The sequence below is a fragment of the Pseudochaenichthys georgianus genome, chromosome 22, assembly GCF_902827115.2.
Source record: "Pseudochaenichthys georgianus chromosome 22, fPseGeo1.2, whole genome shotgun sequence".
NCBI lineage: Eukaryota > Metazoa > Chordata > Actinopteri > Perciformes > Channichthyidae > Pseudochaenichthys > Pseudochaenichthys georgianus.
In genome coordinates this window covers 10,675,352-10,963,709 of record NC_047524.1, presented here as the reverse complement: position 1 = coordinate 10,963,709, position 288,358 = coordinate 10,675,352, and the positions used below count along the sequence as shown (strand labels likewise).

General features: G+C 42.5%; 2 protein-coding genes across 7 annotated transcripts; one reads left to right on the top strand and one right to left on the bottom strand.

Annotated features, from left to right (window-relative positions):
• Positions 1-56,829: 56,829 nt before the first annotated feature.
• meis2a (Meis homeobox 2a) lies at positions 56,830-142,045 on the top strand. 5 transcript variants are annotated; one of them, XM_034111656.2, is made up of 13 exons: positions 56,831-57,657; positions 58,112-58,338; positions 59,795-59,936; positions 60,204-60,254; positions 60,660-60,710; positions 61,207-61,356; positions 69,771-69,885; positions 94,017-94,159; positions 114,629-114,705; positions 134,517-134,575; positions 136,443-136,553; positions 137,028-137,126; positions 140,273-140,363. In XM_034111656.2, the coding sequence occupies exons 1-12, from the start codon at positions 57,646-57,648 to the stop codon at positions 137,084-137,086; spliced, it is 1,197 nt and encodes a 398-aa protein (XP_033967547.1). In that variant the 5' UTR covers positions 56,831-57,645; the 3' UTR covers positions 137,087-137,126; positions 140,273-140,363. The 5 variants fall into 5 exon arrangements, with proteins under 5 accessions (XP_033967549.1, XP_033967547.1, XP_033967550.1 ...); XM_034111657.2 differs by having other exon boundaries at positions 56,832-57,657; positions 94,014-94,159; positions 136,464-136,553; XM_034111655.2 differs by having other exon boundaries at positions 56,832-57,657; positions 94,014-94,159.
• A 12,029-nt stretch (positions 142,046-154,074) lies between these two features.
• Positions 154,075-208,097, bottom strand: cdin1 (CDAN1 interacting nuclease 1). 2 transcript variants are annotated; one of them, XM_034111684.2, is made up of 12 exons: positions 207,961-208,097; positions 207,547-207,681; positions 197,809-197,854; positions 196,765-196,829; positions 195,856-195,916; positions 192,017-192,089; positions 184,843-184,922; positions 184,442-184,491; positions 182,606-182,673; positions 181,218-181,283; positions 180,942-181,047; positions 154,075-155,585 (listed from the first exon to the last, which is right to left on the bottom strand). In XM_034111684.2, the coding sequence occupies exons 2-12, from the start codon at positions 207,645-207,647 to the stop codon at positions 155,429-155,431; spliced, it is 873 nt and encodes a 290-aa protein (XP_033967575.1). In that variant the 5' UTR covers positions 207,648-207,681; positions 207,961-208,097; the 3' UTR covers positions 154,075-155,428. The 2 variants fall into 2 exon arrangements, with proteins under 2 accessions (XP_033967575.1, XP_033967576.1); XM_034111685.2 differs by lacking the exons at positions 197,809-197,854; positions 207,961-208,097 and having other exon boundaries at positions 207,547-207,675.
• Positions 208,098-288,358: the final 80,261 nt, after the last annotated feature.

Below are 288,358 nucleotides of genomic sequence, written 5' to 3'. Positions count from 1 at the left end.
CTAGGGGCACAATGTTCACTCCATAATAATGGATATTAAACAACTTGTTGACTGAGTGCTTTTGTCCTGGTCACTTGTCAATCCCTTAAACACTGCTGGCCAGTGGAGGGACACACACTACCGCTGAGGGGTGACACCTCCAGCTATCAGCGTCTGTCGAACTGTTCATTGAGGCCCTTCCTCCCTCGCTGGACAAAAAAGGACATGTCGGGTCAATGAGATTCACAGTAATTTAACTGAAAGGGGTCATTTTCAGTGCAAACTCTGAGGCCCTTTAGGTTTAAGTGGTTGCTTTAGAAGGTGCTGGCCTCTGCACACACTCCCTCATCAACCTGAGTAAGCAGAGTTGCCCAAGTTTCGAAAAGAAAAGATTGATTGGCACAGAATGTATATTTAAAACAATATATAACCCCCGCTAAAGAATACGGCTCCTCTCTTTGGATTAAAACTTTTGATTAATGGTGATACAATGGTGATCAAACTATTAAGAGTCCAGCAGCCACCAATTATACCTCACATAAACTCAACTTTACAAATGTTAAGCTGCAGGGAAAGTATTAATATGTTGCCAGAATCATATCAATGACGGATACCTGCTGAATATTAGCGCAGTCAGCTAAATCCTCCACCCCCTCCAGTTAGACAGAATGAACCACCCCTTTGTTTTTAATCATGACTCCTTGCCTTCTCTATAACCCAAACTGTTCTTCACTGTAATAACTGTCTCTCATGTGGAGTGGATTTTTAGCTCATACCTCAATAAAACAGAAACCCATGGTCATTTTGTGGCTGTTGGGCTACTTCAGGGATTGCAGAGTCTGGGTTTCTGGCCGCTGCAAAGTGGTGCGATGGGAGCAGCAGAATGAAAAGGCTGGGTTTGTTTTACATAAAGGCTGCAGCCATCAGGACTCAGCAGGACAGGCGGAGAGTGGCTCTCTGGGCCCGATAAATCATGACCTGCATTCATTCATTCAGCACATTCAGGCCCAGACACACATTTCTCTCCCAGCATCTCTGCTGACTCCTCGTTTTTGATCCTGTTTTAATGTGTGACCTTATGCTAGGATTTTAGTTTCTCTGTTCAGGGGGAGGGGAAATGAGATGGCTGACAATTCAGCATTGAGATGCTTGTTTTAGATTTGAAAAAAACTCCTTCACTTTTAGACAGATTTAAAGTTGTGTGTGTCACATACTCACCAACTACTGGTGTATATTTGTCCATTCTTTCAGGTGAATGCACAGCTCTCTTTAGGTTAAATGGAATTCATAGTGTTGAGTGACAGGGTTTGAATAGGCTGGAGAAAATGGGGAGGTAAAAGGGGCATTAGGAGTAGCTAAAGAGGTGGGGGTGGGCCAAGGACTGACACCATCTTCTGCCTGTGACATGAGCACACAAACACTCAGAGATATTCAATAAAGGGTCAAGGTACAATCATTTGAATATGTTTGTGGTGTGTGTGCACTTGCTTGTGCGTGCGTGGAAATGCATGTTATGTGCAAAAAAAAAGCCCTTTCACTCTTTGTTTCAATGCCTGAAAAGACCTGCAAGGAGGAATATGCAAAGATACATTCAGCTACTGGTTACTCACACTCACAAGACATCAACACAATTTGGTGTGACTACCGGAAAAAGGAAAAAAAATAGAGAGAGAATAAATCTGAAAAACACTGCACTTAGAAACATAGTGGACGTAGCTCAAGTAACAGTATAGGAGCTCAATACTTTTCACTTTCCTGTATTGATGGACTATGGGTAGAGAGGTCAGGGCACATGTTGGTGATGGTAATTGTTTGTTGGTTTAATGCTCGGTGAGCTGTGTTTACCTCCCATACAACATTGGCTAATTATGTCCTCCGACTGAAGGCAGAGCTGATTACCACATGACAACCAGACTTCCTCACTTGTCATTAGCACCGCATGATGGCAGAGAACATGTGAATGCACTCGCCTTTGTCTGACTTTGGCCAGGGATAATTGTGTATTGTTCTACAGAAATCACCTCGGCAGCATTTTTGAGAAAATTAATGAGTCCAATGAGGCAAACTGAGAGGGAATAGGACAAATCCTACAGTCAATAACTCCTGACAGATGTTACTTCTAAAAATGCTTGGACGAAGCAAACATTTCCTTGGATGGAGCTCGTAACCATGGTTGGGTCTTTAAATAAATATGTTACTCTGTACGTGTTTAGGACTGGCAGACGTCTGGATTCCTCACACATTAAACAGACCGCAGTCTGTGATAAGCAAAGGCTTCCATTGTTATTAATTTGTTATTTCTCCTGTGTTTGGTCCCTGGCTGGATTATCGTGTTGAACACACAGTCCAAATTCCACTGTAAACATTAACAATTAATCTTCTCACCGGCTCTCCCCCCTGAAATGACTGCTTTACATAAAGCTGATCAAATTAAGTTGTTTGCAGTGTCCAAATTCTGTTGTCACTTTGTCTGGAAATGATACAACATCCATTTGCTGATAGCTGGTTGTGCAATCCTTAGTTACAGTAACAGACCATCATCATAATTTTTTCCCCCTCCTCGAGCACGTCTTATGTGTAGCCGACATTTGCAGCTCTAGCTCTGAAACAGGATGGGTGTGCACAACAGAAAACAGCCAGTCCGATTTATATTAGAGTAATCCTTTAATTGCTTCATGGCAAAATGTCTATACCATATTAAGTCATTCAATACAGCCAGTTAATGGAAAGGCAGGGAGAGATATCATGATTTGCATAAACCTTTAAAGCCACTGCCTCACAACGTGGTCTGCCTTTCTCATTTTGATCACATTGACATATTCACATCCGAGGTAATCCCCAATCTATTTCGGGGCTAGGACTGAAGATGATCTGACTCTGAGAAGCCTTGTGCATGTTTCTATACAAAACCACTGTTACAATCACATCATGTTTATAAAAATGCTACTTTTGTTGGACTATGTAGATCAACATAAAGTATAATAATTCCTTCACAAAAACTAGAGCTTTGTTAACAATAACATGATTGTGTTGAAATGTTGCCGATCAGTCACACAATTTATTTTGATTCACATCCATATACATAATCCTTGACATGGGCCAGGTCAGAGGGAATAACTAATGTGTAAATAAATGCAATCACCATTTCACATACGATTCATTAAGTAAACGTTGGTTTTTGTGACACATGTAGGCTTATTGTGACAGCACAGGATACGAGGACATGAAAGAACAATGACATGTTTTCATCTTAAATATTCCTATATGTTTTGGTAACAATCTGACAGTTTGTCATGTGCAGGCCCCTTGTGATGGCCTGAGGGACGTTCTGAATACCTGAAGACATCAGAAACCCGATCGACTAATGCCTTGAGCAGTATCTTTACCTAGTAGCCATTTACTGAGGATGACTGACAAAAACAAAGAATCTATGGGCGGAGCGTCTGAAAAAGCATCTGACCTGCATCTGCATAGCAAACCCTGTCATGTCATAATGAAAGTTTTGACAATATTCAAAGAGGACATGATGGAAAGCAGTAAACCATGAATGCCGTTTGAAGTTGTGTAGTGCTCTCCTGGGAGAAGGCTGTCTGAGTGGTGGACCTTTCTTTAGTCACATCCTTCAGAGGCGCTGGTGGGCCTGAATGTTTTTGGAATCATCAGCTTTTCAATAGATGTGTGCATGGTGCATAATGAGCTCCAATTAAATATATTCTTCCTTCACTTAACACTCAGTTCCTCGTGTTGTTTCGTTGGAGGATGGATTAAATGCTCTTGAAGAGGTTTAATTTGAATACATGTGTCAGTGTATTTAAATGCTCACTTGTATGTAGGACTCAAATTCTAGCAGAAAGATATAGGCAACCAATATTTGCTAAATTTAGCGGTGATTATTCAAACACGAAAACAATGAATTGTTTGATCAAGGCTTTTAACAAAACAGAAAACGCTGACAATGGACAGAGCGAAGGCTTGTTGACAACGTTTGACTGCTGGCACATAAACCGTCCATTGTCAAGGCCAACAGGCCGCCATTGGCTGCTCTGATCACCATGTGAAACAAGCTTAGAGCAAAGGTCCAGCCAAGCTTTCTCATCAATGGAACTCCTCCGGCCCCTGCAGGACGGGGGTCTCGGGGGTCGCAGCTACGGGCACCATGTCCCAAAGCTAAGGTCAGTAGGGCTGACTCAGGTTCATACCTCAACAAAAGAGTGCAGACGCACACAGTGAGACTGGCGGGTCAGATGCATTACTAAAGCGTTCAGTCCGTTTGTTGTTCGGTGTCTAATCCTCTGGGAACAGAAAATAGTCACTGTTGCCCTCTATACAGAAGAGAAACAAGTAAGTATGGCATGCCACTGAGTAAGAAGTGATTGATATGGGAATCAAACCTGTCAACCTGTCTGTAGGAGTTAAGACACTTGAGCTGGGTTTAACGGCAGTTGATTTAAAGTTGGATTTCAACCATTGGATTTGCACCAGACAGATGTTGATTGGTGTGTATCTTGTGCTTTTGGGCTTTAATTATATTCCCCAGACTGATTAGCTTTGTAAAATATAGATGGTGGGTTACTCACAACTCACCAAAGCTGACCTATTGTAGTTTTTGCGCCACATGATATCTCTGTAGCTGTAGCCTCCATGTTTACTTCCAAGCTTCTTTGAATCACTGTATGACCCTGTACAACCTTCAATTTGGTTGACTGTTGCTGGATGCAAGGTCGACATATTTAATTTATTTTCATTGTAACAATACTAAAGGCTTGATTGCACTGATTTTTCTGGCTTGCACTGATTTTTTGTAGCTTAAAGGTAAAGATCTCAATCTGCAGTGGATGAGTAAGGACAGAGAAGGCCAAGAAGACAATGGGTACAGGCCAGGGGACATGGGTCTCATATTTGGCTCGTGATTGCACTCAGGGTAGACAATAAGTAAGATTCATTAGGTCATTTTTTACTTGCGTCTGCCAAGAGCTGGAATGAAATGTTAAATGTTTCATGGGCTAAGAAAAGGGCAGAATTTGTCTTTGTGTTTGCCATCAGGAGAGAGGGAGAAGAGGGAACGATTTGAACAATACAAATAAAGAATGATTGGATGAGGCAGAATGCGAGAGGAATACTGCGAGAGTCTGGGAAAGAAGGAAATAGGAGGGAGGGCAAAAAAAAGAAGGGAAGGAGTGAAAAGGGAGAGTAGGTGTGTGAGGGAGTCGGGAGGAGCAAAGAAAGGAGGGAGCATGGCTGGGTGTTTTGGGCTGTCTGATGGATGAGGGTGTAGTGGGGTTGGTGGGGGGCGGTGTCCTCCTGAATGATGATGGCCTAATATCATCATCCCCCTGTCAGGCCTAATAGGCTTTCCTTGGTAGGAATCACTCACACAGAGCCGCCATAATGCCCAGGCCCCTGACAGCATCATCCATCCACTCAAGCCAAGCCAACGTCTCCAAACTAATAAGGAAATATATGGTTCAAGGAGATCTGAAAAATTAAACAGGTAGCTTATGAACAATTTGTTTCACCGGGATGTTTATTATATTTATTGAATGTTGTAGCGGTTGAGGTGTCTCTCTCACTATGGCTTCATGTTTGAGACATTGGCTCGGAGTACGAGATGCTGACAAGGCAGGTCTGTAAAGTAGGAAATAAACATCCTCTCCTTCTTTCTCTACCGCAGGGCTGGCCTTGTCCTCCAGTGTTGCCTGGCCTTACTTTTGTCATTCCTAAGCAAGACAGAACAGCTCCTTTCATCTCGGTAAAGCTATATTTTCCACCGTTGTTGAATTAACAATATGCGCAAGCAGGGAGGGTCATTATCAGTTGGAATAAAAATACTTTTTTTGAATCCTTAATCCCCTGATCTAACGGTCCATTGTTCACATCTTCTAAAATATTCTAATTTTAGCGGCAGAGCCTTGGAGGAGTCACCCATTCTTGTTTTCCTCGCAGCAAGCCTATCTACGGTACACCTGTCATTGCTTTCCCTCATGCAATGGCTGATCACAGCACACTTTAAACATGGTTACTCTCCTCTTATCTCTTCCCATACCCTACCGATCCTGCTATCTCCAATCGCTGCTTTAATCATGTGGCACCTTCTCAGCAACCCCCCCCCCCCTCCGCCTCCTGCATCCACAAGAGAAAACTGCCGCCATCAATAACGACGGGAACTTTTTCAAAGTCCACTCTTAAAAGCCCCTGTCCCATCAAAATGGTCAGATTCCATTATCGATTGCGCGTTATGAAAAAGATACTTCCTCGCACATTAGACAATCATTGTTTTGGCTTCACTTTGAGAAGCTATACATACATCCATAACATGGCGACATATACATCAAAAGTCCTCCTCTGTCTTCCTTATACATATACAAATAATTACTTGAACGCTCTTCACTATTTCTGACAGTCAATATTTGAAGTTGGAGGGGGGTGGAGTGGCCCTTATACACATTCACAAGCATGCACATATTTTCTGAGTTAGATACATTTTCATTGCTGTTTCATAGTTGTTTTTTCGCTCCTTGTTTTTTAAATCTGGTTTGCATGTTGTTATTTGTAGTCAAACCTGGTAACTGATGCTCTTACAAAGATATGGCCACAGACTCATCAGCAGCCTGCTTTTTTGGTTAACATCTTATTCATAGTGAGCCTCTATGTATTCAGCTGCATCTCAATTGTGGTCAGATCTAATGCTGACATACACACATCTGCAGCCATGTTATCATTGTGCACATGGCATACGGTCCACCCTGCGTACGCCCCTCTCCAGTTGTAGGTTAAACCTGCGGCACGAAGGGTGTGTTAATAAGAGAGGGCTTGGTGAGGTGCGTTGTGAGGCCATTGTGGTCTCCACGCTCGCTGGTTTTCTTTGTGTCATGAAAGCCCGGCGATACAGTAACAGCCAGAGGCAGAAAGGAGCTGTCTGTCGTCGAGACGGCTGGTAACACTTGTTTCACCCACCCTTCCAGGGGGCCGCGGAGAATAGAGGAGAGGCAGCTGGTAGGCTTAACAGGAAATGCAATGGTAACAGTGTCAACAGCTGCCCCCATGGCCACGCAAGCCAAACGCCCGGCAACAACAGGCCGTATGAAAAGCAACATGTTGGGATAGCTGGGGGGATTTGGTTCATACTGTATCTCTGTGGAGTGCTGCGATTGCCAAATGAGTGCCTTTGTGTGCTTTCTCATTAGAGCTTTATACTCTAAGCTTAGTCATTTCACAGGTGATGACAACAGTGGATGTTGAGTAAACAAGACAAAAACAACAGCTGAAGAGGAGCGGACCTCTGGCCAAGTGAGACGGCCTGCTGCTTTGTAACCTTTTAAACAAAAGATTATCCATTCAGTTCAGTGTTTACTCATGCAAGCCTGAAAGCATACTTTATGTTATGTGGTGGTTATGACATAATAAAATGTTTAACATGTGTAGTGTAAAACGTCTAAGTATAGGTCGTGAGCTGTCCTGATTCTTATTTGCATAACGCATGCTGCACAGTTTGTATAAAGTGAAGATAAGGGCAAAACAATTCCCATTACCCGTGGCTGTTACAGTGACCTCAAACTGGGGTCAAGATGACCTCCCGAGGAGTCAATAAATCACGATGTCACCTCTGCTGCCCAATCCCCTCATGCTATCACTAACTTTGAGTGTCCTTAGCATTCTTTCACTTCCCCTGCTCCTTGCTTGACCCCCAGTCCAAACAAACCGCCTGTCAGCGCCACAGCGACAGGTACGACAGCTCCAGCTCAACGTGAGGAGTGATCTCCCCCAAAAAGTAACACTCTCCCCGTCCTCGACTTTCTGTCTCCAACGCTCTGTCTCTCCTCCCGCTTCCTCCCCTATCTCTAAGGAACAACTCGAGGCTCACATTTGATGTCTTTCCCTTCCTCTAAATCATACTTGAGCTGTGAAAATATGTAATTATCACATGCCCGCTAAGCTATTTGAGGATGGAATTTGTTTTTAGGTCTATACTAAATTCCATGTGAGGGTTTTTCAAATAGAGAACATGGGGGGAGAGCAGTACAAATTTCAGTCGACACTATCAGAGCCTTTATTTAAGTCTTAGTTACATCCAATTTGCCAGGAGCTTTAATTCACCCTTACAGGATCATTGTTGGACATACATCTACGAATCTTGTGGTATTATCTACCATTTGCTAACTTTAATACCTTGCTGGGATTGCTCTGCATTAGAGCTTATTCTATGTCTGACTTGAAGATTTGGAGCTCCTTTTATGTACAATTCATTACTTTAATATGAAAGACTCATTGGGGTCATCTTGGAATGAATGTAGCCATCAGTTTACATTCTTAGTCATCATTAGAAGAATAAATATCAATGAGATTACCTTCATAAGCCTCGGAAGTTCCCCCCACGACCCCACCGCTACCAAGTATTCTCAGACATGGGGGGAGTATTAAAGGGCTATTTCAGTTAGCGTGTAAAATCTTAGCTGTGAAATAGCCTTTGCTTTTGAGCCCTGGTGAATAATCCACAATCTTTTTCATGTTGCAAGGCGCTTTGGCAAAACGTGGCTCTGATAACACTAAAGAGGAAGGCCAACAGACAGTGGAAGCTGCTTTCAATGACCTTAAATACCTTATCTGCACCTTTGAAGCCAGGGCGAGGTGATTGGCAGGTCAATTTGTGATAGTATCGGTCGATGTACTTGGCACTCTTAATGCTCTTTGCCGCAGATAAGTCTGCTTAATACGAAAACTGTCATAATTCATCCGCCTTTGCCCGCAATATACATTTTCTTGTGGAATCATCAATCCGGTCACCTGTCAGAAAAGACGTGTCAGGATTCCCATTCCACCATCCGCCCTTGTGTGATTTCACTTTATGGAGATTATCCCACACTATGAAGCAGTTAGGATTATTCCTTTGGTATGTTGAATCAAAGTTAGTTTTTCCCTCCCTGAGCACCACATGTAGTAGAGATACGTAGGGGGAGCGAGCGAAGCTGCCGGACCCCTCGGAGTGGATGTTTTCACTGTGTCCGCTCTTTGTCCAGTCTCCTGTCAAACCCATCACAGTCCCATCCCCTCTCAGTCGGTAGTTTCCTGTGTAAATTAACAGACTCAGTGGTGAAGTAGATTCCAATTTTGAAGCAAAGTAGAGTGTGCAAATTAGCCATGTTTTTTTTAATTAAGCCCAGTGCACAGTGTGAAGGCAGCGGGGGGCCGTTGTTCCGGATGGACCAGGTGCAAATGTATTCCCCGGGGAAGCGCCGCGATGTCCGTCCTCCAGCCGAGTCCCATCCTCGGCCTAATCAGTCCCCAGCTTGCAAACTGTCCACTTGCTGAGACACTGCCTGAGAGTGGTCAGAACATTATTCATTATGTGAGGGCCTCATTTGTAACATTTCCATTAAAAGTTGCCACCATGCAGGCAGGCTCAATATTAGATTGTTTGATAATTATAGTTTGGTGGACAAATGTATTTTTGTATGTGTCTCTCAGTGGAGGCTGTGACATATTTTTAGGAGTCCACGGTGCTGCCAATTTCTGTCAGGTCCCCCAGGTACGATGTCCTAGCATGCTGTCAGGCTATCCCAGTGGGTAGTATGCTGGAAATGTTAACATTTTGTCAATTTCATTTCTTACTTGTTTGAGGTGTTTTAAAGACATTAACAATACGGAAAAGATAGTTTAATCTTTAAGTTGAACATGGAAATATAATCATCATCTATTCAGTTTATTTGCTGCTTTTCTTTGTTACAACATCGTTGTTAATGTATATCTTTAGGTATCGGACTTTTAGTTAAGCAAAACAATAAATTAGAGGTCATCTAGGACTCTAGGCTGTTTGTGACAGTATTTTTTTGACACTTTCTTTTGACATTTTAAAGACTACTATTTATTGTCAAACAAAATAATAATGATAAGAAAAATCATTAGTTGCATGCCAAGCAAAACGGCAAGTAAGCAATGTGAAGAATAGACACGTTTATGATTTTAGGTTTGAGAAAAAATAGTTGAGCCAAAGGAGAAATTCCAGTTCAGCATCCTGTTCTGGAACGAGTAGGACCTAAATTATGAAAAAAGCAGATCCTCTTCTGGGTGACAAGGACAATTGCGTCTCTCTTTGGGTTGTACACATTGCTCTGTGGGGGCTGGAATCAGACGGAGATAATGAGCTGCCTTTAATCATGGAAGACAGTACTTTGAGATGCCTCGCGTCACATTTGCATGCAAGAGAAAGGGGGGGTCTAATTACTGAACTACAGAAAAATCACACGGCTTCCTGTCCGCTGCAACTGATGTTGAGTCCTAACCAACCTTGACAGGAAGTGACAACAAAGACTGTCTCTGTTCTGAACACAACAAAACAAAGAAAAGTAAAAGACAACAAAACTGAAGACATTCATGATTGGAGGGTGTAGATTAATGAATCCTTTCCTATTTCCGAGTGAAAGCACCGTGGTTCTCATTTGAGCTTTTCTTTGGCAATACAGATAACTATGTATGCTGATAAGATACACTATAATGCTAACGGTTGACAGCCTATACCGTTGACTTTATGATGTTTAAAAAAATGCAATTCTTGACAGCTTTGTGTGAACATTTCCAATGCAGTGGTAACCCGTTCCTGCTGACAGAATGAAGATGAAACAGTGTACATCAAAATAGAAATGCATCAGAATGTGAGCTGAAGCTGACTTTGACTCAAACCTGGTTCTGACTGAAATTGGCATGAGAGGATTCTTGTCAAAAATGCTCCAACACAGTACAGAAGAAGTGAATACATTTCTGGATTGGTGATATAAAAACAAAGCACACGTCCTGCACTCCCTCAGTGTCTCAAACACTAATTGCAAATGACATTTTAAGATGTTTTAAAAATGAAACGTGATGACTCATATCATTCAGCTCATAAAATCTAAATCTTCATCAGACCACATTTATTCACACAATGTATAATAAAACAATCTTAATGGCAGAATCCACCTTTCCTTCTCTCATCCATGTACATTCCATTAAACAAAAATAGCTGCCTGAGATAAGTCCTCCAATCCCTCCACTATTTCATCTTTGTCCATATCTATAAGCAGCAAAAAAGATTTGCCCCATAACCTCGTGTGATCATTTGCATCTAAAACGATATTCGACATTTGTTATTCCATCAATCAATACCATCTCTTCCATTCTCTGTGTGCATAATCTCAGAAACCTGCATGCAAAATGCTTAACAATAACATGTATGTTATACAAGAAGCCATATTTCATCCCTGGACGCATTTACATCCTGTTAACAATTTCTCAGGGCAGATTAGAGGGCGCTGAGACAGCAGCCCAGATCCCATGAGAGGTGGGCTTTGGGAGCTGATAAGGCCAGCCATAGGAAGGCAGGATTAATACATATGACCAGGACACATGGAGGCCCTCTTATTACTCCGGCAGAAAAACGGCCCTATCCCATCGGCCCCCGCGTGATTAAATACAGCCCGAGTGCGGACAGGGAGGCAAAGGGATGGGGAGATAACCGATTTTATTTATGCAAGCCGGTTAGCCTGGCAGATCACGTCTGAGGATTGTTCACGCTACAGGGGTGAGGGATCGCACCGGGGGAGCTCACCCCTGATCACACACAGCGCTGCTTTAGCTGTCACTTCTTCACCTTGCCTTTTTCCCTCGTTAGAATATAGATCAGGTATTCCCAAATATTACATGCCAAGGATTGACAAATAGAGTTGTGGTTTGCTGCGAGACCTTATTTGATTTGTTTTACTTGTATTGCTACCGATGAATCAAATCGGACAAGATTTTCCACATGAATATCTATTTGGGTGGAGGATTAACATTTTATATCAAAAGTTTGATATAAAAAAATCGATTTGTCATTTATTTCCTTTTGGAAAGACATTTCTGAGGTGGTCAAACCTCACTTTGTTTTGGAGGATTATCACTTTTATAAAGAGTGAACAATTTCCTAATGGCAATACACATTCGGGTATTACGGTTTAGGAGGAGCTCAACTTGAGTGGAACGACTTATTTAAGGTTCCACTTTACATTAACATACTCACATTCTTTCAAGACGTCCAACTATTTAGGCTACTTGACAAGAACTTCTGCAAGTTTTAGCAGTAATTGTAGTTCACATTAGATTCTGAACACAAGTCTTTGTCGGAGTGGGGATTACCTAATTAACTTCTTCAAAAACATGTACTCATTATAGATTGAATTCCTTTTGGTAGTTAGAGGGTACTTAATTAATTAATTGTGTTAATGATCCATTAATGGTGGTGCACAATAAATTCTAATGAGCCACCTTAATTAAATATTATCTCACTGTTTAATCAATGCGTTTAATTATTCACATGATATTTTCTGTGGAATCAATTTGGTCCCGGGTCGCAGGAGCCAAATGCTGATTGTGTGCACTCTCATTGATTCATCGCTGAATTGGTCATTCAGTTCAAAATCCTCTTTTAATCATGGGGAATATGAGCCATTTGGCTCAGATCCATACATTTTTGTGTAAGAGAGTAATTCTGATCATTTTGATATCAATTTTAATCGACCCTGGGTCACATTTTACATCTGTTTGAGAGACATGTTTTAATTAGAGATATGAGATGCAATTACAACGCCACGGTCACAGTGTGTTCCTAGCCATTAGCGAAGATAAATGGTAGGTTTTCATACGTTTTCATATATTAATGGACAATTTACCTGTAATTTGCTCATGTACACTGACAATGTTATGTTTAATACAATAAAATGTGATTTTCTATATTTCTTCCGGAGGGTAACAGTTTGACTCGACTGTGTAAAATCTTTTTTTCACAGACAAGCCGTGGACAGATCTCAAGTTATCTCCAACACTGAATACACATTCACAACATGTGTAATATTTAGGTGAGAACACATCCGTGCAAGAGAATGCATGTTCTCTAAAACGGGACTCAAAGCCATGTCATCGCCAAGTTCTTTTCCATCTCATGTCCGTGAACTGCCGCTGTTCCTCTCTCTGCCCTCCCTCCCCTGTTTCTCGCAAACTGGAAGAACTCAGTCATCATCCTCGTTTTAGCTCAAATTTGGTGGGATCAAAGGTGGCCAGCTGGGTGTGGGCGGGGAGCAGATGGCTGCATGCTCTGGGGGGACTGGGCAAAGGCCCTTCTGGTTTTAACACCTCCTCTCCCCTGGGTGCCCGGGTGGGGGGGATCCGGCTCGAGGAACCTACCTGAGCTCAGTGGCATGACCAGCAGGCTTCCACTGCACCACCCCCTACTTGGCTCACATATGGCGCCAGCCATGGGGGCCTTGAGCTGTGGATGTGACCTGAGGAAAATAAACTGTGGAAGGGCAGAGGAAGGTAAGCTTCACTCATTAGGATGAGTGTACGACAACGAGTCCGTCCTTTGACATGCCAAGAATTTACTTTGTGTGCAAGGAGTTGTGGACTTTGACATGCAGCAAAGTTATGTGGTTGACAAATATTTTGGACACATTTCTTTTTGTAATTATAAGAAACCATTTGAAATGGATTTGATGATTTTTTAATTAGTAGTTTTACCTCTGCTGTTAGATCTCCCTGGGCCAGGCAGCGGCTGTTTCAGACTGCAGGTGCTGAGGCAGATTAATCCCTTGCCAAATCAGCTCCGCCTCAGCAATCTCAAAGTTCCAGGAAAGGAGCCTGCTGGGAACGTGAAGTGGTACTTGTGGTCTGGGATTATGACTTTCAGACTTGTTGGCCTTGAGAACACAAATGTAGCCTCTTGAATTAAATTTGCAGAGGGAAAAGGTTCTGTGTAGAGGGGGGCGGGCCGGGTTGGATTCATCCTCCGACCAATGTTTTTTCGGGGATAACTATTTTTCCATAAATCCATCTTAAGTAGTCACATTCTCCCTGTGGCTAATAGGATCATGATGGGAATAATCTTTACAAATCTGACGGAAAAAAAGAATGTCCTGGCCTTCAACTTCTTCCTCTCGGTAAATGAACAATTTCAAGAGTCTTTCCTGTGGGACATTGGCAACGAGACAAAAAACTAAGAGAAAAACAACATCATTTTCTCAGGAGAAGGGATGAATGCAATTGCTGAAGCTATAAAGGTTATACTGTGTCCTTATTTTAGCTCTAATGGACATTCCGTATGGAAACTGTAATGCAATACAAAATAAAATATACATATATTTATATAATGCACACGTATTCCCCAACAGTAATCGCTAGCATTTTTCTGTATTCTGCATGTGAAGACTATGAATACTGATATGTTATATTGAATTGTAATGAGTCATAGAAAATTAGACATTAGGACAATACAAGAAACCTGTATATGTCCAGGGAATACACCTTTTAAAAAATGGCATCGTGGACTGAAATTGAAATAGTGCCCAATCAGACATTTGCACCCCATTCTCACCTTGTCACTCACACGTGAATCTACATTGCCCCACAATAACCCTGAATGCGAACAATATGACCAAGCAAACCTCTTTTGGTCATATCAAACTCTGACAGCTCAGGGATACAGATCTGCTCTATATTTACACACCTGCTCCCACATACAAACACATATCAGTCTTCACAATTTCAAACAACAGAAATGACACCAGAGAGAAATCTGTAATATATATTTTTGATTTATTTTCTCTTACATGCCTGTCCTCTTAGCCTACTCTCTTGGAACATAACACCAACAATTGCTCAATTGCTCTTCTAGAGCTCAAACAACAAAGTCAATTACATTATTGTAATATCAACCCCTCGAAAATCCAAAGATATGTACTTTATAAGACAAAAAACTTAGAAAATAAGCAGTTCCTCACATTTGAGAAGCTTGAAATGATTACTAGATTTTCAAAAATGTTTGGTAAATTTGGTATATTTTGGTTTTAGACTCTTGGTTGGAAGAAATGAAGCAGTCTATATAGTTTACTATATTCTATGGGAATAATTATTCTTAACATGGCAATTATTTGTCCCATTATTTTATGAAATACCTTATAAACTACTTAACAAAGCTATTAACGACGTATGAACAATTTATAAAAGTAAATAAATCCCATTGATCGGGCTGGTATTGGCTATGTTTTTCCACCTATGTCCGACTCAAAGACAGCGAAGGTATTGGCCGTGTTGTAACTGAGATCCACAACTTAACAAAGAACCTCATGCGTGGACTATTGCATTCTGGGACAAAGGTGCCATCGCAGGATCCATCTATCTCACAGGATCTCATTGAAAGCTAGGAGTTGATTTAGCTTGCATGTGTGTTTTCTGTCTATGCCTTGTGTTTGTTTGTATGTGTGTGTGCCTGTGCATGTGTGTATATCTGTGAGTGACCCATTGTGGCCAGACACCTGCCCACAGGCTCCTTGTCTGACTGATGAATCAGTATCTTCAAGGTGTCTTTGAAGAAGTCTATTGTATGCCTTTGTTCTACACTCTTAAGCATCCTGTCCTGCGTCTCCCTTTGCACACTAAAGAGAAAATAAATCCACTGCTGACACTGCCACAATGAATGGCCTGGACCACCGTCCCATCAGCCATCTCTTCTCAGCTCAGAACAGTGGAAGACAAGGATAACAGATGCTGGATCAAAACAAAAAATAGAAGAAAAAACAAGGGTGTATACAGAACCTGACAATAGACTACCATTTCTTTTCTATCTACCCGTCATTTCTATGAAAGAGTTCTGAAAAAACTCCCCAAAAACTTTTTCTCATTTTTATTCTGTTTCGTGTCTTTATTCACTTCATTTGATTCCTCTCTTATTTGTGATGTCACACCTGCTATCATTCATGTGCTGCATGGTCTGTCAGGGCAGATTAGAAGCAGGGGCTTGTGCCTCGACAGCCATCGTACAGTATCAATATTGTGACGGCTGAGGAGCCGCCCGTCCTCACATCTCCTCGCAGTGCAAAGACAATTGAAAAGAGGAAGCGTCACAAACCTGACACCCGAGTCACTTCAAGGAATCCCTTTCAAGAAGAAATAAAACCTTACCTGACAAAGCAAAGCTAGCCCAGGACAAGAGTAAATAGCATCAAACAGCAAGGGTATTTCCACTTTTAACAAAAGGAAATGCACCCGCTGGAATCAATTAAGATGCAGGAAGTACAACTGATTTAGTTCTTACAAGTTTTATTTTACTACAGCAATTTAAAAAAAGTTAAATGTGGTCTATTGGGCAGTCGTTTTATAAGTAAAGAAAAAAAATCTGCTCTGCTCCAAGCAGATGCAGAAAAGACTTGCTTTCACTGAGAGTTGAGGTGATTCCAATGGCAAACAGTCTCATTAAGCATCATAAAGCATTTTCTATATGGGCTAATGCATGTTGTAACATTAGCAGAATCACTGCCTTGGATTTTTCATGCTGTAATGTCTGCCACGGAAATGTTTCATAGTTGTAGTCTAAATGTAATAATTTCCTCTAATACTGTACAGTACCACTCATTAACCCCAATTACTCTTCCAGGAGGCTATCAAAATTACTCCTTTTCCAGTGTTCTCATAACTCCAGCTGCTTTCCTCATCAACCAGTTTAATCTGGGCGAGTTGGACTGGGATGTAAGCCAAATGAAAAAATGTAACATGAGGTTAATCACCCCGAGTACATTCTCTGAGTAGTGTAACCGTTTTCTGTTTTTTCTCTTTGTGTGCGGCGCACACTCCTACCCTGCTGAATGTGTAATTAAAAGTTAGCCATTGCTTTCTTTGTAGAAGATTTGCAAAGTTTTTGACTTCTGAGTTAAATGTGCTCTGCCAAGAACGGGTTAAGGAGAACTGTCACTGTGACTTAAATGCTAGCTTGCTGCATGCAACCAGCCTGGTTATAACCAAATTCCTCACTTTTCACCTGAAGATATCTAATTGAGCCGCTGTCTGTTTACCGCCAATGCACACTTTGCCAAGCCAGAAAAGCAGCACTGTTTGTGCACACCACTTAAGATCTCTACAGAAAGCAACAAAGGTCCAGAAAAAAAAATACAGCAACATGAAACAAATGGAGAGAACGTGACAGAGAAATTGAAAAAAAGTCCCAGGGTGATTACAAGATCAGCATGCCACGGTACAATTACCATCACTTTGGATTTGAAATGGCCATTTAAAGGGCAGTAGAGCATCCTGGAAAATTAAACTGGAGCCTAATTAGCACACTCCAACCTGACAACAGAGCAGCTTTCAGCCTGGCTGAGCAGAGCAGTCAAGCACGAGGAAGTGACTGACTGAAGGACTGAAGGACCAAGGAGGCCCTGCCGCTCCTGCTCTGAACCCATCACACACCCAACTGTGAGACACACTTATGCACACAGACGCATGTGCAAACAGACACGCGCACAGCAACAGCATTTTGTCTTTTCCCGGCACACCCATCTTCAGAGACGTACAATAATGATCAACTATACACATCAAGTATATCTGCATGCATTTATGTGGTGAATTCAGGGTGTAATTGTATGTTTTTGTAGAAGTCTTATAGAGCAGTGCACTTTCCTTTTTAGCAGCATGGTGGAACTCAAGCACGCCTTTTAGCCCTCTCAGCCTGCCAGCAGCGGTTGGGTCAAGCCCGAGACCCCTGACCCCTCACTGTTAAATTAACTCTGCCCCCAGTTGGGTGTTGTGCCAAATGTCAGGAGCGGCCTCTAATCCTGTCTAGCTGTCTGGTTGGCCACTCAGCACCAGACTACCTTTCCTGTCAAGGCCAATCTACCTACATACCAACCTCAGCTCAACTCTGCTGCACGCTCTCATGGAGAAGGACCACCTACTTTATACACCTGAATATTCAACGTCAAATTTAGTTTTTTTAAGCACCAACAAAATGATGCAGCAGAAGAGTTTTAGTTTCAGCTGGAAAACTTTTGACCATCAAAGTGGGTAAAAAGTGGAATGGCAGAATTCTGCCGAAGGGATGGAAAAGTGCTGAGGGGAGGTGAAACTAGACACTGTCAAGACAGCTCTGTGTGAGTGTGTGTATGTGTGTGTGTGTGTTTCACCTCGGTCTTTCCTGAGCCCTAGGGTCTGTACCGAGGTCTGGTCAAAGGGAAGGAGAGCCCCATGGCTATATCTGTCACACAGTACAACAGGTACACTTGAACTCCCCCTGAAAACTTTGCAGTGAGTTTGATAGTTAGGTGTGACCTAGATAAAGTTAGAAACAAAGTGTGAAATAATTTAAAATGGCAAAGAATATACAATGTCATGTATGTCACAATTTGTCCATATTGATCTTAGCTTGAGCAGGAGATAATTTCCTCTGGACAGATCAATCCTAACTGGTTCCTGAGACCTATGCAGCCACACACATGGAAAACTGGCATTGTCTGAAGGCACAGCTAATTTGATTCAAGTCAAATGTGGGGCTCAATCACTGCCTATTAGCTTAGATTTAATTAACCCAAATCATGTTATTGTGTTTGATGACAAAGAGGTTTCTGTGCGGGAACCTCATTGTCAGATCATTGTTCTGTTGTCTCATTCAGCTCAGTCAAAGGTTGACATAGAAAGACCAGCTGCAAATATGGACTATAGAGGGAAACAAAGGACTTGCTTTATTGTTAATCGAGGGCGGCTGATGGATACCTGGACAGAAAGACCGTGTATTGACCATAGGCTTAAGATAAAGAGCCTGGATGTATTTAAGAGTTCTCTTTCAATTCAAATTAATCTGACAAATAAGGCACCCTACATTTTGAATAAATGGAAATGGTTGTCATCATGGAAAGAAAAGAAAAACTCATTATTGCCTCACATCACTTCCTTTTCACATTCAACTTCTTCAGTATTTTGGCTTTACTCCCACTAATGGTGCTGTACTAAGGAGGACATACAGTATGTATATATATAGCATTAAGGCAGTTTTAACTGGTCTTGCTTTCTTGTCACAGCATCCTATATTTGAAATCAAGTCTCCGTTTCTAACCGTTTCAAGTCAAATTAGCAGGAAAAAAAGCCTGATATGCAAAGAATGAAAAGTGCAAATCAATCACCTTCAAAGAAAATGACATAAATACCATTACATTCCATAAGATCTTATTTTACCTCACTCCACTCTTAATGCCTTTCTCTCATCTGGAGTGACATGATATTTTTTCCCTGTGATACACGCTATAATTGACAAAGCCTGGCTGCACTTTGCCAAGGCGTATTGAGCTGCTATCTGGTTGAAGAATACAAATTCATCCTGGATTGGAGGTGCTCAACAAAAATGCTGCCAATTATCTGAAGCCCTGTAAATGATAACTCTGTGGCCACTCGAGCATAAAACAAGGAGATGAAGATGAATCTAACTCTTCCCCATCATTTCATCCCATTTAATTGACAAGCTCTCACTTGGCTGTTAAATTTAGAAGATTACAAATATGAGCTGAATCCCGAGCACCCAATCCACTCGCTCTAATCACATGCAGAACCTGTCGCAAATTAATCTACATATTTTAATAAGGTGCCAGTAGCGGGGAAGGTGTGTGCAGACATTTAACGGATTATCATCCGCCGTCCCCCGAGTTCAGAAATTGAATAAATATCTTTCATATAAATACATTGGAGCCTTGGCTGTTTTGAGCAGCTTTTCTCTTTCCAACTTGCTCATATTCTCCTCTCTCTTCGTCTCTTTTCCCTCTCCTAGACGATCATGTGGACTAGGCTTTCAGAGGATTTTACTTCACTTGTGGTCCATAGTCTTATACTTGGGCCGATTAACAGTCCAAGCACTTATTGAACAAAGACGATGTAATTTCCCAGCCCTGCTAATACCAACAGCTCCTGGGTTTCTTACTTGCAATGTAATCTTTATGAGAACAGGAGCTAAATATTATTGCTTTATTGAGAATTAAACCTGCTCTGGAGATGAGGAAGCCTTTGATTGTGAAAATGGCCATGTGTAAAACACTATTATAGCTTGCCGTTTTAAAAGTTAATAGGCAAACCGAAAGCTTATTGGGGTTGACTCATGCCAGTGTCGAGTACTGTACAGAAAATACTGCAAGCAGAAGCTAAAACCTGATTAAGATGAATCCAATGAGTCAAGACTGCAGTGTTAGTCTGTTCTGAACACTTCCAAATATATTGTTTAACACTTTTTAACTTCCCTATCCTGTACTGAATGTAGATCACAGTCCCAAGTGCATTGGTCCATACTGAAGACACAAATGTTTAAAAATGTAGATTATACTATAATGAAACATTTCCCAAAACAGTTGTTCACTATAGTCTTTAGCAAACATTTCTAAAACAGTAATGCACACACTTTTCACTTATTGATTATAATTGTTTTTAAAGTTCTTTTGTGCAGCAATAATGGTCTATGACACCAATGAATAAGCATTTTGGATTCCTGTGTGACTTTGACAATAAGAAGAATATAGCATATAGCTTAAGACGTATCTCTTAACATTGACCTTTGTAGGCCACGTTTGTCCATATTGTAATTACATGTTTTCATTGTGCTTAGCTTTAATCCCGCTCTAAACAAACACACACACATGTACTCGAGCCGTAAAAACACCCATCCTTAACATGCAGCTTAACCTGCTATTCACCCTCTTAAACATACCTATTTTCCTGAAGAAACACTGAAAATTACAAGCTTCCTCATTCACCGCAAATAAACCGATGATGGGAGACCTTAAGTGGCAGTGCAAAGAGTTATAAATTGTTTTTTTGTTCACCTTTTCACAATGCCAGGAGGAATATAGCCCCATTACACTCTTGAGGGTCACTTTTAGTGTCTGAAAGTAGTGCTTACACAGACTTTACAACGTGTATCATTATAGCTCGCCATATAAGGAAGCGGCGGGGACGAGAAAGGGAAAGAAAGAGGAGGTCACTAAGGCTGTCAGTTTCACAGGGAAAGGGAGGAGCAGAGATCAACACTCAATTATCACCACTTAACTGAAGTGAATCTTCCTTCTTATTCCTGCCACCGGTTTGTGAAATCATCTATTTGAACTTTTCGCACTTCATACAGTAGCCTAATGCGTTCTGTGTTTTCTGTCAGCTAAGTCTTCCTTTAAAGTTCCCCTTTGTGGACTATCACACAAAACTCACAAATATCCCTCCCAACCAAACACAGATTTATCCTCAATCAGTGATAACCCCCCCTCCCCCCCACGACAGTGATTTGTCATTTAGAAATGATTCGTCGGGTGCTGTCCCGTCTCCTGGCTGGGTAAGACATCACATGTCAGCGGTGATTGACAGTTCCCAGTTCTGTCAGTTAGCTGCAGGGGAGCTGCAGGGAGAGATAAGGACATCTATCTGTGTAGTCCCCCATGGCAGGCCGGGGTCACGTGAAGGTCCCCCTCAACCATGATGATATCTGGATGTAGTAGGCCTGGGTTTACTCCTACTATTACACCTGTCCTCGGCTGACCTCTCAACCCTAACTGACCCCTACAACTTATCTGGATCAATCGGCAGGATCAGTTAAATACAGTATGTGGGTCAGGTAAACATCCCTAAGTGAAGCAGAAGTTACATCGTAAAGCGTCATTGATGTAATTAGAAATTCTTCATTCAGATAAAGCAGTTACCTTTATGGCCAATGTTTGATTATATTAAGGAAAAACTTGAAATCTTCAGATCTGTAAACATTTCAAATCATCTATTATATGGAAATGTGTACATTATCACGTAAATTATGTAGAATTTAAATATGTTTGTGCTAAACATTTTAGGTACGCTCTCACTTACATAAACCTATTTTTGTTACCCTTTTTCCTTAATGTGCCAAGATAAACATGTATTTAGCTCTATGTTAGTGTCAAGTCCAGAGTGTGGCATCGCTTTGCTTTCACTGTCAGTTATCGTTATAGGCAAGGAAATTAACACTAAAACCAAGTATAAATGTTGTTTTAAAAAATGTTCAAGATATTAAAGGAGGACTCAATAGATATAAAGCATGAAGTTTAGTTTACTTGTCTTCATATGTCTTCTGTGACTCTTGAGGCTCTGTGTCTTTCACAGGTTTGATATTTCCCAGACTTTGCTTGATGTCCTGGATTGTACCAGACTACTCAATACCCTAAGTGTTTTAGCAGATTGAAGTGTCCTTTATTTGTATCTCCTCCAATCTCCTTATTTGGCTTTATACAAAAGCAAATGAAGAATCATTGCAGGGGGTACTAGAGGGGGAGGGGCAAGCCCCGCATCACTTAACCTTAAAGTACCTTGTATTTAAATCCCTCAACATATGTAGTCTGGAAATAAGATCCCTGTCAGAGTTTGTTTAAATGTGTTGAAGTGAATACCTCTTTTATAATGTGATTATCTCAGAATTACCGTGTTGACTGTAAATAGGTTTGTGTGCCCTGTACACAGTTCAGTGGAGTATATGCAATGCAGTTAGACGTCGAATCACTTGAGGTCAAACGACTTTACTAAAGCATTATACTGTAAGATGGATGGGCTTAGAGACAAACAGGACAAACACTTAGACAGGAACACATTTTAATTACAGTATAGGTTTCACTGTGCATCTGTCAAGAAACTCTGATGAACCAATGTGTGTGTCTGTGGACATGTGTTGGCCTGTTTGACTTGCTTCTTAACAGGAAGGCTATTAAGGTCAACCAGGTTTACCCTGTTTGTGTTTTTATGTCACAGGTAACACGAGTCACTACACCAAAGCTTCAACATGGGGCTATAGGATATAACGTAATTCAAAGAGATTCATTTATGAAACATAATTTATGATTAAAAACTAGTGGACATGGTTCTCACTTTGATCCATAGGAAAAATGATAAGAAAGGACTGATAAGGATTGATGTAAAAAAAGTAACAGCAGCAGCTCCAAATCCATAAATGACCTTGTCTCTGAAAGAAGAGAGGGAAAAATGCAAATAGCAACGGGAAACGACAGAGTGGAACAACAGGACATTTAAAGGAGAAACGAGACAGAAGGAATCAGGGGGGGAGTAAAGGGTAAGAGAGAAAGCCTTGCTTATTATCTCAATCATCGAGCGGAATAATAGGACAACAAAAAGCCTGAGTGTGCCCAAACCCACCATCCCGCCTGCCTGCCAGCCGGACCTGATGTGGTTAAAAAAGAGTTTGGCTAATCGCCTAAGCTCTTGCCGTCCCCACCCCAGTGACCCAGAACAGCCATCTTCCTCTCCCCTCGAGACCCCTACAGAGAAAACACTGCAGGGACATTAAACACTCATACACATTTTTAACCATTATCCTAAATAGCAAGGACTGTTCTTTTCTCCTTCCATAAGGTTTGAGCCATTGAATAAATTCAAATGATAATCCATCAATTTATTTCTACTTAGGGTGTTGAATAATGGCGCAATATCAGTCCTGGAAGGAGCATTAGGGAGTACAGATAAGTTCATGAGAAATTGACATCATTTGTTTCAAAAGGGACCTGGATATTTTTTTTAAACCTTTTGCAAGAAGAAAAAAAATCCTAAATATAGTCTGCCAGCTTCTTTTCACCCGGCTTGCCCATTTGTTCCTTGCTGCCCCATTTCACCGTATGACTAAACACTCCCACATGGCTTATGTGTGGCAGTAACACGGGCAGCATGCCAGAGCCATTGTTACTGTAAATACTCAACGGCTAGTGTTTCCCCAGAGGAATATCATTTGAATTGTAGCTATATCTCAACCACCTGTAACATGTGAACTTAGTTTGATCCCTCAAACATTTCCTGTCCCATAAGAGAACATAAGGCTCGGTGATGAAAGGAGGGTAAAATCCCCTTGTGTGGATTTCCTTTAATTACAATAACATTTGCAGTTAATTAGGTACAAAGAATTTTAACAACACAGGTTGCATGACCTGCTGTGTCCTGAAATATTTGAGGATATGCAACAAGACAGAATTGCAAGTGAATATAAAAATAACCAAATCTTATTACAAAAATAAATAAATAAACAAACAGAAATGTAAGCAAACAAGAAAGCAGCCACGTTATTAATATTCCAATTTGTTTAAATAAATATATCAAGTACTTATAATTATCTTTATATGCGTGTCATATACAACAGGTTAATGCCGATCAGACACTAACAACAATATTTGTATAATAATATGTATGACAGCCTATGGGAGGGTTTCAAACCCTTTCACTGTTTGACAGGAGGCATTGCAATGCTCTAGCAAAAGCATAGAAGAAGAAAGATGCTAGCTAGCACACATGGATGGAAACAAATCTCAGTGTAAGATACCTGAAAATCTGCTGTTTGCATTTTGGTAATAAAAACGTAATCTTAAAGCTGGTTAGATGTATTTAAATCTTCTTCCACCACTGGCTGAACGTGATGTGAAACAGTTAGCTCTTTCCCAGTGGGTCCTCCAGGCAGCTAAGAAAACAACGGTCCGCTCCTCTAACTCCCTATTGGCTTGACGCAGGGAGCGAGTTGGCGTGATGACTTCCTGTGTGTGGAGTGTGTGTGCGTAGAAGTTTGTAATAGCGAGGTGATTGTTAATTTACATCCGTTCATTGCCTTCCCTGGTTTTTAATTCCGCCATTAGAGCATAAAAGACCCTGCTGGCAGAGGCCCCATTACTCTGTTACTGGGGGATGTTGGAATGAAACTGTGTTATTATATAAATACCAGCTACTTCCTGAGGTCTAACTTCCTGAGGTCTAACCCTGAGTCATGGAGGGACCTGATTTACTGTAACTAGCCAGGGGTGGACGTGCTTCTAACACTTTATTTCACCCCTCTGTGCTCCTTCCCTCCTCTGACTCCTTCGCCTCCTCACCCTTCACAGACACCCAGGTTTCTCATCTAATTTTAGTACTGGAAATCTCACTCTTTGACATGTCCTGGGGTTGATTTTCACCTCGACCACCGGTACAGCTGTCCGTCCCTGTGATGTCCAAAGGCGAGATGTTCTGCTTTATTAAAAAGTGTGAATATAAAAAAAAGAGAGTGAGACACGCACATGCAAAAAGACGTTCAATGGCAGAGACTGTTAACATGCATTCATCCAATTTGCACATGCAGAGAAGCAGACTTGCATATGCTGGGGTCGAGGTGTGTTTGAATTATAACTGGCCATCATGCATGTTGTGTAGAGTACAAATCCTTAGAAGAAAGGGTGCTGTTGTGGATCTATTCATCTGACAAACTTCTCAGGCAATTTGAGGTAAAAGACAAAAACAATTTACATGACACAGAGAGAGGGGAGAAAAAAAAGATGCAAACTCCCTGCCAATCAAACTTGCTTTTGTGTATACCACAGCAGATAAAAAAGAACCTGACTTTGGAATGAAAAGATTAAAACAAAAGCTCCCTCGTCGAGTGTCTGTAATAGCGCCAATTCTCTGGCTACTGATTATATAGAAAACAACTGCAATTACATCTCTGCGCTCACAAGAGAGAGGCGAAGAAGCAAATCCAGGCCCAGGAGAGATGATTAATAATTACATTTGTATTCAAACGCAGCCGTCTCACTGGTTCCCTCATCAAGTGCAAAGCATGGTCACCTGAAACAAAAAAATACTAAAGTTCTGTGTTTTTTTTTTGCACAAAAAACCACTTCTTTTTTTTCTTGTCTCACATTTGATAGGAGAGCAACGGTGGCGTTTTAATTTAAATGTGAAATCCCACTTCTCTGATAGAGAATGATGCTATTTCCCCCCTAGTGAGCCTTTGGAGAAATCCTCTCCCCTGTGCCTCCGTAACTCCTAATTTATTTCAAGAGTGTGTGTGATTAGAAAAACCCTCCTAAATTACTGTATCGCACAAAACGGTATAATTAAATTAATATTGGATGTAATAATTACTTTGTGGATTCTCATTTTTCATACACACAGCTGCTTTGTTGCCTGAACCATTAGCATTTGTCTGCTGCAATTAACAAAGGCTCTAATGAGATTTCTGTGTATGTACGTGTGCGTATGTGAGCGTGACTTTATGGGGGCCTTGTTTGAGTGTGTGTGTGAATGCTTATGCATGCAGATTTGACTGCACGGTGTGTGTGTGTGTGTGTGTGTGTGTGTGTGTGTGTGTGTGTGTGTGTGTGTGTGTGTGTGTGTGTGTGTGTGTGTGTGTGTGTGTGTGTGTGTGTGTGTGTGTGTGTGTGTGTGTGTGTGTGTGTGTGTGTGTGTGTGTGTGTGTGTGTGTGTGTGTGTGTGAAAGTGTGTGTGTGTGTGTGTGTTAGCAGTCACGCGCCTCACACGTACAAATATATAACAGCTCTGCGTTTCATGACACGTTAAAAGGGTTTTGTCATCGCTGGGTTTTTTACGAGTATCTTTGGACAGAGTAATTTAGCTTCGATGAGAACATGAACTTTAAGGAAAAGGTGGAAAAGTTCCCACTTGTTAATGACTAAAGGTTGAAGAATCTCAGTGGTGCCAAGAAAGGTACATTACTCTCAATCTCAACTGTAATGTATTCCACTACTAGTGAAAAATAGCTACATTTGTCTAATGCATGTCATGGAACCGACTTAACTCTGAATGATGATCTCGTCCACCGATTTCATTCACATTCTCACGCTTCCCAAGGACATGAGTCATTTTCTCTCAACTTTAATAGTTACAATTTGATATTCACTGTAACTTGTACAAAGAGTTTGATGTTAGGCTCGGTTAGGGAAATCCAATTTAGAATCGCACATCATGTTTCACGTCCACAACAAATAGATTCCATTACATTAATAACGTGGCTAAATATGTCCGCTAGTCAATAACTGTCACATGCTGTTGGCAGGTTTGGGACCTGCTCAACCTCCTCCAGTGGTCTTCCAGATAACCCTGTCCATTTGTAATGTCTACAGTGTGTGTCACAGTCGACTCTGTGTATTCTGACTGGCAGGTGAACCTCTCTTTTCTTCAAACAGGACAACAGTCTCCCTCTCTCTCTGTGTCTGTCTTCCTCTGTCTATAACACTTCTGTGCCAGTGCTGTCACTGCGGATGAAAATGTCCTCTAGTTATCTGCCTGTGTAATTGCTGTCTTGTTTGGTTAGGAGATTAGAGGGCTGAAACTCTTTGTGTGGTCTTGCAGATTGAACAAACAGGCACCAGTAAGGAACCCCTGTCCAAAAACCACAAGACAGACTCTTGTCTGTGTGACGATAGCGAGCCAGATGGACTGGCACAGGTGATCATTTTAGAGTTTGGCGTGTTGATGGACCATGTTGGATGTAGCCTCATTTGAAAGCCTTTCCGCTCTGTGCAATTACGTTTCCACATATTAGAGGTGAAGTCTCTCTCGGCACGCATCACACCTAGAAACTCAGACTTCTTTTTTGCATGATTGTATAGTTACAATTGCGGTAACTCTTTTAAGTTCTCACAGGGCCACAATCTGTCACTATTAGCTCGCCTGCCCTCTCTTTAGTGTTCTGTATACAATTACTGCGCTCCTCAGTGAAGTGTGGTTTAGTCCTGTGTACTGTTGCTAGTCAGAAGTGACAGGCTTTATTTTAGCAGCTTGCACTTTTCCTCCCTGTCTCTGAGGGTGGTATCCCATCAACGACACAGCCTAGGTCTCAGTCCCGTACAATACTACTCTCCTCACTATTAATGCAAAGTCTCCATCCCAAGCCCTCCACTCTCCTTTGACCGTGCCTGCTTTTATAGCCCCTCTTCTCGCTCCTTTACGCTTTTTCTTTCTGCTGTCTTCCCTTCTGTTGAGAAGCGTAGAGAGAACGTCAGGCTCGTCTTGTCACGGTGGCTCCAATCAGCGGAGCAAAGCTCAGGGATCATGTTTGATACTGTCAGATGGCCTGGAAAATTAAAAACCCAATTAAAGTGGCAGTCCAGAGGTCAGCTCTTCTGCATATCAAAAGCTCTCCTCCGGCTATTCTACACACATTATATCCGTTAACAGCTCACTTTGCTTAGGCTGCACCAGCACAGCACTTAGGGAGCAATAAGTGCTTTCCCCTCTCCCTGTTCCATTTCAAATGTGAACAAATCATTACCAAATAATTTCGCGTTGTTTCTTTCTTTGAGTAAGACACAAAGGTCTGTCCTGTTTTATTAATGTTGTGCGAGGAAAAAGAGAAATACAACCCAGAGTTTATTTTAAGATATGTTACCACCTGACTATTTTTCTCCTCTTTCTCTTTTGTCCACACATGACACGCTACATTTCTGCTCGTATTTATCTTTTCGCTTTTTTGAGAAATAGCCACCGACTAATCCCCCCCATTCCTCTCTCACTTTCTCTATGTCCTTCCTTCTTTTGTGTTCCCTGTTTTACCCACGATTCATTAATTCCTGTACAGTGGAAGGGAACGGACAGAGAGAAATGGCCAACCAAGCTTAATGGCATGCGTCTCGGGCCAGGCCATTAATATTCAGCTTAATGTTTCTGATAACAGGGCTGGAGGCCATGAGGAGCCGCTGGCCCAGACAGCCTTATTAAGCAGCTGAAGTGGAATGATGCTCGCTCACGTCAGGGATCAAATGCAAGAGTAAACACATATGCACGCACGCACACACACACACACACACACACACACACACACACACACACACACACACACACACACACACACACACACACACACACACACACACACACACACACACACACACACACACACACACACACACACACACACACACACACACACACACACACACACACACACACACACACACACACACACACACACACACACACACTCACAGTCAAGACAATTGTCTTTTGGACTTCAGACAGCATCAGGATCTTCCCACTAAATCGCTCCAACCATCCGCCCTCTCTTTATCTGTGTTTCAGTAGCCGCCTCAGAGCTTTAGTAAGTTGCAGTAGCTGTTTGTATGGCACTATCATATGAGGATGTTATAGTTCATTGTTACAGGCTGGGCAGCTTATTAAACGTTTATGTTCTCACAAATGAACCTTGATAGCCTTGACATTTCTCCTTTTTTTATCACAGTTTTTTCTCTTCTATTCTCCCCCTCCTTATTTTTTTTTTCTACAGCAAGCCACAAGTCCTCTGCGTTGGGTCTTTTAGCGCCATCTCATTTACATTTAATGACATGATAATACACATTAGCAGACTATTTCAAATAATTACAGCCTTTCAATCGCTTTTTACCCTCACCTCTCTCCCCCAAACGTTCTTCTACGCCCTACATGCCCCCTTCTTTTTTTCTCTAAACTTTCATATTTTTAATGGCAATAATAGAAATGCTTTTCCTCAGAAACAATGTATAATAATATGGCACAGGGACAGGGGGAAAAGAAAAGATTGAGCAATTTTCCGAAACGGTGCATGGCGGCTGGGTGAATAGGACATTAAGTTATTTTCTCTGGTAGTGGTGGTGTTTTTTTTTTTTTCCTGTCAAGCTAACAGCGGTCGAGCAGACGGGAGGGTGACAGCTCTCCTGCCAGGTCAGCCATGGCCCACGGTGAAAAAGAGCTGCTGTAATTCTCCCTTAAGTTCAAGAATCCATTCAGAAAACAAGCTGAGAATCATATTATGTTCGCTCATACTTTTCCTTGTTATATGACAAAAATCTGGCTGTGGATTGTAGTCAGAGAGGGAGAGAAAGGGTGAGATATGTTTCTGATAAGATGTAAGGTGCCAGGTGAAACATAGGCATTGTTTAATATGAGTACTCAATGGATAAATGGAATTGGGATTGGTATCACAAAATCCCCATAAATATTTTAGATGTTTTACAACTTTGGTCTCATTTTTTCATAGTGTTTACCATTATTAATATCAATTATAATCTTTACTATCAACATGGCTTCACAGTAAATCTGATGGGTGACGTAATCCTCAGACAAGTTGGCAGTAGTTTAACCAAAACTGGAATGCATTGTCATAAACATTTAAACCTGTGAACTGTATTTAATATCACACTATTTATGAAACCAGTCCAAATAAGTAGCGATGATCAAAAAGAAAATACCGAAATAGTAATAATCCAGAGTTGAATCTCTCTCATGTCATCTTTATTTCCTTCCCAATTTCTCAAAATGTGTTTTTCAGGATAAAGGCTTAAACATCACCATGCTTGGCTATAGAAACCACACTGTAGTCTATTTAGGGATGTGTATGAGGGCATTATCATTTTGGAAACATAATGAGAGAACAGTGTTGGCACCCAGTGGTCCCTCTAGTCCTGTAAAATGGTTTCATATTCATTTGCCGTTATGGTACCCTGCAGAGTGATCACTGGACCTAATGACTCTGAAAAGTTGGCTGACCACGCCGTTCCAGTCCTACAGCTTGCTTAACACAAGACAACAGACGTTGTGGGCTAATCCATTTGTAATTTAGGCAAATATGTGAAATAGACTTGAATTATATCACTTTTTCCATTATCTCAGGTATCTATGTAGTTCAAATGGTAGTTATAGCATATGCCTAATCAGTGTTAAAGATATGAGGGGGCCCTTGGAAATTATTTAGTCCTGCTAAGCCCTAAAAAGTGTAAACCACTGATCTACCCTGCTGTGTTTTAATTTGTCTGTAGTAATAATTCGTTTTAGTTGTGTCCGCTAGCTCTGTCAATGTTCATACGCGAGCTCCGTGGCCCACGTGTCATTTTGACTTCAAGTTTTTTTTTTTTGTATGAATACATGTTCTAATTTGACAGTGGACGCAGGACACTAATAATGGTCTTTTCTATGTTGCTAGTGTCCGGCTAACATTTAACCTGCATGACAAACCATTGCAAATGTTGCTGCACACATGGAGCATTTTCTCTTTGTATACTCCCTGTCCAACTGACTGATTTCAGAAGCCCCTGTTTATAGATGGGAAATCCAAACAAAGGGAAGGAGAACCTGAGACATTGTAATTCTCCATTATGTACTGAAGTAGCTTAATATGTACATTGTCTACTTGGTTAGCATATGACAAACACACCAAATGTTATCTTTGTATTAGCATGCGCTTTTGTATGAATACATTTGTATTTGCACATGCATGTGTGCGCGTGATTTCTCGTCTTAATGTGTCTTGGTCGGGGAACACGACTTGTAAATGAAATCAAGGTTTCTTTAGTGACTTTATTTTCCCCTCATAATATTGTGTGAAAGAATTAGCCATGTGGAAGAGTAAGCAGAGCTCCCTGTTGTATGAATCTATTCCTCGCAGTTTGCACTGTACCGGTCAAACAAATTAAATTATTTGGTAATTTTATGTAAATGATAGTGTTAATGTCCTGCGTTGTGCTGTTGATGATAGGCTGGTGTTCCTCCTCTCTGGTCTGTGGGCCCGGCAGTCACCAGCTGGAAATGAACATGTACATTTGCCAAGAACAGTCAACAGTCTGCCCTAATTTATTTCCGCCACTGTCTGTATATTTAAAAGGATTTAACATATCTTAGTTAGCTTGAGGCTAGAGAAGTAGTGGGACTTTGTAAGAATGGTGGAGAGGATGGTTAAGATGCACAGGCCTTATGCTGTCAGTACAGATATTTATACATTTTGTATTTTTTTGGCCAGGAGGAACACTTGTGGAGAGGCTTTGAGTAGCATCCTTTATATTGTGGATATAATTAGTCAATACATCTTACATTTTTTAAACCTATATATCTGAATTTCATGTTTCCAAGGTGTTGTTTAGTACAATTTTAAAGCAAGGGATGACAATTACAAAAACCCATTTATGGACTTGTCAGTTACACATTAAACCTCATCATCATCAACCTCCGTCTCCTTTCTCCCTGAGGGAAAGTCTCTCCGCTGGCATCCTCCCTCCCTCACGGTTCCTCCTCTGGCGGCTACAATTTATAGAGCCACGGAGGAGTACAGGATTTATGCTGGGATTTTTGTTTTAGCCATCTATGGAATTAAGAAGTCTATCCTTGCATTTCATTAAATCCTGCCTAATGAGATGACTGTCTCTCCCCAAAGAGCAGATGATAAAGTATCCTATGCCATGGTGCATAAATTAGAATGGTGAGGTTAAATGCTGGAACTGACTCATGTTTCACAAGAGGACCCTATCCAGCAGTTAAATCAACCTGCATAAATACTGCCAACCGCGGGCTGAATTCAACTGCCTACTTACAGCTTGCATTCAAAACTAAGGAATCATTTGTTGCTTCATAATGAAATCAAAGGCAAAACTATTGAGAAAAGTAGAAATGTAGAACTTTGCACAATGCACCTGTTTGCTAATTCTAAAAAGTAATTTTGAGTATAACATCAGAAACAATGCCACATTGTACAAATACTCTGTCACTATTAAAAGTCCTCAATATGCATTTTTAGTAAAAAAAAAGGATCTGAATGTATTTACTAGTTTCTATGGATTTAAATGACATGTGGAAAAAGTAAAATACAGAATATTTCCAACTAAAATGTAGAACAAGAAGAATGTAGCATATAATTATCAAGTAAAGTACTTATAAATGGCAAAGTACATTTACTTAGTTAATTTCACCTCTGCAAGCCTCTCATTGTATTGAGCTTCTTTTGGTTCCAGTCGGTGTGTTGGAAGATAAACAGTGAATGGTGATAATCAGTTTGATATATATTTCAGTCATATTTCATATGACTATAATGATGTGCCGCACATGGCTCTCACACTTTAAAGGATGTATTAGTATAATTACCAGTGATGAGGAAGTAAACCAAATGTTCTTGTCATGAGATCATCGGAAATGCAGTTGTGCAACTAACACGCATGCACGCACGCACACACACACGTACATACGCACATACGCACGCACACGGAGCAAAAGAGAGCGAGAAAACCATCAAGAACTGAAGAGTTGGGTTCATGCCTGATTTGATCATCACCTCTAATTGGAAGATCATTTTCATAAAGTTTTTCAATAGCTGACAGCTTCTGTCCTCCATGTCTGTCCATCCCTGCAACTCTTTCGCCATATTTCTCCATGTCTTAAAAGATGCCTTCGGCAGAAGGGGAATGATTGGAAGGGATGCTTGGAGTTTGCTGATATTCCAGGTATTTTAAGCTTTTGTGTCCACATGGGTGTAATGGACTTATTCTCAAGCAGTTCTTGTCGCTTTAATTAGTGGTCCCCCCTCGAGCCGTAACAAGGGCACTGACGAGAGAGGCTTTTCCCCAATGATAATGTGAATGGATACCTGCAGGGGGAGATTTCTGCACTGTTCCTCATCCTGTCAGCCACTCTCGGTAACACAGGGGCTTAATGAACCTGAAAACAAGACACTGTGTGTGGTGAGGGAAGTGTGTGTGTTGGTGTGTGCGCATGTGTGCATGAATCCAGATGGGAACTGTACAGTAGCCTACCTTAGAGCTGGCTTTGGTGTAGTTAAAAAAAACACAGTGAATCTCTGGTGAGGAATAGGCACTCTGTTATGATGATGAAGTCAATTATGTGTTTGTTTGTTTACGATTTCATGGAGGTGAAATGAAATGAGCGTCGGCACAGTTTACCTTTTGTAAAAAGTGCAAGAATCCAAGTCAAACCGCACTTGGGACTCAAAAGCTGCCGAACATTACATGTGATATGTATGTCCTGCCTGACAGAGGGTTTGACTGATAAGTTGACACCGTGGAGATGCATATCTTGGATGCATGCAATGTCAAAGATGTCAGTTATGATCGATCGAATGGCGCACTGTCTGAGTGAGAGGTCATTGCTCTCCATATCCAGCCTGGGGGAGGGGGAGGAGGGACAGAATGCTCTGTCAGCACATGGCCACATTTTGGACGCAACATTCCCACCCCCCTCTCTTCTTGGGTGGGTAATGAGCTGAGTTGTTGTTGGTGGAGCACACGTCACTCCATGTGACATTAGACTCACTCAATGCTGCCACCGCAGACCCTGTGCTTTATCCTGGACACTAGGCGCTTCCAATGAGGGGCTGCAACTACTTTCTCAAGCTTGCTGACATTGAATGATGTGTTTGTTTATTATGTCTGATAGGTGTCATGTCAGACATGCATTAAGTCCTTGCACAGTGAGCCATGCATTTTTGTTCTTCTCCCGTAATAATGCTGTGGACCAAAGCAGGAAAGCTCTTGCTTGAGGAAGAAGTGATGGGGTAATGTCTAAGACCGTTTAGCAAAGTGAACAATACACTAAATTAAATTAACTTTGAGTAGGAGAAATATGGACAGGTTGTGTGATAGGGATGCAGAAAGACAAAGAGACAGAAAGAGGGAGGACTGAGAGACAGAGATGGAGGAAGGGAGCCACAGATGTAGCGGGGCCTCGGGCGGTACAAGTCATTATGGTGTAAACTGCTCCAGTGGTGATGTTGTGGGGAGAGCAGAGAGGTCACCAGCTCGGGGTGTGTCAAGCAATACATGCAGGCATACACATAAGCAGAGGCGCACACACGGAGGAAATTGAGAGAACATCTGGATATGTGCCACCTGCCTAGAGGAAGTCATCTAGTTTACACGCAGTACAGGAGGGGGTTTGTCCCTTCCTGGATGTGCAACCTTCATGCTAGCCTGCACCACTGGGAGAGGATGGAGGACGAAGTGAAGAGTGAAGAGCGTGCAAACCAAATGACACACTTTACAGGGATTAAGTGTTAAAGTAAACACGGATATCGTGAGTTGGGACAGGAAATGGGAAGAAATACACACCGCCATCTCCTCTGCAGAGCCCTGTCATGTCACCACAGTTGCTTGTTTTACTCAGCTGCAAGGCCCGGGACCGAGGTGCTTGAAGGATGCTTTCTTACAAGGGCTTATGCCATTGCAAACCAATTTACAGGCATACAATTGAGATAATACAGAGATTTCAAGTTTCACAGAAAATGTCCGTTAAATGTGTATAAAAAATAAATATATTTTTTGGTTTGTTACGCTTTTTTACTCTTAATCCCTTCTTGACTGTAAAAGCAAGATCGAATGGAGGAAAAGAAAAAAGACAGGAAACACAAAACTCAGCGCTAAGTATTGACCATCTGGCTCCAGCCCAAGCTAGCATGCTACAAAACAATTGCATTCATTAGTTTAATTTATCATGGTGGTAAACTCAATTTACTTTTGCTTTTGCGAGCGTGGCTCATTAAGATTCAGTCTGCCGTTTCCTCAGGCCGTCTTGTGATCATTCACACAGGGTTAACGCATTTTGGACCAGATAGGAAGCACTCGGGGGTTATCTGCCAGACCTAAACTGTTTAAATAAAGGCAGCAAAAGAAGAGGTGGAGAGAGGGATTACGGTGGCAAATGAGAGAATGAGAATGGGATGGGAGGGGGGGGGGAGTGTCAGCGGAGGAGTGATCTGAAGAAGAATGCCGTTGAAGAGAAGTGCGGAGAAAGAAAAGGCTCAGCTCTCAGAATAGATGTTGCGGGGCCTTGGTGGAAGAGGAATGGAGAAAGAGCGAGGGAAGGGAGGCACGTGACTAAATGTATTCTGATAACTGAACAGCAGATGTCTCGCATGGAGCTCCTTTGTTGCCTGAACAGCAGGACCCTGCACTTCAGTGGGCTCACTTCACACCGCATTCATTTGCCTGCCAGCTGCCAATTTAGGGTAGAGAGAGTGAAAAAGAAGGCGAAAGAGAGGGAGAGAGAGAGAGAGACGGGGAGGGAGGGAGGCTCACACCAGTCCGTCCCTCCCCTCCCTCGGCATGTCTTGCAGAGAGGCTGCCATTCCGTTCTCTTTTTCCCCCGGTGGCCTGTACAATTAGTGATCTGCATAACCACCCACACCTCCACGCACGGCTCTCACACAGCGGAGGGGGAGCTGCCTTTGTCTTTTGGCTGCTCTACAATGAGTCGCTTTAGACTTGGCTGGAAGCCAGGAGCCGGGGCACAAAACTGCGTGTTCTTGATGGATGACGAATACTCCCGGAGTTTTGTTTCCTCATGCAGTTGATTTGGCAGGTCAGAGATGAACTGCAGAAGCTGCCGTCAACAGCCCTTTACTTTAAACACCTCCTAAACTGTGGAAAGGGAGAAGTTTGTGAATTGTGAACTCTTATTATCCTCCCAGGTACCTCTTGCTCAATGGAAGCCTGCTCTCATTAAGCACACAAAGCCCACAGTTCATTAACGCCTGGGCGAAAACAAATTCACACCCCTCTGCTAAGTGATGCGGGCCGAGGCGTGAGGGCATCGAGGCTGGCTGCGAGGCGAGGCTCGTGGTGACTAAAGCCACAACTTCACAGCTCACCTGATGCTTGTGACCTCGCTGAGAACCAAATCACATCTCACTTCGAGCTACACATCCTCTGTTCTATGAGCAAGAAGAAAAGAAAAATAGTGTGAAGTTCCTATTTAGGTAATATAATTGGCTATGAGCACACTTCTTATGTAATATTAGAGGTACACTTTTCCCCTGAACTCCTTCGTCGTTGCTTTCTCCTGCATTTCACAGTAGATTACTCCCTGTTTGACTTTCACCATGTTATTATCGTAATTGTGAAGACCATTCAGTGATGGGGGTGCTCCGAGGGTTTGTAGTGGAGTGCTAACCCCATTATTAGGCTTGTGTGCTGCATCGTATTGGAGATAATGCGCGTATTGATCGACGACCACCAGCTCATCTAAATTGTGCTCTCTTGTTACAGTACAAAAGGCAGCAAGAGCAGATCCCTCTCATCACCCTCCCCAATGTCAATTCACAGGACGAGCAATGGAACGAGCATTATCCCCACTTCCTGAGTTGGAGAGGAGGGAGATGATAAAAACTTTTTGATTAAGGGAAGGGAATGTTCTATTTCATTCTGATTCGGGAAGCAGGAACAAGAGCGGAGGATTAATCTTAAGGCCGTCGTTTTACTGCCTATCCCCACTCCTGTCTCAGAGCTGAAGAAGCGCGAGTGAATAATGGGGTGTCCATCAGCCGTGGGCTCAAACCCAGATTGGGATTTTCTCTGGGGATAATACAAAGCAGGGCGACAATTGATGATTCATAATGTACAGTTTTAGCCTGGCGATAGCGCCAGCTATTGTGGCGGGGTTGGCATTAGTATTACAGTATCTCCCGATGAGGTGTTCCCGCCTGACAGCAATCTTTGGAAGTGTTCCTTTGCTGAGCATGGGAGAATCATGCGTTTATAAATATGGATACAGAGAATGGTATATTCTGTAATTCAGACAATGTGACAAATTGCACTTTTAAGTCACTGTGGAAACATCCTCATTCAGTCATACATGCACACTATTTAAGTATCCTTTTGAAAGGAAGGGTGGATCCAGCCACGGCAGGAACCAAAGAGGAATAATGCGTTCACTTATTCGACTCCCTCATTTTGTACACTGCAGCTTTACATTGAACCGAGAACAATCCAGCTAACAAAGTTGTCTGGCTCTCCAGTCATGTGAGCAGCACCTGTCGTGTCAGGGAGTGGAGGCAGAGGCGGCGCTGGGGATCCATGGAGGGGACGCTATCCATCAGTGGTTCCATTTGATATTTAATTTAGACTTTTATGAGCCTTAGAGGATGGGCCATGTCATTTTTCTCTCTCTATAGGGATTGAGGATAAATTCCTTCCATCCGTGCAGCAGCCTAACCAAGGCTCGCTCAGATTTATAACTGTATATGATAGTGGTGATTCTGGTGGTGCGCCACATTTAGGACATAGCACCTGGGTCTCTGTCCGGGTCACATCTACACTGTACTTTCTCGAATTTGGATATAAGTAAAAGAAGCGCTGATTCATTTAAGATTTTAGTAGATGCCATAAAAGGTGAATATGAACATTACTACATTGGCATTATATTAGTGAAAAAGAACTGTTATGATGATGTCATATATGGCGTTTTAGGAATATTCACTGAACAAAATCAATTAATTTAGCATTAATCAACAGTGTGATATTATGCATACATGTTTTTTATTTCCATGATTTATGTAAGGAGTAAAATACGCAATATTCTGAGAGGGTAATTGTGAGAGCAGCAATGAGTTTTATAAACTAATCCTCTCCCTAATGGTCTGTTTTAATGTAATTTATAGCTTCATTCATTACCCCTTTTGTATCAGTAATTATTTCTAAAATACCAAAGAGCCATCTTTTCTTTCCTGGTTCTTCACAGGCTCTGATTTATCACCCCAGCTCTGGCCTGATGCTGTCTTCCCAAGGTGTGACATTTCAAAAATATTTATAGCTCTGGCACATTAAAGGCCTTCCTTTGAAGGTGACCGACCGCTCTTCCACACCAGTGTAATTAATGGAATCTCAGCTTGTTCGCCGCGTGTTATTTATCCACTCCATTCTGCCGAAACTCTATGGAAAACAGCACGGTGTTGGCTTAGCTACCTCAGCTCATAAACAGGCATTTTATACCCTTTGGTACCAGAATGCATTGCACCAGGGGTGACAGGGAGACCATTCCACGTCAAAGCCCCAAAAGTTTAATTTTTATTGATTAGATCTAAACCTTCTGTCCAAAGTGGCAATTAAAATTCAATTAAACTGACTGAAAGCATCATATTAAACTTCATCTCTTTATGAGCTCCAAGATAATGCTGGAGGACAAGACTTGAATATTATCACACCCTTTTTAGATTATATTACCCTGTTCATTCACTATAAAAGTGACACATTTAGGTATACTTTCAATATTTCTTATCTATAACATTCTAATGAACACATTTTACAGCCATTAAATCAAATATTATTGGACGTTGTAATAAAGAGAGATGGTTACTTTTTGTTCTGCATTCCACATTAAAATTGAATTAGTTTCATCTAATGTTTTCACACATGTAAATGAAATGTCAAAGTAACAGTAAAACACAAACAAAGTGTTTTAGTATTCTTTTGAAAACACCAATAATGCCAACATTACACACAACGGTGCTAAATTATTCTAGTATCCAGTGATGGAAAGATAATAAGGTGGCCTCAAACTTTTGTTTTATTGAAATGCACACATCAATAATTAATTTGCATACCTTTTATACAAGAACGAAGACTAAGTCTGCAGCCATGTTTGGGCACAGTGGTGGTTTGAACATCGGCTTGCTAACATGTGCACACAATGATAACATGTTAAAATGTAGCAGGTGGAATGCTTAGCACGTCTACCAACTTAGTACTTGGTACTTTTCATTTGGTTATTACCCTAAAACACAAAGTAGGTGGCAGTTAAAGCTAATATCAAAGAAAACTCAGGTTTGACATAACAGTTAAACAATCTGAGAAACCCTAAAGAGTTGGCAATTCATCCAAAAGAGGACATGCATTTTTTTTTTTTTAAACCAACGTATTAATTGTTAAAGATTTCACTCTGAAAACAAGCATTATCCCCACTCTGTGGCTCGTAAATTTGATCCTGTGAGAAACATGCATTTGTGAAAAATGTCATAGAAGTCCATCCTATAGTTGTTGTGTTGTATTTTAGTGTGGACCAAGGTTGTGGACAGACAGATCAACAGCCATGCCAACATGTCTCCATTTTTACACATATGTTCAATTTGTTGATCCAAAATAGTGTCAAGACTCATTTTGTAACTCCACCATATCCATTTATTTTTTCCTCTGGGCTCATTAAAGGTCAAAGGTCAGGGCTAAGCCACAGCCAAGCCATTGATCCTGGAGCATCCTCCGCAGTAAGTAGGCTATTTAGATGTACACAGAGCAGTGTGAGAGACTGAGAGAGGTTGTTATTACTGAGTGCCTCTCTGTTTCCCCATGACTGTTTGCTCTGTGTGATTATTCTCTCCAGCTCCCAGAGTATCCACGCTCCTGCCTCGGTGATAAAGATATTCATTTACCTGATATGAAAATCTTGTTCATGCAGATCCCAAATGACTCTAGATAGAAGCGGGAGAAAGCAGCGAGGTGAGAGAGGGCGAAGTAGGTTAGAGGAGGTGATAGGATGAAGAGTGGCTGGAAATAATGACACGAAATATGAATACGATCTGAGCCAATGTGACGCCTAAAGTGTTCATGATAACAAAATAAGGCCTTGTTCCAGATGTGAGTCCAGCATTTTTTTTATTGATTTATGAAGAAACCATTACCAAGACATACAAGTCAGCTGAGGTGGAGACTATAAACCTCCCAGAGGTTTGAATGTGTCCGTCTGATAGTGATTCTGGGAAATGAATGAATGTATGGACGTTAGACAAGATTGAGTGTGTGTGTGTGTGTGTGTGTGTGTGTGTGTGTGTGTGTGTGTGTGTGTGTGTGTGTGTGTGTGTGTGTGTGTGTGTGTGTGTGTGTGTGTGTGTGTGTGTGTGTGTGTGCACAAGCTTCAGTTGTAGGTGTGAATGTTTTGTGTGTTTGTTCTTGAGTATTTCAAGGAGTACACATCCTCCCCTTTCTGCTAATGATGAGATTCATATCGTTTAAACTGCCTGTGAATGAGGAGGCTTTGCATGCATTGCTGGCAACCATCCATAATGGAGGGGGGGGGGGGAGAGAAGTCTAAACCTGTCCTCTCAAATGCATCCTCATGGTTAAAAGGGTAGCATGAGATGCAGGGGTACGATAGTCACCCCCCCTCATCACATAGCCATCCTCTCTTCTGTTCCTGTATTTTGTTTGAGTATATTGCTCACTCATCTCAGGTTTTATTGTCTCCATCTCGGAGAGCGCTGCGTTTCCCTATAACACGGTCACCATGCGCGGCACATCAGGCAAGTTCTTGATTCTGTACTCAGTAATTTAAAGCCTTTATGGAATTGCAATTTCAGGGCTCAGTGCTTGTTTTTCTAAAATGTACTCAAGGAATTAGCTACTCCAGCCACAAATCAGTTGAATTTATGCACAGTTGTAATACACTTTATGGGCTCATGGTACATTGCTTCAAAAACAGCAGATGTGAAATTATGATAAATATAATGAGGGATTTCTTTTTTCCTCCTCGCTCGCCTCTTTCTGTCCCTCACCCGCCTTCCCTCACTCTCTCTCTCTCTTGACTATGAGAGAGAAGGATGTGAAGCGTGTTTACTTACCCCATACAATACATTTAATGTCATTTAATGTCTTAGTAAGGGCCGCCAACAAAACCTGATTAATGTCCTCATCTCTTTTATTAAAGATAAGAGTGGCACTGCAGTCAGGAGATAGAGAGAGTGCCATAAATCTCAGGCAAAATGAGCAGTCAAATAATCACTCATCAGAAATGAAATCTACATACATTAACACTCGCAGACATTCTGCTGTGAATATAAACACAGGGCTACGGGCAATGAACCCAGCTCCATTTATCCACATATTCGCGGTTAGGGGGAGGTAAAGGTGCCTGGAGAGGGTAAGCTCTCAGCTGGTGATGATGTTTAAGGGGGTCCTGTCCTGCTAAGTTACAGTCCACCAGACTAACCATGTGTCCAGGGAAGCAGACGTACAATCATTAGGGCAATGGATGAGTTGGATGGTGGAGGCAATTAAGCATCACCCTGAATAGGACATAATGTTGATCCATTCCTACGATTAATCAAGGCATGCATTAGACAGTGATGGGCGACCCTGTGCCTTTGTGACAAAATGATTCTTCATCCCGTGTTTGGGGATTGGGATCCTGAGGTCCCTAATGTGCCTTAGAGGCGCCCCAATGAAACCCTGTCATTTATTCTGTTTCTGTCCCTGACAGCTATCAACCTGTCTTCTGCCAGCCAAGGAACATTATCTGAAGTCCCAAGGCGGCTAGCGACAGGGACTCATGAGAGGTGGTAGCAGACAGGCAGATATGTAAAGCAACAGACACAATCAGCAGCCTAGGTATGTACACTCAGTTGGAATGTGGGAAATTAAAACAAATATTACTACGTTTTGTCACACAGGTCTGAATAATTGGGTAATTTACAACATAGTTTTAAGTTTAGAAAATTGAATGAACATCATTTGGCTTAATGAAGGACAAATACAGAGTATTTTTCCAAACTGGTAAATATTAAACAAATAACCCTTTTGGAAATGTTTTTGTGTTTTTTAAGGGATATTTTGAGATTTCTTAGAACCCTAATTTTGGATATTGCTTGGTTGGCAGTTTATTCAATACATTTAGGTTAAAGTAACGCAATACAAGTCAATATCACTACAAACTGCAGTCTCCCAAATAACCGTAACGTTTAATCAACAACTTTAAAAAAAAGTATAAACCAAAGCTGAGCATAAAAACCTTCATGAAGAAAGCACATACCACTACTACTACTACTACTACTACTACTACTACTACTACTACTACTACTACTACTACTACTACTACTACTACTACTACTACTACTACTACTACTACTCCTATACAAAAACAGGTATAGAGGTATATAGATAAATATAATGATACAGTCTGTTTGTAAATGGCCATGTATGCACACATGCATTAAGCCATAGATAAACATTACTGAAATGATAACACCACACATAGAGCCCCATGTGCATTTCCCATCTCACTCACATCAGAGGCCTCAGTGTGACAGATGTCATATGCTGTGATTAAAAACTTGAGGAAAATTAAAAACAAATGCTCAATGCAGTATGACTGCTCTTTGTTTTGATGTCAATCACGTCTTAATAATCAAAATGATTTTTTTTCTCATTCGCCACTGCTTTGGCATCTGGCAGGGACATGCTGACGACGTGTCTTTACAGCGGAAATTACAGAAATGGATTTTCCATGCTTGATAAGAGTGTCAAATGACTTCATATAGAGTTGTGCAAAGTGCTGCAGCTTCACTCAAAATATTGACAGGGATGCGTCGCTGGTCTCACTGTGATAATGGCTTGCTTGCCAGCTGATACTGAACATGTGCAGCATAGACACAATGCCAAACCTCATTTAGGGTTGTTAATCCCCCAGAATTAATCACTCATGATCAATTTATTATGTCCTATTTGTTTAATTTAATAGTTTTCTGTGCAACACACTGTGACCTCTTAAAAAGATTAAAAGGAATATGATAGAAACAACATCATTTACCTTGGTTAAGAATCATATAACCCCCCCATATCAACGTAATTTTACACATTATTTAAAAATATAAAATGTTTAGTTGTTCTGCTACACAGTTGTTGCCTCTCTGTAGTCTCCTCTGTCTATATTGTTGCCTAGTCACCTGTATTGCTGGATCATGAGATTGTCATTAGCTCCATCATTGAGCCCAGGCTTCTAGAGCCCGTTAACCTGCAGCAGGCAGACTGTGCTAATGGTGCAATATGCTCCTTGTTATTCTAGGCTCATTGACGCTAAAGCCCTGGCAATCAAGTCAGTTTTGTCGAAGCTCATTGGCTCAGTGGGGTCTCTTCTCATCTGCCAGCATGGAATGAGGTAAAGAGTGTTCGGGTTATTTGGGTCGTTAGGTAGAAATTCTTTGATAATGGTGCATGTTACATTAGAGCCTTACAAACCAAGGATAAGGGTTTCAGAGTCTGTGTAATGTAATTTACTGAATGGTTATGGTAGATAAGAAATTCTCCTGAAGTGTGAAGTATGGAGATGAATAGTTCCTTATTAATCTAGACTCATCACATGCTTTACAGCCAAGTTACAACATGAATAGATTCATAGAAATCCAATGCACTTTTACTGCAGATAATACGTCTTTTTGAGGTGCAGACCCAAAGCAGTTGGGGAGGTATAATTGTTTCTGCTATCGTCTCACTTGTTTAAAGCAACTGTCCAAATAACAACTAATTGCATGTAGCATTAATAAGACATTCATAAATGCACAATAGTTGTGAGTAATCTCTCAGCATTAACAGGAGCCTGATGAAATGTACACCCATGATGAAATGGGAACAGCTGAACAGCTGAGGCCAGAGGTGTGAGCTGCAGCTACCACATTCCCCTCCACATGAAACAATGGTGGGACACTTTTTCATTGGTCCCCTGTGAGATCAACATCCACCATGAAACGTTTGTTATGGCAACTTTGTGTAGCCAAAGTTGTACTGTATAGCATGCTATCGCAGTCTAATATTGGGTTCATCTTCATGGATGGATTCATATAGCTTAATTAAATTAAATTAAAAACATCTCTCCAACTAAATTCTTGCAGCAGTAAATCAAAATGCCAAGCAATATCATATGATCCCTTCTCTTTGGGTACTTGTATTTGAAGGAGTGTTTTTTACCTACATTTATTTAATTTAAGTTTCCTCAAGATAACTTTAGAACAGAAAACATAGGACTCTCTTGGATGTTTTAAATGTCATAGAGGTCTATGTTATGGCCAGTTTTTTGTTAAAATGAACGGCTCTAAATACTATTTAGAGCCGACAACACAACAGTGTTGAGTTGTGGTGAAATCCTCAGCAGCATCTCCAGTTTTTCCCTGTCCCTGTGGGATGCCGGCCTCTCAGAAGAAGAGGGGGCCATCTTTGAGAAGGTGGCGTCACACAGCTGCCATAGCCCAGCAAAGCTCCTTGAGGAAAGACATGTTGTCAGTGCGCATTAATCATCGGGCCCACCATCGGAAACAGATTCCCCTCATAAGCAATTTCACTCATTAGAGTTACGCTGCTGATTTGCTGAATGGAGTTACACTGAGGCTACTGCACTGTGAGGGAAAGAGAGGAGAGGAGGGGGGAGAGAGGCTCCGACACATTTACAGTGATGTGAAAGCTGAGATGTTGATTAATGTGCATTGTTCCTGTCACATAAACTGAATAAATAAATATCAAAGAAAAGCAGAGAGGAGAGACTCATTTACAAGCCAGGAAATGAAAGTTCCATTTAGTTAGGGAGTAAGACGGACTGGGATGACAGTGTGTAGAAACGACTGTAAACAAGAAATCACCGCGGTGTGAGTCGAGGCCCTGTGCCCACATGCACACAGCACCTGGTGTGGCTGCTGCGAGCATTCCTTAAACTGACTGCGTTCAATTCTTGTGGCATAGACAAAACATTAAGAGGAGAGCCCCGCTGCCCTGCCAGCTCCTCTGAAGTCCGGCACTGCGATAAGTGCTCTTCCTGGTTAGCATGACATCTCGCAATCAGCTCTTGAAAGCCCTCGGGCTGTGATTGGTTTCAAAACAATCTCACAGCCCGGGTATAAAAGTAAATACTTTTTTTTACTGAATTCAAAAGCCATTCTACATGCTGCAAGTGATGCATGCTGATAACAGAATATTCCATCCCATCCCCATTTAGGTCAGATTTAGGATAGGCTGTTTATATTGATCTTCATATCCCATTCACAAACACCCTTGTTTACATAAATAAACAATATTCTGTTTGCTGCTATGGAAACAGAGTTTACACAGGCTGCAAAAATCACCATTTAATGGGGTAAGATGTTTACATGCCTGAGAATGCTGGCTAATAATGGTATATCTCAGCTGTCAGACTCTGGTCTCTCTTAACTGGGCTGTGTGTTTATCCAGGCCGGCTACTGGCAGTAGAAGACGGTGTTTACGAGCTACAACTCTTAAATGTAACACTTGCGTTCGCCAAGTAATTTCAGAATACTAATGTGAGAGGTGCTCCTGTGATAATCCTCAGGCGGCAAAAAATGTCTGATTTAAAAATAGAATGTTTTTGATCATTATTCCATATTATATTTTTGTTTCTGACATGATTTGTAACTATTTTCCTTCTTTCTTGCAGTGCGAACAGACTGGATGTATTGTTTAACAGTGCCAACAACTTTGCGCTGTGTTTTGGCTTGATCCTATCCATTACATCCTCTCTGTCGGGTCCTTACGTGACCCCCCCCCCACTAGTCATTAGATCATTACTCTGCTTTAGGGAGCAGCAAACATCCGAGGCCTTCTGAACTTTTCCTGTGGAGTGGAGCCAGCAACCGCATGACTTAATAAATGGTGACAAACATAAGCCAGCATTCACAACTGCAGCATTACATGCTAACAGAGACTTGGAGCAAGTTCAACCAAATAAATGGTCACTACAGGTTCTGTGTATTTATATGTATGCGTGTCTCCTCCTTTGTCATGCCGGCATCATTTCTGTGCTTTGATCATTTTCAAGTGATCCTTGGCATGTCATTCTTCTCTGTACAGATACACAACATGCGCTAATTAGGCTTTTTCTGTTGTCAGGTGAACGATGGCTACCGATACGCCCCTCTGTCATTTTCTTCAAGAGAAAATGCACTCGTGCAGGAATTCCTGTCTGCTTCCCTCAGCTCCTTTTTTCTCCCTGCTTTTGCAGATTCCGCCGTCCGCCCGTGCAGCCCAGGAGAAGTCGTTTTACAGTTCAATCAGGAATTCTAATAAACTGACCTGTGCTTTAATGACTAATTCATTGTCTCCTTTACTACCTTCATGGGTATAAAGCGGATTAATGACTTGAGCAAGGTTAAAAACAGTACCACTGTGCTTTTCCTTTATCCATTATCAATCATCCTTTAGATTCTTAAGGAGAGCAACGGAAATTGAAGAAGAATTAGTAATCCTTTTGATGGATGATAGCATAGGTACGAGTGTATGCGTTAGATATAAGTGTGGCCATAGCATTAAATAGAAATCGCCTGATAAGAAGCGTTGCATGAGGAGCTTGCATTTTAAGACGTGCCACATATATGGAACAAGTTAATGCTGTATGACAGGAGTATTATCATTCTGTGACAACAAAGCCACCACAGTTTTAGAGAATCCACATGAGGAAAATAAGTCGTATGTTTGACTATCCTCACCAGTGGACTTATAAATACCTGTAATACAAATGGCCTAGAAACATAATCTCATATATTGCAGATCATTCTTCTTTACAGTGTTTACAAGAAAGCTATTGGGAAAAAACTCCAAGGAAAAAAGTTGAAACTCAACAGCAGTTAAGAGAATAGAAGTTACACATTTCTTGTGAGTTGTTAAACTTATTTGACAGTTTCTTTACTTTTTCTCACACTGTAATTCTTTTTGGTTTTTTCAGAAATCCCATGGAAGAGGAGAGGAAGGCAACCAAAGGAGGAGGCAAAGGGGAACGAGTGCGTATAAGGCTGCCTCTCTTTGTTTACCATTCCATATTCCCATCATACGTACGTACGCTTCTGCTGCATCTCGGGGCTCTTCCCATTCGTGGCCCAGTCATTTCTGACAATGTTAATGATTTAGTAGAGAGCCCTCCACAACGGATGATTTGTGACATGTAGGAAAGCTCGAAACGGGGGAGGACTAGGCAGGTTTCTGTGGGGAGTGTTTGGGATCCAGGGATGCCTTGAAGATAGTGATTCATTATATTTAAGACAAGTGTGACATCCTACTTCAAGGTAGCAGCACACGTATATGTATGGAGGGGGGGGGGGGAGATTTTTCGGGTGGCCAAAGTGGGGAGGGGTAGGTAAGTACAAAGGAATGCCGGCGTGTTTTTTGAGATGACACAGGAATAGAAGGCATATGGAGAAGGCAGACTGGAAAATAATGGGTAATGGAGGAATTTAGCCCCGGGCTATATGCCTGCTTTGCCTACTTCTGTATAACTAGTATATTTATAATTCAAATACATACCTTTAATAATTAACAACCAGTGAATATTAAAGGAGAATGCAGGATATATTTTCTACAGATGGAGTCAGGTGAAAACAAGTCTTACATTTCAAATTTGACAACACTATAGAACAAAGGACCGAAGAGCGAAAACAAAAAAGTTGCCTGACATTTCTGACCAATTTCTTCTATTCCTTGAATGAAATATAGACAAAGTGGTCTTGTATAAGTGTGACATTCATTTGAAGCACGTTGTGGTGTTTCTGCTATAAAACAGCTTTTAAAAGATGGTTAAATATTTGTGTTTGTTATCCGTCACGTTTAAATTAGAAGACATTTAATCAGTGGCTGCTGTTACACGAGGCTTATTGTTTCTGGGTTTCTCTTAGCCAATCATTGTGTAAGTCAGTGGAGGGCAACTCCCTGGAAACTTAAGTGTGCGGTTACACAAGCAAACATCTAACTGATTTTCCTGGAGTGTCTCATTCAGAATTCGATTGTTGTCTGGAGTCGTAGGGAACCTTTGCTCTGCGTTACAGCACCAGCTTATGTCTTTTTTTGACACCCCTTTTGTCTGGCCAAAATGTAAATTGCAGTGCGACATGTTGACACAAAGGATAATATTCATGTAACCGAGTGATGATAATCAGCGCTCATTAAACACACCCTACTCCATATAAAGTCATGTCATTTAAGACATATTTAGGCCGCGTAAATAAGAACTAGATGCATTGAAATTCAGCGTATTTACACAGAGCTCCCTTTTTAAAATAAAATATCCCAGAGGACAGTGTGTTTTGTAGTCTGTACACAAGTGGCACAGAAAAACTCTCATCCAGTGTGTCAACCGATGTTATGCAAACAGCAGAGTTCAACACAAATTTGCATATTCTGGATCTGAAACGTGTTCCGCTTTTGTGCACGCCTTATTTCTATCTCTACGCTTTGATGTGGTTCATACATATTGACGACCCGCTGAAAAAAACCAGCCATGTTAACTAAAGCATGAGCTCAATTTGTGCATCCCCTTTAAAAAGAATGGTGCATTAGTTTGTCCCATTTATATTTCCAGGGTTAATTAGCAAGTGAGAGATTGGACAATTAGTTCATCCATGCTAATTGATTATAATATTACAACTAGGTGATGATATGATGAATGCAGACTCCTCGTTCCATATTCCTCTAAGGGATTTGATAATATATACAATGCTTCTGTGTAATGAGGGTTTTAAAAGACCAAATCAGCTAGGGAAATTGTTAATTCAATTCCACTCAGATGATGCTTAGTTTTTCAGAGCACAAATGAATTGGATTGAATTGCGGCGATCTTACGGAATGACAGTGTCCTTTTTGATTTCGGCTCATGTCAACACAGATGATGGAGATGAATGGTTCATTTCTGTCACAATATGATGTGAACTCTCAAAGACCTGATCTTATCTGGGTCATGTCTATCTTCTGCTTATAATAGAAAAGCACGATGGAGGGAATATAGAAGGAAATAAACATGAGTGTGGTCGCTGGTCTTCCCTTTTTCTAACTGTACGGTCATATAGGAGCCGTTCTCTGCTCAGTTGTCAGATGAAGCTCAGGTATGGACCTCTAACCACCTCTCGCTGGTGGCCCCACTCCAACTCAATCACACTGTGACAGTCTGTCATGAGGCGTAACTGTAGGAATGAGTGCTGGTGTAGTTCACCTGGAAAGTTACACAGGAAAAGCTCAAACTCCCACTAAAAATGACAAATCAAAGGAAATTTAAACAAAAGAAAAAAATCAACTTTAAAAGACAAATATATGTTTTGCTCTTGTGTGTTCAGTTTAGCTTACTTAGATGTTAATTATGTATGAACTCATTGCTCGTCTTCTATTTAATTATTGTTACTATTTATCTTTAAACTCTTTATTTCAAGCATATATTTTCAGCCACACGACAATTGTATTGAAATGTTTGTCCTCAGGTACAGCAAATAAAAAACTAAATGTACGTGTTAAATGCTGAAGTATTACACTTCTATACTGTGCTTAATAATTAATAGCCCATCCCATCACCCTATGAATATTAACATGCGAAGTGTCCCTGGGAGCCTTGCATATGCCAGAGGGAGGGAAGTGTGTGTGTTTATAGCATTAAACACTCAAACATCGTCACCAGCCCTATTTCGCCTCCAACCATGGAAAACAGTCACTAAAGCATTGTGAGCATTTTATTTGTTGTTGCACAATGTAACCCATTCAACTTCCATTTAGACGTGGCAAGTCAAATTACAGGTACTCTCTCTGTGCTCGACTGAAATCCCAGGACGCCGCTTGTCGAGTCGAACGTGAAGGGAGCAGAAATTAGGTTTGTTAGAGGTTGTTTCCAGAGCGATGACATTGCTCATTGAGATCACCTTCCACTTACTGTGTCAAAGTGTCAAAGGTCTTGTTGTCAGCCTTGCTTGAATCAGCGGAAGAAATTACATATTAGATTATGTTGTAAAAGCATTGGGAGAAAAGGTCACTCGAGCCTGTGCAACTTTCAGCAATAGGAAAATAGAAACTCTGCAAATTATAAATGATTACTGCGGTTATCTGAGCTAATTATGCTGAGGACTTTTACAATGCCAGACATTAACTTGCTATTCGATTCTAATCTTGGCGACCAGCATCTCTTTATTCCTCCTTTTGGGTCTGATGCAGAAATTATAGAATCAATGCTGTAACAGAAGTTTGGAAACTTTGCATGACACGGTCAGATTTCCAACTTCTGACGTCAGGAGAGACGAGCAGGAAGGTCGAGGAATATAGCAAAATCCCTCTTGTTAAAGTTGCACTGTGGCCACTATAAAGGATTCTACGAGCTAATAACAAACAAGTATGTAATACAAATAAATGTGCTGTTACTTGTGAACCTGGGCATGTTTGTCTCTTTTGCTTCCATTGGTGATATGTATCTAGGAAGGGGAGGCTGAGTGTTGTTGTTGCCTCGCTGCAGGTCCCCGAGCTCTCAGATCTCCTCTCTGTCTCCTGTGTGGATAAGTAGTGGCTGCAAAGGCAACGCCGGTCTTTGATATTTCACTCCTCATTTGAATCAGCGGTCTCTTTATTTGACAATGCCGGGTAATTACCTGGGTACCTTGCTTGATCATGTGAACTCCTGCAGAACCAGAGTGGAGGCAGGGAGAGCCGGGCTCTGGGTATCACATGGAGGAGATGGAAATGGGAACATGTACACAGGAAGGGGGAAAAAGCACGAGGACAGAAACAAAACAAACAAGCAAAGCATCTGCATTTGTTTACCTGCATTGTTTTCAGACAAGGGGAGTCATGAGCGAGACTGTGTTGTGTTAAGCAAGTCGTGTGTGTTTTTAGACTTTTAGCAGTGTTTCTTTTCTGCAGGGACTGTCCCATATACTGTGGTGGATAAGTACATAAAGGCATTCAACAAGAGAGACGATACACTAAGTGCAGGTTTATTATAACTCCAATGAATAGTTTTTGTCTCTTGGGTTCAGTCAATTGATTAGTTTATAGTCTCTGTGGTGTGTGTGTGTGTGTGTGTGTGTGTGTGTGTGTGTGTGTGTGTGTGTGTGTGTGTGTGTGTGTGTGTGTGTGTGTGTGTGTGTGTGTGTGTGTGTGTGTGTGTGTGTGTGTGTGTGTGTGTGTGTGTGTGTGTGTGTGTGTGTGTGTGTGTGTGTGTGTGTGTGTGTGTGTGATGATTCAGTGAAACCTTTTAGTTGTGAGCTTGTGTTTCACGTCTGCAAGATAGAAAAAAAGACGAGAGGAAACCAAAGAACTGTTAAAAAATGTTTTATGAAAGCATAAATAAAGTACAAACATTACAATATGTTTTCAGAGAACAGATCATATGTTACAACATGTACATACAGATTAAACAAATAGTGTCATCTAAACAAAGATTCCAATGAGATTGTTTACTAATTTATTTACATATTTAAAAAAAAAAATGCTGATGAATGAGGGTTAAGTTCTGTATTTTAAATAGCTGGATATGGAACCTTGTCGATGATGTTTATTGAACAGGAGAGCAGTGTTTACTCTGTTGTGTGACTAGAATATCAAAATCCGTCACTCTGTGAATGCAGCTGCGTTCAGGCTGACTCTCCTTGGAGGAAATCAGTACAGTTTAGGCTTGGTCCTAAAGTTGAACTGGAACACTGTGGCAACATTACATGAAAAAAACCATATCACTCATGTACTCAAATATCAAATCCAAACGTTAGTCTTGAAAGCATTATCTATTAGAGCATTTTTTTAAATCTCAAAAATAAATAAAGACAGCTGTTTTAATGGCCTCCCTGTGAAGGGCAAGTAATTCATTAGGGCTATAAATAAAGGAGAATGACGCAAGTCACAGAAGACTTTTCACAAAGATCTTTTCTTCACCTCTTAATTAATGGTATAAAGCAGTGTGCATTTGTATAGATAGTTATTGCCTGGTCTATTCGGCGTAAGTTAGGATAAGATATGCACATCTACTTCCTTTACAGTCTTGTTACATGTCTCTGACACTCCCGGACGCTGCATGCATTATTTCGCATGGGTACACGTTTAACAGTGTGGCACTCAATGCTTTAACATTGTATTCACTTTGTAATCATATCGAAACCATGAAAACATTTCCTCTGCCCCTGCCGTGGACAAAACAACACACGAGTGGAATTTCTATTCATTTCAAAGTGGAGAGGGGAATTAAGACAATTTAATAAAGGCTTAAACTGCTGGGGTTGTCTGTGCAGCGCCTACAGCCATATTTCCTCTGATCAGCGGAGGAGGGCGACTTTATTGGACATGTTTCTATTTCCAAATCCGCATAACAGGCAACGAAGCATGTATTTCCTATAATGTAGATAAGGGAAAGAGGGTTTGATATGTAATAAAAGGTGGGTCTGTGCTGCCTGTTTAAGCCCCTTAAGCCTGATAAATGATGAGCGACAGAGGCACAGCAAGAGGGTCACCGCTATTAACTCCTTGGTTTCCCGGCCTCCACTTAAACTTCTCTCAATTACATCTGGTAATGTGGCTGGATAAGGGCCTTATAGGCTTCGACCTGTTCAATCTTGCTGCGAAAAAAAGGAAGAAATCTTACGTAAATCTCCACAAGCGCCTTTGCGGATGTAGGTGTAGGCTGTCCCTAAAGCCACGTGTTAGGGGAGAAACACAGGGATTATCGTCTGTGGCGTTACTAACATGCACACCAGGTATTCTGGGACAAACACCCAATGCAAGCTCATTAAATCAGCATTTGGTGTTTCCGAACAGGCGTTAACGACGGCCTCTAATCTCGGCGGTGACCTGCTCAGACTGTGTCAGGCTCTGAGCTGCACACACAGAGAGGTGGCTGACAGCAGACATTTAGTTTGTACAAATGCACCCAGCTTCCAAATACATTTGAGAAAAAATAAATCGCAATGTAGTTGTTAATGTTGTTGTATCCTCATAAAAATGTTTAGGAGATTGTTTTCAATATTGTTACTATAATTATGAATTTATAAACGCGCTTTTTTCCAGATCAAAATGTTAATAATCTTAACATTTTTTATTTTATTTCAATTGTTGAGGCTTCGCTCGATTTTTTAATTCTCAATGTTTTATTTCACATGAAACACCGTGTTTAATATCAGATGAAAAGAGTCGTCCAGCTTGTATCGATTTTAAAATAATCGTTTAGCACCAACATCAGTGTGTTTTATCAGTCTGTCTATTCAATGAGTATATATCCAACTGATTTGGATTGATATGAAAACCGAATTTAAAATTAATTTTAAAAATCTCATAAATTCACAAATTGAAAATAATTCTTGCACACGTAATTAAAGACAAACTAGGACTAATAAGGGCCCCATTTTGTCTGGGTTGTTTGACACAGTAACCATTATTTAACAGCTTCACATGTGAAGGGTGTAAACAGTTAAACCGAATTTATGTTCGAAGCTTTGCCAGCAAATAAATTAAGAATTACGGAAACGACTCCCTGGGACGCTCGATGTGGACACAAACAAAATCTGCATTTTATAACAGGCCTATTCATAATTTCGATTTACGTTTCTGTGTTAATGATTTGACTGAAATCACTTTCATTTGAATCATCACTCACGATTTTGTTTGCAAAATATTTGCGGATGGATTTTGTTGAAATTTAGTCGATATTTTGTTTTGTTTTATTTTATGGGCCTTCTCTTATTCGTTTAAAAGCTTTCGGCAGCTCGGCATTATCTGTGGCCGCCAGGTGTCGCTAGAGGGCCGCATAATGTCTATCTGGTCTCAGAAGGGAAAAGCCACAGTTACATTTGGTGTTGGCCTTCCCTCTCCCCCCCTCTCTCTCTCTCTCCCCCCTCTCTCCCCCCTCTCTCTCTCTCTCTCCCTCTCTCTCTCTCTCTCTCTCTCTCCACCCTCCCTTTACTAACCCTTTGACACTAGACTCTGAGAATCGGTGGAGGGGAAAATGAGGCTTTGGAGCTGAAGAATTTACAGTTAGTCGCGAAACTTTTACAAGTATTTGAGTTGCTCACTGCACTTTCTGAAACCCTATAGTCACATTTCACTCAGGGGGTCAACAAAAGTTCAGATTCAGATGACTGAGGTAATGCACCGAGGGTCGGAGTTATTATAAACAAGTCATAAATAAAATAATCTAAAAGCATGTCCGCAAAAGAGGAACATCTAATGCAGTCTGTAGAGATGATTAAAAGAATCTACCCTGTTGACTTCTTTGGAAAAACGCCGAGCTCCATTACTTTTATTCAGCACAGAAAGTAAACTTTTAAATGAAATGATGCATCAGTAGCTGCATTTCTTTAATTTTAAAACTGCTGCATACAAAAAGAAAGAAATAGGCAGGCTGCAAGGTTGTTACTTTCCAAGCCTCTCCAGCAGTCAGTCTATGATCCAGTCTTATCCCAGCGCCTTTGTACATTATAGCTTTGCTTATTTGCATAATCTCAAATACTGAAGAGGGCCAAAGAAGAACAAAGTTACAAACAAGATTAGGGCGATTTTATTTGTTCCTGCGGTTGAGCGCCAATTGTTTCTCCAGGAGTGTTTAAGGTCACTAAGAGGATTTGAGGCTCGTTTCATATCAGTGGTCTTTTTGAGGGAATTAATCAACAATGCTTTTCTCTCCATATTTAGCAACAGGCTTGTGTGTGTGTGTGTGTGTGTGTGTGTGTGTGTGTGTGTGTGTGTGTGTGTGTGTGTGTGTGTGTGTGTGTGTGTGTGTGTGTGTGTGTGTGTGTGTGTGTGTGTGTGTGTGTGTGTGTGTGGTGTGTGTGGTGTGTGTGTGTGTGTGTGTGTGTGTGTGTGTGTGTGTGTGTGTGAACAACCGAGCCCTGCAGGGCAGAGAGGGGGAGAGGGATTGTAAATCCTGCTAAGAGTAAACAGAGGAGTGGAAGATCAGTGCTGCTGTTGGGGCGCATGCAGGCGGTCCTCGTGCACCTTTAGGATGTGACATGCAGTGGATCTTTAGCCTGGTGATTGTCCCAGTAGTGTTTTCCTTGAAATGGATCTTGTCCCCCCCCTAATGAATCCAAACGCAGCTGGCCATGTCCCACACGGACACCGAGAGCTTTAACCCTAAACTGACCTCAATTTGACACCACCAGATGAAATTTTACCGCCTGTTAATGCCGTCCACTGATTTTATTTCATATGCGTAAGAGTAGTGGTGCACCTGAACAATTCTCACATCGTTGTAAGAAATCTAAAACTCTTTAAAACATGTAATTGTCTGCCATGGGTGTCCTCCTGGAATTATCTGGCTTGTAAAACGCGTCCAGGTTATAAGCAGGGGAGTTTAAGTTGGCACAGGTCTTGTTTATGAGGAAAATTAATTTTAATTACCTATCGAGTGAATGATGATTAAAATAAAATTAGAAAATTAAACACCGACTTGTGTGATGTCGCATTAAAAGCTGTTATTAAGCGAAATTAACCCGTTTCGCCACCTAAATGTTGTTAATGATGATGTCTTGTGTTTATAGCTTCCATTAATTACTCAAATAAATAGTTCACAAAAGAAGGAGTTTAAAATGTCCACGTCGTTAGGAGTCGTTGCTGGAAGTTTTATAGGGAAGGATGTTTTTCTGTGGAGCCGTACATTGGACACGCATAATTAGCCTCTGCTATTTTCACACGCTCTTCGGGTGTTTACATCACTCTCCTCGGGGGCAAATCACATATTTCCACAATAAATGCGGAAAGAATGCGGTTAACATCTGGAAATATGTATATTTAAAAAATCATTCAAGCGCTCGAGTTTTAAGGATTGTTCGCGTTAACGGCAGATTAAACATACATATGAGAATATATTCCATTGTTTTATAGTCCAGCCTGAAAACTGTTCCTTTACTGCGCCGTGAAAGGACGCGCGTTCACAACAAAGCTTTATACAGTATAAGGATTGTGCTACTTACCGTCGTTGTCCAAAGGAGAATGATGAAAAAAGGTCAATCGTTAGTGCACAAATCAATGTGAACTGTATTTAGCTTATGAAAATATCAGTCTTCAATAGCAGAGTCTGCCGGGCTGGTTGTGTTTACAGAGTGTAAGAGAGACTTGGAGACGGTGAATGCCTTGGCTCTGCGCACTGCTCTGCAGCTCCTTCCCGGGGTATTGCACGTTGAAATGTCCACACAGCCGTTTGTCAAACCCAGCAGTCCTACTTCCCACCCCCCTTTATGCCAACAAACATAACTGTTGTCACGGTTTCATTTATTGAATCGTTTTCCTTAAAAAAAAAAAAGCCCTTGCTATTTCTGTGATCGACCTCAAGCAACTCTGTTTGGGATTTTGTTTGTTGGGAGAGTTTATTGACCCTCCAACAGTAGCCACAGCCCCTCTCCCTGAGCGTGTGTCTACTTTAATCCTAACCTGTGAATAATTAATTTCCTACATCAAAAATGTCACGGAGCTATAAACGGAGCCTTTATGTGAGCACCTATCAATACATCCATGATGCCATATTAGCATTGATGGAGCTAAATATTAAAAAGAATAGATGGCCTGCTTCTGTGTTGTGCGTAAAAGTGCTCAGGCTCCAAAAAGGGCTTCACTGCAATCGATGGCCGCTCCGGCTCCTCCTCTAAACTTCAATCTCCTCACATGATTGATGATCTTGGGGAGCTTTGATAATTGACTACTCTGAGGTAAGGCACGGATTTCTATCAAGAGAGCGGATTGGACGAAAGAAACATACAAAATTACTTTCTCCTGAAAAGCTTTTTTTTTCTTCTTGGAAAAGTTCATTCTTAGAGGGGTGCTGTGTGTCCTTTAATTTGCTGAAAAAAGCAGAGCAATAATTAGCAGTAAGATTAGCACGTATTACTGATATATTAGGCACACTTAAACCACAGCTTAAACCACAAAACAGATAACACGTAAGCGTCATGCTCATATATTAAACTCAGCATATCCTGCAGATGCTTTATAATAATTAGTTTAACTTCTATCACTGACTGTAAGAATGAATAAAAGTCCCAATGTGCATGTTTTTTTATCTGTAAATGTTACGTTTCGTCTTTCCCAAAGTGTGCATGCTTCGTGCGTAAAACTGATTAAAAACAAATATATTATTTTATCATATGATTCCTGTGATTAAAACCAGTCAGTGTTGTGTGTGATTGAACTCAGAGGAGCTGCAGCTCGAAGTGTCCCTGTTGTTAAACCTTACTCATTCTGTCTTCTCTTCTTTTTCTTTAGGACTCTTCACGGCAAAAAGAAATTGGGTGGGAGTTGGAGCTGTTGGTTTGGCTTTTACCCCCAGTGTGGTGTTGAATCCGTCCCTGTGCCTCGCATATACTCTGCATATCACAAGATTTGGTCTCTCCTCTCTCTTTTCTGGAGCTGCTGTAGGACTGGCTATGGCCACCGCTACTTCCGGGATCCGTCATTTCATTCGCCCACCGCTCAGCGCTGCGAACTGACTCTGTTTCTATAAGCAAGCTAGCAGCCAACCTGCCAACACTCGCTGACACTCACTCATCTCAGTCTCGCCAGATAGACGAAATACCTACGGGGGAAAGAAAGGAGAGATCTGAATCGCTATCTCTTAATTCCTACTGCTTTTTTCCCTTTTTTACAGTGATAATAAAACAAGATAGCGATCTGGAAGCATTAAAGGAGACGCGGACTTGCGGGATGAAAACGGACTAAAAAGATTCGTCCTTCTCTTGAACATCATCACCAACCGTCATTCATTCATTACCTTGACAACCTCTGGCTTTGATTGACAGCTGGAGTGGCAAAAAGCCATGAGACACGACAGTTTAGTTACATGCAGGTTGTTGATGGGCCGATTGTAACCTTCACTTTGGCGCATTTTTTCTTTTTTTTCCGAGGAAAGAGGGAAAACAAGAAAAATTGCAAAACTCCCTGATGCTACGATTTCAACTGAACCACACTGGCGAATAGGAGAAGTCGCAAAGTTGGTTGAAAAAAAGGAATCTTGCCTCTAAATCACTTTTAAACGGGACTGGGATATTAAATATACCACAGATTCAGGAGTTTATTGGAGCGCAGCCTGATGGCGCAAAGGGTAGGTTTTAAATCTCCTACACTTACCTGTTAAAATCCACTAGGGAGGCACTCGTATCGATAACTTCTTGTCGGGCGGTGGAAAATTCACAAAGTATTCATATCAAAGTCGCTATATTTGACATTTCAGCAGCGCCCCTACTCTTCAGGCAAAGTGACAGCCTGTGCTCTTACCGACAGCCTCCACAGCAGTCGTGGATCAGTTTCACAGGATACTCCATACTAATTCGCTCTTTTCACACACCAAACTCTTTTTCGGGAAGTTATCATGTTTTTGGTAATGACAAACAGTTTATCAGATTGAATATTAGACACTTTTACTGCCCTCGCTGTATCGCGTGTTAGTTTCTCCTTTGCGTATATTCAAAAAGACACGGCATGCTTTTTGTACTTTTCACATTTGTTTAAAAAGTAACCGAGCAGACCGCTGACTTTTGCTCTGATTTTGTTCCCAGTACGATGAGCTGGCCCACTACGGTGGGATGGACGGAGTCTCGGCGTCGATGTACGGGGACCCGCATGCTCCCCGGCCGCTTCCCCAGGTCCACCACCTGAACCACGGACCGCCGCTGCACACCAGCCAGCACTACGGAGCCCACGCGCCTCATCCAAACGTTATGCCCAGCAGCATGGGCTCTGCTGTCAACGACGTTTTAAAGAGGGATAAAGATCAAATTTATGGGTAAGGTTTGCATGAACCAAATAAGCGTAAACTTATTTTTTCCAAAGTTTCAAGCTTTTCTGTGAGATGTTTTAGTTGGAGTTTTCTCTCTCGTCACTAAATTCACATAGTGTTTTGTCCGGGATTGACCGCAGTTTGGAACTCTATTGTTGGTCAGGGCTGTTGTTGATGTGTAATTGTATACGCATTGTAGAAGGCATCGTCAAGCCTGCAGTAAGTAAGAATAAACCTCGAGCTGGAAATGCAAGCTATACAATAATAGGGAAGCTCTCTGTGCTCAGTCCAAGTGCCAAAGTCACTGACTGCATTGGAAAAATAATAAAATGTATTTTCAACACTTCCATGTTATAAAGTTAGCGTTTAATATTACTGCCCTCTATACTTTTTCAATCCTTAAAATAGTCTGGAATATTTGTTATGTTCTCGTTGCTGCCTGAAAAACTTCTGAAATGTTTTCAAATAATGTAACACAGACACACACAGCGCGTTAAAACGCACCTCGTGTCTTTATATGTATACGTAAATGACATTATTCTCAACAATTAAAGAATAATAGACGCTTTTACTTCTAATTGTAAAAAAACCCAAAACTAATTAACACACGTGCACAGAAGGTGCTATAATCCACAGTGTATCATTATAATCTGAGATGTAGTGCAGAGTAAATCCTCTTCATCTCGTTTATACCCACATTTTATATTTTATACCGACATACATCTAAATGACATTCATATAAAAGGAAGCCAGTTTTAGAAAATTAGCGTTTGTTCCACTAAAAGTATTTTATTCTAAAATGATATGTTATCTTTTAAATATTATCTTGATCACTGTTGGTCTCATAATGCTGCTGGAGTGGTATCAGTCGTATTTTTATTGAACTCTGCTCCACTTTTAAAGCCATAGTTCTCGGTGCCTCAGTGCTTCTATGTGGTACTCTAGTAAAACATATTATTTAATTTAAACTTTTTTACTGACCGTATAATTTATCTGTAACAAACAGTAACTGTTGTAGAGTGTGTCATTCCTGTTTTTGTTGAGTTTTGTTGATTTATAAACGTTTTGTAGTTTGCACTGCAAAAAATGTCAGTCTCAACAAGTCGATAAATATAATATTAAGTGTAAAATATTTACATTCCCAAAACGATGAGTAAACATATTTCAGATTGGTGTGTATCCATGCTTGCAAGTCAGAACCGCTTCTAAAATTAAGATTGAATCCGGAGTGCATTGTTTAATCAGTTGTCAGTATTATTTTTAAAATGTGGTCAGAAGTGTGTTAAAACTACACAGCGGGGTACAAGTATAATTCCTCTCGTACTTTTATGTTTGATTTATAAAAGTATAATTTGTATGGCCAGGTAGCCGACAGATAAGCAGGTTGATGGGACATTTTTTGCAGTGGGCATTGTGGAGCCGGTGTGCTGCTTGTTCTCAGGCTGTGTTTCCCCTCTTGCAGTCACCCTTTATTCCCACTGCTCGCTCTGGTTTTTGAGAAGTGCGAGTTGGCGACGTGTACTCCGAGGGAGCCCGGCGTAGCAGGCGGCGATGTCTGCTCCTCAGACTCCTTCAATGAGGACATTGCAGTCTTTGCCAAACAGGTCAATTAAAAAAATATTAAAAAATAAATATTTGGGATGTTGTGGCTGCGTCATGGCACATCGTTCTCTGCCTGCTTCATGTGTGTGTTTCTGCAATAACACTTTCTCTTGATATGATTAATTAATAGTGTGTGTTCGCTGCAGAATGTAACACAAACTCATTCGTGAGAATTGTTGTATTATCAGTTTACATTTCAGAATAGAAATAGACACACATGCCGCACATTTAAAGCCAAACTAACTTTGACATTTGGTGTATTATTTTAGGTCCGAGCGGAAAAACCTTTATTTTCATCAAATCCAGAGTTGGACAATTTGGTAAGAGCACCCTTTGACCTCTCTTGTCTCCAAATGTAATTGCCGCCTCGCTGCGGTTATACTGCCTTGTTCTGTGATAGGCCTACTGTGGAGTGTCCGTAGCATCACACAGTAAATATGTGAATATATGATTAAAACTTCCGCACTGATGTCGGATCAGTTTTGGAGTGAAGCAGTGTGACCACATTTGCCGCTGTCACTGCTCAGTCCATCTGCTGACCAGCGTGTGATGGTCAGCTAGATTGTGAAAGCTTCCTGTATATTTAAAAATAATAATTTGCTGCTGCTGGCTGTAGTGCACTCCATAGTGTTATGACGGGGGGATTATTACATAATACTGAAAACAATTATAAATTCCTGTTAATTTATGTGATGTGAACTGTATTTATTTTTGCCATTTTCCAGATGATACAAGCCATACAAGTATTACGGTTTCACCTCTTGGAATTAGAAAAGGTAAATATTTTGTATCTTTATTTTTAAATTTATCTGAGCTTAATGCCAAATGCACAAACACCTTGTATTTTAATGCAACTGATATTGTTAATTATGGTTCAATATTCATTGCAATGCTGCAACATTTAAAAATAAACCGGCATGCATTAGGGGAAAGTTTCAGGTATCTAATTTTCATAAAATATGCTATTTTATTTAGCCAACTATTTATGTGATTATTGATTAAATATACTGAAGCCTCTTTGCACACGTTGCACATTGTTATCGATCTACAGATTTAGTTTCAGCTGCTCATTATTCCTGCAGCTTAGATGCTTTCATGCTGTTTATTTTTTGTCGTTCAACTTGTTGCTCCAGTCTCAGGAGAATAATAACCACTGCAACAATTTCACTATTGTTTCCTTGACGCCGATAATGCCCCCATAATTGGAGTTATTCTTGGACTGACTCAAGCGTTTCCCCATTCTGACAAAAGGTGCTTTCTTTCCTTTTCTAGGTGCACGAGCTCTGCGACAATTTTTGCCACCGGTACATCAGTTGTTTGAAAGGAAAAATGCCAATAGATCTAGTTATTGACGAACGGGATGGCAGCTCAAAATCAGATCACGAAGAGCTCTCGGGATCGTCGACTAACCTCGCAGATCACGTGAGTAACAGCTTTTTATTCATAACATGTGCTGTGCTGGTTTTGTCTGCATGTGTCTCTGCTGCTGACAGAGAACACCCGAGCATGTTTATGTCTTTTTTTGAACACAATGCCAATGAGTAATTGGTTGTTTTTAGATAATCAGATGTGTTTGATGTGTCTCCAAACGCCAACTTTTTGGCTACTTAGCCTGTGCTCAGTGTGTGACCCTGCTGTGCCATCAGTAAATAGAGCATGCTCTGTTCTGCAAGGCAAATCTGCCGATCGATGTTCTGAGGTCAAAAGCTAGATGTGATACAATAGACTGAGTTATTGTTTTAGTCTTTTGATTAGGGGCAGTCATATGTGCATAATGCGTCCGTGCTTGCTTGTGTTCCCGGGGTCTAAGAGGGTGTGTGTGTTTGTGCGCGTGCATTAGAGGGTGCGCGTGTGCAAATCGCAGCCGTGTATTATGGAGAGTTGTTGAGGGGAAAAAAATGCAAGGCAATTATCTGTTACGCAGGTTTAACGTTAAAGCAGGGTATCAGTGCTAAGCTTTAGCTTTAGGCCAATATTTAAAAAGAAAAGGGCTTTATATTTGGGGCTGTGGGAGCTGGATATGGCCTGTGCGTAAAGCTGTGGATTTTTGCTGCAGAGGTGGAGAAAGTGGTAGCCTATTGAAATAGATCTCAGAGCTAAAGGCTTACCATCAATGTCAAGTTCACAAGACATCTGATGGTTCGTCTGGAGGCCTTCCATTGCTGTTGATGTTAATGTGTTTAATTGTTTCGTATTGATTGCCGTGCGGTTTGCTCTGCAGTGGCTCTCTCCTCTGCTGCCCATTTTATGGCTGGAGGCTCCATAATGCTGAATTCAATTATATGCACCTGAAGTACAGTAGCTTTACATTTGAGGATCGATTCCCTGGTTTAAATCGTGCATTTTCGGTGTAATAAACACTGGCTCCTCCCGCATTATGGATTCAGCTGACAGTGTATTATTGAGTTGATTTCTGTGACTTATTGCGTCTTGCATGCCTGTGGTAAAGCTAATGTTTGGTTTGAAAAAAACGAGCGGGCTGTTGCGAGTAAGTAACTGGTTAATATGGTTGCAGCACGAGGCCAATCCTATTAGGAATAAAGCAGTTTTAAGTGTTATGCAAAGTCGGTGCGCTGCATCTGTTGGCTCTGGCTATAGGCCTAATAGCAGCGGATTTCCCTCTGAAAGCCCGTCGCGTTCACATGGCCACGCAGTGCCCGCACAAGGTGCATTACAACACAATTAGACCGACGATACTGATGTTGGTCTGAGAAACGGTCAGAACGGCAATATTGTGGTCCTCCAACACAAGTGTAGAAATGAGGCATGCTGTTGTTTATATTGTAGAGATTAGGTAAACTAGCCTGTTTAGTTTCATGGCAGATGGTTGATACTCAAGCCAATTTCCAATGGTGCCTCCAGTGCTCAGACACCAGCTTTGTCATCAGTCCACTTGTAAGAAATATTTTTGATAATTAGAAAATTAGATATGCCAATAAAGCAAATCAGGAGCAGCAATAAACAAAGAAGGTTGCATGACAAGCCATTTATCTTGAAGTCATTTGGACTGACCACCATAGGTATTTAAGTTTTGAAGGATTTATTTCACTTCTGTGGCACCAGTAAACTTTGTATTATACTTACTGCTTGGGCTGAATTTGACAAAAGCAGAAGAGGTTTTTTTCTCTCTCTCTTGTTTGCTTTAGCTCTGTCTGAGCTGAGAGTGGCTCAAGGCTGAGCACTGCATGTTATGGAAACATACACGCTTTAGTTTTTAGTTATATTTGTATAAATAAAAATGCCTTATTTGTGTTCAGTGTGTGAGAGCATGTGTGCACCTGGTGAGGCTTTAGTGGAAATAATATTTGCACAAAGTGAAACTATTGAAAGTGAAAACAGTGCCGTCATGATCCACAAGCCTTCTAGTAAATAGTTAACTTCTTCAGCATAATTTCCATGTTTAATTGGAAGGAGTCCAGCTTTTCATGCCCAAAATGTGTTTTGAATATTGCAAACAATGCACAAAAATGCACATGGATGCAAAACTGTGCCGCTGAATGGAAAGCAATTTTTGTCCTAGTTGTCTTGATTTATTTATTTTATTTATTCATTTGTTTTTGGGTCTATATTTTATTATTCATCTCTGTCCTCGCTTCTCATTGAGGAGAGGAAGGCAGTTTGATAGTTAGATATGCTAATTTATTTAGTTAGACTCTCTCACGTCCATTTTTCTTTGCTTTGATATGCATTTTTAATATATAGCCCTGGGCTACATCTCATTTGGTGAAAGTTGGTTTTCTGGAGATGATGAGGCTCTTCACTGTGAAGGAGGCGGCACGTTGAGCTTGTTTGTATGTGTGTGTGCATCTGTGTGTGTGTTTCCTTCCTTTTTTGTATTTCTTACGGTTTCCCTCTTCTCCCCTCTTCATACCTGACAGCAGAGCATAATAAGCACAGTTTTATTTACACTTGAATGCAGCATTGTCTTAGAGCTGAGAGTGGGATGAGGCCTTGCTGACACTGTTGATTTCCCTTATTTTCGCTTGCGGTGACTATCTCAACCATGTAGCCCACCCAAGGCTTCCTAACTCATCGCCCCTCCTCAGATCAACCCCATCCCAATTAAAAGAAAGGAAAAAAAAGATTTTGCATTACACATGAAGGGTGATGGGGAAGAAGGAAAAAAACACAGAGCGGTGTAGATTTGTAAACGGTTGATACAGTGTGTGTGCTTGTCAATGGTTTTCTCTCTTGTCTTTTAATTAATGAATACCATTTCTGTCTCTTCTGTGCTACATCCAATTAGAGAGGCAAATAGAATTAACACTGGCGGAATATTATCTGTTCTAATGAATTAGCCTTTGTGTCTTCCTGTGCTATTGTGCCGCTTCTCCAGTAAAGCTTGCATATTAGAAGAAGGCTTTTCATTTCCTCCATGCATATGTATTACGCTTCTGAAAGTGGCTTTGAATTTGTGCATAGTTTCACATTTCTTACAGAGAAATTGTGTAGGATTTGCAGGTCCCGGCGCTTTGTTTTGGAGAGCTTTTTCTCAGGGAGTGATAGTAGTTCCCATAGAGTTTATGGTGTAGCTTATCTTGCCCCTGCATTGCTGGAAAAGGAGAAGGGGGGGAAAAGCTTTCTCTGTTTACATTTGATTTTCTGCTACAGGCTCTGAGCTCAGTGGTCAGAAATGTTGATGTCACAGTTTCAGTCACGTAATAGCAATAGTTCATCTTGTGCCAATGCAGTGAGTTACTGTGTGTATCCACGGAGATGTGTGCCCAGTAATGTCCTGTTTCTGTATGTCTCTTTGCATGGTGCAGCGCATACACAGCCGTGGACAGAAAACCCTCGGGCCGAGCTGGCCTGCTCAACCGTGGAATTTCTCAGTTTTGGAGGTGTTCTAATTCAACTAGCTTTGTTCTCCTCGGGGACCGGCTACGTTTGGATCTCTCCCCCCTTCTCATGAAAACAGTGCAGCGTTGACTTGAACCGCTCTGTCTGTTCCACACAATTGTTTTGTGATGGTGGGATGTCTGGCCTTACATTTCCTTTTTGATTAGTGTTCAGAGGCAGGGCCCTGTTGGCAGGCATATCTAATCATCGCTACCGCGGCTGGAGAGAGAGGCTAAGCTCACTTGTTGCATCTCCCACACTCCCTTTCCTCTGACTGCATGCATGCTGTAAACGACCGCAATGAAAACAGTTGCCGGGCAGTCGTTTTACAGTCATGACATGTATGTTTATTTATATTGAAATGCGATATACAGATATTGTTACATATACTCAGTATCCCACAGCTCTATCAATAATTCTGACTCTAATAAGATAATAATCTTCACATTTTGTTTATGTTTATTCAGTTGTGTAAATTCACTTATATGTTTATTATTGAAGTCATAGTTACAGATGCTGTATTGTAGAGCAATGATTTCTCCATAAATAATTGCAGTACAATTCAACTTTATGACCTCATTATTAAAACCTCAATTTAATTAAACCTCTCTGACATTGTCAACAACATAAAGTTAATTACAGGCATCATACATATAGACTTTATGGTTATATTTTATTGTATATTCTATTGCACTAGTTAGTACAGGTGGACATAGTAAAGTGGCTGGTGAAAGATGTACCCTTATTTTAGAAAAGGAATAACTGAAAGTTGAATGGATGTGTTTTGTATTTATGTTATTTCCTACTTTTGAATTGTCATTTGGGTGTGTGTTATAAATACATATTTGCACATGTGATGTGCCATCCACTACCGTGAAGAAGGTTGTTTTTGCCTCAGAGCAAGTTTTGAAGCATGAATACAATCACTTAATCCCTGGTGTCTGTTAAAACACGCTCCGGTGAATTATTAGCTTCTAAATGAAGGACTCTTTATATTCTGGATAATTGGGGGTGTTGTAAATACTCAGTTGTTTAGAAGAGGTGCACCTACACATTTTCTAAAGAGGCTGTGTATAATTACGAGCTCAACACAACAGAAAAGTAGCTTTTCTCTGTTTAGGCTATGTAGCAAGATGTGTCTTGAAATGTCAGCTGGCGTTATGATTTACGCTCCTGTGTGTTTCTGGTGAGTCAGCAATTCTGTACATGTTCAGCACAGGATTCCTGTGGCAGTGAAACACACACACACACACACACACACACACACACACACACACACACACACACACACACACACACACACACACACACACACACACACACACACACACACACACACACACACACACACACACACACACACACACACACACACACACACACACACACACACACACACACACACACACACACACACACACACACACACACACACACACACACACACACACAAACCCATACGGCTAGTCGTTTCTCAGCCCACACCAACAGATTTCTTCTCTTTTCCTCCGGGTTCCAGGGGAATTTGAGGGAAATTCAATGATGCCGCTAAATCAATTTTATTTGAAATTCCTAGGGATGTAGGCAGAGTGCAGAGAGGGAAGTGAGATTGTGCCATGCAGGTGTTTGTAAATGAGAAACAGGGGACAGGAGCAGAGGAGACGGCAGCATTCTCCGGCTCTCCTGTGGCCTGGCTCCACTACAAGCCTTCCTCCCCATATTGTCTCCTGCCTTTTATATTAATTACAACTTGTATTATCAGCTGCCAGTTGCTAACCCCAGCAAATAGAAAAGGCTGCCCCTAGAGACCACGCTTCTTTTGTATCTTTTCTCTATCTAGTCCTATTGTGTGAGTGTGTGTGCGTTCCCGTCTGCACATGTATGTGCTTTTGCTTGCTTGCTGCCTCCTCCTCCTCCTCCTCCTCCTCCTCCTCCTGGTAACACTGCTCTTTAACACAATTAGTGAAGAGCATGGAGTGAACCATGTTTGACTCCTAATTATGCCCAGCTTTAGGGAATAGTCACATGGGCTAGAGGCCTTATTTTCTCTTTTGCTTCTTCCTCTATTTTTCTTCATCTCCTTGTGTATGTTGAAGAAGACTGTTTGGGTGACATGATTTTTTTTCTCCCAACTTGTTTGAACTTTATCAGACCCACGAGGGTTGTGACAAAATGGTTGTGTGTGTTTGCGCTGTGCGGCGTCTGTTGATGCAGCCTCCATAGCTCAGAGAGGCCCACTAAATTATTCATGGGGAGGAAAGGCAGTTGCTTTTGTTGCCTTGTTGAGCGTGGAAAGTTAACGCTTTTGTTGTGATATTTTGTTGTCTTGTTTTGCAGACAGCGTTATGAATGAGACATGACTCACAGGTATTAAACGAGGAGTGTTCTTCATTAAAGATATCTGCTGCATATTCACTGGGCGTAGAGTGTACTGTATTATTATTATTAGGTCATATAAAGTGCTGCGCTCTGCTTTTTGCCCAATAAGAAACAAACCAACAAAGCAGTATCTATATCCCTGCATACAGGCCCATTAAACCCCCAGGGTAGCAAATCACAGCAAAATATCATTCCCTTTAACACCATTAGCTGTGGTGTCTTTGAATTTAATTTAGTGCCAGCACCATTAAAAATGACACATTACTCTGCAATGATAGCTAAATTAAGTCCTATCGATTCAGCTGTTGCATTAAAACTGTGCTGTGGCCATTGCTGGCAAGTGGTACAGAGAGAGAGCGAGAGTGAACAAGAGTGTGTGTGAGAGCAGCCAGCATAGTTTGTCAGGTCTGTCTCGCATCTTGCCGACAGTGGATGTCTCATTGTGAGGAAGTAGAACCCAGTCATTTTCTTCTCTTGGAACAACAACGGCCCAGCTCTGACTAAATACATTATACAGTCTGGGACTCTTACCTCCTTCCCTGTTTGTTCCACATGACAAACAGAATTAGACTGTTTTCAGAGGGTTGATGAGGTTTTCCCACATTAGTGATTGTACGCAGCATGCTGTGTTGAGAATAACAGACAACAGACCTTGTTCCCATGAAGTATGCCATGTGGTGATCAGGGCCACATCGAGCAGGGACATTTTCCCCTCCGTTCACTCTGGAGGGCTAAAACCCACGCACAGGCTTTTGTTCACCCTGTCTTCGTACCCCACTTCTGAGCAATTCTCCGAGCTCTTTATCTGATTGCCATCCGGTGAACAGCTGACGCTGAGAGGGCCTTGAGTGGAGCGGAGGGTCTGAAGGGCCTTGTGTGTTTCTGTCTGCTGTTTTCAGCTCCGAGCTGTTTGAGAAAACAGCCCTCCTTCCCTAAAAAACTTAGCAGATAAAAGGGCCTGGCTCACAGGCATAGCAGCAGCATCAACAGCAGAACAAGCAGCAGCACATCAGGGCCGCACACCCAGGGGAGCTCGGCAGCCGCTTGTCTTATATCCTCTGTTTCCCTGCAAACCATCATAGTCTCCGGGCACTATCCTGTCTGTCCTCCACCAGTACAGCTCACTCTGACTGGGGCACCACAGCAGGCAGGCAGGCTCCTCTCTGTCGGGAGCTGAAGGAAAAGAAGTTCATCAGGAACTGAAGTTAGACAAAATGGTAAAAACGGTCTCTGTTTTGGAATACTCTGTGGCGTGTACATTTTCCTCCTGCTTTCTTATGTATGTATATGTGTTGCTGTGTGTTTGAGGGAGAGAGACAAAATACATAGCGGGAACCGAGAAGTGGGTTGAGGTTTGTGGGAAGCCTTGGTGCAGGCCTGTGTTTGTTTGGCTTGGGCTCGGCTCAAGGGGCCGCTTCTCCCGGGGCCCCAGACAACGTTGGGCTTACGTTCGCCAACATTTTGTCATCGTGCTCAGGTGACATGTTGAATTGGGAAAGGCTAGCTAGGGTTTTGTAAGCCGTATTAACTCTGTGTGAGAGGCTTTTCAGCGTGTATGGGATCGAGAATAGTAAATGACGTGATCCGTCTGTCCCTCGTTTGCCTGAATGGCAGAGGAAATTCCACCTCCAGCCTGCCTTCATGTGGCACTGATAAAGCCTTTCCTGTACAGTAGACAATCCTGTTTCCCTGTGAGCACCGACAGGGCAGAGGGAATGACCAGGAAAGAGAGCAGAAGGAGAGAACCTGAGCTGAACGAAAAAAGAAAGCCCCCTTAAAAGCTATGAATTTGTTTATGGACATTTCTTTGAAGTTAGCCAGCAGAGATTTAACACTTTTTTCAGCATGTGTTTGTATATATAAAAGTGAGTGTGTGTGCATGTGTGTTTATACTTCTTGCTCTATTATGTCATTAGCATGTGTGCGTAAGTGTATTTCTGCAAGCCTCTGTGGGCGTGTGTGTATGTCGCTGTGGGCGTGGACACATTTTTGGCAGATTAGCAGGAGAATCACTGTCATATCTTATTTTCATTTCTGACAGTGGTAATGATTAATGGCGGCTGTGGTGTGTTTGGACTTTTTACCTCTATATTTCTCACTTGACACGGAAGTCTCAATTGGTTATGGTATAAACGAACTCCACTGGGCTCTGCCATGTGTGTTTAGACAATTACTCACAAGTGCTCCACTTGCAATGTTCAAAATCAGACGCCACATTAACAGTGCTGCATTTTGCTCTCGTGCATTAATGAAACACTTTGATTACAGTGTTTTGACGTATTGCCAGCTGCTTTAGTGCATTAGCTACTTTCTATTCATCTAAGATTTTAGTGGCATCGTTGATTGTCTGCTAGCAGGGAAATACGTGATGGGGCTCTTCGGCTTGCCAGGAGAATGTAAGCAGGCCAAGGACCTTCACAGTGCCTGTAGACTCTTACAGATGTCACTCACTTTTCCAGTATACTCATATGGTCTCTTTCTCTCTCTCTCTTTTCTCCTCCCCTTCTCCCCCCTCCCTGCTCTCTCTGCTCCTGGTTTGCGGTTTGGATGGGGAATGTGGATGGATGCACGGATGGATGGATGGATCCCACGCTCGCTCCGCTCTTCTCAAACCTCAGAACCCAGCTTCCTGGAGAGACCATGATGACGCCACCTCCACACACTCCGCCGGCACACCGGGGCCCTCCAGCGGGGGACACGCTTCACAGAGCGGTGACAACAGCAGCGAACAAGGTGAGCCAGCACAGAAATGGGCACACACACACACACACACACACACACACACACACACACACACACACACACACACACACACACACACACACACACACACACACACACACACCCTTGTGCACTCAAGCGCGGAGACATAAACATACATAGAAGCAGGAGCAGGTCCATGCAGGACATATTAATCATCATGCATGGGTAGAGTTGCCAACACTTCCCTTCAACCCTGTTTAATGTGAGATCTACACTGAATAGATGGCACATCTCTCTATACATATACGTCCCAGTCCCTTCTTTTGCACACTGGATTATCCTGCTTTTTGAATGGCGTCCATGTAAACACATAGTCACACCGAAAAATGAACCTGCTTATCACACTCGCTCTCAAAAGCAAGCAACAGCGACTGTCATACACCAGCCTAGTAAAGGGCTTTCCAGAATGTTGCTATTTAGAGAGCCTAACAACAGCTGGTGATTAATACTATGTTTCTGCCAGTTCTTGACTGCATTTAAAGCATATCAAGTTCGCTCACACAACAGCCACTCATAATGTCTTAGTGAGCCTTCTGTTATCTACTACACGACCTGCCAACTGTAATAATGCATTTCAAAACAAATGTATTTGAATTTTTTACAGATAGCTTGTGCAAGTCTCAGCTATCTGCCTTGTGTTTTTGTCACGGTCCATATCAAATTTGACATGTAAACGAATAGAAGCATATGCGAGGACAAGCATCAAAACATTGTGAGGTTACATTTGTTTATTAAATGCAACTGCTGCCTGCACTAAGACAACAGATGATAAGCTCTTGGCCTTTCCTTTCTTGCCTTCCCCTTGTTTTGAATGCAGCAAGATCTAATTTCAATGGCGGAAGAATATGTGTGTGTGTGTGTCTGTATCCGTGTGTACCCTCTGGCAGTGTCCACGGTTTTGCATGACATTTCATCACGCTGTCGACACACACAAACAGGCTCAAACACTCAGACACACACTTATAACGGCTCGCTCACAGACTGAGGCCGCTTGTCTTGTCCCATTCAAGACTATCGTTTTAACGATAAGCGATCAAACGTATCGATGGGATGTTTGTCTGTGGTGGGGCAGTTTAAATCATTTTCTCCTCTTCAGAAAGAAGCAGCAGTTGAACCATTACTGACCACAGACCAGGGGCCACAGCAGATCTCTGTGGTTGGCTGTGTCAGGACTAGTTGGATCACAGGCTTGTTGATGATAGCTCGGCCTTGGCTAAGCAACAGGATATGTCTATTTGACAATATAAGCATAATGGAGAAATGAGCTACAATACAATTACACTAATAAGAATAGGGATAAATCACCATGTTCTTTGCCGCTCCATAGTGGGCCAATAAAAGGAAAAGAAACAAAAAGAGAAGAAAAAGAGAAGAAATAAAGTGTTGGATATCTGGTAGTAATAATATTATGTAAAAACACTGCATAATTGCAGGTCAGAAGAAACAGCATGAGTGGAGTTTTTGCACTCATCTGTGCAATTACAAGTAGCATGGGAGATGAAGGCGGCAGGAACAACAGAGTGAGGAAGGGGGGGCGGGGGGCACGAGAGAAAGAAATGCACTGCCTATTGATTATCTTACACACATAAGTACAAGTGACCTGTAATCCACAGAGCACTTATCGACTCCTCTCCCCACCGTATCCAGTAACAGCGAATCAATACGGGCCAAAGACAGTTACGGTACAGCAACGCGCATCGGGCCAAGATAGGCCTGGACTAGATCAGGGCCAGGGCCTGACCCACACTTAAGAGGGCTAAATGTTTCGTGAAAACACCCACAAAGCAAGCACCACAGAATAAACGCAGAGATTTAAAACAAGGCGAAGCAAGAGACATTGAAGTACAGAGGTGAAAAGAGTATAGAAGGTGAAAAAGTATGTAGAGCGAGAAAAAGCAGAAGCAGAAAAAGAGAGAGGGCAGCTGATTTAATGGTCTAATGAGGCCGTCCTCCAGCCAGTTGTTTTGTGTGAGGCATGCTCTGACCTTTCGCTCCGCTCGGGAGCCCCGCCGCCTCATTTTTCACATTCTTGCAATTACGTTAACGCTTGAAGCGCTCGCTGACTCCCGACTCTGGCCCTTCCATTCTGACAAGAGCCTTCCCTCCCCAACCTCTCCACCTTTTCCCCCTTCTCTCCTCCACTCCACTCCACGCATGAACTCTCCTCCTTTCTCAATACATTTCCACATAAAATGTGTCGTCCACACTCAAGTCCACAGAGAAAATGTGAAATGTGTGCTTCACTTCAGTAATGGGGTCTTTAACAGCTTGGCCCCTGTTAAAAGGGGTGACGATGTGGATCAGTTGAGGAAGACAGGATAGATGGGAGCGGGAGGAGACTGAGAGAGAGTGCGTGAGGCCCTCAGTGCTTTTTGGTTTTAACTGCCAAGGCAAACATTAACTCCCCTTCTCATCTTCCATCTTTAAAAGGTGTTGGGGGTGAAAAAAACCTCAAATGATGGGAGAAACATCAGTGTGTTGATTAAAGAATAAAAGGTTTTAACTTTCTATTTTCATTTGGCTGCTCTTAGAGGACGTACAGAAGTATAAATATCAGTATCACTCGCATACCGTTTAGTACTGTACATACAGGACTCAGGGTGGTTGCTATGAGCAGAATTCACTTCCACAAATCTTCGGCTTGTATCTCAGCATTGACCATTGCTCTGAACCTCTGCCAAAAAACTATTTAACAAGTGCGCAAATATGTATCGCCCCTCTTGTGGAATAATTTATTGTCAAGCAGTAAACCAAGGTGAAGCATGCTCATAGCTGTGAGTAAAGATTGCCAGTTAAAGTTCTGACACATATGAAAAAGGTTTCGGTTCAGTACTAAGATCTGTAACCTCTCCCCAACCCCCGCTCTTAACATACTTTTTTTTGGGTGCTTTTTCTCAGAATTTCCCTCCGAAAAAAGAAAATATGAATTATCACCCTCAGGGCAAATTCTGCACTCTCACTTACTGACTCTTAGAGAGTGACTCCCTATGTTCCAGCTTGATAAACACATTTCAGCGTTTACGGGAGATAGTTCAGAAGGTAACACACAATAACGTCATTGGCTCTGCTCGCACTTCATTTTGATTAACAGTCCTTTGGAGCTCCTCCAAGCTAGTTGATCTAGAAACATCAGAGACATCAGTTGCAGGGAGTTAAACTTGACAAATGTGCATGCCTTAAGATAGCAGTCATTTCCAAGCAGGTTTCCGTAATATGTTAAACATCCAAAGTGTGATGGAGCGGCGTGATGAAATACTCTGCACGTTTGCCCACACCAAACACAGCAGAGTCAAAAGCACTCAGTCATGAATTGTAAATCCCCAACTCTGATTCAGCATGGTAGGTAACGCTTCCCCCCTCTTGCTGTATGTGTATACATGTGTGTCTGAGTGTGTGTGCGTGCGTGCCTCAGCTCCAGTCCACACTTGTAATTATTAGCTATGCATGAAGACCAAAATCCACGTTGACATGTTGAGTGGTGAGCAAAGGGGCTTTCTGTACGGTTCTACTGTAAATGGGAAAGGCTCAGCAGCAGAGAGGAGAAAGCATTTTGTACATTTTCTCAGCAATTGAACAATCCCCACGCTCTGCGGATAGACGGACTCCCCAGAGGGACTGAGAGAGGCTGAGATGGAGAGAAAGGGAGGAAGAGAGGGATAGCTTGAGTGTTCGGCTCCAAGGGAGCATGCTGCGCTTGATGGTATTGTGGTACATGTGTGTGTATGCATGGGGAGTGTGGTGAGCTCCCTTGGCCCTGACCAGGGGCCCCACTCAGCAAGGTCTTTGTGGTTGAGCTCACCAGAGGGGTGTCAGTCCTGGTGGGGACACGACTCCCGGGTCAGCCCAGAGAGCGCCAACATGAACAAGGCCTGTTGAATCTGGCGTTTCTTACAGCAACACTAAGGGCTAAAGAAGACCCACACTTAGTGAGGAACATTTATAAAGGAGATGCAATCACAACAGAAAGATCCGCAGAGTCTGTGCTAAACGCAAGATGGAAGCCTTGATGCATTTTAGTAGCCTATACTCCATCTCTGGAGTGATCAGTGAGGTGTGTCTGTGTATAGAAAGTATATAGTGTGTGGGTGAGTTTCTGTGCATGTGCGTGTGTTAGCTGGTTCCCTCTAAGTGCCTGTTAGAGTTTAATTTAGTGTAGTAATTAAAGCTGAACACTGGCCCATAAACAACAGATAAACAATAAAGCAGACCCAAGCCCTGCTGTTTCATGGCTCTCACTCCCAGCTGTTGGAGCACTGATAATTGTTACACAGTGCCCCCACCTCGCCACCAAACAATGCTGAAGCAACAAGGGTGTGTATGCGTTGTAAATGCGTGCATGGGTATATTTTAGTGTGTGATGGCAGAGGCCGAACAAAAAAAGGCCAGAAAAACACATAAACACACAGGATATGTCCACTTCCCCTCTCGAAAGAAAACACACATGCCCTCAGCAGAATGTAAGTGGAGCAGTTGGCCACCATAGCCCTTTACACAACCAGCTCAATGGCAACAGCAATCTCGTAAACATTACAACAAGTGCAGCCAACTATTCAAACTATAACCTGCTATATCTCTGCCAGTGTCAGCAAGTCAACTGCACGTCAACAGAAAGCAAGCTCAAAATATACCTGCCTAATGAGGAGAACAGGCTACCTCATGCAACTTTAGCCTTGTCACTACATGTCAGCTCCATGTTAGTCAGGTGTCTGTTGTGAAAACAGTGCAGTGTGTCTGTCTGATGGTTTGTTGGGAAGGGGCAGGGCCATTGTTGAAAGCTGAGAAGTGTTGCAGTGGAGGGGGAGAAAACACGGTACGGAGGGGATACTTTCATGATCCCATTAGCATAAGAGAGGCTAAATTATTCATGTGGAGTGCTTAATCTATGGGGAAAAGTATAGTTAATGCACATAGTTTTAAAATGGATCTCTCCCTGCTTCTGCTCTAACACCAGATTCTTGCTGGATTCAGCATTCACGGGCATTTACGGGAATGGCTGTCACTCTCCTGTGCGCACACACACACACACACACACACACACACACACACACACACACACACACACACACACACACACACACACACACACACACACACACACACACACACACACACACACACACACACACACACATAGACATAGTGTGTGTGGGCATATGTGCACTCTTACTTAAGCGCTGCTGCACTTCAAGCTGTTTCAAGGGGCTCTGCTCTCAGGCTCATCCCCTCTCTCCCTCTCTCCATAAGTCCCTTTCTCATATTCTCTCTCCCTCTCCTTCCATTTATTCCTCTACCTCTCTTTCTCTCACCCTCTCCCCCACACTCCTCTCCTCTCTCACCCATCTCTGTCTCGCGCTCGGTACCGCAGACTACCTGGCCCCTGTCCAAAATGTGATGAAAGAGAATGATCAGCTCCCTCAGCCCTCTCCTTCCTTCCGCTCTCTCCTCCTTTTTTTAATGTCTCTCTGTGTTTCTCCTGACCCTGTGTTACGTTCTTAGAGTCTGTAGATGATGAGAGAGAAAACACACGTGAAAACAAGGAAAGCAAAGGAACTGCAAAGGGATGCGGGCTGCCAGTAGAGTCGGCTCCACTTCCAGTAACATACTTCTGAACCCACAACATCACCACTACTCCATCCACACTGCAGCTCATGCTTTCCCGCTTTTCCTCTTATCGCTTCCACTCCTCTCTTCCTCCCTCTCCACTCTCTCTCAGTTCTGGCTGGGGCCTGGTCCCTCTGGTCCATAATCACGAACAAGCCCCCAGTGCGACCCGGCCCAACCCAGCCTGGCCTAGCTTGGCCGTGAACTGGGTCCGACACAGCAGGAAAGGCACATTAACTGGGTCAGCCTAATGTGCAAACTAATGTTTGGAGAACATAGGGAAAGAATTACCCAGATTATTCTGACAGCAGCTGAGGGGAATGTCTGTTTTGCACCATTAAGGGAAAGCTTGGGGGGACACTTTTTCTCTTTTCTTCTCTTTCTATGGGAAGTAGATGAAGATTGGCTTATCTGTGAGTGAGTTGAGAATAATTAAAAAGCAGAGAAGAGAAGGTGTTTCAGGGAAGTATTCTTGACAGTGAAAAAGAGGGAGTGACTTGTTCTCTCTTTTATGCAAAGGCTTGGGCCAAAAACAAAGCTGAGTGCAGTGCTGTTGTGTCAGTTCATCGGGTTTACACACCCATGTTCCTTTGCTGATTACTCCAGTGCATGTGTTGATGAGGAGGAGTGCACAAGGGTCTGATGTAATACGTCTAAAAGGGATTTGAGCGTGTGCCCCGAAGGGCATTTCCTCGTCCATTAATGCTGCTGCCGCTGTGTTTTCACAAGGATGACAGTGCTTCACTTCTTTAAAGGGAGAGTGTTTTCCCAGGAAATGTTCTGTCTTGTTTCAGCAGGCTTGCCTGAAGGGGGTCAGCCAAGAAGTCACCTTAAGAGGTGATAATCCAATTGCTCATGTCCTCACCAGATTTGTTTTCTGCTTGTCTGGCAGTGTGTTTGTGTCTGTATGTGTGTTTACAGAGACTTTAAGCATGCGTGTGTAAATGTAATAGGCGTAGAATGGGAAGCAGAGGCAGCAAGATGCCATTGGTTTTCTTCTGTGTCCAACCCCGGGCCCCATTCTAGATCACAGAGAGGTTATGGAGGCCAAGTCTGTCAAAGGCACACCTGCAGGGAAAGTCCAAAAACCCTGACTGCCAGCTTACACAGGCCCGTTTAAGGTGTGCTTATTTGGAGTTTAACCCTGACTTCAAATGTCCTCTCCCTCTCTCCCCCTTTGTATTTGACCAATGGGCCTTGTGCTCTTTTACTTTCTTTCCTTTCTTCTGCCTCCCTTGGCTCTTTAATCTCCTCCACCACCCCCACCCTCCCAATTCTCCTCCCCCTAATATCCGAACCCCACATCACAGAAAAGGTCCCTCCCAGAGACAGCAAGCGGTTGAGTAGAGTGGCTTAGCAAGGCCAGCTATAGCTTGTTCACTTGCTGTGTGGTTTCCCCGTGTGTAAACCAGGGTTTACACACTGAAGCATGTTTGGAACATGGCAGAGCAGCTATACCCTACAGGTAGTGCTTTAACCATGCTGCCGCCATCCAAGAGAGTGGGAGGATCATAAAGGAAGTGTGTTACAATCCCGAGTTCTTCCTCTCTGCTGCTGATTTTCACGCGCACATCTTTCACGTTTATGCAAAGCTTTTGAGGGCATTATGCAAGATAAGCTCATTTTCTCGTCTGATTCCCACTCTAGTACATGCTTTAATGACTCTTAAAGCCAAGGGCTGCTTTTTTAGGCATAATAGAAGTCCCGCAGTGTCTCAGTTTCAACGTAGCCAGAGTGCTTTTTCCACACCTGATCACTTTTGTTCACCCATTTTATGGCTATTGGGGAGCAGGCGGAGGTGAGCGATTTGACAGTGGTTAGTGCCATGAGCCCTAATGTTTATTGGAAGCAAGCGTCTAATAATTTTTGATTACCCCAGAGGAGGTATTAGCCATGTTAGTCAGCAAGGATAATTTCTTATTTACATGCCCCAAGCAGTGAACACTCCGAAGGAACACTGGGGCTAAATGCGCAACAAAACGAATCAAACATGCCAAACGAGAAGCTCCATCCTGGCTGGCTGCAGGGCTGAAGCTGAGAAAACCTTCATTATGCATTTAACATAATTCATTTAGAGGGTTATCAATTTGCAGAATACAGAGAGGATGTTTGGAGGGGGAAGCAAAACACCATATCAAAACGAAGGAAGAGAAAAAGGAACAAGGAAAAGCGAGATGAAAAGGAGAAAGATATTCAGGGATAGCTCACTGCCTGGATTTTTTTAAATGTTGTTCCAATTACACACTTTTCCATGTTCTGAGGCAGAACTTCCATGTTAAATGCTGCAATCTCCTCTCTTTTACCAGTGTCCCGCTCCGCCCCCTAGCTGATTTATTTTTAATGAAAGCCATTTGGCAAAGGAGTTCTCTTCTATACATTTTCTGTTGAGATTGAGGCTTCGCAGTTGTAGTTCAAATATTGTCTTTCTGTTCATTTAGGGTCGCTCTTTGTTTGGCCTCTGTCCTGCTTACTTAGGGGCTTCTTATATCTGTCTCTCAGTGTGAATTTCAGGACAGTTACTACATGTTTTCATTTTTCTCCCATGGCAACACACACACTAAGACCTTTAAAAGCATCTTTCCCTCTGCCATCAGGCAAGGATGACTAAGGCCCCATTAGAACAATTGCAGGAAACTTAGGGAGACGGGGACTGTTTAAAAGAATGAAAGCAGCCAGAAAACACCACTATCAGTTCTTTCTCTCTTTATCTAAACACAAAAACCTCCACCTTGGAAAAATTACCCTCACTACATAGCTTCATTCAAAAATAAAACAATGAAATCAGAGAGGTAGGAAAAAGAGAGACAAAAAAAGAAAAAACATTTAACATTTTCCAAAGTAAGGAGGGGGGCTGCATTGTTTTGAACAAATGCTTACTCCCAGGGATGCAGTCCTTAGACAACTGAGTGTCTGCAGGAGACATCTGTGAAGCCTGACCTTGTGACCCCGGAAAGAATGCTCTTAAGGTGGGGGGAAAATTGCCTTTACCACTGCGCCATGGCCTACAGGACAGCCCAGCAGCAGCACAACAAACACAACTGAAAAAATAACAACACAACAGACCAACAGTCGATGGAAAAAATTAGGTGGAAAAAAAGTGGAGTTAGAGTGAGACAAGCAGAATAAAGAGAAAGAGATACTGTAAATACAGAAAGAGAGGGAGAGAAAAAAAAAAAAAACCATTAGAGATAGAGAAAAAGGAGGTAGATAACATGCAAAAAAAGCACTGATCTGATCTGGATTGTGCCTCACAGGCCTGGCCGTCTCTTACTCCTTCGCACCCCAACCCCCCTTCACCCCCCATGAGATCATTTTCATCCTTTATGAGTCAAAAGGAAGCCCGGTTGAAAATGAAAGGTTACACAAGCCAGAGCCCGAGCCCTCGGAGTGAGAGAGGAGAAGATCCCTGCTGCAAGGGCCCTGCTGCTATTCAAAGCACCTGCCATTGTGTGGGCGCCCATCCAGGCCTATTGTTGTGCAGAAATTAGTCGTGCTCCCTTTGGCTCCAGAGGCATGCGGCAGACCCCCTTGTTGTTTTGGGTTCAGATATGTGGTCGGATAGATGCGTGGCCCTGGCTACCATCACCACTGGCTGTGCCCCTTTGCCCTTTCTACCAAAGCAAAGTATCATTCTGTTTCTTTTTTCTCATCCTCCCTCTGTTGTTCGCTTCTCAAGAACACTTTCAGGCCAGCAGTCTTATAGTCTTTCTTTTGTACTCCTACTCTCCTTTCTCCTTTGGTGTATATGCTTATTGTTCTTTGGAGCACCCTCATTATACCCATGGTTATATTTTAAGGGCCTCTCTCTTTGATTCTGGTCTCGTTAGGAGTGAGTGGTGGGCTGGTGGGAGCTGTAGGGCTGGACCAGCACTCCGGAGAGTGGGCTTGGGGGTATCGTTGGGGTTGGGCACTGCTGCAGAAGCTCTGGTGCTACGGCGAGCGCAGGGGGTGGATGTGAGGGGGGAAATCGAAAAGTCAATAACGAAGGCCTTTCCAAAAAAAAGGAAAAAGAGACTGAAACAAAAGGAGATGGAGAGCTTCAAAAAGCTGAGAGCTATAGAGCACTGCTAATTAATAGCATCAGAGGAACAGCTTTTTTTTTCTTCCTTCTGGAACTTTAATGCTTCTTATTAAGTCGCTTTGGATAAAAGCGTCAGCTAAATGCAATGTAATGTAATGTTATTAACTTGCAAGCCAAGAAGATAAGGAGCCTGCATTGTGAGTCGGGTCCATCTCACTGCAGGACGCCTACAGTGGCCATAGTGTGATGGAGAATGGCTTATACCTCGTTTGGAAGATAAAAAAAATCTTTGGTAAATTAATATAAAATAAATGTACATTATTGTTCGCGGACATGTTTTTATTTGCATGCATTTGTTACATTTGACTATTATTTAAAATGATACTGCTGTGTAAAACCAAAAGCTGAGGTCCAGGAATGCAAAGAATAAGACTTATGAACAGTCGGCAAGGCAGAGTTGCAGTAATGTGAACCAAGGCTTTATCAATTTGTATTTTTCACAGCAGTAATAGGCTCCACTTTTTCTGCCATAGCAATTTCCACTTCCAACAGCTGTCAAGCCCCTAGAATCAGAATTAGTGCCATGGAATTGGGCCTTAATGAAATGACCTGCTGGATTTACCTTAAGGAGCAGGGCGGACAGTCAATACTTGCCTCGTCAAAACCCTCTCTCTGCATGCTGCGGCCCCATTAACGAAAGGAAATGGTCTTGAGTAAATGTATTAAGCACTACTTCCCCCTTCTAATTATATTGTTCCTTTCTCCTTTCATAATTCATTCACTCTTTCATTAGTTCTTAATATTGGAAAACGTTTTTAACTGGCTCTTCCGTCCTCACAGGGTCACCAATTATGTGTCACTATGTATTACAGGAATGACAGAGGAGTCCATGTTATGTGTTGGGGATAATTGTAGTGTCCCAGCACAGTTAGGATGTGGAAATATATTTCCTCATGAGTTTCACTGCAGAAATACAATATTATCTTCATAATACTGTACAGAATAATCCAGTATTAACACCATGGAAAATGTAGCTGTGGGCTCCCCTCTGCCTTTGCTTCCTATAGAACAAGGCAAATGTGTACCAGGGCCCAGTGGAGGACACTGGGCCCTGGTTATTGACTTGTAAAGGAGCCAGTAGGTGAGGGGTCTTGACAAGACATGAGCGTCTGACTCTCTTGTAAAGCTGTATCTGATTTTTCTGCTAGTTGGCTCCCTGGAGAAACCCACACTACCCTCTGTTGATCAGACTCACTCACAGATGTATGGAAAAACGCGTAGTTTTGTGAAAGGAGAGGCACTCGCAGTGTATGCGATGATTCCTTGTTAGGGTGAGAATGAGAGCGAGGGAGGGGGAAGCAGAGGAATCAGCTGCTAGGTGAAAGAGCTGTATCCAAGAGAACATGTAGTGTTTCAGTCAGTATGCCAGAAAAAAAAATCCCTTTAAGATTAATGTTTTTGTGAGTTGTGTTAAAAGGGCCTCTGCATTTGTGTAGGTGTGATAGTATGAACATAACAGAGAATTGTATTAGCAAGAGGCCAGACAAAGCAAGTATTAGCTAAGTCAGATACTCACTCCTCACAGATCTGACTAATGTATGAGGGTAAACTGCGCCGACAGAGAGAGAGATGCAGGTGGAGGAAGGAAGTTTTCATTGACTCTCCAGAGCAGGCCGAGCCAAAGCCCCGCAGGGATTCACTCAGTTTGAACTTTATCAGGGGCTACGCTTAATCAATACACTATCGGAAAAAGAATTAATTACTAAAGCAGAATAAAACAGCTGCATTTTAAACCAGGGATTCATCAATTCTGTAATCTCTTGGTTACAGCTCAGGTGTCAGGAGGATCATTTCAGCTCCATGTAATGAGGAACTGTGGGAGTTTACCCCAACCCTCCATCCCCCTCCTCTATGTTTCTGACCCCCTCCCTTCCAACCAACACCCATCCACCTCCTCATTAAGATATATTCCTTCCCTTCTTTTTCTCTTTTTCTACCTTCTCAGCTGTTTGTCATCTCCCTCCAATATCCTCTCTTTCTTTCTTTTTGTACACATCTCCCTCTTCCGTTGCCCCATCCTTAATAGATGAACTGTATTCTACTCTCTCATCCCCCCCATCCCACTACATTCCCTTCCCACCAAATTCCTGTCTTTGCGGGGATGGGACGAAGGGGTATTAAAGTTGAAATCTCTGGTGCGAACGCTGACTGGAACGGGACATTCCCGCTGCTGCAGCCATCGAGCCGGACATTCCTCCGCTCAGGCTGGGACACCGCTGGTATTGGGCAAAAAGGGGGGCGTAGGGGATGAGGGAGGTTAGTGTAAAGAGTAAAAAAAACAACACATTGTGCGCAAATAGGAAAAATGTATTGAAATCATAGAGTGTGAGGATCAAAGAAGGAGATTGGCTGAAAGGAAATGAATTGCGCACACTGAACACATTTAGAACCTGCAGGAACTCCAAAGGAAGTTTCTCTAGTGTCACAATAACCTTGGTCGTGCTGTTGCCCCGACCGCTGATATCCACCCCTCACAGTCCTTGACCTCAGCCCAAAGCCTGCAAATGGACTGTCCTTGACTCCCCCACTACGGGGGATTTCAAGGCAGGTTGAGAAGGGGTTATGGGTGATGAATTGGGTTTTTAGTGAGCTCATTAGGAAGCCAAACAGAGTTTAGACTGGCGGAGCGGGGCAGCAGCGCAGTAATCAGTTCTGCTCGCTTTGTTCCCTGCCTCCAGGACATTTGTGTGGAAAAAAAGAAAGCGAGTAGAAGAAAAAAACTTCATGGCATGTGCCTGATGAGAGGGCTGCTGAGCAGAGGCTGCAATCTGATGGTTGACTTGTTGATTTATAAACCTTTAAATCCATTTACTCTGCAAACCCCTCAGCTCTCTGCTGAAATATACTTTGATGCCACTGTCCATCAGGTGTGGCAAAGATGTCTGCAGTAAATCCAAGTCTTTGTCTGCTCTCAGGGATACAAACAGGGATATGTTTGTTTTGGTTTGAATTGTAATTGAGGGTAGAGCATCACCGCTGATGCTGTTGTCATACATTGCCTCAAACACTGTAAGCTGTTCTGAATCACAAAACCACATTCAGTGAAGACTGGCAGACGACACATGGCTGCTTGCAATAGCGAGGATTCTAAAGCAGTTTTCACTATTAGACAGTTTCATGCATTTTCGTGCTTTCCATTTCTTTTGGTCCGTCTCATCTCTTTATTCCCTGCTTTCACAACGTTATTGTTCCAAAGTAGAGCAACTTAGTCATTTTAACAAAGGGAAAGTGTGCAAGCAGCTTGTTTTACTAATGATCATTCTTGTTTCAATTCAACATCGCCCGCTTGCTTTTGGGAAATACCTATTCTTTGATATTTAATGCAGCATCAAACCTGAGCATGTAGGCATGCTTCTCTGTGGACTCCCAGTCCTGTTTTTCTCTCATAACAATTGTAAATTATGGAGGGAGTAGCGTACATTGTAAGCTCTAAGATCAAGAATAGCTCCATTGTACCCTTAAGTAAGGGGGAAAAAGAAGGACGAAGTCTACCTGGACAGAAACAAGGTTTGGACAGGTGCATTGGCAGGTTGGTTCATTTGTTTATCAAGAAACAAGAGAAGAACTGCGATTACCTGTGAGACCAATTAGCCCCATTCGATTTGGAGTTTAAGGGCAGCACAGCAGTAGTGTTGGAGTGCAGGGGGAAGTGGGGTGGAGTTGTCAGCGAGGCAGAGAGTGTGAAATGTCTGGTGGAGACCCAAAGCCCTTCATTAGCCACTGATCCCTGTCTGCTGAGTGAGGAGCAGTCATGGGCATCACAGCTCCCTTTTAGTTCCCCCAAAAAGAGCGGGTGGAGGGTAGCTCCCCCATCCCCTGCAATTTAGCCCTTTGCCATTCATGCAAATTGGGTCCTGACATCTGCAACAGCCTGCCTCCTTTCTTTTATACATCTTTATTCCATCTCTATTCTTTGGGTCTTTTACCCTCCTCAAATAAAGCCCCCTTAGGATGGCAAAGTCTTGTCTCAGCTGACATCATTTTATTTGTGTAAAAGTAGCACTTTTCTGTGCATTCAGATACACATGTATATCCATGGAATAGAAAACCAACCTCGGAGTAGTCATGTTGCACCCCTACACGTTGGATATTATGATGTCATGAGGAATGAGTTGTTTTAGCTCAGGTTAATCAAACTAATAATGTGTTCATTGGACGGTGTGCATACCTTTTTTCACACAGTGAAACATTTGAAGGGTTAGGCAGAAGAGAGTTGTAGTCAGTGACTCTGGAGAAAAGGCAGTAACCAGGCAGCCTGCCTCCCCCCATCACCCTTCCTCCCTCACCCTTCTAAGGGGAGGGTGGCTTTGCTCCAGCCCTATTTTGGATTAAAAGGTAAAATAGCCTGACTGGCTGTTAAAAACAAATGTTAGCTACAACCCTCCACCCTCACCCCTCCCCTCTCATTCTCTCCGTTACCTCCACTTCAACCTCGCCCTCTATGGTAGGGATGTGCACAGTGGGGTCAAAGCTGTGCCTGTGAGAGGAGAGAGGCCTTGTATCGGTGGAGAGGCGATAGTTATCTCCAGCATTCCAGGGATGACAGAGAGATATCTGCCTGATGGCAGGGTTAGGGGGCTTAGAGAAGGGGCGGAGAAGGGAGGGAGGTACAGGAGTTGTTGAGCAACTACTGCCCCCCCCCCCCCCCCAGCTCCTCCCTCCTTCCTTCCCTCCCTGCCTTTCTTACTGCCTGACTGCCTCGCTTCCCCACACATAGAAAAAAGCCATCTAATTAGAAGCTCTTATTCCACTTCATTTAAGGGAACACTTAATGATGTGTTTTTGGGGGAGACAACTACGCATTACTTCTCATGCAAAAGGAACCACTCAGTCGTTGCACTCAGGATGCAGATACAGCTGTGTTTGAGATGGAGCCTCGTCCTCATTTCTCCCTGGTGTCATAGCTATTGAAGAGTTGAGCAAAATGTCCTCTCTGCTTCACCTGTAGCCTGTGTCCTGGTGGTACCAGGGGGTGGTAAGGAGGAGGCGGGTTGTGACATCTGAGTTTGGCAGGGGGACTTGCTGAAGGAGAGAGTTTGTTGTAATTGCTCTGACAGGTTTTAGGGCTGTTAATGACTCCGGCCTGAGCGCTACCAATTTGTCAGCATGCTTGCTGTTTACTAAGCTGTTGTTTTATGGTCCGGTGCAAGGGGCTGCTGCTTGTTTAAGCACAGATCAGGAAATAATCAGCGTAAAACACTAGCTGCAGTGGTGCAGCGCCACTAAAAGAGTTCCGTTTAGAGCCCTCATCTACTGTATGGATCTGAATGAGCGCAGTAAACCATATGGTGTGTGGTCACACCGGTGTGTTACTTACTGTTAGAAATTGGACGCTCAAGTGTGTGTTTTATCATTAAAGGGATTATGTTCTACTCGTTAGCACTCATCTGCTTTGCATGTACGTGAGTGAGGAGCATATTGCTAGCATGCGGTTATAGCCAGAAGACCTGTAATCCCCCGTCAGCACAGAGGGCTGGCCATTCCGCTGGTGTGAATAGAGCCTCTACGTGTTTGTGTATGTGTGTATGTGAGAGAGATTGTGTGTGTGCGTCAAGAGCATGTGGTCCCAGAGCCGGCAAAGACCCCTTCGTAAATCCAGAGTAAATAAAAGGGGTAACCAGACGGACAAAAGAGGAGCCCCCACTGCTTCTCTCATTCGCTGCCATTTGGGGGACTGAATGTGCTAAACGCCGCTTATGTTGGCTGAAAAGTTGAGGAGAAAAAGAGGGAAAAGGGAGGCTCTAAATCCCCTTCTTCTTTTCTCTTCATTCTCTGAGGCCAAGCCTGCAGGGCTAGAGGTGGTGTAAGAGGAGGGTGTAGGAGGGAGGGTCACAGTGGTGTGCGAAGGTAGAGAAGGCCAAAGGAGCCTCTTAGCTTCTGTTCTCCTTCCACTCCTCTTTCCTTCTTACTACCCTCACGAGTTGGTCTCTCCTCTTCATTTGGGTGAGCTCGGGTGAACATGCCTGACTAGTTTGGGCTGACAGGGGTTGTGGGGGGTCTGTTGTAATTAGTCGCTTTAACCACAGCTTCCATAAGCCACTGCCTCTACACTCTTGCTTCATTACCCTGAAACAAATGCCGGAGCCTTCCAGTGCAAAATTGCCGCACAGCCTTTAGAATAATACACACACAATCAATCAATCAATCAATCAATCAATCAATCAATGTTTATTTATATAGCCCAATATCACAAATGTTACATTTGTCTCAGTGGTCTTCACAGTGTGTACAGAATATCAGTATGACAATACGACACCCTCTGTCCTTAGACCCTCACATCGTACAAGGAAAAACTTCCAAAGAAAACCCAGTTTAAAGGGAAAAATGGGAGAAACCTCAGGGAGAGCAACAGAGGAGGGATCCCTCTCCCAGGACGGACAGACGTGCAATAGATGCCGTGTGTAAATTGAAAAGATAATACATTTGCAACATAGGTAGTCCAAATGTTTGGAAATGCATGTGTGTATAATAGGAAGATGAATCCACGAGGATATCCATCCAGGACCTATGATCCAGGACCACAGCCACGACTCAAGATCCAGCGCTCGCGATCCAGGACACAGGACCGCAGGATCATCCATGACTCCGGATCCCAGCGTATATAGACACCAAAAAGAAAGACATTTGGGGAAGCTGGGTTAATCGGAACATGAGTGTACACGGGTATAGACAGAGAGAAGGAAGAAGTAAGATGTCCCCCGACAAACTAAGCCTATATCAGCAAAACTAGGGGCTGAATCTAATCAGCCCTAACTATAAGCTTTATCAAAAAGGAAGGTCTTAAGCACACTCTTAAAAACGGATAGGGTGTCTGCCGCCCGAACACAAACTGGAAGCTGATTCCACAAATGTGGAGCTTGATAAGAAAAGGCTCTGGCTCCCATTGTACTTTTAAAGATTCTAGGAACAACCAACAACCCTGCATTCTTGGAACGCAATGCCCTAGTAGGACAGTAGGGTATAATGAGTTCTTTAAGGTAAGATGGCGCCTGCCCATTAAGGGCTTTGTAGGCGAGAAGAAGAATTTTAAATGCTATCCTGTGTTCTATAGGGAGCCAGTGTAAGGCAGCCAGAACAGGAGTAATGTGGTCCCGTTTCCTAACTCTGGTTAGTACACGAGCCGCAGCATTTTGAATCAGCTGAAGCGACTTGATTGACTTCTTGGTACTCCCTGATAATAAAGAGTTACAATAATCCAGCCTAGAAGTAACAAATGCATGGACTAGTTTCTCTGCATCGTTTTGAGGCAAGATATGCCTGATTTTTGCAATGTTACGTAGATGGAAGTAGGCGGTCCTTGAAATTGATTTTATGTGGGCGTTAAAGGATAAATCCTGATCAAATATAACACCAAGATTCCTTACAGTCTCACTGGAGGCCAAATTAATGCCATCCATAGTTAGTATGTCTTTAGATAATTTGTTTCGTAGATTCTTCGGGCCAAGTACAATAACTTCAGTTTTGGTCGTGTTTAACATCAAAAAGTTTAAGGTCATCCACGTTTTTAAGTCCTTAAGGCAGTCTTGAATTTTATTTAGATGATTAATTTCATCAGGCTTGATTGATAAATATAGTTGAGTATCATCCGCATAACAATGAAAGTTTACAGAATGATTCCTTATAATATTGCCTAACGGAAGCATATATAATGTGAACAAAATAGGTCCGAGCACTGAGCCCTGTGGCACTCCATGGCTAACTTTGGTTTGCGTGGAAGATTCATCGTTAACACGTACAAACTGAGAGCGTTCAGATAGATAGGACCTAAACCAGCCTAAAGCAGTTCCCTGTATGCCAACTAAGTGCTCTAGTCTTTGCAATAGGATATCATGGTCGATAGTATCAAATGCAGCACTAAGATCGAGCAAAACAAGAATAGAGACAAGTCCCTTGTCTGAGGCTATTAGAATATCATTTGTGACTTTAACCAGAGCTGTCTCTGTGCTATGATGTGTTCTAAAGCCAGACTGAAAATCTTCAAATAAATCATTGTTTTTTAAGTAATCACACAACTGTTTTGCGACCGCTTTCTCAAGAATTTTTGAGAGGAACGGAAGATTAGAAATAGGTCTATAGTTGGCCAAGGTTTATGGCTGAAAAGCATTCTAGTTTACTATCTAGTGTAATATTAGAACTTACGATTCCGGGAGCTGTTGATAACACTATACTGGTCGAAGGCAAGAGGTCATTAATTTTGTTTCTAAGAGTAACAATTTTATCATTAAAAAAGCACATAAAATCATTACTACTGAGTGCTAAGGGAATAGAAGGCTCAATCGAGCTGTGGCTCTCTGTCAGCCTGGCTACAGTGCTGAAAAGAAATCTTGCATTATTCTTATTCTCATCTATTAATGAAGAGTAGTAGGCTGCTCTCGCTTTACGCAGTGCTTTCTTATATTCATTGAGAGTAATATGCCAAATTAAACGAGATTCTTCAAGTTTAGTGGAACGCCATATCCTTTCAAGTTGTCTAGACTTTTGCTTTATTTTGCGGGTTTCGGCATTATGCCATGGAGCTAATCTATGTTGTTTTATTTTCTTCTTTTTCAAAGGAGCAACAGAATCTAATTTTATTCGCAGCGCATCTATAGCACTATCAACAACATGATCAATTTGGGGTGGTGTACATTTTGTATAAGTTTCCTCCCCTACATGCAGACATGCTATCGAGTTAAGTATTGGTTGAATCTCTTCCTTAAATGTGGCTATAGCACTAACAGATAGGTTTCTGCTACAAGAGCTTTTGACTAATGCTTTGTAGTCTAGTAACAGTACTTCAAAAGTTACTAAGAAATGGTCGGATAAAGCAGGATTATGCGGTTCGACTAATAGTTGCTCAATTTCAATACCATAAGTCAGAACAAGGTCGAGAGTGTGATTATAACAGTGGGTTGGTTTATTTACACTCTGACAGAAACCAACAGAATCTAATATAGAGTTAAATGCAACAGTAAGGCTATTTTTATCATCGTCAACATGAATATTAAAGTCACCTACGATAATTACTTTGTCTGTTTTAAGAACCAAAGTTGATAAAAACTCAGAGAATTCTGATAAGAATTCTGAATAAGGACCTGGTGCACGATACACTGTAACAAATAAGATTGGCTGCAAAGTTTTCCAGGTCGGATGCGTAAGACTAAAAACGAGGCTTTCAAAAGAGGTATAATTACATTTTGGTTTAGTATTGATAAGTAAACTTGAGTCAAAGATTGCTGCAACTCCACCTCCTCGGCCCGTGCCTCGAGCAATATGAGTGTTGACATGGCTGGGTGGAGTGGCCTCATTTATGCTGACATATTCTTCATGTCTCAACCAAGTTTCAGTGAGACAGCATATATCAATATTATAATCTGATATTAAATCATTTACCAATATTGCTTTAGATGCTAGAGATCTTATGTTTAAGAGACCACATTTAATCTTCCTGTTTTGTTGCACTGTAGTAGTTGTTACATTTACTTTTATTAGGTTATTATGTATGACACCTCTATTAGGTTTTACCTTAAATTGTCCTTGGGCAGACACACACACCGCTAATATTGGGTATTTTATTGGGTTCGGGATTCCTATGGGTGACTGCCTAGGAGAGAGCGCAGAGAAGCGTGTAAGACTGCGACTCTGCCTCCTGGTCTCAACTCCAGTTTGTCATGGATTACGTCCACAAAGCCCTGAAATGTTTGCCGAAATGAGATCTGCACCTTTCAAAGTAGGGTGAATGCCGTCTCTCTTAATCAGACCAGGTTTTCCCCAGAAGGCTGTCCAATTATTTACGAAGCCCACATTGTTTGCTGGGCACCACCAAGACAACCAGCGCTGAAATGATGACATGCGGCTATACATGTCATCATTGATCAGATTGGGGAGGGGACCAGAGACGATTACGGTGTCCGACATTGTTTTAGCATAACTACACACCGACTCCACATTAAGTTTTGTGCATTCTGATTGGCGTAAACGAACATCATTACCACCGACGTGAATAACAATCCTACTGTATTTACGTTTATCTTTAGCCAGCAGTTTAAGATGCGCCTCAACGTCGCCCGCTCTGGCCCCCGGAATGCATGTGACTGTGGAGGCTTCGGTCTCTAAATTCACGTGTCTCATAATAGAGCTACCAATAACCAGAGTTGGCTTCTCAGCGGGTGTCTCGCTGAGTGGGGAATATCTGTTAGATACGTGAACGGGTTGGTGGGGACCTGCGGGTTTCGCGTTATGCCCCTTCTGAACAGTCACCCAGCCTCCCTGCTGCTCGGGAGTTGCCGGGGGACGGCTAAGAGGAGCTACATTTTGCCGGTCCGCACATGCTAACATGGGCTTTACTTTAACTGAGTTACTTTCTAAGATGCGGAGCCGGGCTTCTATGGCTATGATTCCCGCCTCCAACCTAACAACTATACTACATTTAACACATGTATCCTTACCAGTAAGGGAGGCCGGGAAGTAACCAAACATGAGACAGGAAGAGCAGGAAATAGCACCAGAAGGTGGGGAAAGAGCCATGGCTAGCTATCAAGCTAAAGTAGCTACCGTTAGCAAACCCGAAAAGAGTGTAGGCAACTGTGGAGTTACAGTCGCTAAGAGAAGGAGAGTTGTGAGTGCTTAAGCTGTAGTAACGTGTGATTACAACGTCAGGCAGTTGCCGTGATCAAGAGTTTTAAAACGATCGATTAAGTTTAAGTTAATAAGCTATCAGCAACAGAACAGGCACACGGGATACCCGGAGATGAAAACAACAACAACCGGAAGTTACAACGTGCAACGTGCTCACCGCAATAGGTTCCTCCTTCCGCTCACTCCACAACATCTAAAGCTTGTCTAGAGGCTTTTCAGTAGATGTGCTTATTGTACAGGGACCAACACGTCTGGGGTGTTATTTGATAACTAACCATGACTGGGTTTGAATGTTCTCCAACTATTGACAAGTCATTATTCATTCATGCATGAATTTATCGGAATGGTAGAGCAGCAAAGGGAGGGCGTTCTGATAGACCCGCAATATGCTTTACTCACGGCCATATCCATAACGCTTCCAGGCCTGACTGACCTCAGTGGCTCCCCGAGGGGCAGGGTGGCTCGTAGACGTGAAGCATGATCTCTAGAGTCATTAGGACTCCCCCAAATGACCTCTTACTTTCCGCAGACACACTGTGCTGAAGCAAGGCATCCTGAAGCGACCCTGAATGTGCCAACATTAGATAAGCAGAGTTGCAGTGTGTTTACAGTCCTCTCCCAACCCGTTAATGAGCTCAGCCCTGAGACCAATTTACTCACAGGGCGATATATCTGAATGCATTTTTAATAACCACCCACTGGTGATGAGAGAGGGAATGTATGTGAGCGTAATGCGCTCTTGGACTTGGTGCTTGTTTGTTTGCGAGTGTTTTCATTCACTCTTGTCCTCATTGCGTCTGGTCATTGTCTTCCATCTCGCCTGATTACACCTTCTCGATTTCCGTGCGAATAAAAATAGGCACAAACTTTCATTGCAAGCACTTTAGGTCAACATTTTGATAGAGTGGGTAAGGGAGAAGGAGAGAGGAGGAAAGACTGAGGGAAGACAGACAGAGACTGGGGAAAGAGTGGGAGAGAAGGGGGGGGCTTTCTTTTTTCCGTCTCCAAGGGCGCTGCTTTTCCAAAAGTGCCTGGGGCTACACTCCAGCACCTCGGCTCCCCTAGGCCTTTCGGCTGCCTCCTAATAGCCAACCCCCATCTGTGTCACATGGCCAGATGATGGGACGCTTCCCCCTGCTTGCTCTGCCCTGCACTTTTTTTTTTCTTTCCCCATTTTTTTTCAGAGTGCACATCCACACAGGTTAGAATGGCAGAGTTGCCAGGGAACAGTCAGAAGCCATTAGCGTTTGGGACAATTTGCCCTGCAGCGTTCCTTCTCTCGCTCATAAGAAAGGAGTGGGGGTGGATGCAAAGCACCAGCTCTCCTTTAGATGTAATGAGGTTGTGCAAGTTGGGTCTTCTTTATTCTTTTTCTACTCCTTCTTTCCTTCACTTTCCTTCTTCATGTTCCTCTTCTGTCCTTCTTTTTTTCTTTTCACCTTCTGTCCACATTTGATCTTCCTATATTTTGAATACACACATTTCTGCATGTATATCTTTGTTCAAAGACCCTATTAATACTGAGTACAACGTTTGTGCTTGAACGCCACATGTCTGATCTGCGCACACTTGACAGTATCCGTGTGCATGTGAGAGAAAGACAGAGGGAGAGAGTAGCTGAAAGCCTTGGAGTCCGGTTTCACCCTTGCGGGCTAGGGCAGGAGGCAGCGAGCATGCTGGGTAATGAAGTGACAGGTCAGTCTGTAAATACGCACAGGTCGCTCAGGCCCTGGCCAGGGGGGAGGCTATCGCATTGCAGTGAAAATGGAAACGTCAATAAAATTAATCTGCTAGCCTTTTGGCCACTGTGTGGTTCCATTGGATGAGCCTGACTGCTCACAGCAGGAGAGGGATTTAGAGACTAGCTAAAAAAACAACACAAAACCTAGCGGCAACAAACAAACAACCAAACTGTGTATCAACATTATTCAGTGAAGCTCAAAGCACAGAAACAAGGGGAGGGTGGTTCAAATTCACAGCTCACTAGTTGTTGTTATTGAAGTTTGGAAGCAAACTGGGGGAGTAAGACTTGACTTCCGTCTGGCTCGCATTTCTCAGGAAGCCCCTCGCAGTCAGGGTAGGGCTATGGCCAGACCAAAGTTTATTGTTTTAGGCTTTCCTGAACACGGATTCGTACTTAGCCTGGGATTTACGGCATTTGCCACTAATGAATGCCCATTCTACAATTACAACACCCCTAGTCTGTGTCCCCATTCCCATATGTCCTTCAGAGGGGCTGTTGCTTCTTTAACTTCACACAGGGAGCGCAAAGTCGGCACTTCTCTGTTTTCCTCTTTCGTGTGGCTCTGCGCTAATGATGTGGAAGGAAAACACTGTGCACTGAAAGAAAAGAAAGAGAGACAGAGAGAGAGGGAAAAGAGGGAAAAACAAGGGAGAGGAAGAAGAAGTGGAAAAAGTAGTCTGAAGCGAGGGCCCCTGCTGTCCTTGTATTCTTCATTTATTTTGCATTTGATTACGCCACCAGTCGGATCCTTTTTCTTTCCCCCTTTTTAACGTTATTAGTTCAAATATTTATGCGAGATTAAGGCTTGTATAGGTGGTTGTGATTGATGCCTCCCCAAAAACAGGAGGACATGCGAGTCTGAATTTTGAGAATGTCAGGGTCCTTCGCTGTCTTAGTGGAGGAGTTTTTCAGATACATAATTTAGATGCCCTCAAGGAAGGCTTTCAAGGCATTTGTGCCCGGGGGCAAGAAAAAATAACTATGACTGTTAAAAGTAAATCATTTTTGCTAATGCACAATTAATGCCAAGGAAGAGGAACAGGAAAAAGGCAAAGAACAAAGATGGAAACTTCGGTTTAAAAGAGAAATCGTGCCTTGGTTATGTGCATGTTTTCTTCTTGAAATCAAACGCTGACGGACGTTAATGCAGGCGAAGCCGCCGCTGGCCTGTCATGCTAATCTCGTGGCGGAATCACCTAGGGGAGGGGTTGCTGCGAGGAAAGGGAGTGGGAGAGGAGGACTAACTAACTAGAGTTGGGGCTCGGGGTGGGGTGGGGGAGGCAGACAAGTCCATTATGTGCATCGAGGTGCAACAATGAACCACCCCAAATCACATCCCTACTTTAGTCCTCATGCGTCTACACTGGATGCCGTGAATGATCAACTCCTATGAGTTTTGTTTGTATGTGAGTGTGTCTGTGCACGCAACATGAATGTCTGTGTAGTACTGTATATGTCTCCGTCCTCGTCCTGTCCCCTTTGGCTCCCTTCAAAAGATGAAGAAGAAAATGCTCTACATTATGTCAAGCATGCAAATGTAATTGAATTAATGACATGAGTCCGAGGCCCCTACCGTACTTGAAGGCTCCTTGTCCTTTTTTTTGTCCTCTGGCTCCATTTTTTTTCTCTTTCCTCCTCCTCCTACTGTAGAACTGAGTGAGGGACCTAGTGTTTCAGCGTCCAACCATAACATTACCGTCATTAACCCCCATTCCCCTCTCCCGTGCTCTGGGGCATACAACAACTCTGCTAGGCCTCTGTGTAAACCCCTCACTCACTGTACAGACCTTCCTCTAAGGCCACCTAAATCCCCCTACCTCCATATCTTCACTACACAACACTGGCTTTGCTTTGGCGATCCTCTACCCCTCAGTTCTTTTGAAATCCTATATATCTCTGGTATTTGTCCGTTTATCCATTTTTCATAAGCCTTAAACTCAGCTTTGAGTGTCTGTAGCTCTGAGAATTTTGAGATCAGGATTTTCTTTAAAAACTGTATTCTGAGCCAGTGTTGTAGTGGGATGTTATTTAACCCCTGGTTTGGTTTCTGTCTAGGAGATGGCTTAGACAACAGCGTCGCATCGCCCGGCACAGGAGATGACGATGATCCGGACAAGGATAAGAAGAGGCAGAAAAAGCGTGGCATTTTTCCCAAGGTGGCCACTAACATCATGAGGGCGTGGCTGTTCCAGCATCTCACGGTAAGCACAGCCATTACCTTTTTTTGGGGAGATACACATGTAAGAAAACAACCCAGGTATAAACACACACACACACACACACACACACACACACACACACACACACACACACACACACACACACACACACACACACACACACACACACACACACACACACACACACACACACACACACACACACACACACACACACCTGTCACATAGTCGTTACTGAGGGACTGAGTGACGGCTGAGCTGTGATGCTCACCTGTCAGCCACCTGTCACAGGGACACAGTGAGTGACCAGGTCAATCTAATCAGTTTGGACTGTTTACTCTGCTCAGCACACTCTGAGTAAGAGGGAGAGGGAGAGGGACCAACAATCCAAGACAATTACTCCAATATGAGATGCTCTATTTGTTTGTTTGTTTGTTTTTTCTGGGGCAGATTAAGAGCAATGGTAGCCACTGCTATTACACTATTGTGAGTGTAAACGTGTGTCAAGATTCAGGTCAAGTATAAATGAAAATTGAAATCAAACATAAATATTTTTTTACACTAACTAAGTAAGTCTAGATTTGTAGAGGTTTATGGGTACACATTGTATAGACCAACACCAAAATAATGTTTTATTTTTTTATTTTAAATGAGCAAAGACTTAATCTATTGGTCTATCTATCTCTTGGTCAGTTGTTATAATCCTCTTTACTTTGGGACATTATAGCTCATGTTTGAGGTACATCCTTATTGTTGTTCTCCTGCCATGTATGTGTGTGTCAGTCTGTTTCTCCGTCTGTCTGTGTGTGTCATGTAAAAGGGGATGAACCACATGTCCCCCCACCCTCACTAATGTCAGGACATTATCAGAACATCAGGCTGTATTGATTTTGCAACACAGGTCAGATTTCAGAAGGAGGTGGCCTCACCAGGACACATAAGCTGCTCTCGGAGCACGTGGCTCCCTGTCCCAGAGATGGAGGGGACAGTGTAGGGGGGAGGGAGAAGTACAATACGAGAGAGTAAAGGAGACTTGGTTTAGAGGTTCAGTCTTATGGATCATCCACACATGTAAGAGGCCCTTGTGCACTCTGTACCCCCCCTCTTTACCAATGCCCAGCCACCTGCCCAAAGCCCCTGTACCCTGATTACCTAACCAAAAGCCCAAGTAATGTGTGGCCAGCAAATACGGCCTAATTGAAAGGCCTGTAATCCATTACATATTGGTCCGGGATAATCAGGAGTGCTTTAATCACTTTTATCTATTCAGGAGCAGTGAAGCTGCAACAGCAAAGCCCTGAGCCTCGCAGGCCTTAGCGGCTCCACCACGCTAGTCTGCATGCTTATTATTCTCATCATTATCAAAATGACTTCACAGCTGTTCACAGCTTCATCGCTCCCTGACTGGAGACCTCTCACCAAACCGTTCATCCCATTCAGTGGCTGAGGGCCGGAGGCAGGATCAACTCCTCTAAAATGTTTTTGCTTTATTTGCTTCTGCTTTGTTTTTGCTTTAGGTAATTTCCTTTTTATCATTTTGAAGGAACGATGCCTTGTTTGTGCTCGAAAGGGACAAACAACATTGGCAAAGTTTTTATTAAAGCAGATATTACCGTGTGTTTTACTGTAAACCTAACTTGAATTAAGACTAACAAAGTAATTATTTAGCATCTGTCCTGGTAAAGGCCTCAAACTGCTTCAGTGCTCCTGACATAATGAAGCATACAGAGCTTTTGGAAGAGTCGCCAACGATTATCTTTAGAATTGTTTTAAAACTCAATTGAAAGAGTGGAAAGCAAAGGAGGGGGGATGAGAGCCCTATGTTGGGCACAGGCACAGTTCTTCAGAGCGCTGGTTAATTCAGACAGAGCAGAGCTTTCAATGCGCTCTCTGTCCCTCTCTCCTTTATCCCATCCCCTGCTTGTAGATGTTCTCTCCAATCTTTATTTGTTTCTTTTGTGTAAAGCCCTGGCCAGTCTTGTACAAATAATAATCCCTCCCTTTTAACCTGCCTTCATTTCTCTACTGAGGAAGAGGACTAATTGAATTATCCCCCTTCTCACCATCCAATTCTCCCACCAATAAACTCTCTCTCTCTCCCTCACACACACACACACACACACACACACACACACACACACACACACACACACACACACACACACACACACACACACACACACACACACACACACACACACACACACACACACACACACACACACACACACACACACACACACACACACACACACCCATTAGCCATTCTCCTTTCTTTTAATTTGTTAAGCAAATGTATTTGCCTTTGCTGGATGCGTTTGTGCAAGGGTGAATTCTTGGGGACTTTGGCCCCTGAATGGCCTATAGCGGCATTCTGCCATTCATGCATTCATTAACTGAGGGGTGAGGAGTGAAAGGAGCGGCCTTGTATTTTCCTCAAACTGCGGGGCCAGCATGGAGCTCCTCTTCTATGAGCCACAGGGGTCTCTCTACATATGTTCTCAACATCCAGCTATTGTCACATCTTCTGAAAAGCTCAAAAGGACTGGACCCCCCCTCACACACCGAAAAACAACACAGGCCAATAGTAACAACTGTTGGCTTTTGGATTCAGTATAACAAAATTGCCCTCTCCCTCTCCCCTCCCACCCTCCTTTGCTTCACTCTGACCTCACACTCTCTTGGGAGAAATCACAAGATGCTTTTCTTCACGGCAGTCACATATAGCAGGTTGCCAACATCCCTACCATGCTAACGTTCGAGGGAAACATACCGCTTTTGTTGCCAAACAGAACAGAAATGTGCAAAGACTCCACGGTGAGTGTGTACAGGGATTGATATATCTCTGAGCTCTTTCCGACTGAGCCCATATGCACATGTTGTTGAAAGCACGTGAGCTGGTAACCTTAAATGCCCCATATGTAATTGGCAAACGGCAGGACAGATCAGCTGGTGTTAGCTGGCAGAAGACGGTCAGACTGTCTCTCCACTCCCACCTTCCATCCTCCCTCCCACTCTTTCCTTCTCTAATACCCCTCTCCCTCCCTACGAGTTTCTGGATGTCTTCCAGCCACATTAGGGGAAGGAAAATCCCAGACTGTTGGTATAAGCTTTTCAATACTACAGGGAGATTATGTTATCAGAAAGGTAAACTTCCCTGTAAGGGGTAACATGTTATACTGCACTTCAAAAGCATTGGACTACACAATTCATAAGAGGGTAGGCAGATAGAGGGAATGTAAGATAGAAGAAGAGAAACAATTGTGTGTAAGGGAGAGAAGTATAGAGGCTGTGATGGGAATTGTTCTTATATTACACTAGTGACTAGGTGATGCCCCTTTTTTGGCCAAAGAAAACTCTAAAATCTACAATTAGCCCCTTGGTGCCCCTGGCCTTCCTTTCCTCTCACCCCCTGCTAGCCCCCTGCTAGCCCTTACTCACCCCTGTAAAGACAAGGGTCGGCCACGCAATGAAAACAGGAAGCACTCAGATACAAAGATACCACTCTGGGCTCTGGCCTTGTCTTTTGACTAGTGTAAACCCTCAAACACCTATGAAAATAAATAGGGGACCTCAGGAGCAAGCCAGGCGAGTTGAGGGTTGCCACACGTGTGTATGTGTTAACTTAAAAAAAGAGAGGGAGGGAAGGATTGAGCAAGAGGGGGAGAGTGGTCAGTCAGATGAGTAAAGAGGTAGCCCTCTCAAGCATCAAGCGTCTCAGGTTTTGTGTCGGGCCACCCTTTGGCCTGGGTGTTTGGGGAAATTCTGTTAAGCTGCTAAGCCAGGTGTATTGGTCCCCTGGGCTCCTTGAAAGGGAAGTGATATATCCCTTGGTCATTTGGAAAGACCTTGGACTGTGAGCAGCAGAAAACGTTCATGTGGTATTAGATGAATGTTCAGATATTTGTATTAGTACAATGCTCCATCGTTTTGCCACATCCATAGTATTAAAACAGTTTGTGTAATGCTTTGACAGAATGAAAATATATCTTAAATGATTACAGCCAGCTCAAAAGATGCCCTGTTCATACAGGCGTTAACCACAGTGCGGACACATCACACGTTGTGAGGAGATGAGTGCCGCAAACATCATTAGACACTAGTGACAGTGGCCGCCCCCCCCACCCACCCACCTACACTGCCCAACATAGCATTAGTCTCCATGACAACAGGGTGTCATCGTCAGGTCGAGCCCTCCTAGCCGCTCTCTCAACCGCCCTTTATAGACGCTTATAAAAGAGCCAGCTAGGGTCATTCACAAGACATAGGCACATGCAAGGCCAAACCCTGGCAACGGATGTTTGTCCCATACGATAAACAAGTGTACAAGTCCATCCCTCAAAAAGAGAGGGCATGTTGTTTGAGTAGACTAAACAGTGAGCTCTGTTGGAACCCCAGTTGTGTTTAAGCTCCTCTAGTCCTTCTAATCCTTGTGTGTTGCTCCAGTACAAGTAGCATTTAACTGGTGGAGACACACATCTGCAAACACTTTGAAATACCCAAGCCCTTTCTCCTTTTACACTGAACTGCTGAAAGCTGTTTATTCCATAGTTGCTGCTCTCACGTTTTGTTCGCAGTATACATAGCACACTATATTTATGAAAGAAAAATCATGCTTAGATAGTTAGTTCACATCACATTGTTGATTTTTGAAAAATGTACTTTTTAAAGCCATAAAAAGTCTCAAGAAGCTTTTTACTTTCTTTGCTTGTTGTGTGTTTGGATGAAGAGAAGGTGGAGACAAAGCAGAAGGACGGGGGGGGGAATTTAGGGGTAGGAACAAGGGTGAGGAGGGGGTAAAGAGGGGGCTCCTGAGGGTCACAGAGGTGGAAGCCTGGAGGAGGCCCACACACTAATCTGTCATGTGCTCGTTTGCCTCGGAGCCCAAAAGTCAGCTCTCCAGTCACCCGTAGCAACCCAGGCGACAGTTTGGTTCACTGCCGCTGCCCAAATGTGTGACTATCAGTGGGAGACACAGGGAAAAGAGTCATCACATTACTTTTGTGAAAACACCCAAAGCCTTTGTACGTGTGTTTACAAAACAGGCGGTAGTGACAATATGACAGGGTAGTTTGGTCATGTTTAGCACAGGAGTCATTGAAAGTCATTGATAATGACTCTGAAGGAGATCTTTGGGGGTTTGAGGCCAAGCCATTGTCTAGTCGCTGTGTTCTAATAGTGGCTGCTCAGCGACCCTGGAAAACAGAGACACAAGCCACCTCAGCCTGCCATCTGTTCTTCCCCAGCCGGGCCACCACAGAGGGGCTGCGGCAGCATGGAAAGAGACTCAGACACTACAATGAAAACACACTTAAGAAATTCTTTATTTCACACAAGAATCTCAACTTCCTTGTCAACAAATCAACCATGTCAATGTCAACAAGATGCTTTTTGGTAGAGGCAGAGAGTAGAACACAGAAGGAAAGCTTAGAAGAGGGATCCAGTGACGTCCAATTTTCACAGGCTGTATAATTATATGATGGGCCGCATCAACTTTGCCATCTCATTGCAGAGCAGCTTTTTGGTCATTTCCTAGTGAAAGGGTGTTGCAGATCAGTGGCTGGTGAAAGCCTTGTTGACAGTGTGCTTCAGCGTAGTAGGTAGCCGTTCCAGAGGTTGAGTGTTGCATTAGAATGTAATAAGCCCTAATTTGTTTCATGCTCCGACACCAGACCTTTACACTTTGCCCCCTAGACCCGTTCTGTCAAAGTTGCACTTCAAAGCCGACATACCCAAAGTGGAATCCACTGAGGTATAAAGCACAGCACGTAAACCTTGCATACACTTTACAGTGTGTATGTTTTTCTTTTTCACCCCTGTAGGCTTGTTTACCTTATACATGTGCATCATGTTGTGCATGTGGAAATGCAGAGATACCTGGAAAAACCCCAACACTTCTCCACCCTCTGCCTCATATTTCCTCCCTTTTCCCTCCCTCCAAGTTAATTTCCATTCCTGCTGTTTGCATCTTGAAGCAGGTTGTTTAATGAAGTAGCAGAAATGAGTGCCTACGCTAAGGGACTGTTTACGACACATTCCCGCTGCATGGAGGTGATTAAGCTGTGTGAACCTGCACAGTGTTTGCCAAAGAAAAAAAAGGGAACCCTCCACATATACACCAGCAAGACAAAAGCAAGGGGGTGACAAAGGAGCAGAGTGTATGTGCAAGACATTGGTGTCATCATGGAAAACCAGAGTGAGTTTGACCGGCCCCTGTAGAGATGACTGCACATGCCCTGACCACAACAAAGTACAACAGGGGCGAGACCTGGGGAGGGCAGTCGGATTTAAAATCTCACATCCCTGAACAGTGAGGGACTCCTCCAAGAACACACATGAACAGAGCTGAAGAGACCTCTTTAAGGACCAATGCTCCACGGAGAATACGCCGGCACTGTTTCCCTGCCTTCAGCACAGCAGTGCAATCCGCTGCTGCTGTAGTCATAACACTGATCCGTCTGCTAGGGCCTGGCTGAGCCGACTCCATGAGAAATGAGGCTGAATGACGTCACAAGGGACCCCGCAAGGGATGCTGTGATAATGTACATGCCCCCGGTGGAAAACCAAGGTTATTAAGATGGTGGTGGCTGATTCTGCGCCGTGTTCCCTTTTCTACACATTTGGGGTTATCTTACTCATAACAAAATGTATAAGAGGATTTTGGTTTCACATCTTCGAGCTGGTTTCCTCAAATTACCCCTTACCCTAGCAGGGGTACCGCCCTGCAGGCTCGCCTCTTCCCCCAACGGTTGATTGCGGGGTTGTGGCAAGAACGGTGGATGCTACATGCTGGGGACCATTGAGGCCAATGATATTCTGCTGCAGGCCTCCGAGCTGCCCCGGCATTGCTTTGATATTCATCTCACAACAAGAGAAGAATAATGGAAAAGGGAAAAGGAGCAGCACAACCGTGGAAACGGCAAACTAGGCTTCAGGAGGGAGGGAGGGAGGCGAGGAGAGAGAAAAGGTTGAGGGATGGAGGCATTGAGTAGAAATAAAAAACAGACCCTGTGTTTCACTGTTTAGTTTGTCATGAGACCCTTGCTGCACCAAATCCCACTCCTGCCATTTTGTGTGATTTTTCTCTCCTCCCTTTTCCTACTGCTCTCGAATGCGTGCTTTTGTTTTGCCCAGCACTCTGTCCAGGGGCAGGCAGTGGGATTCCTGCACAGTGGGGTCCTTATAACTGGGAGCCATGTCTCTTGTTCTCACCTCTTCCCCCCACTTCCTCACCTTTTCATTCCCCCCCCAATGATATCCTCTCGCTTTTCCTCTCTGAACATATGGACTAGTTTTTAAGAGAGAGCCCGGTCCACATCAAAGACTGAGGCTGAGCGGGTCAATTTGTTGCTTCTTTCCCCGACTCTTCCCCCCCGCACAGGCCTCAGTGGACCCTCCCTGCACCACAGCCATTTACCCAGAATGCTCCATTGCTCAAGCGGCTCTGTCTAGCATATATATTGAGCCGTGTGATGTTAGTGTCTGTTCTCCACACAGAGCCGACCTCATTCACATCAGACATCTACATTTCTCTGCAGCTACAACCCCCTAAGATCATGTAAGGCTATACAAATGAGCATATCTGATAGATAGCAACCCCTGTATCAGAAATAGCTGATAAGAAAAAGCAGATGGATAGAGAAGGAAGAGAATCAAAGAAAGAAAATCAAATACAAAATAAATATATATATATATATACATCCAAATCTAAGCAGAGCAGGCCTTGGCTCCAGATGTGAATCTCTGAATATTGATCATGGGGAAAGCTAGTCCCGCATATCCCCCGGGCTACAGCGACTGACACACAAAGCACCCCTCTTAAGCCCATAAACCAGCTTGTACAATTATTTAGATAAAGAGGGCGACAACAGCCTCGCAACCCAGAACCTCCTCCTTGGCTCTCATCCGCCTACTACTACTCCTCCTTTTCCCCTTTCTCATCCTGCATTAAAAGATGAAGAAAATGAAAAAGGGGGCAAATGTGTAATTAGCCACACGTTTCTGAATCCTCCTTAATGTTCATTACTGAAACCAGGGGCAATTACAAGTTCAAAGGGGTTTAGGGCACCAGCAGCCCGCATAATCAGGCGCAAATTAAGCACAGCTCATTTGTCACAGCACGCACACAGACACACACATGCATGCCTACTGTCAGAGTTGAGTCATAGACAGGCTGACAGGCATCCATTTCCATGCAGGCACAAATCTCAGCTACCCCAAGGCACCGAGTTGGGTCGCACAATCCTCTTATGCTCTGAGTCTTTGTTTGCAGTAGACAACAGCAAACACCGCTGACACCTTCAACTTAGCTTGCTCCACATTATACTGTATCCTACTTATATTCATCCTCTTATAGGTGTCCTGTTTGCACTTACAATCCCTGCCACCACCTGTCCCATCCTGTCTCCATGTTACAGCTCTCTCTATCTTCTCCTGTGCATGTCTCCTCCCACCTGGCCGTGTCTCTGCAAACACGTGACAGTGTGCGTTTCATGTCTGTCCCCGGAGGTGTATCTCGGTTACCTCTGGGGCCGGGTCACAATGGCTAATCCTGTCTTCAGGTGGCTATTTAGCACACTGAGAGGAGAGCTCGCAGAACCGGAGGTGCGCTCCTGTTACAGGACTCCCTGACCAGGGGTCACGTTAGACACACACACACACACTGAAAGAAACATGCATACATGTCCTAGCAGATAAGCAAGACTGCACACACACACACATGCATACAATCAGGTACACACACCAACGTTTTTACACACAAACTGTGTCACTCCAACACATTGAGCCGGCTTATCTATCCCAGGTGGCTCAGCATTCATCTCCCTCCTCCCTTGTTCTTCTTTATCTGCCTTCTGTACTACTCCTCTTCTAGTCTTTCGGTCTTCTCCCATTCCCAGATCAGTCACCCTCTTGTTCACATTAGGATTCCCTGATATGATCTCCATGAAGACTTGCTCTAGTGGCCATGCGTTGCCTGTCCTGCCCGGCACCCTCATTGTTTGAGCTGCTCTCACACGAGGACACAGTCAGGTCTCCAGTGAATGGAATGGAGCCCTATCATGTGCGGCTCAGCGTAGTGGGAGAGAGAGAACTCATTTTTCACAGGGGGAACGACATCCATCTCAGCAGCCAAACGCTGGCTGTTTCATTAAGTAGCCCATCCAAGCAGACAGATGTGTTCACCACACAGCCATGTTTGCCTATGCAAGAGCGTGTATTAACCCACAATCCTTTGGGGGAGATTAATAGGCTACCAGCCCCTTTCCATTGATTATCTCCATGCCATTTTGTCCCCGTTCCTTGGCTAGATATTAAAAACTAATGAAGCCTATTGAAAACGGGAACCGCGAGGCTCTTCACGGATCATTTTAGGTTATTTGGACTCAAACAGAGAGGGATCTCTTTAAGGCACAGTTTGAGTCGAATTAAGAAAATAAATGTGGAGAGCAGTGTTGAAGAAACAGGAAAAAAAGAGTAGAGAGTGTGACTGTAAAAAGATGTGTGTTTAAGAAAAGACAACTCTGCTCTGACACATGGAGCGGAGACACGGCAGATGTTAGCAATTCCACAGCATAGCAAAGCATTCCTAGTGTCGGAACCACGTCCTAATTGCCATAATGGAGGTGGTAAGCGCTGACAGTAATGGAGTCGTGGGGATCCATCCCCAGCAACCTGAATTAGGGGCTACTTGGCAGATCCACTTCAAGATGGCCTGTGTTTTTTTGCCAAGATACTCCTCTGCAAACTTTTTAAATCTTGCGTCACCAACTTTCTCACCCCTGCCGTGATGCCAGTAGTGGGGGCTTGGGTTGGTGGTTGGCACGGGGTACAGTGTGGAGGGAGAAGGCTAATGGGATGTGGGTGAATAGGATAGATGGGTCAGGCGGCGAGTGAGCAAAGAGTTAAAAGCGTCCATGTGATAGGCTCACCTCTGCACCAGGCCTGGTGAAAGGCGGCAGGGTGCTGTCGGGGAAAATGACTTCCTGAGACATTACCATCAATCACCAGACAGGTCAGGCCCCCCAATCCTGCCATCAGGATGAAGGAGAGGAGAGGGGGGATGGGGATGGAGGATTAGACTAGAGGGGACGAAAACAGAAAGACTGGGTTAAGGCTTGTTGGGAAACAGACTATTAACAATTTCTTTTTCTCACTGTCTGACTGTTTTATGTCTTTCTCTTCCTCTGCCTATCTATCTCTCCATGTCTTTCTCACTTTCTATTTTCTGGTCTTCCATAAAAACGGCTACCCAGGCATTGAGGATCGGCCCCTGCTGGTCGGAGTCCTCTCCTCGGCTCAATTGCATCATTAATTATTCCACAGGCAGTTGGATAGAAGCAAATCTAAAGAGAGGAAGAGAAATAGAGAGGGAGCAAGAGTTAGATGGGGAGATGGGGGACAGCTGTCTCACACCCCCAGTTGGTCTTGCTTTCACTCTCTGTCTCTCTTTCTTTCTGTAAATGAAGGATGGGAGAGGGGAGGGGCTTGAGTTACCTCAGTGAGCGGTTGTGTTACATTCCTGAGAAGGGAAGGGGTAGGGGGGTGGTTCAACGAGTTGTTGAAAAGAACACAGACGCTTGTCAACAGCCTCTGAGCTAGGGAGCCATCATGCCTTGCTTTAGGCCCGGAGGTCGATGACCCTGTGTCGCACCCAGATAGAGAACCAGGTAGAGAGAGAGAGGCGAACCACCAAAAGCTACAACATAGCCCCATATGGTACGTGTCACTGCTTGTCAGTGGCAGAGGTCAGTCAAAATCCTCAAAAATCTGTAAATCCTTCTCTTTCTCTCGTCACCCATAAAACACTGTACGTGAGCAGCGGCTAAGCGACTGTAGATTAGCTTTCTCCGAGAGACTAGAAGGAAGAGGAGAGGCAGATAGAGAGACACGGAGAAAACGGCAAGTGCTAGCAGTCATGGCAAAATGGCCCATTAGATTTAAGGAGTAAAAGTTCATCAGCTTTATTAATGGGAAGGTATATAAATGAAGTATGAATTACCTGACTTTTATGGAGTGGCAAGAGTGAAACTGGAGTGTCTTATGATATAATGTTTTAGTGAGCTGTTCTGAGCGCTCTGATGAGCCGGCTGCAGGGAGGAGAGAGAGAGAGAGAGAGACTGAAGTGTGCAGGGTCCCCTGAGTCCGGCGGCTGGAAGGTTGCCTGATTGTTGCTAACATGCGTAGCTGATCGGGTTAGCTTGGAGACAGGGACGTCCGTAGCTTCCAGGCTTATTCTTTGCGTGTCATTAGCTAACATAGTACAAAATTGCCGGCACGAAGAAAAAAAGGTCAGCTCCATCTCTGATTTTGTCACTCTTCTACACATGTGCATGCGAGTGTACAGCTACAGTCGAACATGCATGCAGTTAAATATGCAGAAGTATGTTTATAAACAAGCATGCATACAGTATATGCAAGCACAAGGGCAAACACACGCCACTGCACAGACACACACACACACACACACACACACACACACACACACACACACACACACACACACACAACACACACACACACACACACACACACACACACACAACACACACACACACACACACACACATGCTCTCCACCATCCTGTAATAAGCGGTAAGCTGAGCTAGCTGATGGTCATCCTCCCATGGGGCTGCTGGGTGGCTGCCAACTTCCTGCCTGCTTTGTCAGTGGATAAAGCCCCTAACAAACGAGAGGGCTGTAGCTAGGCAGGCCAGCCAGGTCAAAGGTCACCTCGGCCCCCAGGCAGGATTGAGCCTAAGAGCACTACAAGTAGAGAGAGGGAGAGGATGGAAGAATGCACTTAAAGATTGGCTGCTATTAACCAGGCCTAAAAGCTATATCCCTGCCTTACCACTCCTTCTCTTCCCTCCTCTTCTCTTGTTTTTGGCGGCACTTCACAAAGGCATTTTAACTCTACATCACATGTCGACCCTGCTTTGAGGAACATTAAGAAAGTGAAAGATCCTGAGGGCATTTGTCAGTCCACACAGCCTCATGCAGCCAGCCGCCCCTGGGTGTTGAGCAATGACAGGAGATATCTCCTTGACTCATGCACCCCTAGATGAAAGGAGAGCTCTGAAGACGTGCATTTCTGAAAGGCAGAAACGGTTTTCAGTAAAAGAGAACAGACACAACAGGTAGGGACGGGGTGGTGACTGATCAGGGCTTGGCTGGCTTTGTTCCATGGAAGTACTTGTGATCTCAGATGAATGCACCTTTGGTTCAGCTATGCTGCTCTGTCTCACTGACAGAGACATAATCTGTCTGTCTGTCTGTCTGTCTGTCTGTCTGTCTGTCACAGGCCTAAGAGCTTCTCTCGCTGACAGCATAGAGGACATAGGGAGACAGTGGAAGAGAAAATCTTTCCTTCCACCCCAGCTGTCCATTCAAGGGAGAGAAAATTTGACATGGTTGACTTGAACACATTTAGCATCATTAGCAAACAGGAAGTGTCCCCTGCAGCTGTTTTCGAGCGGGGGAGGGGGTGTTCCTGCCTGCACTGTAATGGACAAATGTTACCAAACATGTTTGCCTTTGATTTTTGACCTGAAAAACAAAAATTGACATTACAAATGTTGTTGATAGCTTCAAATTGGCTTGACATTCCATAGCCGGCCCCGGGGGGGTTTCTTGTTTGTCCTCTGTAAGTGGTTGTGCTCTTGTTGTTGTGTCCTGAGGCTCGCTATTAGAATGTACCGGCCTTTCTCTTGAGAATGTGAAGTCTTAAAGAGACAGAGGGAGAGACTAGAAAGAGAAAGCTAAGAGGGGTCCTGGTTGTGTATTTGAATACTTATGCTCATTAAGTTAATGCACAATGAAAGGGACAACCATCAAGTGGTAACTCTTACAATCTTCTGTTTGAAGAGTGATCACTCCCCCCTTTTCTCTCCCTCTGTCTGTCCATCTCTCCACAAATTACTCTGTTTCTATTTCAATTACTTTGACTTTGAAAGTTAAACACACAGTCACACAGAACACAATAGAGAAAGAGGTTAATCTTAAAGGACCCTGTATGTTAATATTAAGTCCTTTTCCCAACACACTTTATCAACAGACTCTTGGTTGTCAGTGCTCTACCCTGCCTGAACGGTCTCTTAAACCTAGACTTGTAATACAGATACATGTATTCATACATACACAACAAAATCCCATTTATTAGAAGCTATTTCTTAAAATGACTCAAACTGTATATTTTTCTTACTCATTAAAACTGAAAAACATAAAATATATTTATTGTGTAAACTTATTTCGCAGTGTTTTGATTCCCTTTATGGTATCGTTTTTTAGGCCAACTCTCAGTTAGTCAGTATAGAAAATCATTGCTTTTTTACAATGTGTACATACGTCATTAAACCATTGCCGGTGTTTATTCAGTGGCTAGGTGGTTTGGTTCACTACACTTAGCTACAGCATGTGCTCCCGGTGACTTTATGACTGGCAACGGTGACAAGTGGTGTGGATATGAGATTGTTCATTGCAGGCGAAGTGGGTGGGGCTTTGACAGGCCCACCAGGCCTCTAATGATCTGCTTATAGGCCCTTAAAGTCCCTCGCAAAGGCAAGAGAGCAATTACTTCACACTCCCAACAGGCAACATCATGGAGAGTACAAGAACAGGAGGTTCATTTTTAGAGAATTATCAAACATAATAAAATCCACCCAAGACTTAATTTCAAGTTATTGAATGTAGGAACAAAACCCTTTGTATGTAGTGCTGTAGTCATTGCAACAAGATGTTTTTAAAGATTTCTCAGGAGCAAGTAGTGGCTGTGTGTTTGACATCAGGCGAGCTGGAGAGCAGAGCAGAACAGAGCCCCCTGAGCAGGCAGTTACCACAACAAGCCAACAGACTGGTCTCAAAAACCAGGCCAAAGTCCTGCCCTCTAGGACCTGGCTTAAAGCTTGAGCGGAAAACTTTGAAAGAGGGGGACGAGATGAGAGGAGAGGAGGGAAAAGAGGTAGGGTGAGAAGGATACGAGACGAGGCCAGGCGGGTTAGCGTGTAGCGAGAAAAGGATAGCTGCTGGGGCCTATGGAGTACGGCAGGAGAAGGAGAGATCGACGGAAATGAGAGCGAGGGAGAGAGTAGAGAGGAGACCAGGCCCCTGCTGTAAGGATGGAGGGATCGTATTCCTCCTCTTGAAAGCGGAGGGGGCAGCCGTTGTGGTGGAAAAAGAAGCCATGAACTCGATCTGGACATTAAATAGGCGCATCTCTATGGCTGCAGGCCACAAATGAAGACCAGGACCACAACAGAGCACGCACACAGTATGTGTTATAACTGTTGGCAAACTCCAATAGATCTATAGGTTGAGTTCAGCTGATCCACATTTGGGAGTCTTTTACAGATTTCTGCATCGATAATGAATCTTCATTTTCTTTATTGGATAAAAGTGATACCTTATTATCATTATGCATGATAGCTTTTCCCCTCCAACTTTTTTTTTGCTGGTCGATCCACTAAGTCTGGAGGTGCATTGGGATTGTGTGGGAGTGATTGCTATTTAGCCTCATGGAGCTTTGTACAATCAGATGCCTATAAACTCGCATATCCTCCAGGGCTCCTTCCTCACCCACATCGCTCCTCCTGACTCCCCTCACCCCGCTTTACTGTTACTGTAGCTTGGCAGGCGAGCAGGGCAGTTATGCTGTAGAGCTTTCATACAACCTTTCGCCATCTCCAGTGAGCATAAATTAATGGTGTAGAGCAAACAGGCTGCTGGCTGTGGTCCAGCAGCTGGCTTCAGGAGCCCAGCCAGCGATTGTTGTGGCGGGCCATGGCAGCAACAGCAGCAGCAGTAGTAGTAGTACTGAAGCACTGCCAACCAGCCGGCCAGGCAGCCAGTCAGAGAGGCAGGCAGACAGACTGGGGGCCCTTTCGCTCTATAATAGATGCCGCGGGCCTCGCCAGTCCGCCTTGTATTTGCAATCATCACTTTTTTACTGTCAGAGGGCAGTCCGCGGAGAGCCCTTACTGGGGAAGCTGGAGTGAGAAAGACACAAGTGCAGTGGGTAGTGTTCTGAATGCAAGATCGTATGTGAGGTGTAGATATGGATGTACTTTAATTTGCTGTTATCAGAGGTTGGCATGCAGTGTGTGCAGTTGTGTAGGTTGGCATCAAAGTTCAGTTATAAGTCGGCTCTGTGTGTGTGGTGTGTGTGTGTGTGTGTGTGTGTGTGTTGTGTGTGTGTGTGTGTGTGTGTGTTGTGTGTGTGTGTGTGTGTGTGTGTGGTGTGTGTGTTGTGTGTGTGTGTGTGTGTGTGTGTGTTGTGTGTGTGTGCTGTGTGTGTGTGTGTGTGTGTGGTGTGTGTGGTTTGTTTGTTGTTTGTCATCACGGTGGGCGACGCGCCGCCGGGTTCAGTCCTATGAGTCATGTGTGCATTCTTGCCTGTTTTCAGACTGTTGTCAGGAAGCGGTTTAGTTCTCAGTGAAATAAAAAAAACACAAAAAAACAACAAAAAACTTGACATCCCCCCCATCTCAAAACCCGCCTCAAACAAAACATCAAAGAGAGGGAGTGAGAGAGTGAGTGGAAGGAAAGACAGAATAAGAAGATATAGCGTTGAGCATAAAGATATAAATGGTGATGATAGGTGTGGAAATAGTAATACATATGTTATATTCGTTATGCTCGGCTCAGTATGATAATAAACTAGACATTAGTTCACAATTGATTAAAAAATCTAATTTAAGTTTGAAATCACAAAACATTACTTCGGTCAGAATTTGTATTTGATAGTAATACTTTGCTGATACATTTGAACAATGATTATCATAGAAATATGAAGCTCCTCTTTGAATTGTCATTCATCGATCTATTTGATGTTTACAGATGGAAGTTATTAACTGCGTGCTTCCATTTAACACAACATCTGTCAGAAAACTGCAGCTATAAAGCCAGAGATTGGCTGTGCGCATAGTAAACACGCGTGATGGATTCAAAAACTCCAACTGGATTTATTTGTCATATCTGTTTGATCTCCCGGTAATGCCGATATGCATTCAATCTCATTGTCATTTGTCAAAGGAGCCAATTGTAGCATTATTAACAATGGCAACTTCATATTTAAAATGTGCCAATCTTATGCAGAATTCATATTAAAATGTCATTCCTATATTTGATTGCGTTTATTTCTGACAGTGAATGTTATTATCATCCTCCCGTCGCTTTGATTAAAAACAAATAAGATTCCAATCAATGTGAGGGAGGGGATATATGAAAGGAAATACAAACTCACATTGAAGCCCATCAAATATTTCCACCACGCATTTCTATGCAAGAAGCTATTATATAAAATGATGTCTGTTAAGCATTTGCCACTTTTTATAATCGCTAAAACTTGAATACAAAGTCTTTTAAACATATACAAAATATATACTCAAGATTATCTAATAACCCAATGCAAGTGAGAAAGAAGCAAAGGCTAAATCACATGAATCGTCATCAGCAGATACTCTCTGTTGCCCCGGCAACAGGGTAAACAGCCAATGGCTTTTGATTTCCTGGAAGTCATTAGCATGAAATAGGTTTGCAAGCCACTGCGACCTTGTGACCTTGCTCTATAACTCATGTCACACACTGATGATGTCATTAATCAATGGCGTCCACCAGCGACTCTTGCAAGGGTTGAATGGAGCGACCGGGATAATGATCGGGCTATGGGGTTTGAGGACGGCGGTGAAATAGGTGTCGGGAGAGTATCTGATATACAGCAGGATGCTGAAGGAGTAGATAGGACTGGTGTGGTGTGAAGTACGAGTGGTCCAGCACTGGCCGTGGTTATTGTATATGGTGAAACGCCAAGCTGGGGCTCAGGGGGGGTTTAAGGACCGTACACAGCAGATGATGGAGCCCCCTCAGCTTGTAATGTTCTGCAACCACAGGGGCCATTACATCCAGCACTATCAGAGCGCACAGAACACATCACACCCTGTAATTTAGCCATCACACACACACACACACACACACACACACACACACACACACACACACACACACACACACACACACACACACACACACACACACACACACACACACACACACACACACACACACACACACACACACAACCACACACACCACACACACACACATACACAGCTTCATTCTGAATGACTGGCAGAATGTGATCCACCTGTGTGTGTGTGTGTGTGTGTGTGTGTGTGTGTGTGTGTGTGTGTGTGTGTGTGTGTGTGTGTGTGTGTGTGTGTGTGTGTGTGTGTGTGTGTGTGTGTGTGTGTGTGTGTGTGTGTGTGTGTTGATGTTTAGCTGTGCTTTTTTAGGTGAGATTGCAGGAGTTGGACAACACGTGTGCATCAGGATAGTGCAGGCTTGTGCCATGAACAGCCTCCAGCACAATTAACAGAGGTGTTTTCGATCCCACTCTGCCTAGACAACAAATTAAGGCTGCTTATTTCTCGCTCTAATTATTTATAGACTGGATGTTTTACGTTTTGCGGTCAATCCTGTTTTAAGGATATTGGCCTTGGTGGTTGGAACTGAACATATTGAGCGGATCCAAAGCTAGTGGGGAGATTATCAATACCATCTTTGATCTTGCTCCGTGTTTGTGTTTCATCCATTAAATAACCAAGTCATACTGTCTCCTGAGGCTAGGGAAGGACATATCCAGGAAGAAACACATTAGAACAGATTTAGCACTTTGTTTAAAATGCATTCGCCAATTCTTCTCACGTTTACTCTTTTCATATCAGATTTGTTTTTGTGCTCATTGGATGATTTACAAACATATATTTTTTTTTATTGAGGCAATTAACATTAAGAGGTTACCCAGAGGTCTAAATAGACGTTCTCCAATTTCACGGCTGCTGCAGCGCTGTAACCACTAGGCCCACCATGTCGGCTTATTTCTCACGTCTGTGTTTCTGTGTGTGTGTGTGTGTGTGTCACCATTGCCACCACACACTATTTTCTGTAGCTTGGATTTCTGAGCCCCATACTCTAAGAAAAGCTGCCACAACATAAAGTGTGGGTGGCCTGCAGTAACAGTCATAAAAAGTATGTATGTGTGTCGGGGAGGGGGGTCAGCAAGAGTTGAGGATAGATGAAGTGAGGATAGGTTGTATACAGACATATTGTGTTTGTATGTGTGTGTTTGCGTCTCTGTGCTTGGCAGTGCATATGTGCATGCAAGTCTTGGGGTCGCAGAGGAGAGGTGGATGAGCCAGAGCTCGGAGGGTATATGAGATGAACGGAGTCGTGTCTATGTGGTAAATCTCCTTACTCAGGGTTTTGTGTGTGAGGGGGGCTTTAACGTCCCCACTCTCCTTGATGAGACATCTTTCTTGTTTGTTCAAACCATTCATTACGTGGTGGCTGCTGGACGAGCTATGCCGCTGGCCGGGCGTATTTATCACTGGGCTAAAGCGCGCTCCGGCTGACAGTATGCGATTGATGACCGGGTCTGGGCTTGAGAGGCTGAGGAAGCCTTAATACAATGTAAATGACCCACTCCCATTTCCAATCTAGGCTGCTCCTCTCCCCACCCCTCCATACCACATCATCTTTAGCTCTGTCTCAATTTGTGTACATGTTTGTGTAGTGTGCGTACACAAAAAAGATTGCGTGTTTTGTTCGTGACCGGGGTCATAGCTAATATGAAAACGCCTAGGAAGCTTGGGTGTGTAAGGGGGAGGGAAGGAGAGGTTGTGCTCTTATTACATGTTGTTCAAAATGGTCAAACACACACACACACACACACACACACACGCACACACACACGCACGCACGCACACACACAGGGATGTAGATGTGTATATCTGTTGCACACATTGCATTTTACTAAGCACATTCACACACACACACAGAAACCAATAGACATTGCTCTGTCTTGCCTAGCCAGGGAAATGTCAACACGTGGCAATCAAAAAATGTATTCCTATGCAAGCATTATCATCTTTCCTTTGTTAATAATTTTAGCATATTAAAAGGGACCACGAACACAAGTACCAAATCAGAGTAATCCTTTTCTGCAGCCGGGACTCATTATTTGTCCAATCTCAGCCTTGTTTGTTATTAATTGAGCACATTCCTCCACATTGGTCTCTCCTTTAATTAAAACAGACTACATTTAGACAGGCAGTACTACCTGAGAGGAGAATAGTCCTCTCTGCTGATATGGAACCTCACTTACATCAATTATTTCAGCAGTAATAAATGAGAAAACTGTTCTTGAGCAACTGTTATAATTTCAAGTTAAAATTGAATTAAATTAACGCGAGTCAGGCAGACATTACCAGCTTCATGCAATTTGCTTTCTCGATGAGAGTGAGGCTGAAGAAAGCGTCTAAGATGTGAGGCTATAGGTGTTTTCATTGAAGGGGAAGAATGTGTGTTAATGGAGCTTGAAACCATCCGAATATAGAGGAGGATTTAAGTGTCAGCTTTAAAAAGGTTTTTTTGTGTGTTGTGATTTGCAGGTGTCATGTCTAAGAATATTTGCTTGTGTGCATTTCTTTTTGCACATAGTTGTACACAAATGAATGTGTATCTCTGTTTGCATGCATGGGTTCTGTCTCCAGTGGCTGAATGAAACGCATAGTGTCTCATTTGTTTCATTTGCGTGCGCCCCGACTCCTAATCTGGCCCTTAAAGACATCTGTCACCAGCGATCACTGTTGTTTTGTCATGCTTCATAGCAAGCCCAGGGGGAGCAAGGCCGACCGAGGCCTGCCATTTATATCAGCCCATGTTCTCTAGATTGGACCTGACACAAATAGTATCATTGCATCCCTGGTCGCAGAATTACATTTTCAGGTAGAATTCTTGGCGAGGCTGTGGAGGAGATTTCACAGCATTCTGTTCTTTTAGCATTAGCCCGTATTCAGCTGCTCTCTATGAAAGAGCCAATACCACGATACATGTCAGACATTCAAGAAAAGATCAATGCATCCACTGTAAATCTGCACCCACTCATTATGTTGCTCAGTATTAAAAAAGGATACAAAAAAAGGATTCAGACACCACAGTATGTGCTGTTAGGCCCGCTAGAAAATCTTTGTGTTTGCTTGTAAGAGTTTGTTTTATTTCTGCTTGTAGTAGACATGCTCAGTCTGTACATGATATGTTGTGTGTGTGTGTGTGTGTGTGTGTGTGTGTGTGTGTGTGTGTGTGGGTGGGGTGGGGAATGGATAGGGGAGGGGGTTATCGCAGTTGACAAACTTGTTGGGCCAGCTCTGGCAGTTTTAACACTGAACTGTGCATGTGTGGTGTTGTGTGGGCGGACACGTGTGAGCTGTGAATGTCTATACAGTGAAAATGAAGGGCAGGGTTGGGTAGAGGTCATAAGAAGGTGCAGTCTTGGGTTACACAATACACAAACAGGGGCACATATTGAATACACACAGTAACAAGCAACAGTCGGGAACTTGACTCGGAGCAAGTCCTTCCAGCGCTTTCCCTTAATGAGAGTTTTTATCTGAATATTTATATTAATCTGTATGTTTCTCTCTCTGTTTGCTCCTGCAGCACCCATACCCCTCTGAAGAGCAGAAGAAGCAGCTAGCCCAAGACACAGGCCTCACCATCTTACAAGTAAACAACTGGTGAGTCAAGATTTCCGTTCGCCCTATCTCCACCACCAGCATCGCTCTGCCTTTCATTTTCAAAAGCCTTCGCCTCCTTCTTCCGCGCCAAGTGTGAAAACCGTTTATGTACAGCCCTCCCCGCCGCATATAAACACACACGTAGCAGCACGCGACGATCTACACACGGACAACCTTTGTAACATTATTACATATAAGCTACTCGGATGTTCCGGTGTTATCGGCAAAGTGTTCTGCGGCTAAGTCAGTGGCCTTTGTGGTTTGATGCACATGTATTCAGTGGGATATATTTAAGGGAGAAAGGCAGCGATCATAAGCTACCCCTACAACCCCCACACCCACCCCACCCCTTCATCCAAAAAACATACCTAGCACCGTCACTGGTGCCCCCGACAAAAGGCAAAACTGACTGCCACCCCCTCCCCATTTTACGCAAGCTATATGGTGGATTAAGGTTTTGGTGGCCTGGCCAGCAGGGCCTTTGTAGATGGCTTAGCACATAACTGGGGGTGGTGGATTAAATAAAATGATCACAGAAGCAAAGAAATGATACAGGAATTACTTATCAAAATACTAGCCCAGGTTTTATCTGCAGCTTAATTTTGTTCAGTACATTCTCAGGGTGATGTTCAGATTAATTGAACTGACAGCTTCTTTTCAAATTTCCGGGAAGGTATTTGCACGGATTTCAGGTCTTACACAAACTTAATTATATGGAACCCCATTTTATCATTCTAATTCCATGTAGCGGGGGTTCTATTTACAAATGACAAGTCTGTGCCTTTTATTCACAGCTTTCCTTAATATATTTATCAAAGCGGGTTCATTTACAAAGTGCTCTATCTGTTGGTTACAGGCAGGCCGACATTAACGAAGCTTTTAGGTTTATCAGACTCGCAGCCTGACAAGCCACCCGAGGGTCAATTGATTTTTTGGTTCCGTGATACATTTTTTTCCTCATTTTTCCTGGATCACAATGAGAAACATGCCTAGAGAATTAGCCTGGTTTGTCGGCCTTATCTATCAGCCCCCTCCCTCGTCCTCCCCCCATCCATTCTGACATCCTCTCTCTCTGTCTCTCACCCTTTTCTTTATTCCCTTCTAGCCAAGGGAAGTCAAGCTACTTAAATTGGCCACAGGAACCGCTGTTATCAGACTTTAATGCACCCTACAGTGTGGATAGCATTTCAATTACACCAGTAACCAAAGATTAGCCCCCGCTTGCCTGTTTCATGCCTCGTGCCACCGTTTCGGGACGCCACGCACCTTACCTACAGGAGCAGAAAATTGAGTTGCCTTGCCTGTGTCATGGTGATTAATGCAGAAATAGTCTGCAAACCTGCAAGGAGAGAGGGAGCGAGAGAAATAGACTGAGACAGAGATAGATATAGGAAGAGTCCCTGCCTTCTCAGAAGCCATGAAATCCAAGCCTGGCTCCGAAATGCCTCAGATCCATTTATAAAGCAAATCTCGTGCTGGGCAACATCCTCATGAACCCTGTTTACACACACACATACACACACGCACGCACATACACAAACACACATAGGTGGTCATGAAGCTGTGTACTACTGTTACACCAGCCATGTTAACAAAAACACACCAAGAATCCATTTTCACAAATAAAGTCATTAGAGAAGCTTATACTCTGCTGCTCTATCTCTGGTTCATTCAGATGATGCAAAAGTATTGGTTATTTTAAAGTGAGTTGAAAGATTAGAAAGAGAGAGGAAGCTGAAATGTCTTTCTCCTCGAGGTGCTTAACCAGGCAGGACTGTTTAATATCGCTTTGTTTGGGTTATCCCCTTGCTTTCTCCTCTTTGGTTTCTTGTTCCAGTGACCGCTGAGTGGGTCCACCCAGGATATGACAGAACTTTGCCATATGAAATTCCTGTTTAAAAAAAAAAAAAAACTCTTCAAATTCCTGGCTGGCCCCTTGCATTGTTCTGTAGTTCCCTTTGATGCATGGCCGCTGCCACGTTACTGGCCAAATAGAAGGGAGAGGACGATGGAGACAGAGGGAGGGAGAGACAGAAGCAGAGGATGAGAGGGGGGAGAGGGAGGGGATGGCCGCCGTCTTCGGTTTCCAGAGCTCTCCCTCGGGGAAAGGATGTGCTGAATCAGGGCTTTGTCCGCCGGCACAATCGCAGCCTAGCGAGGGCACAAGGGTGCTCTGTGTGATAGTCAATAGACAGTGCATCTCGCTCTCTCCCCACTTGCCCCATCAAACCTCCGCAAATCATACTCTCCAACTAACACCTTCTTTTACGTTTACCTGCAGCACACAAAACAAAACCCTCAGTTCTCGCTGGTTTCAAACTTTTTGTTTCTGTTCCTCAGAAGATACTCCACCTGGTTCTATATCTAGATTGTACCATTAGCTGCCAGCCTCACCTGTGTGTAGCCCACACCCCATTCGCTGTCTGATGTATATAAGAAACAAAAGAACAGGTTAAAGTCCACAATCTCCCTGCGCTGGTGTTTAGCAGACAAGAAGGCAGACTTGATTATCCTGTTAGTAGTATAGTCTCTGTGTAAGTATGTGTGTGCACATTATTTCTAATGGGACGCGACTCTCCCTTAGTATGTTCAGATGTGTGTACAGTGTATCAGGGTGCCATTAGTTGACCATTAGTTGGTGTTTGCTCTGGCCACATTTAAGACAGCTGGCGTCATGCTAACAGAATCGGGGAGTGGTCCGACGTGTAATTGCATTTGTTTAAGATTGTAGGAAAAAGGTGAGGGCCGTGTCACACGCAGGGTTCTGGGATAGCAAAGTAGGTGAAACGGCAGACTCAGGGGTCTATATGCTGCTGAATCGTTTACAGTTTACAGTTTCTAGCGGTATATGTGCCTGCCTCAGCAGCTCCTGGTGTCCTGCTATCAGTCTGGGCTAAATGGGGCCTGACCGAGTCTTTTCATGTCTCAGCGTCAGACCCAGCACGATGCGCCCTCACTCACTGCCATAAATGCACACGCCAACTATCCTGCCGTTATTTACCACCGCAGTAATGTGCACACACACACACACACACACACACACACACACACACACACACACACACACACACACACACACACACACACACACACACACACACACACACACAGGGTTATTATATGGGCCTGAGAAATGACGCCGATGACAGATAAATGAGAGAAACAGAATCTAAAAAAAGGAAGGAAATCGTCCCCTCATTATTCCCTCATCTCAGAGGCAGCCAGTTGGTCATTTCCACAGGAGAGAGAGAGAGAGAGAGAGAGAGAGAGAGAGAGAGAGAGAGAGAGAGAGAGAGAGAGAGTTCTTGGCATCTATGATGACTGACTGCTGTGCCACTGGTGCACTAATAACAATAAAAAGGGCACTAAGCCACACTCTATTTTTGCTTCTCTGCCTCCTCTCTACTTCCCAGGGGGGAATACATGCATAGACACATACACAAATACGCGCGCACACACACACACACACACACACACACACACACACACACACACACACACACACACACACACACACACACACACACACAGAGGAGAGGCTCTAATTAGCGGCAGAAAGGAATACAATGAGTGAGTTATTAAGACACAGGGGCGGATCGCAGCCAACCTTTGCCCCCTGTCGGAGCACAGGTCACATGATAAGGGAAGGATATCCGCCAGACGACGGCGCCAAGCAGCCTGTGCCCACTGAGCCCACTGAGGAGATGACTCTCAATCTCTCCGGCCATTCAGGGCAGGGCACGGTGCACTGATTGTTTTTTTTTCTGGACAATCTGTGCTCACCAGAAATACATACTCCTCATTAAGTAACTGTATTTTTTTATTCCATGTTCATTTACAGTTGATTGACATTTACATCAAGATTTATATTAAATGCCTTTATGTTGAGACGTAGAATATGGTCATAAAACTGGACTACCAAAATTACAGTATTTAATAGTGTGACCAAAATGTATTATGCGGCAGGTGTGCAGGTGGAATAAATAAAATAGGAGCTCATAAGTAAGGCAAAGCTTTATTACCAACTCTCCTATAAGGTTGCATCCTTCTGTAATACAGCTTGCAGACCAACTGAGCTGATCTCGCTCTAAACTGACTGCTCTGGAGCGCTCTTCACAGCATGATCCCCATTTCCATTCAGATCCTCAGTGTTTCCCTTTCATGGATCCCTCCAAACTTCTCAAAGTTTCAATCACAGAAGAACAAAGTAGCTGTACTGCAGGTTCGCTTGCAAAGTGTTATATGGTCAAACACAATTGTTTGTGGTATCTTAAGAAAGCATGAAAGTGAAAAACCAAAGCCAAATGTGTACTTCCACTTAGTAAAGCATTTTCTAGCTGTTATTCCTCAGTCCAGTGAGACACTTAGAAACACTTGCTTTCATGATCCTCTGGTTTGGCAGGCGAACCCATTATGAAATGCAAAATAATAACTAATATTTTCCAAATGTAACATAACGCTATTGAGCTCGCCCAGCCGCCTTTTTCTCCACATTCTTTCAAAGTATTTAGCTCTTGCGAATCCCACAAAGAGGTTCTTTTCCCTCTCCTCTCTCTTCTGCATATTCCTTGCATTTGGGTCTGTGGAGCTAGTTGACTGAAGTTGCTGGTTATCTGTCTAACTTTGACCCAGATGGAAATGTCAGGCCTTTTTTTGGCTGCAACCAGGGACTCCCAACAGTGACCATCTTATGCCCCTGGCTTTCTAAATATACAGCTGGAGTGTGGAGAGGTTGCGGCTGTGTGTGTGTGTGTGTGTGTGTGTGTGTGTGTGTGTGTGTGTGTGTGTTTGTTTGTGTGTGTATCCTACTAGTGTGTCTGTGTGCGAGACCATCAGTGTATATGTGAGTCTGACTGAGAGAGAAAGAGACTATCGGGGCACTGCCAACACAGGCATCGTGATCCCTCTCATTTAGGGACCGCTAATTGGCAGTTAATTAGCAGAATTGACTCTGTTGTCAGATCCCAAGTGCCAGCCCCCCTACCATCACCCCCTACCCGCTAAATTCATTTGATCTGGCGGCTTTCTTGATGCTGTAATATTAATCCCATTTTATCTGTTTTGGAGGGAGAAACACATTTGGAAAAACATGTTCTTTATTGGCAGAATCAGGCTCTCTGTTGGAGTAGGTTTCATTTTGTTTTTCGTGTTGTTACATATCCAAATGTCTGTTTGCGGTACAATCTAGACACATGCCGTACTTACAGGATAAGCCATGGCAGTCTTGAGCAGCTGATGCTAATGTACGCCACAGTGTTTATGTGTGCACTCAAAGTATATGTGCTGCGTGTGATACATGAACACATGCCGCTGTTGAAACGCTCAGTGTGATTAACAGGGCCCACTCTCACTTTATCAGGCACTGGGGGCACATTGGGTCATAGCATGGCATGGACACCCACCGTGGCAATTGAGAAGCCCTGTGCCCGCCTCTGTGCGAGCCCAGAGTCATGAAAAACAGGTGGAGCTTTAAAAAGAAATTGGCACTGTCGGGCGATCATGCATGAAAACAAATGCTTTTTTACTTGTTTTCCCATTTCATGCTCAAGACTCTCCAAGGCTGTGGAATTCTCCCAGAAAAGACGGCATGCGAGGAGAAGGAAGCCAGGCGAGGAAAGATCGAGGCAAAGAGCTGAAAGAAGCATTAGAGAGGGAGAGATGGAGAGAGATGGGAGGAGGGAGGTCTTTGTGCTCCTCTGCTCCTTTTGGCTCTTTTATTCCTCAACGGCTTGGTTTTATTGGTGGGTCATTTAATAACAAGGGGCTCTGCGTATTGAAACGAAGTCGAGCTGCGTTTGCGTGGGCGAGCCTCCCTTTTTTTATTTTAAGATGGTAATTGTTGAACTCGGGGTGAGAACTGGAGAGCGATCGAGAGAGAGAAAGAGAATACACCAGAGAGAGAGAGGAGTGAGAGAAACTCTAAGGGTGAGAGTGTGGGAGAGGGAGAATACAAGGGAGGAAAGTAGGTTAATTTATTTCATTTGCAGGGAGAGAAAGAACTTAAAAAGCAGAATGAAAAAGGTTGGTGATAGTGAGAAAGAAAGTGTAGGATGCTGTTTTCATGAGCAAGCAGCTTAATGCACACGTGCAGCCACAGTAAGCCTGCCAGAATCTCCCGGTGCCTGAGGCCATCTGTGAGCAGAATAGCAATTTTATTACTTTGTCATTAAACCAATTTCACAGCAGTATTGTTTGTTAATGAGCAGCCGCAAACGAGCGAAGATGTCACGTACTAGAATAGCAGCAAGATTTGTGACCCCAGTTCTCCTCTGTCTCGTTCTGCCAACCTGTGCCTCATTCTTATTCTTCTGCTCTTTCCGCCATCGCCTTCTTTCTTAACATCCCTACTGTCATCCTCACTCTCTCCCTGCCGTCCTCCCCTCTTGCTCATCCCTCCTTTCCGTCCCCTGTTATAGGGGTCTCTGGCCCATAAAAGGGGACACTGCTGAGAGATAAAATGCAAAGTCTATACAGTCAAGTCTCTGTTTATGAGCTTCCATTTGCCTTTAGAGCTCATTGGGACCAATGGTTTCTCCATGGGCTTTCAGGGCGTGCAGCTGGAGAGCCCGGGATATTGGCCTGTTGTTTCGCTCTGAGGCCTGACATGGGTGCCAACGGCAAGTGCCAGCAGAGGGACTAGGAGTATGAATAGATGCATAAATCCTTGGGATTGTATGCTAGATGATGTCATGCATGTATTGTGATTGTTCAGAGTTGTTTAGAGTACCATGCTTGATGAGTGCCTTTTTTTGAATGAAGTTGATTCATGCATTTGAATACAAACGAAACATGTAATGTCACTCTGAAGGTAATTGGAATGGTCTGTTTTCACACAGAAAGCTGTGCACTTCAGCTGCTATGGTGCTATAAGCTACTTTATGGCTAGCAGTAGGCAGTCTCTGTTTATGTTACTCTCGAGGTCAGTTGGCACAGATTCTTGGCCTTTTTCGGTTTATGACTGAGAGAGACGGAGTCAGACAGACATACAGACAGAAAGAGAGAGAGAGAGAGGGTGAGAGAAAGAGAGAGAGAGCGAGAGAGAGAGAGAGAGAGAGAGAGCGAGAGAGAGAGAGAGAGAGAGAGAGAGAGAGAGCGAGAGAGAGAGAGAGAGAGAGAGAAAGACGGAAAGACGGAAAGAGCGAGAGATTTAAACTCGGGCCCCAGAGGATCAGACGACCTGACAAAGTAGATTTGGCATAATTACTTTTATCTGCTGAGGGAGATAGCCAGAGGAGCTGTGCGTCGGCCACAGGGTGCTGCAGTGTGTATCTATGTGCTGATGTCTGGGTTGCTGAATGTGGTGTATGCGGTTGGAAGGAGGGGTGAGGGTGTAGGGGGGTGGGACTAAAAAGGATAAAGGTGACCAGGTGTAGCAGAATGGCCTTGAGGGTGTGTGTGTGTGTGTGTGTGTGTGTGTGTGTGTGTGTGTGTGTGTGTGTGTGTGTGTGTGTGTGTGTGTGTGTGTGTGTGTGTGTGTGTGTGTGTGTGTGTGTGTGTGTGTGTGTGTGTGTGTGTGTTGGAGCCAGAGAGGACAGGAGCTCCTTCTTTAGCTGAGCTCTTTAAACTCTGTGAACCTCTACAAGGTATTTTCTCTCTGTCCAGGCATGCTCGTTCTCTCACTCTTTCTCTGTTTCTCTTTACCTCCGTCTTTCACACTTTGCATTCTCTCTATCCCTGTGTTTGGATATACAGTAGCAGCGTGTAAATAAGCATCTATCTTTGCTCTGTTTGTGTGGTGTCGCATTAAAAATAACCTCCTTTGACACCACCATCCTTAAAGGCACAACAAGAGTGTTTTTAGATTTGAAGGAGACGAGAGTTCATCCCATAATTAAGAATACTGCCATGTCTTTCTTCTTACCTGTTGTGTGTTTTCTGTGGCTTTGATTCGTGGCCTACTGTATGTGGCTTTGAGGTACAGGCCAATAAGCCCATCGTGGAAGACACTATAAATCAATAGCCCTTTGTTTGTTGTAGCCATGCTCTGCTCTGGTTCAGGCCTGTTATGGATGAGATATCAGTGCAGTCAGTGCCAGGCAGAAAAGGGGCGGGAAAGGCAAAGATGCCTCTGCACAAAACAATCCAATCTTAATTGGACCGTTGCCCAAAATCGTGGAGAAATCAAACCCAATAATTGGCAATTTGGGATCGGTGAGAAATAAACGGTGAATCCTACCGACACGCTCTCTCCATGCATACGCTAACGCACACGTGTGTTAGTGCTTTGATGAAGTTATCAGAGGTAGCTCCATTATCCAACACTTTTACAGAGCTGGATAAAGGAAGGAAGGGGGAGAACAATGAGGAGAACATTACCCTAATCTAGGGTTTCTTTCTTCCAGCCTTATGAATATGTATCCCTCCCATTTCCGACGATGATGTTTCATTTGGGAGACTGTGAGCATGTGCAGGATAGAGGGGGGGAGGCGGAAATATAATTTCCCTAGTGGGGGTGGACGGCATCTGACTTTACCCCACTAAGAAATATGTGCTTCATCATCTTCATATTGTATTGAGACTTTCTGCAGTTTTCTCTCAGGTGCGAGGTAAAGAAGGTTGTTATTATATGACCTATTTCGTTTTAATTGGAATAGAATAGAGCTGATTGTTGATGTGGAGGCAGCATGGACATTGTTTTATGTTGGTTTTACACGTTAACATCATAAATACACACGCAATTTCAGGAGTTACCAAGTAAAGACGTGTGGTAACCCTTAGTTTTACATACTATTCAAGAGCAATTCACTTTAGTGATGCTTTCTGATACATTTTTATTTGACTGACTATTTTCAAAGATAAGATTTTAATCTTAGCCTAAAAAATGTATAGGGAGGAATCATGATATGAGAGCATACTTACATTACAGGACCATATTCTGCAGTTCAGGCTTAACTGAATGTGGCTTTGTGAAACACTGAGGCTGTTGTATTTGTTTTAGGCTGTCACATATGAAAGAGGCCAGTAAAAGCTGCACACAGTCAGTGGTAGAGCTGATCTGAGAGGCAGAGGGCTTGCTTCAGGCCACCAGACACATCAGGGTCCCTGTGGTCCGCTCCACAGTCTCAGTGCTGCTTCTGCCAGCAGTCCCCTCAATAAACAACAGCTATTTATATCACTTGCCTGCTGCTGGGCTTTTTAGCCCTAAACTCTGCTTCTGACTGAGCCTACATGTGTGTTTGTGTGCATGTGTTCATGCTTATGTGTGTCAAAGCCATTATGTGCAATTGAAACTGAAGATCAATTATTCAATAGGGGAGTCAGAGGCACGCTGACAACATTTGACCAATGACTCTCGTGGTCACTTATATGTGCAAACACACAAAGACACATCGTGGAAAGGCGCTTGGTGGAAACAGTCACTCGCACCGGAGACACAATCATGAGAAGATGATAATATCCCACTGGGAGGAAGAATCCCCCCACCCCCCAAAACGCACACGCACGCACACACGCACGCGCGCACACACACACACACACACACACACACACACACTAGCTCTTAAGGCTGCAAGTGCAACAGCGCCTAAACCCCGGCATTAAAGAATCTCAGTCGTCTATCCACTAGGTTTAGATGTCACTTTTTAATTGCTCAAACTGCTGTGCATTCTCACTGCCCTAAATTCATGGTTAATACTGTGAAGAGAAAAAAAGTGGCAAGAGGAGAGAGGGGATATATGTTAGGGGCGGGGTGGTAAAATGGGGGCAACCTCCCATTGGCATTGCTTTCCCACTTTGAGATTCAGGAGCGTTAATGTCTGCACCCAAACATGTATGTGTGTTGCATAAGGACTTAACTGCTGAAGCCCCTCTTGGCAGGCCCTCTTCTTCTTCTCTTTGAGTTGAACCCATTATAGTCACATAAAAGAGGGAGAAGAAGAGACGTTTGATATGAAGCAAAGGAAATAGATTGGCCCTATTTCCTGCCTGGCTGCTGCAGCGCAGACACTTGTGTTGCCTAGACGATGCAGGCAATTGACACTCAATTTTGTTTGAAATATCACGCCTCTATCATGCCATTATCAGCTTCCCCTGGTAATCCACAAAGCCACCCTGTTTGATATCTGACAATAAGCGGGAGTCACAGAGTCGTGGAATCTCTCACTCGATTACCAGGCAGAAAGGGGAAAGGGTTGAGAATGAAAGGGAGCAGAAGAGGATAGAGCCAGAGACAAAGAGAGAGTGAAAGAAATGGAGATGGAAAGATAGTGTAGGAGGGAGATGGAGAGGCTAAAAAAGTCACACATTTATATGATAGCAGGGAGAAGTGGATGCAAACGGAGATTATACCTGCCTGCTCCGCAGAGGCATACGAAGAAGGAAAAAAGAAATCCGGGCAATAGGGGTGGCACTCTTCACAAGTGAGAAAATGGGGCGATCTTGTAAGCACACCCTCTCATCTCAGCAGGGCTGGCAGGGGTAATGATATCGAGCTGGATTTATTGTTTCTTTGTATTCTCCTCCTTTCCTGTGTGTCTGAGAATGTGTGTGTGAGTGTGTGCCAGCCTGCCAGCACGTCTCTGTTCTTTCTCTCGTTGGCCCTGCATGAAAGCAGGAAGCCCGCTCACCCACCCAAAAGGTGAGAAGCTGGCTTATGAGGAATGAGCATTACCTTCCAGCGATATGACCTCTGTCACATGCTATATGCTGGATTCTCCGACAAGTGGCTAATATTGGCATATGTTGAATGTTTTCTGATGCTCTTCAAACAACATAAAACACAGCTGTTGGTCTCTCAGCTCCTCGGCAGGCAGGCAGAGAATACCTTTGGTCTATGCACATGAATAAGGTGTTGTCTTAAGGGAGGGAGCCCAAGAGTAAGAGTAGAGGGGCCTCGCTAACAAGGGGAGGTGTGCATCAACTCTTTCCCTTAATCCCCCTGTCTGGTTGTGATATTCAAAAATAACAGCGTTAGTAAAAAAAAATCCAGGGCAGAGGTGCCAGCCTCTGAGGAAGGGGAGGTTAATAATGGGAAATATTAGGGGACTGTCTGGTTGAGGAAGAAAGAAAGAGAAAGAAGAGATGTTGCCCTCCTTACATCAGAAAAGTGGAAGAGCTCGGGCAGGTTAGCCACGGTGGGTTGCTACAATAAGGTCTCTTTCATACAGGTGTGTTGACGCCTGGGGCAGCTTGGCCTCAGTCCATTCCATTCACCCTGGCTGATTTGAACAATAACTATCATATCTCTTAAAAGAGAGGGAGGGTGAAGCGTCAAGAAGGAGATGCCTGAGAGCTGTGTCGGGGCCAAGAAAAACCCCCGCTGCCGTTGTCAGAGCTTGTTGATGTTGTAGGGAGGAAAAAACGGGCAAGTTTTTTTTTTAACTACCCCCCCCCCCCTCCATTATCCCCATATTTTTTTCCTTTCTCTCCTTCTACTTCTGCACTGGAATCAGTGTGTTTGTGCCGTAGGACAGTGTGGTGAGGAGACGGAGGAACAAAGTGCTGCTGTGTGGAGCAGCAGCTGCTGCTTGCCGGATCAAAGGGGCAACAAGCGTGGTCTTCCTGGCCCAACGCTGCTCTGGAGGTGTTTGACGGACAGTCAGCAGCTGGGGCCGCACAGCTCGCCATGTAGGGGTCAGGCTGCTGGACTGCAAGGCCCAGGGGTGACATGCCCTCACTGGACAGGGGGAAGAGGGGAGAAGGTGTTAGATGGGAGGGTAAATAGAGGGAGAGATGTCTATGTTTGTTTCCTTTGTTGTTTGTGTTTGCTGTTGTAGTTAAGAGAGTTACTTCTGGGATGTTTACTGTACATTTCAAATGGATAGTAAGATATGTACCCTTACTTAATGAACCAGTGTGTTCATCATAAAGCATAGGTGGTAGTTGAATCCTTAATTTAAGGGTACAACCATCATTATAATAGCATTGCACTCCACACTGCAGTATTCCACCTCTTTGGTGCTGACAAGAAATCAGAGCGAGAAAAGAGAGACAGACAGGGAGCGAGCATGCCGCAGTGCTATTGATTTATTTTAATTAGCTGCTCGTTAAATCGTGTCAGTTTGCAACACAAATATATAATTCTTTGTCTGATTTTCCACTCGAGTCTTAATGACTCGTACTCCCCGGATTTCAGAGAGGAATGACTTCTGCAGCTAGACTGACAGAGCAACGCAAATGTTACTCATATTGGACTGAGGGGGGGGCTGCCACAAAAGGGCAATGAGTAGAGTAATAAAAAGGGAAAGAAAAACAGGTCAGTGAAAGTGCATGGAGGAGAGCTGAAACAGTCCCCCTTTGAGAGGCAGACAAAAGACTGTGGAGGGGGTATGGAGGCACAGTGGATGAGAGAGGGAGAGAAAGAGAGAGAAAGAGAGAGACAGAGGTAAAACCATGTAAACACAGTGGCTGCCCTAAACGTGGGCCCTCTCTGACGTTCCTAAAAAACGACCCTGCCTCGCTCCGCTTCACATCTGCACTAAATCAAACACGGGGTGAGGTAATGTTCGCCCAGCTTATGTCTCTTGACTCCTGTTTTAACTTAGAGAAGGGAAGAAGGGATGGAAAAGGGGAAACTCTGTCCCTAATAGGATGAGCTTGAGGAAGCTTCCCCGTTCCTACCCTATCTCTTTGTCTCTTATCTCCATCCTGAAGGAGTGGGGCCTGTGAAAAGCTCCTTTGTTATAGTTTATGATAAATCCATAGATACTGTAGGTTCATCCTGGTGGCAAGCTATGTATAAACTGTTGCACAGGGCCTGTTAGGAGCATGTGATCTGATGTAATCAGTGTTGTTGACACGACAGTAGATCAGTGTTGGAGGTTCAGTAGCCCCAGACTGCCCCACTGTCTGACTGTACCATAATTAGGGTTTGCTTATACTAAACACACTCTCCTCGTGGGGTTCATTTGCATGCACTTCCTGGTCAAAGAACACGGAGTGCCTCACTCATTTCTGCCTGACTTGCTTTTTTTTTAGCGGGAAGGGATCAAACTAAAGCCTTGCTCCTTTGATTCCGTTGAGTTGGGACTCAATCGCTGGGGGTTTGGAATCTTTCTTTCTGTCTAAAGCAGAAGTATGGAAGCAATGAGCTCTAATCGGATCCAGAGGACAGTCATGTTTGCAAGCAGTGATCAGGGATTGAGTTCAGCACATTCTTGTTCAGATTGTGTTGCATCTAATCTTCCTGCACACACAGACAGGGGCCCAGGAATTTGACGGACAAACGGAAACGTGCTCCCATGTACCTGGCATATGATCTCTCAAACATGGCATGCACAGGTACGCCGTTGAGGCACTGAACTGTCGACAACTTTTGTTATGCAATTTGAAAACTGCCTCCTTTCTTTGCACGCTTGACGGGGCAACATTTGCAGTTATTTCTTAAGAGACATGTTTGGCATTTCTTTCTCTCTCCGCTCTCACTCTGGCTCTTGCTCGGTTTCTTTCTTTCATCGCAAATTCGTGACCCTGCTCCTGATTGGTCTACTCCCTCCGATCTCCACAGCAATTGGCCAGTCAAGCAGCGAGGCTCTCCTGCTCCCTCCCTCTCTCTCTCTCTCCCTCTCTCTCTCTCTCTCTCTCTCTCTCTCTCACTCTCACTCTCCCTCTCTTGGCTGTGCTCCAGGGTAGGGTGGTTTGGCAGGACAATTTCTCAGAGAAGGAATGCTGACAACAGGAGCGAGTTACCAGGTGTGGCTGCAAGTCAGTTAACCAGAAACAAGGCATTTCTGACAGATTTAGAGGAGGAAGTAGGGCTGTACCGTTGGCCAACTATTCGGGTTTCAATTTCATTATTCGGATATTCGTTTTTTTATTTAAAAAAAAAAAGAAAAAAATTCCATTTTTTTTAATATATTTTTCTAAATGTATGCTATTAATAAAGGCGAATTGCCATATTCTTATACTATATTTATACTTTTGAATTGCACTGTTAAAATGCGGAAATATGTACAATCTCAGCCTGTGCTCCTGACATCGCGTTCACTGTTCACAGTCACGAACGCACGTTTCACCCATAAAATGCCGAATACTTCAGCTGTGTGGGACCATTTTAAATTGGACGACGGTAAAAAGAAGGCAGTGTGCCAAATATGTGATAAGAAACTGGCCTACCACGGTGGCACAACAACTCTGAAAAGTCACCTGGATGCTGTAAGTAGTAGCCTAGCTTAGCTTAGCTGTTGTGAAGTTGCCATGATGAAGCTGCTTTATCCGCCGTTTAAACAGTAACGTTAAACATGATAAAAACGTGCACTTACTTTGCTTGGAAAATAGTTGCAAGCAAGCAACCGAATTGTTTTTTTTATATTAGTTTTTTAATTTTATCAGAATAGTGAAAATAATAGGAGTAATGTGGGAACATCTGGGGCTAAGGCAATTATTGGCATAAAGGCCCTGACACACCAAGCAGTCACCAGAGGACTAGCCGACGCTGAAGTCGGCTGTTGCCTGGCCGTGTTCTCCTGCGTTTTGGCCATGTGTCGCACGGGAACACACCGCACCGACTTCAGTGCGTGAGTGGCAATAACTCTCCTTACCAGCAGGCGGCGGTAGTGTGTATTCGTCATTCAAAAGAGGCAACAACGGAAGACAGAGAAGAAGAAGAGTATCTTTTCTCCGTAATATCATACAGAGCTGGCCTCTCCTGGATCAAGGTGATGAGCAGGTCTTCGTTTGCATCATTCCAGATCGCCATGATGAGATGAAAATGAATAGCAGTCTGTGTGTACCTTCTTAAATCGTTTGTTTACGTCCCTCACTTCCGCTTCGCTTCTCATGCACTGATTTGCTAGCTGAACAGCCAATCAGAGTGATTATTTGGTCCGACTGCCAGACCCGATGCATGGCCGATTCAACATGTTGAATCGGCCATGCATCGGGTCTGGCAGTCCAAATAAGGCGTGTCACGGTCGACGGTGCGGGACACACCAACCTGACTACGGCGCCGCGAATGCCCGACAGCCTCTGACGGCCTCTGACTCCCAAAATCGGGTTGGTGTGTCAGGGCCTTAAAGTTGAGTAGCTCAGCCTAATAATAAATTGTGTCCATAGGTGCATCCCAGCCATCAACATCCTCAACAATACAGCAGACCCTACAGTTCCAAAAACCGATAACGGAGAAAAGAAAGATAGAGATAACAGATGCCATAGTAGATTTCATCGCTATGGATATGAGACCCATTTACATAGTCGAAGGCGAAGGCTTCAGACAATTAATGAAGAAGATGGAGCCCGGCTACACTGTCCCCAAACGCTCCAGTATTTTAGATGCCATGTCTCTGAAGTACAGCGATCACCGAGACCAAATTGTAACTCAGATTGAAAACTCAACTGCCGTAAGTTTTACAACGGACATTTGGACCACCTCGGTGCGTATGGAGGCGTATATGGCTGTCACCTGTCATTTCATAACTCGGGAGTGGAAACTCTGTAACTTTGTTTTGGAAACCAAAGTAATGGAAGTAAACCATACGGGAGTAAATATTGCAGAACAGCTTGGAGAAGTGGCGGACGCCTTTGCCATTCCGAATTATAAGCGAGTAGCCGTTGTCCACGACAATGCCAGCAACATGAAGCTGGCAGCTGAAATATGTGTTTTGTATCTTTGTTTGACTGTTCAGGTTGTAAAATGTTATAGACGGAATGTGGAACCAGATTTGGTCCCCGGGTGCTGCGCTGGGTTAAATGCAGAGGACACATTTAGTTTTAATGTTTGCGAGTACTGAGACAATAAATACATATAAATCGTAATAGTATGCTCTTTCTGCGCTTCTGCTTAACAGCGTGTTGTCAGGTGTCTCGGATTCGGAGCATGTTATGAAACCTTTTGGGAAAAAAAAAAGTGAAAAAAAAAAAAAAGTGAAAAAAAAATGTATTAAAAAAAAATACAAATCTCTCCGCACCGAATATTCGAATATTCGCTGCTGATTACTACCGAATATCCGGAGCCCGAAAAATGGTATTCGGGACAGCACTAGGAGGAAGTAAGCAAGAAAAAAAAGAATAAATACAAGCCTTGTATCAGACATACAGACCGGTTTTCTGTGATTTCATCTTCAAAGTTCCAGGACTTTCATAGTGTTTGTCAACTTAATTTCATGATGATAATGCAGTTGGTTTGCTGCATTTAAGGGCCATAAAGTTGAAAAGGACTTCATCAAATCGAGGCATGTTTTAGGATTATGTAAGTTCCCAATAAAGTCTCTACTTCTGTCTCAGACCACACACACACACGCACGCATGCACGCACGCACGCACACACACGCACACACACACAGGGTATAGCATAACATTGTATGCTAGCCAGGGTATTTAACACCTAAGCAGACAGTCTCTGAAGTCCCCCTCCCCCCTTCACCCTGTGTATGTGAGCAGATATTAGTAACCAGGGATGCCGTGTTGATCCAGCCTCGTGGAGACCTCGTGTCAAGGGGACTCCTGCTGCCCTGGCTCCATCCGTCATATCTGCCGTTTATTTCCCCCTGCGGCCTGCACAGCCACAACACTCAGAGCGCTCGTAAACGTAGCACTCTGTATCAGGATGCATAAGGAGCGAGGGTCTTCCAGTGGACATATTGTGTCTGTGCATATACATGTGTTTGTAAACTCGTGTTGCTCACGCCATTTCAGGGTATGTCAGCAGGAAGTGCTACTCTAGGCCAATTGTCAGTAGCATGTAAAGAATGCGCCATTGTGCACATACACACAAGTTGACTGACATGTGCATACATATTCACATTCACGCTCCAACGCGTTCTTAGCACTCCAAGAGCAGTTTTTGATATACAACTTGAAAATGTGTTCAAGACTAAAGGAGGCCACTTGCCAACGTTAAACAGCAGTTGGCCGCTGCCCCCACCAGCCCGCTTTCTCCCGGGGTAATGTACACATTCTGAGCTGTATCCCAAGGAATGACCTCCACACGACCCCCTAACCTTGCTTTTAATTATTTGTTTGAAGACAGCATGGAGTTCCCATGCTGAGAGGTACTCAGTGTGCATGTGTGTGTGTTGGTGTTTCTGTGCTCTAACATTGAGCAGAGGCAGGCCATAATAAGCTCGACCACCAGATGTAGATAATAAAACATGGGCTTTGGCTTGGAGGTTTTTAGCTAGTGTCCCCTGTGAGCCTCCTGTGTTCTGGTTAGTCTACAGACACACTGGCGGTGGTTGTGGTCATGTCCATGGTGTTGATGTGTAGATTTACGGCCCATGCATATGTTTTAGCGAGTGGTTGGGAATTCTAAGTCCCTGTGGTCAACCTCTGTGTCTCTCCAGGGCCTCGGGTCCTCAGATCTGTCCATCTATTCGTTCATCCCAGTTTGCTTCATCTCTGGAGGATTCCAGGTTGTGTTGTTCTAAGCACACACCATTAGCAGCTCACGGGTTGAGGGAAAACAGTGTTATCAGGACTGGCTCTGATAATCTCAATTGACTTTACTCAGACTGATAAAAGGTAATCTAAGGCCACGAGAGGGGCCCTTAGTCACCCCCCACTCCTTCCATTGCACAGCATCGCCTCCTAGTTACTGTGGCAACTTGTTTAGCGGACAAAAACAGAGCCTTAATGTGTGTGTGTGTGTGTGTGTGTGTGTGTGTGTGTGTGTGTGTGTGTGTGTGTGTGTGTGTGTGTGTGTGTGTGTGTGTGTGTGTGTGTGTGTGTGTGTGTGTGTGTGTGTGTGTGTGTGTGTGTGTGTGTGTGTGTGTGTGTGTGTGTGTGTGTGTGTGTGTGTGTGTGTGTGGGGGGGGGGTGTGGGGGGGTGTGTGTGGGGGGGGGTGTGATATGGTGGTGGTTGGCCAATAGGGAATGTTGACAAGAAGCAGGTCCATGTCAGAAGCAGCAGGGGGGAACATATTTGAATATACATATGTTTGTGAATACGGCAATACGCTGTTTTGATAATTAAACAAATTGTATTTCAATGAGAGTAAATACGCTGACAGCTAAACATTTTCCTGCATTTTCTTTTTGTCACACATTTCTGGTAAGAAGCGGGGGAGACAAAATTGGAAGAATACTGTTTGATGTTATATTATCTATAGATCCATACTTTGATCTTAAAGTATTTCCTCTGCAGTCACTGGAAACCGTATGGGCAAATTTAGCACCTGGGAAGAACATTTAAAATATGATGTGTTTATAGTTATATCCCAGAATAGGTAAGAATGCACATGGTTGTGATTTTGAGCCCTTTGGTGCGTGTAGGAACTAGTTGAGCTTAAAGAAGGGAGTGTGACACCAGAAATGTCTTACTGTTTACTTGCTCAGCTGGTTTTGATGCTGAAAGCGACTCTCTATCTTAACAACTGCAGGCATTTCTGACAGCATAGCTATCTAAGAATGCTTTGTCCCCTTTGTTCTATCAAAAAATACGTTCACAGTTAATAACACAAACCATGCATTACAATCATATAATTTCCAATCCAACACTCATTGGCGCACCCCGCTTCCCTACCTTCTCTTTCGTTCTCTCTCGTTCCCATATGGATGCGTTTCATCTTTTTCTCTCAGGGGCCCGCGGCACCCCTGCGTACCTGCACTCTGGATGCCCCCTGGCAAATGAGCACCGCGTCTCTCTTTTCCCAACCGTGCATTTTGTACGTTTAACCATGTCACTTTGAGTCGGGCAGATTACAGGCGTTTAAGTTCATGGAGAAGGTAAGGGCAGGTATCAGGGCTTCACGGGGGATTAGGAGCCCAAATTGGTTCCAGCTCTCCCTTCTTTCTAATGACCAGTTCTTTACCGTTCTGATGGTGCCGTGGCCTGTACGTTAGAAGAGGGGCCTTTTTTTTCTCTCCTCTCCTTTTTTGGAACCAGCAAAGGACTCCATGCTGGACAGCTCCAACGTGATCTTTAATATCAACCACATGGTGGTACCTGTAGTGCTAAATCCACACTATGTTTTAGTATGTGAAAGTGAATGAGAGGAAGACACAGAGAGAAGAAGAGGGGGATAAAAGAGGAAGATATAGAGATACATAATGTTTGCTCGACCTGAGTGTGTTTGCCGCATCTCCATTCTAAGTTAAAAATGTTGCCCCTGGCTGGCAGTCACCTCCAGATGACCTCCGGCTCTACAGTGGAAAAGCCACAGGAGCAAGGCCGGCTGGGGAGGCTTTGTGGAGCTGCACTTATTCGCTGCTGTGGTGGTGATAAAACTTCAGACAGCCTAATTGATGGGCTCGCTGACATAACAATACCTTGTGAAAGCACGGAGTGGCCCATGCCTGGTCCTCATTTCTAGACAGCTGGAAGGGGAGCAGAACCCCCTACAATGCAGCCAGAGTGGGGGTCCTACAGAGGGGAATGGTAGAGTGGGGGTGGGATGGTGGGGAGCAATGAAAGGAACCATTTGTATCCTGCACTTTGCTAACCTAAAGCTTACTTTGGAATTCCAATGGGTGATAACACAGAAATAACGTTGTTTTGGAGAAGGAGCTGTAGAAAGGACACTGTACACTATGGATAAAGTTTCTGTGGCGGCTGGCTGCAATGAAGACAGGGAGAGAGTGATGTGCCACGCTGAGGGTTCTTCTGTGCCCAAGCTGCACTTAATACTTGAGGAATGTCTCCCTGGTGCCCATAGCAACCAAACGTAATCAAAAGCTTTATTAAAAGAGGGGGGAATAGATCATAAGGAACATTAAAAGTATCCCTCGCTGGGTTCCCAAGTCAGAACACAATTGCCCTTTTGTTTGTTGCTGTTTTGTTGTGAGCGCCTCTCTCAAGGACTCGGTGGCTAATGTTGCCATTAAGTCATGCAAAACTGTTTTGTCTTTGTGGTGGCTTGTGATGAATCTCTCTGTGCGGTGAATTGCAGGGTGATTTAACGTTTGTTTTTCTCCTCTGTTTTTTCTCTCCTCTCTGCCAGGTTCATTAACGCCAGGAGAAGAATAGTACAGCCCATGATTGACCAGTCAAATCGAGCAGGTAAAAAAAAAGACCAGCTGACATTACATACTGTTTCTCTCTCCTTCTTTCCCCAGCATGAAGACACCCTTCCCAAATCCGTTACTGGCATGCACATCATGCCTGGAGCCCAGATTTTTTAAAAGGGGGATCTTACCCCCCCCCCCCCAAAAAAACACATCTACTCCCTCCTCTTCCTCTCCCTCCCCTCATCCCCTTTTCCATCTATGTATGAGATGCGTTCAGCAGTGGTGCGGGCCGTTTGCTGATTGACTCTAATTGGAGATTTCCCAGTCTAAGTGGAGAGAGAGGTGTATTAGCACTCTCTCTGTGAATTACTAATTGGACACAAGAGGAGTGCCGGAAATGCTAGCAGCAATTTACAAGTTATCTTTTTTTTTTTTTAAGCTGTTTTGTTTTTAATTTATTTCCGGTCGAGGGTTGGGGGGGATTCCCCTCACTTTTTCTGCTGCGTTTTTATTTTATTCCCTCAAGAATTCAGAATTTTGATATTAAGTAGTCATTCAGCACATTTTAAACGTCTGGATCTCAACATAGCTACTTAGTGAAATTGTCAGCTTAAGAGTAACAGTTAATGTATTTTCAGTCGTGAAAACTGCCCTTAGGAGGGAGAATGAGTTTAAAACGTTGCCTAGATTAAATCAGATCTGATGTTTGATGTTTTAACGCCAACGCAGAAAGAGATCTTTATTTCTTTCAAATTATGGAAAGCTTCATATTGTTAATTGATGACGGATTAATTTTCCATTTCTATTGTGCTCAGATTACAAAAAGCACTAACTTAGTGGTAAACATACGGCTCTGTGATCCTGTTGAATGATTGACTCAACCTAAGCTTCATTGACTTTGGCTTTGCAAAAGAAGCCAAGTAATTTGTCTCGGGGAGGGAAAAGCTGTTTTTGTTGATTAGCAAGCTCCCCGTTTTGTAAAGTCCCCACACAGCGGGATGAAAAATCGCTCAAAACCAACATGAAGCGTGATTAAAATAAGCTGCACTTATAAATGTGGTGGACTTTTTACAAATGCCGTGCACTGTGAAATATTCGTAAGCATTTAACCGATATGTGCCAATCAACAATCATTGCAAAAACAGCATGACTAACAGCTCCCTCTAATCTGTACAAATTACAGATTTCCTCAGATAATTATGTTTTAGTCCTAGAATACGCTTTTTTTCAACAGTCTCCACAGAGCTTTAATTCATTAGGGCTTATAGCAGGCAAAACGAGACACAACAGAGAAACCTCATTACTACTGTATCTTCTGTTTTATAACAGATTATGAGATAAATAATTCAGTTAATTGAATAATTTTCAAGAAGAATTTAATGGGTTTTCTTTAGGACTAGATCACTATTGACTTAAATTTGGACTCGCTGAACTGCCTGAAATTCTTCCTTTCCTGTCAAACTGCATGCTTTCTTCTTAGAGAACAATGTATCTCCTGTGTGTGTGTGTGTGTGTGTGTGTGTGTGTGTGTGTGTGTGTGTGTGTGTGTGTGTGTGTGTGTGTGTGTGTGTGTGTGTGTGTGTGTGTGTGTGTGTGTGTGTGTGTGGTGTGTGTGTGTGTGTGTGTGTGTGTGTGTGTGTGTGTGTGTGTGTGTGTGTGTGTGTGTGTGTGTGTGTGTGTGTGTGTGTGTGTGTGTGTGTGTGTGTGTGTGTGTGTGTGTGTGTGTGTGTGCTTGCATGCATTGGGACCTACTGTATGCGTGTTTGCATGCCACGCGTCAGTCATTGCGGTCTACAAACATGAGCACAATGTCTTACAGTATGTTTGGGCTTGAGCTGGGACAATTGCTGATTGTCTGGTGTGTTTTCTCTTCTTCTTCCCCCCTCCCTTTTTCATGTCCACGTTTTGACTACAATCAGGTTTTCTTATTGATCCTTCAGTGAGCCAGGGAGCAGCATACAGTCCAGAGGGCCAGCCAATGGGCAGCTTCGTGCTGGATGGCCAGCAACACATGGGGATCCGACCAGCCGGTAGGTCGTCCACCTCTTGTCCTTTTGCACCTTTCCCTCCGTAATGCCTGCTTTACCGGACACCCGTTTCACCCTCAGTTATCGCAACACTGATCTCTAGTCTGTAACATGTAGATCTAGTCACATCAGCACGGAACAGGTCCCTGAGTCAGCAACGTAAACCTAATACTAACAAGTGCTTCACAACCACGATAACACTTCTCTTTAAACCCCCTTACAGTTCCCCAGACTGTCTTGCTTGTTTTTTCTCTCTAATCTAACACATCTGGGGAAATCCCTTATGAATGATCATAACAAAGGGATTTGTGGGATGGCATGCACAAATAAAAACACTTCTTTACACCTTTCACTTCCCCTTCCCTAATCATTTCCCATCTAACCCTTACCAACCTCGTCTTTTCTATCAGTGGTTTTTCTTCCCTATAATTCAAACTCCTGCTGACCCTTTTCCTGGCGTTTATCTTCTCTTTCTAGGGCCTATGAGTGGAATGGGGATGAATATGGGCATGGATGGGCAATGGCACTACATGTAACCTCCATCTTGTAAAGCAAAACGCAAAGAAAAAGGGGGAAGTAAGTACTGGGCTCTTTTCCTTATTTTCAACTGTTGGGGCTTTGGGTTTCATTTTTTTTTCTTTCACCTCACCCGCACTACCCCTTCTTACCCTGGCCATGATTTAGCGATAGGCTCCGACACCCTTCTCCCGAGCACCAACAACTATGAGCCTGTATGCAGGGGTGTTTAAGCAAGATGCTTTAGGGGCAGAAGGGGGGGCCCAGTGGCCAAGGATGAATTAAAGACTTGGGAAAAAGGGGGGAACCGTCCCGGGACAGAGAGGAACCGTCGACTTGTGGTGCCAGACAACAGGAACAACAACAAAAAGAAGGAGGGGAAGAAACAAGCTGGCATGGCATGTGCACATTTATTTATCACAACAGCACCATCGCTCTCCCCATCCTGGACAGCCAATGCAAATGTTGGACATTTAGGGAAAAAATAACATCTCCTGGGGAAGGGGCTGACGGGGAGAAATTAAGCAGGCTCCAGTGAAGCGATAAAGAAGGAGAAGTGAAACTGTCCTCCGAGTGACATAAATCTGTCTGGGGAAGGATTGATGCCCAAATTATCTTATATGCAAAGACGGGAACACCGCAGTACATTACGGTCCCTGAGCGAGATATACGGGCCGTGGGTGACATGGCCGATCCTTCACTGGGGGTTTGGTTTGAGCTGTGTAAAGGGAGGAATGAGTGCGGGGGGGGCTGTGTGTTTTGATTATTTTTTACTGGAGGGAGACGATTTAAGGGGAGGCGGGAGCCAGTGACTAGCCTGACCTGAGTCTCACAGACGAGAGCAGGGAGACATTGAGATACATTTATAAGGTTGTAGATACAGGCATGACTGCATCTAAAAGGTTGGGATCTCTTTCAGATACAGTCTCTCTGTGGCGTTGACTGTCACACACACACACACACACACACACACACACACACACACACACACACACACACACACACACACACACACACAATCACTATACAGCTAAATGGCGGCAGTCTGATTAAGCTGGCCATTCCACCTCCCGCTAGTGCCACAGTGCTGACATTTGAAAAATCAAGACATATCACATCCCAAAGGCGGCAGGGCAGAAGAGATTTTATTTTAACACCTAAACTCCCTTGCCCAATGAGGCACAATATAATAACACTTACCTTGATTAAAAGAACCCTTTATATGTAAATGGAGACTGGATTTTCCAAAGGGTCACAGCAGCGATTCTGCCGACAGAGATCATTTCACCCCTCTAGTCCTTGCCTCCTATCTCTCTCTCTCTCTTTCTCTCTCTCCCTATGTTTCTCTCTGTCTCTCGCCCTTTTTTTCTCTCGTCCCCTCCTGTCTTTGCTAATGGCAGCATGAAAAAAAAAAATCAGGAAGCAATGTTCCCTAAAACAGCCACACAGAGACAACATTTGCTCAGGTTGGCTAATTCTTAATATAGGGCTATATAATTTTGAGACTATTTAATTATGTAACATACTTTATGCTTCATGACCAATTACATTAATAGCTTAATACAGAGGAATATTATCCTCTCTTGATTTGATTACACAGCCACACAATATGGTATATTTGGTACTTAATTATGGCCAGCCATTGAGCAGGACCACTGTGCCATAACAGAAGTGAACAGCCAGCGAGGGAGGCAAGCATGCAGAGATGGAGAGATGGAGAGGGAGGGAGGCCCAGTCTGTATTCGGTTATTGTCTTCAGATGGTTTTACCACTCTTGTTAATAAAAGAGGGGGGGGGTCTCAGATCTACTTAACAGAATGACTGCAGCTTACAAGACTGGAGATTATCAGCTTACAGTGTCAAAAACATCTGCTGGGCCTTTTAACAGGAGCTGCTCTAGGTTATATGGAGGTGAGGGCAACCATCATACCCCAACACCCTGAATGATTTATTTATTTTATGACCCCAGTAGTGAGGTTTTAAGAGACCTGCTCTGACAAACATGTGCATTTCAAATGAACTGACATGGAAAAGGAGTATTAGAAAATGGCCCAGATTTCAACCAATGAGACTGGTCATTAATCTTGGCCTTTGCTGTCCCCTTTCTTCCCCCCTCTCCTTTCTGTCCTCCTCCTCCTCTTCCCCTCACCGGGGCCCTCCAGTGTAATTTCTTAATTGCAGTGTACTAAGGTGGAGGAATGCAGAGAGTGAGCATGCCTAGTGACCTTGCAGCGACCTCTCCCCTCCTATTACAGCTTCTAATCCCCCAGGGGTTCACATTACAAAGCAGGTCGCCCCAGACCCAATCTCAGACCCAGGCCCCCTGGCTCCAGCGGGACCCCCTGCTCTCACTAGCCTCTCCCCAAGGTCCAGGCCAGTAGACCAGCCATGTTCCCATACTCCAGTCCCGGGCTCCAGGAACAACCCCCCCAACATCTTGCTTTTTTCTTTCTGATTACGACAAACAGGCGTGTGAAAAACCAAACAGTGGCACTGCTGAGGCGGCCCTGTGTCCTGGGTCCTGTCACAGTGTGAGGGATGCCAGCATGCTGAGGTCTCCACACATATGAAGTGGATCCCATCATCAATATACCCCACCTGCTTGTTCTTTCTTTGCTCATTTAACTTCCATCCTTTTATCCTTGCTACTGTTTCCCTTTTTCCAAAGCCCACACCCCATGCATATAAGAGCCTTGTTTTGCTTTAAAATGCTTTCATCCGGGGGTGGAACCAAGCCTTTAACGCTCTCTGGTACAGCTAACAGAGACCTAAATTATTTAATAACCTCTTTAAGGGATTTTAAATCAAATATGTTCACAGAGACTCGTCCCCCTGAGAGAACGCTTGTTCGGTTTTGTCACTTAAGTCAGCTGGGGAATTGACTGTTCCACTTGTAAGAGTATTAGCACTTCTCCACATCAATACCGCTGGTTGGTTTCCCTCCCATCCTCCAGGACTGCAGTGTCTGTGGGTGACTGAGGATCATTTTCCAACCTGAGACCTGACCACAACGCTATTGGGCATTGTAAACCACTCACCATAGTCTAAAATAGCTCAGCGCAATAATGTCTCTCTTTACTTGTCGGAGCTAAAAGCAATGTAGTCATTGAAGCAGTGTCATAAAATCGGCTTAGCCCTTTGAAGGAGCATGTAAAAAGTTATATTGAGTGTGTTTATTTATTTCTCTCTTTCTGTGTTTCTCTCAGGTCTGCCAGGCATGCCGGGGGAGTACGTACCTCAGAGCGGTCCTATGGGCATGAGCATGGCCCCACCTACTTTCACCAACCCTCATCAGATGACCTCCCACCCCTCCCAGCTTCGACACGGACCCCCTCTCCATGCGTACCTGCCGGACCACCCCCACACCCACCATCCTTATCACCATCACCATCCCCACCACGCCATGCTGATGCATGGAGGACCCTCGTCGCACCCAGGAATGACCATGTCTGCACAGAGACCCCCTTTGCTCACTCCCATTGACCCCAGTACTGGAGGACAAGGCCTGGACATCCATGCCCAATAGTATAAGGGAACTTTGCTTCCACAACAACAGCAGCTACTACAAGAAACAGCCCACAATAAATCCTATTTTGAGACTATTTTTAAGAATAAAAAGCGAACCCTTTTGACCAGAATTTGACACTAAAGAAACAGAATTCCAGATGAGCTGTGATAAATCTTTCTTTTTTCTTTTTTTTAGACTTGTCAATTTTGTTACTTTCATCCAAACGGAGGACCAAGCTGACAAGAACACTTTGTAAAGTCTTGGGCTTTTGATAGAGATCAACAGAGGATGTTTTGACGTACACGTGTGCAAAGAATGGACATATGCACACACTAAAAAACACACACTCTTCGCACACTCACTCACACACACCGACATAAACATGTTCAGTACACTTTCATGTGACGCGCTCAAACGCTTCTAAAATAAAATCACTCTGGAAGATTTAAAAAAGAAACGACAGAAAGACTCCAAGAGTTATAACTACTGTAGTATAAAAAGTATAGATAAATAAGTTAAAACTTGTGCATTTTTTCGTTGATCACATGGTTTATGTTTCCTGAGCTAGTTTTAGAATTAAAGGTTAACCTTTTCTCTCACACTGTGTGTGCTCCTTCCTGGAGGAGAAACTGTCTCGCAGCACAGCACTATAAAAGAAAAAAAACAACAAGAAGATGGAACATCTCAAACCATAGAGGGCAATCAGGTCCTGTCCCCCATAAGAACAGGGCATGATGGGAAAAGGCTGCTAAATGACACCGGATCTTTCCAGAAGATTCAGTTTGAACATTTGTCATGCCCCTCTTTTTTTGGTTCATGAATGAATGTTGCCCTGTAGGTTTTAAAGGAAAAAAGTTCTTTGTTTGAATTGCCCAAGCACTGGATTGTGTTGGTTTTATACATTTTTATTTTAATATTATTTTATTTTTTTGTACCCTGGACTCTCATTGGTAAGAGCCTGTTGAAGGAAGCTTAATAGTGGAAAAGCAACATCCTACAGCGCTTCTTTATCTGCGGATCAACATTCTTGCCATAAGGACAATACTGACACAAACGTTGATTCTGCGGCACTGGAGAAGCATTTGATGGTTGATGCACCAAAAAACCTAAAACAAAAAAAAGGAAAAAAAAAACTTAAATTATGAACTCAATGCTTTTGGAGGAAGAAAAGCTGAGAGAATATTGTAACAAACTTCGTACAGAGTTCAGTCTATTAATTGTTTCATGTTAGATATTCTATGTGTTTACCTCAATTGAAAAAGAATGTTTTTGCTAGTTTCAGATCTGCTGTGGCATTGATATTGTATGTCCATGAATTCCTTCCTTTTTCAGCACGTGTTCCTCACTAGATGATAAGATGCCGTCTCCCTTAAGCTTTGTCAAAAATACATTAAATACTTGTATGAGGACTGTGACGTAATGTTTAAAAGGTGTTCAGTCACAAATGCTGTAATAAATATTTCATTTTTGATTTTTGTTAGATTTTTGTGTGATTAACTGTGTTATAAACAGAGACTTTATCCACATTCCCATTGTAATTGTAATAACATTTATTTATATTATCATTCAAAAAAACAGGTTCTGGTTGCCTGTCGAAAAGACTTTCATTTTTGAAATGGTCAGAAAAATGCAAGAGTTACATCACCACTTTTTCCAGCACTCTATTTTCACTAGCTCCTTTTAACCTGACTGCCCATTAAAATGCCCTCTTATAATGACAAATACAAATGATGGTTTGAATATATCTTGCCATGCCAATTTATTTAAGCACACAAACATGTCCTCTAAATGATAAATAGCTCTCAAATGAAGGTTACAAATTAATGGGGCAAATTCACCACCAGCAGATCTTTAGTTTAACACCAAAAGACAAACTGTGAGGAGAGTGACATTGTGGTAAATCAATAATAAAAAAGGTAATTGGTGGCTTTCAGCTCATAAATGTAGGGGACAAAAATAAATTATTTATTATTTATTTACTTTAAAACATCCCAATTTCCTTTTCACATAAATAAACACGCGTTAATACAATATAGATGCAGATATTTCTGTTTGCTTAAAACGGCTGGATCATCTATATTTGGGAATTTAAAGAAAAGTAAAATATAGTAAAGATAGATACACCCTTCACTCTCGTCTTCAAACAATAGAGCGAGGATCGTCCCCTGTGCGATTTATCCAGATCCACGGCTGGCCCTCTCCGTGTAGTCTGCTCGTTTCTGCCGTTTTGCAGCACCGCCTGTTGGCCAGATGTGGGAGTGCACCGCTGGGCTTTGACAGGCTATCTCTTCTCTATCTCTTTGCCTGTGTTTGCCCGCGGCCATCCAAGTCATAGCCTTAAACCAGAAATGACAACATCACTTCGGCTGAAATATGTTCGAGAAGTTTAGACTTGCTTTGTCCAATTCAAGGCCTCGTTTTTTTTAAATCATTTTTTCTTTACATTTAATTTACAAACTCTTCTTATCTGCTGACTTTGAATCAACAAAAAATAATACGTGGCGTAAAGGATAATAAAATATAGGATTAATATTTGATAATGCTGTTTACCTTTTACATTTTTTTAGTGCACTTAAACAGCTGGGATTTTTGTTTATCCACAGCTGGTTATTCGTGTATTCTCTTGTGGCCTTCTGAAAGTTATTTTGTTTCCAGCAATTAATTAAAAAAAAAATCCCACGTTGTCCTAAATATGACCTAAATCATGTTTATCTATTTATTAATTTGTAATTAATCTAGACAATAATACATTTCAGTTTAGTTCGTGTTGGGCCTTTATTGTATTTATTTTAATGTTGGATTGTGTACGTTCCTAAAAAAAGAAAGATAAACAAACATATTATATTTTTTGATTGAAATCCGTTTCTCACACTGAAAAAAATCAAGTAAAATGTCTGGCGTGGAGAGTAAATTAATTTAAATCTCAAAATTCAAATACTTTTTTTTAGCAGTTTATTTATTTGGATTTAAAATGAATTTATATGTAACACCCTGACTGTGAAACTAATTTTCCTCTTTGTTATTTTAGCATTTAGTTGGAATGTTACACAGGTTGTTTTATTGAAATTCCGGACATAATACAGTTCATGTTTGTTTAACAATTTCACAGAGGAGTGTTAAGGCCTTGACCAGGTTGGAACATTTGTAGATATTTATTAGTTTCACACCAGCGTCTAGTTAATGATGCATCTTAATTCCCTTAACTATTCAAAGTCCTTTTTTGTTTTTCTAGCGCTTTATTATTATGTGGATAAAACGGAAGGAAGAAGCCCTCCGTTTTGTGCTGAGATTATCAGATGAAAAAGAGAGAAAACGTGAGGATTACTGTGGATGGAGAGGATTTTAATATTAATAGTTTTTTTTCTTCCCCCACCCTCCCCCTTCCTCGCCTCCTCCTCCTCCCCCCCTCTTCCCCGATGAGACAGAAGGTAGATTGCCTCTGCTGCTTTCCTTTTGCCGATTCGGTGTGACAGGGATGATGGATGATCCAGCCGAGCTAAACAACTCCTCCCCTTCATCTCCTCCCTGTCAAAGCCAGTCCGGGCTGCTGCTGCAGAAATAAAATAAGGAATATATTCCCTCTGCACTGCTGCACAATGCAGCCCGGTCCTCCGTGCAACAATATTAAAAGTCCACACACAGTTTACTCGCTGGAAACACTAGTGCAGACGCAACATGTTAATAATAATGCTTATATTATTGGCTCTGTGGTTTTCTCTGCAGAGCTTCTTGTAAAGTGCATGATCTGGCTTGCAGCCAGAGAGAAACGCATCAACAAAAAAAGTTTTGTTTCTGCTTTGTTTTTCTTTCAAGTTGCTGATTTGGATAGTGGTCATAAAAATGGACGCACACGAGGGGCTGAGTGTCCTTCGCTTTGCAGCTGGCTCTCCCCGAAATGGCTTGCTCTGGGGGACAGTTTTTAGGTTGTGTGTGTGTGTGTGTGTGTGTGTGTGTGTGTGTGTGTGTGTGTGTGTGTGTGTGTGTGTGTGTGTGTGTGTGTGTGTGTGTGTGTGTGTGTGTGTGTGTGTGTGTGTGTGTGTGTGTGTGTGTGTGTGTGTGGTGTGTGTGTGTGTGTGTGTTGCCCTCCTTTTCTTTTTTCTCTCCTTGTTTTTTAACATTTCAGCAGTTTTCTCTCCTCTTGCCATGAGGTGTTTCTATGACTACGTTATGTAGGCCTGTGTGAGCGGGTCAGAGGCGGGGGTCCCTGGGAGAAAAGGGCCGCATTTGGCTGATCATTTATCAATGTCAACCGCATAATGATTCTCCCTGCAGTCCCCTATTGATGAGGATAATTACATTAGCTCAGAGTGACTGATCAATAAAGCCCAGGGAAAATGGTTTATTATAGCACCACCGAAAAGGCTTTCTTTAAAAGGGGACTGGCTGGCTTTGAAAAAAAGGAAATAAAAGACAGGGTTGATGTGCACAATCCAAACTCCGGAAAGATAAATTGGGAGGCAAAACTTCATCCGCACGCAGATTTCACGAGTCTGAATGTTTTTTCTTTCTCAGGATTTCTTGTATTTCATTAATTTTCTTTTTGTGTTATTTATTGTTTGAAGCGATCCATCGTTTATTTATTTCGTTGGAAAAAACTATTTAGGCTACATTCTCCTTCATTAAACAAGAAAATAGGAGTGCATCGTTTTTGATCCAGGCTACATTTAAATAGACTAAAGGTGAATCATTGCCTTGTGATTATTTAATGATAAATCAAAAGTCAAACTAAAGACATAACTCACCAATGACTTACATTTTGCCAAATACCTTGTAGCAGTTAAGGCGTGATTTCAAACATAATTCAAACACCTGCAATGTCAACAAATCCACATCGGCCATGAAAAAGAAATCCCTTAAAATTAAGAGTAAACTAAAATAGCCTTGTATTGTTGCCAGGTTGCAGAAATACTACACCGGAATAAATAGTCCCAAAAGACGGCCAGTAAACGCATGTTTGACCTCTCTCTCAGTGTCTCCGTGAGTGCGTGTTCTTTAATTGTCAACAACTTATCCCCTGCAGGAATGGTGCAAACTCTTTCGCCTTAATTCTCCGTGGTGCTCCGCGCCAGCTCCCATTTACCGCTGATGAACGTGTCTGCAGGAGACAGCTCCATTATCTATTTATCATTTATGATAGTATTTTCTCAGACAATGGAGGAAGAAAACGCTTACAGATATAGTCTCACTCATGGCTCTCCACTGCCCTTTCACAAACGTGCCTCTTTATTTATTCGATGGCATTTTGTTAAATAGAACAATTTGATTTTATCCTAGAAAATAAAGTCTTGACATTTTGGATTATTATCTAAATAAGCAAAATTAGATTTGTTTACGTTTAAAAATGTATAAGCAGCGTTATTAAAAAAACAAATCATAAAACAATTATCACATGGACAACATGTGCTTTATTAATCTATATTTCAGACGGATTGGGTTAAATTAAAGTGTGGTTTTAGGGGAAATATTGAAAATAAATCTCTCAGATGGGTGATTTCAGGACTTTTTGCGCTTGGCTGCGACTACTTGAATTAGAGGCGATTTTGTTCACACTTCAGCGGTGCTTGTCTTCTTAAAAATGAGTGACAGTCAGCCTCCCCCTTCCCAACACACACTCACCCCACAAATACATCTTGATGATATGAAAATTATAATTAGTCAAATAATGTAGCTATAGGGGTTTTTGAAGGAGAATACATCGACAATTGCACTCGGTCTGTTGTGAAGCAGCATGAGGGCATGTGAGTGCAGAACAAATAAAGCGCAATAAAAAAGGAAATAGCCGGAGTTTAGTCAAGCCTTGAGGTGCTCAAACCTTTATTTCAATCAGTTAAGATTTAATTAGACAAGCCTCAGGCCCGGCCGTCTCCTCTTTTTTTTCTCATTATGTGCCTTCTCCAGCGCTGTGTTACAATGCCCCTAAGGTTGTGAACATTTGACCGGTTTTTCCAGTGAAATGATCACGCTTTATGGCTTGAGTACCCATAAGATTCTGAAATAAATCTGGCATTATTCCATTATGAGGCGGAAGTCCAAACAGTGAACGGCGAAAATATTGATTCATTTTAATTTATGGTTTGTTGTCTTTTAAACTGATCTTATTTATAATGATTTTCCTTGGGTTATTTTGAGATCTTGGAGAAAAAAGAAGGTTAGAAATATCTTGCGGGTAGCCGAGGGCAGCAAAGTGAGACATTTCACAAGAACTGTAAATAACAGAAGAGGGCTGAGAGTTAAAGGAGAAAGGGAGAGTGCGTTTTTCTACACATATTTAATTTATCCAGGTTATTGATAAATGCACATCTCTATAGGCACAGTGCACGACTCAAATCAATGAATTAATAACTCCAATATAAAAGATGTTGTAGAAGTTGGTTTTAGAACATATCTGAGACCCCCTCCCCACCACACCCTTGGGCGCACTGTTATTACATGTTGGCGACCCCTTCTGGAGGCCAAAGCAAATGTGTTTACAGAAGAAGAAGAAGAAGAAGAAGAAGAAGAAGAAGAAGAAGAAGAAGAAGAAGAAGAAGAAGAAGAAGAAGAAGAAGAAGAAGAAGAAGAAGAAGAAGAAGAAGAAGAAGAAGAAGAAACGGCCTGTTGTGACACCAGCTTCAGAGAAGATCACATTCACATGTGCTCTAAACCGTCTGCACTCATCCTGCACTTAAGAAATCATGCAAAAAAGACTCCGCCATTTGTACCCTGTATTATCCCCTAAGATGGTGAGACCCTGACCTTCTGCAGTAAATGACCTCCAAAGACTCTCATCTCATATTTACTTACATGTATAAAGCTCCTTATGCATGTATTAGGCGTCCACGTTGATGGTAAAATCAATAAAGATGGATTGTAAGGTCAATATTATGCTTCGCACCTGGGGACTTGTTGCCAGGCTCCCCTTCGAGAGAGAGAGAGAGAGAGAGAGAGAGAGAGAGAGAGTGTGTGTGTGTGTGTGTGTGTGTGTGTGTGTGTGCGTGCGTGCGCGCGCGCACGTGTGTGTGTGCGCGCGCGCGCGCGCGTGTGTGTGTGACAGAGAGAGAGAAATGAGCAATTCATATGCGACCGCAACATCTCCTCTATATATATAATATGTGTGTGTTTAAAGGACAGAGAGAGAGAGAGAGAGAGAGAGAGAGAGAGAGAGAGAGAGAGAGAGAGAGAGAGAGAGAGAGAGAGAGAGAGAGAGAGAGAGAGAGAGAGAGAGAGAGAGAGAGCGCTTGAAGCAGGGCAGCATGGCTGAAGTCATCCAGCCAGGGCTCTAAAGGACCCGGCTCGCACTGACTCATTAATCATGGCCCACTTGAAGATTATGACTGAAAGTATAGAATCGGTAACCATTATCGTCTCGGATGGCAGTTAAAACCTCTCCTTATTTTTCAAAACAAGGTAATGGCATATAGGTCTAAGAAAGAAAAAAAAAGGGCCAAAGACGTGGGAGGGAGACTGGTGTCACTGGGATGGAGTTACAGTTTCCTCTGGAGGAAATATCAAGGAGACACAGAGGTGGTCCACTTCATTATGTAGAAAGGACTGCTTTATTCTGTAAAACAAACGACTATGGATATCACTGCTTTAAATAATTATATAAAAAATTGGTTAATAGCAATAATGTTAGGGTTATTGTTTTTATCATTCGTATACGCCTATATAATTTAGAATCAATATATTGTAACGTTATAAAATACAAAATAATTAATTACAATTATTTCGTTTGAAAAAGCAAACGCGGATCAAAAAAGGAAATGCTTTTTTAAATGGCAACACATTTTTTTTTATCTATCAATTTGTTTAAACAGCTTTGTCAATATGTTTGACACATTTCGATTTCTGGATGAAAAGATATGAACAAGTAGCAACCTCTTATCATTATCATTTGGACTGTATGGATCCGAAAGCAGAAACGGGTCATCTTAATTTTATCTCAACAAACAACAACCGCATTTTCTTCTTTAGGCTACTTATTATTTTTGCAGAGACTGATTTCGTTTCAATTTGTAGACTTCTGATATCAAAAGGGCAAAAATAAATGTCTAAAACGTTCAACATTTGTAACGAGCAAAAAAAGAAGACTGAATGTATCTCCCGAGTACAAAACAAACTGTATTTAAAGAAAAGATCAACCCGAAGTAACATCTATACTTTCCATCAGTGTCCGTTTTTAGGGTTGGCATTTCCGGTGTTTTTGAACATAACACCCCCATGACGCATGCTATTAGAATTCTTAAAAAAAATACATTATATATAACAGTGTAATGCATGTAATGTGTGTGTGTGTGTGTGTGTGTGTGTGTGTGTGTGTGTGTGTGTGTGTGTGTGTGTGTGTGTGTGTGTGTGTGTGTGTGTGTGTGTGTGTGTGTGTGTTTTATGAGCATTACCTCCAGTACACATGCAGCCTAGAGAGAGGAAGGAAAAGATAACATGCCCCTGTTAGCAGTGAGAAGCTGCAGTGATGAAAAGCAATAGCTGGTGTCAAGAACTTTTTTAGCACATCACTACAGCTGGTGGGAATAAATAGTAGTCCACCGAGGAGGAGGAGGAGGAGGAGGAGGAGGAGGAGGAGGAGGAGGAGGAGGAGGAGGGTGCAGGCTGTGACATAAGGCTATCTGGGTGTGTGACCACAGGGAAGCTGGGCTCTCATATCTCCTCTGCACAATAACAGCTCTGTGTGCCACTGCCTCACAAGTCCAACTTTGTTTCTCAACAAGGAGTGTAAACTGTTGTCAATATTCAGATAGCCTTCATCTGCCAATAATGACAGGCAGCCGGCTTCCTATCTTATCTGTGGGCCAGGTAGCGCCGCACCTGGGGGGAATAACTGCTGCGATAAAGAGAGTCTGGGCCAATAGAAAGGCTCTTGTCTGTCTGTGAGGAGTTAATGGAGAATGCCACTGGAGACAGGAAGTCCTCAGAAAGTGAAAAGCACTTTATTGCGCACCTGAATGGCCTGGCATAGGGTTTCCCTCAAACCCAATGGGAAAACCACATTACAGGTCCTTACACAGGGTCATTACAACAGGGCAATGGAGTTCAAGTGATCCATTGCATTTGAATGACAACATCACATCGCTCCATTCATTCTTCCCTCTTGTGTGACCTGACGATGATCCCTGTGGGACTAGGAGGTTGTCAGTGGAGTGATGTGCTGAAGTTACAGTAAAGAGTGTGCAAGATTCGGTTCATTCAAGTTATTCCTCAAAGTGTGCATGAAACTCACCGCAGTGCACGGGTTGCCTCATGCGCTGCTCACTGAGTCAAGACAGTTGTGATGACTGCTGCTTTCTTGCAGCAACAGGTTCATGGACCCATAACCCACAGTACACTGCAACATGACATCATCAAGCCTCTAAAAATGAACTGCAACATCGATCCCTCGCAGGCTGACCTCGCATAAGTCAAATATAGACGATGTGGGACATGTGTTTGGATGGAAGTGTATATTTACCTGTCACCAGGAACTCAAGGACATGGCAGCAGCGAGGCTGTATCCAGCCCAAGAGGGGAGTGTTTTGGGGGTGAAAATGAGTTGTAAAAGTGATAAATGGTCCACATTTCTCTAGCTGAGGAGCACTGGAGCTGGCAGCGTGCTTTCAGCAAAACAGTTAATTGCTCAGCACACTGAAGGCCCAACAAAATACTCGTAAAGCATCAACAAAAAAAAAAAAAAAGTGTCGTCCAGTCTTCCTTTCTTCTCCCTCACTGCCTCTTTATTTTCCCATCTCCTCCGGCTAAACGACTGCTTCCATTCCTGCCCTTCACAATTTCCCAGCACAAAAATATTATGTTGCCAATGGCAACAATTCAAGAAAATAACCAATCTCATCTGCTCTTTCAAATATTTCCAAAAATTAAGTCGTCTGATCCATCAGGATTTGAAGCTGGATTCATTGCCGTGTGATAAATGATTGTGAGGCTTGTTTTGACAAATGAAACATTCTTCTGAAAGAGCATGCGGCCTTGCACATTGTGCAGGACCAGATCAACTGGATTACAGACTGATTGTGCTCTGGATTCAAGCTTTACTCTCAGCACCAATCAAAACCTGTGGTTGATGCACCCCATAATATCTACACTTGTCTGGTCTTTGCCGCCTGTGTACAGTAGGCCCACCTCCTCCTGAGTGCACTTATTTCATAATAACAAGCCTGTGATAGCTCTCATCATGCTCACAAATAGAGGAAAAAGGGAAAGTGTGAGCCAGAGTTTGTTTTGACTCAATCACATTTTGTCTCCAGCCTCTTGCAACTAACCTTTCCCCACCCCCAACCACTTCCACCGTCTTATTTTCCTACGACACAGCTCTAATCTTTAGGATGTCACTAGTGCTCATATGTCTACCACTGCCTCTCTGCTGTCCCTTCCTCCTCTATCTCTCCTCTACCCTGCTGTTCCCCTCACCCTCGCTCGTCCCCATGCTGGCCTGTACCTGTACCTATGGATGTAACGGGGCCTCCTCTGGACCCCTCGCTGAGAACAGGAGATGACAGTTTCTGGGTCACTTCTGTCACAGTCCAAATGCCACTCAGGGGGGCTGACCTTTCCGGTGGCCGATGCTAGAGCAGGCCGCCTCCGTGCAGGCTGTCACCCCTGGCCCAACCACAAGCACGCGCTCCTTCCATTTAACTGACAGACCTTTTTTCCCCCTACGCTGCTCTGCGGTATTCACGTACTCCTTTTTATTCATGACAATACATGTTAAAACAATGGGGATGAATCAAAGCTGACTACAAAAATAGCCTCTGTAAAATGTGGCTGATGTGTGACATCTTGGCTAAACTCTGGACGGTCACAGGCCACAGCTAAGGCCGCAGACACATGATGTATCAGGTCTCACTGGAAGGAACTCCAAATATGCTTCCTGGATTTATTTGAAGGCGTGGGTTACACGCTGACTGCCGCTGTTTTTACAAATGGGAGCTTGGCACCAAATGGAATACCTCAATTAGCAAGAATCCCAGTCAACACCTTACCATTTAACATGGTGTACCATCTAAGGTATTTAGGTTTCCACAGCCATGCTGTTTCTTTGAACAGAAAGGGACTTGACTTGCTCATATAGGGCTGTCAGAAATGGAAAAGTGCAATGGCCAAAGCGTGGGTGCATGTGATCCCCTGTCACATCAGTGTCAGGAGTGGTTTTTGCAGGGTGTTCAGAGCTCTGGATTTTTGTTTTTTGGAAGCTCTCGGCCATGTCCCGCACTACCAGTGACTCATACATCACTAAACTAGACTAGCGCCCTCATCTCCCCCACCCTACTGAGTGGATGAATGTGTCATAGTTGTTCAGTTTCCCTCAAACATACCATCTGCCCTGTCAATCAAACATCCACTGCTTTGCCATGTAATATCCCCCAGACCATTTTTCTCATGGTCCATTGTTGTTTTTAAATAACAGTCCCTGATTAGACAGTTTCCCAAAAATAAAAACTCTTCATATCTGCTTGAGCTCAGGGCAGAGAGGCTGCTTTTTTCCCAGTGCTGTTTTCCAAGCACTCTTTAAAAAAATAAAAATCATTTTTTTTTATTTTAAACTGGCTGCTCTGAATCTTCCAAGAGAAATGTTATTTATTTTCACCATGTGATGTCTTGCTAGCTGAGGGAGGGTGAGAGGATCCCGACTATAAGCGCTATGCAGCCTGGGGCAGCAACAGGCCAGAGCGCTCTTCACATAAATAACACAGAGCATGGAGGAAGTCCGTTTGGTGGTCTGCTGGAGGGATAGAACCTAGCCTTCAGTCTAACTCCGGTTCTGTCCATGTCTCAGTGGTCTAGCAGCTTGGCTGAAGAGAAATAAAACAGCAGGATCTGGGAGAGATCGGGCTGATATGTACATCTGAGTGAATAGTAGACTTCCAGTAGCCTGCAGGCCAAGGCCAGACGATGCTGTGAGTTGCATCAAACTAATCTGACACATGGGAGTCTCAGTTTAAAGAGGTGTAAACAATATTATAACACTTTTTTTTAACTAGATAGTTCTCAATACGTTGGAAATACTTTGGCAGGAGAACATGATTTAAATGTTTTCAATGTTCTCTCATTGACACAATTATATATATCTGCAAAAAAGAAAATACTGTACGGTCAGTCCTGTTATTACTGGATGCCAATTGAGGATCAAATTTCTCCAACACTGGTGTTCCTTGCCCCAGGAAACGACCTCTCCAAACTCGCCTTATTTGGAGAGCACTCGACTGACCATTGTTGTGACAAGAACAATGAATCTAAAAAGAGGTGGTAGACGAGGACAAGGAAAACACAAAATAAAGATGTCTGGCTCTAAAAATCATTAGACAGACATTTGTTTTCTTCTATATTTGCACTCACATCATGGAAAAGCTGCCAGCTGACGCTGATGTCGGCTCTTGCCTTTGAAGTGGATTTAAAAAAAGCTGTATTTAGTTTGCATTGTGTGCAGAACCTAATTTATAGGAGTTGACCCTGGCTCCTCTTTTGTGTGACAGCCATCTTGGAAAACAATGGCAGGAAGGCTTGAAACTTGAGAGGAACTGAATCTGCTGTTTTCCATTTTTTCTGTTCCAACTCAAAAGAGAATTTTCCCTCCCCGAGTAAAATAGCTCTGTTTTTGTGTCCAACAGGAGTCATAAACTGATGTCTAAGCATTCCATGGCCAGGCAATAGGGCCAAGTTTAACTGGACACATGGGGACAGTTGTTTTGTACCACATGGAGCAGGGGGGGCCTGACAGAGGAAGCCATGGCCGCCTGGCGACCCCGCGCTGACCCACTGGCCTCCTCATGGAGGGATCAAGGCCTAGATGGGAGCCGGCTGAGGGTTAGAGGTTTAAGGGTAACAAATCAAGCAACACTTTAGTGGTATTTAACCCCACATACCATATCTCTCTAACTGCGTGAGCCGTGCATTGCTTTGCAGAACAAACATAGAAGCGCTTATTTTTATTGTATATGGGGAGTTCTCCTCAGTAACAGACCAAGGAAGGGTCAGGTTTAGGAATCATTACACTGCAGTGAAGACGAGGAGAACATCATTTCATTCAATACCTCATTCCTACCTGAGGTCGGTTTTGTTTTATCTCTCAGCAGGTTTTACTGAAATATTGTGTATTAGGAAACAACCTCTCATATTAACTCAGTGTCAGTAGTGCAGCAGTTATGACACATAAGAAGCATTCTCTGAGGTGGCGGCAATTTCTTCACTCTTTCACTTTCTTTCCTCTTACCGTTTTGTGTGCCATAAAGAAGAAGACAGGACAGGGACCCCCTATAGGCAGTGCATATCTGCCTCTAAAAGCATCACTCAACTTTATGTTCACTTCTGGTTTCCCTAGCCCGGCTGTGTTTCTTCCATTGGTATCTGCTCATAAAAAAGGTACAGAGGTTGTAAAAGAAGTGGAACAGACAACTGCTGGATACACACACATTTACATGAGAATCAGGCGTTTCTACTGTACGTACCCGTTGGCACTCACAAAGATTAAGTGGAAAATAATAAATGTTATGATTCATAAAAATAACATATTCCAAATATTTTATCAAAACGTATTTATTAGTAATAAACACACATACACAATCCCTATATACAAAATACATTTTCTATTAAATTACCCCAGTGTAAAATGTGGGATAAAATGAACCACCTTTTTTTTTTTTAAACCCTGCAGTGCACTTGTTTAGGTGACATATAGACCCAATTACTTTGCATTTTATTAGACTGTGACCTCAAATCTCTGGCTCAACAGGCACCTTAATCCCTTGCATGGAGAACACTGTAACTTCAGGCTTTTTGGCTTTCTCTGATGTTATGTAACACTGTCTATAGGACACATCTTTAATACTGACTTTAGACTGACAGAAAATGAAGTGCTACCAATTTGAATTATCAATGAATCATTTGGATTTTGAGAAGCAGAAATGTGAATGTCAGCTTCTTATATGCAGATACTGGTATTTGTTTTATATAAATAACTTTGAGTGTTAATTGAACAATTTTGATGGCCAATTGAAAAAAATTGAACATATTAGTCTATGGTGAAAAAAAGATAGACATCAACATCATGCAAGCTAGCCAAGGAGAAATACAAAGATACTTAGTAGGTATAGTTGGCACTTGAGTTTGGTGGGAGCTGTGTGCGAAGTGTTACCAACAATGTGGAGACATATATTGACTTGAAGACAATACCAAAAAAGTGGATATTATTCTATGATAGCATTTAGTTTTTAAATGGTTAACCTTGCTTCAAAAACTGCGGGGGAAAAAAGAAAATCCTCAATAGTTTGTATAAAGTGATCAGGAAAAAGGTCACAGTGAGGCCATCTTCAACCAGAAATGATCCTGTTTACCCCCCTGGAGTGGAACTGAGAGGACGCTGAGTGACGCAGGTGAGAGACAGGCGTCCAGCCAGTCCCTGGACCGCACCTCTCTTATCTGCCTATGGAGTGGAGGAGGAAGGAGTGACAAAGGCCAGGGCGCTGGGTGTGATAAGGAAGGACCTAATGTCCTGCTTTGGCCCTGGCTCTCACCCTGGCTGTCCGTTGCGAGGGGCCATCCAGGGGCCAGGAGCTGACCACAACCAGGAAAGCCTCCAAGACGGTGTTTTTGCACACAGGTATGAATCTGACCCTGTGCTGTCAGATAATACAGAAAGATGGTGTGTGTTTACATGTGGTAGCTTTGGGGCAGTGAAAGAGAGGAAGGGAGAGACAGACAGAGACGGAGGGTCAGGTGGAGTTCAGGGCAGATTTTTGTGCCGTCTCACACTGCAGGAAAGCCAAATTGCTTCCGGATCTGGATATACACCCCTGTTCCTTCCCGCCTCTGTGTCTTCCTCTTTCTTTCCTTCCATCATACGTTTTTTCTTTCTTTCCCCCCCTCTTTGTCTTTATTCTGGCTCTTGTGGCAGTCGGTCCTGCTGGGCGGCATGGCTCAGAGTGACTATGTCTGTAGGGAAGCAGTCTTTGAGCAGGATACCTCTGTCTCTCTGGCAGTCCAGCTCTCCTATGAAACCATACCAGTAGATCACAAGGCCTGGACCGAACCTGCAGTGTAAAACAAAAGAAACAAAGCACATATTTCATTAGTACATCATTACCGTCAAGACTGAGAGTTCTGAAGTAGCTATGGATGTTTCTTTTGCATTCATGTGCAAAATGCTTATGGCTGTTGACTTTGTGTAAGGCAAAACAAGAAAAGCAAGAATAAGTAAGTAAAGAGACCGACAGATGGGACACAAGCAAGATTGATGTATGAAAGATGTGATCGCTTAGTTTCTTTTCCCTTTGATTACATTTCAGGAAACTGAAACAAATAAAAAATCCGCCAGGAAGATTAATATCTTTGTGGCAGGGTGATACACACTTGATCATATTACAATGGCAGTGAAGAAAACAATAATCTGAGAAATAACAAAGCATTACACCGAGGCCTCCGGATCCTGCTGTCGGAAGCCTTTGGCACATAGCAGAGAACAGAGAGTTCAACACAAAGTCTGACACTCAAACACACTGCATCTGGCGGCTAATGTTAGCCAATGCAACAGTGTCCAGCTGTTTCATTCACATTCACTTTAAAAGCCAGAACAACTTTGACTCAGTTGGCCAGCACTGCAGCTCCTAAAAGCTATACATAATGAATTGCCAAGCAAGTGAGAAGTCAAGTTCAGGCTATTTAAATAAAAGTGTTTTTTTCTATGTTGTGTTCTCTCCCTCTCATCATGTTGCTGCTATTGTTTCTTCTGGGCACTGTAACTACTGTACACCTGAAGGTCTGCTGAAAGGTGCAGAGACAATTAAAATGGTTCTTCAGCGGGAACGTTATTTCACTACTTCTCCTCACAAAGGCAATAAATTATCTTTCAAGTTATATATTACGCCCCACAGAGCCACCGGTGGCCCCTCTCTGCCTCATATAGATCATACCTATTCTTTGAACATTAGCTGCCATGCATATAGACATGTCACAGTTGAACTCTGAACGGAGAGCCCCTCAGTCCCCACATGCAAGACCAGATTCAAGGGGGCTGACAGTGCTCCGGTCCCAGACACTCTATCCTCAGACAGTTAACAATGTTGTGGGGCCTCGGGAGAGCTAGACAGGAAGCTAGCCAAAGGGCCACGGAGAGCAACAGAAGTTCAGCTCCAAGGTAAAGTGCATACAATCTTGAACCTGTGATCAATCATTTCATATTAAAACACAGACCCTAACACCCTTTGGTGTTATTTTAATATTAATTACAGAAATCTTTAGTCTTTTATGTGGTTATAATTTACGAGCTTATTATAAATACCTGGATGTTCGAACCCTCGCCACTTCGACAAGTTATTCTAGCCACAAGAATTATAAATGAATGCAAGAATCAGTTGTCGTGACATTGCCAACTTTGTATATGTTCTGTTGACTGAGCCTTGAGGCAGTGCATGTTCTACATACAGTACTTGTATGGAGACAGACACAAGCACAGACAAATATGTGACTCCAACGCGTGCACCCCTCCCTCCAAGAGGCCCTTCCAGCAGTACATGCTTCTGAGCCCCATCCCCGGATTCTACATGTTGCAGTGTGTGATTTACGGTGCTGTATCTATGAGCAAACAGGCCAAAGCTATCAGCCCGGCAGAAAGCCCACAGATGCACACTGAAAGTTCACCACGATGTCACACACATAGCTCAGCCTCTCAGCACTGCAAAAGGCTCAAGCCCCCAAACTCTCATCGTTTCCATGGTCCACTGCTGCACATGGCCGCCAACTCTTAATATGGAAATGTTATGGAAACAAAACCTAAACATTTACATTAGATGACTTTGGAAAAGGGGTTATGCTCTTCTTTTTATTCAGCTGCCGTGCTGTATGTATTTCCTGTGCTCTGGATGGGGAGGTGAATCTGAAGAGGGGGGGACAGGGAGACTGGTCTGCACAGAGTGGAGAGAGGCAACCTTCTGGAAAGGTTAAAACTGTACATCAACAGATAAGGCAGCGGTGTACGATACATCATGTCAGGGGAGGCCGAGCACAAATTGAAACAAGCAAAATTATAAACACAGGGGAGCCATGTCACCAAGGCCTTTCCATACCGTAAAGAAAATAAATGGACTTTGAATCCTACTCAGAATTAATACAGGTCAATACTACAGGGATCTTGAGGTACTGGGAATACAAACGATAACAGTAAGGGGGAAGGGAACGGTCAGGGGGCCGAGGCTGAGCCTGATGGCTTTGGATTGAGAAGAAAAAGTTCCAAGCAGCATCCGCTCTGTGAAAAGAAATTAGAAATACACATGATGCTATGTACTTTCAGGTCCCTCTGAGTGTGTGTGTTATAATGCCTGATGAAGTGAAGTTCAGTAGAAAATTGGCAGCAAATGATGGTTTATTATGCGGGCCAGCTCATCTTAACCTGGCATGTGCTTATTACATCCACCACTTCTAAGTCAGAGTCAGCCATCTTCCAATAAACACCTAGCTGTGTAACGAGTTAGGGTAATTGTTTGTGAAATGTAGCTAATTTTAGCGAGGGGGCAAGTTGACGAGCCTGGGCGTGGAGTGCGGCTGCCAGCCACGCTTTCGTTAGTGTTAATGAGCGGGTGGTGGTCGTATTTAAAGCAGGTGCCAAACAGCTTACTACGGCAGCTTAATGATCACTAAGCGCTCAGGAACAAAAACCTTCAAAAGCAGAAAAGCGAGTGTTATTAGCGTCTGCCTGAACACACACACAGCGAGTCACGCAGCCAAGCCTCACACAGAGCTGGAAAACTCAATTCAATCTCTGCATCTTAAATGCCTAACCCATGCATACACAGAGCCCCAGTAAAAAAGTGCAAATCTAATAAAAATACAGTAAAACACGAACTGTACCTTTCAGAGAATGTGCACACTTGCTTTCTTGATTTTTATTTATGCCATTCTCATTTTCTGAGAAGCCTGAGGTTGCTAGAGGTCAGACAGCTCACCCTTTACCTCTTCCAAAAAAAACCGTTGTGTTTTTTATAGTACAAACAGATCAAGGCTAATTTGATCTGCCACATTTGGTGAGAAAAAGCTTTACTAAAAACTGGGGACCGAGCACCTCTGCCAAAACACATTAGACACCATGACGGATTATCAATAAAATCAAGATGAATTTACGCTGGACTTTAAAACACCGTCATTTTACATACCACGCAGACCCATTTTAAACAAACGCCCCGGCAATGATTTAGACAGCGTAAGCCTCTACCTGAGCCTGAACTCTACGTCTCTGAGGTTTCCTCACAAAGACCTCTTTGTTTTCAGCATCCATACATCAGGTCACGATGTAGGCCCACTAAAGCACTGCCAAACATTAGCTTTAGTCTTTTCTCTGCTCGCTGAAATGCAGGTATGGAACCGGCTCAACTCTTTTTAAGACAGAAAGCATTGAGAGTGATTGGGGTGAGAGGTAAAGAGGAATTAACATCTCTGTGTTGGAGACAGGCAGACTATGTACATAGACATACAATGTGTGTATTAGTGACAAACGGCCTGCTCTTTCATGGTCAGTCCATGCTATGGGCAGCTGCCTAAAAGGAGGTTATTTACAAGGTCAGATAATGGCTGTGTGATCGGTTTGTACGTGCAAGGGGGGCAATGACCCAGGGCCTGCGTTCCATGTGAGATGGCCCCTCAGCTGATCACTGTACATCCAGTGTCTTTCAGTAGCAAGTCAGCCAGCCTTATGAAGAAGACACCCTGATAACACAGGCCTTAGTGCACACACAGGATCTTTAAAGGCTGGCTCTGCCCGGAGGGGCGTCCCCGAACAGGGAGGTAAATAATCCCTCGCTACAAACTATACATCCTCCTGCACATAAATAACAGGAGATGAATGGAAGAGTTAACCTCCCACAGACAAGTTATTAACATGACTACAGCTAAGAATAGAACACCTTATTTTCTCTCGCCACCACCCCCTACATTTTTGTGGGCAAGGAAAAGTACAATTCTGCTCAGCTATGTAAAACACAAATAAAAAAGGCAGCCAGTGCACACGGTTAAATGAGTCGCCCAAGTCTACACAAGCATCGTAATTAAAGTGGAATAGAGGACACTAAATAATAAAACATCTTCTTTCAGTTGTAATTCTTCATGACATTTTGATGTTTTCTGTCGATGGGTTATGGAAATAGAACGTGGAGCGGATGTGGTTTGCCTTTATCACTGTTGGAGGTAGAGAGAGTTTTACGCGTATGTATGTATGTTTGTGTAGTGTAGTGTTAGGTTTAACATAGAGGTGTAGAGGCGAGATGTGCGAGTATGAAGGGTGTGGGAGGTCAGGTCGAGCCGGTGTGTCGTGAGGTGCATGTTACGCCAGGAGCTAATTTACGCTCACTGATGCATGATAACCAGCAATACAGGGCTCCAGTGCTTATCCGGTAACCATAGCAACCACTGTAACCTCTGTGGCAGGACCTCAGCTCTCAGACCCTACACAATATTAGCCAATGCTATCTTAAACTTAGACACACAATAAAACACAAATTGTAAGAAACACAGCCTCCATTATTTACACGAGGAGATGAAATAAGTGACTAAAGGAATATCAGGGAGACTACCTCTAATCTCACAAAATGACAAATGTGATATTGAAAGGGAAATTAAACATGTGAAATATAATGATTTATTTGGGACAATTGGGAGATGACCACTGGGTCTTTCAGAACATATTTAAAAAAAAAAAATGCAGATTCAATTATAAAAAAGATATTTGAAGTCAAATACACTTTCTTAAATTAGTTATACAGATTCCCTTTTTTGTATTACTGTAATGCGGCCTAAATAAACTATAGTTGTAATTTTAACTATGGGAACATTTTCTTGTATTGTGTGATTGTTGCAGGTCAAGATTTTCATTACATTTAGTATTTTTAAAGGAATATATCAAGCCTCAAACCATGTAACAGTAGTGTTATAACAATGTATTGCTTACATTATGTTCTTATTACAGTGGTTTTCATACAGTATGTTTCAACTTGCTGCATTAGGAATATTGTTTTATGTGCTTTGAACAGGGATAAAGAATTCTACACAACCGTGAACGCTGCTAACTTTTAAGTACTCGTAGTGAAATCCACAAATGCCAATTATTAACTTCTATCTCACTTTTTTCTGAATTATAAAGAGTACAAATACTTTCATCAATCATCACATTATTTGTAACCTATCACTGTTAAGCTCCGTGAACATTAGTGGGTTAAGGGACACTACAGTCTTTATCTTGCTCTAACAAATTATCACTTTCTCTGACACACACACACACACACACACACACACACACACACACACACACACACACACACACACACACACACACACACACACACACACACACACACACACACACACACACACACACACACACACACACACACACACACACACACACACACACACACACACACACACACACACACACACACACACACACACACACACACACACACACACACACACACACACACACACACACACACACACACACACACACACACACACACACACACACACACACACACACACACACACACACCTGATTGATAACAAGGCTAACACATGATTATGTGAATGAGCAGTTGAGCTAACAGGCAGCAGCCCAATTTGTATTTGTATAGCACAAAAGCACAAAGGAGAGAGTATACGACATTTGGTCCTAGTTAGGATCCGTTTGTACAACATCATGTTTCCCAAACATCCTCCGGCCAAAGGGAGGAGTCTTAATCAGTGTTTGGAACTCGTTAAGTCCCTTAACTGAGCATGTCGCCGACCGCATTAGCAACACATATCTGAGGGACAAGTGTGTGTAATGTGTGCTGGTGCCCTGTAAGATCTACGGCGTCACGCTCTAACGCACTTTGACACACTCTGGTCTGCTTTGGATGTGGAGCGAAACCAAACAAGGTGTGGTGTGGCTTTGTCTGTTTAGTGTTTAGAAGTTGTTCCAAACAGTATCGGGGACACACATACGACCAAAGAGACGACAGCTCCATGATCACACCAGAACATACATATTAGAGCTTATGGAACAAATAATTCTTCAAACAGATCTTTTTTTTACGCTTTGCTCCTACTTCTCTTTTACAAATATTATTACGTTTGAATTCATCCCTTGTAATAATGAGAATGCTCTGTCTGTGTTACTCCCTGGCTGTATAAGGGTTAACATTCAGTCGGTCCGAGGAGCTCACCTGATCTTTCCTCAGATATCGACTCCTATCCTCAATAAGGACCCTCTACATCATGAAAATGGCTTGATCTCCTCAGTTATGACACACTGAGTGGGTATTCATTAACACTCAACGCTGATATTATTAAATTCTATTATGCCAATGGCTGCAAATGGTGTCTCCTATGCAAGTACTGTACTGAGCAAGCCATATACTGCGTTCTTGAGTCTGTATAAATACATTTTAAATGCACACTCTGCAAAGGATTGAGATGACCTTCATTATATCTGAAATGGGAGGTAAAAATAACAGAAGATGAAATGTCTCTGAGGCTTCTTCTGTTTTTAGATGAGGCTTATTAGTCTCTAAATCCAAACACTGGGTGCGGTGCTAATTTGGAGATCAGTCCAGAGTCCCTGTGGCCTTTGATGAGTCCTCATGTCTGTAAGTTCAGCTGGGAGACAGGAAGCTCCCCGCGGTGGAGAGCGAGCAGGCTGGGGGCCTCTGCAGACGGAGAGGACTACAGCGTCAAGGGGATACATGTTCCTTTAACCTGTTATTGTGAACTCCCAACAGCCCTAGCCGATAATTGCCACTTGCCTCTGGGGAAACAGTCAAAGGCAGGCAGAGGGACGGCCATTTTGTGTCTGCCACTGCTCCTAGTCCCATGCCGCCCTGGTCCTAATCCTGCCCTTAACCCTAGCGGCTAATGTGTTTTCAATTTAGGATGATCCCCCCACTACAGGCACGGCCCTAATCAACAACAGTTTGTACTGTAACCCTATCTGCCCTCGCTAGGGCAGCGTCAGTCTGACCGGGCGCCTGCAAACCTGGTACGTCCAGCACAGGAACAGTGTTGTGCGTGTATATGTATGGATGATATCATGTTTATATGTGAGGTCATAGGATGTGTGCCTGATGCTTGGCTGCTTATCTTCCACATCTTGTTATGCTATTGAAACAAACACATACATATGCACACCGACGCAATGTAATGGCACGTACAAAAAAAAGAAAGTCAATGCTCTACTTTTAAGGATGTTTTTTGGATTCAAAAAATATTCTGTTTTCGGGATGGATAACGTTATCATGACTATGTTTAGTTTTAGGTGATGTTTTTAGTTTGTAGAGTGTATTTTGCAAAGGAACCTTTCATTTGTTCAACATTACAGAAGATTTAACTCTGAAAAATCCACAATCCACTAAATTCAGGAATAAGTGGTATATCTTAAATTCGGCTGCCACTCAAGTGAGGACTGAATCAAAAGTAAGGCATGGAAAGGCAGGTGTGAATGTTTGTTGTGTAGGGCCTCTTGGCCTCTGCATCCATGAGTAGAACCCTGCCCCAAAATTAGAGTGAGGCCTCTAATGTCTCCCTGGGAGAAAAAGAGGCCTGGCTTTCGTCCAAGTCAGCACCTTTGGAAGTGCAGTTGTGTTACCACCACTAAATCAACATGTCAGCGCCCGGCCCAGTGAACTTCTTCACCCAGACTCCACCGCTTACAGCTACTCCACACACCTAATTAATTGGTGTGAATGCCCATCTGTCTATTACAATGAAAAGGGGAAAGGAGATATGATGAAAAATAATTAAAAACATATATTTGTTTTTCAGCTGTTGCATAGAGCATTTGCAGTTTGCCAATATGATAATCCTAACCAGGGACAGAAACACTTTTATGAGTCCTCTTACTTTAACTAAAGAACAGCCAAATGAGGTTAAAGGTATGCTCGCCACCAACCTTGGCCTCTGAGTCCAAAATGGATCTGTCCCAGTTTGGGTGGCGAGTTTGGAGACGGACGCAGGCGAAGGGCCCAGAAAGCTGTGTGCTTACTCTGCAGTCTGTTTACATTCCTGAGGGTAATTTTAGCCCCTGGGGGGGGGAGCAGAGCAGTGGGGGCCAACATGTCGTTGGGGCTTGTCAGTGGTCGACGGGCCAGCAGGCGCAGTGGCGGCACCTGGACATGTGGGTGGTACATAAAAACACACAGACCTCCAGCCAACAAATTACTGGAACGGTTTTCTGTGTTTTTAACTAATCAATTATTTACCAGGTTTAGTAGGAGGACATTGAAATAGAGCCAACGAGCATCTTCTACATATTATCAATGGCTACCTTGTCTCTGACTGGACGACTCAACAGAGACACGAGCTAACCGTGGGGGCTTAGGCTTGCTAACAGGCCCACCACAGAGCACCATTAGCTTTGGCCAACACAGGATATCCCCAGTGTTTTCACTGATGATCTAGGGTGCAAATCTAATTTCATTGTCGTTTTAAAAAATTTGCTATGCAAACAAAAAAATAATCCAAGCTCAATAATCGCTGAGGGCTTCTGTGCGCGTGTTGGGGATTTGTCTTTTATTACTCCCAGCCCAGGGTGTCCCTTCAAAGGGCAAGAAAGCAAAATGTCCATGTGTGTTTGCGGAGCTTGTGTGCGGCTGCACATGTAAGAGAGAGGGAGGGAGAGAGACTCCGAGCTTATCGAAACTAATTAGGCGAGGGATGAGGATTGAAGTTAAATACTGGGCTACATGTAATGAAAGGAGCAGAGTGGGGGACATCTAGGGGTCAGGCCCACACCAAACAGTGGTCCTCAGGCAATCTGGTATTGATTTTCACTCGTTTGGGGATGAAGGTGGACGGGGGGGGGGGTGGTGGGGAGTCATAGAGAGGGAGACAGGGAAAGGCGGTAGTGCTGGAGTCTAAAGGTCTTGCGAGTTGTCAACTTGACAGTTTAACCCCTTTTGGAGGAGAACAAACAAACAGAGGGATCTCCTGGGCTGACAGCGTTGATCTGTCATAGCGACGACGCTGCAAAGCCCCACACAATGCCACACAGGAGAGGAGAGTGGGGAGGGACACAGATATGCAGAGGCACATTCCTTAAGCCTAAGAAGATAGGACTGTGCTCTGCTTAAGATCTGGCAACCCGGATCTATGAATATCTGCACCTCAGATCAGAGAAGGGAAAAAAACGTAACTAAATGAATACGGTTTAAGAACAATTAGATTTAATATGAATACGTTATGCACATGATATTTCTTATCAGTGGTACTATACAACTATTTATGACAGAACACACATGGAAAAGTCGACCAAAGTGGGCCCATGGGTTATATTTTGATCTCTTTGCTTGTCAAAAAGTTGGGATTTCTCTGAAAAGAGTATGGGTGTCCAACCACACAGACATCAGCGCTCCTCTCTTGTCACTCAATCTGTGTTGGCCGTCACCTCGAGCACCTTCCCTTCTCATGTCCTTAAACACTTGAAGACCCTTTTTCACGTTTCCCCTCAGACTGCCTCATCGCTTTGTCACATTGCCAAAGGGGGGACTCCATTAGCCTGGCCATGCACAGAGCCCCCCGATTCTCACTAACACACACACACACACACACACACACACACACACACACACACACACACACACACACACACACACACACACACACACACACACACACACACACACACACACACACACACACACACACACACACACACACACACACACACACACACACACACACACACACACACACACACACACACACACACACACACACACACACACACACACACACACACACACACACACACACACACACACACACACACACACACACACACACACACACACACACACACACACACACACACACGTACGTGCACACTCACGTGCACACACATGCGCGCAGCCATGGCTGTCCACATCAAATTAGAGTGGCCCCTATTGTCCCTATTACGGCCTGGGAATGCTCCATCATGACGGATGCTACGGGGTCCCTCACTTGTCAGGAGTTGTCAGACAGAAAGGGAGTCTGGATACACACAGCTGACAGGTAATCTTAATGTCTTCAATTAGCCCAATTAGGCCTGTCATAAACAATTCGATAAGTGCTCGACCAACACAAACAGATAGACGTACGCACAAGCACACACGGACGCACACACTCACACGGCCAGGTCTGCAGGGTATTAATGAGAAGGGTAATGGGTATATCAGCGGATGCTTGACTTGTCTTTTGTTTCGAGGAGGGGTGTGTCCCCCATCCCTGGCTCTCAGCTGTGCACTGCTGGCTGCTACCTGGTCAGTTCAAATTGTACCATCTCCTTTCATTAGCACATCTCTGGCTGAGAATCTGAAAGGCCGTGACAACATTCATTTGAGACGAGTAGGAGCAGATTGCCTGAAGCAGGTGCTCCCTGTATAAGGGAGATAAAACAAAAGCAGCACCTTTGAGAAACTGTGTGTGTGTGTGCATGCATGCGTGTGTTTTCTGTCTGTGTGTGTGAAAGGCTTTTCTCTGGTCTTCACATTCTGTTCTTTTCCTTGCTCTGGTAAATGGGTAATGACACAAGAGTGCTTTAGAGAAAAGAAAGGAAGAACAGGGACCAGAGGGGAATCGGCCTAGCGCACACTTAACGTTTACAAAGCTGTGGTGAAATATAAATATTGTTTCTAGCGTGACCAAACAGGCCAACACCTTTACGTGGAGAGGATGTGCGATAGCTAACACTGTTTGATTTGGTCTCTCTTTTGCAATATCTTATCGCAGAACAATGGTGACACCCACTCTACATCCCCTCCTTTTGTCCTCTAACCGTTTCTTTAAAAATTCATCTATTTGCATTCACTATCAATTTATTTTTCTCCAGATACGCAGGACATGATTGAGGAACCGTGAAGCATAGGCAAATGTTTAAAACAGAGATTCCACAGTTTGCAAACACAAGACCCGTTCAGTATTTGAACAACAATTTCAAATCAACACTGCTTACGTACAGAGGCCCTGACATGCCTCCTATTGAGCAACATTACATCCAGCAGCATTGAGCCGTAGTATACTGGTCTGTGGGCATTCAGGGCAGTGTTGTTTAAAGACAAGAAAGCAATGAACTAGAAATAATCCACAATGAAGATTTCAGTTACAACCCAGGCATTAAGCACACTGGTGAAATCCAAACACAAATGTATATTCAACGAGTAAATCTTGGACGAAAAGACATCCCAATTTCTATCAGCGATATTCATGATGGACAATGACATCTAGTTCTACGTCTGATCGTTACCTCAAGTGACGGCTGGAATGCCATATGAGGGAAAAAAAGTAAAGAAAGAGAAAAGCCGTCACCGGGAAGTTGTAATAGGAAATTGCTCTTGGCAACTATTTGTTCAAGCACCAGATTTTTTTCATCTTTATGCCAACCCAGCGAGCCCCCATTGGAAAACAGGGCAGGTCTCCCTAATGAGTAATCTATTTCAAAGCAGTCGTGTCTGGGCATGACAGTTTACTGAGAGGCTTGAAGAACTGGTAATTACCAGTGTTACAGGGCAATTAATGCATATTACACTGCGGCACTCATGGCGGTGACTGTCAGCTCCCCAATAAAAATGAGCACTCTTCAGCTAAAGGGTGACATTAATTGGGCCCTTAATGACTATGCAGAGGAACCAAGCCAAATAGGAACAAAACAGGGGACTCGCTCTGACTCCAGCAGAGGGCTGGAAATTGGACTAAAAATGAGATTAATTGCTGTTTAGAAAAAAAGAAGGGAAAAAATGTGGTTGAGGGGAAGGGGGAGAAAGAGGTTGAAATTATAGGGTGCAGAGAGCAAGGGCTGCTCATACAAATGACAATTCAATTAATTATTTTATTCTGTATTTTCTATACCTTAAGACGGGCAGACAGGCTTAAGATCCTTTTCGAGGGCTCCGTCTTCATACAGTATGTTGCTCATTGCATAAACACTAACATTTCCTTAAGCACCCACACACTACGTCTCAGGGTGTTGATGTTCACATGAATGTGTAAAATCTTAATTTAAGCGAAAAGAGGCTTCTCACATGAAGAAGGTATACATGTATAGATGGGATTTATGTAATGAGATCAGGTAGCTAGGTCAACCATAATGTGCAATACATACAATTAACATTGAAGCAGCGAGAGTTTCTGGGTTACACATTTTCCGATGAAGCCTAGGGCCTTAAGGATGTCTTTCCACTTAGTCCATAAAAACATTAAGCAGAGCTTTCATTAAAAGTAGATCTGCCAAAGTGCAGGCCTTCCACCCCAAGATATGTTTGTTTAGAGGGAGATCAAGGATGTGGTGGAGACATGAAGTAATTCTGATTAATGTTGCTAAAGCTAGGCACGTACTGAACACTACCTGAATATGCAAGCCCCAAATCATAAAAACATCAGCATGCAAAACATGCCGTCATTTGCATACATTTTTTATTCTGGATTTCCTTGCTATTTAAATATGCAGTTAGAAATAGTCCAGCTCTGCCTCTTGCGCTGTCACGCTGCACACTCACACTGTCATTGGCCCTGATAGAACTCTTCCGCTTCAAAGAGAGCTTTGCAATGGAGAGGAGAATGAGCAAATATTTGAATTGCAAAAACACATCATCTTGCGAGGGGAGAAAATTCAAGACAACTTTTTAGAGTTAAAGACATCCCCAACCCCCAGTAAGCTACAGTAACCCTCTGCACACAGCTCAAAAAGGCAACATATTCATAGCGTAAGCACTCCTCGCCGCTAATTTACCATGTCCACATTTGCGTAATGGGATACGACACATTTTAGAGGGGATTGCTGAAATAAACTTTAATTTGAGTAGAGAACCATAAAATGTTTTAAGCTGCTCCTGTATTTAACTGAAATCCACCGCACAAATCCAGGTTCTCAGGCAACCTGACATGGATTTGATTGCAGACTGTAGTGTAATTAGCTGCTTAGGTTATCCTCTGCTAGGTTGGAGTAAGCTGTCCCTAAATTGTAGCTAGCTATTTTAGCATAACTAAAGATACCTTGAGATTCTACTGGAATATATTTTCCCTTAAGAAAGAGCTCAGCCAGTTTACAGCCATTTTCATGCAAACTCTCTCCAGAAGAATCTCCGACATCTTCCAACTTATGCAGAAGTTAGTGAAAAAAAGTGCAATAAATAATCTTCATGACAAATCAATAATATGACTCATAGCATATTTAAAGGTAAGAGCTCCACAAATTGAAGCCAGGGTAAATAGAACATATAAGCCAACATTTACAGTCTAGCCACAAAGGCCGCAGACACATTTAACAGCAATAAATACCCATCTTCAGACATCTGAAAAAATACCCATGCAAAGAGGGACAACTGTGTTTTTGATTAAAAATGTATTTACCACAGGCTGGGAAATACCTTGAATTTTAAATCGGGGAAAATGTGAGTGTCTCAAACACATTTAAGGAAATGTCTAGGACACATGGAGAACCACTGTGAGTAGCTAAAAGTAACTGTGGAAAGAAGGGCGATCAGCTACTGGTGAAAAACTAATTTTATATCATTTTTTTCATAAACATCCAAAGATGTTAAGGCAGTACAGTTTGTACAAATAATTAGATGATACAATTAGGGTTTACACTGTTACCTTGATTCTAAATGATATGTTAACAGAAAACCTAAATATTAGTCAACTTATAATAACAGTCCTACATGTAACATTGTTAATTATTTTCAGCTCTTAAAAACACAGTAGGCCTTTCCCAAAGCTCCTCAATACACCGTCCACTTTTCACCTCCCACCAGTCAAACCTTCCTGTGGCCTCTAGTTTTTGTGACTACGTGTAGACAACTTGGAGACAGGTCATAGCAGAAATCAAACCCGAATGATGGATAGCTTTACTGCACAATGACCTCTGTCACTGGGTTCTTGCCCTAAATCAATGCTGGCGATAAGAGCCCTGCGCCAGCGCTCACCTTGGTGTGTTCACGAGCAGACCTTATCTATGACAAGAGGAAGTATGAGTAATAACTAAAGACAAGCTACGACAAAACCACTAACCCCACCTTGTCAAACATAATTTACAATGTATATCCCTCTCCCCCCCCCCCCCCCCCCTGCTGCTGTTAAAAGAGTAATTATGAGAACCAAAGAGATTTGGGACTTTGAGTTTGGAAGATTAACCTACTATAGGACGGTGGGAGAGCTTTGCAAGAAATATTTGGTCCAAGTGAGGTCTAAATTATATAACAAGAAAACTTTGAAGACAGAGGTCTGACATATCGTACTCTTCACTGGAACATTCATTCACAAAATGAATAAGATATTTAAATCTTAGCACTGTCTGGAGCGGCCAAAATGTCAGTGATGCAGGAGAGAAGAGGTTAGAGGTTAAAGGTTAGAGGAGGGCTGACAGGAAGTAGAAACAAATACTCAATAAAGATTACAGCTTTGAGAACTCTCAGACCTTTGAGTCGTTTTTCATTTGAGTGTGTGTGTGACAGAAAGAGAGAAACACAGAGAGTTGAGCGAGAGAGCGAGCATACTTTCAGGCAGTCGAATCAAAATGGAAAGAGAGACCAAACATGACATCAAACGCTGCAATTAGCTGACCCCTTTCTCCAAGAGTCACAGTTGGAAAAGCCCTTCCTTTAAAACACTGATTAAAATATGTTTGCTTTCTCATTCAAAATGACATTTGACAAGGTTAGTAATATTTCAACTACTGCAAAAACATTCTTGTGGCCGTAATGCTTTTCTTCCCATCACTTTTCAGGGGCGCAGGTAACCTCGGAGCGAGTTTCCCATGAACTCAGCACTACAATTTGAAAACAAAACGGAAAAAGTTCAAAGTTTTACTCAAGCGTGTTTTGTTTCACCCGGACAGTTGAAGCTAAATGTTTTGCTATCATTATTCAGAGAATTTATCCCCTTTCTAATTCAAACCACAACGAATATTTTAAACAGGGCCAGTAGTCTTTTCTCTAACCACGAGCTCTATCCTTAGCAGACACTCAGGGGGGCTGAGGACTGTCAGCAGCTCCGAGGATAGAGTTCCCCAAAGCGCTAAACCCCCTCATCACCAAATTAGTAGACGTGTAGACTGCAAGCCAATGGCCTATCCAATGGAAAAGTGATATAGAAAGTGAAATATAATTTAATAATGCATGAACTTAATGATATTATTGGACTTTTTTCAAAAAGGGCCTTGAAGGATCTGAAAACTAACACCAAATCATATGAATAGTGTTTGGGACAGTCTTTGTCAGTGTGCAATCCTGACAAACCAAGCTGAAAAAGAGAGTCAAGAAAAAGGGGTAAACAGATCAGAACTGGTCAGACCAAAACTCGGTCTAAAGTTAAAAGTTTGCACATCCATTCCCTTCGAAAGAGAAGAGAATGTGTAGTGTCGGGCTGGACAGCGAGTCGGCCAAAGCTTAACTGCAGCTGTGCACAGATTGAAGTGGCACTTTCTATCAGAGGTCTTTCGCCAGACAGCTCTATTCTGCCCTTTCACTTGTAACCTCCATGACACACGGACGCCCAACACAAAAAACAAGAGTGGTCATTTTAAACACACTGCCGTCATTGAAGAGACAGATTCCGGGTTTTTACATGGGGGAAGATTCATAGTGAGAGCGTGCCAGCTGATAGAGATATCACTCAAAATGAGAAATACATTTCCCCGACATATCCGCGGCGGCCGTTCAAAGAGGGGGGGGGGGGCCCTAAACTCTGCGCAGAGTTTATATTTCACTTGTTCCGAAATGTATGCCTCTGTTATCTCGCATCAGTCCAAAAGAAAAGGATTGGGTATCGCCTGTTTCAACTTCCCTCCCATGATGAAACGTTACATCGACAACGGACGGATTGGTATTTGGATCGTATAGTTACCCTGTTAACTCCTTAATACTGTCACAAAGGTTTGGTTTATGGTACTACAGAATAGATAAAATAAAACATATCAGCATTAACACAAAAGATTGAAAGGAATATATAAGTCCACATTTATTTTAAGAGGTTTCAACAGGGTTCATTGGCCAAAGGCATTTTTTCCCCGATTCTTTTATAGACCCGACGAGACAAATCTGCTGACCTGATAGATCTTGTACATTAACCCTAAGAAGTGATGAGCAAAATCAGAAGGTCAGCACTTGGACACAGGCTCCTCATGTGTCTTTGATTACACACTCCCACTAAGGGATAGGCAGGCAGAGATGTTTAAGCTATCAGGCAATCAGACCGCTGCGAGACGTGAAACTCAAACCAGAGACGGGAGAGGGCTGCCTGGGAACAAAGATGGGGAAAAGGGTCCCGACGAAGCTCTTTAACAAATGCCAGGCCGGTGAGGCAAGACTCAGATGTGCTTGTATCTCTTTCAGGGTTTCTGGCAACAATGCAGTGAAGGGAATTCATACTGAAATATAAAGCAAAAGTCCAAAGAAACAAATACCTCCTTATCTGGTATTTAAATTCAGTTACTTAAGGTACATCAATCTAAATGACTGCCATGAGGTACAATCAGATATAGGTCTTATATAGTGAAACAAACGATTCAAAACAATAACGCTATATAGAGAGATGGATGAGGTCATACTGTATGGGGAATGGTGGAGACAATCTCAATTCAACTGAAGAATGTCGAATGATAGGTGCAAACAAGGAACAGCATTGTAGCTTTTGACGCAATATATTGTGGAAAAGATACAGAAACTGATGGGGGTTTCTGGCTTTTATAGAAATCTTTATATTTTTATCCAACACTCTATAGTAATCTTGTTTTATTTACTGGGTTATCTACAAAGAGTAGGAGAAACTTGCCATCTTGGTTTAGAATACTCAAAGATGTGTCTATCACTGACAGGTCAAGCCAGAATAGCAGTATACCAGAAAAGAAAATGTACATGGACAGTATAGAAGTATGCGTCTATTTTATATAGGGATTGCATTTCTGATGGTCATACTGTATACATGTTCCAGATTACTATGTAAACAATGTGAAGAATAAAATATACAGAGAGGATGAAGAATCAGGAGATCAATGGGGGGGAAACAAATCAAATAAGCATGGGTGGTAAAAAAAACAAACAAGGTTATTTGAGGGACAGTGGGCCTATAAAAAGAAGCCCACTGTCTAGATTATCTATAAGGAACCACTTATCACAAGCCACCAGCTCCACATGGTGACTGATGGGCCTCCATGGACCCGAGTCCCAGCACATTATCAGGTACACACAGAGCTGCTCTTTAAACACAAAGGCTGAAATATGAAGCATTGTTTCCTTGGCTGTCATTCTATGAAATATCATATTTATTTTGGTCTAAAATAGGAAGAGTGTTTACTGTTTGTGTGCTCTGAAACACAAAGACAATACTGACCAACACATACATTACAGCAAAGATAACGTGGCTAAACTGAACCATTACAAATCCAAGTAGCTGATAAAAAGGTTCAATTCAATCCTGAAGTCTTCCATTAAAAATGAGCACAAGTAACCTTTAGCATAGACAGAGAAATACTGCTTGATGTGAGACAAGTCAAAATCAATAAATCATAAGAAAAGAAAATCTTAATCCGCCCAAAAAGCTGTTAAACACTTGCCATGTCATGAAATCGCACATCCAGAACTAAAATATGCATTCCTCCTCTATCCATGTGTACCATGCAACAATATAAGCCCCTTTTCTCTATATCAAATGTCGTTCCTTAAGAAAATATCAGGAATAAATTGCTGGATCGGAGACAAAAGACCAAACTGTTGTATTTCAATTGTAAAATATTTGTTTACCAACAACGAATATGCTACTTGGGTCCCATTCATTTCCTGTCATTGGACTCATGGTCTATTGCCCTTCTTAGGTTTGGAGGGATAATGTGATGACTCTCGGCCTCCCTACTTACTTAAATACTTAAAAAACGAGTTATAAAAATAAATAAATGGTGTTTTATCTTTATGTCTTCTTTGCTGTAATTGTGCTGATTCGAGTATATTAATAAAAACCCTTGCATTAGTTTTAGCCTTTAAGGTAGATTCAACAAAATACAAAACCACAACTTGTGTAATATAACAGATATCCCTATAATTATCTTGCCATTTCCCTGGTTATCAATCTTTAATGTTCTTCAGATTTAGCAGCAATAAGTGTGCACACAGGCCTTTGTGTAATGCACAGCATGCACCATGTATTGCATACAACATCTATTTGTCTACACTGTCTCTGTGTCAATAGCAAATATCACTGCAAGTTGCACGTCACATTGAATTAAATGCAGGCCTGATTTTCTTTTGTGGGTCGGGGAGCCATCAAAATGCTCCTGTTAGATCGAGTCTTACAAAGAGCCATTCTACCCTTGCTCACTACTCTCTGGGCTTTTGACAAATGCTGCTGACTTTTTCCTGGAATGAAACCCAGAAGGTCACCGTAAAGGAGGAAGAGGAAGAAGAAGAGGAAGAGGAAGAGGAAGAGGAAGAGGAAGAGGAAGAGGAAGAGGAAGAGGAAGAGGAAGAGGAAGAGGAAGAGGAAGAGGAAGAAGAAGAAGAAGAAGAAGAAGAAGAAGAAGAAGAAGAAGAAGAAGAAGAAGAAGAAGAAGAGGAAGAAGAAGAGGAAAAAGGAGAGGAAAAAGGAGAGTGAGACCGAGAAAATGAGGGGTGAAAAAAAACGTGCGCATCTGTAAGTCTGATGACATACATTGTGAAAGCTGACAAAAAATGTGCGTTAATCTTTAAAAAAGTTCCATGGCAAAACAGGACTTCATGGCGCAGACATGCTTGCACCTCATTTAACTCGAGGCTTTCTTCTCCATCTCACAGTGTCACAGGCTAGCAGAGAGACAGGAGGAGGGACATTATATCGCTGAGGTGCCGCTTTCTGTCCCGCTCCTCGTTTATACACACAGCGGCCGTGTCAAGGCTGCTCTCACACTCAACGGTAAATGACAAATTTAGATAATGCACACATACAACCCTACAAAAATAAATAGGAGACATGGCGGCTTAAGCAGAGCTAAATCCTGAGGATGCTGCAGACCTGAGAGTGCGGATTACACCCCAGACGCCTTAAACAATGCAGCCAAATGTGCATCCTTAAAAGCATGAAATCCTTGAAGCATCAGAGCCGACTTGTCATTTGCCATTAATATTCCAGGTTGCTTGTGCTTTAGGGGCAAGCATCGCACTTCTGTGTGCAGATGTGCCCTAAAACAAACACTTGCAAAGCCCTAAAGGAACCACCATTGTGGATAGCTATTTTTCTAGCTGTGGAATATTCTACGAGAGGATGCCACAACAAAGGAAACAATAAAAGAGGCCACGTTCCTGCTCTGCATGGGGTATCTATAACTATAAATAGGAAGAAGGCAATGTTAGAGGAAATGTTAGAGATGCTTGTGCTTTAACAGAACAAAAAATCATATTTGTGCTTTTGTTTTAAAAACAACATCATTTTTTTATGCATATTAAATAAATAGCAAGCCACGTAACCCTGAAAAGCAAAATTATTAAAACCACAATAGAAAGGCTTTTATAAGAAACTTAACACATTGTAGGTTAAGTAAAGCATGAGGTCAATATGATTCCAATGAAGTGTTCAAAGGCCATTATTGCATGGAAATGTGCTTCTTACATTATGTTCCTCCCTTTCTTTGCTAGGAACATATCTGAAGGGAAGGTGAGGTGAAGTGTGGTAGGGTACAGGTCTTGGAGTTGTCACATTGTCACCCCAGAGGCATCAGTACCTGTCCTTGGGGATAGCCCTGTAATGTCCGGCCTCATTGGATCAGCAGCAGCCTCGGCCTGTGGGCGCCCCCGTGGGCGCCCCCGTGGGCGCCCCCCCCCCCCCTCTCAGGTGACAGCCCCTATCTGCTCTGGCTGGATGATGGTCCTGCTGCTACTGCTGCTTATATATTGCATTAAATGCACTATAAGCCCTTCTAACATTCAGAGAATGCCTCTTTTTTAATTTATCAAGTCATACACATAAAATGCTAATTATCTGCGATTCTGAAAACATATTTTAAAGAGAAAGCTAAAATCTGTTGAATTCATGAAAGATTTCCTGCAACACATAATGTAATTAATTGAGCATTCCTGTCGGGAGTACTTTGGAAAGTTCAACAAAAAATGATGGACATTTCCATTAAAAAAAGACAGCAATTTACAATATCTGGAATCAAAAAAATCATTTGATGTCGCAAATGGGTTGACGGCTCTGAGAGAATATAACAGAATAACCACGCAATTTTATTAGGAGCTGTAAAATCTACAGTCTATAGTTCCAGATATAATTGGAAAAAGTTCAGAGAGAGCTCAAGATGTCTAATTGCAGCTGTGTCAACTAATATAAAACAACACATGCATCAGAGTTGTGTCTATTCATTAGCCAATGTGTCAGCGAGCAGATTAGTGATGTTGTACGAACAGTCTGGTGAGAATCTTGAGAATTATGACTTCCTCATTAATTCTAGTCTTTCTTCCAAAGTGTTGCAACAAAAGACGGGCACTAATCTCATTTGCGCAAAACACATTTGAATGGAGATCGATATGCACTTTTAGAGGATGAGAGTTGTCCGCCTTTAATTATGCTCGGACATGAATTATCTACATGACAACAGAGCGTGACGTTCAAAATTACAAAAACAAAAAGAGGAAACCTAAAGCATGTTCGTGCATTCAAGTCTCAACACATTTCAAAGTGGTCAAGCCAGATGATGTATAATAGCAAACCCAAAAGTCTTAACCCCCATTTCATACGAGGGAGAAATGAGGCATACTGTCCCATTATAAAGCTATAAATCATTTTCCGTAGACGTCTGACAGCTTTTTATCAGATCTAACCTTTTCAAGCCTCCATTAAGAGTGCTAACATTTTCAACTCTGACACGTTTGCAGTTTAGGAATCTCACAGCTGATTTACTCTGGGAGGGGGGGCACGATGGAGTTTATGCTCATATCCACACAGGCTGTCCATTGTATTGGATTGTGAGGAATGGGGGAGGGAAAATAAGAAAACAGCGAGGAGAAGAAAGGGCTCTGAATCTATTTATTCAACTCTACATTTGCCCTTTAATCTGCTACTACAGTGCAGAGTGGTGTTGTTGCTGAAAAGCATTTATGTGGCAAACAGTACATTCTGATTTACTCTATTGATTCTTTAATGGTACACAACTTCTGCATGAAGGGAAGTTAATGGCTGCCTGAATTCTTCATAATCTGACTAATAATTCAGAGGAAACTGTGTAGCCATTTGTTCAGACATTTGCTGTGTGATAAGGCTCTGATGTCAAATGCTGTAATGTTAATATGTTTGTATTTTTGTACAAGCTGTGATGTATGACTCTCCTGACAATGAGGACCAATACTTGATCAATAGATCCATCTATAAAGTATTGTCCTCAATTTGAGCTAAATGGCATTTTAAAGACTCCACAGATTGACAATAACAAATGAATTAACTAAACCTCACGAGGACAAACATAGAAGCATTTTGAAATAAGACAAAAAGCAGCGCTAAAAAAATACATGTGTATTTCTACATAAATTCCTGAACCCTCAGAGCTATTATTTATTGTGTCTATTTTTTTTACTACAGTGAGAATTGCCAAAGAAATGTCATTGTACTTTGTATGATGACAATAAAGATATATTCTAGTCTTATTCAAGTGTACACATATTCAGAAAGCCATACAATAATTGTTCTTATCCAAATATGTTCAGTATTAAGTATTTAAAAAGATAAATAATCAGACGAATACAAGGGCAGAACTTCAGTGGCTGCTTTGTGAGTTATGGAAGGAACGTTGCCAACCATAATTGATTTAAGTACACCATAATCAAGTGAGGTGGCACCACACAAGAGTCCATATTTCATTACATGCTGTGTTTAACCTTACCCACTTCTCCTAAAACACACAAGAGGCTCATTATGTGTTTAATATTCACCAGCAGGTGAATACTTTTTATGCAACTCTGATAGTTGGGCGAGATGGATAACTCAATTATCTGAACATCCGTCAGAGCAGAGGGCTCGCTGGCTCTGGAACGCCACCAGCTAAGATTGATGGCTGCAAGACACCAATAGCTGCTGCTTCGCCATCTCATCCAGGCACTGGGCCTGAACACGCCGCTTGATTCTGCACGAAGACCGTTATTCTCTCAATATCTTCCCTTTTTTATCTTTTTCTTGGGAGCATTGTAGGTGAAGCGTCATTACCCCTCACTCCACTGAAGAGGGGTTCATTATGGGGTTAGTGTGTTGGCAAGACTATTGTTTGGATGATAAATGCAGTTGGTGAGGGCTTTAGAGGGAAAATTAGTTATGTTTTTTCTCTCTGTCTACAAAAACATGTCCCCATTGCTCACTATGCAATGCTTGAGGGCAAACCGAGAACAATTAACACAAGCAATGGGTGAAGCAGCTCAGTTAAAGCAAAGAGGGAATTCGTGAAAAATAAGCAAATCACTGGAAATGTCAATCGGGGGCAATGAAGTAATTACAAACACTGCTGTGCGATTCCAAGGGCAGTCAAAAAAGACCCGAAAGGTTTAGAGTCAAGCACTGAAATCAGTTTGAGGAATGAAGGAATGGACAAACACCCTAAAAATCAGTGCTTTAGGGCCCGTCTCATAAACTGAAACCAACTAATGAGAAGTGAAAGGAGGATGATGTCACCCCATCACTCTCTTGTACCCTATTTCTCTGTTGGCCCATGTTTTCGTGACTACAAAGCGCTGACCCTAAATTCACACACACACACACACACACACACACACACACACACACACACACACACACACACACACACACACACACACACACACACACACACACACACACACACACACACACACACACACACACACACACACACACACACACACACACACACACACACACACACACACACACACACACACACACACACACACACACACACACACACACACACACACACACACACACACACACACACACACACACACACACACACACACACACACACACACACACACACACACACACACACACACACACACACACACACACGAGGATAATGCATAAGGTCTAACAATAAGAGAAGGATGAGGCCATTTTCAAATGTCAGCAGTAAATGTCAATTAAAAATTACAAGGTTGCTTGAAAAGGTAGGGTCTGAAGGGACTGACATTTTTTCTTTTTTGACACAACAATGTTTATCTGACCAGGCTGCTGGCTGACATGATGGGATCTACTTTGTCAGTTCTCTAATACACTCGGACAAGGCGGCCCCTGAATATCAATGAGAGACACCCGTGGGCAAATATGTAAGGCTTAGTCTAACTCTAACTGTCCAATCAGCCTGTTAGTATTCTGATAGTTCACCCTACTGTATGCTTATGCCACGAGTAGCAACGAGGAGGCCAGACAGTCTGATGCCACCGATTCAAACCGGTAAAATATTTATAGAGACATGTGATCCTCATGTCATTATCCAATTAGCTCTTTTCCTTTATTAGATTTTTTAAAAGTTTGACTGACTGAAAAAGCCCTAATTTTGGATACTTTATAAAAAAATGGTCTGCCAATATTCTGGATCTTTAGCAAATCCTTTTATTTTCACGCACTTTCTTAGTGACATTTCAATGAGACCTAACAAAGCTAGTAACCAACAAAGACTGGCCCTTTTTAAAATCACACCTCAGGGACTTTTAACAATAGAATAAAAAGGAAATAGTATAAAAAAAAAGCCTTTTTCTTCTCCAAGCAAATAAAACTATCTTACTCTGAGAAAATAAAATGCACCATTGACTATGACCTTGACCCGATCCCCTTCATTTTAACTGCTCAATGATATTGGATTAGTCATCGGAAAATCAAACAATTTCTCTGCTGACAGCATCCGAGTTAAATCAGTAGGTCAGTCATCTATAGAGAGTGGCATCATTTTCTAAATGTGGAACCATTATTTTCTTTTTATTTACTTTTTGGTCTTTAAATCTGTTTTTAAAAAGGTATGGCTTAAAATACTGTACAGTTAATTTTTACATTATTTGTAGGATATGTGGAATTTTCCCTACATGTACATTGCTGGTTGAATTAACAATAAAGATAGCCTATGAAAAAAAATGTTGAATGAATATTGGATATTTATAACAGTTAAACCCTGATCAAGATATTTATTGTAACAATGCCAACAAAACATTACAATTCATTAATGATAAACAGTTCCCCCTCCTGTGTTGTGGTTTGGACAGATCCAGGAATCTGATCTACATATCTGCACATGCACCAAGAAAACAATAATAAAAAGTCAGTGCCGGGGGTAGCATCCTCCTTGGGCTCTGGCACCATGTCACAACATGTCAGCTGGCCGTCACGGCTGAGGGGGGGGGCAGGGGCTTCAGCGATGCGGATGGAGGCAGTGTGGGCGGCTATTCAACTTGGTGACTGGAACCCCGCACCAAGGGAGGCAGGGATGTGAAGACCACATGTGAGTGACCCCCTTCTCTCTGTGTGCCTCAACATATTATTTTTATTTAGAAGAAAAAGCCAGTATTTTGCTAAATTGTTGGAAAATGGGTGGTGTTGCGAATAAGTATTACAGGTGTTCTTCGCCAATATATTTAACTGCCATTTAATAGTGAAAGAGTTATTTCTTTATTTAATGGATGGGACACTACGAGGCCTGTTTAGCCCTTCAACCAAGAGCTAGCCCACAGATTACTAAATACAAAGGGGCATTACTTTACCCCCTTGTGAGCCTTAATAAAAGTTGTTGTTCTATGTTGGCAGAAAATGTAAGGATGGTTGGAAATGATGATCTCTCAAGAGACAATGAAATGGGTATGAACCTAATTCATTTCTAGCAGTGAGACGTACATTTATATGCATACACACGCCTCTGTTTCCCCCCCCCCCCCCCCCCCGGGGTCAGACAGCAAGGCCTTGTTCCTGTCCAAAGGTTCTCATGACAACAGATGCAACGGATTAATGACCAACTTCCCAGCTTTCCTTCCAAAACAATGTGTATACTCTGGAAAACAATCAAGCTCATAGGCAGACCCTTTAGGCTGTGAAAGGCTCCAATGGTAGAATCGAATGTGGATGTAGTGTTGTGTACAGATGTACCACATGGAAGTGTGGGGTTAGTGTGGCCCATGCCAGGGAGGAAGTGGTTAGCTTTGTTTGACCGAGATATGAGCCACCTATGTAATACTGAGAAAAAGCTGACTGTGGTTTGTGGTCAAAAAGGAGAAGTTATAAACAATATGCCAACTGGGGAATTGGGAATTGCAGCATTACATGGAAAGGTAATACCTGATTTAGACCGATACAGTAGTTCAGCTCCATTTAACTCACTTTTTGTACCAGGTTATTTTCCCCATTTAGTTTTCTAAACTGCTTTGCTATGCCGAATACAACTGATGTGCCATATCAAGCAGCGGAAATGCAAATATGATGAGGCTGACCTGTTCCAGTAGCTCCAAAACTGTTCGTTGAGATAGGTGCGATGACTGTGGTCGTCTCCGAACGAGGCTTTGCTCTCAATCCAGTGAACAATATGTCCTTCGACGGCTTTTGAGAAACAGAAACACAGAGCAACACAAAGTAAACTCAGCAAACCAGTAAATACGGTAATCCATGTAAATCGTTGCTTTAACATGACAATATTAAGAGCAGACAACATAGTTAAGATTACAACATGTATTTAAGATAAAACATGGTTATATTATGTTAATACTTACCAATGGGAACCTCCAGGATGATATCAGGTGTTTTATCGTAGCCCATAACTCTTAGTTGGTTCTCATCTAAAAAGGAGATAAAGTGCAACATCAATGTGTGACTTTTACTTTGCAATAGGTTTTACTCTTCACCGAACAAATTCTGTTGCATCAGTCACAGGCAGGTAACCTCGCAGCCTTGACCAAGGTGCTGGTAACAAACCCTTTAGAAGAAGAAATAACAGTAGAGGACAGCAAGCACAGTAACACCATTAACTACATCTGCCACGTATTCGCTGTCGTTGCAAAAAGAAAAACCCTGTAAAGCCCAGTTACAGAGCTGCTCTTCAGTTTGTAGTTTGGCAGAGCTTTATAAAATATACAGCAAAGGGACAAGGTTGGCATTATAGCCTCTGTAAGCATGACCCCTGCCTGCACAGGCCGCAGCCATTGTCCTTGACTTCTGGTGCGCTTCGGCCATTATCCCTACAACACCTGATTTCTCCATTAAATCTCAGGCTGACCAGGTCATTCAGTTCCAAGGGCCTGCCTCTTTGTCTCCAGCCAAGCTCAACTAATGGGGCATGGAAGGGAATTGAGGAGAGATGGAGGGTGGCGGTGTCAGTGGTGGTGAGGAGGAAGCATCAGCCAAGGAGAGAGAAACACAACCGAGTGGGGTCAGAGAGGCTGCCAGAGGCCTGTGGTACTAGAAGAGCATCCTGGGTGTGGTAATGTGGGTGTAGATGTGTATGTGGTGCGATGGTAGCCTCTATTCATACCTACTGGGCTGTTGACATTGTCATGTGGCTCTGATCGCCTTTTTACATCACCCTTGATTAAAATTAATGGGCCATCCCTGCTGTTGGGTAGCTTATTTCAAATCCATTTATCAGATGGGGTGAGTCTGCCTTTAGTGGCCCTGGTGCCTCCTGAACTCTGACAGTTTTAGAACAGTCCTTTGTAAAGCTCTGAGGAAAGGTCAGCACTCCAGGTTCAAATAAATGATATGGTCTTAATGACAGTGGGAATGACTTGTATCCTTCATCACTCATCTGACCTAGGGGATGGTGATGGGATGGGGGTGATGGGAGGAAGGTTCAAAATGTCTGTTTCACAATTTCACACCTGGACACTCTACCTTGATTTAATATTGTTGGAACAGGATTATGATTTAAATAGAAAGACATTAAGAGAACAAACATGTAATTGGTTAAATATTAGAAACTAAAACCACAAAAGGAGTTTTTCATCTCCAAACTAGGGGCTGGATAGATAACAGCTCCTTGCTAGCAAATCAATAAGAGATAACATCCATAGCATCAGTCATGCACAGGTCTTCCTTCACTAAGCGTACAAAAAGGTTACAATGCCATGAAGAGATGTGATGAGGAGGTCAAACGATAGCTTACCTAGAAAGGAAAGGTTCCTCTCCTTTAGTTTTTCACAGAGCAGCACCTCATGTTCTTGGCCAATAGCGCTGAGGAAAGAGACTCAAGGATTCTAACATACAGGGAAAGAGTAATACTATTCAGTGAAACACCAACACGTTTAAATAGTGGAGCCTCAGCCGGGGTAAGTACATGAAAAATAAATTAAAAGTAAATTATAAGAATTCATACAAGTCGCTCACTAACAATATTCAATTTGATCTGGAAATGGGTAACCACAAAAACACTGATGTTAGCGATCATATTGTACAACCTCAAATGTGCATGTTTATGCTTGAAATCAGTTCAAGTAAGGAATATGCTTTACTCCACTATTGGCTTACTATGCAAAGTGAAAGCAAATTCTGTTTTTGCCGATGTATAGGGAAAGCACAATCAGAGTTTTTAGGTCAAACTTAATCTGCTTTACAACAAATCTCCAAAGTGCATTACCTAAATGAGGAAGAAACAAATGCCAATTTGGCAAAACTGTATAGAGCGCCTGCACAGGCCACTCCACTATTTCCTCTACAATCTTGGAAGTAAAATGCTTTTAGAATAAATGCCATGTTGCATCAGGATGCATGCTGCTTGATGTCACAGAAAGCAATACAGCAAATACAGAGGCCGCATATCATATGCAAAACTGGCTTTTTACCAAGAGAAAAAGAAAAGTTCTAATGTAATTATCCTGCCCTCAACAAGCACTCTACTCCCAAGATGGATTTTAATTAATACATATATATCGTGATTGGCCCCAATGCATTAAAAGCCATACCCCCGATGTGAGGATGGAGCTCTTTCAAATAGCACTTAGAGGGGCGGTTCTAATGATCTCTGTGTGGCGGAGTAACTGACTCTAAGTTGAAGCTGACAAAAGGACAGCCAAAGGAAGGTAAAACGGGGGGGCCGTAGATGGAGGGCACGGTGGGACAGGGTTGACTGGATATGAACAGAACAACACAGCCCGACCATCACACACCAAAGCTTGGAGAGACACAATAACATACAGATGAACCCATGTACACACATTCAAATAAGTCTCCTCCTCCAGGAACTAGTTGGTCTGCTACCTAGCTGCTTAGCCCTGGATAGCTTTCACTCTGAGCCTGCAGTCAAGGCCTAGCCCCGGTTTGATAAGGAGGGGGTGTTTGTGTTGATGTATAAAAAGGGAAGGACAACACTGGAAAAAGTAGTTCGATTAAAATGAATATCAGAATAAAAAAAGGAAGAATTGATTGATCAATTAATAGTTCATATTGGACTGATTAGACACTCTCCATGGTGCTGAATGTAATTATAATGTTACAAACTAAATGCAATTCAATGGAAAAGTATTTAACAAACTGCAAGTAACATCTCGCGGTATAAAAATAAAAGGTTAAATAAAATACCAAAGAAATGAACACATTTCCAACACATGGGGCTTATGAATGATAATTTGTTCCCTGTATCATAGAACATTGGGTCTGCTTCACTGTGTGCACATGGAGATGCATTTAGATCAGCCACTCCTCCTCCTCCTCCTCCTCCTCCTCCTCCTCCTCCTCCTCCTCCTCCTCCTCCTCCTCCTCCTCCTCCTCCTCCTCCTCCTCCTCCTCCTCCTCCTCCTCCTCCTCCTCCTCCTCCTCCTCCTCCTCCTCCTCCTCTTCCCTCCATCGCCTTCCAGCCGCTGTAGCGGTGAAAGTGGGATGGCAGGCAGGATGAAACACTTCCTCTGTGAAGCAGAACTTTTATGTCAGGTGAAGCCAGACACATCCCATCCCCTTCAATAGCTCCTCGTCAATTTCAGGCTTAACATTTTATGGGATAGGATACTGTTTGATGCAGTCTACCAGTGGTCCATAACAGCAGTCATTTATTGTGCACTGAAAAGAGGGGGAAGAAATATTATGGCGTGCAAAAAGGGTGGGTGGGTGTAAGGGAGGTGGTACAGCGGCGGGAAAGGAGAAAACACATGAGATGCTGGCAGATTGGCAGGCATGACCGCCGGCTCTCACGTGACCTCATCAGCAAACATGAGCGGCTGATGCCGTCTGTCAGCCAGGTGGTACACAAACACTGAAAAACTCGCTGTACCTAAGCAGGAGATTTGTTACATCGACAACAGCGACTAAACCTATCAGATTTAATTGAATAATTAAAAATCATCCCATGAAACAACACAATTAAGACAATTATAATGAATATTTCAGTTTATATTTAAACGTTACACTTACCTGGTAAATGTTATTCGCCAACATTTGGTCTGGAATCAAGGATGGCTCTTTAAGCATGCTGTTGAGGACTATTTTAGAGGCTGAAACCAGAAAAAAGAGATAAATTATTACAATTTTTTTTTCTAAATATATATAAAATATTATTAAATGTATGCAAATCACATCAAATGCAAAAAATACATTATAGCTGAAAATATACAGGCCTAAAAGACAGACTTCACAAACGATAATTCACCATGCCACTGTTAGTGCAAGATGTCCTCACGAGTCCATTAGATGGCTGCTTGGTGTCTATACAGGTTTTCTATAGATAAATGTTTCAGTCCAGAGCACAGAAGCCCCATGTAGTTTATCTATGTTATGAACGCTGACTATTCTGCATCTCTCATCCCCATTCCAGCTCTACTAACATTATAAATCAGGAGGGAAAGCCTGCTGGATTGATTCGCTGGTACTGCAACAGCAAAAAATTCCTTAAATCATTTCTTAAAAAGATTTGGATGAAATGGATTGCATCATTGTGTGACGAAATGGTTGAGGCACGCCATTTTAGTGATACATGGTCCTGACAGACTTGCAGCATTGCAGACACTACAAGGAATGTTTCTATTCACATTTCAGGCATGGATGGTGCCTGTACCAACACTGCCCTGATGTCTCCAAGCTCATCTAACAGCATATAAAACAAGACAGCTTATTTGAAATGTATAACATGGGTTTTAAGAAAAATGGTGTGGAAAAAAAAGATACAAAATGAAAAAGACTTGGGCGGATATTTGTAAATGCTGATTGGCTCAATCATTGATTTCATGAATAGAAATGCATTTAGAGGAATATTAATAAAACAGTCTTTGAATTTATTTTATTGGCATTACTCCTTGAGAGAACCATCACAGAGAGGACAAACAGTGCTGTGATCCCATCTACCTTATGAAATAAAGAGGGAGGAGGGTGGGAAAAGAACAAAGCCCATTCAGCACTCCCTCCTCTCTTTCAGTTTCTTCTTCTTCTTCTTCTTTGTCTCCATCTTTCTCTGCCACCTTTTATTTCCCTCTGTTTCAGCCTCTTCCAACCACGGACGGTCCTCCCCCAGCCCACCCCATAACCCCACACTCCCTCTTAGAGCTGCAAGGCACAGGGCTGTGCTTTATTTCTTTGCTCATTTTTCTCAGAGATTGGTACCTTCACACGCAGATCCATACCATGCTGCTGTTCAGTGCGGGCGGCGGTGAGGAAAGAGGGTTATATTTTCCCCTTGAGTTAGGACACCTCATGACAAATGATAATGGATAATCAATAAAGCGGGAAATATGAGGCAGCAAACTTTATGAAGCCAGGAGACATATTACTCCCCAACAACACTGGTTTCCCTTAACAAAGTCACTACTCGACTGTGCCTAATAATCTGAAGGAAAATCAAAGGACCTGCAACCACATCAGCAATATTGGCAACTTATTCCACTTTAATGGCATTTTGATTGATTTTTTCCCTCTTCCTAATGGCCGTTTTATAGATTTGACGCTGCTTCTGCAAAACAGTAGTGTGTAATAAACCTCCCTGAAGGCAAACGGCAGCCATTAAAGCTCTTGTCTTACTAGCTCTCATAATTGGGGGTTTGACCACCACCACATTTTGGTCTCTCACATAACACACACAAACACACACTTTGAGGTCTGGCTTCCTTTCTCTCTCTCCTTGTCTCTCCTGCCCTTTGGTATTTTTGGTAGATAGCCATAATAAGTGATAGGATCCCTTCCTCCTGCTCTTTCTGAGCGATGGGGTTAAAAATAGCCATAAAGACGTGACCTTGGCGCTGACATTGTGGAATTTCAGCCAAGCATTGACCTGATGAAAATGGAAGGCCAGGCTGCTAATAAATCAGGATGCTTTTAAAATGAGTTTACCCTAATGCCCATTCATCACAGGCTATAATGCCATTTGCAGGCCCGGGATTCGCTGCTGTGCACAAACACCGCAGTAAATAACAACAGGGCCCTTGCATCCCTCGCATCGCTGCAGCCTCCAACATCAGCATACATTTATTAAAGACGCCCCCGCCTTGCACGGCAGCACTCCTCTGTGACACCCTGAGCTCCTCTCTGCCACACACACGCGCCGTGCTCTTTAAATACACACACTCAAGGCACACAGTCGCACACATAAAACACATGCAGGAAAATAAAAAGCATAATCTGAAGAACACCAGACACAGAGAACAAAGCCCTGCAGCGCGACTTTGCACCTTGTAAACATTCGCCAAATTTACAGTAATTGTCCCATGCTGGTATAAATTCTGACTAGGCACCGTATCACACCGTCAACATCTGAACCGGAAAGAACAGAGAGGAGGAGAATAATAGATCTGAAACGCGACGCCTCCATTGGGATTCGCTAAAGAAAACAACCAGTGTAAACAAATCACAGGCTGTTTCATATGAAACTCCAGAACAAGATAAACTATATAAAGCAAGGTAACAGCAACATAACCTTGCCTTGATTTCTTATTGCGTACTTGTGTCATTTGTAACTACTCTTCCTTTCTCAGCGAGGGTGAAAAAGTCATTATCTCAAACACAAAAAAATGTTGCGAAACCTCATTAGATCGCAACATTTGTTGAGGGAGGACCGTAATAAAACAATAACGGATCACGATTCTTATTGCCCGTGACACTGATGAGCTCCTCTGCAAGTTTGTTTATTAATTAAAAAACCCACTCTTTTCCACGGGTGGGGGGGCACTTATCCATTTCCTCTAGAAACACACCCCCCCCACCATACTCCCCATGCACAAGCCATTGAGCTGTGGAGGGGCACTCGTTCATCAAACTTCATGGAGCAAGGGAGAGACAGGTCCTGATAATGTGCGCCGCTAAAGCTGATTTTCCATGATGAATCTCGGAGCATATAAATTGGCTAATATCTGAAAACATTTACAGATACTAGAGGAATTGACTACTTGTGGGACATGATGGATGAGGCCCTGCGACGCTGGCCGACAGCTCTGCAAATCTCTGCGGCTGCCTAAAGCCCTCATTTGATTTTCCAATTTACTCCTTTTAAATGTATCCCACCGCATTGAAAAAAATAACAGAAGAGGGGAAAGGGAGACGGCGAAAGAGAGAGTGGGAGATGAGAGGAAGGGAAAAAAAAAAAACGTGTTTTCTTTTTAAGTATCTGTGGTGGTGTGTTGGTGCTGGTTGATGATACGCCGTGGTATCTCTGTGCAGGAGGAGCCCAGTCCCTGAAGAGGTTACTGGGGCAGAACTGATCTGCTTCCACCTGATTCTCCCTGATAGCGGTGAGATGAGACTCTACATTTCGGTGGGTGTGTGTGTGTATGCGTGTGTGTGGCAGTAGTAATAGTATATCTGGGGAGGCTCTGCTATGGAGAGAGGCTTCCTGGGTCAGACCATTAGACTGTGGCAGAGGCTGACTGGAGCTTCTCTGCTGAAAAGGAGTAATTAGTATACTTGACAAGTGAAGTGCCACGCTGCTGCTGCTTGCTGCTTACCCCACACACACACACACACACACACACACACACACACACACACACACACACACACACACACACACACACACACACACACACACACACACACACACACACACACACACACACACACACACACACACACACACACACACACACACACACACACACACACACACACACACACACACACACACACACACACACACACACACACACACACACACACACACACACACACACACACACACACACACACACACACACACACACACCTTCTTGCTAATGAAGTGCCCTTACTCTCATTATTTGAAAGAAGGCTCTACCACAGTTAAGGGGTGAGGGAGAGAAGTGAGGAGCACTTGAAGAGCGGAGCAACCATAACAATCATAGTGGATACCAAAGTTGAGATTTGACTGGATAGAACATAATACAATATTCAGTTATCAACACGTCTGATCTGCAAAACACCGAAGCTATTACGAATTCTGTCATGGAACCAAAGGATCATAGTAGACACTAACATTCCCACAGTGTTAACATCAAACGCAGGACATTTATAACCTTGCGTACAAGGCTTCGGTAAAGGAATGTGACAATAAATCTTAAAGGCGGTCGAATCACATAGTTACAAAACATGGAGCAGCAATCTAATCTGGAGCTGGGCCTTGGGAAAATGGAAAAGGTCAAATAGCTAGCAAAATTGCCTCCTCAAAAAAAGTATGTCTAAATCTAGAGGCACATCAACTCCTGTCAGTGGAGGGATAGAGAGAAAGATGAAGAGATAGCAGGAGATGGAAAAGAAGAGCAGGAGCTCCCCCAACGTGAGGCTACAGTATACGAGGTAGTATCTACCAACAATTACAATACAAGAGTTTACAATTTAATCCTATCATTTACAGAATGTATCAGTGGGTTGAGACACTTTCTGTGTGCACGTGTAATCCCTTTGATGTAATCTGAAAGGCATTTAAAGACATTTTAGATATATTTTCTGTCAACATGAACATTTTAAATAGGTCCAAAATATATGATATCGTTAAATTAGAGTTAGTACATCAGTTGCGGTCATAACATTTGGTGCATTTCTATTATATCAATTCAGTTACAAGGAATCAATTTATAGTATTTTCTTTCATACGCAATATATTTTAAAGAGGGTTTTGGGTTCAGTTGAATTCAATGTAACTGTATTGCCACTACACATATAAACTTTAGTACATATTTTCGATTTAAAGTCATTTATATATCTTTTGTAATAATTCATTTGAACACATCACAATGACAGATTAAACTGTAATGCAAACATATATTTAGCTGCCTTAGTTATGTTTCTGTTTTATTGTCATCAAATTCAATAAGTTCCTAAAGTTAACTTAATTGTCACATCCATGTGGCCCATTCAGGACATTAATCTGTGTCCAACAACCCTGAGAGGAATGCTGGCGTCCTCATCAAAGCTGTCTCACCTGGTTTAGAATACTATATTTTTTCCTAAAAATCGCAGCTTTTAGTGACCTTAAAATAGTGGATACAAACTGTGCAAAAGTCCACACGTGACCTTTCCTCCCCTACTGCCCAGTCTGTTTTCACGAGACAAGGAGCATTATGGATGTTGATATCATATTCAATACGTGATAAAACTGCTTTGAATGTATTGATTTATTTACAAGCACCACCAGATAGTCTTTCATTCTGCTTGACTGATCCTCTCTACAATATTTCTGCTGCAAGGAGAGAGGGGGGGATGCAGCTTGTTGGTGGTGTCGTCATGGTAAGGTGTGGTGGTGGTGTGTGAAGGGAGGGGAGGCAATAACAAGCAAGCAAAACAAAACAAGGAAAGGAGAGAAAACAATTTAAAACTCTGTATTGATCCAGCACTAGTGATTGTACATATATTCCACAGTCCCAAAGGCCCCATTCCTGTGTCTCTTGAATGCAAAGGGGCAGAGAAGGGGAATACAAAAAACGATGGTGCTAGGCAAAGGCGAGCCACTCACCCAGTTGGGGGTAATGTCCCTTATATAGAAGTCTATTGATCTTTGCAATGTGCCTGCTGGCCCTCCCTCTGGAGTCAACAAAAACAACACCAATACACACACACAGGCACACTGGAGTGCAGTCTGGGTCTGGAGGGGGGCATGACGGATATACCTGACAATAGCACAGGACCAACCTGTGAGCTAATTGCCAGGAAAGACAATTATCCTTGCTTTGTTTAATAATGGAAACACATTACTGGAGTCTAATATACACAGAGGGAGATGGGACGATTTGACCGCACAACCCATGTGGACAGCAATTAATTTGCAAAGGCCAAGCCGGTCATTAGGAGATTGCAGAGGAGAAAACAAGTCACCCTGAAAGCAACCGGCTGCTAAAAGTGAAAAAAGGTACAGTATAATGACGTCAACATTTGAAAGGTTTTATTTAAACAGCAGGTAGGATTTTACCAGATTAAAGTAGATGTTAATCGGATCTAAATCACTTTTCTTTCACAGCGTGCAGGCTTAGTTATGCTGATTTAGATCTATGATTATCTTGTAAAAGCCATCTAGCTTCTCTGACATCACAGTACAAGAAGAAGAGCCACAACCATGACATTACTCTCAAGCCTGCAAACGCTGTAATACTCCATGGTTACAACACTGTTTTGAAATTAAACAACGACGATCCGGGAAGTTTTGTCTGCTACAAATCTATTGTGAGCAATAATAAAGCCTGTTTTCACTGTATGGAGATGGAGGGATGCAGTGTGCTATTATCTGAGACCGAGTGCTTCTCCTGGATGAATGCCCTGTTCTACAAGCAGCTCAGACTAGTATTTTGACAGGCAGTGGATAACGGTGGGTCCAAAGCAATCACATCTCTGACTTTGACAAATGGCTGTGCTGTGGCGAAGTTGAAAATAACACACATCCACTTTAATCTCTTTCTTGATTTAATTGAAATCACGTCTTTTTGACATCATGCGATTCCCTCTCAAAGCCCTGGCTATCGCACAGACACACACAATCTATTGAAATGTTATGGAATAATATTTGCATGAGATATTAGATTTTGTTTTAAGTGTTACTGCAAATGTTTCCAGTATTTCTGCCAAAAAACTATTACACAAGATATATCAAAACTCTACACACTAACAGGAATGTACACAGACAATTATTCACACCATTTCTGGACAATCTCTTTCACAAGTTTAACACAAATATTTGCATCTGGAGTGTTCATCAGCGCTACCTGGAGATGGTTTGCTTTTCCTGCCACATTTTCCTTAACTTAATTTCCTCAGAGGACCCCAGTAGAGATGGAGAAAGAGAAGGAGATGAAGGAGGAAGAGAAGGTAGGGGGGAGATGGATGCATTGGGGGATGAAGGAGGGTGAGGAAAGAAATCAGGGGTGTTATAAATAACACTGATGAGGTGAGCTAGAATTGATCCAGACTGCAGTTGAGAGGTGGGTGGTCCTTCCAGTGCTTAATTGCCAGTCATGTGCCGTGGGATGCAGCTAGCACTAAATGTGGTCTGTCTCTCATTAGGCTCGGACAGGCTGAAAATACAGCAGCAAGAACGGGATTTGGGACTCAAACAGAAAGGGATTCAAAAGACAAAGTGCTACAATTAAGACTGATGGGGGGATGATAGAAAGGATGGAGTGGGAAATGGAAAAGTGTTACTCACGCACTCCACCCTCGAGGCCCTGAAGGAACCTGTCCAGGATGATACGAGCCATCAGTGCCGGAGACAGATCCACCTTTACATAGATTGAACAACAAGAAGAGAGAATTTGCCTTAATGAAAAACCAGGCTATGCAGAGTTAATGCTACTTCAAAAGAGGGGTATAGTGGAAATAGCATTCCTCTCTTGAGAATTACTCCATTTACAAACCTTCAGACTAAATCCCACATATCCAGTTGGAAGTGCAAACACATTTCAAAGAACCTAAGAATTACGGCGCTGAAATTACACCGCCGGTCTACTTTCGGCTGATGTCACATGGATAATAATGATTGTAATGGCTTTAAATGATATTATTGGGTTTTCAAACCTTGACCTAACTTTCGACAATCTCTGTGCAAATTGGTCTTTGAAAGCGTTGCTGTGCAATAACCTTTCCCACAGGAACAAGAGCTCGCCAATTACACAGCCAAGCTACCAAGCTGAATTGCCTTCGCCTCTGTCAAACGGACAACCGTAGTCTCTCATCTAGAATGAAAAAGCTGCAGACATTTTGCCCGAGACAGAGACTATGCAGAGCTTTAATCATAGGATGATCACCAAGGAAAGACTTCAGACACCAACAGGACACACCGGAGGGACTGTGGGAATGCAGCCCTTAATGGGAAGAATAGAACCTGTGGCTGCAGCGCTCTTTGAACACAAAGACACCTCGAGAGGTGTTGAGAGGTGTGCAGTGTTTTTAGTTTGAGTGCAGGGAGATGCCCTGACAGGTAAGGGAGTACTAATGGCTGATACTGAAGGTGTATACTTGACTTCATTCTTATGCCTTCCCGGTCATTATAAACAATATTACCAGGAAATTGTTCAAATGGTACTGGAATGAGAAAACAAAAGCTAGTATTTATTTTATTATTCAGTTCAATTAACAGTAGGGATGCATACCGGTATCCGGTATTACCGAAATACCGGTTACTGGTGGCTACGGTATACCGTACAGAAATCAGATCCGGTTTCGATACTTTAAAAAAAAAAAAAAAACTATTTTTTATTTTTTTAATTAATTTTAAAAGTGAGTCCGTGGCCCGTGATGGCGGGTGTTATAAATTAGATTGCATAATCATTTTTCTTCATATTTTATGTATTTTTCATTGTTTGTTCAATACTAGAAAGGTAAAAGTCCCATAAAAAGGACTGTGATGTAAATGTTGATTTTAAAGATGAGATTTGTTGTGATCTCATGACCATTATTCTATTATGTATTTGTTCTCTAGTCGAATCTCAGGTTTAACATTCATTATAATGGTCTGTTTGCATTGACAAGATGTGCTTTTCACGCGGCACACCTGATGGCGGGTGTTATAAAAGATATTCCATAATCGGTTTTCTTCATATTTTTTATGTATCTTTCATTGTTTGTTCAGTACTACAAGGTCCAAGAAGTCCCACAATTGAATTTAATATTCATTTGACATGTTAACTATATCGTAAAGCACTTCATGGGAGTAATTGTGGGATGATACATTTTCAAAGTATCACGATATGTATCGGTTGAGTATCGGTATCGTTCAGTGGTATCAGTATCGTAAAAAAGTCAACGATATGCATCCCTGATTAACAGGCACTACTCATAAAATGCTCCAAATCGTCAGAGTGAGGAATTAGCTTTAAAAAGGTAAACCAAGCATATGGAGCTAATTCCGTTTTCTAAGCATTGCTTTTTATCTGCTAAACATTAAAGACACATTAAGTCATTTATTGCTAAATTGCACAACCTCTTCAGCATTGAGGGAATTAAAACATTGCTTGAAGACAAGACATTTCTAGCCAGCTTGTTATGAAACACAGCTAGAGATCATTTTTTCTCTTGTTAGCATAATTGGGGACCAGAAGTGAATTTGCCTTCAGCCTGTAGTAAGAATGGTGCGTTTCATCTTTTCTCTGATGCTTGTTGGTAACGATGGGAGCAGAGAGGCTTCTGTCTAAAAACAATGTATTTTTACCCGCAGAAGTATTGGTTAACGTCTCCATAATATTGCACTAAAAAGGCCAAACATGTCGTTAATAATTAAGAAGTGAGCACAGAGTTTATATCTTCATTAAGACCTCTGTTAGCGTTTTAAACTTAGCTTTTAGCTTGAAGCTCTCTTTCCTCTCCCCAACCTTCCGAATTTCCTCTCCCTTTCGTCTCTGCTCTCAATTCGTTCCTCTTTGTGTGTAATAGTCTGCGCTCTATACACATTTTTGGATGATGAGCATGAGATTCCTGGTAACCTGCATCAGGGCTGACACATGAAAAATGGCAACATTACCATCGCTGGCCCAGACTGAATAAGGACCACCTGATTAGTTCAGGTACTTGCATCTCCCTAATTTTCATATTAATCATGAGTCTCCATTCTCAAGTCAGGGCGCAGCACTTCATGGGTTTAACATGTGACTAAGACTCACCAAACCTTTATTTCCTGCAGATAACAATTATTGTTTAGCTAAACTCCACTTGTATTAGCCCCGTAGGCTAATGGCTGTCACGTAGAGAACAGTTGTGTAACTGCAATGTTCTAAACCCCTTATGTTTAAGTAACCTTTACATAAAACTTCATATACAGCTTGCAAAAACACAGCAAATGTCGGGCTTAGAACCCTCATTTATGGAAGACTTCTCGGGCAAAAAAAAAGAAATCCATGAATAGTTTTCATCATTGTTAATCATTTCCCTCTGTTGGAGATATATTGTCTCATAAAGGGATGAAACTACATCAATTAGCGGTCTGGGAGACCATGAGTGCTTGGTTTAAATGTTAAGTAGCATATTAAAATGACAGTTAAATGGTTCATAGACAGTTATCTCTGAGCTGAATTTAATCCTTTGGAGAAAAAAAAAATCATGTGTCAATTAAATGGAGAATGAATAATGGCAGTTAGCTTTGAGGTGCCGCTGATGCATGTGAACTACTCTGATTTTGGATTAAGAAACCCTCAAATCCAGTTGCCTGGTGTATGCACCAATACAGATTAAAATGTGAATTTAAATGTTATAAAAGCTTACACAGTCATACAGTTATACATTCAGTTCTGAATATCACAATATCAAAATTGCCAGACTAACAATGGGATGAAATGACAAAATAAGAAATAAATCAGTATCTGAATAATCTAAAACATATTGCATAAATAATCATTCAGCAACATAAGCTGCTTTTTCCATATGTTGTTCACAGAAGAGAAACTGTAAATGATTTAGTATTACAACAACAATTTACTTATTAGGTCCAAATGTGAGAAACACTAGGGGTAACCGATGGATTAGTTTGCACTAGAGTAAAACGCAGAAACTTGATCATGTGAATAATTTAAGTGTTGTTTTATAAAAAGCACACAAAAATCACACCACTATTTGATTATTGTACCAAGTTCACATGAAATTATACATATGAATAAAATGTTCTGCATCAACCAGAGAACCAATCCTACCCTGACCTTTCTAAAGCAAACAGGTGGTGAGGTGATGAAGAGAAGAATTAACCAATGACCCGGCCCTCACCTGTCCGCAGTTTGCGGCAACTCTGCCTGAAGTGCAATTTGGAAAATGACCTAATACAACACAACAAGTATTTTCACATCTGCTTAATGGAGGTGAGGGCTAATTACATTAAATAATTGATAATGGTGCGGACCAATTTACCAATTTTGATAATGACTAACAGACTACTGAGAAAATCTCAAACTGCAGCCAATTTCTATCTATCCATTTAAAGGAAAAAGTAGGCATCAATTGAGGATTTTCCTTTTGAAGATAAGAAAAGAGAGACAGAGAACAAACTAAAGGTTAGGCCATTACCTCATTGGCCAACTCCAGCAGGACGGGGGCAGTGGGACGTGCCTTGGCTTCACTCAGATACCTTCATTATAACAAAGAACAACAACAGCAGTAAAAAAAAAAACATGGCCCACAAAGGCAGACAGAAGGGTAGAGGGGACTAGACCAGGCTAGCCAAGACATGCTAATGTCCCTGATGACTCTGCCCTAGGTGGCATATGGCAGGCTCAGTGCGGTTAAAACAGCACTGCTTGAAGGGCTTCAAATTTCCTTGAAGCCAGATGATGGTGATAGTTAGTTAACCCCTGCCGCCCAAAAAGCCTTTTTTCCCTCGCCAGCTAAAACAGCAGCTCCCCTCTGATCCTACCCAGATCATGTCTGAGGTTTGTTGTTTTAAGTGGATTAGAAGTGCATTATCCAGTCTTGTTTACCCCAGGACAATGGCCTAATATGCTAGATAAAGGCTAATTGCAATATGCAAAGAGGTTTTCCCCCTACTGCCTGTTTTTCTTTTCTTTTTTCTTTGAATTTGTCCGTATTCATTGAATTACAGATAATCATCCCGTCATAACCCTGAGTAAGGCAAATGTCTAAAGCCCGGTTATTTATTTATTTTTCTGCTTTCACTATGACATGCAGAACAGAGCTTAGCAGGTGCAAGTGGAGGTCTGGAATGAATCCTGAGGGTGGTGATTTGTTTGGGGAAGATTATATCTGTCACGGTGGCCCACCTACTCTCTGACTTTAGCGAGTCCATTCCTCTGTCACAGAACAGGGAAGACAAAGAGAGCACACAAGAGTGGGACACAGATACAACAAACAAGAAGTGAAAGATAAAAATAGGGATATACTGTAGATGTGAGGAAGATAAACAGAGAGGGCTTGACAGAAGGAATAAGAGCAATAAAGTAATACAAAGAAATACAGTACCTTTGGTAGTGGCTTTCAATAGCATCTGGTGCATGGTGTCTTGAGATTGTTCTTTTGATTCGTTTCTATGATAAAGAAAATACTGGTTATTATTCAAAAATAAATAATAATAATAATAATATTAATAATGCTTATTTCCATACATTCATTATTCATTCTTTATTTCAGTGTGTTATTTTTCCCATTCCACCTGAATAACATGCAGACCTGTTCAGCCTAGGTTCCTCCCTTCATGCTCTGTTGTATATGAACAAGCGTAATAGATCTTAGGTCAAAGTAATTTAATTTCAATAAGTTTGCTAGGGGTCAAAGTGTGCGAAGGAAAGCTTGTTCAAACCCCCATCCCCCCGCTACCCCCCTCACTCAAACCTTGTATTCATTTCCCCTTTTTCGATCAAACAATGACCTTATTTCAGATTCCACACCCTGACATTTCCCTGCAATTCAATTGCCATCTTCGGCGAGAAGGAGGAGGACAGGGGATACAAAAAGGAAGACCACTGGTTAAAAAACAACTTATTTAAAAACTACTACACAGAGAAAATGTAATTCCACAGAGACGGGCAGTGTGACTGACACCTGTCAGGCGGATGATAAATGACTCCATTTTCTGCCTGTGCTGCCTTCTGCCACTGGCGGCAGTGGCCATTTATCATCATCTGCTGTCAGCCGTGGAAAGCAGCAGTGACAGTGCGAGTCAGCAAACATTTAGCACACGCAGCCGCACTACACGGGGAAATTATTATTGTCAGAATAATAATGGTTTAGCATAATTTATTACAGGTCCACCAAATAAGCAGGGGCTAGATGTTATTAGACAGATGGATGGGAAGGCTTGGCAGACATCCACTGAGGCTCATGCAGGCAAGAGCCCTCAACGTGAACGTGAGGAGGAGGGGGTGGAGGGAACAAACGGGGGTATGGCGGGGGGGGGCATTCTCCAAACCAATCAGAGAGCTGGCAGTTCAATTACAAAGAAATAAAGGGACATTCATCATTCAATTAGGCACCTGTCAGGGCTCACAAAGGAAGAAAACTTCTAACCTGGTACTCCAGGGAGAAGATGCTCAGAAGAGTGGACTGCGAGTGACTGGAACAAATAAAAGAAGGACAAAGTTAATTACCAGAGTGCATTGCACAGAGACAAAGGGAGAGGGGGAGCTTCAAAGCTGGGGCCAGCTGCCCTGTAATCTAAAAGAACATGAAAACAAGTGTGGCAAAGTTGTTCCAGATGAACACCTCTGACAAAGGATTCCTGCCACGATGGCGTAGGGGTGGAAGACAGGGGGAGGTTATGCGTGGTATGAGAGATGAGAAAAATATACCCTGTTATTTTTCCCTTTCACTTATTCACACATACCACCTTCTTCCATCCCTTTTATCTACAGTAAGAGTGCTGGAAAATAAATTGTTCAACATTGAAGTGCAGTTATTGCACTCAAAGAACATACCCAAACCAAACATAACAATGTTGAAGCAAAAGTAATGACATTCATGCAGATAAAGGACAGGATGTGCTGAGAGAAACCCAGCATTCACTGGCAATAACACTCTGTGGTTTGGTAGATGTCTCTTTGCAAAAGGAGTTGACCACTGTGAGATTGTGTATCTATGTGTGTGATTGGTGTAGCAATGCACAGATAGAAGAAAGTTTTCTTGCTTCACTGTCAGAGCTGGCATATGGGCCTCTCTGGAGCCGTCCCACTGCAACTGATGGGCTTTGAAAATGGAAACTTTCACTGCAGGAAGCTTGGACTCCCAGGAGTCAGTGGATTCTATGGGATGCCATAAGTTACATTCATCTCCAGCTCCAGTCAATGTCAAACACCTGGCAGAGAGAGAAACCTGGACAACAGGCAGCTCCAACAGGGACTCACAGCCCCTTCAATACTCCTCTCCCACAGGCTCCTTTGGGCTGGGGATATTTAAAGTGGTGACAGATATTATTCTAATTGGATGACACATACCTCCACGTGCATATCAATGGGAAGAACACATGAACGCAGCACACACACACACACACACACACACACACACACACACACACACACACACACACACACACACACACACACACACACACACACACACACACACACACACACACACACACACACACACACACACACACACACACACACACACACACACACACACACACACACACACACACACACACACACACACACACACACACACACACACACACGGACATAAACAAACTGCTATGTGATGGTCTCCAGTGGTTTCCATATACTGCTCGCAGTACACTTGATTGTTAAATTTAATGGACTTTTGGTTACAAGTCACCTGAGAGTGGTATGTAAATACTGAGGAGAGGCTGAAGCTTCCTTTCTGCATTAAACTATTGAGTCCACATACTGTAGGCCTTCAACATCAATCACTATAAACCATGAAATAACCATGTGACATGTAAACAAAGCCAAAGGAATCTCGAACATTGATTTCTGTCTGGAGTCTCCGTCTGCGGCCATTTTTAATAAAAGCATTTTAACCACAGGAATAGTTTAGCCGTTTATAATGGCTTACCCCACCAAACACGTCATATTGGGTTCTTCAGATGCCATGTTTTAAGTTGTACTACCCGGAGAACAGCTAATTTGGGACTATTCAAACTCTCTGGGGCTCGACCCATCACAGATGAGTCTTGTCAACCACAAAGTTACAGTTACAATATGTGAATGAAAAAGAGTTTGAAGTGAAGGAGAAGAAGGGGAAACTCTCAGAACACACTGCCACCTCAGCATTAATGTACAATGATGCTCGGGGATGAAGGGGCCACTGCAATTAAGTGGACCATTAAATGGTCAACTGTCAACATGTGGACACTTAAGGGAAGAAAAAAAAAAATTCTTCCACACTTCAACCATGCACCTGAGCATTTCAACAACATTACGGCCTTATTGTTGGCATGGGACCATCACGATCCCCCTGTTGGAACAGACATCTGTTAGGTTTTAAATGGATTACTCTCTATAATGAGCATGATTACAGCCTAATTGCTAAATCTATACCCTGTTAACTTTAAAAAGGGACATAAACTGCTCTAAATATCTGGGAAAACATATCCATTTCAAAAACACAAAGAACTTTGGGGACTTTTGTTTTTTTCTGCTTCACCTATAGCAGTTGTTGCTGACATGGAAAATGGATAAAAGCTTCACAAATGCTGAAACTAACTTGAGTGTTGAAACAAGACCAAGTATTGTACGATTTTGAAGAAAAAGAGAGCGATGTAAAAGAGATGAGGGCAGACACCTGGATCCAAACCAAGACGATCTGCATTTTATAGAGTCTGTCATATTTTACACTGTGCTCATATTGTATAGTGCCCTTTTTCCATTTAACAGACATGAATAGTAAGTTATTGCAGACTTTGCATTAATGTATATCCAATCTGTGCTCTCCTGGGCACAGTAAGCTCTATTCATGCTAACATATAGTGCTAAGTGAAGTCTACAGTAACAATGGGGATCTGATCTGCCTGCTGCACAGTAGCACGGTTACACATAAACTACCTTACCTCATAATACAAGATTCTGAGAGACATGGTCCGATACAAAACCTATTCCAAAACCTGATTTATTTCTCACTGCCTTTTTTTGTTTTAAACAAAGCATTGTATTCGTATGTATGCACATTATGAGCACAGAAGAATGATTATTGCATGTTATGCTTTTTAATGCTGTGATACAACATAAAGATAAAGTAGTATTTTGTTTGCATGTCAAAACATTATTGTTAAATTACAGAACTTTCTTCTAGGGTTAATCCCAAAATCCCCCCCTGGCTATGACAACTTTGGAATCCTAAATTGTAACATCTGCACATTGAAAAATGTTAGTGGTTTTATAATAACTAATTCATAAATCTATACCATACTTTTTGAATTAGATAGATGTTTGACTGTTTGATTTTAAAACAGTGTTTAATTATTTAAATGTATTAAAAGGAAAAGGGACATTTTCAAACCACTACAAAAAGAGTCTGTGCAATGCAGCACATCTGAACACTGACCTTTATGAGAGAAGAAAAATAAAAGTCCCTCCCTCTTGGATATAATTTAGAACATGGGGAAACAGAAGGTTGGGAGACAGAAGAGTGGTTAGGGAATCATTCACTCTCAACCTAATTACCCTTCCTTACAACATAAGACAGAGCATTAATATGCACTGGCACCCAAAATAGTAAAGCAGCAGATTAAATTAAAAACAATTAGGGACTTTCACTTTGTCACTGAGCTGATATGCTTGTCTGGTCAGTGCTTTAGGCTCTATTAAGTTAGGCTATCCACTGGTTATGAATCTGACAAATTCATATTTGAGTGTTGAATTGCCTTGACTCCTCATGCGTTCAAAGTGCATCAGTGTCTTAAGCTTACATGGAAGAAAACAGTTGCGAAAAGCCTAGAAATTCCCTACAACCTAATTAATAGGAGATGAGGGAATTCAAGCTATCCATTATATTCAGAATCTTCCTATTTACAAATAATTAATTATAAACAATAGCTGTAATTTAGGTAATGAAAGCCACCTGGCTAATGGCATTGGTATCATATGCTGCGACAGTATTTAGCATTTGGTGGATCTGCATGCAGTGAGTGTTGCATGGTGAGACTCTTCAGGGCATGGAGCTGGCTAATTAAGTCATAGCACATATTTTTCCTAATGGACGATGAAGCTGCTTTTTTTAAAAAGAGAATGACATGGATAAAATGATTCACTCTTAGAAATTGTATGGAAATATTGCGCAGTTTTAATACCTTGTTGATATATAAACACCTTATAAAATTACTTTATTAGCTAATGCTTCCCTAGCAAAGTTAGGATTTATATCTCGTCTAGACCTCATTTCATCAATGCGGGATTGCTGACAATAATATATTACGCATTTATTTTCCTATAGATCAATATTTTATAAAGTGAAAAACAGCTGAATGTGGGTAAAACACTCTGGATATGCAAATGCTGCTAATTACACATGCTGATATGCAAAATGCTAACATCTGTTTCTCCATCATCAGCAGCAAAACAAATGTGTACCAAAAAAATCTTTACGCATTAATGTATAAATGTGATATATTTTGACAAGAGATAGAAACAAACACAAATCTCAGTGTGTCACACAGCTTCGTACAAATACTTGCACAATGAGCGCACGTGTTTGCAGTTCAAATTAGTTGTACTTTTACCCCCGTGCAAAACAACTGTAACGCCTTCTTCCTATTACAGAAAACACATTAACAATCATGTATAGTATTTACTGTAATTGCAGTTATATTGTTATATTTTCTTGTTAGTTCAACAGATCTAACAGAGATCAACAGATCCACTATATTCTTAAGTTTTTTTCTATAAATGAAGAAAAATGCCCTGAAAGCCTGAGTACATTCCACTACGTGTACTTATATTGCCCCCCCTCCCAGCTCTCTCTGCAGAATACAGACTTACAAGCCCGAGGGGGACTATGGACCGAGATGGCTCCAGTAGAAGCACAACAGGACATCACACTGTCTACAATTGTCCTAATAGACGAAAAAAATGACCCCTACAGAGGCCTATTCACTTTATTACAATCTTTAACATTTCTGTCTGCTGAGGTGCACGTAGATGTCAGAACTGTTAAATAATGGTGGCAAAAAGAGCAAGAAATACAACACAATCACATCCCTAATTGTGATTCCTCCTGAAAGCTGGGGATCTTCGTGGCTCTGTGTGTGACAAAACATGTTATAACTATTATGATGCGTTGCCTTTGCTATCGTGTAATTATTGTCATCGCTGCTTCTGCAAATTCTTGTAGAAATTGAAAATGAGGTCCATGTTATCCGTCAAGTGGCGAGCGTCCACTGGTCTGGCAAAGAAACACATTATACTGACCAATTGCCTACTCCCCCAAGCGTGGCTGGGGAACTTGTACCATTCTGGGCAATTTGTTTCATTCTTCTTTTGCAATTGAACCTAGTATGCAAAGAGAACCTGAGGCAAGAGACTCCACCATGGCTGCCCAGCTGAACTGTGCTGCTCTATGCTGTAGGTTTTCCTCTGAGTGTATCTGGCTCTGGGGCTTGAGGGACGACACCTTTTCTACCGCTATGTACAGTGATTTGTTGGTATTGCTCACCATAGCTGATATTTCTGAGTTGATAATTGGCCTCTATATTAAGACCTTATTTCATATAGTATGTTTAGCCCAATGAGCCGAAAAGGCGTGTGCTTGGACAATGTCTTGAAGATATGAAGAGGAAGTAGTCCTTCCTTTGCTTCCTAATCAAGTAATTGACTCCATCTTTTATCCATGAACTCCTTAGCTTGACATGAAGTTGTAAACTCAGCACAACTTCTCCATCCCTCCTCTCTGCTTACACTTCATTCATCCCTTCACCCTCCCGAAGCTCATCTAACCACATAAAGCTGTGGAATTAGTTTGCCAGCCTCTCAGCTTTCAAGGGTTGTACCCCAAAGCCACAACTGCCAGTTTGTGTTTTGTTCAATATGGCGGACCAGAAGTGTGAGGCCGTGCACCGGGGGCCGCCTCAGCTGCCCCCACAGGCTCTGCACTAGATCAGTCTCTGGGTAATGTCATTGCCACTTCCAGGCTACAAAAAAGCTCTTGTAGTTTACCTTCATGAGAGCTACAACAGAGCAACTCATTTGATTCCACAGAGACAACAGGGGAGTTCTCAGCTAAATGTAGAAACACTCCGACTGGGACACTTTAGAAATGCTATATTAATACTTTGGCAGTATGAATATACATCTTTAGATCCCATTTCACGTATACAACGACATGTGTTTACCTCTAAATACGTCATTCGTCAACATTAAGTAAAGATGTTTGAACTGATAATATAAAATGTAAATGTACAGGTTTTAAATTGGACCAATATAACAATAAAATGATTGATATAGATATTGTATTTAGATTGAACAGGATAATGTAGTTTCTGATATGCAAGAAAGTTATATAACTTTATAATTAATTTATATAGCAAAGGAAGTGAAGTACTTAAAGCAGCTAAACTATTTAGCAAAAAAATTGCTGCATTGATTTTGCAAGAGAGCCTAAAAAACAATGATGATCCGTCAGGTATTTTGTTTAGTTCTATGAAAAAAAACATTATATATTTATATATATATATATATATAAAAAGAGCTTGCCAGTTTAATGCATCTGTTATCAAATCCTTAGTTTTAGTCGGCATGTAAATAAAGAAATAAACACTACAGCAACGATAAATAATCAATGAGCAAGTCCCCAAGCTTCGTCCTGAGCCTAGATATTACCATCAAAAACAAAGTGTGTGTTGCCAAGAAATCACCATATCAATGGCACATGCCACAACAACCCTGTCCCGCGTTTTCCTTTCAAAGATCATGCTAGATAAACCCCAAATAACAGAGAAATTAACAAATGCTTGACATTTGCTCAACATCCATTATTCTGACACTTCTTCAGAATTTCAAAAGGCTGAACGCATGCTTAATCAACATTCATATTCCCAGAGCGAGCCCCAGCACCATATTGCAGCCCGCCTCAGTGCTGATGAAAACGGCACATTAGGGCCCGATTCGAAAAACGTTCAGGGACTCCTCACCAGGGAGCTGTGCGAGTGTGTGTGTGTGTGTGTGTGTGTGTGTGTGTGTGTGTGTGTGTGTGTGTGTGTGTGTGTGTGAGAGAGAGTAAAAAGAGAGAGAGAGAGAGAGGCAGTGGCTGTGTTTAGAGGGGAGGGATGCTTCACACTTAACTTTTTAAGCATTTTAAAAATCAGAGGCATCTGCCCCTTTCTGCACACCCTCCCACTTTCATGACTGTGAAAGCCATATGAGGAGTGAGCCGAATGGCATTTTAAAGAGGGGGGTAATCATTACATCCAAATTCATTCATAATACAGCACAGAAGGACACAGAGGACTCTCATTCCCTCCCTCTTTTTCTCGCCCTTCTTACACAGACTCTCTCTGGGGACAAAGGGTGGAAGGACTGGGGTCCCCTCTAGACCCCAAGGGAAGCCAGGCAAGGCCTTAGAGAGCAGCACATCATTTCCAATTCTAATATGTGGCAAGAGAAGAACCTGATGGGACTGATGTCACATTTTCCCCCAAACCGACCTACGATGAGCCCCCCCCCCCCCCCTCCCCTCACTGCCAAGCCGCAGTCCAGATACTAGGCAGGGCACCACGGCTGGCTAAAAAGGAGGGCAAGGAAGAGAGGGCAGGAATGGGGGTTGATATTTGCATGTCCCTCCATTGTGAGTGGGGGTAAAAAGTGACAGCACCGTGTCCAATTCTTTTCCCCCCAGAGCAGCTCGGGCCCGGCAAGAGAGGCCAGGCTGACAGATGACTCCCAACATCTGTGTTATGCAGCCGTTACAGATGAGGGACTCCACATCACAATCTCCCTCTTTCTGTCTGTCTATGGGACACTCCCTCTCTCCTCCCACTACCCATACTCTTAGTACAACAGAAAGACTGACAGACTTTCCGTGGAAATTACCTTGAAATGGCCTTTAACAATCTTTTTGTTCAAAGTTAAAATGTTCCTCCCTTTAAGTCCAAAATTAATGGTAATGATTATTAAATGGTTTTGCACACAATGTAGCATTCAGATGTTTGAGGATCATGGCCATTCATACTACATACTCATCAATGGAAGTTAATGTTGCTTTTTTTTTTTTTTTTAATAGACTAATACCATTTAATAGCTAATAAAATATTATTAGAATTATGAAAATTAGTGATCGCTAAACAATGTCATTCATGAATGTTGACTGTTGCTATTTAAAAAGTTAACTTAAAAATACAATAAATTATATTTTATGTTATAATTAGCACTTAACAAACAATAAGTGTGTCTTCGAGCGCCCGAGGAAACTACTACAGGCTCTTTCATGACGCTGGTAGCCAACACATGAATCTGCACTTCACTCAACATAGCTAGCATCATTTGGAAATCGACCCAGTGCGATGTGAAATTATTTGATATTCAGGTACCCGTCTTTTTTATCTCTCCGAGCATTATAGTCAGAGAGATAGAGTGCAGGCTTGTCCACAACAAACCCCTAACCCCCCTACAACCCTCCTCCTGCCAGCCCCAGCCTGGCCAATATTTACGCAGTGGCAGGGCTCCCACACAGTCCGAGGGGACAGGAGGGGTGTGGGGCGGGGGTGGCTGACTGCCGTGCCTGAGCGCATGCTAAGAGATGATGGATGGCCTAGTCGATATGTTATGTCTTAAGAGCCTGATTTCCTGCCAGTCCAATCACTAACCCTCCAGAGCCCAGCTCAGCTGATTGGACAACCAGAATAATTTTGCAGGCTGTGAAAACACTGCTGGCGTGCCTGTCTGTCAGGCCCAGTGACGAGACTCAGGGTTTTAAAGAGCAGGAGTCTCCCCAAGACTGGTTATGGTGAATGAAATAATAACAATAACCAGCGAGACTAAACAAAAGAGCCAGCTCCTCCGGAAAGAGAGATCGTGCTGAATTATTGGAATGAAAACGCTCCAATGTTTTTCTTTAATTATTGCACCCACCAGTTCCACTTTATGAAAAACTGGTATTTGGACTGTTTGTTAAAGCCAGTTTGGATAAGAAAACCGAAAGGTGAAAGGAAACTCAAAATAAACATGAGAAGGAGCTCCTAGTGGTGGTGCCTAAACATACAGGATATTGAATGAACTTTATACGCATGACATATTCCGTAAAATGCTGACAGTGAGAATAAAGGCAAGATCAAGCTCTGCTGTGTCTCCTTTGGGGATCTGATACCTTCTTCTAGATTGGTGATTAGGGCACAATGGAAGTAGGAAGCTCCAAATACATACGACTTTGTAAGTGACCTCGAAGGGATCAGCCATGGTGTCCTGGTGGCCTTGGGGGATTACACATGTTAGGTTCAATAAAGTGAGGGCCCTCAGTGTCAAGGAGAAAGGCAAACACAACCATTAACCTCTCTCTTCGATTTCTGAAAGTAAAGGCGCTGCATGGCAAAACATTGGCTAATGCTGTGGTGGAAGCCTATAGAGAAACCTGTGTAGAATTAATTAGTGGTCATAAGGGGTGGATTAAATGGGGTAATACATATCTAACAGAAGATTTAAAAAAAAAAGAGACAGAGGAATAAATGATGGTATTATTGGGAGTCGATAGATGTTCAAGTCATCACTCAGTATTTAAATTTAAATTATTATCCAAACATTATTTTGGGCAATTTCGGACACTATTCATTGATGTACATTATAGAAAGTATGTTAAAAACACAAAACATTTACACATGTGAGGAAGCTCAAAGAGTTCAGTGCAGTGGTGGCATGTAAGTATAATTACTGTTAAAATGATATGCTACATTTGACTTCCACTCCATTACATTTTTAGTGGCAATATTTAGCTTTTTACTTCACTTCCTTTATCTGACAGCTTCAATAACTTGAAACCTCATAAACTGAAGAGTCAGATTATGAATGGAAAAAATATATAAATCAACTAATAAATAATATTTGTTATAGGTTAAGCTACCCAGCAGTATATTAAGTAATTCAAATTAACCCCACCCTTTACCAGCTGCAACATTAAAGTGATAAATGCACCAATAATTATAGTCCAATAATATATTATTCTGAAATGGGGCATTCTGCATGATGAGTTATTTAACTTTTGGTATACTTCTTTGTTTTGTGCTTTTACTTGAGTAGGGGTTAGGAATGCATGCATGCTATTTATAACAATGTATTGATACACTACTTCAGAAACCGGGCCACTTACTTTGGAAATCTTTCTTTCAGAATCTTCATACATTGACGGGTGGGTCTCAGCTGATCAGTCCATCTAACAATCTCCTTATATTCAGCTCGGGACAGCTTCATCTTCTTTGATTCGTATGACTTTGACTGTATGTATCTGTAAAACACATAGTGATCATTTGATTATCGGATGGTAATAGCAATATGATTTAGAAAGGGAAACGACGACAGGTGACTGGCAGCTGTCAAAAACAGCTGTACCTGCACTGCTAACCAAACATAGCTTTATGTTATGACTGGCGCTACACACGAAAAAACATCAACCCTACATACAACATTTCCTCACATCATCTAAAGACTGCAGGATGCCAATCCATGCAACACATTGTAAAAGATGATCTTGGTTAATAAATGTGTGTGTAAAAGGGTTGTTTACCAGCGATTCCAGCAGCCTGTTCACACTTCCCGATAGCAGCTTCCCGCTAGGAAGTTGAAGAGGTGACTTTTGTGTGAAGAGCCCTATGATTGGTCGATGCATCTGCGGAGCTGAGTATACCAGCATGTGATTGGTTGGTTGGTAGCACGGCGGAGTTCTGCTAAAACATGCTGCTGCTGCTGCTGCTGCTGCTCTGTTACTGCAGCTACGATTCTCCCCAAATGCAAGCAATACAAAGGCAGGTACTTGAAATATTTCGCCATAGTTACTCCTGCAAACTCGTTGACTGCTTTCCAGTCTCACAGGACAAAATAAAGGGAAATTCATGAAAATGCACCGACGTTGGTGGAATTTTTAGAAAGCGAGTGAAAGTTAAACAATTAGATGAACATAGGTGATCAGGGAGCACCTCGTTGAATGATTACATAGTATTGTTGAAATATTGACAACAATTTAAGTGCCAATAATCTAAGTTTAGAGCTAGTATTTTTCTGTTTTTGCATAGGCTACAGTTGGTTTTACTGATATGTTTAAAGACAGACACAAAATGGGCAGCCTACAGCCTGCTTTGGGCCTAACTAAACTTCAGTGTATGCTAATTATAATTCTGCCTCTTTTGTAAATATTTAAACAATTGCAAATCCAGACAGAAATTGCCTGTTAAAACAAAGTATAATCATTAATTTAATGTTATTGTGTTTCAGCTCCTAAATGCATTTACCATTTCGGATACAAAAATATTTGTCTCAGAATCAGTGTTGTGGTATGATTTTCTTTAAAAGAAAGTCTGCCAAATTCCACTGCAGGGACACGTCATTCATGTGTATATATTGTAGGTAGTTATTTGACTGTTTAGACTAGAGTATTGGTCTGGTATTTTCTTAATTATTTCCTTCATTCTGCAGGAATGTCTGTGGACCATCCCCAGCTGTGGGTCCCCAGAATCATCAACACCTTTCACCTCACCAAGGTAGTGCTTTAAATGCCCCTGGGAGAAATATGTAAATCAGGCCAAGGGTGATGATGGAGAGTACTGTAGAAAGAAATTGTAAAACATACAAGAACAATGTTTGATATAAAGGATAACCGTTTGCTTTGCTGATGGTTGTAACATTTATAATTTCAAAATTGCTGGTATTTTAATGGAAATAGCTATTCATGAAATGTGAAGAAAGATGGTCAATAGTCAATTAATGATTCATTTTGTTTCCTTTTTTCCCTCTGAACCATATGATTGCTTCTGTCTGGAGTGTTGATTTTACCATACTTAGATAGGACTACAATCTTTAAGACCTAATTTGTCAAATACATCCCTTGAGATCAATATCATTTTACAATGGCATTGTTGTGTAATTAGTCTCTGAACAGTGCTAAACCTCAGTCTACCCTAATAGATTTTCTCTTTAACATTCTCTCTTTGCAGATGAATGCAGAAAGGTCTCAGAGTAATTTATGGTGAGTTTTTAATTTCTCTTAATTTTGTATTCTCAATACAAAAATTATGACAAATTAGCCTTAAAATGTGAAAAATATCAACTTCATTTGGCATCATTGTCCGCTAGCCTGTGACTACATCAAACCTTTCTGTAAGTAAAACATTCTTTGACAACAACATTTGCTGGTCTTCTCCATTGTGAGTGAACAATGCATCGGTGAGCAGAAAGGCTCTACCTGACCTGTGGTGCATCAGAAAATAGAGCTCATTGTTGTTGGGCAGTGTTGTATGATGTCTGAGATGAGCTGAGGTCTCGGGCTGTGTGTTCACCGGCACAGTCCCTGGATCTGAAAGGGCTCAGTGCTCTGTGGTGGCTACAAAAGGGAGCTGTGTAGTGGGATTGGTATGGCCAGATAAGATCAGGGCCTCTGAGGAAGTCTGGTCTGATTGCTACAAAGGGCTGAGGTCAGGGGCAGGAGGAGCAGTTTACTCATCTAAGTATCAGAGGATCAGGGGGTTTGATGGGGAGCCGCGTGTGTAATAGGTATAAAAGGATCAGTGTAATGTGATGGTATAAAAAGATAAAAATCAGAGAAAGGGTTGGAAGGCAGTGTACTGTAATGGCCCAAAAAGCAAAGGGATCAGAGATTTTGTTGTGTGTAGGTGTCTATTTGTGTGTGTTTGTACTCCTGTGTGCACGCACACAAACACCCTTGCATTGGATCAGTTTGTGTGCATCTTTGATGGCTATGAGAGTCACAGTGGGCTGTGATGAGCTGAAGGAGAGCGGAAGGGATACAGGGAAAGGATGCAGGGAAAGGATGCAGGGGGAAAGACGAGTGCTTTGGAGGCTGCGTGTAAACAGGGCAGTGGTACACACAGTGCCGTTAACCAGCTGTGAAGCTAGCTCACAGTGGGAGATGAATTTACAAAGGATGTCTCTGATATCCAGGAGATGCTGCACTGATCTCTGCTCCACTGCTCTCGGCACACCATTGTAGTGCTAAGCACTGTGCCACTAATGGCACTTATATACCTTAATGCCTGGGAAACATTTACATTTTGCTTGCAGCAGAGTGTGTGTGTGTGTGTGTGTGTGTGTGTGTGTGTGTGTGTGTGTGTGTGTGTGTGTGTGTGTGTGTGTGTGTGTGTGTGTGTGTGTGTGTGTGTGTGTGTGTGTGTGTGTGTGTGTGTGTGTGTGTGTGTGTGTGTGTGTGTGTGTGTGTGTGTGTGTGTGTGTGTGTGTGTGTGTGTGTGTGTGTGTGTGTGTGTGTGTGTGTGTGTGTGTGTGTGTGTGTGTGTGTGTGTGTGTGTGTGTGTGTGTGTGTGTGTGAGAAATTGCTTTTTATCGACAACATCTTCAGCCGATGAATGTACGATTTTTGAGGTTGTGTAATTTCCTTTACTCATCATACAGTTTAAGGAAATTGCTAGCCCTTCCATGTCTGTCACATTAGTCCCTCCTTACCATATCCACTGATATTACTCACCATACACAGAGAGCGTTTTGTTACACTAGATCGTCAGCATTACTGTCATAATGTTTCTTCTTTTCCATTTGTGAAGTCAGTGACTTCACTCCTCTGCACTACAGAATTGCTCTCCAATCTTCAGGGAGTCTGGGATCTCAGCTCTAAAAATCACAGTTTAAACACGAGGCAAGCCATAACCAGGAAATGCCTGTAGTATTAGCAAGGTATCGGATTCATGCTTTCCCCCCTGAACAGCATGACTGCCCCTGCAAATCCCACATCCATATTTTACATCACGGGAGACAAGACACATGTGTTTCACCCTAGCTTTCAAAGCTGTTTCTTCCATTTATTTTATTATCCTTTTAATGAATTTAATTACAGGACATGTAATTAAATGCAATTGTGCTCACCCCCACAACACACACAAACACACACTCTCATGCCGACACACATGCACACATTTGGCAGTAAATTGCTCAAACAACATGTGCGATGAGAACAAATTTACTGGATTAACAGGGGATTGATAATATTTTGGGATTGTATTTCACTCTAAATGGCTGCACGCGGAAACAAAGGCTGCAGCCCAGGCTCATTAATCATAGTCAACGGGTGCAATTTGCATGTCCGAGGTGGCTGCACATGCTGCCGTTCGGCCTAGGTTGCTGGATCTGCCTCGATTTGGCCAGACTGTTAACGTTGCGTCAATCAAGGATAACCCAATAACAGTATGACAGAGGAAGAGGGATAAAAAACATTTTCTCCTCATTACCCAACGCTCCTTTCCCTGTCTGCCCAACCTATTTGAGTAAGCTCTAATTACACTGGCAAGAGGAAAAAATGAATAATTCAGTTTTATTTATTACTCAAATTATTCTTATTTGTTTTTTAAAACATAAATGTGTTAAAAATACTCTTAAATGTATAATTTAAGCCTATTGATACACTACATATAATAACTAATTAAAATGTGTTATATTTGGTTTGAATGATACATCACATAAAAGACTAGCCTTTTAGCCTTATAGACAATTTTTGAGAGAATAATCATTTTTATCTTTAAAGAAAAGTTTTTTGGTTCGTCTTTTTATCGGAGCCACACTAAGCCATTTTCGCTGCAGATAATTGGGTAGAGGCATGATGCAAGTTCAAAATGAGGCACAATTTCACAAAGCTGTAATCTCACCAGTGGCTCAATACACTGAATTCTAATTATCTCGTCATGAACTTTAAAAAAGAGGTAATTTTTTAATGGCTTTTTAACACCATACGAAGTGTGTGTGCATGCATGCATGTGTGTATGTGCATGAGATAGAAGTTGACACACGTATGCATGCGTGTGTGGGTTTTTGTGTGTCAGGCACGCACACACAGACACCCACCGTCACCACACACAGACATGTGAATGCGGCTTGTGTCTGGTGTAGCCTCTCTACCTAGCTCTGCTGCCGAGGCTCACGCTGTGCTCTCCCCCATCCCCTAATATCCTGGAGGCATTTTTCTCATTATCAAATATTGTTTGATGTCTTTGTTTCTTGATGATTAACCATGGTCACCAAACACTGGTCTGGATTGTTTAAAATTTAATTTTGGGGCTCTGAAGTACCTGCAGAGGGGCTGACTGGTGGGGACACACATATTTTATGTGTGCTATTTCTCATGCTGAAATGCAAGAGGACACACATTGAAAAACACAATAAATTCTGGAGGAGAATCATTAGTGGAATACTCGTGTTTTTTATGACCATTGTTATTCAACGCTGTATTGAGATGCAGTAAATTATTCTGTTTATTATGGCTTTATGGATTCAGTCCCATTTTCAGAATAATTATGTTGTCCCTCATTCTGCATAATAAAACTCCTCTCCTCATACTTTTTGTGTGTTTAAATATACATGTAAATGCTACATATATACACAGTAAATATTTATTTTTCACAGAACCAATTTATATATTTTTTTCAAAATGATCATTATTTGTGCATCTTTTGGATCTTATTCGTGTTTTGATTGTTCTGTCCATGTATATATTTCTGTGGTAATTTGAACATTATGAAGACAAACGTTGCCTTAGCAATCTAAGATTTATGACGGAATCGACATTGTAAGCAAACAAATAGGGAAACAACAATCTCCCCGAATGTCAGCATGTCAAAACTATATTGAATACTTGAAATATCTGTGTATCTGAGGCTGAATAGCAGCCATTGTATCGGTCTAATGATATTATCTTCTGAAATCTGGAGTGCAAGAAAAATGGCAGAAATGAGCGGTACCATTGTCTGCCCCATTTTATTTAAACAAATTGCAAGAGCAGAGAGACACAGGCTGAGGGAAAGAGCAAGCCAGGGAGAGGGAGACAGACAAAAAGGGAGAGAGAGCGCTCTGTAAATGAAAGGTTATGCGTCGTCCCATGTGTTTGTATTGTCAATAACTGGAGAAGGCTGTCAAGAAAGTGGGGAGATAAAGGTCAATAACTCAGGCAAATGTGTTTGTATTTGTACACTCCTGCTGATAGCATAGCAAACGTCAGGGCCTGTGTCTGACACCCTACAACAATAACACACATAGTGGGGCTAGCACTGGAATAGTCATTATTATTGTTGGTGCTGGAAATGAGAGGGAACCTCAGCACATGGCGGTGACAGCTGCCGCAGTGTCACTCAGACGTCACTCCATAATGAAACACGCCCGAGATCAGAAAAAGCGATGATAAAGTGTAAACATGAAGAGATAATGTTGCTGGATCGTTTTGATATTTGCCTTATTTCTTGTCTCTGAATAAATATGATCATTACCGCGTTTTTTATTAGAAGCACTCAAGAATAATTACGATTTTATTTATTTATTGCTAAAGATAAAGATTAAAAGATGTAATTATTATTTATTAATCTAGGATTTATTGCTTAGCAATTGTTTACTATTTGTGTTTGTTAAATAAATGTTGTAATTATGAATTTTAGCCTTATTTCCCAATTAAAATGGTTGGTTAAACATTTCTTATTTACCTGAAAGACAAATTGGAAAGTAAATAAAACGTGTGACACTTATTTTTGCGACACAAGGTTAAACTGTAATCTAAAAGCTTAATTTATTTTTCATGACTCCTATACAGTACGTGTGGAAGTGTTATTTTATTCCGGAGCCATTTAGTGTATCTCTCTGTGGCCTTGAGTGTAATAAATGTGCAATTAACAGACTTCACTAATTCATGAGGAACATTGTGAAACTAACGAAGGGCATAACTACTGTACAGACGCTGCTGTCATTGGTGGATATTGTTATTGTTCTGCTTTTAATTGCAGGAGGAGGAGGAGGAGGAGGAGGCATGTTTTCAATATACGTCCTTGGTTACCATAGCAAAAAAAAGAAACACTGGCTCCCTCTTGACAGTTATATCTAACGTCAGAGGTACGTGGAGGTGTTAACTTCTCTTGTTTAACCAGTTACCAAACAAATTACCCCTTTTAACGCACAACACAAAGAGAGCAGATATAAGTAGTAATGCCTCAAGTTACAGCGTGAAATCCTCTGGCCATTCATCTTGTTCTAAAGAAAAAAGTCCCTATATTTGTATGTCTCATTATCCCACAGGCTTCCTTTATTATAGCAAATATAATTTCTGCTATGTTGTTACCGTGGAATCTACATTCATTCCAGGGCTTCTTCCTCAAGGAAAATGCAATAATTAAGGTATAAATCATTTTAAGTAAATAAAGCATACTGCCCTCATTCTGTGCTTTAAGTATATTTAGGTGTTTACTTGAGAAGCTTAGGTTCTGTTGAATCATCAGCACACACGATTTGCAAACGTTGTCCTATTGTTGTGAGCAGATGAAGCAAAATGTACTTTTAGTAAGTGTGTAAAGTCCATAGGGGAAAGCGGATCCTCTCGCTGTCACCCTCTCCCCAGTCAGATTGTTTGTTGGTTGTGGAGCCTCGTAGTGGTTTACATTACATATGATTATGTAAATCTGGAGCTGTTTCTGTGCGTTATGGGCCAACGCATTGTCAAGATCTTTTCTAAAGCAGTCAAGTAGCTATTTCTGAATTATTTTATTATCTGAAAGTGCAACAAAGAAAGTCTTTTGTTCACTGTTTGCCGCACACACACTCACATAAACACACAGATACGCGCGCACTGCTGCTGCTGCCGTCCATGACTTACTACTGTCCCCTAGTGGTGCTGCACTCCATAGTCTCTCCCAACTCTCCATTTCCATCAACTTTCCACACTTCCATTCACCTGACTTCCCCCTGTCTTTGTCCCACTCCCCCTCTGTGTGTCCTCTCTGCCTTATCATGCTCAAACATTTAAAGGGCTGATTTGTGGTATTGTATGACAGAGAGCTCCAATTATGCAATGCTGTGTCCACAGTGGCTTTTCCCTTCAATGGAGGGCTCGAACAGTGTCAACAAAAACAGGAACCCTGATGTTTTGTGGCTATTGTGAGGCCAGATCCCGTGTCAATAAGGTATTGTTTCGTGAGAGTGCCACACCGAAACTGCAGTGAGAATGTTATCAGACCTGTGGAAATAGGGTGTGATTATAGTGCTAATATGTAAGTATGATTGTTTGGACAAGCCCAACACAAATGCACACAGAGAACAGCCTTGGAGACTTGTCACCTCTCCACACTGTTTTTCTTTCTTTGAAAGAAAAACCTTTTTGCATCTGTGACAGTTTTCATCTCATTCTATAATTACTTCTCCGTTATTTATTCTTTTAAGAATATTTTTAGTGAGGTCAAAAGAGTACTCTCTTATGTTTGCCACTGCTGAGCTGTTCCCTCGGATAATAGTATGCTTTTTGTTTTCCTTTCCTGATCACTGTTATCCCAGCCCTAATTGGTGTGATAACCTGGAACCGTGCTAATAAACAGTAGGGCAAAAGGGTCAGTCTCCACTGGCGGTGCACGGACACACACAGTCAAGTCACTCATGTCAAATTACCAATTATACAGGTTATAGAGGATGGCACCTCCGTCTCCAGTGCCCCGTCCCTCCTGGGATAGCTCTCCAACGAGAGGGCTATCACTCAAACCCAAACCACATTCATTCATTAGCCTGTTAAGATGGGCATCAATTATTCATTAAGAAGGTGGCCAGTGGATTATTTCTGTCAGCACCAGGCTTATTGTATCAAAGGTTGATTATGGCTTGGTTGATTTAGTATGCACTTCTGTCTGTGTGATCAGTCAAACATTCTGCAATAATACATTTAAAACCTCACTTAAAACAATTTTTTGTATTCAGTTAGAATTGTTGAAAACTTCTGTATCTGCATGATCTTAATAACTTTTTTATACTGAGTGTACTCACTCACTGGGGCCGTCTGGATGTATGAGTAAAATATTCTCACAACCTTTCCTTTATTCTTCCTGTCCTTCCTTAACAATCTTGTGCTCACCTCCTTTTCCTTTCTCCTTTCTCCATGGCATCATCTTCAAGATTCACACTCGCACTACTCTGTAAAATCTTTTTATTAGAATGTTAAGAAGTCCTGTGGGGATTTTTTTAGAGAAACTCTCTGAGAGAGGAACTAGTAAAATAGTCGTGCTAAACTGGAGGACTGACAAAGCCTTGGCCTAGACAGCATGTATTAATACAGTCCATTGTTTTACTACGTGCAAATTCCACCAGACTGAAATAGTTCATTACATCATGCATGATATCATTGAAATAGTACTTAAAACATTTCAAATATTCCTTATATTATGTTGTCCATACACAAAGGGGATTGTTTAATGTGTGCATGTTCCTAGTATATCTTTTTTAAAACAGCCCTACCATAAAAACAGTGTGTCGGTGCAACATCCTTTTATAAAACACTTTTAGAATAAAGAATACTTTTCTTTCCTTTGACCCGAGTAACGTGTGAGGTGACATGTATGCAAAGGTTGTGTGTGAGGCAATGTTTTAGCAAATACAGATGGAGTGTTTAGGAGATTAGCATTCTGTTACAACACTAGCAGCACACTTGAGTTTCATGTTTGCAGGGCTTTTCGATGACAAATTTGACCTCCGACTTCAGAAAAGTTGTTTAAAACAGCAGATAGCATTCAGGGAAGCAGATATGACATGTAAATATACACCAGGTAAACAATTCGTGCCTTGTTTTTATCAAAGAACATTTTTGTACACTTTTGTTTGACTTTCCTTGGCTTATTTACTGAGTTTAAAAGTGTGTGTATTTTATCTATTGGTCATAGAATTCTTTTAACTTGGCTTTCATAGAAACGTTATTTAAATACAAAAAGAATACTAGTGGAAGTCCACATATTGTCCTGCTATTTTTAGAAAGTAGTGCTATTTACAGACTTGGCTCGTACAGTATGCACGCATTGCTACGGTATAAACACACACGCAGTAAAACATCATGTGTTCAGAACACTAGATCACTCCTCTTGGTGTATTTTACCCTGACCTTTCCTCCCATTACCCACCCCTGCAAGTGTTAAAACAATACTTAAGTGTCATGTTGTCGCACAGTGTCACCACTTTATATATATGTTTGAAAAATTCATCGTAGGAAAAAAAATCAAGGGTGTGTCGCTGTTTTCGGAGTCGTAATGAAGGATAAACATCGTGACGAGGTGACGGAGCGCAGACCTTGGACTTTGAGCCACAGCAGGCTCGTACATGAGATGCAATGACAGCCCTTAGAGATGGTGGGGAAATTAATTCTTGCTCAGTGTAAAGAAACTATTCATAACAGCTTTGCGAGAAAAAACATGAACAATTTCTCATATGGATCAAAGTGGCCATCTGGTTAAATTCACACAGGCCATATACTGTGTTCCTGCAGCTCCTTTACTACTCTCGGTGGATTTGCTTAATTTTCTGTCTTCCTTTTTCCCTCAGGTTTGTGCAGCACTTGCAGAGTGAGACTCTCTCAAGAATGTGTCTAATTTAGTGGCTAAGAGGCAGATTTATACCTGTGCTAGTTATGGAGAAGGTTGCTCCCTCGAGAAGCCCAATGACTGTTTACGGGCAGCCCGACAATGCCTTAGCAGATGATGAAGCACCTGCCAGAGTTCCCCCATGTCTGTTCCATCCCTTTTTCTATGTCTGCTCGCCTCCCTTCTTCTCACTTTCTTTCTTCTTTCACTCTTCCTTCCCCCTTTCTTACTCAGACTTCTCCCCTTCCTGTCTCCTGCCCCTTTCTTTCCTTTTCTCAGCAGACACATCTCCTTCAGTTACCATGGAGTTGGGCATTTTACAACCATTCCCACTGCTCTCCCCAGAGTGAGCCCATCTACTTACTCCGTCTGCCGCTGAGAATACGAAGGTTTTCGTCTCCATATCCCTCTACCATTCCTCCTCTCTCCCTCCCTCTTCACACACATGCTGGATAGACAAATTGTCAGCAACACACACACACCGGCGAACAGAACTGTGGTCAGGTTTTGTTTATGACAGGGAAAGGCAATATCGAGATTGTTTCAGAGTAGTGTCATCACGTGAAATGTATCGCTGTCAGGAGTATGTTTTATATGTCTGAGCCCTTGGCTGAAGCCATTTTGGGAAACAGAAAATATATCATATGACCTCCTCTGGTATAAAAGTAAACTATCAGCTGTAAATCCGATACACAACTACAGCAGTGTGTGTGGTGAGGTGGGGAAGTGAGTTCTCTATGACATGAAGCTCACTAGTAAAATGAAGATCAGCTGTTTTTTTCATTAAATTATAATAAAGATGTTTTAGAATTTCAGAAATATTGTGATCAATATATTGATGTGTATGAAACTAGAACTGGTATAGATTTCACTCAGTAAAATATTTTTTTCAGAAACCTTTAGTTTCTGTTATGCGTTCTGATGTGTGTTTCAATCTGGCTTTGCAGCCCCTAAGGTGAATAAAAAACAAAATAGACACCATGCATTTCATTTTTCCGTACTGTGATTTCTGTTCTTTCACTACTAGTATATTTAATATAATTATTTGTATTTAACTAACATAACATAACCTTTACCTTTTCTCTGTTACTTGAGAAAGGTCAAACGAACAACTTGAAAACCAGAAATGAAGAACAATTATTCTGCCAGCTCCTTTATTTTAACTTTCAAAGTTGTTGTTTTCTTAAATTGAAAGGGATTCTAATTTTAGCTGCCTTTGAGTTTATTTTTCCTGCAGTAAAAACTAGTAAAGTTTTTATATGATATACCTCCAATCGCATGATTAATGTCAATTCTTATATGTCTTTTAAGTATTTTAATAATGGAGTGTTGACCAATGCATGGGCAACAGTGCTGTAGTTCCATTTCCTCCTCCTCTTGATATCCAGCCTGCATTATACTCAATGGGCCGTGACTCGTTAATGTATGTGGTATGATGCTGCACCTGTAATTAAGTGTCAGTTTATAAACACACAAACACTAATAGTACCCAGAGCTTTTCTGGGCGAGCCCGGTGATGGCAATAGCCCATCCATCAATGTCCCTAATGAGGCTCCATATAGACAAGTCAGTGGAGGCTTCCTGGGCCGTTCAGTCTTATTTTTCATGCTCACTATGATAACCACCTAAATCCCTGGTAAGATGATATCAGCCAAGTGTGTGTGTGTGTGTGTGTGTGTGTGTGTGTGTGTGTGTGTGTGTGTGTGTGTGTGTGTGTGTGTGTGTGTGTGTGTGTGTGTGTGTGTGTGTGTGTGTGTGTGTGTGTGTGTGTGTGTGTGTGTGTGTGTGTGTGTGTGTGTGTGTGTGTGTGTGTGTGTGTGTGTGTGTGTGTGTGTGTGTGTGTGTGTGTGTGTGTGTGTGTGTGTGTGTGTGTGTGTGTGTGTGTGTGTGTGTGTGTGTTCAAAGTTCCCATTACCCTCACTGTCATTTTAGTGTTGGTGATGTTAATCAAAACCAACACCATTAAGTGTGAGGTGGTTAATATGGCTTCTGTTTTCAATGTCGCCATTAATAATACGACGTAGGGAGGCCAACTTGAGGAGCTAATGAGGTGTCACAGGTCATTTAGACCAATCAGAAGCCACCACAGGACATTAGCTAAACAAAGGCCTTGGCTTTGATACAGTATGCTACTGGGACAACAACGCAGCATGTCACGGAGAATGTCGTTTGAGCAACAATAACACTTATTAAGCCGGGACAAGCTGACACCAAAACAAGGAGCTCCTTCTCTTCTCTTTCTGGTGATCTTGTTTATTTATGGTCTCAGCAAACCCAACATTCCCCACTGAAGTTCTTATGCAGCTTATGAGTGATAATCCTCTTCCTGTTTATTTGAATTAAATATCTCACATGTCTCTCTCTCTTTTTCTTTTAGGCTGAAGCATCAAACAACGCAGAATGTGGTCATCATGTTTAGCTAGCGGATAGATCTACAGTTTCAGAAACCGAGGCCCTTTCGCCACGGGACAGATTTCATGCTTCCGGATCATCGCTGCACCACGACTGACACGAGGTTTGGACTGGGTCTGGGATCCTGCGGGGGTGAAAGGAGGTTCTCAGAATAATATTTACAGTATCACTGGGCGTGCTGATGATTTATCTGGGGGACTTATGATAGCAGAGATCAGTGTTCCTGATGGGTAATGTGTCCTTAAACAGTATGTGTCTGCCTTGGTGTGACATTTATGTGAAAATAAGTTAAGAACACTTACATAAAACTACAGTCACTAAGTACTTGCAAGAACATCAGTCAAATAAGGCAAGTAAGTTTTAAATTATTTGTTGAATATTGAAAATATTGTATTCAGATGACTTAACTTTACAAAAGTTTTGGAAAAAAAAACCTTGAGTTTATAAAACGCTCATCATAATTTCCTAAAGCGCAAACATCAACAAAAAACAAGGAAATCTGAAAATCATATTTTAAAAGCTTTGTCCAGAGAACATTTGGAGAAACGTTTTACTGGAATCACAAAACCCTTCCACTGGTTGAAATATAAAGTCATGTTTGTTTTATAATAGTTCCATAAAGAATAACTGTTAGTTTTCTTGGTATTGAACATGACGTGCACCTCTCTCCTATAAGCCATCATATTTTATACCTTTTTTGGAAGTACTTATGGATAAGTGTGCTTTAATGTCACAATGCGGAGAGACCTGTCTTGAAATACTTTCACACTCCTTGATATTTGTTCTGAGTGTCAGTATGAAAGCAGCCCGATCAGTGTGTCAGCGGGTAATCACAGAGGAAGTGACGTCTGACAACTATGGCCTGCCACTGTGGTTGGTTCTTTAAGAGCCAAAGGAGGTGGCCACGTCTCGGCGCTAATGGAGGAGGATAAAATGGCCATGTCACTCCTGTCAACGTATTATGTTTTAAACCTAGACAGTTGTTGTCGCGCTTGCAGGCCCATAATTTTATGCCATTAAAAGTGCCAAGTGGGAAAGAGTGAGGGAGGGAGGTGGGCTTGGAAATGAAAGCAGTTGTGAGGGGGGGGTTCTACCTCTTGTTCCCTTCATGCTTGATTCCCTGCCACTTTTGTGCTGAAAACTTTTGGCATTTCTTGAAAGCATAAAGACTAGTTGGAGCTTTAAAGTTATCATAAAGTCAATCATGTTGGCTTGACTTACCCGGCAATCTCTGTCAGTTAGTCCCCTCTCAGCCGCTACTCTGTGTGTGTGTGTGTGTGTGTGTGTGTGTGTGTGTGTGTGTGTGTGTGTGTGTGTGTGTGTGTGTGTGTGTGTGTGTGTGTGTGTGTGTGTGTGTGTGTGTGTGTGTGTGTGTGTGTGTGTGTGTGTGTGTGTGTGTGTGTGTGTGTGTGTGTGTGTGTGTGTGTGTGTGTGTGTGTGTGTGTGTGTGTGTGTGTGTGTGTGTGTGTGTGTGTGTGTGTGTGTGTGTGTGTGTGTGTGTTCAATTGTTGACAAAAAGAAAACTGTGTAAAAGAACAGATTTTTTATTTTGATAGAAAACATTATGTTGAAACTTTTAAAAGCAGAGGCATAAAACAAACGGTGGAAATTATAATGCCCTGCAGGTTCAAGCAACTTTTACACTTCTTTATGAATTGCCTCTAATCGAAAAATGTTGGCGGGAATTACTGTCACTTGCTGTCACTTGTTCCGATTTGTATGCATGACAACCTTTTTCATCTCAAATAATACTAGACCCCACAAGGTCTTTACATTATGGGCAAACATTTGCAATTATGATGAACTCCGCCAGCTTATCTCAAAAGGAACAGGTTCTTACTGATGGACAAGTAGACATTTTAATGAAATAAACGGCTTTGAGCTGATAAAATAAAGATTGCTCCACCTTAGGGCACACTCAAATTAAATTATCAAGATGAGTGCATGCATGCTGCTCACATTAACTCAGGTATGGTAACCGCATTATCACATAGCACTTGTTTTATAAAGTATAGAAATGGTGAATCTACTGCTGTACACAGTGCATAACACATGCTAAAAGTCTGTTGTTCTCAGCTCTTTCCTGCGTGGCTTAACGCCTCACAGATTCACTTTTACTCCATTCACAGGGACAAGCTAATGTTCAAACCATGTGTTGTCCCTAGAGGCTAAGCCAGTGGACACTGTGATGCATGCAGTTTTATGCGAGAAGTCAAACTTGGGCCCGATGGCTTGTCAGAAGCCTGTGGAAGGAGCCCAGAGTCCTTTGCCTTAAAACAATGTTGGTCTTGGGGTGAGAGGGACTGTGACTGGCAATGAGAAACACCTGTGCTGGGGTGAGCAGCCGGGCAGTATGCTGGGGGGGGGGGGAGTTACCACTGTTCGAAGAGGAAGGGAAGGCTGGAGGGAGGTATTGGAAAAGCCACTACATCCTCACTGTAACTGCTGAGAAGTGGAGGACTAAGGAAATTAGTTATTTCTTTATCATTGCCCCTAATATTTTTACACGATTGTGCTGCAGTCAAGATCCCACACCAGAGGCTCAACCTGAAAGACCATGTATGTAAAATAATGTGTTTAAGCAGGCATATAGTACATGTACATTAGCTGATATTCAAAATCTGGGAATGGGGATGCTGCAAACTAAAAAGCATAAATATTTTTGCTGCATCTCCCTACAGTATTTCTGTGCTGATACTATCCACTCTCCCAAATGTTCTGATGTCAGAAATATAAACAAAGGCATTATTTTCCCCTTGCATCATATTTGAGTAAAGATTTGGCTCCGCTGTGACAATCGTAGGACTTGGATTTAGTTTCTCTCTTTATGTATCAGTGGATCCAGGACTAACTACAGTCATTTAGAAAAACTGCAATGCTTCTACCATCCATAAGCCCGTGGCAGCATTTCAGACAATCTCTACACGGAGAATAATGGCAGTTTTTATCTTCACTTGATATGTATTCTGACTTTTTGTTGGCTCGCATGGCTTTAAAACATTAAGAGTAGAACCTTTTTAACCTCTTAGCTATCTCAACAATTCACAAAAGTAGTTTTTTGGTTCAAACTTTTAATAAAGAGTTAACATTCATGTCACAGTCTTAAAAAGGCCTGCTGATATATACATGTACCAATACAACATTTTTCATTTCTTCATAGTAACGAAAACGGTTAAATGCATAAAGGCGATGCAGGCATGTCAGTTTTATTGGTATTTAAATAATACCCAGCTATGAAAAAGTGTGCTAAGAGTAAAAACATGCACATCCCAAATGAAACAAAGAACTCACATTTTACAGCCAAACATCTAACCCAGCTGTAAATCCATCAGCCTCTCCTCAGCGGCCCAGCGCTCCCCCCTCAAGTCAGGTTGATCATTCCATCTCCTGTTTCTCTATCCTGAGGTGCCTGCTGTCAATTTATCAGACTCTTCCTTTTAATTTCATACTTTCCACAGTGTAAGCATCCATCTCCGCTGTCTGCAGCACCGTTAGAGGGTTCAGAGCATAGCGCTGTGAAACAGGCTGATGTGTAGCCTGCAACTGACAGGGAGGAGCGCGTTTGCGATGGAGTAATGATCCCTCTAAAAATAAAAAAATAAAACCATATACTGTGCACACAGTTTGCTTGTGTATATTTTCTGTATGTCAGTCTACATCGAGTGGTCTCTAGTATTCGTGGTTATTAAATGTTGATGATATTTTTCTGCAGACGTTTGAATCGGAATTCCAAAACAGTGAATTTAGCAATGTGTGCTTCAGAGAGAATTAGTAATGTGCGGATAATATTCCCTGATTTGAGTTATATACTAAAGTTAAAGTATACTATGTTACAGGGAAACCAGTTGTATAAAACCTGAAACACTATGTGAGCAGTATAATACATAGTTATTTAAATATATACTGTATGTACACTACAGTATTATTGCTCACATCTGGAGATTTTACAGTATCATCTTGAATGCTATAGTGTATTTTAGTAATCAAGCATGTCATCAGTATATTATGATCAAATAATGACAATATTGAACTGCATTTGCTTCATTGCTCTTCCTGTGACACACATCTAGAATTTGAAAAAGTCGATTTGTACAAGGTTTGACACATAAAATATGATAAAGTTAAATCTTAATTTAGTAGACACAAACCTTCTTTTCATAGTCCTCTCCTCATCTCCTCTTTCCTGATTGTCTCCCTCTCTACGTCTAACAAAATTAATTACTGTATGTTTTATTTCATGAAGGTGTCAGGATGAAATGATGAATGGCTTGTAATATCAAAAGATTAAAGACACAATGCAATGAAGGACGCGGCTGCTTACACTGTGACAGTGCTTACATGCAGACACATGTACACACACGGCAGGCACACACAGTCTCTGGGGACTTTGGTATCTGGTTTCATATTTGATATTAACTTACTGGGGGAGCGAGTATGGCCACAATGTCATTACCACTGGTAGAGGGCTATAATAGAAGTGAACTTTTCAAAAGGTCCTTATAATTGCAGCCTGTGTCTTCCTGGTAAAATTCCATATTGATATGTACACTGGTCGTCTCATTACGGCCACAGATGAAAAAGAGCATTTCAGCGTTCTTTAATGAGCGCTGTACCAGTGAAGGTCATGTTAATGGGGTTCAACTTGCGAATGGGAGCCAGAGGTAATATTCTAATGAGAAAGAGCCACTCTAGTAATTCTGTAATTGCACCCATGGATGCCATTTTATTGTTGCCTGTGCAGTGCTGTTGAAGTCCGTTGTTGTCATTTGCAATATTGCCTGTCCTCTCTGGTTTGGTTTGGTGGTCCAGTCTAAGCTCAGTACGCAAACACGCACACATGCTCTTATTAACATATTTCAAATCCACTTCACACACCGTCCAGTGCTTATTGGAAGCTACAGTTTATTCATTGCTTACTTATGGGTGGTGGGACATCAGAACCACCTAGCATAAAGGATGAATATTAACCACAGTATGCAGCAGTGTGGCAGAGCAAGGACAGAAGGAATGTTTTTGTGATGTGCATTTGTGCATGCGTTGGCAGTGTTCGTCTGTGCATGTGTTTATTTTGAGTTTGCCTTAGAGCATGTGTGTCCAAAGAGTAAAATAAGAAACAATCTTTATGCCTAAGGCTGTTTTTTAGCCTCCCGAATCTCAGTAAATCCCTTAGAATAACATAAACGTTTGCATATTACAGTTGTATCGTGGAGTTCCTGTGGATTAAATATTTGTATTTGCAAGAACTGTACATTTAGATTCATATTTAGAATATCAAGAGTAGTCCACCAATTTACCATTGCACTTATATAACATTTAACTTATGATGGACTATTTAAAAAAGATGTCAAAATGTATGAAGAAGAACCAGAGAAATCAGCTTTCTTATTCCATGCATTTTACTTACTTGTCAATTTGTAAAATAAGTTCCCCTTTAAGAAAATATAGTAACATTCCAGATTCTGTGAGGAGAACAGAGAAGAAGTAGACTGAAGTATATCTGATGCTGAATGTCATTTCCTCTGCTAAACTGTTTTCCTTGAGTTGAGTAACTGTCCCACTGAGCAATGCTGACAAGACGAATGGACGGACAGACGGCACGTGGCGACCATCTGCGGTTGCTAGGTGGCCTTTCCTCCATAACAACTCTCACATTAGCTCTAAACTCAGATGAGAAACAGAGCCATGTGTACTGTACCTCTGCTACCACCCATGTTTACATGTATAATTCTGCTCAAATAGTGAAATTGCAGGGCTGCAAAGGGTTAATGGCTTGAGACATTCATAATTTCTGCAAAAACACTGAGTGATTTAATCTTAGTTGAACAGTAAATAGGTTTTGTAATACGTAGATTTTGATTAGCATTGTTAAGAGGCCAGCTCCAAATGATTCATGTTGATAGAAGCACAAGTTCGAGTGTCATTCCTCTGATAGAAAGATTGGGTGAAAAAGAGGTGAAAACAGTTAAACATAAACTAAAACAGGCTTGTCCCCTCCCTTCTCCTCTGCACTATTATTCCGTCTCTCTAGGTCATGTCAGTTTAAACAGGATCCTCAAATATTTTCACCATGACTTGTATGCACATGGGAGATGCACAACAGAACTAGAGGTTAAAGATCATACAGCTTTTTCCCTTTTAGGACCCAAAAATAATGTTCAAAGTCACGAATCATCAACATTCCACTTCCTATTCCAAACTGCTTCAATTCAAGGGAATGATGAAAAAGATGTAACCTTAGCTTATAGAGTGAAAAGCTTAGGGGCATATACTCTTTGGGGATTTAAAATTAGCAATTTGTCAAACTTCATTTAAAGCACTGAAGTGTAGATGGATTTCTGTCTGCTCTGCCTTTGACTGACTAAAATAGGAGAACCTGCTCCATGTGATTCAGGCGTCTGTGTAAAAGTATAAGGGTGTTTTAAAGGTGATAAAAAAACGGCAAGGCAGTGAATATCATCTTGTAGATAAGACAGCCACCCAGCTTTCCACAGGCTACATCCGTTTTATTGCATCTGGCAGCGAATTAAGGCACGTGTGGGGAAAAAAAGGACGATTGAAAATGAAACCCGGGGCTAAGACCGCATTCAGCCTGACTGCTTTCTTCCCTCAACACTGACATTAGGCTTTGATTCTCACATGAGATCCTCTGATGATGATGATGAACCATAAAAAATGATATAGCTCAATAAAAGTACAAAAGGCGCCAGTTCATAAAGAGGACCTGAGGGCCATGTTAGGTTTGGTCCGTGCCAATGCATTTCTTCTCCCTCTGCTGGCTTTTAGAGATGATTACCTTGGATATTTATGGATGAAACATTTTTTGATTTGAGGTAGTAAGTGTGGCTGAATGTTTGTGTCTGCTAGGTATTTCGAGGCTGTGCATATCCAATAGAGTGTTGCCAATACTAAAGAGCTATGACCTCTTATCTGTTCGACACTGGGATAATGGAGTGTTGTTGTCATCACTGTCATCATAAATACCAGTGGAAAAAAACCTAATCCAATAAATGACTGGTGACAGAATTGGAAAACCAACTGATATTGACACACAGTTGGAAAGGACACATGAGATGGTTGTTGGAGTTTTCTTTGTCACCTTGAATGTCCACATTGAATTCAGTCAAAGTCTAAAACATATAGATGGGTCACATGCCGGCATATATCATAATGAGACAATGCCAATACATTGAGTTTTGTGTCAATACATGGTGAAAGATCAACTTATATCTGCAGCCAAGAAATAGGCAACATATCGGGCCTCTCCTCTCCTCTCCTCCCCTCCTCTCCTCTCCTCTCTTTCCACATTGATTCTTGTATCCTCTCCTCTCTATTGAAAGAGTGCAGACTGGAGCAGGCAGGCTCTAGTGAGCACCAGCTCCCTCCTCTTCAGGCAGCGTGTGATGTGACTTGAGCCGTGTGATCTCCATGAGAGAGAACCCTGATGCATACAGGAAATAATCAGGGCAACACAGGCAGGGTTCAGAGGAATGCAAATATTTTCAGAGTGCTTAAAAAACAATACCACACACACCGCCAAATACTAACCCCCCCTCCCCCCACACTCACCCTCTCTAACACACACACACACACACACACACACACACACACACACACACACACACACACACACACACACACACACACACACACACACACACACACACACACACACACACACACACACACACATTTAACCACAATACATACCCACACATACATCACACAACAGAGGAACACAAAATAAACAACCAGCCCCCTGACAAAACTCTCCCCAAGTGCATTTGCATAAAACATTAAGCTTAACAAAATGATTACACCTGACAAGTTGAGTTGGAGGAAGAACATCGCCGGTGGCAGCCAGTTACTTGCAGATCCTGCAATCATTCTCTCGTCAAGCAACTGTTTCATGGCCGCCTTTGTGGGCTCTGTCATGCCGCCGCATCGTGATTAATCCTTCCCTTTTGTTTTTCTATTCTCCCTTCCACCCCTCTCAGTCCCTCCCACAAATCCAATAAGTTGCCCTTAAATCAGGTTACCCTGCACCTTGCAGATAGGAGTATTGTGATGGATATGCCAAAATGCATGCCAGGCAGCCTGCTTTTGTGCAGAAGCCCTGTGAAATTGTACTGCTGTGATTCTGCATTATGGTGCTAAGTGTTTGTCTTGTAATGCAATTAAATGTGCATGTAAGCCGCCCCCACACTCCCCAAACTATTGTGTGCTGTATTTAATAATTTTATATACGCTCTTTTGTGACATTGCCATTTAACCCGAGGTAAAATAGAATAATTTAGAGGAGTATTAAAAGAATAACTTTAGAGTGTTTGCCATAGAGAACATAAGCTGGATCATTTTTGAAAAAAAAGATGACAATCAAAACATTAATATCCTTCTCACTCTTATAAGCCTGCTGAAAATTCCTTGCTCTGAATACTTTGCTGAAGGATAGCTCGCAGATAAAGAAAGAGAGAGATTATTGCCTCCTTTCATTTCTGCCCCCCTGGCAGAGGTAGGTATGGTAATATGGTTTTTGAATATTTGCAAGCATAAACTTAAGAAATGAGTGCTGATAAGGAGTGACAGCAACAGAGGCAGCAGAGATCTTCAGCATGACAGGCGATGTCAAAAACCCCGGTGACGCTGTCACTGTGACAAACTTTTCAAAAGAACAATGCACACACACACACCGTTATTGAAGTGAGCTGCTGCAAGCCTCTGACAGTGTTGTCCCAGCAGTTAAAAAATGGAAACATCACCTAATTATGCACGCCATATTTTCCCTCTGAATAGCTAAGCCTACAAACTTTCAACGTATGTCAATATACTTTGCAGAGCGCCTGGGTGCACCGACACATTGGTAAAATGAAATATTTATAGATGAGGTTCATGCTTTGTAATAATAATACATTCAGAACAAATTCTAATGAAATATTGAAACTGTTAATTCAAAAGTATTATTTAAGGGATGTGGGGAAATAAACATTATTTGAACCCTGGCCTGCACTCTTTTTGCTCTGAACCTGACATTAAATTCCACAATAGCAGGTGTGTGAATGACATGCAGTTTATTTTATTGAGTTGTACTCTTCTTTTAGTCTTAGCTGCACTTTTATTAGTAACTCTGCAGACTCTATCAAGTCTGTGAGAAGCCGCGAGGATCATTACTTTAAAAAAGAACCAGCTGGCCCATTGTTTAGGCTCTGCCAGCTGTGTCTATTTTCATAACCCATTTTTCCTTTGTTCTATTACACCTCCCTATAAAAGTACAGAGACAGAAAGACTGAGTTGTATTTCACCATTTTCTTGAACTCTTACCCTTATGATATCCCAATGCTCTACTCCTAACCATTTTTTAGTCAATTTATTAAACATGTCAGAAACAAAAACATACAACAATAATATATTTCTTTTTTTTCTTTTTTTTCCTCACTCAAATTAATAATTATAACAAAATAGCAAAAACAACAATAATTCTCAAATAGTGTCTGTCATGTTCAACAGGGGCAAGAAGAAGCTTAAAAAAAAACTGTTCTGGTCCTACCCCCTCTAGCATATATTTTTCTTATAAATAAAATATTAGGTCATCGTCATCAGCGACATGTTTGTCTTGTTAATTTATTTGCTTTTTGTTAGAAAGAAATTACTTTTACAATTACAAGAAATCCCAACAAATGGGATTGTACAGGTCCTGTTCATAACCATTAATGATTTGGCTACTAAATAATACTTTCAGTTTAGATAGACTTAATATTTCAGTGCATCGTTACAGTTATTCCACAGACTAACGCCTTTTGATGAGATGCAATGAAGTTTGGCATTTGTTCGTTTTTTGAAAATGCAGTTTCCTCTCAACATGTGCATGCTTTCTCTCCGTGTGAAAAGTCCCTGGATATTATGAGGTAATTGTTGATTTGCGGCTTTGAACATAATTTGAATAGTTTTATAGTCAACCAGGTCTTGTAGTTTTAGTGTTTTTAGTTTGAATAATTTATTTGTTGGTTCTCTGTATGTCGTTTTATGTACTTGTGTGCGCATACACACACCATTGTGTGTGCGCATACACACACCATTGTGTGTGCGCATACACACACCATTGTGTGTGCGCATACACACACCATTGTGTGTGCGCATACACACACCATTGTGTGTGCGCCTGCATGCATGTACGATGTGTATGTGTGTCAGTGTGCATGTGAGAGTGACTGTGAGGAGGAAGGCGAGGTCTGTAATCACCTAATCCAAACATACACTCGGGGAATCTCATTACTGGACCTAACAGTTCCATTTGAACCTTATCTGGTTTCAATCAGCCGCCTCTCATTTGGAGCAAGGTGCAGAAACTTGATTCCTTTTGTCTAGAAGTCTCTGCTATCAGAGGTCTCCTGTTTGTCTTGTCTATCACCATCTTTTACAGCTAACGGTATTTTAAATTCCCCATCAGCAGTGAGGAGAGCAACTTCAGTGGCAGTTAAAAAAAAGAAAGACGCTGCTTCTCGTCATCCAGCTTGCAAGTAGCGGTGTGTGACATCAGGGGGTTTGAATGTGCAGAATGGACGGCTGCCATGGGGAACTCCCGCTAACCCCACACCCTTGCACACTAACCCCAGTTCTTCCCCAGCCACCCGCTCCCACAGCCCCCGCTCCACATGTAAACGGACATTAAAACGAAACCTGACCCCGGCCCTGGAATCTGTAAGGTCCTGGGTTTTTTTTTTTCTTCTTTTCTTTTTTCTTAAACAGGGAATCCTTCAGATTGTGTGTGTGCATGCATGCATGTGTGAGTGAGTGTGTGTGTTAAGGCACTTCAAGAAGAGGGTCAGACAAAGGTGAGCGAGAAGCGACGTCAGCCTCAGCGAGTGGACTGTCTCAGCCATCCCCAGATTAAAAAACTCCAGAAGGTTGAGAGTTGGAGATAATCACAGGATCTGGAATTCACAATAACAAACTGGCCATATATCTACCTGTCTCCGGCCTTCCTCCCCGAGACGGCCACAGGGTCAACTAAATGGCTGCATTCCATCAACAGCTCTTTTTTTCCTCCTACTGGGCTCCCAATGAAGTGTCTGGAAGGATCATATACGGCCTCTGAAGCTAAACTTTTAACTCTTTCTCCACCTACCCACCCAGATTTATTTTGTGTATTTATTCTAGTGCTTTTCCGGCACTGGGAGTCAAAGTTCAAATGACAGTGTCACTTCATCATTCTGTGCTTAGAGTTTTGGAAAGGGGACTGAAACTGAGACTGAAGGGCTGGATCTCATGATTAATGTGGGAGTCTGAGGTGGGATGCTACTAAGACCACTACAGCATCACAACTGTGACTCAAGCTAAATGGCTGGGGGCTGCAGCGTAGGGGCTGAGGTTAGAGTTCTGGAGCTTTGTGGCTGGGGTTAGAGAGCTTCCTCTGAGACTTAAGTCGGAGCCACGGGCTCTGCGGCTGTAGTGATTTCTGGGTTGAATTAACAGTTGAACAGGGGAGCTGTGAGTAGTGTCTGGAGGGGGCTGTTGGGGTCTGGCGGAGGGTCTAGTAGGGCAGGTATGATTTACATAGCTGTGAGAGAGTCCAGGATCTAAGTCTGCCCAGACCCTTCCCCTGGGAGCCTCATTGAAGGAGGTGCCATATTGTGATACTTGTGTGATTTATGTTCCCCGTGTACTCTTCCCTCCATCGCATGACAACTTCATTATTTATTTCTGTTTGTTGTGATTATTTGCTTTAGTGCAGCGAAACTGTATATTGCGTAGACTTTGTGTAAACCTTGAGTTGTCGCCTAGAGATTTGAAAGTGTGCCTTTCTTTTCTTCAGATGTGTTCTCTGCAGAGGTTAGTCTTTGTTGTTACCCGTGTACCCGTCTAGACACTGAGGATAATTTGTCCCTTTGCTTCCTCCTCTGCTTGCTCCGTTCTCAGCGAGGGAAATTACCTTACAAAGAGGGCAAGGGTTGCCGATTGAAAGTAAGTTATTTCGTCAGTGTAAAGTGTAGTAAATAGCCCGAGGTTAGGAGAAAATAATGATATACAGTCCTGTCCAGAGGGAGACTACAGCATGAGACACAATCAGACCCTTGTAGAAAACTTTCTGAAATGCTTTCAGAGGATGTATTTCATCATGTTAGATTACTACTGTGGTTCGCACCACTACTGGATGGTTATATCATATTCATATTCTGGCGCGGAGTCTCGTGCAGTGTGCAACAACATTCCTTGAGCGTAGTGCATGGGGTTTAAGACTGTGGGGTATATCTAAATTCAGCTATTGATCAACGCTGCAGCAGAAAAAGCAAAAACGAAAGCCCCTGTAAAGACATCAGCGTCTGCAGTTACACAGCAGACTATTTAATCCCCCCTCACTGCTGCATTCAAATTATTTGCTTTCGCAGTCGAAAATCGAAGGGTTGTAAAAATTGACTTCCTGTACAGCCGGAGAGAAATAAATTTCAGCAGTATTGACAGCAGCAAAACAGAAAAGCTATTGCCCAGCATTTAATTATTGAAGACATTGATCAACAAAGTGATTTATTTGCTTTGGTTCGGTTAAAAGGCCTAATTGAGTCGCAGCGTTCTGTAAAAGGCTTTTATTTGTTCATTTGGATTGGATCAGATTGCATGGGAAACTACAGTCAGGAAGAAGAATACTGTTTAGTTTGAATGAATGCATTTAATGAAGCCTTTGGAAAGCAGAATTTAATCTAAGTACGTTAACAAAAGAAGTATAAATAACAGGCTAATTATTGATAATAAAGGCAGACATAGGGAGAGAGACAAAGTAAAACAGGCTTTAGAAATAAAATTGGAAAAATAGTGCAGACAGTATTTACATTCTAAATGCAAGCATTTTGCTGTGCCAAAGACAAACATGTACTCTATACAATACCCAGTGATGACAGCCCAGAAAATATGGGAGTTCATTTGTATTGTAGAAGGGGACCTCCAGGTCTCGCTGCACTTCTCCACCTCCCCCTTTAATTATTTGCTCTCATCAATAAGCAGGGAGTCGGATCTATCAGACACTTGTGCTGCACTGTATTGCCCATGGTCTCCCTGTGGGAGTTATAATCAGACTGTTTAAGGCTCTTGTCTCGCTCATCTGTCCTCACTGCCTCCAACTCTCACATTCTATCTTTCTGTCTTGGAGACCATGCAAATGTTGTTGATGTATTTCACTTTCAGTCTTTATGGTCAATCAAATGTGACACTGTAATTTATACACCCAGAGTGGTTCTGATGCGTCCAAATCTTTTAAATAAGCATCCTTTTGTTGCACTTTCAGAATATTTTTTTCATCCAACATCTGCCAAGTTGGTTTATAGTTGCACACTATGCAAAGAAAAGCTTTAGAGGTGCTCATGTTGCCAAAAAACACATGTGACCATTTTTCTATTCATAGTTAGTGTTGCTTTTTTGGTGCATAGATTTCCCCCTATTCCTCTGTCCATTGTAGACCTCTGGCTCACACCAGCAACATATTGAGGGAGGAGAAAGCAGGAGCAGGCGGCAGGATGTTTTCATCAGAATATGTCTCTTAAGTCCACAGCCAGCGAGCAGTCTAATGATCTCACTTTAGCCGGAGATGGGAATGTCGGGATTAATGGCATTCCAAGAGGAGGGCAGGAGCTCCAGGTTGTGTCCCGGCACAGTTTGAGACTGGAGGGAAGAGTCAGACGGCAGGACTGGAAGAAATTATGAGATAAAGAGATGTGAAAAAGCGAGAGCGAAAGGTGAAGTCAGAGAAAGACACCACAGGAAGAAAAAAAGTGGGTTGTTCATTTTCTGGATAGATAGATCAGATGGAATGGAACCATGCGTCAGAATGAAGGCAGCTGTTGGCAAGGACTTTCTTAGTCCGCACACAAGCGCACACATGCTTCCCATACACAATGTGCATTTACACCCACACACTCGTACACCGTGCACACACATGGAGGTAAAAAGATCTTCATGGACAGGTGAGGGTTAGCTTTAGTATTAGCTCTGTGCTGCAGGCCTGCATGAGCTCAACCACTGATTTCTCCTTCATTCTTCCTCTCCGGGGCTTTAGCCAAGGGAGCAGTGTTTAGCGGGCCCTCAAGGCATGGAGCCATCTAAGCAGCACTAAGTCCTGGAACTGCTTCACATTACCTGCTGCTGCTCTTTGCCAGATAGCGCTGTGTGTCTGTGTGGGAAGGTGTGTTTGTGTGCACACTGCAGTAATAATACAATTGATGTCATTATCAGATTGCTTAAAAATGGCACGTGAATGCTGCACATCATCCACTCCATTGGTTTCCATTATTTGTAGTTGATCTGTATCTTGCAATGCAGCTCCCTCATGTTAGCATTAACCACATGTTAAATCAAGTATTCTTGAGTCAAACATATTTTCTTAGTTACCTATTTTTGCAATTTTGTTGAACTTACCCTTTAAATCTATGTTTTTAAATCATACATTTTTTATTGCAACATCTTCAATTTACAACACAGTACAGAAGACAATTCAGGTTGCACAACATTTTGGATTAATTCAATCCCAACAGGAGACTAGGTGCCGGAGTCGGCCGGTATGCCGACAGGACACGAGGAGCTGGCGTCGGCCGGAGAGCCAACAGGAGACGAGGGGCTGGAGTCGGCCGGTACGCCGACAGGACAACAGGGAGCTGGCGTCGGCCGGAGAGCCAGTACTGGAGCTGAAACTGGAGTCGGGACCATGGCTACTGGGGCCGGTACTGAAGCCGGAACCATGGCTGCTGGGGCAAGGACTGGGGCTGGAACCATGGCTTTGCATCTTCCAGAGACCTTTTAGAGGCTCCGTGGACCTCCAAACGCCAGACGGGTTCCTGAGAAAAGGTCTGAGGCTGGAACTGGAGCTGCTGGAACTGGAACAGAGTCCTGGACCATGGCTGTGTGGGCCAGGTAATCGAGCAAGGAAATATAGCGCTGTGGGCCGGTACTGATGCATGGATCCATGGCTGTGGAAACCGGAACTGAAGCCGGGATCATGGCTGTTGGAGCACGGGCTGGAATCCTGGCCCTGCGTCTCCTAGAGGCTTTTTGGAGACTCCGTGGACCTCCAACAGGACAGTAGTTGGATCCCAGGAAAGGGTTAGAAGCCTGTGACAAGTCTTCAGGGCTACTTGTAAAAGTTTGTAGCCACTCAGGCAACAAGCTCCTGAGCCAGGGCTTGCGAGCAACCTCCCGGCGTGCCTCCTTAGGAGCCTCTTTACCCCGTCTAGATGAGGCTGTTCTATCGGGGCATATATGCTAACAAAAGCCACTTTTTTACCCTGAATAGATGTGCAGCAATAGGCTAGACGTCCTTTATTGTTAGAGCCAATCCTTTCAATTGATACATTTATGTTACGCCTCATAAGTATCATAGCTCCTTTAGTGCGAGTGCCATCAGTTGATGCCACAATAGGTTTATCTGTTTTGAACCCTTGAGGTGTCATTGGCTTTAAGGTGTGTCTCCTGAAACATTGCAATATCCAGGGGCGGCGGGTACTGTAGCCTAGGGAAGGCTAAGCCTTCCCAAATATTTTTGTCACTGCATCCTGGTAAAATAAAAATATAATGTATGTTTGTGTCTTTGACATTTGCGCTTCTATGCAGCCACCAGTGCCCTGTGCACTACGAAGCCAGTTCAACAGACCCTGGATATGTTTGAGTTATCTTAACTAACCCTAACAAACGAGATCTAGCTAAGCGGTCCTACGACGCTGGTTATCAACTCGGTAAATCAAGCCAGGGTTTCTCTCCAGCTGAGAGCGCATTCATGTGAAAGGGGCGGGGTTAGCTACATTTGACCAATCACAAACAGGGACAAGTGTACTGACGTACGTCATACTTCATTAATGAAAAGTAAACTAATATTAGACAAATATTAACTTTAACCATCCATGACTTAAACATATAATCCAGGATACAAGCCACATAGTTGCACCTGCAAGGAGAATACAGAACAACTGGCCTTGTTACGGCTGCGCCGCGGCGGTCGTAAGGATCGCGGCCACTCTAGTCAATGGGTGCTATTCCACCACACGCGCCGTGTTACGGCTCAGACGCGTCCCAGAAGCGGCTCGGCGCAGCGCTTCTCTAAAATTAGGATGAAATCTATTTTTGCTGCGGCGCAGCCGTAACATAAGGTCGAGCAGGCAGCCCCCCCTCGCCGGAAGTGGAAAGGTGAGCATCCGGGGCAGGCCCATCCCCCACATATACTAATTTAGCAGACCCCCCTCCTTCATCACAACACCTCCACTACGATACGCACAATGGACGATGAGGTTTTCATCAAAACACACTATTTTATATGATGTAACCAATGCTTACTACAAGGACAACATCAGAAAAGACAAGGCCTGGTTTTTAGTCGCTGCAGTTTGTGGAGTGGAAGGTAACAACTACATATTAATGTTTTAAAGTTAATTAATACTTGTAGGTACAGTACAGAGCCATTCAATAAACACAATTTAAACAGACACAAAAATAAAACATTTAACTACGTAGCCTACTTACTTTCTTGTAGAAGTACAAATGTCCAGGATGCCCGAATCAATAACAAAACTGTGAGCCTGCACGCACGACGCTACGCTTCTGAAACGCTTCTGGGACGTGTCCGGTGGGTTATGGCGCTAGAGGAGGTCGGACCAAAACCGCGGCGCAGCCGTGACGCGGCGCAGTGGAAACTGGGGGTAAGTGTTGCACGGCCAGATACGGCTCGAGAAGCTGACTCAGATAAGGAAATATTGTGATATTATATGATCGATGATCTGATTGAATGTGATATGAATGATAAGTGCGACACGTCGGAGTCTTCTCTGCATACGGCAGTTTAAACTGTATTTCCTTTATCCTGTAATATGACATGATAGTTTTAAACTCCGCACACTGAGCTCTGATTGGTCAGCAGGCGGTGCTTTCAATGAGTTGATCTCTTTTCTATAGACGCCAGAGGCGTGCAGCATCAGGTAAAAAAAAGTAATTTAGCCTTCCCAAACCTGAGCCTCACATGGCAATATCTATCTTCTTTCTGCGTAAGACATCTAAGATTTTTGAACGTTTATACGGAGAGTTAAGTCCTCTTACATTAAATGATACAATATTCAAATGTTCCAATTTATCTATGTGTATTTATTCCCTGGACCTGTTGTGAGTTGGTGGTGGATCCCTGAGTTACAACCCTCGCCTTTCCCCCCCCCCATTCGACCTTCTTCTTGGTAACATCTGTGAGCGTCACTTAGCTACGTCTAACACTGAACACTGATTGTTCCCCCCCCTTGCATAAAGATAAAGCATAGCAGATCTCACAGACAGTAACATTGTTCATTCTGGACCTGTCCTCCAATTCATTGAGCTTCCTTCGCATCTTTGTCACCTCCATGATACACGTGCTAGTTTCTTTCTCATTCTTGTGCACGGCAACCTGAAGGCTATCAATCTTATTGAAAACCGTGTCAAACTTTTTTGCGTGACCATCAGCTTGTTCTTTTAATGAGGATGTTGCCGTTTTCGACCAAGTGCTTCTCTATAGGATTGAGAGCCTTCTCAATCGCACCCTTTAGCATGTCTGCTACTGTTCCCTGCAGAGTTTCCATCTCATCCGCGATAGCTTGCTTGATTAGCATAGGTAGCTATATCGGCGGGTGAATCGCTAGCTTGCTGTTGTCTGTTAGATTCTTGTTTTTTAGTCGGAGTCTTATCCTTCTTTGCTGGAGACATTTCTTTTCTCAAATGTGTGTTATTACTGTCTATGAGTTGCAATAAATATGAAAAAAGGGGGGATTTTGTTCAGCGCTCAGTGTCTTGCTGCCATCAGCCTCGTGCCTCACCGGAAGTCCCAATCTAAAAACATTTAAGGAATTGCTATGAAATGGAAAATGACGCACACAAATCATCTTTTTGTTACATTTTATAACACAGTGGGATTTGTGTTCAGAGCTGAAGAGAGTAAAGTCCCATCCAGCAAGTCCTTGGAAGGAGAATAAACTGTTATGCTTGGAAGTGTCTTTACTGTACTTAGTCACACAAACATTTATCATTAGGTTATAAATCTTTATGAGTGAGGATTGTTAATGACTGTGAGAGACACTGGTGGAAGTGCTCTGTCTCCTCCATTAGACGGATAGTGATTGCAGAAGACAGAGCTGTGGCTGGGAATGTACTTTACCTGGCTCAGGGCTCCCCTGGGCTCACTCCAGTGGAACACTCTGCAAACTGGGGGCCCTGGCCTCATGCTGGGCCTGTCTGCATCCAGCAGTTTATGGAGACGCCGCATATAGATTCACTTTGACAGTTTGATGTCTGATCTCCGCCTCTTGTACCTTCCTGTTTGAGAGTGTTGCTATCTCTGTCGTTATGTGTTTAACTCTTTCTCTTTGCCCCCTACCCAGTCTGTCCTTATCACTTTGTATTTCTGTGAGTTTAAATAGAAATGTATAGCGCGGACTCTGCATCTTTAGGTTATAGTGTGTTTCCTGGGTCTGCAGGATTTCAGTCAGGAAACAGTATGCAGAAATATCAACGTGTGGTGGAGTTGTTTAATATTTCCTTTCCTCTGTAGAAATGGACACGAGGGAAATATCCTTCTCCTGGGATCCTGACCCCATAGGAACTATCTGTATTCCAGAAGGAACTCAAACAATGACAGGGCAGGGGGGCTATTTGTAGTGCCGGGTCACTTCCAAAGCATCAGTTTCAACCTTTCAGGGCCTCAGACCTCAGTCCATTTTTAGTTCTGAGTGCAGTGAAAATAAGCATCACCAGCCGTTTGTCTTTTTAGAGCCTTGGATCATTTCCTGCTTCCCCCTTGCTTTTGATCATACTCTCTCCCATTCTGCTAGTACACAAACACTCATACGCAAACAAACTTGCATCATCCTCCAACTCCTCCGTCTTCCCTCTGTCCCTCCAGCCTTAATGAGTCTTTCAGCTGAGCGATGATAGGCTTGTATTTACTCTCCAGGCCGATCATTTTGGGGAGTGCTTCTCCTCTCTCTGTGCCTGGGGCCCATGCCAGGGACAGATCAGCCCCAGCCCCAGGCAGTGAGAGGAATGGGGCAATTGTTTTTCGGCATCTACCTCCTCCCTGCCCAATTTCTTTACAGTAAATACACCCACTGTACACAAGTATTACTTTATTCTCCCACAGGCATTGTCACTTTTTGGATTTTTCCCAACACAATTTACCCTCGACATACAGTTATGCACATACCCAAATACATGCACACAAACAGAGCTAATCCTATTAGCTTATAGCACATTGACAATGGACTTACTCCAAGCTAATGCCCCAGGCTATGACTTCTTACCTCCTAGCTCAGTCAACAAAGAAAAAAACTGACTGAAAGAAATACGAAATCATATAAATGTTTCCGCCTGTCATGGAGTCAGGTTCAAGTGCCCCAGCAGTTGTTTGCTTTTACATATAAACTTTAAAGTTATTACTATTGGCTTTATGTTGCATTGAGAGACATGTAGCACGCGGGCCGGGGAGAGGGAGCAGCACTGTGAGATACATCTAACATGCTGCACATGAGCTCATTTATTCAACCTTTGAGTCCATGTGGACGAGACGGAGAGGGCCTATCCAAACACAGTCCCTCTGCAGCAGGGCTCTGAGCACTCTGAATAACTCTCTATTTACTGTAGGCCTGTGCTTGGGCTTGTGCCATATGACACTTTGACCCAGTGAGAGGGAGATTGTTGAGACTTGTATCCAAGAAGGGGAAACAGTGAGCTATTGTGAGTCTCAGCACAGCGGGGTTTGGTTTTGGTGGGATTTATCACTTTCTGAACTTACTGACACGTGCGATCGGTAGTCTCTCTAAATCTCTGCTGTTTTCCTTTATGACCTTCCTCCATCGTGTTACACTATAGCTCATGTGTTAAATGATTTCATCCATTGATCAAATAAAGTGATGGAATAGTTGAGGACTTGTCACTGAGGCATTGTAAATATCCGATAGCGTCCATTATTTATTTTAAATATTGAATATGTTTGTTCTTTTCACTGATTCCGAAGAAAAATGATCCCAGGCAGCTTCACCCCTTCCCTGCTGTCTTTTGCACACACGCCCACACCACTGACTCAATACTTAAGATTCCACCATTGCTCCCAAACATCCCCTCGGTGTTGACATTAGATCCCCGGGATCAGTGTCTCCCCGGGGCAGATGGTCTTTGGGGAGGGGTAGCGCGGCTCCCTAGATGCCTGGATTTGTGCTGGAACACGCAGGACGAATCAGAGCACCTGTGTTCGTTTGGACATAGCTCTGCACATCACATGATCTGTCTGAGGCGGGACAGGGAGTATGCGGTTGCAGCTGGGGCACATTGATGTCCAGAACTCATCCTGGCTGATCAAACTGACCCAGTGTCGACCAAGGGAAAGACTCTGCCTCCACTTACTTATAATATGACATCATCTACAGTACCATAGTTGATGTTTTTTGTGCATGTTCTTGTACAGAAATGTGATGTTTTAGTGACATAATTTAAAAAAAAAATGGTTTTAATAGTTTCATAAAATGTAAAATGTCCTAAAATAATATATTTCAAATACTAAAGCTTAATGTATTCAGATATGTTTGCGATTATAAATGTTGCTTACCTCTTTGCTCAGGCTACAGTTCACAGAAGGTGAGCAGGCGCAGCGTCATCGCCATGACCGCTTTATAATGGATTCATACATCCATAGGACAGGCTTCAGGTCACAAGGCTTGATGATATCAGCCTTGCTATTCTACCATCAAAGTCAAACCACATGGTGTTTAGGTCTGGGAAATATTATTTTGAGGCAAGGGCTCGTGTACACTCCAAAGTAGCATCATGGTCCAAAAAAAGGAGAATAATGTGGAACAGAAGTGCAGTATTGCACTATTGTACACGGCATTAACCCCAATCAGTTTATGGACAGTATCCGGGAGAGAAAGAGGGAAACAAGGAAAAACTGGGGATCTTAACTTTTTTTTTCAACTCTTCTGATTTCTTGCTTTGAATTGACACAAATACTCCTTATCTCATTGATTTGTTTGTTTATACATGTCCTAACTTTTCTCTGGCCACCATATCGTAATATAACATAAACAATAACATGTATTTGAGAGATGTGTGTATTATCCAGGGGAACATACACTGTGTATATAATATACCTCTGTAAACTCATGCCTTTCGTTTTAAAAACTATGAATCATCCACTATCTTACAAAATCATAATAATGACTTACTTAAAAGTTACTGACTATAACTTACAATTATTCACAAGTTCCCTCAAAGCCTTTCATCATCCTGTCCGGTAGATGTTATGTGCGGTTATCATCTGGCTTGTTCATCCCTACTGTCACAGTGGATGACAGGTAAATGACCTCTGAAAGTGCAAATACTGTCACTCCACTGTCATAAATGCCCCTGTATAGTAAGAAGCAACATGCATATGTATGATGTCGCATTAACACTGCCCTTACGTCACACCAGCAGGCATGTGTACCTCACCACGCCACTCATCTCCCACCCTCCAGAGCCCTGATGGCACAGAGCACTAAATGATAACACGTCAAAGAGAATGCCAGCCTTTGTCAAACTCTACATGGTAAATTCCATCAAAGAACAAACCTGGAAAAAACAACTTTAAATCTGCCTTGGGGGAGTTATTCCCAAACACTCAGTTAAAAGAGTGTGGCCATTTCATCCTGTTTTGATTCCGAGGCTGCTGATGGGATCTAAAGTGCATGTTGAGGCAGTGGGGCCTGCTGCTGTGAGTTATCAGTCATCCTCACCTGTCAGAGGTGAGGCACTTTCATAAACTCTGATGATTAGTGGATGATGAGTCCAGACATGTCGCTGACTGACAGCTTCACCGCCCTGCCAAAGCCTTAATCCAGGAGGAATGGCGGGAGGCGAGGCTGGGGTATTAATCCTGTCAGCGTTAGCTTCATGACAACAGAAACGCCACTCAGTGTTTTTACAAAAGCATTCTAGGCAATTATAACTTTCATTTGTGAATAAGCTCAACATTACGTTGGACTGTTGCTCTATAACTTTCTTTCTCCTGCCAGTAAGGTGGAGTTGTTCATTCTGGGATGAACGAAACAATTGGACACAACTGGTGTGAAATCCTTTTTGGTCCCCTGTGAGGTGCTCGGAGTACTCCACCACACCTTGGCCCATCTTTCCTCTCAGCGGGGCGCCCTCACTACACCTCTGGCTTCCCCTGGCAAAGCAGCCAGACTTCCTGTATTTCTCAGCCATGAAATATTGCATACAATTATGAGCAGTTGCCGGCAGGGCAAACGTCCAGTAAAGAAATGCAATAAATTCAAACATACGTCTATCTGTTAATCGATTTATGTCCTTTTTGTTTTCCTTTTGGCTACTGTAGTTAGTCTAACTTTACGTCCTGTGTTAGAAATGTTGAATAAGAACCAAGTTTGAGGATGTATGTGGATTTTAATAGGTGCATAAGAAAATGCAGTCTTTTTATTGGTCTCTTATGCTTATGCATGCTCATACACACACAAGTAGCACAGGAGTGATTAACGCTTGTTTTACGAAAACGAATGCTCTCTGACCTCCGCACTTCCTAAACGCTGCTATCCTACCTTGAACGCTGGGTGAAACTCATTCAACCCCATCCCACAGGTCAGCTAATAACAGAGACATTTGTCAAAGATGCTTCCCGCAAATTAATGATTGAAAAATGTGTTTCCTCGCTCCCTCACATTTCACATAACCTCTGCTGTTCACCTGTGCTGGCTTTATTGAAAAGTCAGAAGGTTTTCGTGACGGGGAGAGAGTCCTGCCAACTTCCGATGCAGCTGGCTGCAGCTTCTCAAGGTCCTTACTGAGAAAGTGAAGCCCTTAGGGCAAACAACATTAGATATTTAACACTTTATTCTGTCTCAATATTAGTCAACCACAATCCCCAAAGTCGAGCCTTACAGACAACTGTGTGTCAGTAATGTTGCACACCACAAAGTCAGCTAGAACAAAAAATAACAGCCGATAACATATTTCAAAACATATTCCTGATGTAACTAAAACAGCCACACAGAACTCATTGTACCGCTTCTTTCTAAGTACCGCCTTAGCAGATGGGTTTTTATCCTTGTAGGTGTGAGTTGATTGACAGGTGCTTTGGAATGTTGCGTGAAGCTGTTTCACAGTTCAGTGTCAAGGTTATGGTGCATCACACAAATCCGCGCTAATCGTAGCCCCTAGTAAGCTCCACCTGACAGTGAGAAACTCTACCGACGATGAATTGTTGACATGTTTTCCTAAACCAGCATGCCCAGCACATTTATTTTCCCCTTAAGCCTATTCATAGTAATAGGGAGCGCTGAAAGGATTTTGATTGTCTGCTAAAGTATTTAATGCACAGCAAATATTTTAGACACTGCTCATGGTGCGGAAACAATACATACAGTTTCCAGCATTCTTGCTTAATCAAGCTGAACAAAACAAATCTAGCCAGTGGGAGGAGTGGAGAGAGGAGAAATTGGACTTTTAGCTTGCGTGGATGACCTGATTCAAAATGAGTTGCTGCCATTATTTAACTTTCTCAGAATCTTTCCTTTACAAAGCACCGTAACTATATGAATATTCACCTTATTCCATCTAGCTTGTAATAAATGAACGATAAGATCACAAAAGAAGTCTTTCCTCAATGAAATTTAACAGCATTACACTGAAATGAACTGCATGCCTCTGCCCTGCGGTGTTTAAAAGGATTACTGGAAAAACACAATATCTTCTTTGTCAGCACTTAAGGTCTATATAGCCGTGCCTCAGGATATCCCTTTCCCGAAAGGAAGGATTGCCCCATTTTATTTTATTTTCAACTCTCACGCTGCTCATCACATTAACACCTCAGCTACAGTCTGAAGGAAAGAGCCCCTTATATAATGTGATAAGACGGAGAAAGTTGTAATTGTTTTAATATAGTGTAAAGTATACCGTCTTTGCTCATTTCTAAGAAAAATGAGCATTCTGCTTGATTTTGGTGCAACTTTTAAATATTTGTCCTACAATAACTCTTACTTGTACTTTTCTGACGCAGTTTAGATTTCAACAGGATGGTGTGCACTATCCTCCTGTTCCATCTAACATCCGAGGCCCTTCACACACCCTTCCTCCCTGTCCCCTTCCAGATGTTCCCATTTCATTTTCTCTCCATCTGCCATTCGCTATCTCCCTGACAAAATCAATAGCAAGTCCATTTGCCATATCATACTGTAGCGTCTCCCCAAACTCCGGATGATAATGATGCGATGATAACCCAGGGGTGAGACGCATAGGGGCACATTTTAGACTGATCAATATTATGCAATTCTCGTGTACAGTATGACAAGGTTTGTATAGAGAAGAACCTTATGCTACTTCTGTACAATATTAACACTCGTACTATAAACATACTGTATAAGCTAAAGGGACATTTTAGGTGCACACGTTTTTTTGTAAATGTCCATTTTATAAATACAATATTTAGGTATTTTCTTTCAAGGTTTCTGTCCATCTTCATTAGCTGGTTCAGGGTCAATTTATGGGTCACAGGCTTGAATTTTCTCCCCCACTTCTCCCTGGACAGTATCTGTGATATGAGCCACCATGACATCACTCCGTTAATGTGCTCCTCAGCCAAAAAGAGCAAGAGAGTGGCCTTTCCTTGGGGAAGATTTCAGCAAAGGTCTTTTGCATTATGAGCTGCTCCAGCAAACCCCACTTAAAGCCAGCCTTCTGCTTCCTAAACATGGATTTAATACCCTCATTAATGATATATGACAGGGGAGATCAATGGAGACTGCGAGTTAGAGCCCTGGATCTGTGTGTTTGTGTGTGTGTGCTCTAGCATTTGTACGTATCCATGTCTGTATATGTGTGTGTTGATGTGTGTGTGCACACTACTCAATGCACTGCCTTTAATGGGTACATGCTGTTGAACATCATAGAGACTGGATTGCCTCTGGATATGTTTTCACCTCATGGAACCGAGGCTGAGAATAGCAGGCTGGGATGCCTTTGGAGGTCATAGTAGCTAAAACCACAAGTTAAGCAAAGAATAAAGGTTCAACATACAGTATAGCTGAAACCCCTTTTGATTAGCTGTTCTTTCACACTTATGATGGTGCCTGATTTTCTATTATATTCATTTGTATTTGTACACAAATTAGGAAGTGTAGAAATGTTGGGGGCTCATGTTATGACACATTTGAGATGACACAAACAATTTTGAAATATATTAGGCTTAATATGTTTTCTCTGTTTGATTTACTCACCTCCACAAATACTATTAGCATTATTATAGATTTTGAGAATTGTTTTGTTTGTTTTTAAGAAGAATGGATATAAAGCATAACTACTTTAACTTGTAATATTTAGGGATTTCAGTGGGTTTAGTCAAATTGATGTTTGACTAAGTATGGACTACTTATAGGAAAACAACTTAAAATATCCAATTTGGAGACATTTGTGGACAATAACGATCAGTAAAATGTTAAAAAAGCTTTTGTTGCTTCTTCTTTGTATGCATTGCAATATGTGCAACATAGTCCTGTAGAGTTTATCGCCTATCAGGTATACAAATATTGTTGGCATAGCTCCATATCAGTCAGATGTTTTATTCTGGCTCTACATATACAGTAAAACACAGTTCACTGTAAAGTCACATCCATATAATCTTCAATGCAGAGATTGAATTTTTAGCGTTTACAGAGCATCAAGGTTAAGCTCCAGTTTTAAAAAGAAAAACTGAAGCACTGACTACTTGACCCTGTGACACTATTCGAAAGGACCCATGAGCTGATGTGATAGCATGTAATAAAGCCCGAAGATCAAAGTTTGGATTTGATTTCCAGCCACCATGGCCCGTTGAACAGGGCCCAACAAGCCCATCCAACAGCCATGGCAACCATTCAGCGCTTTATTTTCTTATTAGATTGCTCTCCCAGAATTCCATTTTTATCCACACAGATCTGGCCAGTGAATCACCATTAAAGGGCCCATCAAGCTGTCAGGCCATCCGGAGTGCAGGTGCAGCGGGCCCATTCCACTGTAAACAAGCAACACAGAGCCCTGAATAATGGAAAGCCAGACTGTTTTATGTTGTTCAAGAGGACTTTAAGAGATTCATCTCCTGCTGCTTTTCACCAAGTTTTTTTCACAACGCCAGGCTGAGCCGCTGAATGTTACAGTTTCATATGAAGACAGAGGGAGAAAAAAAAGGTTGGATGTGTAGGGTAAAGGAGAGAGCTGAAGAAATGGAAATCTTTCCGTACATGCTCAGACAATTTCTGTGAGCCTATGCCAGAAAGCTTTGTTTCTGTAAAGGGGTCTAAATGGAGCATGTTATGCCTGGCTGAGCACTGACACTAAAAAGCTGAGACTTCTTCATATCTGACAGATTCTCTTTCATTATCTTTTCTCCATAATTTCTTCAGTAGTTATGGAGGCTACAGTTCTTTGTAGAGCAGCGAAATGTCTGACTTAACTATTCGAGACACCAGATAATTGCCCGCCGGTCCTTGTTCCCCCAAGGTCAGAGAGAGAGAATGGAAGTGCCCAAGAAAAACAAATGCAGACCATAGTGTAGTTGTCACATGCTCCACTAACACATGTGAAGGCTGGCTCCTCTTTTGTTCTCAAATAAATTGCCCTGAAGAAGTGCTCACACATAAATGTGTCCCACATAAACCGATGTAAGAGGGGCATTTTTCACGATTTGCGAAAATGGTCCTCAGAGTTTATCTTATGTCGTTGAGTTTGAGTGACATCACCCCTCCATTAGATTATTACCCACCCAAGATGTGCAGTGTTTTCCACAAATGATCTGAAAGATATTTCTTTTCAAAGCCCAACATAAAAAGTGGTGCATGTTTACTGGGTAAAGAATTTCAGAGTGTTACACTTAACTGAAAGTGGATTTCAGGAAAACTGAGCTTGGGAACTTCTTAAAAAGATCTGAGAGAATCTGTCTATTACCGTCCAATTGGAAAATGTTAGGTAGCAAATGTGTGCTAGTCGTAGCTCTGTGGGGTGGTTAGCACCTATAGTGCCCTGTCTTTGAGGGTGTCTGGTTGTCATTAGGGGTGATGGGCAACAGTGCAGGCAGGTGGGGCTCAGCGCTTTACTGTAGGTTCGCTGACAGTTTTGTAACTGTAAAAGATATTATCCAAGGGGAATGAAAACAGCACTCAGCAGGTCTGTCAGGGAAGACAGACAAGTTAAAACAGATGATGCACGTCCTGGTGACTGCCCCATCATTTTAGTGCCCTGCTTCACATGCAGCTGTGAAGAACCCTGGGTCGCCACATCTGGCCGGGCTTACCTCGAGGCTGAAGGCAGGGGCCTGGGGGGACAGACGGTGGAGACTAAAGGAGACCTGTCAGAAGAGACCAAACAAAGGCTTGCTGGCTACCGACAGGTTAAATGGAGAGAGGACCAAAGACATGGTTTCAGTTTCTCTTTTGTCCCCATCAGCCTTTTCAAATGACACCTCAAAGGGAAGATGGCATTTATTTCAGTGTTTACAATCCGAGGCAAGTTACTGTTTGTGGTAGCTGAGGCTGTGATGGTGTTTCTCAGATACCCAAACGCGAGTACACATATACATAGCTTTCACAGTTAAGGATGATGTAATGACTTGAAATGTATAAAAGTAACTTTGTGACAGTGAGATTAGACTTATTTAAATACATGTCAAAATAAACACTGCTGACATATCCTCCTGAAATGGAACTGAAACAAATAGACTGCAACAGGCAGACTGTAAAAACATACTCCGAATCTGTTGAGTTTCCTCACTCTCTAATTGCCGGCAAACACACATAACTATGATACTACGGAACATTACACTTCATTGAGATTACATAAACAGTACATGTGTTGAACGCTGATGTTTCTTGTACATCAAACTGCCGGGTTTTCCTCCTCGCTCTATAGAGGTCCATGCTTGTGGCCTCTGGCGCTGAGGGCTTTGGAGGAGAAGAGGCCCAGGCCAGAGAGGGCGCAGGGCAACATGGGGTGACTGAAGGACACAGTGTGGGGTCACACTGGGGCTCTTCCTGCTCTGCATGTGCATGCTCCAGTGCTCCGAAGGCCAGAGCCTGATTACTGCACTGGGATCCAGCCGCAGAGCGTTTTCATTAGGAAGAGGGCCAAGATCATCCAGGAAGGTTCCGGCCCATTAATACATTTGAAACGGCGAATGAAAGGAGGGGCTGTCGGGGGGTTGAAAGGGGGGCTGTGGGTTATTTTGAAAGGGGAGAACCCTGTGGAACGACCATGAGAGCCTCAGTGAATAAATACCCTGTGGATCATCTTAACCTCATCCTACTCCCCCCCCCCAATCCTCTCCCTAAGATCTGCAGCCAATTTTCCTGCAATTTAGGATAAATTGTTTGTGAAATCCATGTCGATCCTTCCACTGGGAATCCATTCACAAAAGATAGAGAAAGGAGGGCTCGGCTGGATGGGTGGGTAACTTCAGTGAGAAGGCGCACAATGTATGGAGAATCCGGTTAATGATCATCTGCTTCCTGTTTCAAAGTTATGCTTTTCATAGGGACAATCATAACATGCCATAGAGACATTGTGCATTCACACTTGAAGTAGCTTGGAGTGATCAAAGCAACTTTATTCATGTGATACTAGACAATTTGACACAGACAGATGTGTGGACAAAGCTGTGATAGTTCTGGTATGTGTTTTGAGGTCTGGGGCTTGGGGTCAATATAGTTTGCAAATTTAGAAGCTGAGTTTCCCAGGATTTATATTACCTAACATGTTCTCTGCTCAAACACCTCCATCTTTTCGTACTAGACTGGCAGAATATGGAAGAAAGCATGTTGGTGCAATTACATCGAATTACACATCCAACCCCTCTTTGGTAAATATGATATTTCCCAAGCTAGTAGTTGCACCACCGTAGGTGTTTATTACCAATATCAGGCACCCAGCGCTGGAGAAGAAGAGATGTCCTCAGGTCAGTTTCCAGACTAGTTAATATTTTATCCTACGTTGTGGTATACTGTAATGACTGCTATTGATTTTTCATCATCTCTTATTAATGCTGTCTGGTGCCACAGCAAAATGCTAATCATATATTAAACCTCTCTACATTTTTCATTCTAACTTCTTCAATTAATGTAACTAAGCGTACATCTCAATTCAAGGTCTTGGAAACCCGACGGCGATATTTCAGAAGTGTGCTGTGATGTCTCCCAGCTGGGTGTTTAATGTGAGTTGCTTTAAATAAAACGGTAATATCTCTCAGCAGCCAGCTAGGGAAATTAATGTTGGCCGTGTTATGCAGTCTTTGAATTTCTGAACTGATCCAGGCTTCTCGATTCATTTATATATGATCAAAAGAGACCAAATATGACCTTGTATGCTCCACTGGCTCAGTATACACCTCAGACAGTGACCCTGCCAACAACACAAAAACCGGCCTGGGCCCGCCAAGCCAGTGCAAAGTGAGCTGTTAAAGCCTGACGTGTGTTTTGTCATTGAAGCACGACAGGGAAGAGGCTTGACAGTAAGCACTGAGCAGTGCTCAGGGAGCAGCGGGGGTAAAAAGGCTCTGTGACTTGGCAACAAGGATCGCAGTCTGTGCCAGCACAGCTGTCCGGCAGGCGTCTCGATCGGAGCTGCTCCCAACAAGAAAGCGAGGACCCATCTATCACTACAGCAGCCGGGCACACAAGGACACAAAGGTGTAAACCCAGCCTGCAGAGGAGAAGGTCTCAGCAGCGCGCTGACAGAGCTTTGCCCGTCAGGATCTGTCCACATAGACTTGCATGTGCTGAAGGGATTTAATTGGCTCGAAACTGAATTGTTTAGGTCTTCATTATATTTGTTGGTCAGTTTTGCAATTACATTGTGATGTTTGGAAGGATTCCCCTTATTGTTTTCTTTCCGTACAAAGTGCTTTTTGTTTTCTCAGCCCTCTTTTGGATGTCGACACATGCTATCTAATAATGGAAAGCTAGGGCAAATATCAAATCAATTAAAGGTTTAAAGTATGTAATTCAGTCAACTGTGAATACCTCGCAGGGCGCCAGGTCTGAGGAATCCCCTTTGTTAGGAAGACAATGGTGAGAGAAGAGACTTTATGAGCAGGCGCTCCTCTCATGTGCCAGGTTTTTGTTTACACTTTCATTATATCTCTACTAAATGATCTGATGCCTACATCCTGAGTCCAATCCTGTGGTTTGGTTTTAATCTCCTGACGCACTCAGCTCACTCCCCTCGCTGTCCTGTGCCACACAGGGAATCGGAGAGGGGTTATGTTACAGCCCATGAATCAAGGCAAAATGAAATGCACTCCAGACGCTTTCAGATGGTTTTAATTTATGGCACAGTTCTGCAGATACGAAAAAATGCATTAAATGTAATCTGATCACTTTATTTGATACTGAATATATGAGAAATAGGACCCTGTCCGGTTGAGTGAGTGGTTTTAAAAATAGACTATGTAAAAGATTACCCTCAAATATTTTGGTAGTAATACTAACAATGACCACATAATTATTTATTTATATATTATGTCTGTCAATTAAAAGGGTATTAATACACTTTCCACACTAGTATTGGCTCCAATTTAGTCCTTAATACATTTGGATTATTACAGTATTTATTTAATTTATTGAGCAAATCTGTTACCTCACCCAAATTAAGATACAAGGGGTTCGAGGATACTCATAACCAGCCACTTGTGTAACATGTTGGATTTTGACAGTGCTAATTTAGCAGGGATTGACTTTCTTCTTTTTCTCTGTTGTGGTCTATCTTCCATTGATGTCTCAATTGTAAAAATCATCTCTCATTCTGTCTCCTCAGAGATCAAATCAATTTACGAGTGCTGGATATCTGTCACTGGACCAAATCCATTACGGTCAATCCGACCCAGCAGGGCATTTGGCTTGCACATTAAGAGGTCCACAGGCGTTTACTGCGAAGTGAGGAGACGCATCAAGTTTTAATGCTTAAAGCCACAGAAACCAATGAGGGATTAGTGTGACTCGTTACTTGACGTTATGCCTTGTGGCATTAAAAGAGACGTGCAAAATACTGTCAAACAAATATTTGTTCTTGAAAACACAAGTGATCGGAGATTGTTTTTAATCTTTTGCTCTGTTGAGCAGATAATGCATGGCCACAAGCAAGAACATTAGCATACAATCACACCATTTGTTCCAGCTTGTGTGTGTATGCGAAGACTTAGGAAGTGCATCCATCAGCAGTTCCAGGCCTGTGTGAAAAACAAAATTGCCTCTTCCTTCCTTCAACTCTGACCCCAGTGCAACCAGTGACACCTGGTGAGCGAGGATGTTCCAGTGACTGCAGAAGGAAGTGTCTCCTTCAAATGTACTGTATATTTGGAAAGATGTGTGCTATCATTGTGTTCTCAGGCTTGAACAGAGTGTCTCCGTTAAGAGGAGATGTTGATGTGCTTCTGACAGCAGCTTGTGAACATCTGTTAGGAAGCTTTTATCACATGCCCCCCCCCCCCCCTCTCCCAGTTAACACACTAAATACGTGCAATACACTTTAGAAGAGTTAGATAAACTCGCAAGTTGTTGTTTGTATTTTTGATTAAATCATCAATAAGTAACCTTTATTTACTTCATCATATTGCATGAATGACACTTAACTTTTGACAGTCTCCTGCATCTTCACCACCTCATTTTAACACGTACTGTATGGCAAACCAAACAAAGGAGGAACCGTTTGCTTTAAGGATCACATCAGAAACCGCAGTGGGAAAAATGCGTATCTGCAAATCTTTGTTCAAAGATGACGCACAAAAACAGAAAATAGAGCATAAGAATGAGGCAATAATTGTAAGGGATTCATGTGTAAACTATTTTCATGCTGTTGTTTCTCCAGCTGTACTGCACCTTTTCGGGGTAATTGCTACAATTGTACACTCAAACTGGAATTGTAAAAGGCCTGTCTGAATGTAAACAAACTTTAAAACACACAGCCATAACAGCAGAACACAGCAAAGAAAAGAAAATCACAGGCAGCTATGTTTTGACAAGTGTATGATGAGTGTTCACACACTGGTGCTAGTTTACAATTAGAAAAGCTATGCTACACACAATCCCTTTCAGTGACTGCCACCCTTACTTTCTCTCTGCCTGACTGCTCACATAAGCTCTTCTTTTAATGTCAAGTTCTGAGCGCAGTTTTGCAAACTTTCTTCTGTAAAACAAAGAGAGACTACTACTGTATTCCATCTCTTTGCTTTCTTCAAGTGTTGAAATAGTTACAAGGACTTGGTGGTTGGTTCTGTAAAGATGGCATGAAAAAAAAGACTTTTTGGATCTTGAAGAAATTATTCACGGCTGTAGTTCAGAGGAGCGCTCATATGATGGGCTGTGACAAGTGCACCGCTCTAAGCGCGTCCCTGCCAGCCTGAGCGCGGTGCTGCGCGCCTTCCACAGACACCATTAGTGCTCTGAACTGGGAGAACGGCCCGTCATCACACTCTCACAGAGGGAAAGGGGGAACCATGGTAATATTTCTGAGATTTGGTGGCAGTGAAGTTTGTTTTGAAGGTGCTTCATGTGATCTGAAATGTGCTTTTAGTCTGGTACTCATGTCAAGATCCACCAATTTGTAGCCGAGGGGGCACACAAACATGTTTCATGTTTGTTGGTTGTTTTTTCCCAATAGTTTTTAACAGTCAACTTAAAATCAGCCCTGTTTCATTTTAATAATTTGGCATGAATGTGTTTTATTAGGTTATTTCAGTGGTTCAATGTGATTCATATCACGAAAACATGAATCAATGCATTTGTTTCACACATTGATTTCTGCTCATTTTTGACATATTTTGAAAAGGAAATGGGACAAAAACAGAAGACTCTTTCAAAATGACGCCCTGGTGGTTTGTCTGTAATTGGCCTGTCCTCTGTTTTGAGGTCCAGACAAGAAGGATTTATGCATTCAGAGACCAAATCAAAGGAGCTTCGCTTTAGGCCGAGCATGAGGACAATGATATGTCACCCTTGTACACAAACATCAGAGAAAGTGATGGGACAGGGGCCATCCCGGACTACCATAACGACCCCACACTTTCCTCTCATGCATGTATTGAGATATGTGTGCCTTTGTACCTTTGGTCTATTATCTGTTTGCGACTAGGCCTCCAGCTATCCAGATGAGCCGGGGTTGAAGTTGTGCGCGGCCACAGACCTAGTGCCGTCTGATTGGGAGAAAGAGGGTTCAAACAAACCAAGCCTGTGAATTATGGAATAAAGCTTGCTCAGAGCGTTGTGTAAATTAGCCTGGTTACATATGCACAGGCGTCCTCATGCCCAGAGGTCATAGACCAACCTAAAGACAATGGTGACATCCCTAAGACATTCTCTGCCTTTGCTCGGACAACAAAATTAACACTGAAACATAACCAAAAAGGGCGTGTTCTGATTTATTCATGTATTCCTTTTTTTTTGTATACCAATGTAGTTTTTTTTTTGTGTACATTTGTGGCACTGCATGTTCTTTTCTATTCCTCTCCCATCTTTCTGCTTAACACAAACTCACCTTTATCACTAAATGAGAGGGAATGGCTGCCTTCTTCTGACAGGTTATTATTGATCCTTTTCATCGTGCTGCCAAATCTGCCAAATTGCAGGGTTGGACTTAGCGTGTTGTCCATCTATCCAGGAGCTTTGAGTTGTGAAGCAGGTCGCCAGCTGACCAGTCAAGCAGCCAATTTAAAGGGCATTTCATTTCTGACAGTGACAGCATTAGAAGAGAGCAGTCAGGGTCAAAAACATACAAATATGTCTGTCAGGAATGTAACAAGAGGGAGCAATCTTGTCTGCCTATGATTGCTCCCTCAACAATACAGAAATGTCCACCCAGAGAAGAAAATTATAAAAAAGGTAGAATAAAAGCACGGTTTGTATAAGAAGAAGCAATACCTATCAGAGGCCTACAATGCTAATCATTCTGTACTGTACGAGAAATCACATCAATGGAGAAGTATCTTTTTTTTCTTAAGATAAATATTGAACTTAATCTGTACTTTACGCTACAGAGGCCCAGGTCTAAATTAGCTACTTTTGTCTATAGGCAGTTGCATTGTGGGTAATGTAGATGCCAGGAAGTGGTTCTGCTGCAGCCACTTCTTTTACTGTCCATCATGAGTGTAACAACGTTATAGGAGATCAGGCATCAATTGCAATGTCAAAGCATAAGCATATTTTATTTCTAATAATATTGATTTATTGTTTTAACTGGTACCAATGATGCACTCGTACTTAGCCAACGTTCAAGGTAGCAGACAGAAGTAATAATGGGCATCACCTCTCATTCTGTTGCAGACAATCCTCTCTTCCTCTTGTTTGTGGTTTACCGCTCATTCTGTCTTAGTTTTTGTGTCCGTCTGCATAGCCTAAAGCTTTATATGGGCTCAACACTTCTCACACAATATATTTATTCCAAAATGTGACATCGCCAATAAATGGTATTGCATATTTATAAGTAATGGATATAAGCATAACTATTAAGGGCATAGGAACTTGATGTAGCATTACTACAACAGCACTACTGTTACCCGTGTGTATTATTAATAATGACTACCACCCATACCTCACTGCTTTGCTTTAACTAAGGTGACACTAATGCTCCTGAAGTGTAACATGTGTTGGCGGTGCTGTGCATGTACGTGTGACCTATTGTTTATGAGAGGAGCTCATCAGAAGACGGGGGTTCAGGCGCTCTGCCTGTGTTGTCTGCCCAAGCAGAACCTTGTGAACCGGTAAACCTGCACACCTTGAAATGCAGATCTGAGGCCTGCTGAGGAGTGATGACAGCTGTCATAGCTCTGTGATATAGTCAAACAGAAGAGAGAGCCGAGTGAGAGAAGAAAAAGAGAAGAAGCAGCAACTTCAACACTTTTGTGCTGAAGACACATGCTATCCAACAATGGGGGGAGGGAGGGGTGGGGGTGTAGTGTGCTGAATTCTGCTGCTCAGCATAAAATGTGTCGGATTGAGAAATAAATAAAGGCTGTGAGTGACCACTTGAAACAGTGCTGCGCTGCAGGGGATTCTGCTTCCTTTGTTTAGATGCTAATATGCTGCTGTGATAGCAATATGGAATGAAGGGGTCCTCCTCTGCCTTTGATTCAGATTACCCCTCTGCATCTTTTTTACTAGCCTGGCACAACAAGTATCCCTTGGAGAGTAAATGAAGCCCTTTTGTTGCAGGCTGACCTGCAGGCACTGAGCAGCCATTAACATAAGCATATGGGTAATATCTAACATCGCTTTTGTGTACCATGTAATAACGCCTCAATAATATGGCTTTGTACATTATTGAGCACTTCTCTGGGGGACAATAGTATGGCCTTAGATGGTCAGAAAATGTTTCCAATTCATGTCTCAATTTGTTTATATATTAATATTTAATGTAATAATGAGATTATTGTCATAAAATGATCTGCTTCACAGGCTCAGAGTGTCTCTGTGACCTGGCCATGTCCTCAGTTTTCTGTGTAAAATGAGTCCGCCTCACACACAGGGTCTTTGCGTTGGACGGCTTTGTGAGCAGCTATGTTGAGGGTGTGTGGGCAAACTTAAGTGAGACCCCGAGCAGGAAATGGACAGGAGGGGATCAAAATGAGTGATGGAGAGGCAGAGTTTGACTGGGAAAAAAGAAAACACCAAACTAAGAGCAAGGACCTTCTCAAGTTTCATTTTAATAGCACAGGGCCGTTTTTCTCCCTTTACGCTAAGCACAGGCCTGGCCATTAGGGCCTCTCTGTAGAATGTGTAAACCTCCTGCTATTAAAACCACAATTTGCACTGTCAGCTCCTATGAGCCAAATATATGACCACACTACAACCCCTCCCCCCCCCTCTGCAAGTCTCAGACCCCTTTTTCCCCTTTGTAACAACTTTCAGGCCACAATAACCATCATCAGTTAAAGGCGGCTAGTCCATTACACTTCCCCTGTTCACACAGCCCTGCATTAAGCTAATATTATCTATTCCCAGAGTGGCCCAGCCTTTCACACACCTCATCAATTATTAATCTCCTTGCTCACAGCTAATGTTTGGTCTGAATTATTTAAACCTATCTTCATTTATCAATAAACATATGTTAAACAAAGAATGCTGATGAGCATGAATTACACTGTAAAAAAAAAGTTTATGAGATTATTTCGATGGGAGGTGATTTATATACATTATATTCACCGGTAATGTTTCAAAGGCAGGGCAGGGCATTGGGAAGGCAGAGGGAGGTCGGGGGGGGGGAAGCTCACAATGGGGTGTTCATTATGTTTATGGTCAATACTGTTAGCACTTAAGCAGTCAAAGGGAAAACACAATGTTCTGGCCACATTTGAAAAATAATAACTTGGTTCTCTCCTCATCTTTCTTTAATTAACGTCTTTTTTCATAAGTGTGTCCAAATCTGTGTCCCAGATATTTGCTGTTGTTGAAAGCTCTTACTTATTATTCCTGTCATCCCTAGGGTGCCATTACTGGTCAATATCCCTGCAGTGAGAACAAAATGAACCCGCGCCTCTGAGATGTCCAACCTGTTAAAAGGAAAATGAGCAGACGTGCTCGACCTCTCTGTTGGTTCTCTCTCTGAAAGGGAGGCCTATCCCACCTCAGCCTTTTGGCTAATGAGGGAACATGGGCAAACAGCACAGTTCTCCCTAAGCAAACACATTTGGATATTATGGATGACCTATGGAGGCAGGAATAATACAAGCCCTGAATGGTGTGAATGAGCTTTGCTTAGTGCTGGCAGACAGACCCAAAGACACTGTGCCACCTTGAGGAACGCTGGGTATTACTCGCCATGTTGCCCTGTAGCGGAGAGGATGGCTTGGACGATAAGAAGGAATACATAAAGCCTTTTACATACATTCAGGTATATAATTCATGTTTGACAAAGGAAGAAGAGCTGGGTGTACATGTGTTTAGGTAAGGGTGTCGGTGGAGTGGGTGGCATTGGTTTACCTCCAAAATACCCAAGACTCTCATATCCAATCCACCTGTTATTATTGAAACAGTCTGAATCTGCAGATTATGTTCCACAGAGCACAAAGAATGGCAGTCTGCAATCACAGAGATAGTACGAAGAGCAGCCACACATTTATAGTGACACCCAGGGGTATGTTTCTTTATGTGATTTTAGATCACCCACTGACATCTTTTTCCATCCTCACAGTCCAAGTTTGATGCCCCCCGCGTGTACAGCCTCACACCACCTAAATCCCCACCTCCATGCCGCTGTCTCCTGTGTTGGGTAAACAAGGCGGAACCCTCGTCAGCGTGGTTAAGCTGGCGGCTCGTGACAGAACGCTGAATGAGTGATTTAAGGTTTCAAGTGAGCAGCTTTCACAGTTAATTAACCTGCTGATGGCTGTGCATGTGTGGAGAGAAGCGAGGGATTCAGGGGAGGAAACCCTCTTCAGTTGCATCGCCATTTCAAGTTAAGACAGCCACACACATTACTATGACACCGGGGCTAAAGTCTTACAGCGGAACGATCACTCATTTGCTTCTCTGTAAGCTGCTGGTGCTGCAGGTTTAGCCTCGTCTTCTCTCTTCACCTAAACGTTGGCTTTCAAGAGACGAAAATGAATCAAAAGTATATGTGCATATGATTATAGGACCACTTTACATCTGGCTTGCTGGAATGGTAGACAGCTTGCTACATTTTAAATATATATCAAGTGAAATCCCATGCTTTATGAATACAGTGCATGTGCTTGGATATGACCTCATTCTTTTCACCTTGAAGTCTCAAACAGGCCAGAAAGAATTTCTAAGTTCTTAATCGGTAATTAAAGAAGCCCTTAGCCATTCACTCAGGAAGACTCACTACCACTGGGATGGCTAAATACCAGTGACTACTTCACCCCCTGTGAAATGTTCAGGAAGTTAGCCGCTAAGCTGCATTTAAATATGAGCTAATCACTACCGCTGTACATTTCCAAAACACTTGCCATTCATGCTGGGAGGTCAGGGACCTCGGGGGTAGATGTGTGCCTGATTTGCTTTAGGCCGCTACGATTGGAGAAAAACACACGCACACGCTCACACTTTGAATGTGCAATGTTCACACTCATCAATGCTCTTGCGCTTTCGCCGGGTTTCTTCAGAAACTTGATCTCTGGCGTGCTGAAAGCTGGCTCTTCACCTGTTATCAGAACACCCAGTAGTCTCCGGGGTCACTGTGTATTTTTCTCTGGTCTGCCACCCAGGCAGGAATGCATGGCAATGGGAGGATAGTGTGTGTGATTCATGCCCTGATAATTATAGTGTGTGTCCTCTCATTTTTAGCAGCTGACTATTCAAACAGATGCTATGAAGATATGCCTTGAAAGGGATATATGTGTTTCTTTAGATGTCCCGTGTAATTTCTTTGAAGCATACATTTTCCAAAAGACAAGTGTGAAATCTTAATTGCATTTTATGAAACAATTGTGGAGATAATCTTTATTTCCATCAACAATTTTGCTATAAGCAATTGATCTAAGGGTAAATGGGTACTATCTACACAAATGGTATAATTGTCTTTGTAGATGGAGCTCTCCCATATTCATCTGCATGGCACTAATGTAAAAATCTTGGCTAATTTACATCATCCTTGAGGCAGTGCAGAAAAACAATTTCCCAGTGAGGGCAAAAGCATCGACAAAACCGAATAAGAACATGTAAGTCATTATTGACTCTTAGCCTTTTTTAACTACTCTCCTAAGGACACTATAATTGTCTATCCATGTATATCAGTAGCTCCAGGTTATTTCGTATTGCTCTTTGATGAGTTCATGTACGTAGTCTCAGTAAATTGTACAATCATGGTTTGTATTGATATGGATTGTAAGGCAATCAGGAGAGCATTTAACAACGCTGTTCTTATTTTCTTCCCTTGTTTAGATTGTATGTCTTTTAAGTGGTTTTAAAAAAGTGAAAATCAGTTTGAGAAGATATGCTACATTATTAAGACTACAACTACAGTAAAACCACATCATTGTTTAAAGTTATGTATCCAAGCATCTAGAACAAATTAGGACTATTAGATCTATCTGTACACTTTAACAGTATGCTTTTATTATTTCCATCATAAAGTGAATTATTTGAATTATTTATAAAACACTATGCATATCACATTTTAAAAGTGTGTATGTGAATGAAAGTCAGAGATGGTAACAAATACACTGAACTCAGAATAATGTACTCGTTAAAGTGGTGAAATGTTTAGTGAAAAATATGAGTATGCACGCACGTCTTGCTTTTTCCTCCAAAGGGAAATGGGAATTTAGAATAGAATGCTGCACCACTGATCTATGGGACTCAATGATGCAGCCCTCTCCCAAGGCACTCTGGGATGCATTTAGGACATGCATGGAGAAAACAATGGCGGGTGTATTACCAGAAAAGATAAATCTATCTCATTAATCCCTTATTTTCCCAGGCTGGGAGGCACATCTAAGGGGACATGCAGAGGCAATATTGTACACTGGGATCTTTCACACAGATGGGCAGAGAAGAGAAAAAGGAGAGGAGGAGGGGCCACAGTGTCAATCTGTGCATCATTAGACAGTGCAGTGATGGCGAGAGGAAGAGAGGGATTACCAAGATGTGGCTTTCACAACAAAATGATCAATGATGTCTTTGTCTTGTCATATAAAATATGCTGCATTCCTTTTTCTTAGAGGCCATGGGTTTATTCACACAAATTTGAAGAATGCAGAAATTGTAGAATTAAAACAAATAGTGTAGAATTTGGCTTTTTTCTATTATTCAAACATGAATTCAATCATGTTATCGACTTGGTAGAAATCTCTCCGTCAGTGGTTTTCCAGCCCAGAATTCCCTTGTAACCTTATTCCGCTACATGTTCAAATTACCACCAGTAAATTCTATTGATTTCAGTCAAAAATGACATTGATTTTTGCCCATCTGAAATGGCCAGGGAGTCCATAAAACAGATAAATAGGTCCTAACCATTTTACCAGCCTGTAGAATCCCACAGAAAGATTTAAGGGGTCATGAAAGTCTGATGGTTCAAAATGAGGGCTTGTAGAGCGTCCTGCGAAAGGCCAACGAAATGCACCAAGAATGCTTCGTTACAAAAAGCTCTATCTATAAATGAGGAAGTGTTGAGTGCTGAGTGCTTGGAGACCAGATGTGTAGAGAAAATATTTTTCTTCTGTGTATAAAGGTCTTAAGTTTAAACAATTAAGACCCCGGCCATAAAGTAGTGTTTCAAGATTAACTTGGACACATTTATTTCTCTTAATAGTAGTACAAAGAGCACAAATGGATGTAGACGTGCAAGGAGGAAACCTAAGTTGATTGCAAATTCAATTAGGCAAATTCCTGTGCTAATTCCAGAGGCTGGTTGATATGTGATACACCTGAAGCTGGGAGATTTTCCTATGGATAAGAGCACTAAATGAAAAGCCTTTGGTTTAAATGGCAGTTTTTGTTTGAATAGCTCCTCTGTGCAGCTAATACTTTCAGTTACCAGGACAAGTCTTGGTTGATTATTACTCAAATAGCTGGTAATAAAGAGAATAAAAACACACATACATTTCCTGATTAACACATTCCAAAGCAAAGAGAAATTCTGTTGATTGTTGAAAAGATTAGAAACTTTCCAGAGTATGACTGTCAATAAATATGTTGTATTCTTGTCAAAGTTACATTGAGTAATTCAAAACTTTTACACAAGTAAAGGCTACAATTGTCCTTAAAACCATGGTGGTTTCAAAATACTATGGATTTATCTAGTCCAACTTTAAGCTCGCATGGGGATCAAACTTGTCTGATTTTGAAACCTTTTCAATTCATGCATTGTTAACTTTTCGACTGTGGGTAAATGCTTTTGAGTTGCACTCTGCAAAAACACCAGTGGGTCGATAGCCGGGAGTGCCTATGTTGTTGACAGGTAAAGTACTATTATTAATTTATTTCTCACCTTTTCCGTCTGGACTAAGAGCTGAGGAGGCCATGTCTGGGGGGCCAAGCTAGATTTCAGTCCTGTCAACCTTTTATTTCACCTGTCAGAACGGTGACGGACGTACAAGTGCTTGTTTGCCCTTCCTGTCGTCTTCAGCCGCATTGGCTGTGACAGGCTGTACGGAAGACATAGACGGAGTGAGGATTTCAAGGACCCTCCCATATTTTCAGTGTATACAGTAGCTGTGCTGCAAGTGAGGTGGTGGGATTTGAGGAAGCAAGCAACTCTTCCTTGTCTTCTTTCTCCTGAGACATAATTTACGGCAAAGAAGACAGGAAGAGAAAGTTTGATGGGTAGAGGTGGATCTTAGGGTCGGTGGAAGGAGGTGTGGGCTTTAATGTCAGATCAGGAAAACATCCGTCCATCCAAAGAAAAATAACAAGTTCAATTCTCGCAGGCAAACACGGAATCAGACCCAAAATCTATTTTCAAGGCCATTTTCATACAACCCTCTAAAACAGTAAATGATGGTTATTGTTCTGGTTAGAATGCTGAGTGGCTGTTGTCAATCCTCCAGATCACCCAGATATTTTGGAAAGTAGCATATGGGCACCCTTAATGTGTAAAATATTATCCTGTAACAAATGTGTTCAATGCGAAGAAAAAAAAACACCAAATAAAAGTCTCCTTTCCAAAAGTATTGCCACTTTACTTAGATGTGTAGACGTTCAGCTCAGCCAAATCCACATAATGACATCAGATTATACCTCTCAAAGCCATGAAAATAAATATGTCTTTCTGCAGCCTTGGCTTTGAGGTTTGTGAGGTTGGAGGGCCGTTGCTTTTTGGACATGCATGAAAGGTTTTGTCTTTATTTCACTGATTTATCTGGAAGTAGTGAGAGTTCCTCTCTGTAAACCGGGAACGTTTCAATGATAGATCTGTATCACAGAGAAGACAGCTCAGTTAGACTCATGGGAACTCACAGTGGTGATTTCTAAAACTGAATTATCATTTTCAACTAAACGGACATCAGCAGAATAACCAAATCAGCTCAAATAAAGGTCCATTGAATGATTTTGACTTATGCTGTCAGTGTCTTCCAGTGGTGGTAGTCCATTTAACTACAGAAAAGCAAGTTTACGGAAACTTCAAGTAGCTTATAATGATGCCATGAGAATATTGCTGAAGAGACCTCGATGGTCTAGTGCAGGGGTCGGAAACCGCGGCCCTTTAAGCCCTCTGCTCTGGCTCCCTTGAGCATAGACAAAAATAAGAAGGAAATAAAATAAAAGTATTTGTAAGACTATTTATATTTTGTTGCATGGTTGAAAATGTTTCGTATGTTGTATTTTGAGGTGATACTGTGACACATAAATAAAAAACAAAACGGTTTTAATTAGGTCAACTAAAAATGCGTCACATCCTGCTCCGGTCCCGCGCGAGCGCCTTTTCTTGGAGGCGAATAACCTGACCCCCGGCTCGATGAGCGAACTATGGATACATCAAAGAAAGATTTAATTCTGCGTGGACAGAGTTGTATGCTTTCACAGCAAACGATGCTGGTTTACCAGTATGTTTGATATGTAGAGAGAAGTTGTCAACGGTGGTGCAGCCTTTACGTATCGAGGAACAACAAGGGAGAGGAAGACAGCTGACGATCCTCAGTCATAATTCAATGGGGTATGTAATTTATTTCAGAAAACACTTTTTGTTATATTCCATGGAATGCTCTTAACGTCCCGATAGCAATTAATATATTAAATGCTTTGACAATAAATACATACAAAAATTCATCTCTGGAAGCCGTAGCGCTGTAAAAAGCACGACCAATCATCTGCCTCGGCCCGGCAAAAATAACTGGATGGCCTACCTGCCTGTCAGCCTTCCATCTGGGCACAAACTTATGTCGTGCCCTCATTGGTCATGTGCGCGTTCGTGTGTGTTGGAGGAGGGACTCTGTAAGAAAGTAGGCTTGTTTGAGACAAGCAAGACCTGCGCAGACGCGATCAACGTCTTGCTAGTGCGTTGCATGATGGTTAGTCATTTTGTCCGACTTGCTCTGGAGGCTCGCCCACATGAGACTTTGAAATCTCGCGGGACAAAGACGCCCGCAGCCTTGAGAGCGAGGCGAGTTGGCGCAGTTGCTCTCCACGAGCTGCGGAAGCTAAATGCTTGATGGGAAACGGCTCGCTGGTATCTCGAGCTGAGCGCTCATTGGTGGGTTTTACCACGTGCTGCTGATGAAACTCTCCAATTGGCTGGCAAAAGTTTGTTGTTGTTTTGTGTCAGTTTTACGTCGCCACATCCATTCCCATTTTTCATAATTGTTCCACAATGTTTATCATCATGAAATTAATATCTATATATTTTATACTATACTGCTTACCGTTTTCATACTTTATATATCTTAGCATATTCATACACACTGTTCATACTGCTCACAGGCTGATATCTAGTGTATTCATACCCCACTGTTTATTCATCATTCAATTCATTCTATGTGTTATTCTGTAGATTGTGTACATTACTTTCCACTTCACTGCTTGTTGCACCTGGTTAGAAGCTAAACTGCATTTCGTTGTCTCAGTACCTGTAATATGTGTAATAACAATAAAGTTTCTCTTTAAGTTAAACCAAATCATTAAAATAAAATCTATTGTAATGTAATGATTTGGTTTAACCTTATTTATTGAATACATCATTTAAAATGGCAAGATTAAATCAATTTCCGCCATTGCAAACCCAGCCAGTCAAGCCGACTCCGACTCCGAGCTGTCCGACTTAAGACGAGCTTTTTGACACCTCCCCCGGCTGCGATCGGCTACTCTCGTCTACTTTCGAGGCGAGCCGCAATGTGTCTCAAACAAGCCTAGTCTGAAGGAAGAGGCATATCTTTTTTCCGGTTGTGTACTTTCAAATTCTAGCTCACTCGAGCTGGTTTCTCCATTCTTACCTACCCTACCTTTAACTCTTTTTAGGGTGCAGCTATATGTTTTATTTATTTCAAAGTGGGCCCATTTTAATAAAAAAATGTTTCCCTTCAAATGTGCAGAGGACTCCCCAAGTGCTGTGTTTAATTTATTTTAAAGTAGGCCTGTGTATTATTTTTGTAATTCTCCTTATAAGAGTTCTTTGTTTCTTATTAGATGTTAACAGTTTTATATCATGTAATAAATAGCCTAATAAATGCAAAAAACTGTAGTTTTTGTCTGATATAACAATAAAAAACTATGAAATATGTTTTGCGGCTTCAGACAAAAAAAATTTGGGGAAAAAGGAGCGAAATGGCTCTTTTGGTCAAAAAGGTTGCAGACCCCTAGTGCAAGTGAAATGTTTGTGGCTGCAGGAGTCAGTACTCTACAAGCTTAAGAAATCTCATGTATAAATGTATTTACCGACTTAATGATAATGAAATCCTCTTGGCCTTATCGATCATAAGGTTTAGTACTACACGCTACCAATCACAGCTGTGGAGACATTGGTATAGTTGTCTCTTTGTAGGACACTGATTTAAATTGTTCTTAGACTATGAATTTTTTTTTATGCTGTGTATGTAATTTATTATATGTAATGCCTTGTCTTTTATCTGGACCCTCAGTCTGTAATAAAGTTTTCATTCATTCATTCATTTATCAAACTTTGACGTATGCACTTTACTTAAGTATTTCCATTCATGCTACTTCTGCTCCACAACATGGGCAAGTATGCTGTTTACTCCACAGCATTTATTTCTACATGTAAACTACACCTGTATGTTTAGACTTTACGTAAAACATGTAACATTTTGAGTCATTGATAATGCGCTATAATAATAATAATAAAATGTAAGGAATTATTACCCGTCCAGTAAAGTCTAGGTGTAAAGCTAAATGTCACAAATAAAAAATAAATCCTTATGGGACTTTACAAATCTGTACATCATACAAATAAATTATGATGTGTTTTTATATATTATTTAAGATACAGGGCAACATCAGTGTTCATTTATAGTGTCTTTCTGATTCATATAAATATTCTCCTTTTAGCTCAGTTTTTGTCTTTATCATTTCCTAATGTACAGGTTCTGATTACAGAGTAGTAAAGGTACGAACAGGTAATCAGAAAAAAAACATTATATTACCACTTAAAAAAATGTACTTATATTTTCCTCATAGCTAGAATGTGCCTTGTCTGACTCAATTACCCTACATTTCTATCATTGAACATATAATGTATGTAAACTATACAGATGAATCAAACGACAGGAGCTCATGTGTTGCCTGTGATGTGTCCACTGGCAGGAACGAGCGCTGGCTGAGGGGTGGAGTCCATGTCTCTCCCTCTCTGTCATCCGGTGAGAAACCCTGCACAAGGGAACTTTAGAATGAGCCTTTGTTTTGGTCGACTCTCCTCCTCTTGCTCTCCTGTCATCCTTTGATCATGTCAGGTTTCCGGCTCTCTTTCTGGCTCTCTGTCTACCCTCATGGGTCTGATGGTGGAGAAGACACGTTCGGGACTGCGCCGGGAGAGACAAAAGTGTCCCATTCACCTTGTCCGTTTCCCCCCGCAGGGCCATTCCTACCCTCACCTCCCAGCCCCCTTCTTCAGATCCTCAGTCATGTGACAGAAGGTAAGAAGACACTCCTGGTTTTTGCATGATACCAGGATGTACTTCTCCAACAGCAGCCCGTATTAGTCCGCCTCTAGGCAATGTCAATGGTATTCCTCTTACCAAGTCGAGGGTCAACACCTGTGGATATCACGCCATGCTGCTGAAGAGGGATGTCTGACTTAGCCATTGAAATGAATGAAGAACATTTCTAGTGTTATTGTTAGCATTATAGATCCTTAGCGCATTATCGCTGACAGCTAAACCACCCAGGTTCTTGTATTATTGTTGAAATTATTCACTCAAATGGTGGCTAAAAGGTTAAAAAACTCAGTTTGCAAAGTTGCCTTTTCATACATCAAATAAACCCTACACACCACTTATTTTATTCCTCGGTTTTATTTTAGGCGGTGTATTGATTTTTGTATTAACCCTGGTCGTGCCCATACATCTCTTTGATTCTCGTCTTCTCCCAGGCTCGCTGTAATGCCTCGGTCCAAACACAGGAAGTGTCAGGCCTCTGCTATGCATTCGCTGCTGCTGCCAAGCTTCAAATGCCCCCAAACTCTGTCAATAATATTGATGTAATCCACAGGCATTTTTGAGTGATCCTGCTGTCGTGGGGACATAATGACAGGCAGTGGAGGCCTGATTGGATCTGCACTACAGCGAGGTCGGCCGGCACACAGCCAACACAGCCAGGCATTGATAAAGTGTCACAGACTTCAGTGCTTTGATTAGCCCTTCGACTAATGCCATGCTAAGCAGAAACATTACTCTGCCCCCGCTAGCTATACAGCTAGAGGAGGGGAGGGCTGGCTGAGGGAAAGGGAGAAAATATACTCTACAGGGAAATTAACCAATGCGGATGAAATGGTGTACCAAGGAAATTCTTGGATAAATTAACAACGCAATTACATTACATGACACACTGCAAGATGGATGAGGAAAACTTGGCTGGTATTATGTTCTGTTTTCCAAATTGCAATTTATTTGAGGGCTCTAATGGATGCCGTATTAAAACATCTTGGGCTGCGGTCAGATTTCATTGTGTGTCACCCAGACGTGATTGATGACCCTCTCTTCCACGCCCCTCGACCCCCCCCCCCCACCCACGTCCTCTTTTGCAACCTCTTACTTCACCCTCCTTCGTTCCCCCACGCTGCATTCTCTGCACATTTACTGGGAATTTTAAACATTAGCAACATTTATATGGATCCAGGAGTATGCAATTGATTTTCTTATCACTTAATTTCCTTGCTTGCTCCTGCAACGAGACGATAAATTCTGTGCTACTTGCATACTGAGAGCTGCAGTCCATCTCTTCTCTTGATCTTTCCCTTTCTCTCACCCCATAGTAAAATTCTATCAATAATGCCATTTCCTTGGAATCTAACCCTCTCATCATCTCCCTGTGATCTTCCTTTGCCTTTAATGTGCTTTTGTTCCAGTTGCAATGATAGCTCCAGATATTCTTGAAATGAAAATATAATCGAAAGTATTTTTATTGCTGTAGCAAATGCATTAGTTCGCAAAGGGACATCTGGAAATCATCCACAGCAAGCAGGCTCAGTTATGGCAATATCATAGTGACTTTATTTTACCATTCATAATTACTCACAGGACAGTGAAAAACCACATGCTATCTGCTTTGAACTGGGGGGAAAAGGGTTTGCCCAGATTGACCCGGACAAACGTGAAGCAACCCAATCCATGATACACTTTTCCCCTTTCAATCATACACCCCCTACCTTTCTCTCTCACTCTGAGGTGAGTGGAGCCTTCCGGGGAGGGAAAGGTTAATAACATTCAGAATAAATCAACATCCCCTGGATGACATCAGCGAGTGCTCCTCGAACCCATAGGGCCATAAACAGCTTTGTTTTTTTTCAGGTTTGTTTCAGATGTGAGCAAACGGATAAATAATGAATGAGCCGCACTGACGGGACACATATTTCACTTAGCGGAAATGGCTTTAATGCAGTCGGCCTGTATTACACTCCCAATCACCGAGAAGCTGAGAAGCTGCATGGGGAAAAGGATGTTCAAACAACATTCAAAGAGTGTTGAACTCAGGTGTATCTCTAATGTAAATGACCTAGTTTTCAACCAAACTCCTGCAGGTTCTCACTCGCTGTATTCTTAGAAAGGATGTTTACATTGGGGGGCTCTGGAGTTGAACTGAACATTTGAAATATATTCATTTAGAATGATTAATTGTAATCATGCAAAAATTATTTCTGAAAATGAAATAATAAATAATGAAGCAAATACTACTGAGAATACTTCCTAATAAACAACACATCTGGAAAATGACCTAATGTCTGCTATTTATTTTGCATTGATTCTAAAAGACATACCAAATATCCGTCAAATATTTTCCCATACAACAAAAATGCAGGGCTCATACACCCCTGGTATTTAAATGAAATGATTATTTGTACTATTTGGGAGGGATATAAAAGGAAACTACTTCATATTCAGCCCCATGAATTTCCACTTTATGGACTTTCATTTCTGGTACGCAAAACGTCTGAGACATAACTGCGCAATCTAATTCTAATTCACTATTTATTTATGCAATCCCAACAGAAGTATTCTCTTTGTGGTTTTGGGGAAATTCAGCGTGACTTTTCCCTTTTCCCAGGTCTCGCTGGTTGAAAACAAAAGTGAGCCCGAAGTTTTTTTTGGCCATCACATGGCTTTTAGAGGGTTTGTTTAAACAAAGTTTGGGGTTTGTAAATAGCAAAGGTTATCTGGCCATCAGGCCCTCCAGATGGCGGCTGAGCCGGACCACCTGCTATGGAAATGCCTTTGCTGTGAGGACTGGGCAGAAGTATTCAGGCCCCGATTCTCACTCTCTGCGTCTCTCTCTCCCATGAATACACACAGATCTTCATGGTTAACATGGTCAAGGATGAGAAGAAGCCCTCTGCTCATTTCCCCCTTGGAGCGCCTCTCTCGACTCCCCCTCGGCCCCCTTTCCTCTCCCCCATATTGACCCCCCATCACTCTCCCTACACTTTACCCTCAGAACAAAACAGCTGGACAGGGGAGGGTTTTCCTGCAGGTCCAGACCTATCATGTAAAGAGATGACATATCTTTTGAAGATACTGGGCAAAAGGGAGACGAGGCGTTTTCAGGAGAGAAACATAAACAACGGTCTTTTAATATGATGGTCGCCAGCGGCACACAAAGAAAAGTGGAAGAGGGCGAAAGAAAAATTGCTTACAAACCCTTTGAATGACAGCCTGGAGTCCTGAAGCATGAAACATAAAGTTGTTTTCAGAGCCTGAATACAGAAACATTGATTATGTCTTTGCAAAATAATTTCTCTGCAAAAGTAAAGATCCAAGTTTTATCGGGCATTTTGAATACTTTATAACCCAGTTAAAGACATTCTGTTTTATAGATAAACGTCTTCAGTAAACAAGAATAAACTATTTGTACAATGTGTATTATTGTGTCCAAGAGCAAAGCCATGGATTTTAAAATCCCTCTGAAACATAGCCCTTTCTCCCTTGCTTTAGAGAGAAAACTCCTCTGACACCATATCGCCCAATTGTCTGTTTTGACACTTGACTTTGATCGATAGAGGTTCAGCATTGTGGTTGAACACACACCCCCTTCCTCACAACCCTTTAACAGGTCATGAAAAGCTCCGCTGTACATCAAAACAGCCAACACACTCATGCCACATCATCCAACATGACACATGTGAGGCAACGCTGACCACAACAATGGCTCAACCTCTTTGATGGTAAAATGCTTGAGTGTTTATTTACATCGGGCAGCCTCCTCGCCTGTCCTTCAATTGAGTGCGGCTAGTCGGGGTCTTTGAAGTCATCAGTGTGCAGCAGTGATGCAGCATCTCGCCCGGGGGGGAATGAAGAGACGGGGCCATATTGGCAGCACTTGTTGTTGGAGACACATGGGCAGAATCAGACACAGAGTGTTTGATCAGGGAGAATATTGGACCCTAATGGCACGAGTAGGAAGAGTGTGCAGCTGTGCTGGGTTTTTTCGATTTGTCCGATGTAAAGTGTGGAGTCGAGATATTTGAATTTAAAGTGCTTTAAATCATAAAGACGTGAACAATCCTGTTGACAGATTAGTAATAGGAAGTGATAGGAAAATGCAAGAAATGTGGAGAAAATGACCCCCTGCCGGCTCATTGAAAGCTGTTTTCTCATGAGCACAAAGAATACACCTCATGGACACTAACATAGACACACACATTGTTAGCTAACTCACACTTCTTCGATTGCCACAGATCTGCATACAGGCGCCAACCTTCACCATCACCCCTCCACCCCAGCGCTCGCCTTATCCCACACTGTTAATTAAAGCTGAAAGGTTACAAAAGGTGGGAGCCAATAACAAGGCCACACATTACATTTAAGTTGCTTCTTTTTTACACCCTCTCAATAATTCATGCTATCAGAGTGTCTACAAGGAAGTGAGGCTTCTCTTCCTCCCAGAAAGCCTCAGACAAGGATCATCTGTCTTCTGGACTCATTGTAAGTAAGGAAGTGTGGGTAACAATACATACCAAGTCAGCCCCAGCCTCATGAATAAATATGGTGATTGTTAATGGGGTTTAAAATTACTCATCCTCTACTCCCCAGCCGACTACTAGTGTGACCACCGTGGCATACAAGCACATGGAGGCTACATGTCCCTCCAGATAGAATATCTGGCACCAGTGATACCACAAAATGGCCACAATGCCTCCACTTCCACTTCGTCCTTTCCGTCTTTCTTATCTCCAGTCTTCACCTTCCTCACCTTGAAGGTGAATGTTTTTTCCACACCTTTCTCATATTTCAAGGTGGCTGTTTTAAACCAGTGGATAACAAATACAGTCCACTTGTTCCTGTTTCTGTATTCAGAGCTGCTTTTCATTTTATGCTCCTGAGTGTTTACTGATTGATATCAGTGTTTGAATGTCATTACACCTGCGGCCACCAAGCCTATCGTTCTTGAGGTGTATTTTGTTTATCATCCTTCTGAATTGATTTCCCTCTATTCGAGCATATTCAGCAGACTGATAGCCCTACTTGACTAGAGAAAGGAAATACTACCATGGCATGTAAAGATATAGAATTATAGTATGTGTTGACTCTGCTTTAAAAAAAATCCCAACCTTGTTATGACTTTCATAGAAATGTTTTTATAATTGAAATATAATACAAGCACAGTCTTCCATTTACAACCACTTGCACTTGAAAATATATATTTCTTCTAATACTGAGAGAGCACAGAACATGTTCTCTAATAGAAATGTAAACTATCTGCGGCCCATGTTTATACTAGCATTGATAAACATCATGAATTCAGGCAGCATCTGGTCTTAAGGACCGTGTTTATTTTTTTTTACTGTAAAAGAGAGATGAAATATGTTTCTCCTGATTCCGTTTGTTCTGCTACGATATTTCAGGATGTTCATGTTTTTTTCCCTTATTGATGAATCGCTTGGAGCATACAGTAAACATTTACTTTAACACATTTTTGAAAAGCTATATCAATGATGTATTATTATTTGGTTATTATTATTATAATTGTATTTCTTTTTTGCACGCATTATTTGACTAAAGTGTAGTTCATGTCTGTGCTCTTTTCTCCACCATAGTGTGGTGTAGTGTTGTTCCAGCTCGATTGCATGCCTGTATCTCCCCCTCCAGGACAACTTGCATTATGGTCCCATTCTCCCTTAGCATGAGGCTGGAGAAGAAGCAGTGGGAGATATCTCCATCCTCAAATTCTAATATCCGTCATTCAAATCACCAAAGGAAAAATAAAATCCCAAATAAAATATCCAACAGCCAAATGATGCTCTGTTCTGAGACAAAAAATGTCTCCGAGGGACGCGGGCAATTTGCCTGAATTCTGTTATTCCCAGCCCTGTTCTCATCTGTGTTCCCTACTCCCCAGCGCCAGCCTGAGCTGATAACAAGTGAGTGCACTCCCTAGAATGATGGATGGGCCTTAGCCATGGGCTTGTCAGGAGAGGGTGCAGGGCCATATGGAAGTGGCATATGGAAGCTCATAGTAGAAGATGGGGCAAAAGGGGGGGAGTGACAGAGATATACATTAAAGACTCTGCTTTGCTCTTAAAATGCAAGGTTCATCAGTTTAGTGGGGGATATCAGTCAGGGGCGCTTCCTTCCGCGGGACTGGAGGCAAACAAACACAGGCAGATGCAATAGGTTTTGTGATTGCAGCAAGTTTCCTTTTTGAAACCTTTTTTTAAGTTGCGGCTGCAGAAATAGTTTTGAGTTATTACCGGAAATGGTAAATGTAAGAATGTATAGGAAGAAAGAGACATAACTAATGTATTATGGGGCCTCTGTTTTATATTCTGAGCATTTCCCTATTGATTCAGTGATGTGTTGTTGTCAATCACATTTCATTCCCACTTTAATTCAGAGGGATGCCTTCACACAGATTCACCCATGCACTCTTGTGAACAAGCATTAATTATGTCTTCAGATCAAGTCATGATCAGTCTATTTTTACCTTTCTATCTTTGTTCGCATGTGTTCTGCCAGGCATGGATATGTGTGTATATGTCTGTCTTTCGTAGTAGCCCTGTGGAGTGTCTGTTGGCCCTGAGGAACTCTGTTTGATTGTTTAAAGCCCTTCTTAATTGGCGCTTTGTCTGTGCACTCCTAAATGAGGCGGGACACCCACTGTGGGGGTTCCTGCAGAGACCGTGGGCCGTTTGACAGCCCCCACGGAGGGGCCTGTCCCGCAACCCCTCAAACTGCCAGCCGTATGACAGCGGCCCATGCTGCACCACCCTGGCCAATTAAAACTCAGCTGTCAGGACCAGACACTATACCAACACTGGGTGACTGAGTGTGACTGTGAGATAGCTGAGAGAAGGCGAGGGAGTGTGTGCACGCGTGTGTGTAGTAGGTATGTGTGTTTTGGGGGGCTTCATGAGTTTTTTGCAATCATTAGCCGCTCTCCTTGGCCTCCTTTTGCGTTTGTTTGTGTACAATATTTATTCATTTCAGGTGTACGTGAGGCACTCATGAACGTTGATGCTTTAAAATATTCAGTGTTCAAATTGTGTTTCTGTGTGTGTGTGTAAGTGTTCTCAGTGCACAGCAAACTGGCTGTATTGGGTTACATGCAGACAGATTTGTAATTCCGAGTAATCACTTAGGACAAGCCCTTACACCATTTTATCTGGTCATGACTCTAGGCCAAAGTCAATACTCATAGTATAGTAATGAGTAGGGGTTAACTGAGCACGTTTTATTAAAGCTCCTAGGAGTGAATCTAATGCCTACTTGCTTCCCCTTGAAAATATCTCTTTCTTTTACACATTTTCTTTCTCCTCCTGTCTCTGTCTACCTGCAGCAGCTATCAAAAGTTAGGCCCTCTGTTCTTAGGTGGTGGCTGCGGCTCATCCCTCGCTTTTGTTGTCTAACGTAAACAAATCCTTTCCCAAACAGGATAAGGGGAATTATCTGCACTACTGTAAGTAGGATCTCGCACATATCAAACCGCTCTTTGACAACATCGAGCAAGTCTCTGCAACGTGTTTACTAAAAGATCTTAAATTCATGTTTAAGACACACATCACTGCATAACAGGTCTTATGTGAGGAGATTACTCTGGAATGACAAAGATGAGTTAAAACCCCCTTTGGCAGGATCCAGATTTGTAATCCGAGATTCCAGCACTGGGCATAGATTCAGTTTAATCCCCGCTGAAGGCAAAACACAGTTATTGGAAACTTCTCACCTCATCATAACCATGTTCGAGCATCACATAAAAGCTCACCTCAGCAATATAAAATCCTCAGCATTCTTTTTTAACAAAGGGGATCGTCTTACCTTATGGTCTTCTTATTGAATCCTCTGCCTCTCTGTGGTGGATATGCTATATGTAGTGAACAATGTAACATTGTTGAGAAGGTGCTCGAGCACTCTACCCTTGGGCTAGTCTGTGAAGGAGCATGATTTGATTGACAGACAGTTTCTATGGGGGTAAGTAATAAAGTCAGAGTCAGAAAAAGTGCAGCTGCATATCCACTTTTCACCTCCTCTGTGACTGAATACAAAATACAAGATATTCTTTTCCTTTTGTTGTAAAGTAAAAATGTACCTTTCTTGAAAAAAAGGAAACAATTAAGCCCACTTTCAATGTAGAGCAGCATTAAAGTAGATATGGCTGTTAAATGTGTCTTTCCAGGCAAAAAAAGTTGTTGAAGAGGTCAAGGATGACAAGTTAGAGTGGACCAATTATAATGTCTACCTGTAGACTTCCTCACCTTTTTACTTCCTTCATTAGAGATAGGCTATCGACAAAGATTTTCGCTTCACTGCAAACGTCGTACAGTAATAATATACACATGGGAACACACACACACACACTCAAACACACAGAGGTACTCATCTCATCCTCTGTGTCCTGCATCTGGAAGTTGCTCCATGAAAAGTGGCTTCTTCCTGCTCTCGCTGGAAACATTTTCCAAGCAGTGGAAGGCTTCTTCTAGGAGCTGGCCCAAATCCAGGAACACTCAGGCTTCACAGCTGTCTTACAGCATTTAAATGCAGCATATGGTACCCAAGTACCATTGTTTCACCACTAAAGACCCAGTTTTTTCATCAAGGAAGAAAGGCCATTTAATGTCAGTTTCACTTGGAGAGAAGAAAGTAGTTTTGAAATTGAACAAGGCTGTGAGAGAGAGTGATGGAGTTTTTTTCAGGTTATTTTCTCAGACCATCACTAATTTTGGCAGTGATGACATTTTGATTCTCAGCCTGTGAGTTTGTGAAACAACACCATCTGTGTGCTTTCTTCTAATTAGGGTAATAGCCACAAATATTACTGCAACAGTTCCTCATGGCAAGCTGTTACATGCCAATGTGTGAAGACTTTTCTGGGTTTGATAGGCACAAGTTAGCAATCCCACTGATGTAACTGAACAGCAATGTCGCATTTTAATAACAATCAGGAGACTTTGCATGTATCTAATTTGGCATTGTTCCAATGTTAGAAATAACATCTTTTAATTGTATATTTTAACTATTATATGTGATTTTGAATTGTATTTTTCTTCAGCATTACGTTTTTTAGGATCACATCTTGTGAAATGAAAAAAAGACAGTACATAGCATCATGTTTTCAGACAATAAGACCTTTGTGCTGCATGTGATGAGAGCACGACTGCAATTACCGAGCTTCACCTGCTGTGCAACGCGCTTCACATTACCTCAAAAACAATATCATATTCATCATCAAAAGCTGACAAAACATTTCATTTTAGGACACACGATACATCACATTATCTTCTCAATCTACTGACTTCATTTTCTTTGGTACCATTTGAACCCAAAATGTGACATTAACAAATGGAAGTTAATTTTCCTCCCTCAGAACACGTTATAATCAGTCTAAAGGTTAATGTTTCTGCTAATTTATAAATGCAGGATTGCTGTCAGCATGAGGGGGAAATGGTTTTGAAAGGCCTGAAATTGTAAATTAAGCCTGTCAGATCGTCTCTCTGTGCTGGCGGATCAGAAGATGCCGCGGTCTATGATGTCAGACAGGCAGGCAAACAGCCCTGGGGGACAGACCCTGCTCCCTTACTTCCAAACACTGGAACACCGGGAATCATGTGGCTTTGGAAAGATACCCGGGCGCACAGGCAGGAAGGCGGGCGGTCTCACCTTTAGGGACTGCAGTCGATGGTCGAAACTGCGTGTGATGTTGAAGGTTGATGAGATTTTAACTAATTAAGGGAGACTCACGGGGGAGGATAACTGCAATAAAGATGTCATGTTTTGCCAATGTTTTGCATTGTAGGAGAATGGCAGCCAGATTCTCAGACCATGTGTCAGTAATTACATTTGCACTGTAAAACATTGTTTAGCACTCCAGGAACGAAAAATAAGCTCCATCTATTGGCATTATTGATGAATGGATTATCTGGATAGTTAATGTTTGTAATGAATGGCATATGTGGAGGAATTTTGGATAAGGAGAGACTATTTCTGTTTTATTCTGAAATGGTCAATCATTAGGAATTAGCTTGATCCAGCTATTTCATAATTAATTTTAAAGTATGTATTTTAAATGGTGTGTAGGTTTTTGTAAATAATTGAATATTATCTCTATAGTAATATGTTATTGTGTTACATAAATATATCTTAGGAAATGTTCTTCTTGTAAATACTTTTGCAGTGTGTAAATCAGTTGTATGAAACATAGTGGCTTCCAATCAAATTAAATCAACAATGTAAACAGGAAGTCACTATACCATCACAAGCTGTTATTTTGATCTGGTTTCTACGCAAAAATAAAATACACGGCAGTTAGTGGGGTGTAAACAAATAGTAGAGTTATGTGCAACTCCGAGTACACCTAGTATTTGCACTATTCCTTGGTAACATTTAAACCTACAAAGGTCTTGTGCAAACAGAACTGGTTAAAGTACAGATTGTGCCTGTTGGGTATTTCTTCTAGAGGCTCTTATTTTGACTGTTCTTCCTTTTGTATTCACATAAATGTTGGGTTGCTAACTTTGCCTGAATTTGAACTTCGCGATGCCAAGTTCACATCAACCATCTTTCCTCTGGAAGTGCTCCATCCATGCAAAGTGTTACAGAGCCTTGTGGGATGGAAAGAATTACAGCCCTATAGTAGAGCCTATAAGCCAATCAGACATTGGGGTTTGTTACAAGGTACGGGGGAAGCAGCCAAGCTCTGACAAGATGCAATCTAGTCCTGCTGATGAGGTGATGAGGCCAAGAAGTACGATAAAGATTATGTCAAACCTGTGGTAGAATCCCCCCACATACATTTTTTTGATCCGGGCAAATTTCTCTCTCAGTGGGAGGAAATGGCAACGGACAGATTAGACATCTTCTACTGTAATCTGTATAAAGCTTTGAAAAATATGTTGGCTGAAGGCCCAATTTCTCTCTCTGTACTATCAAAATACACACACACACACACACACACACACACACACACACACATAAAATGAGGAGTTAGCATCGTTGCTGAGAGCTGGAGGCCTGAAACTAACTGGACTCTTGTCCGTCAAGAATCTGTAGCAATTGCACAAGTGTGTGCCTCTGTGTATGTGTATGTTGCTCCTGTGCAAAACATTTCGCCCTCTCCACTACACTGGCCGTCATTACTGCAGCCTGTCAGGACCTGGCCTAATGGTGTCTCACCTGACAGCCTCACAACCTTGCACCAAACAAGCAGCATAGCAACTGAAGGAGGAGGGGGCGTAGGAAAGAATACCAGGATCCCCAATTGGAAAAAAAAGAAACTAGAGGAAAACACAATTAAATTAAATTAAATGAAGAAGTATCAAATCGATGCTACTTTAATAATGCCTTCAGTAGCTTGTAGACCAGTGCAATTGCCGTGTTGTACAGTGTAGACCGTTGCATATGCAGTTAGTATGTCTTAAGGAATAGCCATTATGGTAAGCAGGTCATTTTGCTGTCTGAGTTTTGTAGCAATTTGCATTATTTTTCCATTTCTTCAGGTAGCATTGAAACCCTTGGACTCCCTCAAGACTAAAAAGTACAGTAGGGGTAGAAGACTCTTTTGATGAGGGACAAATAGGAAATGTGCTGCACAATGTGAAGAGGGTGCAATTCCCCGGGGTTCCCATTGTCCCTGTACCGTAGAGAATCTTTCCGGTCTATACCTTCCCCACTGCTCTGCTGCTGTTCAGAGACAGATGAGTAGAAGAATGTGCAGGTGTGTGGATTTTTTGGCCTCATCATCAATTTTTCTGGTTTCATTTTAGAAAAAGCAGCATGTTGATAAATATATAACATTTGTTTTGTTGGCAGAACCATCCATAATGATTATCAATGTAGTTGGATGTATTATATCACAGCCTTTTATTTGAGCAAGGTGTGCTGTGTGCTACAGTAGCATCAGGTGTAATGTTGCTTTTTGCCATCATTAGTGGAGGACATAGATGTTTCCTTTATATCCTAGAGCCTGTACATGTCTGGTTATGTCTTTGAGTTGACATTCCACGCTGTCTGTATGTCCCTGCGTTGTGATGACCCCATGCTGGGGCTTCAGGGCCCTGCCAGAAGGGCCTGAGGTGCTTCGCCAGGGTGACTTAGAGCTGCTCTGATGAGAGACTCATTGATACATACAGACATGCATACACTCTCATGCAGACACACCGAAACACTAATTCAGGTGCATCAGGCTCATGTATGCAGACACAGGGGTCCTGTCAACTGTTTTCTTTCTGTCAAGTATTATTGCAACAGACACAATTTTGTCCACCCCAGGTTCAATAAATGCTCAATTTAGTTTTAGTTTATTTAGTACTGTAAAGTAAAGAAGCTTAGATGTAAATGTAGGCATCACAACCTGAAACAACAGGAGGGCTGACAAATGGCAAACTCCAGTGCTAATGGCAGTCCCTCAATAAATCACTTTCCACACAATGGCGAGCACACACACGTGCGCAGACACACCTGGCCACCCCTTTACTCACTCGGTTCCTGCTGCTCCATAGCCCCACCCAGTGTAGAACAAAAAGTGCATGACGGTGCTCTCTTGGACATGAGGATTTAATAGGTGACCCTGGGCTGCATGCAGGGTCCCCCGCTGCCTGGGCTCATCCAGCCGTAAAATGAGGCACAGGCAGGACCCGGCTGGTAATGAGAACTGGCATTTTGCGCAGGATAACCTCGGGAAAATCGCTTCTATAAATACCTTCTATAAACAAAAGTGTACCTTGGCCCAAGACTGCGTAAGGGGCTTTCTGTGAAAAGGTCATCTTTTGCCCCGACTCTGCCACGACTCACCGTGTTCTTGTTTTCCTCCCCCCGTACCTCTCCGTCTGTCTCCTGTACCTCTCCTTTTTTTCTTTCCTCTTCTTTTTTTATAAGGTCTTTGTGTTTTAACTGCACATCAAATTGTACAATACCATTCATGTCAAGTCACTCTTGGAGAGCTCATTCATCCTTCTCATGTGTATCCTCTCTTCCAATGATTATGTGTATCCTTAACCTTGTCAGGACATACATCCTGGAGTAGGAGAAAAATATCCAGCGAGTTAAAGAAAAAGTTAAAAGGAAAAGTAAGGAATAAACTCAGCAAATCTGCTAAAACATATGGGGGGATGGACATGTTGTTGGGGTTAGAATACGCTAGCCCTGTGTTAATTACCCCCTACAGGCTTGTGTGTGTGTCTCTGTGTGTGTCGACACCATGGCCATGTCTCATTTGTCAGTGCCACGTGTAATCTGCCTGAGTTAACGGCAGCTACCATGTTCTCTCGTACCCAAATAAGACTATTCTACTAAATAGAAAACATCCTTGAAATAAAAACAAGTGATTACTCCTAAATTACGTTTGGTTGGTCTATGTCAATGCATTGTTTGGTACATTTGTAATAAACGCTCTTTGTTGGTTGAGAATAATTTCCTAGTTCTTAAGCTCAGTAAAACATTTAAGAGACCACTGAACTAACTTGAATATGCATTCATCACTTCCTGATGAAGTGGAGGTGTTATAGATAGAAAGACAATAGGAAACATTCTATTTCATTATAGGTGAGACTGACAATGAAACTGCAATCTGACAATCTCTGGTGCTGTTGCATAAATCAATTAAATGATCTGACACTTTAAATAAAAGTCCCTTTTGTCTGTCCTCTTCCCCTCCCTCTTGCTCTGTGGGAGCTTTCATAACATAGAAGGAGCCAAGGACTCTCTCCAGGCCAGGTCACTTCTTAAACTTCGCTTAGCCCCCATTTTACTGCCTGTGGGCAGTTTAAACTGATTAGCCTCGACCCTACTAGGACTGGCTGACCTCCCATTGCATTCAATACCACTTATTGATCAATATTCCTATTGATCCAGGGCCGGCATGCCGGATCAAGGGCGAATATTTCTATTGATTTGACCAGATTAGAGAAGACTAAAGGTTGCCAAATCAGTTTAGATGCAACCTGCCAACAAGATATGACAGCGGGCTGCATGGGGATTTCCAGCCAGGATTAGATTTGATGAGTGTTAACTGTGGAATTGATATAGCTGTTGGACTGTACCGATCGGTAGCTAATCAAGTAACACAGTATGTTAATGCTCTCATGCTTGCCCTTTAAATGCATAAGGTTATACAAATCGATTTTACCTGGTTAAACCCAGCATTAGATCAAATGCAGAAAGAGACATTTATAAGTTATAGCTGGGTTTTGATGAAAGTGAAAAAAAGAGCTAACCAGTGCAGTGAAATATTTATAGATGGGCCTTGGTTAGGCCCAATGCCTTGCATGATACAGTAGCATGCAGATAAATAATGTGAACATCTATACACAGTGATGGGTTGCTTTTCATACATGTTGCTTGCGAAATATAATGTTGTACTCTCATGATAATATAAATATTACTTTAATTGTTTGTTTTTATTGGGGAAATGTGACATTAGCAGCTAACAAAACATTGAACTTAGAAGCTGTACTCTGCTGCTGAAGATAATACAAGCCCTTGTCGAGCTGCAGACAATAAACTCACATATGCATGCACATACTGGCCGTGTGTGTGTTGTTAATGCTCACCATATCTTTTATTAAGCCATGGGAAAACATGCTTCCATTGCAATTAAATATTGATGTCCTTAGTGGGTTAAAATCAGTGAATAAGTCATGAAACACTGACAACACAACACTCAAAGAAATTGAGAGCATATGGACGTTTGCAGCGTGTGATGTGTGAATGTAACCACAGAGTGCAAGGGAGTGAGAGATACAATTGAAAAAGAGAGTGGTATTGTAGGGTAACATCAGTGGTGGTCTCACCAAACGATAAAACGGTTTTAGGAAGCGGTACACCAGAAGATGGGACCATTCAAGGGATTTGAGGTGAGTTGACACTGAATAGACCCTACTTTCCTTTAAAGTGGCTCATGATTGCTATACGCTAATGGAATGGCTAATTCAGCTAGAATAGAGATGGGTTTTCCATACCTTTCCATTGCTTCCCTTATGTATGAATTGGCAGCTTTCAGTTGGACAAATCCTCTCTTTTGGACCTTTTCAAGCCTTTGAGAGCTCAACGACAGTAATTGAAAGAACGCGGTTCACTGACCCTAACAGCTGAAGAAATGGCTACTTCTCTTCCGTTGTCCCTGGTGGTCTCATTTTGCAAGACAACACTTTTTTGGTTCAGCGAGTTAATCCCAAAATTATGTCCTGTCAGAACCTTGCCATTTATCTGGGTGCGTATTCTGTGTCAAGCTCAGCATGGCTAATTCTCTCTGGGACTCCCTTCTGCTATGGGAGACAGAGCTGACTGGCAAACTCACACATTATCGCCACAGTCATCTGAAACGCCTCTTCCCTTCTACTCCCTTAATTCTTCTACTTCAGAGATCTGTAAAGTGCCAGAAAACACAGTGAGTAAGGCAGAATGAAAACTTCATCTGTACCAAAAATACAAATATAACTCAATGCAAGAAGGTAAACCATTAAACCAATTTGATTGTTGCCTTTGGTCCAACATTTGAAATTCATGGACCTTTAGGCACTGCAAGCGTTCCAGTCTTATCAGATGGATTAATCGTACTGTTGCCGTAATTGTTTGGCAACTTCTCACTTGCCCACCACCATTTCCAATTTAACCTTTTTTCAACTCTCTTTGACATCCAAAAGAGAACTTATACCATCAGGCTGAAAAGCATTTAAGTTGTTCATACAATGTCTAAACGCACTTACAGAATGCACTCCCACACAACGTGATGTGTATTTTTTCACATCAGGCCTTTCAGGAAGAGGAATTCATAGGGCTGTCAAGTGCCACACAGGGGTTGAATGTGGTCATTTATAAGAAGCAGACTGGAGCACAAAAAAAGCAAGAGAAGCCATTTTGGTGCTGTCAGAGGGTTTTGTGGCTCTAAAAGGCTGTGGTGATGTGCTCTGACACTTGGGGTCTTGTATGGTGCTTTTAAGAGCTCGGCGTGGGCACTCTCTACATCACACACTGCAGAGCAAGACAAAAACATACCTGTCACTGGCAAACACTACTGCTGCACTTAACGAGATTCCAAGCTGATTTCATGCCAGCAGAGGTCTTGAGGTGACTTTGTGACATTTTTGTTGTACAATAAAGCTTTTTGTTTGTTGCTGCTGGACATTGAAGCCATAGATCTGTTGAGAAGTTTGTTTTTATTGTTCCTGTGAAAGAAAAAAAAAGAATCAAATGAAAATGAAAATCAATGTAATTCTAATATCTTTACACATCATTGCTATTACTAAATGGCTCTTGTTAAGTTCAACATTACTGCCCTTTAAATAAGGTGATATATTTTTCTTTTGTGGCACAAAATCACATATTTAGGAAGTTTTGCACACATGAAAAGTCCTTCATTTAAATATGTTGCCTTACAAGAAGGTCACAGTGTGCAAAACAAACAAGAGAGAGGACAAAGGAGAGACAATCCTCCATTATGCCCCCCTTACTTCCTTTCCTCCCTCGCTTCTCTCTCCCTCCATCCCCTGCTACCTTTATTTGCTGCCCTATTAACAACTGTTACTGCAGCTTTAATTACGCCCCTGTGATCTCCAAGAGTGGCGGGCACGTGTCATCTCTTTCCCAGGGGAGCCTGGGTAATTACCAGCATCCATCCAAGGGCCGTTGCTCCTGTTCCTCAGTTGCCGGGGCGATAATCACACTGCCGCCTCTAACATCTGTTCCATGGGCGAGGAGTCCAAGTGGCCTAAGCCTGTCACACCATGCCTCCCTGTGTCAGGCCTGACCTCTGACCCCACCCATGGCTCCACAGAGCTAATTTGTTTACTCCTAGAGACAGGACGGACAGAACAAAATCCCAATAGAATGCAAAAGCTTCCAGGCGTAAATATCGATATTCGGTAAATGTTAATTGTGGGATCATTGCTGATATTTCTTCGCCTGTTCATAATCAGTTATGAATGCTTTTGGCTTCAAGTCATGTATTTTGTTAGCACAAAGTAAAGGGTTGTTTATCACAATGTGTGTTATCATTGGCAAAGGTTGGTTGCATTCACAAACCTTGGCTATGTTTATTTTGATCAACTAAAATAACTGAAGTGATTACTGGTTTAATATCAGATCTTTGAGGTTTTTATTTTCTTATCCAATCTGCACCATAACCACACACAAAAAAACAAGTTTGATCCTTTTAAGCCAGAGTTGTCAATCTTAAAGGGGAACATCCCATCTGTAACCTGATTGTTATGACCTTCTCTCTGGTTTGCATTGGGCTGCATCAGTACTGTCAATAAGATATATACAAACGTTTCAACCTTCTACAGAGTTATCAGTCAGTTTGAACTACACTATATTAAACCTAACGTGCTAAATTAAATCTGAAGTTTCACTTATGCTACGTTGATTTCTATTAAAGCCTTTGTTTGAGCCCTACAGAGTATGTGTAGGGGCCAGACTTATAGAACGTCTTTTTGATGGGACTATGTGTGGGAGAAGAGGGATTTTTCAGCGAAAGTAGGAACTTGTCCAATTCTATGTTCATCTCTTTAAAACTCTTCCACTCATGTGCATCACACTTCAATTCTTGGCCAAGTTTTCATGGGAAATGAAAGACGCAGTTACAGAGCGCGAGTCAGAATTAGGCAGCAATCAGGATACAAATCCTCAGAGACTATAAAGCCATTTCCCTCTTTCTCACTGATGAGATCCAGCAGTAAGTTTTGCCCCACTCAAAACTTTTCCCATAATGAGAACACTTAGATGTTTCTGGCCACACGTAGACTCAAGAAAAAGTGGAAGGATTAAGCGTGGGTGTGGTAGATGAAGAAATAGGTAGCTACTCTAAATAAAGATATATTGCATATTTGCTGCAGATAAGGTGGCAGAATATAAAGAAGCGTGGAGGCTTAAATAATGAAAAGCTTTCTGATCAAAGGGACAGGAAAAGCGATGTATTTAAGCAGGTCAGAATCTTTAAAAGCAGTTTTATTTATGCGCTTTTTAAAAGAAAGTCATAGTCAATATTTGGCAGCTGTGACATTAACGAGCAACGTATTATAAGGGAGGGGGATTCATAAATATGCATAAAGATATTAGTGGGGTGTTAACAGTAAGCACCTGTCTACTTAACCGTGACAGGAACTCTGTGAGTGACTTTACAGAGACCCCCCCTCCTCACCGAGCCACATGTGTCCTTCTATACTTAACGTCGCCTCTCCCTGCCTGTGACAGTGCCACTGACAACCCACACTTGGAAAAAAAGAACATGTTTTCAGAGATGTCATCCGGCGATGGTGGAAGCTCAAGGTTAGAGTTGCTCGTTGACTCGTTGGCTGGCACATCCGCCTGCCTGCCTTTTCTTCCTTTGCACCCTATGAATATTGGCTATCCACATTGTGAAATTAATAATGCATTTTCATATTTTTTCCCATCTCAAGACGTGGGGAATAGCATAGCATCTGTCAAGCCGGCTTCTTCATCGAAACTGTCGAAAGTCAAAGGGTTATGCATCTTTTTTTCCCTGTTTTGTCAACGTAAAGTGAGAAGCTGTCAGGGGTATTAACTTTGACACAGTGTGCTTCTTTACCGTTGGCATGTGCATAATTATGTTAGAAGTATTATTAGAGAAGGTTAATCATCATTCTTTGTCCCCTCTGATACGAAATGTGCAGGATGTTAAATAGTATTTCTCTCAGTCAGATGGAATGCAATATAATAGTTCACAGGTAAGTAAAGTTTCTGTAGAACAAAATGATGTTATGCTAGCAATCTATAAATAAGTATATAAAAGGAAGAACAATTTATAAAAAACAGTATATTGAATATTACACTGTAAGAAGACATTTTGTAAACCCAGTTTACCACATCCACATGTATTTTTAAAACTTTTTTTTAATCTTATGTTTGAATGACTTTACTCCTTATAATTACAAGGCTATGCACATCAATTCAATCAATATTACAATAATTAATTAGCTGACTGTATGTGTATGTATGCTGGTCACTGTGAATTTAATCCAATTGTTTGTTCCCATTCCTCAAAGTCACACACGATCGTCTGTCCTTCATTGACGGATTATGGTGAAACTAATGAAGAGACAGAGGGAAAGAGTGTGAAAGAGAAAAGGAGAGAAAGTGACGGCCATCTGGGATGACTCAACATCTATGTCGGGATTGCTGAATGTACCACATGCAACTCTAACTGTCACACGCTGTAGGATGCCAGGCACAGACAGATGCAGGACAAAAGGTGCTGTTGTTTACTGCTACGTTCCTTCTCTCCTGCCCTCCCTTCATCCTCCTCTCCCCTGTTTGCCTCTGCGGGAGACAGGCCCCTTCCTGCTTCAGTCAAGCAGGCGCTGTGTGGCTGATCGGAAGGTGATGGCACAGGAAAAAGGAGGGTGGGTTTGGTTCTTAGAGATTGAGGGCTGTGGTGGGTCAGAACCCAACAAGCTGTGCTGTGCTACTTGTGCTCTTTCTCTCCTCTTCTTTTTTTCTCCCAGCACCAGGTGGTGTGTTGGATGTTTCCACCTGCTCACCTGAAAGGCCACTGTGCCTCTCCAGCACAATCACCATGTGTCATGCAGATGACTTACTAACACAGGGCAAAGTGGCGGACATGTGTGTAGGACACAGAGGTTGGTACACAGGCATCCTAACTGCCAGCTGCCCTTGTCACATTTGACTTCTGTCTTCTACCCTTAAAGTAACTTTGAGGACTTGCAAGTACAGACATATTTTAGCTCATCGTACTGTTTCTTTGTTACTTTAATGAATTTCTTAATTGAATCCATTTGTATTGTGGTAATCACTCTAAAACAGTCCCAGATGACTCTTGACCACGGGAATCATCAAAACACACATCCTCGGCCTGACTGAGAGTGTGTTATACTTGTTCTTCCCTTCCTCTCTCCCATCCGCTGTGTTTGTTCTTTCCCGTGTTTTGCTTTTAGAAACAGAGAGTTGGGCCTCTCGACGCCACGTGGGACCACTGAGAGCCAACCTTCTCAGACTTCTGGCTAACCTTCATGTTCAATCAATAACTCTCTATAGAGGCTCCATCTTTGGAGTTTGTTTGTTTCTGTTCTCCTGCTTGCCGTGCTACTTACATCACAGCCAAGATGATGAAATTGATCAACCTTGATGCTCTTAACGCCAAAATGAACTGGAGCATTTTAGAAAAGGGAGCAGAAAAACTTTGTGAAAAATTTAATAGAATAGATTTTTTTTTGCTTTTCTACAACTGAACTTGGTGGCCAGCTTTAGTCCAATTGTTATTGTCTCAATATATACTCACAATTTCAGCCACACCATATTTTCTTATTTTTCTTTCTCTAGCTTGGTGTTCCAAATGAACTCTTTATGCCAGTGGAAAGGTTTCCCCCTCACCATCAGCTATTTGATACCCAACAAAAAATACCTTTACGCTGGAAGATGGATGGACCCTGGCTGCTCCGACAGAGGTCAATGATTTCCCTTCCCATGTCAGCTGAGAAGTAAACACCAGGACACAGGCAGCTATTTCAGCTCAATGTCTGGACCCATGAGCTCTGCTGTGAAGCTCAAGATCTCTATCTCTGAGAAAAAAGAAGGAGCGCTGCCCTCCTCCCACTCTCTTTCTCCCCCCTCCCCTCCATGCCCGCCCCACACCACCCCGTCCTCTGTCCTCTTACCTTCATTACACATCTTTTGTTTATGCTTGGGCGCAACTGTGGCTGCTCCTGATGGTTTGAGGTCAGGCGTGACTGGCCACGGGTTACTCTAAATAAATACACACGGACTAGCCAGGAAGGAGCGGGTAGGCTGTGCTTGCCGCCAAATCACCCTTGATTAATCAGCTGGCAGATTCAGGGTGACTTTTTGTGTACACTCCCCTCTGCCGCCCTTTCTTCCCCCAATCGACCCCAACTCCCCCCACCCTCCAAACCCATGGAAGGTGATGGAATCGGGGCGGCACAGACAGGGCAATCTAGCCATCCAAGGCAGATGGAGCGTTGCCTCACAGACGTGCCTCTGCAACAAACATACACACGTAAACAAATGCACAACGATGAATATACACAGCACCTGCATAGTTCCTCTGACCAACCACTCTTCCTTGTGGTCTCTTTACTAAAGTGACAGGAAGTCCTATTTTCAGCACTGCAGTGGAGGCTGAACACATGGCCTGTTGTCACATACTGTTGAGCCAGCTAAGTGAGTAAAGCATTATTAATGTGTGAATGCTAAAAAGTGGGAGAAACTGCTTGCCTTCCAACACTTGTGCTGAAAATACATATTTTGTCTATAAAATGCACTTTTTGTGACGTTGCATTGATGGGTAATTATATGGGGGTTCTACTTTAGCACAACAGCTGCACTCCAGACACAGCTAGACTAAGGCCTCCAATTGATGTTTGATTCGAAACATCAGACAAAGAAAAGCTTCACACAGAGCAAGCTGTAACGGTTGAGACCATCACTCTCCACAGCTCTCTTTCCACTTCTCGCTTCTATCCCTCTTTTTACCTCAACCCTCTACCACCCCGTCAAACTCACCTCACAGTGCAAGAGCGCACGTCAACCTGCACCAGGATCTCCCCCAACCCCTTCCTTGGCGGCCATCATTAGGGGTGGTGCTGTTCTCTCACCTGTCAGCTCCACTCGACCATGGATCAGTAGAGCCTCAGCTGGACCGTGCAGACCCCTGTCACTAACCCTGACCCTTCCCTTTCCTCCTGGCTCCAAATCTCTGCCTCTCACTCCTCTCTGTGCCACCTCCCGCCTGCCCTGACCTTCAGGCTCATGCAGCTGATGTCCCAGCATCCAGCCTGTTTCCCCCCTGCTCCTTTTGCAGTTCAACTGCCCAGCACCGACTCTAGACCTAGCCCCGGGCTTTAGCCCCCTGGCCCATGTGCCTTTGTTGCCCCCAGCATGGATGGACCTATCCTCGGGCAAGGTGTGGCCCCATGTGGCACGCCTGTCCAGAATACAGGTTATCAGCTCTGATCGCCGCAATAGACTTCTACCCGAACCTGCTGCCCTGAGGGGACGGGTGAGATGGAGAAACTGAGAGGAGAGAGAATGTGAGTGTAGATTGAAAACAAATTGTGAGTTGGTGAGTGAGGGGAAAGTGAGAATAGAAAAAGAGAGGAAGTTGGGAAAGGGATGGAGTTTTTGCCTGGAGGCAGGGATGAGGCAATAAGTACCACTCAAAAACAAGCAGCAGTTGGAGACCACCACAGGCACTTCTACAGAGAGAGAACGTGGGGGCTTTCAGGTGTGTGTCAAACACTAAGCAGCGGGCTCTTTGTTTCTGGTTCCTCTCCACAGCGACATGCTTTAGCCTCCCCATTGACATCCTATGGAACACTCAAACCAGACAGCTGAACTGCTGTTGTGATGAACGTTTGATTTTGTACGCTTTTTTTCCCCTTCTCTTTTCATTTCTCTTCTCTTCTTTTCTTTCATTTATTTGTCCTTCTACAAATCACATTTGTGTGAACTTTCTGTTGTATAATTATTTTTTGTTTATGCAATTTCTCTAAATGAACTGCAATGTGTCTGTTTATATTTTGCTATATCATTTACAGTCCAACAGATGTCCTATCTGTTGCTGGACACTGAGTGTAAAACCAAACCATATGCCACCAATTGTGCAAATTACCCTGAATCGACATTATCAGCGGTAAAAAACCTGTCCAAGTTTG

Coding starts and splice junctions, on each gene's coding strand:
- meis2a (XM_034111658.2), top strand. Junction 58,339..59,794: donor GATAAAGATCAAATTTATGG/GTAAGGTTTGCA, acceptor CCCCTCTTGCAG/TCACCCTTTATTCCCACTGC. Junction 59,937..60,203: donor TTGCAGTCTTTGCCAAACAG/GTCAATTAAAAA, acceptor GTATTATTTTAG/GTCCGAGCGGAAAAACCTTT.
- cdin1 (XM_034111684.2), bottom strand. CDS start 207,647: ATGAAGCTGTCCCGAGCTGAATATAAGGAGATTGTTAGATGGACTGAT. Junction 197,855..207,546: donor CTGAAAGAAAGATTTCCAAA/GTAAGTGGCCCG, acceptor TATTTGTTCCAG/TCACTCGCAGTCCACTCTTC. Junction 196,830..197,808: donor TCTTCTCCCTGGAGTACCAG/GTTAGAAGTTTT, acceptor TCTTTATCATAG/AAACGAATCAAAAGAACAAT.